This window comes from Saccostrea cucullata, unplaced genomic scaffold (assembly GCF_032062105.1).
Source record: "Saccostrea cucullata isolate Sc308-1 unplaced genomic scaffold, CSIRO_AGI_Scuc_v1 ctg923, whole genome shotgun sequence".
Classification (NCBI taxonomy): Eukaryota; Metazoa; Mollusca; class Bivalvia; order Ostreida; family Ostreidae; genus Saccostrea; species Saccostrea cuccullata.
Window position 1 is genome coordinate 70,801 of NW_026936399.1, and position 276,707 is coordinate 347,507.

Here is a 276,707-nt window from a genome sequence, read left to right on the forward strand (position 1 = left end):
CGACTCTAGTTAAAGTTCGTTTAATCTTGCAAATATTATGTATGAAAAATCAAAGTGATATTTTCACTTAAGAAAATATAGGGAGATAACGAACAGTATTCAAGTTCAAAAGTCCATTCAAATAATACAAATCTGGAACATAGCAAACACAGAAGTCTAAAACATCAGAGGTACCACAGAGGAGTGAGCATTCCCTGCCCACCAGTCACATCCGCCGTGTGCTCCTTGTCATGAGCGGAAAATAACGGAGAATCCGTCGTCAATTAAGAGTGTAAATGATGAACCAACAATAAGTATGAAAAAAGTAAGTCAGCATTTGAGGCTTTGATAAATTGTATTTGCTGACAATGTCACTGTATCGACCACAGAACTTACGAAATGATGTATTTAAACGAGGTGATATTCTTGTTTCATCAACTTGTTTGTCAATAATTTGAATATTAAAAATAAAGACAGGAAAGTCTTATCTCTATAAATAGTAAGAAACAAAAAATAAGATCTATTTCATTTTAGTAAGACTGAAATCACCAAAAATATGCCATATCTTACTTTAATGAACGCCAATGATTATTGCGAGGGAAAAACAAATCAATTTTAAACGTACAATTGCTTTATCTTTACAATTATAATTTAACAGGGAAATTGTTTTAATTGTTTTTTAATTCAATTGAGCAATACCTGTATAAACAACAACAAAACAAAACATTACCTGTATACATTTCAATGTTCCAAGAGTATTAAAAATGTTTAATTATTCGATATCATTTTAAGAAATCATACAGAAATGATGACTTAAGTCTATATTCAGTTTAAAGTCTTGAGACTTGCCTACCTTCTTTAACGAGGCAAATTTTGAAAAATTAATATTGTTAGTACCTTTATACTCCACAAAATTATTATATTATGGAATCTCTACTCAATATCTAGAGGACAAGAAGTAAATAGTATAGGGTATATTGGTCATGACTTTTATGCATATACTCTGTACACTAAAGTACAAAGGGCTAAAATTTAAAAAGAACTTGCGACCAAGACAAATTTATTCCGTCAATTACTTCCTAATACACATTAATTTGCAAAATCATTTTTAAATCTTATTTTAAATAAAGAAATATTGAAGATTTTATTTGAAATGATCATTTAGTAAGTTCAATGGTCGATACAATGACCTTGTCATCAAATACTATGTATCATTAAGACGGATGTTTTTCATACTTGTTGTTAGACCATTATTTACACATTGAATTGTCTACGAAATTTTTCGCTATTTCCTGATCATGACAAGGAGCATACGGCAGGTGTGACCGGTCAGAAGGGGATGCTCACTCCTCCATGGCACCTGATCCCACCTCTGATATTTTTGAGGTTCGTGTTTGCTGTGCTCCAATTTCGTATTGTTAAATGGACTTTTGAGCTTGAATATTGTTCGCTATTAAAGGTCATAGATTTGAAGTTAATATTTTCACTAGCATTTCACAAAAAAAATTAATTAAAAATATATTTCATTTAAAAGTTTTAAAATACTTTAACAATATATTGTGTGTTTGTTTTGCTTTTGAACATGTCTACTCTGAATTTTCTGGATTATAGTATTAAGATTTTTCATTTATACACAACAAGATTGCCACTTTTCCTAAGGATTAAAAATAAAGTTAAACTTTGTGAAAGTGCAAGGATGTGTCAATCAAACCCGCCAAAAAATTTTAATTAGTTTTAATAACTTTTAAATGAAATAAGATTTTTAATTAATTTTGTTTGAAATGCTATTAAGATATATAAGTCGTAATATTATAGAGAACATATTAACTTCAAATCTGTGTCCAAGTACCTTTAATAGTTGTAACGCTAACAGTATTTATATGCGTGTATTCATTAGTTTAGCAAAACTTTAACAAATGGTCTTAGTTCAAAATCCTTTTCTTTTTTCTTTCTTTTTTTTAAGAAAAAAGTCCCAAGAATCATATTTAAAAGATATGATACAGAGGTTTTTTGCTTGTTTATTAGTCGTCCCGTTATAGTCTGGTCCTGATTTTTAAAAAGAAGGCTAGAAATAACTTCTAACGGCAAATAATTATTATTTGGTCCAGCATAGTTTTTTAACCTAATTCGAGTATGCTGAATCCGAAAAATTATGCTGGCCTTCATGAAAGTGGCGTTAAAGAGGTCAAAATGGCGATTCAAAATGGCGGACATCCAATTTTTCTAATTTTCTCTTAATCTCGTTTAAAATGGAGAAGTAATGAGTGAATGTCTTACTGAGTGTAATAAAACTATTAAAAATATAATAAAATGCTAACATTATTAGTTTAACTCTGAAAATTTAGCCGTTTTTACACTTAATTCGAATTTTCTCTGATTTATTTGTCTATTGTTTCTTTATTCCTCTTTGTTCAGGATTTTACATTTGCAAATATCCATACACTGCAGATTTGTATTTTCCCTCTACATCTCACTATTCTACAATTGAATGATGGTGCAGCTGTAGGTTAAAAGTCAAAATGGCGATTCAAAATGGCGGATATTCCTTTTTTCAAATTATTTCTTAATGTCTTTTACATAGGAGAAATGATTTGTGAATGTCTTATTGAGCGATGTACAACTATGTAAAATTCCAACAGAACACTAGTATGATCACTTTAAATCATTTAAATTTAAAATGTGTTATTTAGCTCAAAATGGCAATTCGAATGGAGTTTTATACACTCGATTTCGTAAAATACCCTAACTGCTTAATTCTGATTTGTTTTGCAGAAAATAAATAACAGGTTTTTCTTTATGTATGAAATTATGTTCAAATATGTAATAGAAGTTAATGGATATTTTCATTAATGACTTAGGATTTTTATAAAGCGGATTTTTGTTTAATTACTTCTATTATTAAGATAAATTTTTGACGACAATTCCGAAGACATTTCACCTATTATTCGTCATACATGTATCATGCTTCTTCCTATAAAAAGTTAATAATATCATACAATAATTGCTGTTTTGAGGACAATATGAAAATTAAGCTACCCCAAGAGCAGTATTCACCGAGCATTAAGGCGAGTAAACATTGTAGTTCGAGGGTTGCTAAATCATATCAGTTGCTAAATCATATCAGTGGAAATTCTTGATCTAATTTTAGTCCAGAGTAGAAAAAAAATGTTTATGTTCATGTGGAAGATCTAGTGCAACATAACTTGGTATGATTTTTAAAATGATGAACCACGAGCAATTAGAGGGCTTAATTAGAGAGGTAATTGTTACATCATATAAATCTGAATATATTTAATATCCAAACATAAACATTAATTAAGAATTATCAGTATAATATACGTAAACCATAATTTTTTTTTTATTGTCCAGCTCTGATTCTGTGGACCTACATTTGGATTTTGTTATTCTCAGTCAAAAATTCAACTGCATTCTCAAATATTTCATGGTGTGAACGGTCCTCCTCCACCAATTTTGTACTGAACAGTGTATATAAATTAAAAATTTTGAAATTTACAAAATCTGAAAGAAGAAAATGATTGTGTTCAATCCTCCCTCGATTCTTGATACATGTACAACTTTACACTATCCTAACGAAGAAGTGTGGATCAAGTTGCCTTGTAAAGTTCTTGGAGTGTTCAAGATAATTTTGTTGTCAGGAGAAGTGCTGACTAGATCGAAGTCAAGAATGGCTTAGGCCTATAGGTACGAAACCTTGTAAGTGAAAGGAATCACGAGGAATGTGCAGGCGCTATTAAATTGCATAATTTTACAACTTTTCTCACCAAAATATGCACACAATGTGATTCCAGATGATAAAGTTTGAGAATTTTCTTGCTACTAGAATGATCTTTCTACCCTAAAAGAAAACAAATCTATACGCGGTCACGAAATAAAGAGCTACATGTCTTAAATATCAGAGATTTTTTTTTGTAATAATTGAGGGTATAGCGGGAGGGTATAGAGAATTTATTCTATGCTTTATGATTTATTATGTACAGCATTATCCGCAAATTCTCATACCACTAAATAAAATTTGATAAACTTTTACAGAATCTTTATTACGTATTGCCATTGTGCACCTCTTCTTTTACTTTTTGATCCAACACATATTTTGGGTTTCACATAGCAAAACATGGACACTGTGTATTCATATGGGTGACGGTAATATCATTTAGTAAGCTAATTGCTCACAGTACCTCTTCTTCCTTTTGCATAAGGTTTTGGAAAACAAAATAGACTTTTAACATTTGAACATAAATGTATTGTTCCTTGAATGTTGATTGATTGTATATTGTTTCCACGGCTATTTTGCCATGTTTCGGTGGACTATCAGTTTAAATAATCGGTTTTTGGAGGATTTTGGTTTCTCTGGTGGCCCCCTGTGAGCTTACTCTTTTTCGAACTTCAGAGAAAAGATCTTTTACGTGCCAAGTTGGCTGTCATCCTTGACACAGGGCACCGTTTTACTTGAGTGTTGAAAATACCAAAATTTCGAAGACAGAGTGACATATAAAATAAAGCTGGAAGTTCTTATAACTAAAAAGCTAGAACAAAGTCTTCGATGAAATCGGAAAAGAATTTCCTCAGTTATATTTGATGGTATGCTGAGGGATGTTGAGGTAGAAATGCGAGTTGATAAAGACTGGATTCAGGAGTGATTTTAGGTGGACGGGGGCTCAAAGGCTTTGGAACACGGTCAAATACGAGCTGGAAAATTTGGAAACTGAAGTCGAGTTTGTTTTAACTATTTCCAGAAAAAATGAATCTTTTCTGATATTTTTTGTTTGTTTATATTTAATGGAATAATCAATATACTATAATTATATAAAAAAAAAAACAAACTGTAATTTATTTTCAAATTGAGCAGTTTGAGTTTTTTACGAAATACGAGTGAATATGACGTCCTTTTAAGTTTTGAGTTGATTAACAGATTTTAATTTAAACGACTAAATTTTCCGTTTTTAAGTGTTCATATTAATGTTCTATTGGAATTTTTGCATTAGTTAATTGTACTCGCTCAGTAAGATATTCATAAATCATTTATCCTATGTAAAAGACATTAAGAAATAATTTGAAAAAAGGAATATCCGCCATTTTGAATCGCCATTTTGACTTTTAACTTACAGCTGCACCATCATTCAATTGTAGAATAGTGAGATGTAGAGGAAAAAATACAAATCTGCAGTGTATGGATATTTGCAAATGTAAAATCCTGAACAAAGAGGAATAAAGAAACAATAGACAAATAAATCAGAGAAAATTCGAATTAAGTGTTAAAACGGCTAAATTTTCTGAGTTAAACAAATAATGTTAGCATTTTATTATATTTTTATAGTTTTATTACTCTCAGTAAGATATTCACTCATTACTTGTCCATTTTAAACGAGATTAAGAGAAAATTAGAAATATTGGATGTCCGCCATTTTGAATCGCCATTTTGACCTCTTTAACACAATTTTCATGAAGGCCAGCATATTTTTTCGGATTCAGAATACTCGAATTAGGTTAAAAAACTATGCTGGACCAAATAATAATTATTTGCCGTTAGAAGTATTTTTTTCTATAAATCGAACCAGACTATTATTTTTCCACTTGTTTTGCGATACCACCACTTGCCGCTGGATGGCTGCACTTACGTCTTCTGAGCATTGTAAGATCTTTCTCGTGCCAGCATCTACTGCAACAGGGACTTCGTTTATTTAAACTCATTGAAAGGACTGCCCTAGCGGCCATAAAACTTAGACGAGCTCACTTTTGATCTTAGTCTCACTTTAACCAAAGGAATATATAGTTGAAAAGTGAGACTGAGATCAAAAGTGAGCTTGTTTAAGTTTTATGGCCCCCAGGCTGAGTTGCTGAGTTGATCCGGACGCTGCTTGATTTGAATCCCGCGGTGGTGGAACGTGGAGACAGGTCCTTCGGGTAAGACCGTATACACCGAGGTCCCAGATGGCAGGAAGTGCTGACACGAAAAAGACCCCTCACTGCTGAATGACCCTGGTATATAGGTCTAAGCATACGTATAAATCTGCAGTCCTCCACTTGAAGTGGTGGTCTCGATATGAAACAAAAATTTCCCAAAGGGGCGTTAAACAACAAAAAACAAACACTATTCACAAGCAAAAAGAGACTTTTGTTGTTGAAGAGGCTGAAATTTTCCTAAATTAATAATAAAAAAAAGAATTCATAGCAAACAACATTACATAGTGAGACAGAGTGGAAACGAGAGAAGTTGAGTATCTCGGGTGACATGATTTACCAGATTTTCAAAAATGGAAATAAATAAAGTCTACTAATTATTTATTTACAAGAAAACTATTTCTTTTTCAACAGTTACCAAGGAAACACTTCAAACATACATGAAAGACGAAGCTTGTAAAAGAGTGTAAATGGAGGAAAATCACATCTTTAAGATTCATTCTACAATTAGACCATTGCTTTTTGCTTGTTTAAAGAAACAAAAAAATTTGAAACTTTTAGATAAAATTGGAAATGCATGAAGTCTTTATGTATCTGTAGCTGTTTGATGCACATTTGCAAAACTTTTTTATATTGCACTGTGAAGCAAATTTTGTCATCCATAGTTCTGTCAAGTTAGCTATATAAATTTGCAGTGACAATTAACAATCCTTAAATCATGAACTCTCATTCATGTATATTTAAGATATTTCCAAATGATTCAATGATTCTCATAAAACAAAAAAGAAGAAGAAAAAAGAAGAAGGAAACTGTGAAATCATTTAAATTTTGGGGATGGAGACAATTTTCGTTGATTGTCTAAATTTACAAGCTTGAGGGGACCTAATGCTGTGCATTCACTCATATTTATATAAAAGGGAAAATGAGTCTGAAGACCCCAAAAAATAAGTTGTTGAGGATGTGAATGTGGATGCAGTGTTACAACGAATTAAAGGAATATTTAACAATAAAATCTCACGATCCCAGCTTCTTTAAGCTACTTAAGGAAATTTTCGTTATTTGGAGAAAAATTGGTCTGTGGGGATTTGATTTCTTCGATGACAATTGCTTATCAAAATTTACATTCTGTGGCTAAATCTATTCGTGGATCTGATTAGACCACGAAAAAAAATGAAAAATAAAAGCCCCAGATAAATGATTTCACGGTACATTATACTCAGTACGAGAAACTATGATTGTTATGGGAAAAAAATTTTAGTAGTTCAATATATCTGTAGTTTTGTGATTTTTCAAGCCATTTCAATGCCACCATTTTCACTGTTGCTGCATGTTGATTTCAAAATGGATGCCCTAGTTGTATCGCAACTGTAAACGTAGGTTCGATAGGTCTGTGGCGACTTGAAGCATTTCAGAACACTTTTCAAACTGTCTTGGAAGTTTTTAGACATTATGCCATACACGATAGGATTGACACAGCTGTTTGCGTATGACATAAGATGGAAGGCCATGCGCAGTGGCTTCAGGATGCCCGTATGCAGATTATCAATAACTTTGAATGCAACCAGCAAATTGTTCAAAAGAATGGGCCCCCAGCATATTGCAAAGAGCACAACTATCACCATTAGCATGAGGATCACCTAAAAATTTAAAAAGCATTTTTATTAGTTATCATTCTCTGAATGATTTATTTAAGGAAATAAATGTAAAGTCAACATGCTTCAATTAAAAATGCTTTGGGCTCACTAATGATATCAAAATATGCTGAATATACTTTAATACAACATTTGACAGAGTGATTATATTTAATATCAAAGAGAAAAGTAAAATTTATGTGTATTATCGCATAATACGTAGAAATTATGAGCACGAAAACACAAGATCAAATTATTGAAGGGAAACACATTTTCAACAAATACCCAAAACCGTATAAAAGCCATCCCACTACAAAGTCGGCAACATTAAAAACAACCATTCCGTGTAAAAATAAATTCTGCAGGTGTAACAACGAATAATGAGTCCGATGGAAATACGACAGGGTCATTCGTCATTATACCATCAACAACGGGAGAAAGGAAATATCAACCTACGTTACCTCTTTCCTGTTTTGGTGCCCTCGTTACATACACTATCAACACCAATAGGAATGAAATCTCAAACTCCTTTTACCTGTTTTCTGGTTTTGGCGTCCTTGTTACACCATCAACACCAAAAGAAAGAAATATCAACCTACGTTTACCTGTTTTCTGGTTTGGCGCCCTCGTTACACCATCAACACCAAAAGAAAGAAATATCAACCTACGTTTACCTGTTTTCTGGTTTGGCGCCCTCGTTACACCATCAACACCAAAAGAAAGAAATATCAACCTACGTTTACCTGTTTTCTGGTTTGGCGCCCTCGTTACACCATCAACACCAATAGGAATGAAATATCAAACTCCTTTTACCTGTTTTCTGGTTTTGGCGTCCTCGTTACACCATCAACACCAAAAGAAAGAAATATCAACCTACGTTTACCTGTTTTCTGGTTTGGCGCCCTCGTTACACCATCAACACCAAAAGAAAGAAATATCAACCTACGTTTACCTGTTTTCTGGTTTGGCGCCCTCGTTACACCATCAACACCCAAAGAAAGAAATATCAACCTACGTTTTACCTGTTTTCTGGTTTTGGCGTCCTCGTTACACCATCAACACCCAAAGAAAGAAATATCAACCTACGTGTACATGTTTTCTGGTTTTGGCGTCCTCGTTACACCATCAACACCAAAAGAAGGAAATATCAACCTACGTTTACCTGTTTCCTGGTTTTGGCGTCCTCGTTATATGTGGTTGGTGCTGACTTTGTTGATGTTCTTGAAGAGGGTTGGTTCAGAAAAGATGTCTCTCTTTTCATTCCGCCATTGTTTGGAGTAGCGGAAGAGTAACTGTACTCACTGCCAATCACATGAGCAGAAAAAAAAATATTTATTACATCATTTTTCATTATCTCGTCATTTATTTTACTGATCATTAACAGTGTTTATATTTCTCCAATAGCTTATCCATTTGTATGAACTACTTTCTTTTACAATGAAATACTATTTTTCGATTTTTTTTTTCTTTAATAAATTTGAACTACTTTTTGCAAATTATCATTTCAACATATCTGTATCAGTCCTAAATAAAGATAAATCCTAAACAATTAAACTGCAGGTAACAATATCCTTTTCTATGATTAAATGTTGGTTACTTCCATGGGTCCTTGTATGCGTTGTCCTAATTCATTATCCTTATTTTTCGATTTACTAGTATTTGGTTTAATTTGAAAACAACTTATCGTAAGTCAATTAAGAAATATCGGTTGCATTGACGAAATGGTGTAAAGACAAAAAAGATTTTTTATGTTTAAAGTCCTTAACATAAAATCAATACAGCAAACGAGAGCATTTATAATTCATCAAGACACAAACAAGATGATGTAGAATAAGGGAAAGGCATGTTTGAAATTACTGTGTTAGACGATGTTTAAAGAATACTTAGCTTCTCATTTAAGCACAAATTTGATAATTTTCAAGAAAGACGTGACGTAAATATATCTTGGCTAGAAGACAGTTTAAGTGAAAGTACATTTGCTTTCAACAATTTATAGATCTGTAGGGAAACTGAACTACATTTAATTCTTAAAGTAATGAGAGTTTTTCATTAAGATTAAATAAGCTGAGAAGTAAAGCTCCTTATACATGTATATGCCTCTGTAAATCAATTTGAGAGGGTCATTATTTAAAAGTAACGTTTACTACAGAACCATTTTAATTCACGAGAGACAATATTCTAAGCAAATTATTTTAGTTATTTTGAAGGGTATAATTTCTTACGTAACTTGTATATGCAAAACATTTAATTAAGTTAAAAAAAAATACTGTTCAAGCGAAAGGAAACCCAAAAATTTCCCAAACATTCCCTCATGAAAACATTGATTTCATAGTAAACAATAGTGTACATATCCGAAAAAATGGTCTACGTAGCAGTTTCTACTACAACAGAAGAAGAAAAAGTTTTCTGTAGTAGTCAACTCGACTTTCAGATAAATCGTTGACGTCAAAGTTAACTCGAAATAAAAGGCACCACATAGTCAGTCCAGTCTTTTTTAAATATTTGGATGATTTACTGGGTATTGAGGTTCAAGACCAACTACTTATTACACCATTTGACAAAGGAGAGGACATTAGCTTTTTCATCTACAACCCTTCAACTGTAGTAATTTTCCACTATATTACCTGTATAATGTTTGTGTCCCCCAACTTATCAAGAGCATGCTCTACTTACGATAAAATGTTTAAACCTATGAAGGCTACAGACAAATAAATTGATATTTCAAGGATATCAACATCCCATTGAAAGTATTTCGTAATTTCTATAGGTTGCAATGATCTTGTGAGCAAAGAGTTAAAATTTTGACCGACATATTTTATACCAATTCTAAAACCTTGGTTTTTGCACTAAATTTGCCTACTTAATCATCCGTATACATGATCAATACGAAGGGTTCTTGCTTCTTAAATATAGACAATCAAAGTTGACTTCTCGCTTATTCAAAAATTAAGTTTCAAGAAGTTAATTAGTGCTCTTTAAAGTTGCCATAGACATGACAACACAAGTATTTTTTCGTGTAGTTACATATCAACAAGTTAGGTCAGAAGAATGAATTTGCTAAATTTTGTTTATATTGATTTTGATGTCTTGTGCATAAAAATTATACTATTTCAGGCGATTTTTAAACGTCATTAATTAAATAGAAAAGCAAATTTGTACGTATTTTTCTACTTTTACTTCCACAAGAAAAAAAACAGTTCCCTAATGCTATTGAAAAGATTTGGCCTTTATTTTTTAGTTTAACTTTATTTTGTGCTATATATACTTAGTATACAGTTTTTTTTTATGAATATGAAGATATATTTAAAATACACATTATGAAAAATATTGATACTATAACTTTGGAAATGTTCATGAATATACTTTCTTTAAACTACATCTACAAGTAAGAAAAATCTTACTTGAAAATTGGAGAAAACAGTCAAGGACAAAGAATCAAATTGCCCACAAACAAGTTAAATAAAATTTTATTTGAAATGGTTAGAGAATCTGACACGTTATTAATATTGGAAAAAGAAGAAGAGAGAGAGAATCGTCCTAGTATGTCTCCTGTAAGATGTAAGATTTGATGATTCCTTTCTGAATATTTCTTTTATTCATTGAACTATAGGAAATATATTTTTAACGATAGCATCTGGGCACTTATATAAAATAAGGGTTCTTTTTTTAAAATAACATCGATAATATCGGGATAGTTATTCAATGTGCAGTCAAAGAGTGAGTAAAAGCTCAAAAAATGGCTTCTAGATAGTTTCTTTCTCAAAAGCCTGATTGTTTTTTATACAAAATTTTATCAATGGAATATAAAAAAAGACTGGAATCACTGCAGAGCCACCAATTAAAATTCGTTTAAACAATTTTGCAATAAATTCGTCAACATGATGTAATACCTCCCAGATCTTAAGACTGCCCGTTTTGATACCACGTCCCAAATTTCCAAGGAAATTCTGATGTAGGTAACTAACATCACGCTCAGCGGGATCGTGAACAGAATGACAAACATGTATATTTCGTAAGCAATCTCGAAGCCATGGGACAAAAACTGCTTCACACACCAATGGGCGGTGACTTTATCATTGCCTACTTCTTTCAGCTTCTACAAAGGAGAATTTATTTCATTTGATCCAGAAATCACATTTGTTTACATAATAATTTTTCTTGATAGTAAGTAATTTTTTGGCTGATCAAATGTTTGTTTATATAAAAATATTAAGTTTATATACCTCTTCCTGTATCTGAGAAGTTTTTTATGACGAGATGAGTGTATGTTTATGTAATTTTTTGCCGTTATTGATTGTTATCACACGATGCCTTTGATGTGATACAGGGATTTACTGACCTGAACAAACACAGTTGGAAGGGCGATGATGAACGAGGCGATCCAGATTAAAATGGTAACAATTTTCGCATGTTTCGTGGTACAAACTGATCTTGCTCGAAGAGGATACAGAATGGCTACAAACCTGTTAATAAAAAGTAAATACAATTTAAATTAGTTTTGTGGTTAAATTAACCTTGGACAAGAGTATGCTTTCAAACAATAACATAGCGATTTATTAGATTACCTTAACAAATCTCAAATTTTGCAATCATTTCAAGCAAGGCGGTATGAAAGAATAAGACAAAAATCATTTGAAGTATGTCTCTAGCTAGTTTCCTGAGTCTAAAAATTTCATTAGAAACCCAAGCAGAAAATATATGTTTTACTTAAATAAAAAAAAAAATGATATTATGTACGTAGATTTAAAATTATATTGTATGATCATTTGATGCTTTTAATATTGCAGGCAAGACGAAAATATTATTTTTAAATTCTAAATATTAAATATATAAATATGAAAACTTGAATTAATTAATCTATTTTGAAAATAGATTGAACGGTCAACCAGTACAAACAATTTTAAGCATTCTTGTGAAAGTTCGGTGTTTAGAAAATCATATACAATGAGCAGAATGAAGTCAAAAGATATCTCCACAATTATATATGATCATGGTCTTGACAGATTCAACAGTAAGCATGGTCTTTTATGAATCCCAGGAAATCACAAACTATTCATCGTAGCTGATCTGGTTTGACGTTTGAAAATGAACACTTAAACATCTTTTCGCTGGTAATATAATAACGATCGAACAAGTGCCATTATTTCTTACAAATATGTCTTTCAAACTGCTGTAAACAAACTCGTACTTTTCCCCTGAGAACAAAATAGGAAATTTCTTGGAATCTTGGAGAGAGAAAAGGCCGCGATGTGCAAACATTTTGTATACAGAAAATCTTATTAATTCTTTATATCAAGTCATAAGTAGGTTAATATTTGCAGATATATCTAGAACGCTTGTCTTAAGATAATAAGTGTACCAAACAAAACATTTTTTTCACATTAATATTTAAGGAAAAAGTGTTGATAATACAAGGATATATACAAACCCATTTGATGTTATCATTTTGCAAATTCTACGGTCGATGAAATATAAAGATACTGTACGAACCGTAATCAAATTCAAAAGTCTTCAAAACAATACAAACTGGGAGCAAAGCAAACACGGACTTCTAAAAATAGAGATGGGATCAGGTTCCATGGGATAGTGAACACGCCCTGTTTACACATCACACCTTTCATTTGCTCCTTGGGCAAACGGATAAATCCGTAAAAAACTCGGTATGAAAATATACTTTGTCCAAAAATTTGTATGAAAATGCCAGTCAACATTCGATTTAAACTCAGATTATATTTGCTGACAAGGTCATTATATCGACGTGACATTCGATAGAGATATTGAATTGATAGTCATAGCAAATTGATTGACCTTTATATGTAATTCTAATTTTACAAGTTCACTGAAGCTAGTTTTTTGCGCACACTTCTAAATTTATGTAGATCATATCACATCCATATCAAAGTAACGCAAACACAAAGTTTGTGGAATTTGTCATTTATTATACATGTATAAATGACCTTGTTCTTGAAAAAATGTGTAAATTTGTACAAAACATTAGTTGATCTCCCCAGTGTAACATATTGCATGAAGAAAATCCAAATAAATGACCTTGTTCGTTAATACAATCCGTTGTTAGCTAGAATGTTGTCCGATTTCGTTCATACCAATTGTTACGTTATTTTTTCATACTGAATTAACTACAGAATTCTCAGTTTATCCGATCATGACAATGAACACAGGGCGGGTGTACAGGGAATGCTTTCTCTTTCATTGCCCTGACCATGCCTCTGTCTTAAGAGGTGTGTTTGCTCTGCTCACAATTTGTAATATGTCAATAGAATTCCGAGTATAATTACATGTACTGTTCGTTATCTTCATATTTCTTCCATATTTCATCCTTTGCATATGTTGAATTTGTGAAACATATCCATAATTACAATAAAATCGATGTGATTTTAATAATGGATGGATAGTTTAAAAAGTTAGGCTTTGATAACTGTGTCCTGAATGACCACGGTGATTACGTACATTATTTGTATTGCTTTATGCTTCATGAGGACTGTAATCTTTTGGATTTTTATACCCAAAGTACTAGATCAATTTCAACTGAATTTTAAATTAATTTCCATAGGGGTAAAAATATATATCATACTAGTATATAATTAATATACTGTGATTGAAATATATGGAGGTATCGAACAGTATTCAAGCTCTATATCGTTCATAAAAAAAGATTTTCGCAAAATGCAATAAAACAACACAAATTTAGAGCAAAGCAAATGTTTCCACCTGAAAAATAAGAGATGGGATCAGGTACCATGGAAGAGTAAGCAGTCCGTCGACCGGCACACTGAGCGCTTAGTTTGGATCAGAAACACTGCGTAAGCATGACAAATGAAATGAAAAATGCAGTCGGCAATCGACCCAATCAGCAACAATTTCATAGCGATCACAGTACAGTGTATTTACAAAATGATGACTTGAAACGACGTTGATAATTATTCTCCCTGAAATTCAAGAATTTAATTCAAATAGCGGGAAAGGATACTACAAAACATTCTAATAATATGAATCTGTTCTTGACCTTGTGGAAGAGAGGCGAGCTCGAGAATAGTAAATTCTTCTAAATTGTAAGAAGACTATATATATTTTCACCCTTTTCCAATTTACACGAAGACAGGATGTGAATTTTAAAATCATTACATAGGAATAAATATCTTTGAAACTAAATCATATATTTTCATGTAGATCTACACGTAGAATATAACATATTTGAATTTCGAATATATAATTATTCTAGGCATTGTCAATATCAGTAAAAATACTCTCGTAACAACAAATTTACGGAGATACATGTATATATCACACATTCAATAAAATTACCTTCGTAGTTTTTTTGAGTTTTTTTTTTATATAAATTTATGAATTGAGTGATGCAAAGGAAAACCAATGATCAACAATACCGAATTTTTAAGACTTTATAATAACTAGGTATGTGTTGCAAAGGTTTTCAAACAGCTATGCTGACCATCATCAAGAATCAATTGATACGAATGCCTAATGTCTTGTATTTCAGGCTCAGTTGCAAACAAAGCTGTCTGAAAATATTTTATGCGATATACTTCAAGGCAAATTAACTTTTCAAATTTTTTTAAAGTTGATAAATAGATTTCATTTTAAATTAGATACAGTGGTAATTGCGCTCTTGAAGAACCGAGACTATAGAAAACTTAGGCAATTACCGTTATGGTACTATACATCAAGAGAACTCCCAAAGGAGGACTTGAATTATGTTCTTCCTTCTTTGTCATTACAAGGTCTAACTAAGAAGACTTTGAACATTTTTTAATATCATATCTAAGAACTTTTGATCAATGCAAAATTTTTTAAAAAGATGAAAAAATTTAAAATTGTTATTGATCTACGCATTTTATTTCGATTTATCTTTTGGAAATCCTTTCTTAATAAATCGTAATGTCTGAGACAAATACTTGAAGTAATAAAGATCCCCGTAGAAGGGTATAAAGAAGCAAGTCAAGCCGACATCGAAAAAGTACTTGCAGCATTATATGATTAAAGTGACCTTGACATCTCAGAATGGAGAGCCAATAAAAAGACTGAGCAAATTTCCTATGTCACCACTTCCCTTTTAGAACACTTTTCTACAATATGAATTTGATTACAGATATGCTATTAAAGATACTGGCGCTGTTTTCTGTCCCTAATAATTGTGTTTTCATTTGTGTTTGAACCACCTACTCCAAAATTAACAACATGAAAAATTACTTATATATATTTTATTCTTTACAAGTTTTTCTACTCTTCTACCATTTCTTTCTCTTATGATATTAAGTGGTCTATTCCTATTTGTGAATGGCGTGTTTTATATTATATACTGGAAGACAGAAGGGTTATAGAATTTTCTTTGAAACAGAGGAATTGATGACATACCTCTCTATGCTCATAACAGTTAACGTCATGACTGAACACACCATGGACACGTTCTGAATGTAGGCCACGAATGTACACAGGAACCCGCCAATCTGCCATGTGTAGGTGAAAAAAGCTGTACACTGAAAATATAATAACTGAACATTTTTAGCAATTGAAGAAGACATTTTGTGGTCTATATGACGTATTCTTGGCAAGGGTCAGGGGCGTGTCGTTCCAAGAGAAAAATGTCAAAGTTTCCCTGATAAATAAAATTGATGCTTGAAAATATCAACAGAATAAAAAAAACTATACATTATAACAATGTGAAGCTTTATTACATCTTTTAACTCTACATTTGTATCATGATGTTGGTATTCTATAAAAAAAACTATAAAAATCACTTTTTGATTGATCGACAATTCCTTGGTTTGAGATAGCAACATAATGGTATATACTCTCCGAAAAAAATACTGACAGGCCGGATTTTGACGCAAAAATGTGTTAGCACCATGTAACATTTTTTAAAGATGAAATTTTTAACTTTAAAGTTTGTTATTCGAACTTTAATCTGGGCTTTTTCAACTTAAAAGTTGGTAATTTCAACTTCCAACTTTTAAGTTGCTTTTCTTAACTTGAATCTTGGATTTTCAAGTTTTAATCTTGGCTTTTCCAACTCATATCTTGGTTTCTTTTACCTTTTCTTTTTTATGTATTTTTTTTAAATTAACTTATTTAATACAAACTTAATATATTGAAACAAATTACAGAGCAGTGAAACTGTTTTAATTATTGAAAGTTTTAAATCAAAACAAAAGTTGAAATACATGTAACTAATTCTTTAGTTGTAATAACTAAATATATAAAGTTGGAATTAGCAACTTTAAAACTGTGAAAGCCAAGATCAAAGTTTGGAAAGCCGGAAAAGACAGTTTCAAGATAAAGGTTGGAGTTACCAACTTTCACGTTAGAATATCCAACTTAAAAACAAGTATGCTGTACATGGCAGTAATACGCTTTCAAATTCTGGCCGTTTTCCCCCCTTTTTGCACCAGCAAGCTACTATCTGTAGTTAGGTTGTAGTGGAAAATTTGAGTTAAAGGGATTTGATTTTGCGATTGACGAAAATGAGGGTTAGTGATGATAGTGTAGACTGAAATTTTAAAATATGTCAATAAGACGTGGATTCCTTGGGTTGTTTTAGAAGAAATGATATTGTTACCGAAAAATAAGTACCAGTTATCTCAAAGTATAAGTTCATCTCCTTTAAACAATTACAGCCACTATTTGATCATGTGTCCCCACCACCCCATAAAAAGCGCTCTAATAAAAAGAGAGAAAGGGTATTTTTAAACGGGCAAAATGTTGATGATAAATATATTTCAATGAAAATTGTGCTTACATTCAACATAAGTCAAAAAAAAGGCAAAGAGTGAATGCAGACATTTATTTTTACATCTTTTTAATTAGCTTAACCTTTGATATTTGTAAACATTTATTCTGCTGATTTTGTGGGAAAAGTGTGGCGCCATTTCAAAGAAATTGACATCACAGGAAATTAGATGTAGCGTTAACCGATACAATTTTTCAAACTTGTACATAATCCCGACTACAGTCCGCTGGTTTCTCTTCATGTTTAGAACAATAATTAATCGATGAAACATGATTGGCATCTAAAAGCACAATTACACCTTATCACATTGATTTATGAAAAATAAATAACTAATTGATACAATTTGTCTCATATCTTAATTGTAAACGTATAGTTCTGCTACCAAAATATTCTTCGCCACAGCAAAAATTAATTTTCCGTAAAATATTAATGAAGTCAGATGTGGTTATTACTATAACCGAGCACAACGCAAATGGAGAAACCAAACATTTAATCTTATCTCTCTCACGGCGAAAACCAGTAGGCAATATTTTGCAATGGAAATAAAAGTTAAAAAGCAGGCCATCTTTTCAAGTGTCTAATGCAAATGCACACAGGGAAAATAAAAATATCGGTGTCTGGTATTTTGGGTGTATTTCTTCTATAGCTGTGGGTTTATTTATAGGAATCTTTGTAGTTGCAGGTTTCTATAATATATCATTGTTTTAGTCCGCTTATGTTTTTATTGTACTGATGAACAAACAAAGTGCGTTTCTATCTTGAGAGGAAGTCATACCGTATATTAAGGGCCGGGAAATCTTCCTTCAGGATATATATTTCCCGGAAGGGGTGGGGTGTTCCGTTCAAGTACAATGCAATGCATATTGTCAGCCACAAAAGAAAATAATTTAACAATTTTGTCGCATTGTAGCAGCAACATTACTATTAAGCAATAGTATCACGTGCTTTTTGTTCTTCAATTTTTATTATTAAATGTACGTACAATTAATACCAAATTGTACCTTTTGGTCGTGGATTGCGACGATTTAAGATGATAACTATCACCTTGCATCGTCGCAATCCACGGCTAAAAGGTACGATTTTGTCCCATTCTAGAGAAAGCTATATGCAGACTCCGGACCATGGTTTGAGACAATGCTCTAATGGCTTGGTTTCTTGCAATTGAATATATCATTTTATATACATGTATTGCCAGATAGTGGGCATGTATATTTGCATGTATATTAATACTAGTATGCAGTACATGTAAACATTGAGTTCTTTAAATTTTATATTTGACATTGATACTTTTAAAATGCTAGTTGCAATGCCTCTAAGCATGAAAGTGGAAACGCTACCCCAGAGAGGAAAATAACTTCCTGGAACTCTGGATAAAGCGTAAAATACGAAAATTTAGTGATCTATGACCATGTTAATGACCTTGGAGCTCCCCCGAAAAAAAATTGATGTACAATGAAAAATTGAGAAGGGTTGTTGTTAATGTTCTTGATGTATGTTGTCAATTGGCTTTCCAGTTCATCAGATTACAGCTCAACAAAGAAGCCGTCAATCAAAGCCTTCTCTCGGTAAACATTACTGTACTTATATTTTATTAGATCAATAGCAGATCACTGATTTCTTTTGATTCCTCATTTACCCCCAGCGTTTTGCTGATTTCACATTTAATTTGTAGGAGAAACGTGCTAAATTAACAACTATTAATTTAAAGTTGACATTTGTTAAACAGATTTATGATTTGCTTTTCTATTTTCTTACGCATACATATTGTAAATATGCAGAAGTTTAGTGTACAGTGTATGTAATATCCTATACTTACATGTTACATTGAAAATAATTTGGACCTACGTTTGGTCAATTACATTTACATACATCTTCGCTTAAAATCACTAATGATTAAAAGATTTTCCTCCGAGTATAATCTAACACAAAAGTATTATTTCTCTTTAATTAAGACTGCAATTATAAATTCCCCAGCTGGGATAATAATAAGCAAACAGGCTAATAAATAAATCTAAGAAGGTCGACTGGACCGAAAATCTGGAAATCTAGGAACAGAATCGTGCAAGGTACATGTGTACTAACTAGTAATGTCTTAAAATTCAGGAACATTCAAATTTACTCCATGGGTGTTACTTTTATTCAAAAAGCATATTTTCTTTACAATTTCAATATTTTAAGTTTTAAGTTAATTGTTACAGTGTATTGTGATATCACACTATCACATAAAATAATAATTTTTCATTAGGTACGTTAATGTTGTTTTGGTTTTTTTTTTTTCATTCTTTAGAGATTAATGAGGTGACATGTTCAGTAAATCATCATAAAATAATCTGTAAATTAAAAAATATATTTTAAAGTCTTGGATGATTTTTTAAAATATATAATGTAAATGTCTTGAGTCTTCTAACTCTAAAATTTGTATATCTTAATGCTTAAACGATGTAGAATGATTAATCTTTTTTGTTGATAAATACCTTGATCGGAACACAAATCAAAACCAGCAGCAGATCAGCTGACGCCAAACTAAGAAGAAAAACGTTTGTAATGTTCTTCATACGAGGAAAGGTGAGGATAGCGACAATGACCAGTACGTTTCCTGCAATACCCAGCAAGCCGATAAGACTGTAAAAAGTCACGCTCGGAACCAGTTCATCTATTGGAAGCCAGTCTGAATGTTCATAACTATAGTTGTAATGATAATCGTAGTCCCAAAAACCGTCATAACCGTAGTCGTATCCGTAAGTATAATTCCCCTTGTCCTCCATGACTTCTCTGATGCAAAGTCTAAGGTCTGTGCACCGCAACTTATATCAAAAAGTGAATAAATGACATTTTGTTTTTAAACAAAACCTGAAGGATATTTTCATGTCAATTATCAACATTTTGATCTCACGAAAAAAGCCGTACTTCTACACGAAGTTGATATCAAAGTCTTATCTTATTAAAACATATTTCAGTATGTTTATTTCGTCATACCTCACCTCATCGGCGTGTTCTCAAATACCACTCCCTTCCATTTCCTTCGGATATATAGTGGCGCAATTGTTTCCAAACACGTTCCTCCCCTAAACTTAACAGTGTGATTCCGATTTTATAGCTCTTCTTGGCCTCAAATGATACTTTGGAAATAAAAAATATATAATCATCTCAAGTTTGTTCCCTCTTGCCAAAATAGAACAAGCGGAGAAGAAAAAAACTTTTGGTTCTTTTAATCCATCGAATTAACTTATCGACCAATTCTTCATTGCTTGGAGACTGGGAACTGTTTCAGTCATCAATGCTTGACGTGTTTATAGAGTCGAGGGTACGATTTCTACATATCATTCCCGGCTTCGTTTACTCCGGCCTTCTCTCGTAGAAATACTAACTTAATGCACCTTTAATTAATCCGACCCTCGGTGCATCCCAGACAATTTATTGTGTTGTAAAAAAAAAAACTTAGAAGATAACAAACTCGAAACAAATTATTTCCTTCTTTTCTCAAATTCAGCATTTTAGTTAAACGAGAGAACAGCTGTAAAATAAAATCTCATCTAAGTAAATTCATCAACAATGGAACTTGAGAAGAAAAAACTAAATACAAGTATATGAAGTTCATCCCAATAGATCAAGATCAAACAGTAGGATTTTAGAAATTCTTTGAATTAATATCAAAACCTTCTCATTGCTGGTCAAAACAAAAATGAGAAGATGCCCACAAGGCCCCGCACTGTATCGGAAGAAGAAATGCAAATTCAGTTTGATCTTCCTCAAATAAATATTTAATTAAATTCAATGCTTTTGATTTCTTCTTAACATCAGCATCAAGAATTTTTTCTTCATGTTAAATGATGAACCTTTCGTATATCTTGCAGAATGGAAATTAACAAAAATTGAACCAAAAATAGAACCAAAAGAAAGAAAACAAAACTCATTTAAAAATACATATTTATTTTGATTTCCTCCATCATACTTTTGAAAGTGGCGATAATTCAACAATATATATGTTTGATTCTAAAGAAACCTCGAAGAAAAGTCGGAAAATGGAAATTCATTGACCCCGAAACATTTGTTTTTCATACAGATCATCTGCGCCCCTCAACCTGAGAATTTTCGTATGTTATTTACTGTGTAAATCCGATGATATGACACAAATGTCAACTATTTTGATGTTAAGTACTAAATAAGTATTTAGCAAGAACAACACAAGACAGAACCCTCCGATACTCTGTCATGGCGACATTTTTTCCCCCAAGAATGACGATTTACAATGTCCCCTTTCTTCTACGGTGAACTAAAAATAATAAAGATATTGCAAATTTATATTTCTAGATAAACAAATCAATTCCGTAAGCTCTGATTTTCTATACTTTTTTCATTTTTCAAACGTTTAATGTTGTTCCTTTTTAATTTTTCAGACAGGGAACGACAACTGGAAATCATTCCTTACACATGCAAGTAAATATTTTTTTGAGACTTCATGAATGAAATTCATTTTTGAAATGTTACAATTGGACGGAATGACATATTCTTATGATACAAATGCATCAAAATAAAATCCGTCGTGAAAGAATTATGCAATCTCTAATCAGAGACCGGGGTTTGTAACATGCACGCAGCAAGATCCATAGACAAATCTAGAATAGAGGTTTGAGAAAAGATAAGAGAGATGTCCTCAATTTTTTTCGTCCTATATCATTTCTATTCTTTCCCCTCCACCATTTTTCTCATTCCATGCACCCACCCTTCAATGTGCTCTTCTCCTACCTTTCCAATTTTTCTATTTTTCAACTTGTATCTTATAATACTTAATTTTGAATTAACCACTTGCATGACAGTAAATACGGAATTTACAATATGACAATGTATATTTTGCTTTCACTGTCAGCCTGTTTATTCAAAATTTACCATATGGCATTATATTGAATGTTTGTTAATCAAACAGAGATGTTTCCATCACCAAGGAAAGTGTAACATTTAACCCTCTATTGGTAAGTTACGTACGGTTCTCCAGGAGGTTAACTCCTTACAGGAAACGGGACCTCTTTCTGTGAGGTCATTAAGACGTGTGACTTTCACTTCTAATTTCAGGCAAAGGAACAGTTATTACTAAAGAGCCAGAGACGAGACCCGCCGACCCCTGGCCTCTCGATCATGAAGCGCCAAACCAGGATTACCACAAAAAGTGCCTTTAAAATCAGATCTTTGTTATGCTTCAAGTTTTGATGGTCGCTGTACAACTGACATCAGAATTTTTGAGCGTAACAAAGATATGATTTTGATCACATTGGTCTTTCATTCGAACAAAAAAGCTACTGTCTTCCTTATTTTTAAAATATCTATTGTTTTGAAAGATGCATATATGATTATGGTTTGTTAAGCATGTATGCATGTATGTATCAGCTATATGTAGGAAGTATTGGCGGTCGGTCTGGAAATAGACACTGTATATAGTCTTCAGTATTGACTTTTTCCCAAAAGAAACAAACACGAAACGGTCAAATGTGATTTCTGTACCTGTCTGAATCTGCAGTACTGGGGAATTCAGGAAATTCAAAAGAAAATCTGACAAGTAGATAAAATACGATCTTTTCACCGGTCATTCAGAAATATATTCTTCATATGTATGTCAGTAGTGAAATCGATTAGTCTTTATGTGAATATAAAGATGAATGAACAGCCATAAATAATAATTGTGAAAGATGGCATTTAGATATACCGTAAACTGAAAAACTGATCGGTCAATAGGCCGAAAAATAAAAGCAGAAAATTAATGTACAAATATGACCCATTCATCACTCATGCTGATTAAGGATGCAGGATTCCATATCGGAAGGCGATGGTCATCGTAAATTGACACATTAACTCATGTGAGAAGACGTCCATCGGTGTATAGGATTGCCTTTCATATCTTATTATGCCACTGCAGTATGCCCTATCTTCACACCACATGTTCATTGATTGGCATTTAAGACGATCGTTTTAGACATGGAATACAAATAGCCGTGACTTACTTAAAACGCTGGGTAACTAGGGAATATCATCTTTGCATAGATTACTGGATAGAAGATGGCAATTTGACCCTTTCCTAAATGTGGAATGAGACTTAAAACAAACTAATTTGACGTTAGATCTGTAAAACAGATCTATGGTTAAATAAATGTTTGTGGGATAATTTGGTTTCACTAGACGACAGTGAAAAAAGATTTAAGGACAAGTTTTGGAAGTATAGACTGGAAAACATGTCAATAAATTTTATAAAATGAGGATAAAGGGATCGCCATTGCAATAAAACCTAATCGTATATAAGAGTGTTGAGAGACAAAAAAATCCAAAGTATTTAATTGCTGATCAAGTGCGGAGAGAGAGAGAGGTGATATAGAGAAATCTAATCAGAATGTCAAACCAAAGTTTTAAAGTCTTTACTGTTTAAGGTTTAGATCGGCAACTAGCTTACACAGATTTTTATTTCAAAATGACACATCATTTTCAGAGATACTTTCGTCAATTTGTCCAAAAGGTGTGTCTGTTCTAGGAAAATTTGCTATATCTGTGATCGACTCGATTTCTTTTTCATATAATATTACAACTTTATCGACATTTTCAAAAATATTTACATACATTTACATTTAAAGCAGTCTTGTTGTGGGGTAATTTTTATAGTATGGCTGAAAACCTAGAACTAAACCATTGTAATTTCGAAAACTAAATTTTAAAAGAAAGTCAAGATTCTACATTCTCATCGTTAATTTGATGTTTTGATAAACTTCATGCAAATAAAAACTCTAAATATTATATAAAGACAATAAATAATGTACATGTAGAAGACAAAACCAAGAATTTTTGCACATTTACTTGTATTCTTTTCTACATTTGCATTCTATAACAAAGTAATACATATTAAGTAATTAGTTTCTTTGCTTACAGAAACGACAAAGTGATAAATTCATTTTTATTTCATTATCTAGTTATGAATATTGCATTACCTAAAAGCTAATCTGGTCAGGTTAGGAACACATTATTGTATGTGCAGCAGTATGGAACTTCAAAACTGTCATTTGCAATTCCTTAAAACTGGAAAATCAAATGTTTTTGTTTGAATAAATTCTGCTTCATATGAATACAATTATATAGGTATTCTAGTTAGGTGCAATTGATACCCATAATTCCAATAGATTGTTGGAAACCTAGTCTCCAAAAACAACGCAGATATTGTCAATCAGAAACTCGAGCATTTTTAAAGATCAACTTTAGAGTACTTGTGTGTACAATCAGAATTTTGCAGACCAATAACAAGGTAAGTAGATTTGCAAGTTCCATTTTTATTGAAAAAAGCAGATGTCAATGATGTCAGAAAGCCTGGACTTTAATTTATTGAGGGGAATAGTTGAATATAAAGTTGAAAAGTCGTAAGTTTTAATATTGTTGAATGTTGTTAAAATTTGCGATTTCAAGTGATCCAAATGTTCGTTTGAATTTTTTTCCTGTATGCACGCCTGTTTTACGCCACATATCGAATATATTGTTGAAAAGTACTCTTGACGTCTCTCCTTCACTACGGAAGAAAGAGGCATGGTAGAACCCGCTATGTATCTTTGTACGAATTTTTATGAAGTTTCGGTATCCAATATGGCTATGGTAATTCAAATTCATTTTGGTTGTTGGAATATTAAAAATATTCAAAACTGACAAATGATTTTGAAGAATTTCCTCGTTAGAAAGGGCCAAATGAGTATAAGCTGGATTACTAGTTCTAGAATAAAATTCAAGTTGTGTGGTATAAAGTCAAAACATTTACCGTTTATAAAAATATGATTGATTATTAGATAAACAGTATCACGTGATAACAAATATTTTAAAAAAGATATTTTTTGAGAATTATTGTATCAGAAAATGTGCATATTTAAGGACAGACGAGACGTTCCTTGATAATAGATAAATTTTTCTAAGAGTTTGTCATTGAAGTGTTGCTACTTAAACATATTTACTCACAAAAAATTGAGGTACCTTACCAGTCATTTCTGCAAGATACCAGGAGAAGTTTTTCTTATATAATCCTTTGGGGAAGAAAAAATAATTTTCCAATTTCAAATGTTTAAGTGTTTGGATTTTTTAAAACCGTCTAGAAACTGGTTTAGAAATCAGAATGTTATGAAAATTTTGTATATTTTTCATACGTTACAAAGATATACAAAACAGATTTTGAGGAACGTCTCGTCTGACCTTAAAGAAAAATGCACCCGCTTAATTCTGTCCTTTTAGTGAAAACCATCATTGCAGAAATAATACTAGTATGTGTTTATTATTGATGGGCAAGTTTGACGTGAATGGTCTCTGAAAGGCTGTTATTGAAAGCATGACATGTATAAAGACAATATCCCTATAGAATCCGCCATTTGCAATTTACTTTCACTTTCAAGTCTTAACATATGGACAAAATAAACAAGGAAAACATCTTTCCAGAGGCTATCCAAGTCCAACTTGCCCTTCATTGATACACATATATTGTTTGTGCAATGATGATTTTCACTAAGAGCACGGAATTAATTAGGTGTATTTTTTGAAAATGAATGCATTTTAAAAAAGAATTTTTCTCAATTAATATTTTTCCAAGTATTTTTCATCAAGTGATACTTTCTATCTGTTAAATGAAAAATTTATAAACTGTAAAAGTTATAACTTTATACCTCACATACTTTTGGAGCTATTGTAAAAAGAATTTTTTGGACATGTTGACCTTTGACGAAACCTTAAACACCAGGACGTACTGGTCAAGTAATCTATCTCATTCTTGTTTACTTCTGGATTATTGAGAACAGAAGATCAGTCGGTTAATGCGCGATATGTTTTCTTAAATAATAGAAACCTCAAAATTTCAGTTGGCGACAGAACTTCATTTCTTTTGTGAATTCTGTTGAAGATTATGTCAGACCTTACATGTACGTCAAATATAAAGGGGAAGACTGTAAACTTAATCAGGAATGGATTTATTTTTGCGGATTCTATTAAAGATTTTTCTTAGAAAGTAGAATAACTTTCGTTTTCAGTAAATTAGAGTATAAAAGAATTTGCCCTATTTTGTTATTGTTCCGCTAAACTATGCTTGCAACAATATTGTCTTTGTCTATAGGGTTCATTAATATACATGTAGCTGTATTTAAGAAAATCTTGGTTTTTTAGCCGGGCTTATTGCTCAAAGAGCAATAGCCGGCTTATGGGATCCTGTTCAACTTCCTGTTCAAAGCAGGATGTTGACCCAATAGTCGCCAAATTAAACTGACGTTCTGAAATATAGTGTATCTACTTGTAATCGCTGTTGAAACAATTTATACTCATAATCTGATTAATTAAATGTGAATATAAACTGTACTGTAATTATTATTGTGCAGTTATCAAAAATACATTTGTTCTTAGTAGAGAACTTTTAACAAATTCCTACGCATAGCCTGGTTCCCTGTCCCTGTTTGCTTCGTTTACTCTGCGTCACTGCCTCGGCAATGGTGAGACAGGGTATCAGGCTAAATTTTCCACTCATTCGGCAAACCTAATCAGCCGAGGAGTCCCTAATGATGCAGGTGTTAGGCCAACACAGTGCCCCCCTAGACATCGCCAGATTTCGTTTCTGGAGATAAACAAAGAAGACGCCATATTACACAAGGTAATAGGTATACGCGATTGCGGTATTGCGTTCTCCATGGTCAAATTATACAGCTGGTACAACGAAACTTATGCGGAAATCGGAGACTGCCGTACAATCTGACCACGTTTTAAAGTTTGTGTATGACAAAGATGCGCAGTTTATAAATGGAATTGTGCAAGCCTCCATGCGAGACCGGAGCTACAGGTTACTGTAAGTTCATCCCATTTCTTTAAGATTTTTGGAAGAAAGAAAAGTTTTTTTTTAAGTCTTTGCCTTGCCAATGACCAAATAAATGGTTGACTACAGTATCTGAAGAAATTTTAAGGAGTTGAATGAATGTCATACAGACCTCTGCCTATGGCTGCTAAATCAAAGCTTTACAGTTTTATGTGAAGAATTAAAAATATATAGGAGTATGTAAAGAAATGTTGTAACTGTAAATGGAAGTAACTTTTCTCTATTTTGTTCAATTATAAAGTATGAATTTAGACCCTCCAGCCCCTGCATGGGTTTTAGTTTCAAATTTTTATAGCCATAAAATGACTTGGATTTGTAAAAGGGGTTTTTGAAGAAAAGTAGCTTGCACCCCCATCTTCAATAGAACTCCATTTTTCATAATATTTAATTTTTTTTATCTCTTGAAGAAAAAAGAAATGTAGAGCAAGTTATTGAGTATATTGTTTCTCCAAGGATGAATCCAGGATATGTCTTTGTACTCTCATGTCATCCAGAACTAATATGAATTTTTTCCTCATTTTCCCATTTATTTTCCCATTTATATATATTTTTATTTAAAAAAAAATAAATAAGACACTTTCACCTTGTTATGTTATTTTAAAAAGTTGTCCATATAATTTTGAAGCGATATGAGCAAAAATAAATCGATAAAAATAACCTATTGCAGATTTATTAAGAACAGGTGCATGTGGTGGATTTTGATCCGCTCCCGTTTAAAACAAAAATGGCGTCGTACAGCAGACGCTTCATACTCGTCGTAATTTTCGTTAAATAATGCAAGTAGAAAAATTACCATGGATAATTTCGTTTAGTATCATTGCATGCAGGAGAATATTCATTTGATTTGCACCAAAACATGACTGATTCTGTCAGGAAAATGGAAAGCTAGCTGAAAATTCTATGGCATGTCCTGTCGCACGACTGCTTTTTTGTGCGTTTTCAAAGACTTGATATATCAATGGTGAGTTTATTAATTCTAAACAACTTTTTCTTTCTCCGAGACGATTTGGGGTTTGGAAAAATTGTGTAATTTATGTATTTTGCCAAAAATTTACAAATAAATACCGTTTGACAGATTTTTAAACGTAAAAACGAAAATCGGCAATAATGGGTACTCGGCAATAATGGGTGTACTCGCACGTTATATGTTTTATCCTGCCTATGCAATAAATCCAGAACAAACCTCTTTCCGAATTTCCTTGACTGAAAGTGTCTATGCAATGTCTTAATACATAATAATAAATTAATATACAATTCTTTTTTTTTCTCTCTCCACAATTTTCAAGTTTCCATGTAAACATGCTTTTTACTTTTAAAATTGATAGTATCAGATAATATAAGTAAAATTCTAGGTGGTTATTTTTTTTTATTTTATTAGATTACTCTTGGTTCTAACTACACAGTTGAACAGAGTACCTGTGAATGTGTAAATGGGATGGACAAATGTCACCATAAAGCCAGCATTCTTCTCTATGGGTAATTTATATGCAATTTATGTAATATGTAAATTCACTTGGTCTGTTTTAGGTATGCTTTACCAAATTTAATGTTAAGGTAAGTCACTTGTCAGGTTTTTAGAAAAGTTCACGCAGAAGCTTTTACTTCAAAACTACTAATTAAAATTAAATTTTTATAACACATTTAAATTCAACAATGTAAATTTTTTAAGATTCAATGAAAAAACTGCTCAAAAATCTACAAAGAAGCAAGATTTGTGAGGGACTATTTTTTGTGGTGGAAGGATATTTAGCAGATAATTCTGCAAATCTGCACATTTATAAAATTTAATGTAATGGAAATTTAGCCTCACATACTTTTACTCGGAGGAATTTTCCGTTTTGATATTGCCAAAAATATTTAATATAGGTCTTAATTTATATTTTTAGACTAAGTTTTACACCTTCCCTCAACAAACTTTTCCAAAAAATGAAAATATATTAAAGAAGTCAAGATCAAATTTACACCATTTTTTGCCTGAAAATCACATATTTTGACAAATATTTCAAAATTAACATCACTGACCCCACCTTTTTCTTTAACTATTTTAAAATACTCGAAACTTGTGACTGATCAGCACTTAAGTCGTAAAAAGTTTGATATAAGAAAATTTTTTATTGCCTATTAAGTTTTTTAATACACCAAATATGTTATTTTTTAGTGCAAAAAGGTCTCACAATAATTTACGCGCATTAATTTGCAAGATTTGTTTAATGATAAATATTATTCAAACTATTTTACTTAAAATAAGATTATATTTATTGCCATGCTTACATCTGATCAAATATAATAAGGGTTAAAGTAATTAACTAAAGAGGTAAAATTTAAGTGCAAAAAGGTCAACTTAAATGTACCGTAGATCAGTAGGATGCACACTGACCCCCTATTTTCTTTGCGATTTTGAGTTATTCTTTATGAGTACTTATCCAAAATATACTTCTCAAAAAAATCCTTGATTTAACAAATTTCAGGAGTGACTTACCTTAAATAGAAATTATATCAAAACATGCACACCAATATATATACCCGGTATATACAAGTGTGCAGTTCACCATGTGACTGTAGGTAGCAGGGTACTATTCGTGCCCTGGAACCTCCAAGTCCACTACCTTGGCATATATAAGCATACTTGTAACTATAAAATCTAACTTTAGGCCCCAAGACTATAATATAACTTAGTAAATTTATGGAACATGTTGATACAGGTACAAAAATGTCAGCAAAACTGATGTACGCCAGAGTTGGATTACGCATCCAGAGTGCGCCACCTCGTCAAACTAAGACGATGGAAGAACTTTTTCCTGCACCTGACAGGTTTATAAATTACAGGTATGCATTTATTATGACTGTTTCATGAATGGTGCAAAATATTAAAAAATGACAGTACCCCAAAAGTGAAAATATAAAAAATAGAGAAATAGCATATTTTTTATGGGCAATATACACTTTTTTCAATGGATGGAACTGTATCTCTCTGGTCGTCCATCCTAATTTTTTCAGACCAGCAAGCTACAGATCTGCAGCTAGCATGGTATATGTAAAACCATTCAGTGTTGTATTATGCTCCATTTTTCAACTTTTGTCAAAAATTACTAGGGCAACAAATAGGCCAGTCAATGATAGGGACAGGGAGTTCCAATATCAGAAATTGACAACTGTAGGGAGATTTTCAGGTTAATATATCTGGTGTTTTATTTTAGTGTCACATTGTTTACGAGTTTATTTTATTGTTACTTTTTTGAAAATTTATACTGTGATAGGATAGAATGCATATACACACATGTATATATATATATATATATATATATATATATATATATATATATACTTAAATAAATAAAAACAGAATGCTGCAGTCCAAATTAAATAAAATCTTTACTGTTAGCGCTTTCAGCCATGTTGGCTCTTCAGACAGTTATAAAAAATTCAAAACGTTGTCAATAACGTTGCTAATGACGTCGTGAAAATTTAAGTCATTATGACGTCACAATGTAGTTTGTGGTAGCGGCTGCATGAACTTTTTCAACGCAGTTAAAGAATGTATAATTAAAGCATAGAAATAAAATAAATTTTGTGAATTATACATAATCTCATTTGCAATTCAGTTTTGGTTTAAAAAGTCTTATAAAATAGTCCTCTTTAGTAACACGGGCGATTTCATCCGATGTCCACATTTTGTAGAACGGGAAAATCTTAAATTTCCCTTTACCACATTCGGCGAAATGTTCTGAACAAGGGGTGGATCTGACAGTTTCGTCCCGTATATGTTGCTTGTGTACCCTCACTCGTGCGTTAAGCTGATTTGTCTGCCCTATATAATATTCGCCACAGGTTGGGCATATTGCACAATAAATCAAATTTGAAGATTTACAATTCATGCTAGTATTAGATTTTAAAACTTTCCCGTGTTTAAGTGTAATTTGTTCGCCTTCCTGTATGAAATCACACGTACCACATCGGGGGTCACTACACTTTCTGACGACACTCTGGTTGCTAGAGGAAAATTTTGCTTTGGTTAATATCCTCTTCAGGTTTGGTGCTTGTCTCCTGCTGTTAATAATTGATGATTTGTCCAGAAGATTTTTCATGTTTTCAGATTGTTCTAATATTGGAAAAAATCGCTTTGCTGAATTGAGAATATTGTGGTTACGGGGGTTGTGAGTTATCACAAATGGAATATTCTCTTCGTCGTTTTCCTCTGGATGGCGAATATTTCGTAATTGGGTTATAGGTATGTCTTTTGCCCGGTTGATTCCGTCCTCAATAAGGTTCATTGGGTAATTTTGTCGCGTCAGGTGTTGTTTTAGTTCTTGAAGTCTTTTCAAGCGTAGAGAAGAATCGGTCACGATTGTACAAATACGTCTCGCCATATTGTATGGAATGTTCCTTTTTGTATGTGACGGATGGCAAGAGCGAAAGTCCAAATATTGATGGGTATCTGTTTCTTTACAGAATAGGTCTGTAGAAATATCCTCTCCGTTTTTTATTAAAAGTATATCAAGGAAAGGAAGCGAGTTACGATTCATGTCACTTGTGAAATTAATTGAATCGTGTAACTCATTTATGACCGAATGGAATTTTGTAAGATCCTCTTCACTCTTTGTCCAAAAGATGAAGCAATCATCCAAGTACCTTTTCCAGTTCTCTTTAATGTACTGCGTAAATTCTAGATCAAACGTTTCCGGCAAAATGTTGTAAAGTTTTTCTTCTAAAAATCCCATTACTAAACAGGCATATGTAGGGGCGACTTTGGTGCCCATGGCAGTACCTTTGATTTGTAGATAATTTTCATCATCAAACAGAAAATTATTATTCTCTAGTACAATTCTAAGTCCTTCTAAAATGAAGTTTGCGGGGAATCTATCGTCGATTTCTTCCGGATACTTATCCAACCAATATTTGATCGCTTCAATTCCTAACTCATGCGTAATATTAGTGTACAAGCTGGTAACATCAAAACTAACAAGTAATGTTTCTCTTGGTACTGTTTGTGGAATATAGTTGAGGAAATCCATATCATCACGCACATAACTGGTCACTTTGGTACACAGTGGTTTTAAGATTATATCTAGTAGATTGCTTAATCTTTGTGTACTAGATGCGGGTCCTGCAATGATGGGCCTCAGTTTAAGATCATTTGGTCTAGGAAGTTTTATGTACGTAGAATTACATTTCTTGACATTTTCCTGGATTTCTTTACATTTGTGTATTTTGGGAAGACCATAAAAATGGCTAGTTTTAACTTCGAAATCCGTAAGGTATTCAATTTCATTTTTCATGAGATTACCTTGGTACTTCTTTGTGAGTTTTTTTTATTTTGAGCATAGTTTGTCGATCTGTATTTTGCTCTAGTTTCTTATAGAACTGATTATCCTGGAGTTGAGATAGGGACATTTCTTTATAATGTTCTCTGTCCATAATTACTATAGCTCCTCCTTTATCAGCACTTTATATGACAATTGTTTGGTCACTTTTAAGATTTTGCATTGCTTGATATTGATTATGTGGAATATTTGACGTTACCTTTTTATCCGCCATGTTGGAGTGAGCTGCCTTTTTGAGACATGAGATATAATCCTCCAAATGTTTATCTCTATTAGGCGGTGGCCTGAAACCTTTCCTATTTTTAACCAGAGATATATCATCATCGGTTTTATTTTGAAAAAATTCCTTCAAGCGTAATTTACGGCAGAATTCTTCTGTGTCCTTGACGACATCAACCTTATCAGACTTTGGCGTAGGGGTGAATTTTAAACCATGTTCCAAAAGTTTTATTTCATCACTATTCAAGTCTCGTTGTGATAGGTTGACAATTTTGGGTTCTGCAAAAACTGTGTTCTCTGTATTTTCAGAACAGTTAGTTATTTCTTCCGTTTCGTTTGGGACCAACCCTGTCCTAAAAAAGAATTCCTGGAATTCTGTAATGATTTACTCCTTGCGTCTCTCTGATTTGTCCTTTGTTTAAAAGAAGACTTCCGTGGAACTTGATATGTCTCTTGTGTTGAGTTTCTCCACGAGTTTTTATTGTTTGCTTTATTGGGTGCATTTCTACCCCTAGCAAAGTATCTCCTTTGATCAATTCTGCGTTGATCGTGTTCTCTGTTTTGACCATGCCTATGGTATTGTTCTGACGACTTCGTTGAATTATTTTGGGGTCCATGGTGTGGTATTCCTCTTCTCAGTGCATCCGCATATGATAGACGTTTTGAACTACTTTCTCTGTTCCTGGTAGTAGATCGATGTTCACTACGTCGGTTGTTGTTCCCCTGATTATTTTGTTGTTTATTTCTTATTGCCGGTGCTCTTTTCATCTTTTTAGGCTTTATTGGTTCTTTCCCATAGTTGATCTCATATTGTTTCAACCATGCAGATTTTGTTTCCAATATCTTCTTGGATTTTTCCTCCTCCCGAGTAACATCGTTGTTCCATAACTCCATCAGCTTTTTACAAACGTTGCCACTACTTCTTTTGTTTAATTCCTCCAGCATAATGGCGTCAGTATTTTCATACTTGTTTTTGTATTTCGGAACTCTGAGGCGAAGTAGTGTAATTTCGGCTTCAAATCTTTGAAGTGCCAGGTTGATACGGATTTTGGTTTCTTCACTTGGTTCTGTTGTTATTTCCTTTACTCGGAATTTTCTAGGAAAAATAACATTTTCACAGTTTTTCCATTCCTCATAGGTGTCGGCTAAATTTTCGCTTTTTATGGCATTCCAATAGGCTTGCTTTCTCTGGTTTAGAAGTTTGAACCATAATCCTTTCATTTGGTTTCTCTTTTTGTAAGCTTCTTTTTCAATATTAAAATCGCTCCACTCTTGAAATATTTCCTGCACATTTGTATTAGGAATTTCTCCAGAATGTATTTCTCTATTTTCATTGCTCTCTAATTGTTCTCTATGTGACAGCAAAAGGTCCAATTTTTCTCTGTATTCAAGAGTTTGCTGCTCCAGAGCTAATAATGAAGTAGTAAAGTTATCGTACTTACTACAAAGGATTGATAATTTTCCGGAAATTTCTTCTAAAATCCTTTCTATCCCGGTATTTTCCGCTACTGATTTGGCTCTTGTCTGCGACATCCTGATCTTGTACCAGTCAAAGAATACGTTGATAAGTTAAATTCTTGGTACAGTAAAAAATACTTAAATAAATAAAAACAGAATGCTGCAGTCCAAATTAGATAAAATCTTTACTGTTAGCGCTTTCAGCCATGTTGGCTCTTCAGACAGTTATAAAAAATTCAAAACGTTGTCAATAACGTTGCTAATGACGTCGTGAAAATTTAAGTCATTATGACGTCACAATGTAGTTTGTGGTAGCGGCTGCATGAACTTTTTCAACGCAGTTAAAGAATGTATAATTAAAGCATAGAAATAAAATAAATTTTGTGAATTATACATAATCTCATTTGCAATTCAGTTTTGGTTTAAAAAGTCTTATAAAATAGTCCTCTTTAGTAACACGGGTGATTTCATCCGATGTCCACATTTTGTAGAACGGGAAAATCTTAAATTTCCCTTTACCACATTCGGCGAAATGTTCTGAACAAGGGGTGCATCTGACAGTTTCGTCCCGTATATGTTGCTTGTGTACCCTCACTCGTGCGTTAAGCTGATTTGTCTGCCCTATATAATATTCGCCACAGGTTGGGCATATTGCACAATAAATCAAATTTGAAGATTTACAATTCATGCTATATTAGATTTTAAAACTTTCCCGTTTTTAAGTGTAATTTGTTCGCCTTCCTGTATGAAATCACACGTACCACGTCGGGGGTCACTACACTTTCTGACGACACTCTGGTTGCTAGAGGAAAATTTTGCTTTGGTTAATATCCTCTTCAGGTTTGGTGCTTGTCTCCTGCTGTTAATAATTGATGATTTGTCCAGAAGATTTTTCATGTTTTCAGATTGTTCTAATATTGGAAAAAATCGCTTTGCTGAATTGAGAATATTGTGGTTACGGGGGTTGTGAGTTATCACAAATGGAATATTCTCTTCGTCGTTTTCCTCTGGATGGCGAATATTTCGTAATTGGGTTATAGGTATGTCTTTTGCCCGGTTGATTCCGTCCTCAATAAGGTTCATTGGGTAATTTTGTCGCGTCAGGTGTTGTTTTAGTTCTTGAAGTCTTTTCAAGCGTAGAGAAGAATCGGTCACGATTGTACAAATACGTCTCGCCATATTGTATGGAATGTTCCTTTTTGTATGTGACGGATGGCAAGAGCGAAAGTCCAAATATTGATGGGTATCTGTTTCTTTACAGAATAGGTCTGTAGAAATATCCTCTCCGTTTTTTATTAAAAGTATATCAAGGAAAGGAAGCGAGTTACGATTCATGTCACTTGTGAAATTAATTGAATCGTGTAACTCATTTATGACCGAATGGAATTTTGTAAGATCCTCTTCACTCTTTGTCCAAAAGATGAAGCAATCATCCAAGTACCTTTTCCAGTTCTCTTTAATGTACTGCGTAAATTCTAGATCAAACGTTTCCGGAATCAACCGGGCAAAAGACATACCTATAACCCAATTACGAAATATTCGCCATCCAGAGGAAAACGACGAAGAGAATATTCCATTTGTGATAACTCACAACCCCCGTAACCACAATATTCTCAATTCAGCAAAGCGATTTTTTCCAATATTAGAACAATCTGAAAACATGAAAAATCTTCTGGACAAATCATCAATTATTAACAGCAGGAGACAAGCACCAAACCTGAAGAGGATATTAACCAAAGCAAAATTTTCCTCTAGCAACCAGAGTGTCGTCAGAAAGTGTAGTGACCCCCGATGTGGTACGTGTGATTTCATACAGGAAGGCGAACAAATTACACTTAAAAACGGGAAAGTTTTAAAATCTAATACTAGCATGAATTGTAAATCTTCAAATTTGATTTATTGTGCAATATGCCCAACCTGTGGCGAATATTATATAGGGCAGACAAATCAGCTTAACGCACGAGTGAGGGTACACAAGCAACATATACGGGACGAAACTGTCAGATGCACCCCTTGTTCAGAACATTTCGCCGAATGTGGTAAAGGGAAATTTAAGATTTTCCCGTTCTACAAAATGTGGACATCGGATGAAATCGCCCGTGTTACTAAAGAGGACTATTTTATAAGACTTTTTAAACCAAAACTGAATTGCAAATGAGATTATGTATAATTCACAAAATTTATTTTATTTCTATGCTTTAATTATACATTCTTTAACTGCGTTGAAAAAGTTCATGCAGCCGCTACCACAAACTACATTGTGACGTCATAATGACTTAAATTTTCACGACGTCATTAGCAACGTTATTGACAACGTTTTGAATTTTTTATAACTGTCTGAAGAGCCAACATGGCTGAAAGCGCTAACAGTAAAGATTTTATTTAATTTGGACTGCAGCATTCTGTTTTTATTTATTTAAGTATTTTTTACTGTACCAAGAATTTAACTTATCAACGTATATATATATATATAAATTCACAAAACACCTAGCTAACTCATTACACCCGGACTTTGGACTTCAGCTATTTAATGGCTTATTTGACATTGGACTGAAATTCTGACAAGATGTGCAGTCTTTCCATTCTTTTTGCTTTTTTTGTCTTTTACATGTTTAGTTTTGTTCTTGTCTCTTTTGTTTTTGTGTTGACTTTGTTTTAAACTTTTAATTATACATTTATACTATCAATTTCAATTCAGTGTGAAGTTTTGCATCAAGTCACAATCTTTTTTGACAGATGCATTCAGCGTAAACAATTCATGTGATTGATAAACTCATATTATCAACCTTGACACAGAAATAGTTGTTGTACAAGCAAACAATCAGGGATTAGAAGAAAGTTCCAGTCGTAAAGCTTGCGGTTAGGAGGCGTATACTATTTACCTTGAACGCATCTGTCAAACTAGAAGATTGTGACGTAATATAAAATTTCAACTCAACTGCAACCTTTAGTAAAATGTTTAAATATTATTCACCCTATTTCTCATACATACTTAAAGGGAGTTATTTGTACATTCTTTTCACATGTATACATATTGAAATCCAAAATTTATTTGAAGTAGTAAATAAAATAAGTTTGAAAAAATATTTAACATATATACCAGTATTAAGAATTGGTGATGTAACTGCAATACAGGTTTATTGAGTATTTGTTGTCTTTTTCACTGAGGGTTTAATTTTTTTGTTTAATTAAATCAACAGCAATGCATTGGATACTATCCCCGAGCCGCCTGTGCCCACACTTGCAGTGCCTCTAGTTGAAGACCTCATCTCTAGCCAGGAATTTATTTCTGCAGAGAATCCAATCGCTTGGATGAAGCAAAAATTAATGATAAATGAGCAAGAAATCCAACAGGTAAAGACAAATGAGTTGCATAATGAATAGAATGTATTCTGTTTCATTATGAATGTTGTTTAAGTTTTAAGATTTTTGTCATGTTTTAGATTGCCTGTCTTACCACTGGTCAAAAGGAAAATTGCATGTGGTCATCTGTTAGGAAGAATAGATTAACAGCTTCAAACTTTGGTTGTGTTTTGGCAGCGATCAAGAGAAATAGGTATACTGGTAGTTTACATGCCTTTATATGTATATGTAATTATAAATGATACTTGTAAAAGCAGTTAATTATAAAATCAAAAATATTGAAAGTTTGCTCCTTATATAACAGATATCCTGTCTCCTTATACAAAAGATTATGCTCAGCTTATGATCTGTCAAAGAAGGATGCCATTATTTGGGGGACGTGCGATGAAAAAGTCGCAATTGAAAAGTATAGAACTTTTGGGGATGCAGTTGTAGAGCCAACAGGTTGGTACATTTCTTTCCTAAGCAAAATTTCAATTTCTTTAAAGCAAATAAAAATTGATGATAAATAAAAATTTTTCTTGAGCTAATTTATTTAAAATTCAGTTATTAAACTGAAGTTGAAGATAATGAATATAAATATACTGTTTGTATATTCTATTTATAACAAGTCATCAATGCATAAGAAAATCAGAGTGTTGCATATTAATGCTATTTTGAAACTTTATAATACTGTTCATATTAGGTATCTGGCTACACTGTAATGGGGTTCTTGGGTCAAGCCCCGATGGACTCATTCGTCGTCCTGCTGCATTCGGATTCAGCTATCAGAATCCAGGACTCGCTGACACATTAGAGATGTCAAACGTTAAGCCAGAAATACTGGAGGTGAAATGCCCCTTTTCAGCAAAGAATATGACAATTCCAGAAGCTATTGAAAAAGTACACGATTTCTGCCTAGGTAATAATAGTGTGTATGTATTTGTTTGAATACGTTTCATGTACTGAGATATTACTTTAAATAATTCCAATATATTAGTTTGGATAAATTTAAGTACAATTTAGCAATTGTTAAAAAAGTTTTTTCCTTCTGTTGTAATGTTAGTCCTCAAGGCAGATGATTTGCCTTCTCACTTTATTGTACAGTAAGGAACAAAATACATATACATGTAAATATTTATTAGTTAAATAGTTTTGTCTTATATTAATGATTGAGGCACCAATGAAAATTCTTATTCTTTAAAAATCTTCAACATATATATTTTTTTCATATAGAGGTTCAGGATTTTAATGGAGTCAAGTCCTTCAAGCTATGAGAGAACCACCAATACTATGATCAAGTGCAAGGACAGCTTCATATAATTGGGAAATCCTTGTGTGATTTTATGGTCTGGACACCAAAAGACTGTGCGATTGTGAGAATTAACAAAGACATCAATTGGGAGATCAACATATCTGTTTTGACAGACTTTTATTTCTGTAAATTTCTCCCGTATTTACAACAGCTATAAGATATAACATTAAACATGGTGAAAACATTTTAATTTTAATATCTTAGTTATCTACACTTGCAAAATTCTGAGCAATTTCCTGCATAAGGGGATCCTGAAAATTGACTAAAACACAGCATAATTGAAAGACTTTTGTAGAAATATATCTAAATTGCTGCGGAACATGCCTTGAAATTTCATAATTCTTTTTTGTCCACGAGTTTCCTCTCTGGTCCCTTGCACATTCGTCATGAAATTATGGGGATGTAATGATTAGGTTCTTTAATTGTGCTTATTGGATTTAAAAATTCGAAGCTTTTATTAGTTTCCATGGAAAGGGGGGAAAAGTCAAAATTCTTGAACTTCGATTTTTAAATCAAAGTACTGAAAGTACAGATAGGTTTGATGGTTGTCCAAGTTTGAGTTCTAGAAAGATGTCCATCCAATTGAGCTAAAACCTTTTTAAGGCTAATAGGCATGTTGTGTAGATGTATGGAACAAAGGTCATTTTGTGTGCATACCCATTTACGTGCGGATGCATGCAACATTAAATGACTTGTATACTGAATATTGCTTTAACTTTTACACTTTTTTGATGAAATGCTCATTTCATAAGGATATTATATAAGGATATATTAATAGTGTAGATACATGTAATATGACATTGTCAGATTAGCAAGAAATGATGTGCATGCACGTGCACTTTGCTCTGATTGGCTGAAACAAAAATTTTAATATCTCTTTCTTTTTTGATGAAATACATTGAAATTTTAAATAAGTCATGCATTACGACAAGTCATGCATTACTACAATATGATATATAACAATAATCATGAAAACATGTGCATGCATGTGCACTGCAATCTGATTGGCTAAAACTTTAAATGGCTATAACTACTCTAGTTTTGAACCAGACAGGATGGGATTTATAACTTGCATATGCATGCACATGCGCTTAGCTCCGATTTTAAAATCAAAGTACCGAAAGGACTGATATGAGTTGATGGTTGTCCAAGCTTAGCTAATGGGCATAGTATTACTGATGACAAAATGAAAATTCTCCAGTTCGGGAAACATACGCTATTGCTTGCAATAGCAGACTTTCTAGTCATTATGTTGTCCCGAACGAAGTTGGGGATGACATATTGCGATTGTATGCATGTTTAAATACATCCTCAGTGTATCAGTAATATGATCATTTTTCTGCTAACTGTTGTTGTTGAAACGCAGGTAACAAAATTCGATGATAATCAGCATGCACAAAATTTTGCTGGCTAACTGTGACCTCTTAGCTTCGGACGTAGGAAATATTGATCCTTAGTAGTGCCTGACGCCATGGCATAAGGCAAGAAAAAAAATGCTCAATAACAATAAAGAACAAGTATATAAAGCTCAAAAATAAAAAGATAAAATCACCCTTATACTTCATCAAAGTTAAACCTATTGTTCTTATATAAAATTTAATGATGCTTTTTCATGCGCTGCATCTAATAATTCCTTATATCATTCATACTTTAACTGAAACCTGTTCTTTTCACCTGTGTGCTGTTCTTAAGCCCGGCTTTCAGTACTTTCAGTACTTTGATATTAATTCTACATCTTGAATTACTACTTATACTCAGAGTTCACTTTCAAGGTAAAAGGATGAAATTTTCCAAAATCACATTTAAGCCTTTTATACTTTAGCATTCCAGTCAAAGTAGTCGAGTTCGATCTACCCTATCTATAATGTATAAATAAACTTCATAAAAACCTTACAAACAAGATGCATTGTTGGGTCAAGCGAATGCTCTCCCAACCCCTATCATTATTAGTTCTTACGAAAATATTCATTATTGTTAACGATTTTAGCAATATACTGCACTACAGCAGGTTCTAGAAGTATTGTAAATCAAACATGGATTATTAAAGACTCCATTAAATTTTAGAAAGAAAAAAAAATAAAAATCATTAAACTATATACAGTAACATAAAAACATTACTTTTTTAAAATTTTATACCACAAGCAATGTTTTTAGATATTATACACAGAAAGCACTTGATGAGACCTTCAGATATATCATTCAGAGATATCAACGACGTTTTATCAATCAACACTAATTACATCCATATAATTATCGACTAGACATAAAAGATACCACCGAATCTACTATATATACATGCACATCTGTTTTATATTTGTCTGTCTGGTTGATTTATACATTAAGTATATTGCAAGAACTATTTTTCTCATATGAGAGGTCAGAATATACTGGCATTCAAATTTAGACCAGTGGGTGTTATTTAGTACATGGATTTTTGGTCACGTCCGAAAGACTTATGACTCATACTTCTAATTCAGGGCGCCTTGAGAAGGAACAGTCAGTATCTCTCTTTTGCGTCCTGGTTTTGACGCGTTGTTTGGAATGGGAACCAAACCAATAACCTTCCAATCATATTTGGATATTTTACAGACTTTAGACGATAAAGTCCACAAAATTAATCTTAACAAAAAACAAGATGACGTCAGCTTTTTCATCTACTACTTTTCTTACATTCCTTTTTCTCCTGCATATTGTGTATTTGTCTCAGAGCCTATACGAAACTCAAGGACATGCTCCGAGTACGATTAAACCTTTAACAGAGACAGGATACTAACATAATTTCATGTTTAACGGATTTCAAATATCCGGATAAAATTCAGTATTTTTGTAAATTCGATGATTATTTTAAGAACATGTTAGCAAGTTAAACCTACAATTGAATGTAATTTGGCTGTTATATTCCAAGCTTAACGTTGGGTTTATGTTTTATACTTAGGTTTACAACAGAATACAATTTTTTGATCGATCACTGTTCCTTATTTTTAACTTTTGAAATAGAGACTAGTATATAACTTTTAAAGGGATATGGACACCGTTTCAGCTAAAAAAATTTTAATCTGCGTTTTCATTTTTACAAATATTTAACTAGGCTTTTCTAAAAACAGATTTAAAAAAAAAGCTCCAAACCTTTGTTATGTAAATAGGGTCCGTATCATGTTTTTTTTTTTTTTTTTTTTTTTTTTTTACATAGGTTAATATATTGATATTTGTTCCTTTAAAGCAGATAATTTTAATAAAGAAGTTAATTCTAAATAAGATAAGACAGTTTCTAGTGATTTGCGGATTTTTATTTTGTTTTAAATATGATATTTTCTATATGTAAACAAAAAACAAGGCACTTGCCTTGTTTACATTATGGAGAATTTTAAGTTCTGTATCTCGTTTGTTAATCAACTGGTCTTTGGCTCCAATGACTATTTTTGCAACAATCGCGACATATCATTGCAACAAAGCCTCCTAAGATTAGTTTAAAATAAACTTTACTCATTTTCATGAATTGTATTGAACAGCAGATATAAATTAATATGATCGTATTCTCCAGAGACACCTTCTTGGACAGATTTATTTTTAATACATGTACATTCATGTAGTTATCATTATAGGGGTTATCCTCAACAATTTCTATCAAAGTTTATGGCAAGTTGTTCTTTCTTAATCAAGTATTGAAAGAGCTCTAAACTCACTAATGAGAAATATCATGAGCGGGACTACGAAAAGTTTTTTTTTTCAGAAAAGGTCTTCAGTTTTTGGCTGTTACCTATTTGATGTCAAATAATGATTTTTTTTAAAAAAACCACAAACCCTACAATTTATTGCTCCAAATGTCTTATTACACCTGAATGAAATTTTAACTATTGTTTAAATCAATAGTTAAACACTTTGCTAAATTTGATAACTTGTGTTTAAAAGACTCGACATTTATGATGGAAAGCAATTTAAACTAATCTTTGTCAACAGTTAAGGCCTTGAAACTTTCGGTTTTGTAGGATCTTCAGAATCCTCTGGTCCTACGGGATTACGCAATTAACATGGTGTCTACAAATTGAATTGAACTTTACAGTGCGATCTATCTACCCCAATTATCCCTCCAAAATACAACTGGAAGCTTTCTGTTAATTCAGAAAATAAAGCAAAAAAATCTTACAATGGTTAAACATGATTCTTACTGAACAAATAATGTCTACATACTTCTTATAGTCTATCAAGTTTCAACAAAATATATTATTATCATCGTACACATCTCTCTTAATCTCTCTTGATTTGCTTATTATGTAATGTGTCATATTGTTTGTTTGTTTGCTTGCTTGTTTGTTAAGCTTCCCTTTCGAGAATTTTTCAGTCACATTGAGACCGGTCTATACACAGGGGCCTGTAACATACTGTATTTAATTTTACGTAATCACTATATGTATACAAAAAGTTTTGTATACATGTATATATAGTGATTACGTAAAATCAAAAACATTATGTTACCGGCCCCTGTGGGTCTATACTCGACAATCAGGGTCATTGAGCAGTACTGGTGAGGGAATCTTTTTTCCTTCCAGCATCTACTGCGACACGGGACGTCAGTTTATACAATTTCATTACAAGGATCGGTCTCCATTTGAGCACCGAGATTCGAATCTGCGATGTAATAAACTTCTAACTTCACGACTCTAGAGGAAATGTTCTAACAAATGCGCCTCGCAGGTGAGTGTATCATATTGTAAAACTTACTGTAAATTACTTTTTATTCGCAAGAACTTTATTTTTGCGCAATTACGCGAGAAGGTGCAAAAATATTATTCTCGCGTATAAAAGAATTCTTAATGATCAAATAGAGCAGTAATCTATATTCGTGACAATCTTGTCTTGCTAATAAGGAGGAAATTTTTCTCTCGTGAAAATAAAATGTCGCAAAAAATTTGTGATCTACAGTACCCAAAGAAATGGTACCGTCCAGAACGTGTATTAATGCCTTTCACCAAATGGAATAATAATATACCGTATTTCTTCCTCATGCATGTCGTAATTTCAAGCCAACCTTTGAATTAGATTTAGATTTTATGATTTTAAGGAAATTTAATCCCTCATCGTTAGTTAATGTTTATTAGATAAGGATTGAGAGCTTTGTTCTGTAATCTTATTTGTGATCAGATTCTGTGTTCAAATTTAAAAAATCATCATAATCAAGCTTTAACATCTTTTTATTAACATGTTATTTCAGAGGAAAAGCAGCAAATTTTAGTACCTACATCTATTAAAGACCACAATAGAGAAATTTCAATAATCAAACTCAGGACCATTTGACAAAATGCAATAAAACTTGTAATTTGAAAGAAAACTTGTATTCAAATATATATCACTTTAATCTAACAACCAAGCTATATGATAAACTCGAGAACTTTAACTTTACAATCGTCCACTTTCCTTACCTTCATCACCTGCATACGAAGTTTATATATCTCAGTTGATTCGATACGCAAGAGCATGTTCTACGCATAAACAATTTCTAAAACGAGGTTAATTATTGACATGCAAGTTGATGAAACAAGAATATCAGCATTTCGATCGTTTTATGGTCGATATAATGACCTTATCAACAAATACAATGTATCATGGAGTTAAATGCTTACTGACGTTTTTATACTAATTATTAGTCCATTATTTGTATTGAATTGACGACGGATTTTTCCGTGATTTCCCGATCATGACAAAGAACACACGGCGACTGTGACCGGTCGGTAGGGGATGCTCACTCCTCCATGGCACCTGATCCCACCTCTGATGTTTTGGAGGTCAGTGTTTGCTCTTCTCCAATTTTGTATTGTTTTATAAACTTTTGTTCTTGAACACTGTATGTTATCTCCATAATTATGTTTCTTATAACCATATTTTCACATTAAACAGATAAGTAGATAAAATGTTTACTTATATTATCAAATTTGTTTGTTGATTAGAAACATTGAAGGAATTGTAAGGTGTGAAAATAAAATAACGCAGGTGAGTACTGTCACAAGAGGCATTTTATATTTTTTATAATATTTTCGTTACACCTACACTGTAGTGCAAAGACAGGAAAATGACTGTGTAGGGAGGATATAAAGCAATATCGAGCTAAATGTTCCTTTATTTGTATAGTAGTTTGATAACTCATTGTAAATCATGCGTTTTCATGTATTGAATAATATTATTTCCAATTTCGGTACCTATAGCAAGAGGCAATAAAAGCAGGACGACGAATTGAAACAGATAAATGAACTTTATGGAGATGACAAACAGTATTCAAGTTTAAATGCCCATTCAAACAATACACGTAGCAGAGCAAAAACGGACATTTAAAACAACAGGGATGGGATCAGCTACCATGGAGGAATTTCCAATAAGATTTGTTTGCAGCACATGCAATCAAGTCGATTCTTTCGTATCCATTCATGATCTAAGCGGAATAACTCTAGGCATTCAACTCTGATAGTAAAACTATCGCGCTTTTCTATATAGCCAATTTCCAGATAATTTTTCCAATACGACACTTCGAAATAGATAGCACTATACAAGTCACGTATGTGAAGCAACAAAGTATACAATCTCAGGTTCAAGCTTTGCAAATCAAAATATATTAGAGTATTACAAGGAATAAACAATAATGGTATGTTATTATGATGATTTTTATACCTATATATTTATAGTTTTGTCAGTTCTTAAAATTCTATTTACTTCCACAAAAAATCAATATTTTCAACAAGAGAAAATGATAAATGGTGAAAACTAAGAAAACATATCAAAGAATTAATACCTTATTGACTAAGGTACTCCGATCCTCAGCCAGGAAGGATAACTCTTTAATTTATTTAATTGAAAAAGTATCAAAATAAAGCTTGAAAATTAAATCTTTTCATGCAACAATTTTTATTTTATTCCTCTCAATGTGTTTCAAGGTTGTTTCAAGTTCTCAGAACGTCTTATAAAAAGTCGAAATTTTTACCCCATAAAAGTATTTTAAAATTACATATTAAAGAAATTGAGGTATATTCTAATATTAGCCATAGATACCATATGAGATTAGAAGTGATTAATGGTGATTTGCAGTGATAGAAAATTCTTAACACTCTATTCATTGTAAAATGATCAAAGTAAATGGAATAGATTAAAGTACCTAATAATTTCTTAAAAAGCCGGGATACCCATGATTTTTTTTTAAATGATTTTGTTGATCAAATCTAAATTGGAAAATGCATAACAAGTGTTTTTATTCATCTTTCCTGAAAATTTATTAGAGATATACTAATTTTCTTTATATAATATGATTAACTTTAAAGATGAAGTTTGAAGAATTATTGTGGGTAAAAACATGTTAATTTAAGAATTCAGAGGTATTTTTGTGAGCTTTTTCAATTAGTCAATGTCTGACTTTCAGAACCTGGGAATCGGAGTACCTTAAGGATCAACAAAAAACAAAAGGTGCAATCCTTCAGAACTTTCAAATGTTTTGTTTTACGGAAAAGACCACATTTATTAAATGTGTTTCTAACTAACAGAAATCTAAACCTGTGTTCACATATATACACGTAAATACCCTGCACGTAGAACATCATGTACTATTGATTACTTGTCGATTTAATGACCTTGTCAGCAAATACAACCCATCGTTAGTTCAAATGCTGACTGACGGGGGTTTTTCATACTAATTGTTACATCATTATTTACACTCTGAAAATTAGTTTCCACATACATAGCTGAATTAAAATTCAAATTAAAAAAAATGGGGGGGGGCAAAATGCTTCTTTTGGCGCTACAGTACATTTAATAGGACCTTTCTGCACTTAAATTTGTGTCCTAATTAAAAATTACATCTTCGGCATTTTCCCTCCAATAATTTTATTCAGTTAAAGAATGAAACAAATTAACCCCTAAGACTATTTTTTAAAAAATACACTTTAAACTTGTGACTGAGCAAAAGTTTCAATTTGCTTTGCATAATCAATTTTTTGACCACCAAGAAAATGTGATTTTTCTGGCATTGAAAATTTCATAAGCAAGAAAATTATTTTAAAGTCTTAAACTTTTTCTGAATTTCAGCAAATAGGTCAAAGTTAACTTAAATATTTAGAAAAGAACATCAAGGGGGGGGGGTAAATTTTCAGATATAACTGAAAAAGAGTATATTTAACGTTAAAATTGGCTCAATTTTTTCCCGGATTTTCAGAATATATTTAATATATTTGTCATACTTCGCTGAAAGAATTAATCAGAAATAATAGATATTTCAGAACCAGCAGAAAACATTTCACTGCAAAATACAGCTTTGTTTGCGACCAGCATGGAAAAATAGGAATCTTAAATTAACAGTAGTACTGTTATAGTTAAAAAGTGAGAAATTGATCAAGTTCTTCTAAAGAACCTCACGCCAAAAAATATAGTTCCTATCTTAATTCCATCTGAATGGAATTTAATCGCGGTTTTTTTTTTTCGTTAAATATAGTTCAATTTGCATTGTAGAATTCAGATTTAATGTTAGAACTTAAAAAATGATGTAGAATTTTATAAATAAAGGACAGGACCAAAATCCGCTCAAAAGCTCAGGATCGAACGTCCTTTTAAGAGTTAATGGCATTCAAAAAAATTCTCTGATGCCTAGAGCAATTAAAATGAAAGATCAATTCAAAATCAAAAGCCATTTTAAGTATGTTCTTTTAATATGAAGGTTAAACATTATTTTGAATCAGAAAACTACAATTATATTATGTAAACGTGTTTATATTAGTTATCAATTTTCCTCGGGCACAATATTTACAAAATTTTAATTGCCGACGCTAGGTATTATCTATCGCACAAATGGAAAAAAATTCTTTGAACTTTGATGTACATGGTTACTTGTTAGATAAATTATTTTAATTGGTGTAAAAATTGACATCAATATATTAAATTTGTTTTCTTTCTGTCTCTCTTCCGTTAGTGTAAACATGATATCTATTTTGTGTTGAAAAGTTATCAATTTACACTAAAATACGCATAAAGTAAACACGTTTATGATAAATTGACGCTTATGATGGAGTAATTTTCATTCCCCTTGACCTTAAAATGTATTCTAAAAAATTTAACAGATATAAGTATTACGAATTACTTTTATAAAGAAGCAAAATTTTCCGCTCCTGGCACTTTATTCTTAGCGTGTTTTACTACTGTATAATGTACGACTTTTGCTTTGAGAAACATTTTTATTCGAAATTGCTGCCTACCTAATTCATCTATACACATATGTACAATGTATATACAACATGAAGAATAAGAACAAAAAATATGGCTTATCTATATGCATTTGTGTGCTGCCACAAATTATCTAGATCTTATCTCTGAACTTAAGGTTTATTCTAGTCGCAAATACTGTATGAATTTTTAAATTTTACTTTTAGAGTTGTGGCATTGTAGAATGTTTAACAAGCAACGAATCCCTCTAGATAGTGAATTTTGGTATTGTGTTTTAAGTTTATAGTATTTTTTAAAAACTGTTTTATGTTTTCTAGGCATAATACTTTGTCATTAATGGACACTCTAATTCTCAACAATTAATTGTGGTGTTGTATTGTGTCAAACTGAGCATCACCCTATATAAAACAGTTATCCATAAATGATTAAATAAATGAGAAACAATTAATGTCAAGTAGTTTAATTTGACACGAGTGGATATTGATTGGATTCTTTCACATTTGTCTTCACAAGTATATTTCACTTGTGTATTTCATTAGTACATTTTGAATTATGGAGTGCAGGTGATCGAGAGATAAGCTTAAGGTCATACGCAAGGTACCTTACCTGCTGATAGTTTTTCAAGATATTCTAAATTTAAACTTATTATACCATTACATTTTCTCAGCATGCGTTACAGCATGCGTTACCAGGGGTTTTGAAAAGATATCAAACTATGAAATTTTTTGCATTATTCAAAGAAAAATGTTCAAAAATTACAAAACCAATATTCCAGATTTTTTTCATCAAAAATGTTTAGTTACACACAGGTCCTTCATTAAGTGGAACTCTTCAACTGCAGGGAAGAACCCATTAAAGTTCAAACTACGTTGCGTATGACCCTAATGCGTCCAAGGTTTTAAATCCGATTTCAAAAGTGAAGACTCTCTTGCTGTTTGGAACGTTTTGAAGAACAAAACCTCAAATTAGAATAAATTTATCAAACTTATAGTGTACAAAATACCGTTAGGGTTTTACATCAAAAGGCATTGGAAAGAGATACATTTTTCTTTATGCTGAAAAAATCAGATGGCATCAGTATACTCTGCCCTTGCCACAGGGCCATAAAACTTAGACGAGATCACTTTTCCACTCTTAATTCCTTTGGAAACTGTGAGAACGAGATCATGCCCCTAGGCAAGTTTAATGCCCCCAGGCCTTACGCTGAGGCGTCACACATGCCGCAGAATAGTAGAACGTTAAAAGGTTCAAATGTATAAGGTATTCATTGGGTGTCTTGGGGCTCACTCATAAATGAAATGAAACTGAGTCTGGAAGGGATGTTTAGATATAAAGGATGTGTTTCATTTCAATTATGCACTGTCAACGAGTCCAAATTATGGACCATTTATATCAGTTGCCAATCTCTACCCAGAGTTATCGTTCCACTTATGTTGTAGCGAGTTGAGATTGATCAGTTGCATGGAAACAGACGCTCAAGAATCCAACGGAATACGAAATGGAGGAGGAACAAAGTAGGATATATGAAAACATCTGAAGTGGGATCAGATGCAATAAAGAGCGAGCAAGCTTCTTTTCTCGGTTGGTTAATTCCGTTATGCGCTTCCTGTCATGATCGGGCAAGCCGAGACAATTAAGCTTTTAAATAAAATATTTTTTTAATTCAAGTTCTTTTAAGATGTTCAAATTAAATAAAACTAGTTGATAAACTTTAAAGAGATAGGCATTACAGGTAAAAAGTTGCAAAAGTTTCAGTCTCGCAATCATATTTAACGAATCATCATTACTGTTGAAGCGACATTCGTTCCGTCCATAACCTGTGAAAACCATGGACGTTCCCAAGAAGCTAGTCCCCATTCACCGTTCAGTAAGGTGTGTGAGCACCAGTTAAACCACCACCCGCCTTTAAAGTGTGAGGAACAACTTCCTCCTGGCCATGCGTCATAGTCCCTGTCTGGGGTGGAAAATCTCCAACCAGTTATATTCATGGCTGCAGCAGCTCTCATGCTATCGTCTGGAAAAGAAAAATGCGATTTTGCAACAAAAAAATCCAAATGCATTCGGGTTTGAAGGGACTGCTTGTACAATTAAGCAACTAAGAAGGAAAAAATTATAAGTTCAGATTATCTCGATTAAAAATTGAAAAATTTAAGTCCACTTTAGCAGGATAAATTTTTCTTGACGCGAAATAAAAAAAATATTTTACTCTTTCAACCAAATTTTTTTTGAATTTCCTTGCTTTTAACCAGTAATAGTGTTCATCAGTTGCAATATAACTGTACATCATAAAACATACGATTTACAATTATCTACAGGCTACGATTCTCATATTGCATTCATATATAAATCGTACCGAGAGTTCCTGAAGCTGTTCCTTTTAAGTAGAGTCGGTAGCCATCTGTCTCATCGGAAATAGAGAATTGAGGGTAATGTACATATAGTGATGCCCCATTGGTCAAAGTTAGGCCAACATACAACGATGGCGTATAATTCGTTAGTTGATGTATATAATCATTGCCTAAATGTGTAAAATACATCTGAAGTGAAACTTTCAAAACAGGTATATAGATCACAAATGCTGTATTGTTTAAAAGCAGAATATATGTACCTACCTAACCAATACTCATTTTCGGCAGTCCCAAAACCTTGTTTATATCCTGACCATGGTTTGTTAAAACTTAAAGAACCGTCTAGTCTTCTCTGTATTATCTGTCATTAATTGAATTTCATTTTATTAAACATTTCTTATGTAATGTTTTGATGAAAACTAGGACTTTAAAGCAAAAAAGAGTATACGAAGCCTCAATTTTGATATGCATGGCCAGATTAAATTCATATGTTTAATTTAACTTATATCCAGGCAATGATAGAATCTTTTGATCTGATTATCAGTAATGAAATGAAATATTATGATTCACTATATTGTAAAATCAAACTCTTGAAAATTTATATAGAACATAAATAAATATCAGGTCATATATCAAATACCCTTTTCTTATAAATATTACAGGCAAATAATTTTTCGAAGAACTCGTATCATGATATAGAAACTCTGTTGCATTTATCAAAGCCGTTTATCGATGAATAAAACATTTTAAACTTGGTTAGGTTTCAGTTAAAAATATCAAATATCCAAAAAGGCCTAGATCAGTTGTGAATGAGAAATCAGTTACAGTTAGGAAAAAACGTTTTCGACAGGCGGAGTGACCGTCAATCAGATTGGCAAGAAGCTGAACTTTTCATCGGTAGCTTATTAAAATTTTAAAAGAACGTTTAGTGCAAGGTAAGTATCTGCGAGGTGTATCCCATACATTCTAAATGATGAGCAAAAAAAATAAGAGACTGCAAATTTTTCGAAAACTTTTGATATTTTACGGGAAATGTAATGAAAGACTCCTGCATAAAATTGTTACAGGGGATGAAAGTTGGCTACAATTAAATGAAATCATTAGAAAACTGGAAAACAAAAGATGGCCCCTTAAACAAAGTGAATAACCCACCATTGCTAAATGTGGCAAGACAGCAAGAACGGTTTAATATACAATCTTCTTTTTATTCAAACGGGGTAGTCTCTCAAATTCCAATTAAAAAGGGCAGACATGTTACTAAAGATGTTTACCTGAAAAGGTATTGTCTTAGGTACAAAACGTTACCAAATACAGAGGACCTAAGTCCGGAATGAGAGGGGTCAAGTTTGTACATGATAATGCCCCAGCACATACATTTTATAGTACATTACACACAAGATTTTTTCTGGGAAAATGGAATACAGCAAATGGATCACCCCAATCCCCTTATTCAACAGATTTATCCCCATGTGACTTTTTCCTATTCCCTAAAATGAAGAAAATGCTGTCTGGACGACGTTTCCATTCTCGTACTGCATTAGCTTTAATTATGTATCAGTGTCTAAAGAGTATACCTCTTTTGGAGTATAGAGGCGCGTTTAAAAGCTGGAAAAAACGACTTCACAGATGTTGAAGTAAATGGTGATTATTTTGTAGTGATGTAAATAAAATTAAAAAAAAAAATGCTATGTTATTTTTTTTTTTGCATTAACAAAGTCTCACTATTTAATAAATAGCCCTCATATGAACTTTATTTCGAAACTTTCTTTCAAAAAACTCTCCAAAACGCATGTAAGTCAATGTTTTAGACCAAAAAATGTTTTTTTTTTTCTCATAAAGCAATATAACCTGCAATGCACCTAACTTTCGATTCCCTCTTCATATCACCTTCCGAAGTCCAGGGTTTCTGGTCCTCTCCGCTCCACATAAATATGGCACAGAGTGGATCAAAAACCCTTAATTCGGGAAGATGCCTCATTCATACCGACCAACCACCGCCGTCTGTAGCCATATCACAGAAAACGTCCACTGGTCGATCGTAGTCCATCCATGGGTAGATGATGTTTGGTCCTGAGCAATTCCGTCCAGCATTCAAAAGGTCCAAGCAACTGCGTACCAGTAGGCCTTAGATAGCGAAAAAAAATAACTTTGTTTTCTAAGAATAAGTGAGTATAATAATACAGATGTTCTGAACCCAATAAGTTTATCCTATTTTGTAACAATAATTTTAATCAAGTGTGTATTGAGATTTTTTTTTTAACTTCGAGCATGTTTAATTTTAACTATAAACAATTATTAGCTTCCATTAGGAGCTTTTTGATGTGAACAAATTTATATTATGCAAAAATCAGGAAAGTGAAGTTCAGCGAAAACAACAGTAATTTGAATTCAGAAAAGAAGAGAAAAATCAAGAAAAGTTAAATCTTGTGTCATAAACATGAAATGAGACTTAAGAATTGAATTTGTTCTATATATAACACTTATATTTCAATACGCTTTCTATACATTTCACTTACATATCCGGATATACTAGTATTCGGTGCATTTGAAAACACTAGTTATGAATATTTATTTTTTGATAAACAAATAAAAGTAAATACTTTTTGTTTTGTTTTTTTTAATTACAACACATTTCTAAACATATATTGCCAGAATATATGGAACATTATCAATTTCTATTTAAAAATAAGCAAAAACTTCTGGTGACCTGGTTGCTTCATTCCTGTTGTTTTGCTGTAGCTGCAGATCTGTAGCTCTCCGAAAAAATATATATTGATAGACCGGAGAGCTACAGTGCCACCCATTAAAAAAAACTGTATATTTATTGCGCACAAAAAAGTGCGCTCGGTTCTCGATTTATTTCTCCATGTTTTTAAAACTGTAATCTCAAAATATTACTAACCGTGTGTTCCTAACATATTCTTTGACTCTTTCCACAACAAAACATTCCTCATAATTGTTGTTAATAGTACCCCTGACCCTGATATTGTAATCATCGAACATTGTTATTTTAACTAGCAATCAGTCGTGCATGCTCAGCTTATTTTACAGTAAAAAAAATATAAAAAGATTTCAGATAAAAATAAGGTACATTCTAAATACAATTTAAAATTTTTCTCTCTTAAATATTTTGGACAGTTTTATCAAATTCTAGCCAGATAATTTATACCCGCTTCCAGCAGGACTGTCGTGCTCATGTAGAAATCTGAACAGATCATACATGTAGAAGTCTGATGATAATTCCTGGTGTAGGGTTTTGCCTAACGTAGTGTAAACAGCTTTATTTCTGATATATCTCCTTTTAACCTCTCTTTAAATTTATAGGTGGTGTCTTGCGAGTTTATAGGCACCATTATCATACTTTTAATGCAACTCTGATGTGCTAGACTGTAAAAACAGCCTAAACAGTTAAACAAAATAGGCAATTTCAATTCATGACAATATAGATCTATCTAGCTGATTCCTTTGTTAGCAACAATGTTTATTTGAATTATCGTTCATGAATGTTCTAGACATGCATGCATCTATGGGTTGCACATTGCACAAGTTTTATATGATTTTCAATTCATTCAGAATAGCCTTTACACTAAAATCAATTTAAATACATTAATTCCCCAAAATAAAGCCCTGCATTGTCCATCTAACAATTTTTATAAATTTATAACACAACTACTCACACAGAGCATTTTACACTTACATCTTGCATCACGAAAGATACACACTGCATTTTTACAAAAAAAAAAATCTGATCATGAACTCCCTGCTACATTGTTGTATGTGTAGCTTATAAATCATGTTGAATGTTTGATGTTGTTTGAATATTTGATTTGGGGCATGCTCGTTGTTGGCTGCCCATTGCCCTTGTATTTAAATTCATACAGCCCTTAATTTACATACACAATGCAATTAAAAAAAAAAAGATTCGACTGTTAATCAAGACCTGAAGCTACAATATGTTGAATGTTGTGAATATGTGTTAGTTGACGTTTGATTAGATTTGGGGCATGCTCTTTGCTGGCTGCCCATTGCCCTTGGTGTATTTGAATTACAGCCCTTAATTTACATAGACTAAACATACACACTGCATTAAAAAAAAAAAAGATGGCGGCCCAATTGCCCATTGCCCTTATATTTGAATTAAAGCCCTTAATTTACATTATACAAACTGCATGATTAAATGAAAAAATAAAACTATTGATCATGACCTGCATGTAGCTGCATGGTTATATATATAACAATTGATTCCATTCTTTACATACACTAAACATTCAAAATCTACACACACTACAAAATTACTTGATCTGCACCTATTTCATTGTAGTCTTTTACATGTTCTAATTATTTTTAAATTTTATGAAAATTAAACTTAACACATACATCATACAATCAAAATATGATGTGCAGCTGATTATCGTTTAAGTTATTTAGAAAACAAATAATTTAACAATTTATTATGCTTTGTACATACTACAAATATTTACAACTTTTAATTTCATATACTACAAGAATATAATATTTAATCAGCGAAGCATGAAAGATCACTAGTGTTCACTAAGTCTACGATTGGTTATTGGAATTAATTTTGGCAAAACCTTGAAATCACAAGACTGCTTGAGTATTATTTTTTATGGCTCCAACTGGTCATTGATTGGACATACTTCTCGTACAAATTCTAATTTGAACATCATTTACTTTCTTGCTGGAAGTGTGGCATATTTCCCAACTCTGAATATTAGTGGTAGGGTGTCCTAAGCTAACTAGCATTATATGGTATATTTAAACATTATTTCTAAATCAATCATACTGTGCCATGTTTGCTAATCAGTAATAGCTTTAACCAGAATTGTAACTTAGTTTGTTAAACACAGATAAACCTTCTTTAAAGTTTAGATTTGGTAAATTCTATTGCTGTTATAATGACCATGTTAGTAAATTTAACCCTTAAGTAGGTCATATTTTAACGTTTAATACCAATTGGTAGGCCTTTGTTTTTATTCTAAATTTCAACACAATGTCCCATTGCACCAATCAAAATATATAAGGCTTAGGCAAATTTCAAGTCAGTAGGGAATGCTTTTTCTTAAGCACATGATCCTACCCAAAGAAATTCAAGGGGTACTTGTTCAATAAAATGTTCACCTTTGTATGATCATACATGTACACTTATCAGAGTAAGATCAACGTTCGTTTCTTCAGTCTTCTCAAAGAGTTAGTTTGATATACATGTACAGCTGCAATCCAATAAATAGGAAATTTTTCCAGTAATAAGGTTAGTACAGTTTCCTTTTAATTCAGATATAAAGTAGATTTAAAATATATAATCTGTTTCTCGTTTATGTATTTTGCTTTTATATTCCTGGTTTCTAAATGTGTAGTGATATACATGCGTACATGTTTCTTTGATCTACTCATCACCAAAATCTTAGATACTATTTTATTAGGGTCATCACATCGACTCCATGTATAATTGCGGGTTAGGTTAATTTCTACAGGGAATCAATTTCATCAATCATGATAGGTATTGGCTTGGGCATGGCTACTTCTGCCGCTCTACCCCCACCCATATGGTGGCGGAGTTCCCTACCACAAAGAACTTGTGGTCGGGAACTTGTGGTGTAAACGAGCGGCACTAAGTAACTACCCTTATTTGCAGTCATGTAACCTCCCAGGGTCAAGGTTTTTACCACTTTCTGATATGGTGTTTGTGAACTTTGAACTTTGAACCTGAGTTTGAATATTTACATATATTTGCTTTGTTGTGTTGCCAGAGACACCAATAACTTTTCATAATTTGTGTCTCTGGATAAACAGCCGTGCCCAATATTCGCCACAATAAAATTTATTAAATACATACTTGATGTTTTTATATATGCACTTATCTGAGATAATATTCAAAGCTAATTCACTCTGAATTAGCTGCTTTTATCGAAGGAAGTGCATAAATGCTTTACCTAAATCTCAGTACTTATTCCTAGTCATATCGTTCTTGTCAAATATTTTAGTTGATTATTCCCCCTTTTAATAAAAACACCTGAGGGCGCTTTGGTTGCAACTTCCTTTTTCAATATTTCAGCATCATCTTGGGTCGGTAAAAATTTTCCAGCTTGTTATTGTGTATTATAATTTGAAACACCCACCCACCTCACCCATTTAGAATAGATACTGCTTTTCTGGGTTTTTTTTTAATGCTTTCAGACGAAGACTTTTGGTGAATATCAAGCTCAACGTGACAGGACTTACGATATGAAACCAGGACCTTAGGGAACAGCCAAGGGGATTGAACCACAAGTATCTCTATGGACTCACAGCAATCTGGACTTTCAAGACAATTTATGTGAAAGTGATGTGAGGAACAGCGGCCATTTATATGGAAGTGATTCATTCCAAGAGCAAGTCATGCACCATTTCCAGGAGTCAATAACTTTCCTCTAACCACAAACATTTAACAATAATGTGGATTTATAAAATCTGGTTCGGCTGTCCGTTTCTTTCCAGCTGAGATGTGCGTAAAAGAGCGGCACTAAGTAACTATCTTTATATGCAGTCATGTAACTCATGAAAGTTGAAAAGTATACTTTGGATTTAGATATACATAAATAAGTCCTTGACCTCTGCACCTCCCAGGGTCAAGGTTTTTACCACTTTCTGATATGGTGTTTGTGAACTTTGAACTTTGAACCTGAGTTTGAATATTTACATATATTTGCTTTGTTGTGTTGCCAGAGACACCAATAACTTTTCATAATTTGTGTCTCTGGATAAACAGCCGTGCCCAATATTCGCCACAATAAAATTTATTAAATACATACTTGATGTTTTTATATATGCACTTATCTGAGATAATATTCAAAGCTAATTCACTCTGAATTAGCTGCTTTTATCGAAGGAAGTGCATATTTAAATGCTTTACCTAAATCTCAGTACTTATTCCTAGTGATTATCGTTCTTGTCAAATATTTTAGTTGATTATTCCCCCTTTTAATAAAAACACCTGAGGGCGCTTTGGTTGCAACTTCCTTTTTCAATATTCCAGCATCATCTTGGGTCGGTAAAAATTTTCCAGCTTGTTATTGTGTATTATAATTTGAAACACCCACCCACCTCACCCATTTAGAATAGATACTGCTTTTCTGGTTTTTTTTTTTAATGCTTTCAGACGAAGACTTTTGGTGAATATCAAGCTCAACGTGACAGGACTTACGATATGAAACCAGGACCTTAGGGAACAGCCAAGGGGATTGAACCACAAGTATCTCTATGGACTCACAGCAATCTGGACTTTCAAGACAATTTATGTGAAAGTGATGTGAGGAACAGCGGCCATTTATATGGAAGTGATTCATTCCAAGAGCAAGTCATGCACCATTTCCAGGAGTCAATAACTTTCCTCTAACCACAAACATTAAACAATAATGTGGATTTATAAAATCTGGTTCGGCTGTCCGTTTCTTTCCAGCTGAGATGTGCGTAAAAGAGCGGCACTAAGTAACTATCTTTATATGCAGTCATGTAACTCATGAAAGTTGAAAAGTATACTTTGGATTTAGATATACATAAGTCCTTGACTTCTGCACCTCCCAGGGTCAAGGTTTTTACCACTTTCTGATATGGTGTTTGTGAACTTTGAACTTTGAACCTGAGTTTGAATATTTACATATATTTGCTTTGTTGTGTTGCCAGAGACACCAATAGCTTTTCATAATTTGTGTCTCTGGATAAACAGCCGTGCCCAATATTCGCCACAATAAAATTTATTAAATACATACTTGATGTTTTTATATATGCACTTATCTGAGATAATTACATTTAAACGTCCAACATTCCCATAATTTCTCGTGCTCTCCAAAAGTGAATTGACAGCAAAAGACAGTTGAGTATGGAGTTAAGTTTTCAAGATCAAGATCGAGTTATATTTATTACAAGAATTCTAGTGAACGACTTGACCAACAAGCCTTGACTAAATCTAGTATTGTCTGACGCTAAAAGCCAGACTTTTGCAACGTGTTGATTAGAATGAAAGTACATGTAAAAGACTGATCAGGAGAGATATAAAATCATGTGCTACCAGAGTGTGGAAGCATCGGTTAATTTGTAACTGAGTATAACACTTCACGTTTTTTAAGCCAAACAGAATCCATTTTTGAAAGTTATAGGGTCATAAACTAGTTTCCCTAAATCAAAACAAACTTTTTTTTTTTAGGAAAAAAACAGTACCAATCTGATCCATTTAACACAATATCAAAGTTTTTTTTGTTTTGTTTTCTTTTTTTGCAAAAAAGTGCCCTCAATTTTGTTTTCGAGAAAACTTCTTCTGATCAAATGTGAAAAGTAAAAATAAATTTTATTTCAGTTTGTCATATATGTTTTATATGTCATACCTTTACCACTCGGATTATAATACTCCCATCCGTCCCCATTGGTATTCAGATCAGTCTCCTCACAATGACGGTGTAAACGGCATCTTTTCAGCAGTGGGTGAAAACCGAAGCATTTGCAGTCGTCCATACATTTGACAGCACACTCAGACACCCAGTCGGCGCTTTGGGTGCTAATTAATGCTGCATAACCTTTCTTATAGTAACAATCTGGTATCTTGTAGAAAAGACGAGATAAGGCTGACAATGTTAAAATTTTCGAAAAGATCGAAATTAATTGAAGTAGCTGTCCATACGTAACCATCTTCTGTCAGTAGTTTTTTTTTTATAACTGTATGCCAAATCCTTCAGGTATCAGTACAACCACTGAATCATTTGTAAGAAATGATGTAAGAAAATTTTGGGGTGCATATTTATACATCAGGAGAACAGACGATCTAAGGCGTCTAGGAGTAACGATCTCCGGGGCAATTAAAATTGCAGACAATTCATAATTTTAAAAAAGGCGTGCATTTTTAAGTATTTTCGTTTGATAAGCACGAAAAAAATGATTTTTTAACAAGTGGCTAGTAAAGTTTAAATGGTAAACATAAATTAATGATTGCAACTTAAATGCGATATAATTAAATGTAATTATCATTGCAGAGGCCAACAATTATTTACAGTCCGATTCGATGTACTAGAAATGTGATTCCTCTTCGATAATTGTCATTTCTATTTGATGAATTGTTTTTCCTATAGGAAAATATGATTCCTATTCCAAAACATATCAATCATATTCGAAAACGTTAATTTTGTCATTCATACAATTATCATCATAGGATTTATCCGTCTACAATCTCACATTTTATGGCAAATTGTTTCTTTTTGATTGAGCAGCAAATTGATGAAGTAAAAAAAATCATGAGCGAAAAGGGTTTGCATCTTGAAGCTCTAAGTTTTATTTATTTTAAATTAATCTTAATTAAAGCAATTTCAATACCTACAATTTTCTGCTCAAATGTAATGAACAATACAAATCAGGAGCAGAGCAAACACGGACCTCCGAAACATCAGAGATGAGGTGCCATGGGGGAGTGAGCATCCCCTGCCGACCACCTTGTGCTTTTTGTCATGATCGAAAAGTCCGTACACCATTTGGTTTGTATATATTGGACGAACAATTAGTAAGAAAAACATCAGCCACCATTTGATTTCATTGTATCAACCACAAAACTTATAAGATGATGACTTTAAACGGGACTGCTGATTCTTGATTAAAGAAATTGTTTGTCAATAACTTACCCAGTTTTTGATATTGTTTATACGTAGAGCAGTCCCTTTCATATCGAATTAATTGAGAGATATAAACACCGTATGCAGGTGAAAAATGTATATTGCTGCATAAGTATGGAAAGATGACAACTGAAAAAATAAGGTTTTCATGTTTATCAACAAGCTTTGTTGTTGAATAACCAATAACGACTTTTTTGTAAAATATCCAATTGTCGATTTGAAGGCGACATCATGTCCTTTCATATGTAAGGATTTAAACGAATTCTGCTTCATGTGAATACAAAAATAGGTTTGTTTATAGAAGGGTGCAATTGGTACCCACAGGAATTCTTAAAAAAAAGCAATTAAAGTTCAAAATCCAGTCAGAATTAAAAAAGAGTTTTTTAAACATATTTTTAAAAGCTGTTTTTAATATATAGGACAACAAATTGTTTTTTTTTTTAAGAAAAAAAAATACATTAAGTAAAAATGTTTACTTGAATTATCGATTTAAAAAAAAAAAATTAAATTGACAACACCGTCTATTATTTATAGCAACTAAGAATAACGGCTTTGAATTTTGACTTATATTGCATGCATGCTTGTTAGATTAATTTATTCATTAATTGGTGTTAAAATTGATACTAGTATGTCAAACTAAGGATTTATGTTTCTTTTCTTTTCTGTCTCGCCTCCTTTTTGAGTAAACATGATTTATATTTTTTATTGTCAGTCTATGTTCATTATTTTTTGCTTTCCATATCATTTTATTTCGTTCAATAGTCGCCAACCGAATTCATCCATATATATATATATATATATATATATATATATATATATATATATATATATATATATATATATATATATATATATATATATATATATATATATATGTTACATAAAGAATAAATGTTATTGCTCATTAAAAATGCATGTTTATATTCAGAGAATTTTCAGTTTGTATTCTTTTAATATAATACGTATATAAAGTTCTTTATGTTCTCCAGTGTAATTTAACTAATTTTACAAGTTCACTGAAGCTAGTTTTTTGCACACACCTCTAACCTTGTGTAGCCCATATCACATCCATATTAAAGTAACACCAACACAAAGTTTGATGGATGAATTTGTCATTTATTTTACATGTATAAATGACGAAAGATAATCACAAAATACATCAAATAAAGGGGAGATCACTCTTGAAAAAATGTGTAAATTTGTACAAAACACTAATTGATCTCCCCAGTGTAACATATTACATCAAGAAAATCAAAATAAACAATCCAGAATGTAAAAAATAACAATAAGCAAAAAAGGTGGCAGACAAAAACTGCCAAAATCTAAACATTAAAATATAAACATATATCACAGTTTTTATCCAATTTACTTTCACACTGCATATTTATTTAGTAGTACAAAGGTGGAATAATGATCGGGGTGGTTGGTGGGCAGCACTTGGAAAACCCTTCTTACTGCGATCGAAAGTTCTTTCAATTTCTAGTAGCATGTGCATAATGTCTGTGTCACGAAAACGTACATATACATACATATTGACATAAATCAATTTTGTACATTGAGTTATGAGATTCATAATTCATGACTTGCAAAAAAGTGAAAAAAATATTGTTGAAATAATTAAAGGGAAAAGTGTTTTGACTTTTCGAATGCATTTATAAATATTTCCCTTTCAAAATGTTAATGTTCTATGGTAAAAGCATGTTGCAAATGACATTATGAACATGAACGTTTATATTTTGCGAAAAGACCATTTTGTCACCAGTTAAGAATTTTTTTTCTTTAAATAACACTCTTAATTACTGTGTTTTGTTATTTGATATTCTTTAATTTTATATAAAGATTACAATAAAAAAGTAATTGCTGTGTCATTATTATGGAATACACTTTTTAGATACCAATTTCTGTGTTTTTCCTTAGATTTTAGTTTTCATCAAGAGTTATCTTCCTTAAATGAGTTGTTGCCCCTGATGCCATCTTTTTGAATTTGTCATTACCCATACTTTGATTTTAGAGAATAAATTATAGGGTTTCCAGACATATAAATTTTTACCCATATGTACAATGGATACCTTAATTTTATTTGACACGATTACATCATATTTGTCTTTACTAACAGATATTTTAACTTGGGAAATGCAGGCGAGAGAGAAGCGATATAAATTATGCTTCCCAGTTTTCAGAGTCCTTGCTGTTTGGTTTGTTTAGAAGAACAAAACATCAAAATAAAATAACTCGAGTCTTTACAATGAATGTCATCGAAAGGAGATGCATTTTATGTTGATATGAAAAAAATCAAGTGGCAAATATATATTATATTCTTATCCCGAGGCGTCACACATGTCAAAAAAAGACGGTGAAAAGGTGATATTTTTCAGCTATGCATTTGATACCTTAGGACTCATCCATTTATGTATTGCAACTGAGACTGAAGTGATATTTACATGTAGGTGTAAAAGACGCATTTAATTATAATTATACATTGTCAACCAGAACAGGAACCATGAACCATCTTATGCATTCATTATTAATATAAAGAATAGGTATCACGCTCAAGATCTAATGGGAAAAAAACAAATTTGGAGCAGAGCAAAGTCGGAGGTTCATTCTACCTATTCCCACTTTTTGAAAATCAGGTAGAAAAAGGTAAGATTTCATGTGGGAATAGCTGGAATTTTTGTGTCAACAAATAATTAACTATGAAAACATACAATTACTATATAAACAATGACTAAAGAACATCTATAGATGACAGGACAGGTACATTTGCTTTTTAAAATAATAAATCAGAATTTTTACCAATATTTGAAAGGGAAAAAAAAAGATTTTACAGGGAATTAAATAATATTTTCCCAATAAATATGTTCATTCTAGAATCCACCTATTTAATTGCCTTACCTCGATAAATCTCTTAATTTTATGTTCTAAAATCAAGCTATTAAAGTGCATTTTCTTGTAAGACCTTTTTTGTTAATCTCTCAAATTGTGAAGAGATCAATAAATTCTGTTCAAATCCCTATTTTTTTTAAGGATTTAAATAATATTTCTCACAAAATATAGGTAAATCTAAGAGGGGATGTAATTAGTCTAATTATCGTTAAACTATCTAAACATCTATTGTTTTATGCAAGTGAGAAAAGGTGGAATTGAGATTTTTAAAGAGTGGGAATAGGTAGAAGACACCATCATAAAGGATTAAGCATCTCCTTTCGGCCGGTTATAACCGCCGTGTGCTTCCTGTCAAGATAAGGTAACATGAAAGAAATCGGTGAACAATTTACTTTGAAAATAATATTCTATAAAATAAATTCTAGATCTTCTAATATACAATTAAAATACATGCAATGATGAATTCAAGGGATAAGTAGATAACGAACAGTATTCAATATCAAAGTCTATAAAAACAATACAAAATAGGAGCAGAGCAAACACAGACCTACAAAACATCATAGGTGGGATCAGGTGCCATGGAGGAGTGAGCATCCCCTGCTGACCAATTCAGTGTACAAATAATGGACCAACAATTAGTTTGAAAAACGTCAGTCAGGATTTAATTCAATGATAAATTGTATTTAATGACAATGTCATTGTATCGACCATAGAACTTATAAAATGATGACTGTAAATTTGATTTAGTTTATTAACTATTTCGCCAACTGGGAGCAGTACATAATGAATGTTTAATTTTACAAAGAGAAAGAGCACTTCCTCTTTCTCAGGAATGAAGTATCAATAATTCAGAATACATAATTGCATTCGAATTGCATCCGATGATATCAAGTTCGTGAATGAAAAATGCAGTGTGTATTAGTATTACCCAGTATCTTGTCTCTTTCGGTTTTGGTTATTGTCAATTTTATTTCCATTTAAAGAACTTATGCACGAGTTTTCTTTTAAAAAGCACGTTCGAAACATACATGCATGTGCATAAAACATACTCAGTAACTAATATAAAGTTGGGTGAAATGTTCTTAATGCTACTCAGTAGCTAAATTCGTACAAGATTGGAATACTGCATGTCTTACAAAGTTCATTGATCCCATGAAATTCACTTAATTTAGAATGATATTTCAATACCCTTGAAGAGATAAATAATGTTCAAATTGAATAAGTTTATTTACTTATTTTTTTTTAAAATAGAAATTACTCTCCGCTTTTGCACGAGATGCAAAAGATAAAGTCTGACAATCATCTTTAACGAATCATCATTACTGTTGAAGCGACACTCGTTCCGTCGGAAACCTGTGCAATCCATGGACGTTCCCAGGAAGCTAGTCCCCATTCACCGTTCAGAAAGGTGTGTGAGCACCAGTTAAACCACCACCCGCCTTTAAAGTGTGAGGAACAACTTCCTTCTGGCCATGCATCATAGTCCCTATCTGGGGTGGAAAATCTCCAACCAGTTATATTCATTGCTGCAGCAGCTCTCATGCTATCGTCTGAAAAATGAAAATTGTCATCTGTGTAGACACTTATAATCATATTCAAAGTTAAGAAGTGTTTTGGAGGGGCGAATATAAGCAAACATTATCTTCAGATGTTGATTATCTCATTATATTTACACCTTAATCTTACCAAGAGTTCCCAAAGCTGTTCCATTTAAGTGGAGTCTATAGCCATCTGTCTCATCTGAGATTGAGAATTGAGGGTAATGCGCATAGAATGATGTTCCATTATTCAATGTAATTCCCACATACAAGGAGGGTGTAGAAATCGTCAGTTGATGAATATAGTCATTGCCTAAATGTACATATGTTTTATAAAATAAAATCAAAACCGTTATTCATTTATTTATCCTGATTTGTAATTAACAGAAAAAGAAAAGAAAAGAATAAAAGAAAACCACCAACCTAACCAATGCTCGCTATCGGCCTTCCCAAATCCTTGTTTATATTCTGTCCATGGTCTGTTGAAACTTAAAGATCCGTCCAATCTTCTCTGTATAATCTGATATTCAATACAGTTTATTTTTCATTATTTGTTAGTTAAAGATTTTTAAAAGAACTACGAAGCTTAAAGACTAAGATTTAGTAAATACGTTTTGATCGTCTTTATGTTGCAAGATTCAACACGACTTTATAATTCAATGATATTTTTCCCCGAGTTTTTCAAGGAATAAAATTTAAAATCTATAAAAATTATATAATCTTCATTCAATTCAATGTTACTTAATGTCAGATGATACGTTCCTCAAAAAATATATGATTTTTCCCAAGAATTTGTCATTAAAGTATAGATATTTAAACAAGTCTCCTCACAAAAAATTAGGGTACCTTACCAGGCATTTGTCCATGATACCACAGGGTGATGTTTCTGATACATGTGTAACCATTATGGACAATCTTCTGAATGGCCTATACCACAATTTTTGATGTACTTATATTTAAAAACGTATTGAAAACAATGTAGAAATTACAAGCGAATGACAAATATGCATAACCTTTTATATAATACGGAGAAATACAAAAGATATATTTGAGAAACGTATCGTCTGACCTTTAAAAAAATTCTGGCGGAAATTTATACATTTCATTTGTTTGATGTAGAAAAAGTCCTCTATGCATACATAATTTTCTTCATTTCATCCAGCTATAGTTACAAAACATCGTTAAAGGAATTTGAAAAATCAGTAGACACCTGTTTTGTTGCTAGATTTTAACCTCAAGGCGATTATTGATTAAATATGAATACAAGACTGCTGCATGAAGATACAGTACATATGATACATGTACATGTAATGCCATATTCTGGACTATTTCCATCGGATTTTTTAAACCAATTTTTGATGGCGTAGAAATATCTTTCAGTAAACTTTAACGTAATAATCACTTAATAACTTGCAATGCATCAATCAATATTTATATTCACTGAATTTTCATTAATCATGCATCCAAAGAAAGCATTTTATTATTATAATTTTTTCTATTTACCGTCCAACCACCGCCATCTGTAGACATATCACAGAAAACTTCCACAGGTCGATCGTAGTCCATCCATGGGTAAATGGTGTATAGTCTTGAGCAATTCCGTCCAGCATTGAATAGATCCAAGCAACTTTTGGCAAGAAGGCCTAAAAGTGAATTTTAAGTTGAAACATTTGCATATGTAAAAAAGGCAAAGATAACGGGTCTTTGATCTTAAAAAATCAACCAAAAATGCAAATCTGTGAGCGGGGCATACACAAGGGGCCCTATGAGTCATAGAGATGGGATCAGTGGCCTAGAAGGAGCAGAAGGAGTTAAGTCAGCCAAATAAGCCCAAATTATCGGTTATATTTCTTATATTTAATTATTTAAATGCTAAAATAAATGGTATTAAACAAGTCATCGAAAGAAGCCCAAATATATTAGAAACAGCAAATGCCTAACAATTGGTATGAAATAAGTCAGCTAAATAAGCCCCAGATGATTGGTTCTTTAAACGTCTATAGAATTAACTGCTGACTTTAACAAAAACTTGGTCTTAACGTCAACATAAATGCTATGTTAAACTTCAGCTTCTTTTAAATATCAACTTAAGAGTGCTTTTGTGTAGAGACAGGAATATATTTAGCGATATAACTTTGATGATGACCAGTCACAAGATGTGAAAATTTCCCATTTCTTATTTCTTTAAGAAGTGGTTGTCCTTTATATATAAAAAAAAAAGTCTAGGAAAATGGTTGTAAATTGTGAAGAAAAGACGGATTTTAATGTTATTAACGTTTGATGATTTTAAATTTTTCGTGTGTCCACATTCGATGTACACTTCTAGATATATTAAAATACTGAAGCACAGTACCTCTTGATAGTCTCCTTTACCACAGTTTATATTTTGTAAGGGTGTAAAGATGAGAGCTTGGTAAATCATTAGCTGGACCCTGGATTAATGTATTCTAGCCTGTTTGTAAGGATTGTTATGAAATTTAGGAATCCAGTAAAAATCTGGTAGATCTTATCACTTTTGATTATTTGAATTTTAAAAATGTTAAACACTGATGTTATTAAACTTCATCTTTAGAGTGAAATATATGGAGATAACAAACAGTATTCAAGCTCATAAGTCTATAAATATTACAAAATTGGAGCGGAGCAAACATGGACCTCCAAAACATCAGAGGTTGGATCAGGTACCGTGGAAGAATGAGAATCCTCTGCCGACCGGTCACACCCATCGTGTGCTGCTTGGTATGCGCAAAATAACAAAAAAATCATGGACATAGTGTGTTGCTTGAAAAAACGACGTTTGACAAATGATGAATTGTATTTGCTGACAAGGAATTGTATGCGCGCATAGAACTTAAGAAGTTAAACACTGTTATATTTTTGCTTCATCAACTTGTTTGTCAATAATTTAACTTGTTTTAGAAATTGTATAAATATTGCATGAGAGATATAGTATGCATGTGGCAAAAGCAGTCATATACAAATTTTAATTGAAAAATTAAAATTTTTATTAAAAGCATTGTTTTTGTTGTTAGATTAGCATTAACGTCTTTTTCTAGCAAAATATACAAATAAGAAACAGATGTCTCAGACCTGTAGTATCTTTTCTCTCAAGCTCGCCGGGATATATCGTATCGATAAAAGAATTGAAATAACCATTGTTAATTGACAAACTTCGATATATTAAAAAAAAAATGATTGCTTTCATGTACTAATTTTAATTTCATTTGAATACAAAAAAGGTTTGTAAAGTGCAATGACATGTCAATAGATTGTTGGAAGACAAAATGTATTGTTAATGAAAGCAGCATATAGCAGCAAAGAATTTGTGTGTACAATCAGAAGTTTTAAGAAATAATTTTGAAAATTAAGACAAGTTTGACAATTTAAGAGACATTTTTATTGAAGAAACAGTTTTCAACAAATAGGCATTTATGAAAAAATTGTGTATAAAGTTGAAAATTTAAGTTTTTATGTTGTTGATTTTTGTAAAATTTTGTAATTTGAAATTTTCCATAAGTTCCTTAAATTTTTTTTGAGACACATCTGAAATGAATTATTACAAATATTTTTTTTTCAGAAATCTTTGATAAAACGTAGTCTTTTCAGTTTTTAGCGGTACAATTTGTTATTCAGTGAAAGAATTTTTTATTGACAATTATTCACTTTTTATAATTATTTACAGAACTTTGTTTTAAAAAGAAGAATTAAACCAAGAATAAGGCAAAAAAAAAAACCCTGAAATGATTATTACATACATATTATAATGTATCGTTTTAATTTTTCAATAAAGAGATAATGGTTTCTGGTTTACAGATTTAGGATTATTTCATTGTTTCATTGTTATGACACTGTACCTTTACCACTAGGATTAAAATATATCCAGTTGTTCCCATCACTGGTGGAATTAGCCTTTTCACAACTGCGGTGTAAGCGACAGTTTGAAACCTTTGACAGTGGATTAAAACCAAAGCATTTACAGTTATTGATGCACTTGGCAGAGCACTCTAACAAAGATTCTGTGTTGCAAACTCCTATTAGTGAATCGTAACCGTTTTTTATATTACAATCCGGAATCTGGTATGAAATTTGTGAAGATGAAAACGCCATGGTAAAAAACTCAAATATGACGAAAAGTTTAATGTGATTTACATTAAGGCTCGTCATTGCTGTTGTTAGGACCTTTAGTTGTGAGCATGCACTCGTATAATACGAAATTGTCTGAACAGCAATTAATTTAAATGCATAAAAAATGATCGATTCTTCACTTGAACACCATTCCGATCCTGCGAGTGGTGTGAATTTTTAATCTCCCCCTAGGATGAGAGTACTTGTAGATCAAGAATCTAAATTTATGCGTAACAATTGATTTTGCGATTTGAAGTGTTTTCATGAAATGAAGAAAAAAGTTTTTTTTTTTAAATTATAAAATAATATATTGCCATAAAGCACGGATAGATTTGGTGTGAGAAACAATCCAGACCTTTATCGTTTTGAGGTAGATCAATAGAAGAAAATACATTTGTATTAAAATTTTATTATACATTTCCGATGTTCTTCCCTTTAAGTGCATTATGATACTATCTTCATGATGTTGAACTTATGTTACTGCACTGATATATGGAAAAAATGGAGTATCAAAATATATAAGCATTCAAAAATATTACACCTTTTCTGTTGTTATTCTGAAACTTCATAAGAATCCTTACAAGCAAAGATGCAAAGTGGGTTCTAGTAAATGTTCAGTAAAGGCTCTTTCTTTGCTCCTCACTAAGATATTAACAGTAGTGAAGGAGACACTTCAAGAGTACTGTGCAACAATATATTCAAGAAGTGGTGTAAATCAGATGTGGATACTTAAAAATCCAAGGAACTTTTGAAAATTTTGAAATGACAAGATTTTACCAAATTCAATAGCTTAAAAACTTACAACTTTTCAACTTTATACACAATCATTCCCATCGATAAATTAAAGTCCATGCTTTTTTAATTATTTGACAGCTGCTTCTTCAATAAAATGGAACGTGTAAATTTACTTACTTTGTCATTGGTAATTTGCAAAATTATTCTTTGTTAAAAACATTCTAATTGCACACACAAGTACTCTGAAGTTTACATCTAAAAGATGAATGTGTGAAAACTTTTATGCATGAAAAGAAGAAATAACTCACTGTGGCCTACAACTCGACATTTAGAATAGATAAATGTATATCGACGACGTATTGTCAATTACCAATGGTATTTTCCATTCTTATGTCGATACGATATATCTTGATGGGCTTAAGATAAGAGATACCACAAAGTCTGACTCTTCTGTTTCATATTTGGATATTTTACTTGAAAAAGACATTATTTGTAAACTAACAACAACTTGATGACTTTAACTTTTCAACCGTCAACTTCCCTTATTCATGTAGCAATATACCTTCATCACCTGCATACGGAGCTATATGTCTCAGTTGATTTAATACACAAGAGCATGCTCTTCGTATGAACTATTTCTAAAACGAGGTATTAATCTATTGATAAACAAGTTGATGAAACAAGAAAATTCAGCAGTCTCGTTTAAAGTCATCATTTCGTAAGTTCTATGGTCGATACATGTATAATGATATTGTCAGCAAATACAATTTATCATCGAGTCAAAGATTTTCCAACATGCTCCAAAGTCAAATGATTAAAATCTGGAGCTGGGCAAAGACGGACCTCTAAAACATCAGAAATGGTGTCAGGTGCCATGGAGGAGAGAGCATCCCCTGGCTACCGATCACACCCGCTGTGTTCTTCTTGTCATGATCGTTAAATAACGGAAAATCCGTCGACAATTCACTGTGTATATGATGACTGAGCAGTAAGTATGAAAGACGTCAGTCAGCATTTCACTTAATGATATATATTGTATTTACTGACAAGGCCGTTGTTCCAACCATATAGAACATAGAAGTGATGACTTTTAACAAGACTGCTGATATTCTTGTTTCATCAACTTGTTTGTCAATAATGTACCTCATTTTAGAAATTCTTCATACGTAAAGCATGGTCTTCCGTATCGAATAATTGGGAAAAATGAGATATAACCTCCATATAAAGGTGATAAGGGTATATTGCTGCATATTATATTCATGTAGTTTGGTATCAAGTCGAATATGGACTGGATCTTTCATTCAAGTTGTTAAGTCATCACTCTCACACTTAATTGTGTGCTGTGAGTTTAACTAGTCGACTGGGGATGCTTACTCTTCCCTGGCACGTGACCCCACCATCACATGTCTTTAGAGGCCCTATTTTGCTTTGTTAGATTTTGTATTATTTAAATAGACTTTTGAGCACAATTTCTTTTCGATATCTTTACATTGCATTGGTAAACGTTGCACTGAAGATTATACTTTATAGCCTGTCGCTCATAAAGAATACTTTATTGTAAAAGGCATACAAAAGTCTCGTTTTCTGAATAAAAGATTGTCCTTTGAAAAGAGAACCGAAAAGATGAGAAAACAGTACGTACTTAGGATTCCATTGAAGGTTTTGTTTGCAGCATCACATCTTGAACCAGGAAGTTTAAATTCAAATGAATAGGACACAATAAAACACTTACTGGACGGATACGATCGATATTGATAATATTCTCTTCATGACACATTTTCATAACCTATCCAAAAAAACTCTTAAATCAAAACTTCTCACGGCTTATATTTCAAAGATGAACAAAAGGTATGCTGAAAATATGGTTTATTAAATACTCTATTTTCATTACCAGGCAATTGTACGATTTCTGACTCTCAAAATAATAAAACATCTAATAAATATAAAGTTACAAAATATTTATTTTAAAATGTAATAATTAAAGTACACCAATTCAACTGGACTCATTTAAACACATTATCATTGTCTTTCCTAAATGAAATTAGATGAATAATTTTAATGAACTTACAATGTATGCATTAATTGACAAATTAAATGAGTTTTGTCAAAAAGACTTAGATCAGTTTAATATTAATAAAATATATATTTAAGAAATGAATTTAATTTTTGAAGATTCATGAGGTAATGAACGACGACGCTTCATGATAAATATGCGGCGTGAAGAGGTGTAGTTCATATACCTCATGAATCTTCAGAAATTAAATTCATTTCTTATATTTACATTATTTTTCTGATGACTTGCCATACATCTACGCCATTCACCTGTCATTTTTAAAGCAAAACAGTGTGCGCTATATTATAGTTTGCAGCTAAGTGTAAAGTTTCACGTTACGTCACGATCTAGTTGAAAGCTGCGCTCAAGGTAAATTGTTCACGCCTCCTAACCGCAAGCTTTACGACTGGAACTCTTTTCTTAACCCTGATTGGTTGCCCGTGCAACAGATTATTTCCTGTCAATGTTGATAATTTGAGTAATTGACCAATCACGTGAGTTGTTTACGCTGGATGCATCTGATGAAAAAGATCGTGACGTAACGTAAAATTTTACACTGAATTGCAAACTATAATATTTTTTGACGTCAAGAGCGGTATTTTGACGTAACAATGGAGATATTCATGGTTACTTGTGGTACATATGTAATGTAATTCATGAGAAAATGAACTGCATTTTATTTTGCAAAGAATCATAGGGGATATTTATTGGAAATGTAAATATTTTACATTGTATCGAATCCCCCAAATAAGCATTATCAATCTTACATCATCATATGAGAACATAACCTTATTTTAAAAAAATTATGTGATGAATTCAGTGCCGATATAACTGACTAACTCATTACCGGTATCTATTCAAGTATATCATTACGACCAATTTTACACAAGTAAATATACATAAAATATTGTAGAAGTCTTGGTGGGCATTGTATACTACATAAATAATTGGGGGGGGGGGGGCATCCTCTTTGTTTGTGAAACTCATTTTATGCATAAAGGGGACTTAGCTCTTTGAAATCACAAAATTTTATCAAAATCAATAACTTCAAAATGAACAACTTTTCAATATTTTATACACCTATGTCTCTTTCTATAGCCTTAGGTTCAATATTTTTATATATGGACGAAGTTTTATCAGTTTTGTATAGCAGCGGCGTTTTATCATTTAAAGCAATATGAGCTGCAACTTTGATGTCGGAATTATTTGTTGCAAAATTTTAAATGAATATTTCAAAGACAGAAAAAATAACGTTAATAAACTTTTATAGTTCATATTTGCGATGGAAGGACTAATTATACGCTTCGATTGAATCAAAATTACAGTTTTGTCGTCCTGTACAATATTTTTTTTTAATAAGCCCACATAATCTCAGAATAGAAAGTGGAAGATATGAAAAAAAAAAATAAAGTCTGTAGGAGAGCAAACCACCCTTGCAAGAAATGAAAGAATTTGTAGAATGTGCGACATGAACTGTGTGGAAGATGAGATACACTCACTGATTGAATGCCCATTATATAAACATGATAGAGATGACTTTTTTAAGATTATTGTTAAAAGTAATAAAAATTTCTATACTTTAACAAATAAAGAAAATTTTTTATGGATTATGTCTAATGAAAATGACATGTTGCTTATCAAGCTGGGTAATTTTTTAATCAATATTTTTAAAATAAGAAATAGCAAATTATGCAATGTTAAAAAAAAGAAACAAATAAGTACAAAGAGTAATAATGTTTATACTTTAGTAAAAAAAAAGCCTTATATTTACAGTATGTAGATTATTTATGTTGTAATCACCAACTGTTGTATCATCATTAATCTTTTGTTAGTTGCTACTATCAATTTTGAATTTCTTCTTGTATGTTTTTTTTCATTACTTGTATGCCCTGATGGGCCCCAAATTGGTATCAATAAATCTTATCTTATCTATAAAACTGTGTATTGAATTGTGTATAGAAGTCTTTCTTCTGCTTTATTTCAGTCTAATTGACCATAAAAGTTTAAGATACATAAAAATTTATCATAATAACTCATTTCAACAGCAAAATAAAATTCTCAAAAATGCAGCTCATACTGCTATAACAATAACAGTTGTACTTTGATATAATTCCTTTGAATCCAAAATACTACTAAGTCTGGTATGTCTGTTTCGTATTTTGAAATTGTACTAGAAAAAGACGAAAATTATACTTATTGATAAATTTCATCACTTTAACTTTTCTATCGTTACCTTCCCTTATTTATGTATCTGTCACCTGCATTATGGAGTTTGTCTCTTCCAGTTGATTAGACTGTTCTACTTACGTTTAGTTTCCTAAACGGGGCAAGTGATGCAAGAAGGATATCAATAGTCTTGTTTAAAGTCTACATTTTGCAAATGGTTGATGCAGTTACCTTGTCAGAAAATACAATCTATCACAAGTAACAGCTTTTCAAAAAGCTTGCCTGACTAATGCCATCAATATTTATAGAACCTATAAGCATGATAAGTTATAAACGTTTACATTGGAGGGGGGGGGGGGGGGGGGGGTTAGATTATTTCACTAGAGTAAATTATGAACATGTTGCACAAAAAATCATGCATTCATTTTAAGTTGTATGATACTCATCAGAACAATGGAAAAAGAATACATTTTATATTAATCGTATATATTGTTTGTATCTCAAATAAACAAGATGTGTTTGTGAAACACAATGCGCCCTGCGGCAACAAAAATCTAAAAAGCTATTTTAAGCATACTGTATTGCATAGGTCACAGTCAAGGTCACCAGGTCATTGACCTTGATGTCATTGGAAAGAACTTGATTAGTGGAGTATGCACACCAAAAATGAAGTCTCTATCTTTTATGGTTCAAAAGTTATGGTGAAAGTTACAAAAAAAAGCTATTTTTAGCATATAGGTCACAGTCAAGGTCACCAAGTCATTGACCTTGGTGTCATTTGAAAGAACTTTATTTGTGTAGTATGCATACTAAATATGAAGTCTCTATCTTTTATGTTTCAAAAGTTATGGCGAAAGTTAAGTTTGCAGACAGAAAAGCTATTTTTAGCATATATGTCACATTCAAGGTCACAAGGTCATTAATATTAGTGTCAATTGAAAGCAACTCATTAGTGAAGTATGCATACCAAATATGAAGTTTCTACCTTTCATGGCTTAAAAGTTATGGCGAAGGTTAAAGTTAGGGGACAAACAAACAAACAAACAAACAAACAAACAGACAGACAGACAGACAGACAGGACAAAAACAATATACGCCTCGGATCTATCGATCCAGGCGCATAAAAATGAAATCATGTACATGTCCCGCTGTAGACTCGAACCCGCAACGTAAAGATGAACACCTCTCTACGCGAGTCTAAAAATGGTTTTAGAGGATGAAGTAAATAAGAGAAAAAACTAGTGCTAATTGTAACGGGGACCGTTACAGATGTTCCCCAAACGCTCCCCAACTCCCTTTTGGTGCCATATTCCCTGTAATCTCTATCAAATAAGAAATACTTTATGGAATTTAGACTAAATCAAGGTCTTCCCAGAAAAATACAAAATATATTTAAAAATAGGCATTGCACACGTGTTCATGTGCGTAACGACCATATCATCTTGTCTACACTATCTAAAATTTTTATATGCTTATTATCAAAGCATTTAATCAAAAAGTATTTAAAAATACACTCATTCGAGTGTATTTTTAATTTTACTCATTTCACGTGCATAATGACTACACCTTCTTGTAGGAGTCCCTTATATTTATCTATGTTCTGAATCCCATCCTGTTTGGTTGAAAAACAAGGGAGTTGTAGCCATTTGAAGTTTCAGCCAATCAGATTGCAGCACACATGCATGCGTGTGATTTCATAAATTTTTATCTTTATCGTATTGAAGGATATCTAAATGAATGACTATATTTTAAAATTCCAAACATTTTGTCAAAAAACAAAGGAGATATAGCCATATAAAGTTTCAGCCAATCAGATTACAGCACACGTGCATGCTCGTGATTTCATGAATTTTTTTCTATATCATATTTTAGGATATCCTAATGCATGACTATGTTTTAAATTTCAAAGCATTTCGTCTTTAAACAAAGGAGATACAGCCATTTAAAGTTTCAGCCAATCAGGTTGCAGCACGCGCGCATGCGAATGCTTTCATGAATATTTTTATATATCATGCTGTAGATCTTCATAATGTAGGATTACGTTTAAAATTTCAAAAGATTATGACAAGAAACAAGAAAGATATTGAGACTTTAGTTTCAGCCAATCAGAGCAAAGCGCACCTGCATGCGCGTGAGATCTTGCTATTTTGACCATGCCATCTTGTCTATACTACTAATATATCCATGCATTGCGAGTTTCAAAAAATTCCATCGAGAAATAGAAAAGTTATGACTTCATCCTTATATTGGTAATTTCACATGTTGCGCGTGCGCGCTCTTACCAGCACACATGCATGAACGTGCTTTCATGATAATTTTTATATATCATGGTGTAGATCTCCCTAATGCATGACTAAGTTCAAAATTTCAAAGGATTTTATAAAAAAAACAAGAAAGATATTGAGACTTTAGTTTCAGCCAATCAGAGTGAAGTGCACGTGCATGCGCGTGAGATCTTGCTATTTTGACCATGTCATATTGTCTATGCTACTAATATATCCTTACATTATGAGTTTCAAAACATTTCATCAAAAAATAGAAAAGTTACGGCAATATACATTATATTAGTCATTTCACGTGTTGCACGTGCTCGCTCTTGCAGGCACGTGCACGCAAAATGACCTTTGTTCGGCAACTCTACATTACATGCCTACCAACCCTAAAAAGGTTTCACCTAAGTCGGATGTGTAGTTTACAAGATCATTCGTGGACAAAATTTTCCCAGGAAGAAGAAAAATAATAATAATAATAACTAGTGCTAATTGTAACGGGAACCGTTACAGATGTTCCCCAAACGCTCCCCAACTCCCTTTTGGTGCCATATTCCCTGTAAGCTTCATTAAATAAGACAAACTCTGTGCATATATGACTTTAACAACGTTTTCCCAGAAGGATACCAATTATATTCAAATTTTACCATTGCACCTGTGCGCATGTGAATACATGTGCGATATGACCATATCATCTTGTCTACACTATCTATATATTTTAATATACTATATATTAAAGCATTCAGTCCAAAAGTATTAAAAATCACTCATTCAAGTGTTTTTTAATTAATTTCACTTGTTCGAAATGCACGCACGTGCGTGCACGAGCATGATCACCATACTTTCTTGTAGGAGTCCCTTATATCTATCAGTATTCTAAATCCCATCCTGTTTGGTTGAAAAACAAGGGAGTTATAGCCATTTCAAGTTTCAGCCAATCAGATTGCAGCACACGTGCATGCGCGTAATTTCATGATTTTTTTTCTAGATCATCTTGTAGGATATCCTAATGCATGACTATGTTTTAAATTTTAAAGCATTTCGTCAAAATACAAAGGAGATATAGCCATTTAAAGTTTCAGCCAATCAGATTGCAGCATACGCGCATGCGCAAGCTTTCATGAACATTTTTATATATCATGCTGTAGATCTTCATAATGTAGGACTATGTTCAAAATTTCAAAGGATTATGACAAGAAACAAGAAAGATATTGAGACTTTAGTTTCAGCCAATCAGAGCGAAGCGCACGTGCATGCGCGTGAGTTCTTGCTTTTTTGACCATGCCAGCTTGTCTATACTACTAATGTATCCTTACATTATGAGTTTCAAAAAATTTCATCAAAAAATAGGAAAGTTACGGCAATATCCATTATATTGGTCATTTCACCTATTGCACGTGTGCGCTCTTGCAAGCACGTGCACACAAAATGACCTTGATTCCGCAAATCTACATAACATGTCTACTGACCCTAAAAAGGTTTTACCTACATCGGACGAACAGTTTACAAGATCATTCCCGGACAAAAAAGTACCCAGGAAGAAGAAGAAGAAAAATAATAATAACTAGTGCTAATTGTAACGGGGACCGTTACAGATGTTCCCCAAACGCTCCCCATCTCCCTTTTGGTGCCATATTCCCTGTAAGCTTCATTTAATCAGACAAACTTGTTGCATTTGAGACTTTAACAACGTTTACCCAGAGGTGTTACAATTTCATTCAAATTTTAGCATTGCACACGTGCGCATGTGAATGCATGTGCGTAATGACCATATCATCTTGTCTACACAATCTATATACTTTAATATACTAAATATTAAAGTATTTAATCCAAAAGTATTAAAAATTTGCTCTTTCAAGTTTATTTTTGATTTTACTCATTTCACGTGCACGCACGTGCATACATGAGCATGGTGACATACCTTCTTGTAGAAGTCCATTACATCTATCTTTGTTCTAAATCCCACTTCGTTTGGTTGAAAACCAAGGGAGTTATAGCTGATTAAAGTGTCAGCCAATCAGATTGCAGGGTATGTATGGATGTGCATGGTGATCATACCTTTTTGTTGTAGAAGTCTATTACATCTATCTATTTTCCAAAACTCATCCTGTTTGGTTTAAAACTAAGGGAGTTATAGCTATTTAAAGTTTCAGCCAATCAGATTGCAGCACCGTACACGCACGTGTATGGATGTGCATGTTGACCATATCTTCTTGTAGAAGTCTATTATATCTATCTTTGTCTCAAATCCCATCGTGTTTGGTTGAAATCCAAGGGAGTTACAGCTTTCTAAATTTTCAGCCAATCAGATTGCAGCACACGTGCATGCACGTGTTTTCATGAAAATTGTTATATATCATGTTGTAGGATATCCTATTGCATGGCGATGTTCAAAATTTCAAAGGATTTCATTAACAAACAAGAAAGATATTGAGACTTTAGTTTCAGCCAATCAGAGCGAAGCGCACGTGCATGCGCGTGAGATCTTGCTATTTTTACCATGTCATATTGTCTATGCTACTACTATATCCTTATATTATGAGTTTCAAAGCATTTCATCAAAAAGGTAAAAATTTACGCCTATATCAATTAAATCGGTCATTTCACGTGTTGCTCGTGCGCGCTCTTGCAAGCACGTGCACACAAAATGGCATGTTGACAATGTCATCTTATCTACATTTATAATATGTCTATATATTCTAAATATCAAAGCATTACATCGAAAAATGTAAAAGTTACGGCAATTTCAAGTATATTGGTCATTTCACGTGTTGCACGTGCGCGCTCTTGCAAGCACGTGCGCGCAAAATGACCTTCGTTCCGCAAATCTACACAACATGCCTACTTACCCTAAAAAGGTTTCCCCTTAATCGGATGTGTACTTTACAAGATCATTCGCGGACAAAATTTTCCCGAGAAGAAAAATAATAATAATAAGAAACAGAGTAAAAACAATATGTTCCCCAACTTCGTTTGGGGAACATAACTAGTGCTAATTGTAACGGGGACCGTTACAGATGTTCAACAAACGATCCCCAACTCCCTTTTGGTGCCATATTCCCTGGGAGCTTCATAAAATAAGACAAACTCGATGCCTTTGAAACTTTAACAACGTTTATTAAGAAGTGTAGAAAGTTCATTCAAATTTTAGCATTGCACGCGTGCGCATGTGAATGCATGTGCGTAATGACCATATCATCTTGTCTACACAATCTATATATTTCAATATACTAAACATTAAAGTATTTAATCCAAAAGTTTTAAAAAGTTAGCTCATTCAAGTGTTTTTTATTTTGCTCATTTCACGTGCGCGTAGGTGCTCGCACGTGCATGCATGAGCATAATGACCATACCTTCTTGTAGATGTCCGTTACATCTATCTTTGTTCTAAATCCCATCCCGTTTGGTTGAAAACCAAGGGAGTTATAGTTGTTTAAAGTTTCAACCAATCAGATTGCAGCGCAAGTACATGCACGTGTATGTATGTGCATGGTGACCATATTTTTTTGTTGTAGTCAAATATATCTATCTATGTTCCAAATCTCATCCTGTTTGGTTGAAAATTAAGGGAGTTATAGTTATTTAAAGTTTAAGCCAATCAGATTGCAGCGCACGTGCATGCACGTGTTTTCATGATAATTGCTATATATCTTGTTGTAGGATATCCTAATGCATGGCTATTTTCAAAATTTCTAAGGATTTCATCAAAAAACAAGAAAGATATTGAGACTTTAGTTTCAGCCAATCAGAGCAAAATGCACGTGCATGCACGTGAGATCTTGCTATTTTGACCATGTCATATTGTCTATGCTACTAATATATCCTTATATTATAAGTTTCAAAGCATTTCATCAAAAATTTAAAAAGTTACGCCTATATCAATTAAATCGGCCATTTCACATGTTGCACGTGCACGCTCTTGCAAGCACGTGCGCGCAAAATGACCTTCATTCCGCAAATCTACATAACATGTCTACTGACCCTAAAAACATTTCACCTTGGTCGGATGTATAGTTTGCGAGATCATTCCCGGACAAAAAAGTACCCAGGAAGAAGAAGAAGAAGAAAAATAATAATAATAAGAAACAGAGTAAAAACAATATGTTCCCCAACTTCGTTTGGGGAACATAATAATAAGAAACAGAGTAAAAACAATATGTTCCCCAACTTCGTTTGGGGAACATAATAAGAAACAGAGTAAAAACAATATGTTCCCCAACTTCGTTTGGGGAACATAACTACTGTAATTGATTAATGCTGGAAAGCATGGTTATATGTAAAGGTTACATAAATACGATTCAACTGCATACAGCATAGGCTTTGAAGAAGACAGCTGAAAATATGATAACTGCAAGAAATTTGGAATCGTAACGGTTATGACTGACATTCAGAATATGTTTAACAGTTTCTTGGGTGTGCCAGAACATCAAAGATTGTTGGAAACGAGGGATAAATAAAGCCCCATGTATATGCTTAAATGACTCAAAAAACTTGACGGCGATATATGAATGGCGACAGGCGCGGATTCAGAAAGTTTTTCCCAGGGATGAGGGGTTCACATCAAAAACATTTGTAAAAAAGTAAAACACTTTCTCAATCCTGAAATATGAGAGGACACTTGCATAAGTCTATGCTCTGTTTTTGTAGGAGGAAACCCACTGGATAGGGGGGGGGGGGATTATGATCAGATATGTATTTGGCCAGTACATCCTCTTAAGAGGTTTTTGTTCATTTCAATGGTAAAGGTAATGTTGGGAAAAAAAGGGGGTAGGGCCCCCCTGTTGCTACGTTCCTGTGTCCGTATAAGAAGTAGTACGAAATAAATACCTGCTAGCAAAATCCTAAAAGAAATCAATACATTAATGTATTGTATCAGCAATATGGTTATTTTTCTGCTAACTGTTGTTGCTGAAACGCATGTAATAAAATCCGATGAAAATCAGCATGCACAGAATTTTGTTGGCTAACTGTGACCTCTTCGCTTCGCACATAGGAAATATTGATCCTTAGTAGTGCCTGACCCCGTGACGTCAGGCAACAAATTTTTCGGCCATGATTTTAACTCTTTTTTCCGTTTGCCCTATAATGACAGTCGCCGGTCGAGACCGGTATACAGGGGAGGATAACTCTTCCAGATTCATGGCACCTGAACCCATGTCATGTTTTAGAGGTCCGTGTTTGTTCTGCTCCCATTATGTATCATTTCACTCAAGACTTTTGAGTTTGATTACTTACTCCATATTTCATGAGTGATTTCTTGGTCTCATGTATATATAATAAACGTACTTGCTAAGGATACACAAGTCTTGAACAATTGCAAAAAAATATGCATTTGTGATTAAAAAATAAATTAGAGTTGCATCTGATGTGTTTGTCCGTAATATATCAGGTGATTCTCATACATCTAGATGCATGTAGATGGAAATAAGTACTTGAAACCTACATTTTTAATTGCCTCTCTTTTTATCAACCGAAATAAATTTTGAGCAACATATAGAAAAAAGATCTATCAATAACCATATGGAGTGTTCAATCAGAGTTCAGCTTTCTAACACTAATATATTGAAGAGTAGATTAACTTCTATTAAAATAAATCTTTTTCAAAAGAAAAAAGCTATCAATTATTCAGGAAGCATTATCGCTATTTTATACAAACATAAGCAGCACTGTATACCAGCACTTTAGAACAAAAATGATCAATATACGTTAACAAAACTGAATTTTAACCTATCGTTTAAAGGAAAACAAAAAGGTTTATTTAATATTTTCCATGAATTTAAGTACACTTGTACAGTGCATAAAAGTTTAATTGATGCAAAGCATCAAATCGGCCGCAAACACATATAATTTTAGCATTTTATGGAATTTTTGCAAAAATAAATTCAAAGGAAAAAAATTACTGGTATATCAAAGCCTTTTTTTCTTATAGTTGTTTTTTTTTTTTCGTGAAGCATTACTATGTTATTGTACCTCCTAAGAAAAACGGTCATGAATGTTACAATTTAACAAGGCATTTCAAACTAAATGAAAAAAAAATTCCTATGGCTGCTTTAAAATCTGACCAGCTAGGGTCAGTCAAACAAACCAAGGGCATTTAAACCATAAATGTTTCGTACAAATGATTCCTGCAGAACATACACCAAATACGCCCATCTTCTTTATAAATGCTTTGATAGTGTCATTTGCAACTGTAATTTTTAATGTATTCTAAACAAAATTTACTTCCTCTTAAAAACTTGTAAAATTTATGTCATTTTAGGTATCGTAATTTTTACCCGGAAACTAAATACTTTTTGCTTCTATATCTTATGCACGCCCACCTTGGGGAGCAGTTTATGCAGCAACTTTTTATAAGATAATTTAATGAATACCTGCTGAAAAATGAAAAACAAATTAGACCCCTTATAACAACCATTAGGAGAAGGCTTCCACATCGGGTTAAAGAAAAAAGACGGATCTAGGTGTCGGGTGTCAAGAAACTGGTCGAAATTGAATCCATTTCCATTTTTGTTCCTTTGCAAGAAATACATGTATTAAATTGTGCACATATTTTTTCCCATTTAAATTGTTGCTTAGAGATAGAACTTAGAACGTATGCGTCTACGCTTTAACAGATAATACATGATTCTGGTCTGGATAAATATCAAATCAAATCTGAATAAAATAAATTAATTGTTCTTAAAATTTATTTTTGTTTCAGATTTTTTGTTTTGACCGAGCCAATAAAAAACACGTTTCCGGTAGCATGCCAAAAATGGTATTTGTAATTTGCTGCAATCTTTCACATTCATTAGGATATTCTACATTCTAACAGAAAGAAAATTATTAAAATTTATAATTTTATGAAATTTATCATAGGCGTCGTAACCGGGGGGCTGGCGGGGGGGCTTAGCTTAGCCCCCCACTTTGCAAATATATAAAGATAGATATGTAATTTTTGTTCTCAGGATGTAGTAGAAGACGAGTACCACTTTTAATTAAATTGTACAGAATATTCCAATTACAGATCAGATTTATTTTCTAGTATTAAAAGTAACCCAACTTTTTCTATGTCAAATTTAGATAGTGTAATTTTCCTTTTAACAAATTTCCTAAGCAGACCTCAAAATATCTATATACCTTTCATACATGCACAGGCAATCTCTACTGTACAAAATACGCTATGCGTAATCTTTGTTTAAATATTTTTCATTTAATTTTGTTAAAAGTGACATATAGGTCCGATGGGCTGGGTGTTTGGATAATAAATGTTGTATTAAATGATTCTTCTTGTACTGTATAACACATGTCACTAAAATAAAAGATTTACTTACTTACTTACTTATACACATAATATAGGCATTGAAAAATGGGGTTTTAACCTTTTTTAGTTAGTTTAGCCCCCCCCCCCCAACACACACACACTCACACTTTCAATTACCTCCCCCCACTTTCTTTTTATATATATATAATTCTTTATTTTTGTTTTTCATAATCTGTTATTTCATACAATAAGTGATTAATAACACATACAGAAGGTGATTTTTTTCATTTTAGAGAGAGAGAGAGGGGGGGGGGGAGATCGAGGAGGGAAGAGGAGAGAGAAAGCTAGGGAGGGGGAGAGAAGAGAAAGGAGTGCATGTATCCATAATATTTATATCAATCTAAAAATTAGTTGAAATAAAAGCTTCCCACAGTTCCAGCAGGTATCAAACATATCCTTTTCACCATTTTTGTATGCAACATATTTTTTAGTTTCATAAAATGTCTTCATAAGCGATATTGCAGCAGGTACATTAAGTGTCTTCCCTGTGCACCTCATTGTGTAGATATAATATTTAAGTCATAGAACAAGATTATTTTGTATCTTTTTCCTCTTATCTAAGAATCCAAAAATGAAATTATTTTTTGTTACTGATATCTACGGAAGCGTATGAGGGCCGCAGCAGTATCATTTTTTTTTAATTTGTTTTAACAAATTAGTAATTTATTTAAACAAATTATTAATTTGTTTAAACAAATTATTATTTTGTCTAAACAAATTAGTAATTTGCTTAAACAAATTAATAATTTGTTATAACACATTAGTAATTTGGTATAACAGATTAATTACTAATTTGTTATAACAGATTACTAATTTATTATAACTGATTAAAGATTGATAATTTGATATTACAGATTACATGTATTAATTTTGATATAACAGATTAATAATTTGATATAACAGATAGATAATTTGTTATAACGGATTATTTATTTGTTAAAACAAATTATTAATTTGATATAACAAATTAGTAGGCTAATCTATAATAAAACAAATTAGTATTTTGATAAAACAAAGTACAATTTTTGACAAAATTTGAAATGTATATACAGATCTACGAAAGCCAGGCCAAATCATCAAAAATCTTAGTATAAGTCGGATTTCTGAAAATAATTTGCAACTGTCAAAGGCTTTGGCCAATAATAAGGCTTTAGTGGGACTGTTGAGAGCTTTTCCAGCAGGCCCTTATTTTTATTATAAAAATTTCACGCATAATAATCATTAATTTAACCAGAGACATGTAAAACCATTGGTTTTATAAGTCTAGCTCTGATTTAACTAGTTAAAACAAATTTTTAAAAAGATGTACTGCTGCGGCCCTGATACGCTTCCATACCTAATCGACGCGAGAGAATTTAAGGAAAAACTTGTTTACTGGTATGTTTTATTAAAAATTGTCCTGTCAAATGGTTAAAATTCAGTACGCACAGGCATCGCCCGGGAAAAAATTGAAGTGGGGGGGGGGGCTGTGTGGGGGCTAAACCAACAAAAAAAGGTAAACCACAGTTTTCAATGCCTATATATAATGTAACGTGTATATTTGAAAAAAAAGTGGGGGCAAAGCCCTCCCCCCCTCCCTAGGTTCCCACGCCTATGATACGAGTATTTTCAATTCTCTGTATTTTTTATACGACAAGCTTGTCACTGACCAGGATTGTTGACCTAGATCTATATTTTTGTAAACACGATGTTTGTGGATGATACAGATGCATCTTGCAGAAGATTTCTACCTTAAATAATGAATCATGATGCAGAATGGAAACAATGCATTGAAGAAAGAACTTTGATGACCTGAATTTTTTTCTTGAACATGGGAGACTCAGAAAGTGATAGTGAAAATGGAACTGAAGAAAGAGTAAGTGTTTGAATTATTTTGCAGATCGAATTTCCTCTGTAAGATCAGCTGACTGGTCGTATTCTCACAGTTTGTTATTATTGATGTTGTAAATATTATTTTTATAGGTGTTACCAGCTAAAGACGTGTACCTGTTAATGAAGAAAGATTACAGAATATCGAGGAACATAAGAGCATCATGGTTTTTTCATCACATCAACTCAGTATTAGAATTTTCACCAGAATCATGTGTGGTGAGTGGATTACCTCAATGGCTACACTTTGTAGAATAATGGTCCTTGGTTCATACATTTCCCTTTTTGAATACAACTTCATCAAATTATGTAGTTAAAATGTTGATATAGATATATACAAAATTAATGTACAATTATCCCACACAAGTGGCATGAAAACAATTGGTATTCCTCTCCTTCTTGCTTTTTCCCTTTCTGGAGTGAAAACTTTGGGGTTTAATGCTCCAGTAATTCCATGGTGAATGACGGAAAAAACATAATTATGTACATTTAAAAAGGGTTATAATTAAAAGTAGATAATTTAAGTGCTGTAAGTTCTCATTTATGTACCAGGAGATTCAGTTGTCAAAATCATTTTATGAAATATACATTAATTTAAAATACAGTTATAAGGAAGTGCCAAAGATGGGCGATTTTGCTTCATTATAAATGTAATTTGTTATGATATCTGTTAGATAAACAATTTGCTAACAACCCATGGGGAATAAAAAGCACTTTGCTTTAAGCATTAATTAAGGAATGTTTTTAGTTTACACGAAAATGGTATTCAAGTCAATTTCACAGTTGGCTTAGTAGAAAAACACAGTGAATGTATATATTTCTTTACAGGCATGTTCACTATAAGCACATTTTACTGCAAATATAGTAAAGACTGAAATAAATTTGATATGTCCATTTTTTAAGGAGGAGACCAACAAAGAGCTAACAGTGGTGGGGGTGGTGATGGAGGAGGAGGCAGTGGTCCATTTTGGGACTGACGATTCCCCCAATGCCTCCCCACCACCACAGACTGAGCGGGCCTCTATCAGTTTCCGCCTGGTGCCCTCCACTGTCGTCCATTTCATCGCCAAGAGATACAGACTTGTCTTTGTGTTAGACTTCAGCCCCTCAGCTCTCTCTGTGGTACATCTTTGTTTTATATTTTTCACATTTTAATGTCAAAGTTAAACAATATTTACAATTTAATTTACTGAAGTAAAAAAATTTGTAAAGTTTGTTTGAATTCACTGAATGAAAATTGAAAAAGAGTACAGTAAACTGCACATATGAAAGTCAAAGTGTTATCTAACAAATAAATTGATGATTTATTACATCCAAATATGGAAATGCTAAACTCAAAGATTTCTATTTCAAATCATTTCATTTTTGACTTGAAGTCTATTAGCTGATAAAAGGCTGCATTTCATTTCCGGAATTTTGGGTAATTATCAATTTTTCATTTCCGACATTTTTTATTTTTCATTTCCGACATTTTTTTATTTTCATTTCCGACATTTTTCAAATACATATGTAGTACTTTTGGTAACATATTTGAGTACTTTACTTATGAAAAAATTAAAGAAAAAATTCATAAATAAATCATTGAAATCCTTTATCTGAGTTTTGAAAGTCTATCAATGACTTTGACAGTGGTGTTGTTGTCATTGACATTAAATTTAGTGCACATTAGATGTGGTGAAAAAGTTTATGCTCATTAAACTCTTTTACCTAGATTTATTGCCACATGTATGTATATATGTGTAGATGTTTTTTATTAATTTTTTTTCTTTTATCAATATTTTGTAATAAATACTTTTAAAATTCCATTTTCACTTACCTAGAAAACATTGAATTGCCGCACAGGTAAATTCCAGAAATGAAAACAAAATTATGTCGGAAATGAAAACAAAAAATGTCGGAAATGAAATTAAAAAATGTCGGAAATGCTATGCATATTTCCGGAAATGAAATGCAGCGTGATAAAACTACCTTGAAATTAATTCATAATTGTTTTTTAAGGACTTGAAAACTGGAGAAGTGTTTGCAGACAAGATTTTTGACAGCTTGAAGAAATGTTTGCTTGGATTGGTGAAACCAGTAAGGAACTTTTTTTTTGATAAACATATTACTTAATGATTTCCTTTCATCTTCATTTAGTGAATGAATGTTTTAACTTTGGGATCATGGGTTCCTGATTTGATAAGATAGATTATATGATAGATTTTATAGATTCGTTTAATTAAAATATGCACATTTTACAAGTGATTCCCTCTGTTGACAGTTTCCACTTCCTGGGACAAACCTACTGTTTGAGTCAGAACTGTTTATCACTGTTATAGCCCACACCCCTATGGTGGTCTGTACCACTAACCAGGTATGTAACATTTTATAAAGAAGGCAATCAGCTGGCATTTTTTAGTCATACTCATCCTCAACCTAAACGGTTGAAGCTGAGTATGACTATAACAGTCAGTTTTCTGTACATTTTTTTTTTCAGCTTTTAAATTTGAAGACTGGTATAAAATAATGCCAAATCAAAATATGAAACAATATTAAAAACATGTAAGCTTTTGACAACTCTTGATCAATATAATTATGAGATGCCAAAGGAATGTGAGCTTTCATTCTAATAAGATGTTATTCATATTGACAGGTTTTAGTTCAGGGCATTAGAGTGACTGCTGCCAATGTTGCTGTGGTGTTAGATGCGGTGAGAACCAGTCTACAGGTGTTTGAGCAGAGTTTGTACAACGACATCAACCTGCCCACTCCAGATATGGTAAGATCTTTCATTCTATGCCATGAAATAAAGCTTAAGGATATAAATCTTCTAAAATTATTGATTCCTACTTGACATGCCTTAGGTAAAAGATTAATACACAGAGACAGCATAAAACTAGGAAAAATTCTATGAAGTATGTACCTGATAGACAAAAAGTAGCATCTGAATACGATGAATTCTGTATTACAATAAATTAAGAGATAGGAAATATATAACATGAAAGTTTGTTCAGGGAGGAGCAATGCTTAAATCAGCACCTACCAATTTTTAAAGATTTTTTAAAGTACCTCCAAAATAGCAATAGGTTTGGGATATCACTGAGCCCTTGATCCCTCATTGTGACAAATTTTTTCTTTCATCAATAGACAAATCTTGGAGACAGTTTATCGAGGATGGAGCTTTCAAACCCAGATCAGAAACCTCGCACCAGGAACAAGTCGGCTGAGTTGGCCATTAATCCTGAGGCTGGCATCATTAACTTACTCAGACAGGGGTTCTTTGCTCTACAGTTACTGCCCGAGAACTCTAGTGCAGGTACAGTAGGTCTTGTGGCTATGGGTTCTTACTTAAAAGAAGACATTAACTCTACCCTATAGGCAGAAGTCTACTGCTGTTTTACTCCATCTCCTGCATACGGTACTGTTTTTCAAGAAAATTCATTTATGCTCACTATGGTAGCTAATTTGGAATCAACATAATTATTAAACCATAGACTAAGCTTAAGAAATGTGACTGAAAGCTGCAAATAATTATGCCAAAAACAAAGGGAGGCTCCAAATACAGTCCTATAGAACTCCATTTCATCATGATGTTTTATGCTGAAAAGCAAGGCTGTTTTTGATGGTCAACATCTCAGCAATGTTTAGTGCTCATTTATCTTTTTCTCTTGCAGGAATAGTTGTTGTGACTGATGGGATGCTGGGAGTGACAGATTTGAATCTATTTGACACTCTGCTGGCCCAGCTGAGGAGTAGCACCATAGCGTGCTCATTTCTCAGGATTGGACAAACTCAGTGTGCTCGCTGCTCCTTTGGGCTGGTTCCTCATGTGGAATTGTTACAGTTCATTTCATCGACCACATTCGGAACATACATAGGAGATCCTCCTGATGAGGTACGTTCTTAAATTAATAAAGGAAAAAAACATATAAACATGACAGTATCATATTTGGCAGGGGGATCAAAGTTCATGGATTTCTTACCCATGAATTTACATCCCCTTGATCAATAACTTGTATCAATTTGTCAGTCCAGTTAATTTTTCTTGCAAACTAATTTTGCCCCCACAAAGTAATAAAAATTATTTGCTTGCAACATTAATCCTCCACAAAATCATTCAAAGTGAATCTGCAATATTCTCAACAATTTTATTTCTTATGAATGAAACATGGAGCAAAGTCTTATCAACTTGCAGCAATTGTTTATTTGGAGTGGTGATTTAAGAATGGGTGATTACATTCCAGAAAGAAGATTACCACAGGAAGCTGCTGATCTGGAGTTTCCAGAAATCTATCAGGGAACCTCTACATGTTCTACCTGGCTACAACAACAGTGCATGTTCTTATATCAAGTAAGAATATCATCTCATACACCGTAGGTGATAGAATCAAATGGAGGAAGTTTGCCCTTAACTCTGTAAAAGTTTTTTTCCCCAAACCCAACAGTGTTTTGCAAATATTAAATATACTCTGTTTGTGAGAATAATATAATTATAATTTTTTTTATGTTTGTCCACTTAATAAAAAAATTTACCATGCCATGTTATTTGCTCTTTACTGTAATGATAATAAAAATATACCCTTACTGCAATTTAAAACACTGTGACAAATTTCCATGGGTAAAAAAATGGAATGTTCATAGCAAAAATTAATCCCATGCATAAAAAGCCTGCCTACAGAATGTTATCATATTGCATGTTTTTTTTTTACAGTGTGTATGCACATCCCCTTAAAGATTACCCAGACCTGATTCCCATTGAGAGGAAGAGGCAGATGGATGTAAAACTGAACACCTCTCTCTCCAGTGTTCTGTCTATCAGGCTTAGAGAGGGCTTCACTCTAAGGAATATCATCTTCTTAAGAGGTAAAGGAAGAATCTCTCCATATGTTCTCTCTCTTCATGCTCTCTGCTTTGTCAGAAATGGAATGATTCAAGTTTAGAAATAAAGGTATGATAAATTCTATTAATTGCTTTTAAGTATATGAGTTCCTTAGTCAGGAAATTATTATTTTATTAAAAAGATCTAAAAATGAAGCTTGAAATCTTTTCAGATAAGAAGTTCAGAGACAGTTTTTGAGCATTTTCATTCTTTTAACTGCAGATTTTCAGAACTTTAAAATCAAATGCCTAAAGAGGTATAATCTAATGATCAAAGATACAATTTTTACCCTCATTCCCACTGAGTGCAACTCCAAAGATGATATTGTTATCAATTAAACATGTTATTCTCAGTGTAAAGATGAACATTTATAAAGATTTTACATAGGATTCGGTGATCAGATACTTTTATTTAAAATTTTCACATGTGGGAGCAAAAGCCATATATGGAAGATAATTTTAACAGAAGATTAATATTTGTGCAGGAGAAACTCAGATTAAGGTGGAGCTGGCCTTGTTATGGAGAGACTATGTCAAGATAGAGTATTGTGCCACTGCTGCCTGGCCACAGGATAAATCAAGGTGACTAAATCTGAAATTGAAATGTGAAATTGTGGAAAAAGTGAAAGTTGACAAAAGTTTGATAGAGATTGGAAGAAAATTCAAGATAGTTACATGTAATCAGGTTAATTCAATGTTTAAAAAAAAGTTTGGAGAAATTTCAGTGATGAAGAGTAAATAAGAATAGAAAAGATTCATGGACGTTTTGGATAGATAAAATTGTAATAGGGATTTCAGATGTGTCAAGCTAAATATAACGTTCCACAGAAAGTTACCAGCACAGGATACTTATTTTTTTTCTCTTTTTTTTTTTTTTGTTTTGGCAGACAACACCAGACACATGTTGAAATGTTTGTGGAAGGGAGCTATGAATTCCTACACGATGCTTTCTCCAATGAATGTACTCTGACAATGTCCAGGTGGAGTCCCATCCGACTCAACCGAAGAAAGAAATTCCTATTAGCACTAACTAAGTCAGTATCTAATATCTCAAAACTTTCTATAAATCTCAAATACATGTATATCAGGTATATCATATAGATTTATTCAAGCCAATATGATTAGAATACTCAAGTAAGGCCATAATAAATAAATTGCTAGATTCTCATCCGAATTTTTTTAAAAGTGCTTTGGATGTCGGGCACTTATTCTTTAAGGTTATCTTTTTTATTTTTTCAAACTTGCAGAAATTTTTTATCGATGACCTGGCCAATCGGTGTAATTTTATCTAATTTTACCCTATGAAAAAGTCATAGTAAAGTCATTTTCAATGAAAAATTAATAAAAACACATAAATCACCAATCTTTTTCAACCAATGACCCTTGTTTAATATATATAAAATGTATTACAGCAATTACCATCTTTTTAGCCATCAAATTTATATAGATATCCGGGATTTAAAACGAAAGTAAATTGAATGACATGAACATACCCGATACATAATTAAGACTAAAAAAAAACAGAAAAAAAAAAATTGATTATGGTATAAAATGGGGCTAGCACTAAAAAATTAGTCTGAAGTATTTTTATTATGGCCTAACACATTTTCAAAACATACCTAGAATATCTGAAATATTAAATATTATTTTTTCTCAGCTTATAAAGTTTCGCTGTTTGACATATTTGCCTGAACATGTAATTTAAATGTGGAAATATGCATTAAGTATTATCATCCTAATGTACCTTTATCAAATATATCTGCACAGCAAACAACATGCACATGTCTTTATTTACAGTTATGTATTTATATTAAAATATTTCAGACTTCGTCAGAGTGACGTGTTACTGAGTCATCTTCAGGGCTTTGCTTCCAATCCTGTAAATTACAAGTTACCGGACAGTATAAAGAATGGCCTCTCTGTGTTCTACATACCCCTCCAGTCTAGTACCCCAACCCTCAACTCTCAACACAACACAAAGTTTGTCTTCTACTATATTGGTTAAATTCGTATTGAATCTTCGTTGTGTGTTAAAAATGTTTTCATTTCACTCCGCAAAATGTTAAATTTTTTTTTAAACTGTTTAATGAGGGAATACCTTCATGTTAAATGTTGTTGTGAATTTTCTTTCATTTTTCCACAGGGATGCTGTTTTAAATCAGTTTGTCACATTCTGGAAACCAGTGGTTCATTTGGACACAAAAATTTGGTAAGAAATGTTTCAGAAACAAGGTTACCACAGAGTGGACATCCATCCCAAAAGAGCACATCAAATCTTATAAAAAAGTTGTGTAATTTCTTTAATACGAGGGTTGTCCCGTAAAATCGTGGACTAGTTGTATAGTGTAAAAAATAAACATCACTGCGTTCTGAAATTTTCACTATTATTTAGTACATATTTTAGTAATATACACAACAAATTTCAGATAAATATATGCATAAATAAACAAATTATGAGATTTTATGCCATGTATTGTTTCGGCTTACGGCGCATGGATTATAACATCAAAGTGTCTAAAACAGTGTCACGTTTTATCTTTGCTGAGAATGAAGTTGGATGAGTTCGACTTAAATTTAGGAATTTCATTGATACACATTCTTTAGTCTCCATAAACAGTCGAAGAACCAATTGGCAACCTCATGCGATCTTCTGAAGATTTATCAGTAAGTTATGGACAATATTCTCACCATCATTCAACTAATAGAAAATCTCATATCGGCGGTCTACTGTGACAGCGTCTTTTGCCATTACATTAGGAGTTTGTCCGTATGTTTTGTACTCCCCAGGGACTCGATCAAAAAAGAATTCGCTAAGAAAACTACTATTTCATTTGTATACTTAAGATATTGTGATATTTTTATAATCTTTTTTCTTCTATGGTCATTTCAAGTCTCTAAAGGTGTCATTACAACATCGAATTAAAATGGAACTGCTCTCTGGTGCGCCGTAACGTCATAAAACGTCGCCATTTTTCTTGTGTTGTGTTTACCACTTTCCCATTGCGAATGCTCCAGAAACTGCCAAAATTTAACCAAATGCCTTAAAATTTTTACAAAGACTACAAAATTGATTGTGGAATTGAATTAGGATAATTTTAATCCAAATCTTATATATTTTAAACTTTTATTTTGAATTCAAACTTGCGTATTCTTTAATAAAACCTTGGTTTTTTGTCCGTGCGCCGTAGGACAATACCCCGTGTGCATTCAAGCATAATAAAATCTTTATTTTTGCCTATATTTTATCAAAACAATTATCATGCACTTAAATATGATAAATAAACATTTACTGAAATTTTCAGCTTAGTGCGCCCATTACTTTTCGAGAAAAACGCTTTGTCCACGATTTTAAGGGACAACTCTCGTACACAAGCATGCACTCAACCAAAGAGACAAAACTCTTTATATCCCCTCCAACAGTGCTGTTAGGGGTATTTTGTGTAATTTTTCCTTAGAAACTTAACTAATTTTTATAATAAGAACATCTAAAAGTTATCACTAAACTAACATATACATATAGTTCAAGCATCAAAGTAAAAAAAAAAACCGACATTTTGACTTGCAGGCAGAAGTGGATGCACAGTCACCGGATAGGTATGGTGCTGGAACATGACCGCCCCTTGTCTAAGTACCTACACATCCCCGACTCCTGTGGGAGGTTCTACTTTGTCTTCTGTCGACAAGCTCAGCTGGCCCTACAAACCCTCCTCCAGAGCTGGAGTACATTTGTACTGGTGGAAAACACTGCTTATGTCAAGTATTTGTATGAGTAAGTACAATGTATGTACTTGTGTTTTGTAAATTTGTTGCTCAGGTCTCTTATTAGCTCACCTGAGCCTTCAGCTCAAGTGAACTTTTCTGATCACATTTTGTCAGTCGTCTGTCTGTTAACTTTTCACATTTTCGACTTCTTCTCATGAACCAATGGGCCAATTTTAACCAAACTTGGTACAAAGCATCCTTGGGTGAAAGGGGAGTTTATATTATTAAAATGAAGGGCCAAGTCCCATTACAATGGGAGATAATCAAGAAAAGACAAAAATAGGGTGGGGTCATTAAAAAATCTTCTTCTCTAGAACCACTGAGCCAGGAAAGCTGAAACTTATGTGGAAGCATCCTTTGGTAGTGTAGATTTTTAATTGTTAAAAAACTTAAGTGGAAGTTTTACATAAAAATATATAGAAAAAATATTTTAAAATCTTCTTCTCAAGATCCACTGGGCCAGGATAGCTGAAATTTATGTGGAAGCATCCTTGGATAATGTAGATTTTAAATTGTTAAAATCATGACCCCCTGGGGGTAGGGTGGGACCACAATAGGGAATCTAAGTTTAACATAGAAATATATAGAAAAAATCTTTAAAAATCTTTTTCTCAGGAACCACTGGGCCAGGAAAGGAAAGCTGGGGCCACAACAGGGAAACTAGAAATATATAGAAAAAATCTTTAAAAAAGAACCACTGGGCCAGGAAAGCTGAAACTGGGGTAGTGTAAATTTTGAATTGTTAAAATCATGACACCCGCGGTTAGGTCGGGGCCACAATAGGGAATCCCATGTTTTACATAGAAATATATAGAAAAAATATTTATGAATCTTCTTCTCAAAAACTATTGAGCCAGGAAAGCTGAAACTTATGTGGAAGCATCCTGGGGTAGTATAGATTTGAAAAGTATTAAAATCAATACAGGGGAGGGGAGTAGGGGGCCAAGATAGGTATAACAAGAGGGGGATCTGGTAAAGAACTGCATCACCCATGTTACTCAGGTGAGCGATGTGGCCCCTGGGCCTCTTGTTTAGGAAAGTATGAAAACAATTTTCTGAGGTAACTTATTGTTTAATGTCTGTTGTGTGAAATTTTGGATGTTTGTCATTTGCTTTCCTTAAACTAAAGAACATTTCCTTACTAATTGCTGGCTTTATTGCAACAAAACTTGTCTAAAAATGTCCTTGGTTAAGGATATTTCAAAAGGGTGCAGGGCAGGGACTCCAATTTAGTAACAGTAGTCTTTCTTTTAATAAAGTATTCTGAAGGAACAAGAATTTAGAAGTTCATCCAATGTTTCAAATGCTATGCATAGTTAATAATAATTTTAATAAAGTCATATAACCTTTGGTTTATGAATGAAATGGTCATTTCAGGGGAGAGTCTCAAAGTTCTAAAGAGCATCCCACCCATTTCCTGCTTTTGAGATTGTCCACTTCCAAAGCTCCCTGCATGACAATCAAAGCGGCTTTCCTGGGAGGAGCCTCAGGTTCCATGAGATACAAAGTGCTGAAGGAACTCAAAACAAAAGTATTTGCCCTGAAGTTTAAACAAGGAGGTTCCCAGATAGAGAAGAGCAAGAAATCTCCAAAACAGGAGAAAGAGACAATGGTTAAGAGGAAGCCACCCCTAAGCAGGGATTGGTCAGAGACGCCATGCTGCATCATGTTGACCAAACCCATGGAAAATATTCTTATCAGGTACTGTTAACCACATATTATTCATGATAAGTTTTCTTTACAATTTGTCAGTTTGAAATATATCTGCAATGACCGATTTTTGTGATTTAGGAATTATCCTTGACCTTCATAAATGTACAGTGAAATAAATAGTTCACAACAAGAGATATTTTTTTTGTAAAAGAAAGTTGCAAAACCTGTTAGAATTTGTAGCTTGGAAATGAAACTTAATTTACATTTATATTCTTTTGAGTCTATAATGTGAGAAAAATTAATTTGATTTAGCTAGTTTGTGTTGAAAATGTAATGAAAACTGAAGAATTTTTTTTTTAAAAGAATATCATTCATATCCCCTTTAATGATTGAAAAATAAAAGAAATGTAACTACAGGATGGAAAAATATACTTGTATATTACATGTATGTTTGTGGAAATGAATAATTTATAAATTTTTTCCTCTGTCTAGTTATGAGCGGGTACCTAGTGACATGACAATATTAGAGGATCCCTCTCGTTACTTCCCTAGTCACATGACAGCACAACAAATCGCCAACAAGACGGTGCTGGCAAATGCCTTCAACACATTGTCTCGTTACCTGTATCATCAGCGCTGGATTTGGACCATCAGACAAGGAAAGGTGGACATCAGTATGCAAGCTGTGGGCAAAATTCTCTCCACGCTCACCAAGTAAGTCAAACTGCAAACTACTACTCAGGCAGTTGTGCAATTCATTAAAATGCCACATAGTTTGTTAACATCTTGGCAAATATACCTCTTTGTCTTGGTTTGATTTTCTATCTTTGGACTGTAATTTCAGATTGAGACTACACTAGATGTGTAAATACAGACGTGTAAATTAGATGTAGAAATACTGCCTTTATGTAGCATGCAAAACAGTAAATCTTTTGTGCAATAAAAACAATCAGTGAAAATACACTCTGCCTGTAAAAATGCATGATTTGTCCCAAGGAGATCAAGTATATTAATAATCAGTAATGGAAAATCACCTAGAATTAACAAATTATTTGTATAGCAAACATAATTGTCTGTCCTTAGTAAGTTGCTAGTGATTCACTGTCCATGTAAATATTTTGTAGAATAAGGCTTCAGGAAGGATTCCATTTTGCCTCCAGTAATTCAGGAATTGTCAACATGGTGCTAGAAACAGATATGAGGGTACAAGTATTTAGTCGACAATTGAAAATTTAGTACATTTTGTCATTGATAAAAGAGAATATAGTTGTTTTTGTATGCAACCTGTCAGTAATGCCAAAAGATATTCTTTTTGAACATACATACACATACATGTAAATACACAATCTGATTCAAATCAGATCTTTGTTACGCTCCAAAATTATGATAGTGGTTGTACAGCGACTATCAGAATTTAAGAGCGTAACAAAGATCTGATTTGAATCAGATTGAATCAGATTGGTAAATATGGTGGATGCAGGTGCACACACTGACAGTTATGAATTATTGATATCTAAGTTTTATGAAAGAAAATTTTTATCAAAATTTCTGCAGTTGAAAAATTTGAAATTTGTGTTACTTATTCCGTATTTTGTTTCAGCACAAGTCAGAGACAGTCAGTTCTGGGACAGATGTCAGTAGATGTGTGGTACAATACGTGATATTCCCCCCACAAGTCAAAACTTCATGTACAAGGTTAGTAAGAACAATTTTATTTTTTTTTTACGTGTAATTCACTGTAAGAATTCTAATATACACCAAAAATATATGATTTATTGTGCAGATAAATGTTATATAAAGTAAATGGCTTCTTAATCCTTTTACTTTGAAAAATAAATGAAGATTATTGATAAATCTTTAGTTTTGACCCAAGTCCTTCATCAAGGCAGTCAAAATTTATTTTTTTATACCGTATAAGTGGAAATTTTAGCGAGACGCAAATTTAGCGATTTGTCTATAAAAACTGGTATTTTATATTTAGTGAGAAGTAATTTTAGAAATTTTAAAGTGCTCACTAAAGAAGCTATAACAATAAAAATGCAGAACTTTAATTTTAAGCGATATTTAGTTTTAGCGATCTCAGTACCCTCTCTAATAATGCAAACATTAAATCCTCACTAAAAATTCTGCTTGTATATTATTAGTTTGGAGGAAAACACCATAAAATTATAAATTAATGAAGAATCTGGTACACTATAATCAGGAATGAAAGTTAACACTGTAATGCTAAATTCCTACTATATTCACCCTACAAAAGAATATATTATTTTCCACTAAAGATTTTCTGTAAAAAAAGAAAATAAGAGTTTGTGATTTGTTTTCATAGTGTCTCAGAAGATGACATGGATATGTTTGAGCTGACTGAAGCAGACGGCGACCTACAGATTGTGACAGAATGCTGGATAGAGCCTCAGTATGGAGTTGTTATAAATAGCACGCCAGAACGCCAGCACTGGGAGGGACTGACCTACAAACAGATTGCCAGGGCGGTGAGTATCCTGTAGGATAAATATGATAGATGCAGTAAGTTCATATATGTAAAAAAAATTTATCTCAAACAAGGATATGTCATACCGTATAAATGGAAATTTTAGCGAGACGCAAATTTAGCGATTTCTACCTAAAATCTGGCATTTCGTTTTTAGCGAGAAGTAATTTTAGCGTGTTTAAAATGCTAGCTAAAGAAGCTTTTACAAATAATATGCAATTAATTTTTAGCGATATTCAATTTTAGCAATGTCAGCACCCTCGCTAATAATGCCAAAATTAAATCCTCGCTAAAAATTCTACTTATAAGGTATACCCTAAATATGTGAAAGTGAGTCCTCAGTCTTGGCAATATTAACTAAATACAGTAAAACATACTTATATTGAAGTGACAGGGATGGATAATTTTGCTTTGATTTAAGATTGATACATTATATCTTAAATTATCAATACGTTGTATTTCCATAAGTGAACTCTTCAGAATTAGAGGCACGTTTGGTCGTCTGACTGGGACAGCATGGCGTTGCAGATAATACAAAAATTGCCAGTCTCAATCCAATTTTAAATGTTAATTGCATTTGTCATTTTAACTAAAGAATAGAAGAACTAAAAGACATATGTAAGAGAGCGAAAACCCTAACTTTATCGTCCATTAATAAAAACTAAGACATTTTCGAGGTACTGTGAAATCACTAATTTTCATGGGGGTTTAATTTTCGTTGTTTTCGTGGTATGAAGAGACCCACAAATTTATGTCCACCACGAAATGCAAATTTTTTATATGCACAACTACTAAAAAGTTCTTCATCTACGAAATCAAATCCCCATGAACCAACATTTTTCCTCAAACCACAAAAATTTGACCCCACGAAAATATGTGATTTTACAGTATGTGTATTGTCCTTAAGTGTACCATTACGATAAATAGATACATACGATCACCAATAGATATAAATTGATGTCGTTGTCATCTCTACTATTGATGTAAATAAAGTTCACAACAATAAAATATTTCATATGCATTCTGTTAGGATTTGTTTATTGACATTCAACATTTTGTTTACATGTTTATGTTACGTTTGTCCCTGAAATCCCGCGAGATTTGTAGATTCTCTGACTTTTTCACAAAAGAGCGCACTAAGAACTATAACTCTTCAATTGTGGAAAAAGAACGTATTTACAAAATATTTTAAAGTCACGGGGAATGATAATCACTTCTTTATAAGGTCAATTCATTATGTGTGTTTGCTACATGTATTCAGGTGCTTTACTTTAAATCATTTTAAAACCTTTGGATAGATGAAACACATAAAGCTTAAATACTTATCTCAAAGTGAAATTGAGGGCCAAAGACTATTTTCAGATGGACACAGCCCAAAATGTTTGTTTCTTCTCTATGGTTATCCTGTATGGTATACTTATAAAACTAACAAAACCCCTGTTTACATAGATCACCATCTACATCTGTCATTTAAAGGAAGTGCCATACTATTTGTAGGTTTGGACACAAATGCAGTTGTACATTATTCCTTGCATACCAAGGCACTTTGACTTATTTTTAGTTAATTTAATCATTTTTATGCACTTTCAAAAATTCTCTAATACCTTATCTCTAATTTTTTAAAGATTTTCATTTAAAAAAAAAAGAAGATTGTCTGTCATACAATATCTAAAAAATGACTCCATTATAAACAGAAGCCTGACTTTAAGTACATTCAGTACTTTGATTTTTGTTAAATTTTTGCTTTCTGACTACCAGTACATGAAAATTTTCTATGCAGTAACATTCAGATTACGATATTATTTTTTTTTATATAGAGAGATGCATGTGTAGATTTAAGGAATTGCAAAACATAATTTAAAAATTAGGAAATCTTCATTTACGTAGAAGTAGCTGTATTTCTATAATTTCTTATGTGTATATAGACAATACTGCACCAAGAATGTCCATGCTGCTGATATACAAAGTGACATTTTCCTTAATTGTATCTAATATATTTTTTATATATTATATAATTTTAAGGCACAATGTCGTACTTATTGGAGTGTCGTATTTTCTTGTGGATTGCGAATTGCAGTTGCTTGAAAATAGGACAAATTGTGTGTGTGACTGTGAATGCCCTCCTCCTTACAAACATTCCTGCATTCCTGAAGTCACAGTGTTGACTTTTATTTTAGGAAGTTGAGAAAGTTGATGATTTGATAGTCAAACAGAAGGTCTGCAATACCTTTGTCGTAAAAACTGAGGCACCTTGGTAAGAATTTGAGTGAAACTACAAAATTTGGAGGAATGTGATGAATGAATTTATTCATTTTGAGTGGATGCAGGATATGTCACTCATACAGTTATTTTATTTGTATGGTACGGTCATACAGTTATTTCATTTGTATGGTACATGTACAAGCATTGAGAATGGCTCCCTTGATCATTTACAAATCCCTATGCTGGCTGCAGTCAAAGAGGTTCAAATTGAAAAATTATTCAGACTTCTGTATTACTAACATTGCAGGTTTTTGAGTGTCTTTAAGAAACTTATTTGTTTGAATATATTTTGGGGATTCAAGCAGTTCAAAAAAGTAAAATTGAAAGCATTTCATTTAATGCAGTTTTCTTTGCAAATTATTGATTTCTGGAAAGAAATTTAACTTGAAGCTTTTTTTTCTGCATGAAAGTATAAAATGAAAAAATGATGTTATTTCTTGATTGCGTCTACTGAAGGGAATTTTTTTAGTGTGTAAATTCTTGATTGAGCTTGTCATTTTTTCATTGATAATTACTATGGGGAATTTCACATTTGTTTCTGCAGGTGATCTAAGATGCCAGATATACTTTTCTTCCAAGTACTGGCATTTTTATGCTGTTGTGTATTTTTTGTGTGAATTCCGAATTACGTGTCTAAATCACCAAGTTATGAATGGGATTAGATAAACCGGGTCAAAATTTGTTTCTTAATTTTATCAAACAGGAATACCTGGGTTTGTCAGGATGGACTCGTTGGATCATTTCTGTGCATAGTTTGATTGTCAAACTTCAAAATATATTTTTCTTCCTTGTAGGGTCAATATAAAAGGTAGAAGATTATGACGACTCTTAGTACTGAACACAAAGTCCTTGCAGCAAACAGAGAGAACTGTTGAGAAGGGGTAGAGAATTGAATTCAAGTCAGTTTATTGCCAATTTGATTTACAAGCAGTTCAGATATTGTTCTAATTCTCATTCCAAATCATGAAGGCAAGAGAAGCCTTTGGGCAAACAAAAGCGTTGTTGAGCATTTTAAAATGCCTCGATGTCCAAGCGATGTTAAGAAAATTAAATAAAATCATGGGGTCCCCTCTGGAAAAATATCTTGTCAAAGTAAACACTGGCCCTATTCACGTTGACATTCATACTCAGTATTGAGGTCATTGTTCACACTTTTAGATAATTAAACCTTTGACTCTTGTAATAATTAAGAAAGAAAATTATGAAAAAATAAGTATCTTGCTATATTATGGTATGTATAAAATAATAGAATACTGAGTCAGGCCTATCGTGTTCTTGCTTTTATCGTGCAAAGTCGAGTTGTAAAGCAAGGCACATTAAACATGCATAAATTAATTCATAAGCTAGCCAGCAAGTCTATTCATATCTCATTTTTAGCTATCCAAGGAGACAGATTTGGTTTAGACAAAACCTTTTTTATTATTGATTAGATTCAAAAGGCAAAATATGAAAGTAAAAACTGCCCCAAAATGTAGATGAAATGTTTTTGAGCCAAAATATCCTATAAAATTTACTGAAGGTTTACCGTAACATTGTGCCACATATTTTAACAATTTACAATTTATCAATGCTATACTTAAAATTCAACGAGGGGAGGGGGGGGGGGGGTAGAAAAAAAAATGTGTGGATTTCATTTTATTATTATGAATGTTAAAATTATTTAAATAAAATAAAGAACAATCCTATTCAAATAAAATTATGTAGATTAAAAATACAACGGTTAAAATATCTTCAAATGAATGATTATCACTGCATGTCTTTACGTCTGATTATAGAGTTTACTTGGAATTTGATGTTGACACGATTTATTAGAAAAGAAGTTTTATCAGTAAATCTGTATGTAAGTAAATTATCAGACTAGTTTTATCTAGTACTGTGCTGGATTATACTAATCAAAAATGGACCCTGAATCCTGTGACTAGCTCATCAGGTGACAAACTGCGAAGAGAGTGTTTACATTGGTTTACATATTGTGTGATTTTTATGATAGATAATTTGTCTTATGGCATGAGAGAGGTCAAGTTTCATTCACCAACTGATAATTTAATGAGAAAAAATAAACCTTGTGCACACACCCTTCTTTCATTAGAATTATGAGACAGAATGACTAGTAAACTCTAATTTCTTATTAAAGCATTTACTTATGAAAATGAGCCAGACATATATGTGCTGCAAAAAAGGCTTTTTATCATTTGACCAATGTAGAATTGCATTATAAGTGTTACTGATAAAAAAAATTGATGAAATTGATTGAATTTAGGGCATTCTTCGGGGCCGATTATAAAAAAAGGGGGTATGAAGCCTACAGATTCATAGAAATTCTGCTGTAGATTCAAGTTGCTCACATTTTTTTTTAGATCTACAGTATCTTTTAGGTAAAATTAACCAACATTGGCTTGAGGTTAAAGAAATGTTTGGGGCCCTTTTTCATTTTCTTTATCTAGAAAATGAATTTCAACATTTTCATTTAATACTCGAATACATGTAAACCAGAGAAAACTTGAGGTTTCCTCCGTTTTTGTCTAGCTGTACCTCTGTCTGTATGTTAGTCTGTCCCACTTGGTTTTCCACACTTTTTCCCCAGAAGCAATTAGAGCTGATGGTTTTTATATGAGTGAACATTGATAAGTTCTGTATCAAATATTCAGTATACTGGTATTTTGCTTCATTGTCACTTGACAGAATTTTTGCTTGAATTTCTAAGGGGGACCAGATTTTCCAATTTGATTTCCCTCACATTTCTTACACACTTGCAAATTTTTTTTTTATTGAGCTGCTTTTTTGGTGTGTAACTGTACCTTGATGGGTTATGATAAGTTTGCATTGCATTTTGTTTTGCTTCAGATTGATTTAGAATTACAATGGTCTTTTTAATTTTGGAAGGAAATGTGATTATACTTGCTAGTAAGGAACCAATATTACTTATGCAGTACTCACACTTTCAGATATTTTTTTTTTGTATATGCCTTGTATCTTTATGAGGATTTTAACACAATTATGATTAATACCCTTCAGACAAAAAAAATATTTAATATAACAATGATTTTTTTCAAACCGATGAGTCACCCTTCCAAAATTATCAAGAAAAACTTTTTGGCCAAGTCTTAAATTTGTCTGTTTGCATTGTCATTCAGACAGGACACTGTGTTTGGCAGAATACTTAATATTAGTGATAAAACAACAAAGATAAGGGCAGAAATTTGGTTGTGTTTTAACAGGTCATTCATATAGATCCCTTCCAACAAAGCAAGGGAGAGAGGGGGAGACTAAAAAAAATCATGCGTGGACAGTTTTAGATAGTAGAGGTGACTGTGTCAGTCTATTTCTTTACGTTTGCTTGATAGTCCCCCTGTTATCTTCCACAATCCAGATTACACTATCAACATTAGAGCATAATATTATCAGTCAATATAAAGAGAGATATGCAAACACTAGATTTTCCTTCAGTTTGTTGGCTATATAAAATAATTAACTTTCCAAATTTCTCCTCATCAATTGACCATAATGCACTTATCAGGGTTAATAAAGGTCTCCTCTTGCTAATTTTGTATGCAAGGTTTAATAAGGTACATTACGAGCATGGCCATGAAACAGCAGATACTGTGTAGAGTAGAGGAGTCCATAAACCTATAGCTCTTAAGGTCCTCGGCTAGTCTTGTCTCAACTTGTCACCCCTCAATAGATAGTAGAATCTTCCCATGGTATGTCAAAGTACAAAGTCAGTGTTTGCGATCTCTTAAGAAGGGTCCATAAAAATGGAGGCAGAGGGTTTCAACGCCACTTACAAGGATCCTGACTTGAGGTTACACAGTAGCCAACTTTGACTTCAGAGGTTCGCATTGACCCGAACCAACAGCTATACCAAGGGACATCCTTAAACACTGATGCTGGCTGCTTGAAATTGATGATTAAATGTTTAACTGCTTTTTTGAAAAAGGAGAAGGGGAGTTTTCTGTATTGGAAGTAATGTTTCTTTTTATTCAGAAGATGTATCAATGAGTTGGAAGGTTTGGTCTCAGCAATATAGGTCTTACTGCCAGATCTAACTCTTCCAGCTCACTGCTGCATCATAGTGTAGTCTGCTGTTGTCAGGGCCATGCTCCAAGAGTAAGTACCATTTTATAAAAGGGAGTTAACTTTTATTGGATAGGTGTGTTTTTTGAGGCATAAGTTTACATTGTGAATTGAGAGTGTTTAATTTCTCCTTCATGCTGTGGTCACAGGAGATAGGGCCTTGGGTGAACACCTGCTATTCCCAAGTCGATTTGATCTGGTGGGAGATTGTTGGTCTCTCATTGATTCATTTCTTTAAAAATGTTTCCAGAATTTTCTTTTGGGTTAGGAAATGAATATGATAGTACTGTATATGGAATAATAGGTTAACAAAGGAATTGTTGCTAATTGTTTGATGGAGTAAATTTTTATTGGATTATTCAATGATTTTTCTTGTAAAGTTACTGCATTTTTACTGCAATTGTTGCTGCATATTTATTTGATAATATTTAAGATTTAATGATTCAACTACCTTTTTATTTAATTGATGCACTGGATATAGCATGGAATTGGTAGAGAAATATGATTGAAATTTACTTTTAAAGTCTATCTAGCAAAGGGGTAAACAATTGTTAATGATTAGAAAGATGAGAACAAATTGTTAGTTTACAGCAACAGATTTTAAAAGTTATCAGCGTTATAATCAAGACCTAATTTTCTGCTGACTATGCAAATTAACCGGATACAAGTTAAAAACAATTTCTCTTGGAAAAGTATGTACACTGTAAATTGCGTAAATATTATGAAATTATATATAAATCATTGCTGTGTGTAAATGTACAAGATAATTATATTTTGGTGGAGAATTTTGCATGGTAATGCTAAATAATTGTAATCAATTGATGTTTCACTCTAAATATCTTTCAAAATAATTTGTTCCCATATTTTTAATGCAATATTGCAATTCCAGGATTAAAAACGTAAAGAATAAGTCAATACTCTCTGAAAATTTTAACATGCCCAGAGTTGCTGAAAAAAATTGTGACTGGAACTCTTCATAAGGAGGTGAAAAAATACTGTAGAAGTACTTTTTTCCGTGTGGTATTAATTTACGCTATGTACGTGGTCACAGAAAAACCACGGAAATTTGTCCAAACATACTTAATATAAATGTAAGGCATATAGTGATAGTCAAGAAGATTCGCGTAATTTTCTACGCGGATTATACAGAAATTGTGATTCCGTGGAATTATGACCCCGCTGAAAAAAGTAGGTCTACAGTAGTTTGATATAGAAAATATTAATGATACAAATCTTGACAATAAAGAATAATGCCCCCCCCCCATCCAAAGTAAATCCAGTAGATACGGGTAGGCACTAAGGCTTTCCCAGGGTTTTTAATGGTTATTACATAATTTGACTCATGAAGCCACTTTTTATGGCTGCTGTGTGAACTAATCAGCACATCAATGACTTCATTAATACCCAGATATGCTGGAATTTGTTTTTATGAGGTGAATAATGAGATTACATGAGTAAACAATGTTACTCTCTCTGAGTATACTCGGACTTATCTTGGACCATCGCTTGTTTGTCTTGCAATATTTATATAGGCAAACAGCATTAAAATTTTGAGATTTAAAGTCAATAGGCTGGTGGGTGAAGGGTTTGAATATTGGGGTGTTTTATGAACTTCGTTTGTGTGGTTTGGGTCATTATTAAGGAACAGATTAAGATTTTAAGTTTTAGAAAGAGTTTTGAGGAAATAAATTCAAGGATACAATTTATTTCATATTTTTCCTGTTTCTACTCCTTTTGGAAGGAAGAGTATCTAGAAGATAAAATAAATCTGAAAAAGAAATATTTAATATTTAGGCTAAGTGGTTAATTTACATTAATATATTTAAAACCTACATCAGCAAAGTCTTCCTAAGGTGAGATTATAAGCAGAACTGATAAAAAAAAATTCAGTATACTGTGCAGGGCGTATACCCCCATCGAGAAATCACAAGAAAAAAAATCACAATCAAATATTTGTCATATGTCTTATCTATTGATTTGGCTAGCTTTATTGATTGTTGTTATGATCTTCAAAACTAGAGAGATATATACAGCGAGGCTCTTTTTATTTAATATGGTAAGAAAAATATTCAACCCCATAAGTTCCTACATGCCTGTACATAATCGCTGGGTCTGAGTGCGTGGCGAGGGCCTGGGTAGATAGTGCTAGTGGATTAGGTTTCACTCTGTGCCTGTTAGGATTTCGGATGAGCCACGAATATCTGGGTAACCTGCAGGCAAACATTTACTTTGAACAAATAACCTGGGGGTTAGGGACAATTTACCATTTTGAGCTAGGTGCCTGATAGGTCCACATGGGTTTCACTTGTGCATTGTCTCTGGAGTTTTTTCAAAGAGCAAGGACTATTTGAGGGGGAGGATTTTTTTCTTCTTCTCTTATTTGTGATTTTATTTGACTGTTGTGAGAGGACTTAAGTATTTACATTGATGGACTAATATTGTGGGAGTTTGCAGCTTTGGTCAGTTATATTTCTAAGATGACATTCCTCGAACTTGTATTTCATTTGTTTTTCCAGTGACGATTAATCAATTTTTTTCGCTTCCTGCTTTATGGGAAATAAGATACAAGGTTTCACATATTTTTTGCTACTTTCTTTTCATTTTTTGATGAATAAGCCTATTTATATTTGTCAAGGTATATTATATTTTCAGATTCGGATTTCATATTGTAAATAAAAGAGGTTGCGTTGTTCTTTAATACAAGTCTTATTCTTCCTTATCTACTTTCAGTATTTGTTTGTGGAAGGTATTTATAAAGTTATAAATTTCAGAGGACAGTGAAAACTATAGACATTTACAGGTAGACATTGATATACGATTTTAAGTCTTAGACAACGGAGTACCTAAAAAGAAGATTTAAATTCTTTCTGAAGTGCATATTGCTCTTGTTTTATGTTTCCAAGTATATGAACTGTCAATGATGGAGTAAGATGAATTTGAAAAAATGGTCTTTTAGAGGAGAAGGTATATTTATTTGATTTCCGTTAGACAAGCTCGGGTGCATGTTTATTCAAAGTCATAATGAATGCAGAAAAGGTAGATGTAATACATTTTATGGAAAATGTGTTGTAATTTTCTTATGGAAAAGTTTTAGCATAATTTTTCTGGAGGAAGTGTTTTATCTCGTTGAGATTGGATGTATTTGGAGTGGAGTTAGTTTTTTCTCGTTGAGATCGGGTGTATTTGGAGTGGAGTTAGTTTTATCTCATTGAGATTTGGTGTATTTGGAGTGAGTTTATCTCATTGTTAATTTTTATCTCATTAAGATCAGGTGTATTTGGAGTGAGTTTATCTCATTGTCAATTGTTTTAGGGAGATTGAGATCGGGTGTATTTGGAGTGGAGAGAGTTTTATCTCATCGTTAATTGCCGGGTGAGATTCAACTCCTCCAACTGCACACTACGCCAGCTAGCAGCTCACGGACTTATCTCAGTACTTTGGTGCAGTATTGGTCAATATCTTAACTCTTTTTCTGGCCTACGCCAGTTTAATTCTTGTGAATATTTGCACTTCCCTTCAGAGTTAAAGAGGTATGTATGACTCTGCATAAAACATTTTACATTCATATGAAATATTTGTTAACGAGAATACATTGAATGTGTGTGTAGATAATTTTTTTTCTGTGCCTGTTAAACATGGTTATAAATAATGTATGCATGAAGACAGAATTTTTTTGCATTGTAATGAGGAGGAATATTTTAGTTAATATTATGAATTTATAGGTAATATTTAAGATTTTGATAGAAATTTTCTGTAATTCCTGAATATTTAAGTATAAATGAAAGTTTCACAAACAGCTAGTTTAACAGCTAGAAATTGTTTCAAGTTTAAATGATAAATATTTACTGAACCTAAATTTAGAGTAAATGTTTACAGATTCTTGTATTTACTATCGTTAAAAAGTAGACTAACCGAGATAATCTGTCTAGAAATAGAATTGATGTAGACCAAGAATTAATTTGTACTTTTCTAACGTCATCAAATGCACTTTGCAACTGTCTCTCATACTAAGATGACTGTTTACTCTGCAGTGATGTAGACATTTTTCTGATAAACTTGTAGATAACTGCTCTAGTTACAGATAGTAACACATGTACAAAGGTAGCAGATTGAAGTTTGAAGCCCACTTGAAGTACCAGTATATCAGATAGATATTATTAACGACTGAAGAAGCCTCCGTAAGTATGTGATAGGAGGCCAACCTTTAGCCACCACTGAGATGTGTGTCGGTAGATGGAATGATCTGATAACTGATAAACCCTTGGCCTGTAGCGACGAGATTGGACTTGTCCCGGTTGCCTGGGAAAGTTGGTCTTGTGATTAGGGGGTGTTTGTGTACCGATCTAACTTGTACCATCATCCAATACCCCACTTAAATGGAGACCACAGAGCTGAAAAGTCCTGCTATCTTCTATCCCTCTCTGATAACGCTGGACAAACATTGGCAAGCAGTATAGGTATATATGTAAAGAGTTGTTGAGGATCTCATAACTGTTTCAACAACAAAGTATAAAACACTAAACAGACAGTCAACTTAGGTGAATGAATGCATTGCAGTATTACATAACAAAAAAGTGCATGTTTGTACTAAATATTTTTTGAGTTCATTTATTTAATATCTGTAAATAAAACAAAACATTTATTTTTGTGTGTGTATGTGTTCTTTGTTGTTTTTTAACAAGCAAACAAAAAGTGTACGTGTCTTAATTCTGACTAGGAAAAGCACAAGTAAAAACTTCTTCATTTACATGCATTTGTGAAATATCATCTGCATTTAGATGAAAGCTTACACTACTGCTTTTGACCTTGAACAGTTGGATGTATTTCACAGGTATCAAATCCTATGTACAGTATAAGTTTCTTGGATTTTAACAGACAAAATAAAACAAGTTTAACTCAAGGTTTTTGTCAGACTGTTAGAAAAATAATCCAAAATACTGATATTACTTATTGGTTTGTTACTGACTGTCTATGGAAATATATTGGGTTAATCAATTCTGAAGAGAGCATAGTGAAGCTGCAGACTTTTAAGGGATGGATCAGCCCAATTTATTTCCATAGACAATCTGACTTCTTCTAGCTCAGACATGTCAAAGGTAGTTAAAAATAAAATTACACAATAGAAGAAATATAATTGAATTTTCTCTAAGTATAAGGCCTAGAAAAAAAAATATGTTTGTTTCCGCTTTCAGGCTGAAAAAATATAGGGTAGGTAGGTAGGCAATTTTTTTTTTTTGTTGAAATTTTTTTTTTTGCTTCTTTAATCAAAACATGTATAGAAGTAACATTAATGACAAAAGAAATAGTGTTTTCAAGCATTTCTGTGACTTAAACATTATAATAAAAAGAGAGACCCAAACTTCTTTCTGTCTTGAAAAGCTTTCAAAGTTTGATTCTTAATTTTCCCAGGGTGAAATCTTGCATATCATCATGACATGGGACAAAAGCATTAGAAAAATATTTAGGGTCGGCACTATAAATTAGGGTCGGTCAGGAAAGCGGAAACAAACATATTTTTTTTCTAGGCCTAATGTCATTTAAGAAGGGGTCATGTAGATCAGAGGTCAAGGCTACAACACTAAATCAGAGGTCAAGGCCATTACACTTTCCATGACATATTTAATCTAAAGACAGAAGGAAATTTGGAGAAAGAAAACCTTGAGTGGAAAACATACATTTTATTGGTGCCAACTAATATTTCATTAAAATATTTCATTAAATACAAGGTTGAAAAAATGAATGAAACAAACATTTGGGCTGTGTCTTTAAAAAGAAGTTTATTGCAGAATTTGATTCTTACCATTTTCTGAAGGGTTCATATAAGACTATATGATAACCTGTATAATGTTCATTTTATCAACAGTTTTATCCCAAAGACCTGGAATGTGTGTCGAGTCTGGTGACCTTTGAGAACTTGCAGTATGTTTGTCAACACCCTGCTGTGTTTGAGGACCTGCTACCATGGCAACCAGAGGGGAGGTATAACAGAGGGGTTTAAAGTCTGGTTATAATGTTATATAAGTGCAGTTTGCTAAAGCACTTTTTAGACTTGCAGTTTTTGCATTATGGATAGTTTAGGTGTTACTTTTATTTGAAATCTTCATAATTTATCTTTCTTGATAAAAAAAAATGAGAATGATTAAGTTACTCCAATGCAATTGTCACCCTTTACTAGAGACAGCCATCACAGATGTGTCTTCCTGCATGGCAGAAGCTATAAAACAAATAAGATTTTAATTATTCTGGAGAAAAAAATCAATACACAATCTCAGAAAACACAAACAGAGTCTTAAAGGGGCATAGACACAGATCTGAAGTTAATATTTTCTCAAATTTTCTGTATAACATTATACAATTATGGACTCGTATTATTATGGCGTGAATATTTATGTCCCAATATTCACAAATGAAAAATATTCATATTGACTGAGGTGTGTGCATGTGTATATGGATATTTTTCTGGTGGGACAAACATTAATTCAAGGGCCAAAATAGATACCATAATTGTTTTATTATATAGTCCGAATTTGAATAAATAAGACATTGAAGGCTAAATGACGACCCATTTTCATTAACGAACTCCCGTCATTAAAAAAAAATATCCAGATTTAGTACAGTTTGTCTCCTCCGTGTTTTCCTTCCGAGTTTCGCTTTGTAAGACATCCAAATGTTAAAAAATAATCCTGAAATAGGTTTGAATACTCCCAGTAACTGTTTTCCTGGTCAGATACGTAGCTCGCTGCGGCCGTTGCAACCATTGTTTACAACGTTGTTTGATGTTTTGATTGTGACGTTACAATGCCGTTACACGCGCAGTGACCTTCCGGTGAATACGGCCTCAAATCCGGTGAATATGTAGTGCTATGAACTGTTTGCGTTTGTATAGATTATATAGGGATTATAAATAGACTATATAATAATATGACTTATATAATGCATTATTATGCTTCCTGTCAGTTTGTCTCTAGATAACCCATACCCTACTATTCTCGCATAGTGGTCTAAGGATTTATATAGCGTAAGCATACTATGCCGAAATAGTGCACGGCTTTATCTTCTGAATAAAATGCATCAATGCACACACCGGGAATCGAACTGACGACCATGAGGTTGACAGTCCGATGCCTTATCGATTACGCCACAGAGACGATCACTGATTAGGAGAATTTTAATAAATATATAAACTTAATTTATACAATTGACACAAGAAGGAGAAAATAGACAAATATTATTTGAAAACAGTTATATTTATTCTAAGGAATCTTAGATAAATGTGTACAACAAAGTATCAAACTAATTACATACAGATCGTTAGATGAATTGATATCATGGGGTCATTAAAACGCTTTTTTATAGAGCGCTTGATTGAAGGATGTAAAAGAAAATTATCAATGAGAATCCACGTCTGTAAACAAATCAGTCTTACTAACAAAACAGAAAATAAAGATGAGTATCTTTGGGACAGAAAATTCTGACTTATTTAGAGAAAATACTAGTAACCAAAATAAATAAGCATGCAACTAATTTTAGCATGAAGATTTTGAATGAGTTTTTGCAAGTGCGCTGTGTTACCACCATTATTTTCAGGAAAAAATCAAATGGATTGCCGCATAAATAATAACAACAGTCAGCATAATAATAACAATAGTGTTGCATTATGCATGTACTATGCCTAAATAGTAGGCAGGGTTTGACACATAGTGCACTCGCCTCCGGCTCGTGCACCATGTGTCAAACCCTGCCTACTATTTAGGCATAGTACATGCATAATGCAACACTATTATATAAATAGCATTTCATACGAAAATGTAATAAATATCTTTTTTCATCTTAAAGTTATTGAAACTTAAAATTTCTGGACGGATTTGCTTGACACATCCTTATACTTTCACAAATTTTCATTTTACTCTTAATACTAAAGAAAAGAGGCAATCTTGTTGTGTATTAATGAAAAATATTAAACTATTATACAGAAAATTCAGAGTAGAAATGTTTGAAACCAAAACATACATACATACAGTATATTGTCAGTCCGTGCTCAGAGTTTAACAAATTGAATACACCCGCGAAACATAAACTGTTATTGTAAACAGGGCAAAAGCTCTGTTATTATACCCCCCACTTGAAAAGTGGGAGGGTATATAGTAATCGGTATGTACGTCCGTCTGTTACACTTTGGGTTACATATTTCTTATCCACAACTCCTCTTATACCACTGAGTGAAATTTAATGAAACTTTCACAGAATCTGTATTACATTATATAAATGGTGCCTGTTTTGGAGGGTAACAGTTGAAATTGACACCCCTCGGAAAACCATTGTCAACCGACGCATCAGCGTCGGTTGACAATGGTTTTCCGAGTGGTGTCAATTTCAACTGTTACCCTCCAAAACAGGCACCATTTATTTTATTATACTGAATGTCTTCTTAATTTAAGTCAGAAAAAAAGAAAATCGTTGATCATCTTTACGTTCACGTTTACAAAGCTTTCAAACTCCTCGCTACTTCGAAAAAGATTTACTGACCTTTTTATTGTTTGTTTGATACTCTAAGAGTCTTTTATCATATAAAGTTTCGTTATTTCTGCACTCGCAAGCATGTTTCGTCTGTCGTTTGTTGTTTTCAAGTAAGCTACATCGGACGCAAGCTTTTATTGACGTCAACTTTATTCCAGTTCTTTCAAACGTGCAACTGACGTTTTGAGAATTCTACGGTGAACCGTATGCGCATAATATCCACGCATGTAGCATTACCATTGTGTTACCCGTTGTCACATGCATTGCTAAGGCTGAGGGTAATAGAACAGATTGTTAACTGCGTCTAAACCAATCAGATTTTAGTATTTAACATGAAAGTATAATAAATTGCCATTGTGCACCTCCTATTTTACTTTTTGATCCCACACGTATTTTAGGTTTCCCATAGCAAAACATAGACATTGTCATTATATTCTTACCTATGACGTCAGATATGACGGCTTCTAAATAACATTTAAGATACCAACGAGTTATTCCTCTTTACACGTTACCGTACAACAATTAATAGCAACACATGGACTTTATGGGAGGCTGGAGGTATCATTTAGTGAGCTTATTGCTCACAGTACCTCTAGTTGCTATTGTTATTGTTTACGATTCACCGGGTGTGTTCAACTGTTAAAGTCTGAACACACCACTGCACACACACTGTCGATATACTGTGAGTTTTAATATTTTTCATTAGTATACAACAAAATTGCCACTTTTCTTGAGTATTACGAATAAAATTATAATTTGTGAAAGTGCAAGGACGAGTCAATCAAACCCAACTAGAAATTCAAAGTTTCAATAACTTCGAAATTAAATAAGATTTTTATTATATTTTCTTGTGAAATGCTATTGCAATATATAAGTCGTATTATCATATAGTCTATTTATAGTCCCCATATAATATATATAAACGCAAACAGTCCATAACACTACATATTCACTGGATTTTATGCCGTATACATACAGAAAATTTGAGAAAATATTAACTTTATATCTGTGTCTATGCACCTTTAATCTAAATACTGGTATAGATTCATCTTTTCAATAAACGTGCATATGTAGGTATGTGCATGTGTATGATACATTTAGATCAAAATCAAGATGGGACAAACATTAATTCAAGGGATCAAAATATGATACAACTAAAACTTGTTAAAAACAAGATGCGATTATGGAACACAGATGCCCCCATATGGCAGCTGATGGTGAAGATAAAAAATGTTGTTACCAAAAGAAAAGACTTGTCTCAGTGTTTATACTTGTAAAATATGAAAACAATAGCACCACCTATTTAAAGATATGGCCAATATTGAAGTTCTTTTTAAAAATTTGAGTCAAAGGTCAAGGTCACAAGGTCAAAATTAATAGTGCTCAGGGGGAAAACTTTGTCATAAGGAACACACCTGTGAAATATAAAAGTTCTAGTAGTATTCAAAAGTTAAAGCCAAGATAAAAGATTTTCAAAAGTATAGACAACCTCCAAGGTCAATGTCAGAAGGTCAAACCTGTTCTTATACAAAACAAGGTCTTGTCACAAGAAATACACCTTCAAAGTATGAAAGCCTTTGTACTGACTGTTCAAAAGTTATGGCCAAGATAAAAGTTTATTGAAAGTGGGTCAAAATGTAAGATCAAGGTCAAAAGGTAAATAAATTCTTTTTCCTATAGAAGGGTCTTGTCACAACAATCATACATTTGAAGAATGAAAGCCCTAGCACCAACTGTTCAAAAGTTGTGGCCAAGGTAAAGTTAGGTGATTTGTTGCAAATGTGGGTAAAACTCTAAGGTCAAGGTCAAGAGGTCAAATATGTTGGTACCCAAAGAAAGGTCTTGTCACAAGAGATGCAGATGTAAAATATGAAAGCCATGGCTCTACAAAATCAAAATTATAACATTTTAATAAATCCATGAAAATCTGTCCCCACACATTTTAATGATTCCATAGTGAATATGTAAAATTAACCTGGCCTTGATAAAATACACAGCACGCATCACCATTTGACAAATAGATTTGATGCAAGTTTAAAACATGTCACCACCTAATGATTTCCCAAACTATAAATGGCTTTGTAATAATTATAACAATTAGGTACAGAATATAGATAACTACAGTATTTACACTTTTTACAATAAATAAAGGCTACAGATAACATCTTACACTTCTTCCAGCATTTGCAGCAATGCTGCGTCCAGCTCTCCATATGATGATGAGTGTCGTAGGGGGCCAATTTTACCCAACATTCACCAGATGCCGCTGGTGTTTGACATCCTGTCATTGGTGCCCAAGAGTCAACAAGCAGAACTGCTCTTTTCTTCCTTTATTCTTGGTAAAGCTTTGTTATTAAAGGTCTATTTTCATAAGCTATGGGTTTTATAATCATCAATAATACATATATATGTGTGAATGAAATTTTCATGAAGAGACAGTCTTACACAAGTGAAAGTAAAGCTCTTATGAATAAAAATTGATTAAAAGTATATCAAAATTTTTGATTTGATGTGTATCTTCAGTAATGCTGAAATTCAGAATTCTTTTCAGGAAGACCAATAGAAATCCACATGTTAAATATAAATATCTTTAAGTATCTTAGTTCAGATGACTCATCTTCTAGAAATATTAAACAAAACTGACAGAATGGAACCTCTTTGTATTAACAGAACCTTTCATTTAGTGCAAATTTTGATTATTTGTAATTCTACCTTGTGACCTTCTTCTATTTGGTTTATAGTGAAAGAGACAGATGAAACCTTCAGAGATATCAAAGGCTCCAACAACCTGCTGCTGAATCTGTTCTTCGGTGAAATCAAGGGAAGAAAAGTGCAGGAGATCCCCCTCAGCATCACAGACTCTCGGAGGTTCCTGCAGCTGTTGGTGGGCAGGGACAGAGATGTTCAAAACAATCCATATCCATTTGATGTCAGCAATGTAAAACATACCATAGACAAAGCACCTAGTCAACCTGAGAGTCCCAATAAGTCACCCAAAGCTGTATCTGATTTGGAGGACATTCCACATTGGAAGTGCTTTGTGTCGTCTGCTAGTGCTAATAAGCTTTTCATCAAGTTTGTGCCAGCCTCTTATGAAGATTTGCTGAAATTACATGGGGCTAGTGTAGAGACTAAAAAGAATTCCTTGACATTGATGAAAGAGGCGGTGCCAGACAAAGTGAAGATTTTAGAAAATGCAAAGGTAGAAAGGCAGATGTCTTTAGATAAAGAAAATGCAAAGGTAGAAAGGCAGATGTCTTTAGATAAAGATGAAAAGAAGGTGGAGGGTGAAAAAGGCATGGAAGATGAAACAGACAATAAAACCACAGAAAATGAGGAGGGAAAATCTAAACCTCTTTCATATGTTATACCAGTTTACTTTTATGAATGTCACCTACAAAATATAACAGACTCTCTAGTCAACCCTTGGAACTTTTCGAACAAAGAAGACATCTTTGAAGATTGGACCTTTCAAGTGGATGAGGAGTATAAAAGCCCAGCCCTAAAGAAGCCTTCGGTAGATTTGAGTGCCTTTCACAAGACAACATTAGAGGAAGGAGGAACGAGTCCAACATTTAGAATCCATCATGAACGCCGCTCAACAGAAAACAGTGATAGTGAGGATCTCGTACAACAGTCCACTGACTTAAGGGAGTACTACTGCAGCAGTTTTTTAAATGGTATACTTTATAACATTGCAATATTTATATATTCTTGATGTACATTGTATACAAAATGTTCACTCTTTAGTTCAAGCAAAATGGGATGAGGAGGGGGGGGTGATTACAGACTTGAGTAAAATAACTGTGGAGGGAGGTCAAATACCGGTATATATTTTTGAGGCACTAAGGGCAGATTTGCACCACATAGAGAAGTAAATTATAGTTACTGTAGTAATTACATAAGCTGATACAAATACACAATATGCACCACTGAATCATCATAATCTCAATGATAAATTGATTCTGCTTTCAGGTGTCTTTCAGAGTTTACAGCAAGGTTTTCTGGTAGATCGTCAGGACATAGAGGCAGCCATAAACAACATCTGTGAGGAGACGCACCCCATTGAGATAGATACGACTTCCTTCCTGCATACTTCCTGTCGTCACTTTCAGCAGCTGGTAGAAGAAGCCAAGACCTCGGTAGCACTGGTGGAAACAACAGAACACAAAGAAGATGGCCTGAAAAGACAGACTTCTGTCAGATTTGCTGATGAAGTAGATGGGTATAAAATGGCAACATAGAGTTGTTCTTCAATGTCTTAAACACTGATATCTTATAACGTGAATATGTTGAAGTGATTAAGAAATCCCAACTACTAAATCTTTTAATTATTTTACCCTTAATATCTGAAATACTCAGATATCTCAAGTTTTTCATCAGTCCAATTGATTTCAAGATAAGGAGATTTAATTGCATATCTACGTGTATATGCTACTGTAGATCACTAAATTTTCGATTAGCGAGACAAAATTTTCACGAACTGTGGTTTTTGCTCTATATAATCCTAAGGAATACTATTATACGCAAGAATTAAATTTTGGCGAGCACACTGTCTCGCGTAATTACACGAAATTAAAGTTCTCGCGAATAAAAAGTGATTTACAGTATACATAAGTTGCAAATTTATTATCTAATACATGTATATATCTCCTCTAAATTTTGAGTTGTAGGAAAATGTTTCCCAAAATATTTTTTATCACAAAAACTAAATTTTAATTTCAAATTATTGGAGATTAAAGAGAATTGCAAAGATTTGTTATAGTTAGTCATTAATTATTGAAAATGCAATAATTAATACAAGGGGGATTATTTTCTCTTGATTATATTTAAGGTTATATAGAATATAAAACTTACATATATTTTCACTAGTGAGTTGCTGACCTTTCCGTCCCTCCCTGCTGTGCTTCAGATCCCCCGAGGCCGAATTCGTCTGACATCCCCTCCCCTCCCAGACAAATGTGAATATTACGAGGGACTCCATGACATCATTAGGGGAAAGTTCCTGGACATCGTCAATAAATGGTTCAAAGTTGTGCCGTCTGCTCCAGATTTTTACTTCTACTGTCCAGACTCTGTACCAATGGAAAACAACGTAAAAATTACTGCTCTTTTCTCTAGCCCTTTTTAAGTGATTAACATTCAATTACATGTACATATAAAAAAATTGATAAATATCCTTTGAATTTGGTCAACAAATTTTCTTGGAATGTCATCATATTTGTTTTTGAGATTTCCTTGGTTTCCGGTTGCTAAATGTTTTAAATTTCATAAGATAACCATAATATATTCTTATTATGTACAGTGCTTGATCCAGTTTATGAAGAAATTTGTTCTTTTTTGTTTCACAGAATGATTCAGACAACTCTGACATTGTTAAATCTGGTAAGTCTGACAAAATTCAGTACAGTAAAATTTGTAGTATCAGCATGTCCAAATTGGACAGAGTTTTACTGTACCAGATATATTTATAATCTCCAAGTACATGTACAAGTAAATAAATACAGTATTCTCTTTTTTTAATATAAATGTATGTCCATCATCTATAATTTTTCTTTCTCTATTTGAATTCATTGTACAGAGACCATAACAGCAGAAGAACAGGCCATAACTACAGAAGAACTACTAGACGACAGTATCGGCTTCCAGGAGCCTGAGCAGGACTCGGATCAGAAAAACAATCCAGATTTTGCCTCCATTGCTTCCCAGAGGGACTCGGATGAAACATTGTCTTTTGAGGAATCAGAATACGACTTTTGCGAGGAATTGAAGTTGCATGAAAACGAGGATGACTCGGTGCCACTGTTTTTACATTTTACTTGTACTGTGAAAAGTGGCATCCAAAATGAAAATGTTTCTGTCAGGAAACTGGTGCCATGTATAGGTAACTTGCATAATTTTTTTTAAACTTCAGTTTAAAAATCTGTATCAATTTGGAATTTAGGGAAAGGTTTATGAATTTATTTGTTTAGAAAAGACAATCTCAGTTTCCTCCTCTTCTTCCTAGAGGGAGGGGGCATACTGCTGTCTTAAATCTACAGATATATATATATATATAGAGACCCTATATCCTTACGTCATGACCCAAGAGACAGATAATATGTCTGAATGGAGGGGAGGAGAAAAAACAGGTTCAATCTATCAATTGAAAATTGTATATTCTTCTTTTCCAGAGGAGTTGTGTGATGCAGAAGAGATCTCTGTGATGGAGGTTAACCTGGCTGATCTAAAAATAACTCTGGATATAAACTGCCTGACTTACCAATCCGAGTCGGATGTCTGTGAGACTACACAGATCCCATTCATGCGGTTGTCGTCTTATAACTCTGTAGGGAGTGAGGAATCACCGCGAGTTTCTGAAAGTGAAAACGTAGAAGTAATAAGCTCAATTGATCCTGGGTAAGTACAATTTGAATTTCTTCTAGTTTACCAAATGAACCTAGTTAAACTCGGTATTTGTAGACTTTCATAGTGATTTTATTGTACAAGTACATTTGAAATGGTCTTAATGGATGTGAATGTTTTTAAGGAGATCTAATTAAACATTGTCAAAGAAATTATTTGGTCCATTGTAAGAGTTACTGCTTTGAAACATTGAAAGAGTGTATGGACATTTTACTGTAGTAACATTTTAACATTTCATTAATTCGATCAAAATCAGTCCAATTTGCAAGTTCAGAGCAAAACTTTTAAACTGTCTAAAAGTCTCTTTAGGATAAAAGTTAAAAAAAAAAACAACTTTTTTTCAGTAACCAGTCAGGAGGAGATCCATTAGGAAATTTACCTGTACAGCAGCACAATGCCATCATGAAGTGCAAGGAGGAGGTATGGCATAAAAAGACATGACTTTCTGTTATTCTAAATTGAGATATTTACACACCTGTGTAGGTACAAATAGATAAATATATTAAATTGAGATATTTACACACCTGTGAAGGTACAAATAGATAAATGTGTTATATACTTTTCTTTACAAATAAGTGTTGAAGAACATTATATTTAATATGAGCTTAAAGTTACAACTGTCGAAACATTTTACAGCTTGAATGGCTTCTAAAGGATGAAATAGCTTCTTCCCTGCGACACCTGAACCCAATCAGGAAGGATGCCCTGCAGTACGTCACAGAACACATCAAGAATTCCGCATGTAAAGGAAAGCCAACCTGCTCATTTGAGAGTGTGCCTCTGCATTTCGTGTATGGATCTGATGTCAGCTTGATTAAGTTTAGAGAGGTATGTTCTTCAAATTAAAAGTGCAATTACCAGAAAAAAAATTTACTAAGGAGTTAATTATATTGTTTAAAATCCAGAAATATTTCTTGTGAGAAGGAGGAAATGGTCTACTGTTTGTGCTATTTATTTTTCAATTATTTTTTGGAAGGGGGGTGGATGGGGTGGGGTTCATATTTATACCCCACGCAACTAGTTGCGTGAGGTATAATGTTTTTGACCCATCCGTCAGAGTGTCAGTCAGTCCGTTTTTTTTGTCAGCAAAACTCCTCATAAACCGCTGCACAGAATTTCGTCAAACTTTGCAGGTATTTAGGACACAATGTGTAGATAGATGAAACATTCAAAGTATATTTGCTTATATATCTTATATATTAAGGAATTATATACTTTCACAATTGCACAAATAAGTGTGGAAGAACATTATATTTAATATAGTGGCGTATGAAAATATCTTCTTTTCTACCTCTCAAAATTATCATAGAACAATGAATTTAGTTATAATTTTTACACAATCGAAGACTTGGAGAAATGTTCAAATTAAAGTTAAATTAATAATGAGGGACTAAACTTTCAAAATATATCAAATAAATATGATCTTTCAAACAAATTAGAACTTTATTAGCTTTTAAACGCTTCCTATCAAAGTGCAGATTTGAGCCAAAAATCGATAAAAGTATTTTTTCTCTCATAGTAAACGATCAAATCTTTTTGTTTTTGTATCATTTTGTACATTTATAAGACTACTTTATTATATGTGAAAATAAGAAAAAGTTAAATATAGGAAGCATATGAAAATAACTAATATATCCTAAAAAATTAAGAAAAACAGAAAATTCGGATTAGCTAATATCCAGTTAAGTTAATCATGCTAACACATGTTTTTATGCAAAAAGAACAATCATTTAACTTTTAAAATAGAAGTAGTTATCACATGATTGGCAACAGTTATTTTTAGCTCTACTGGTCAGAGACCAGAAGAGCTTATGCGATAGTAATGCGTCCGGCGTCCGTCCGTCTGTCTGTCCGTCTGTCTGTAAACAATTTTTCAAAACACTACTCCTCCTACAGTTTTACTCTGATTTTAATATAATTTTGCACACAAGTAGAATGCACCAAGATACATAAAATAGTGCATCGGTTTTTGATTTCGATGAACGGTGTTGCCATGGTTACTAGAAATAGAATTTTCTGTGAAATTCCTTTAAAATGCTACTCCTCCTACAGTTTTAGTCTGATTTCAATATAACGTGGCACACAAGTAGACTACACTAAGATACATAAAATAGTGCATCGGTTTTTGATTTCGATGAACGGTGATGCCATGGTTACTAAAAATAGAAGAGAAATTCCTTTAAAATGCTACTCCTTCTACAGTTTTGGTCTGATTTCAATATAACTTGGCACACAAGTAGACTACACTAAATACATAAAAGTGCATCGGTTTTTGATTTCGATGAACGATGTTGCCATGGTTACTAAAAAAAATTTTCTGTGAAATTCCTTTAAAATGCTACTCCTTCTACAGTTTTAGTCTCATTTCAATATCACATGGCACACAAGTAGACTACACTAAGATACATAAAATAGTGCATCGGTTTTTGATTTCGATGAACGATGTTGCCATGGTTACTAAAAATAGAATTTTCTGTGAAATTCCTTTAAAATGCTACTCCTTCTACAGTTTTAGTCTCATTTCAATATCACTTGGCACACAAGTAGACTTCACTAAGATGCACAAAATAGTGCATCTGTTTTTGATTTCGATGAACGATGTTGCAATGGTTACTAAAAATAGAATTTTCTGAGAAATTCCTTTAAAATGCTACTCCTTGTAAAGTTTTGGTCTGATTTCAATATTACTTGGCACACAACTAGACTACATTAAGATACATAAAATAGTGCATCGGTTTTTGATTTCGATGAACGATGTTGCCATGGTTACTAAAAATAGAATTTTCTGAGAAATTCCTTTAAAACGCTACTCCTTCTACAGTTTTGGTCTGATTTCATTATCACTTGGCACACAAGTAAACTACAGTAATTTACATATAATAGTGCATCGGTTTTTGATTTCAATGAACGGTGTTGCCATGGTTACTAAAAGTAGAATTTTCTGTGGAATTCCTTTAAAATGCTACTCCTTCTACAGTTTTGGTCTGATTTCTATATAACTTATCTCACAAGTAGACTACACTAAGATACATAATTCTGTGCATCAGTTTTTGATCAGTACAAACCAGTAGAGCTACAGTCTTGACAGAGACTTCTGGTTTATTCTTAATGTCAAGGAGAAAGATAATGACCTTGACCTAACCTTGCCTCTAATTTAAAACGGTCAAATTTAATTTCACTGATACGATCACTTACTGATATTGTCTTCTTGATTCTGTGAAAATTTCATTAATTTTTAAATATTAGAAATATAAACCTTAAGCATTTGCACAGAATTGTCGCAACTCCTCATAAAACTTTGTCAAACAGGTATTTAGGACACAATATGTAGATGTGCATATTACCAGGAAATTCCTATTACTTTATTTTTCCCGGAATTTCCGCACTAAAAACTTAGGTTTTGGCCATACCTTTTATAAAGAGATGAATAGTTTGTCAGCGCAACTCCTCAAAAACCACTGCACAGAATTTCGTCAAACTTTGCAGATATTTAGGACACAATGTGTAAATGTGCATGTTACCAGGAAATTCCGATTCCTTTATTTTTTCTTAGAATTTCCACACTTTTCAACTTAGATTTTTGGCCATACCTTAAATATAGAGATGAACATTTTGTCAGCGCAACTCCTCATAAACCGCTGCACAGGTTTTCGTCAAACTTTGGAGATATTTAGGACACAGTGTGTAGATGTGCATATTACCAGGAAATTCCGATTTCTTTATTTTTCTGGGAATTTTGGCACTTTTCAAATTAGATTTTTGGCCATACCTTGAATATAGAGATGAACATTTTGTCAGCGCAATTCCTCATAAACCGCTGCACAGAATTTCATCAAACTTTGGAGATATTTAGGACACAGTGTGTAGATTTGCATATTACCAGGAAATTCCGATTCCTTTATTTTTCTGGGAATTTTGGCACTTTTCAAATTAGATTTTTGGCCATACCTTGAATATACAGATGAACAGAACATTTTGTCAGCACAATCCCTCATAAACCGCTGCACAGAATTTTGTCAGACTTTGCAGATATTTAGGACACAATGTATAGATATGCATTTTATCAGGAAATTCCGATTCCTTTATTTTTCTTGGAATTTTGGCACTTTACAACTTAGATTTTTGGGGATATCTTGAATATAGTGGTGAACAGTTTGTCAGCACAACTCCTCAGAAACCGCTGCACAGAATTTCATCAAACTCTGCAGATATTTAGAATCCAATTTGTAGATGTGCATATTACCGGGAAATTCCGATTCTTTCATTTCTTCTGGGATTTTCAGCTTTTTGAGTTTTGGGGGAGTGTGGGGTATGTGAGCTTGCTCACTTTTTCTTTCATTTGTACAAATTTGAGCATCACAAATTGTACTGTAAATTACTGAGCATTGCCAACCTTTAATTCATCTCACTTTTTAGGAATTTGAGAGATTACACATGCATGGCTTCCGATTGATCAAAGAGGAGGACTACTATTTTGCCGTGAAGTTGAAGAGTCACTGTCTAGGACATCAACCTGATGTGAAAGCTTTGAAAAACGCTCTGGTGGAGCTGAGTAAAGAGGGATCACCTGCTACTCAAAACGCTTCTTTGGATAGTCTTAACGATCCTACAGAGGACAGTTTCTTATCCAAGGAGGCAGGGGTTCTAAGAACTTATGTATCTCCCAGATTCTGTTCCCCTGAGACTTTCAGAAATTCAGGTCATGTGAGGCAGTTTTCCTCAGACATCAGTGGTAGTGACGAGTACCCATCACCAGCAATTCGATTTGATAGAGTCACTTTTGAAAAGCAGGTCTCTCCCAATGGAACAGTGGAACTTCGTCAAAAGGAGGTACATATATCTGAGGGCAATGTACTGTTGAGTGATTCTAAACTCATTGATTCGAGGAGGAACTCTAAAGAATCCTCAACAGGCCAGGCATTCAGTTTTAGTGCCAGAAAGGACAGCAATACCGACGACACAACATCTGAGAGCGCCTCAGGTCCCTCCAGTAACCCAGAGGGACAACTCTCAACCATTGCACCTATACAGCCCTCCAGCCCCATTGTTACACAGAGTGCAAGCAACAATGATGATCTTCCGGATGCTTTCCTGAGGAAGTCCTCCAGTTTTGCTGGGTTTCAGAATGAGCAGACGACAGAAACCTTCAGCAGACAAGAGTCTGTAACCTCTGTGCTCCAGCTTCCATCCAAGCCACTGGGGGGACTCCTCAGCTTCCATCCCTCGGCAGACTAAGGCATTCCTCTGCTCCCTCTGGGCATGGTACACCTAGGAGCAAGAACTCCACAGTTCCACAAACACCTTCATGGTTGTCTTCAAGAGGAAGCTACACAGAGGAAGGTAAATCATAAAGTTCTCTGTTTTTGAATGACTTCAATTTATTTTAAAGTGCATCTCAACATTCTTAATTTAATATTTGAACTTTTCTTCAAAATGCTTCAATGTTTACTCATATTGGAAATATCGATTTAGGGCTTGTCTTGTAATTTTATGAATGCTAATGTCTAGTTATACAAATCGTCTCATACCAATGTTTTTTAACACTAAAATAAGCACATATACACTGTACAGTAACATGTAACATTTAGTTGGCTATGTTTGTTTTTGTTCAGGATATGATGGAGGGACTAGTGACAGTGAGGAGGGTACCACAGCCTTCAGTGACGTGAGTGGACTACAACACCCCACCCCTAAATTCTGGCTCATCCTGGAGGTCAAGGATGATAGAGTGGACATGTACTATCACTCAAGGTCTAATATCTTAACAGTACTTATGGAAATTTAAATGAAAGAATTAGTTTTTTAGTCAGATAAATATTGACATATACATTTCCCAAAGATAAAATCAGTGTAAATTACATGTACATTTACCGGGTAAATGATGAGTCCAGTTTTTTATAGGTTTATAGTACGGACATATATCTTTCCATCAAAGTAGAGGTTTTTATTCAAGAAAAAAAGTTTTATTTTTGTATCTGTTCTTTTTGTTTCATTGTTTACTTTAGAGAGACAGGATTAGCTGGTGAGAGTGAAGATCTCCTAGAACAAAGAAAATTGATGTCAAATGTTAAGAAGAACATTGAGTCACTCTGTCGCAAAGTTAATCAGGTGAATATCAAACAGTTGAATTAATGAACACAGAGAGAAAAAATGTGTACAAGAAAAACAAAAAGTGTAAAATGTACATGTACAAGTTTACAAATTTACTTTGTCAGTTACACATTCAAATTACAGAAATGACCCCAATTTTGTAAACTTATACTAACACTTTGCTGTTTCTCAAAGGAGGTTTCCCATAATCAGTTTAATTGCTGTGTAGTTTTATCATTGAATACATGGAAAACATTGATTTGGACTCTTACTTACCCATGAAGATAAAGAAGTTTATTCTCTTTTGCTCTTTGTAGCTACTGCTCCTGAATGACTTGTATGAGACTCGCATGTGTAAAAACCTGCTGGTGGCAGAAGCTGATGAAGACGTCTCCTGGAATGTGGACACAGTACCGGGGAAGCCTCCATCTTCCCATTCAGAAGATGAAGATGAGACCTACCCAGGACTACAGTACCTGGCAGCAGAGAACAAGTACCTGCCCGGACACTTTGAGTGTGAGAGTGTGATGACCTACAGATTCATCATCCATCCTCGGCTCAAAACGGGAACGGGAAGAACCAATGTCAGCAGAGGTCTCTTGATTTTAATTTTTTTGGGAGGGACACACTTCTCTGGATTTTTTTATTTGTTTTAACACAAACAATTTTCTAAAAGAAATACATGTAATTAAATATACAGTTTTAGAATAACTTGCAGGACAAAGTTTACAGAAATTTAATAATTTAACTGGACAAACATATATTTAAAAATAATGATTTTAAGTCATTTATTGCCAAGAGAGTTATCTTTCTTATCAGAAGGTTGTTAAACCTTAAATAGCAAGGCAATGTACAATATTCAATAACTACAAGTTTTAATAAGATTGGTGTGGCAAAACTATTAACCTAACATTTATTTTCAGGTGTTCAAGCTTTGAGGACAGTTCTGAACAAGTTTTCTGTGAACAACAGGAAGAATATGTTTGTGATCAAGGAGTTGGATGATTCTAACTCTGTATACTATCTAAGGTATGATCTCATTGCTATACAGTATGTGACAAAGATACCTTTTCATGTATGCAGGGCACTGATTATATTTTTGGCATACATATTGACCATACAGAGGCTATAAATATTAGTTACTGAATTTTAACAGAATTTTTTAGGTTACACAACCTATAGACTGTAAACTGATTGTGAATCTTACAATAACATGTTTAAGAAAGAAATGTTTGTCATTTGTTCATTACCTTTGTAGACTGAGGGAGGTGTTGAGGGAATTGTCCAGCAATCTGTCCAGACAGGTCTCCAGTATCAGCACTGAAGATTTTGGACTTTGTGGTAAGTCACATAGGTCCATAGCATTACTAGGAGCTAAGATATGGAGCTTTGTGGTAAGTCATTTGCATGAAGGTCCCAAGCAATAAAAGCGCTATAAAAGATGTGGAGCTTTTTGATAATTTAGTCACTGAGGAGGATGGGGAATTATTGGAAAGTCACTTAAATCAACATTACTTGTGTAAATGTTAATAAATCGCAGACCCTCTTATTATTGGAACTTCTGTAGTTGCTAATGTTCATGTACGTACTTCTTTGATATGAGGTTAAATCAGACATTATTAATAATCTACATGGTCGTGAAAGATCTCAATTTTTGTTTCTACTCTATAGATTCAGCTAGTTCTATGATGTTTGCTGGGAGAAGAGAGGAGGTACAAAAATTTTATTCTTTTCTGATTTTGCAACTTCAGTCATTACAAAACATACCTTGTCTAGCTAAGGTTTTTATTATGAACTGAATTTCATTTGCAAATTTTACTAAAAATAAAGTCAGTTCATTATATCTAATTTTGAGGTTTTTTAAAAATTCATTATAAAACGTGAATTTCATTATTTTTAACCTCTGTGGGACTCAAAATCAGTTCGCTATATCCATAAATTCGTTATATCAGAGTTCATTATAACTGTAAAATTTTACAAAGATTTGTTAAGAATTTTGCCGGGGACCCTGAAAAACTTCGCTGTATCTGTAAATTCGCTATATCCATGTCCGTACTTAAAGAGTTTTACTGTACTACATATAACGTAAAATTTCCCTTTGTCTAGATGTATATTTCTTATGAGAAATGATCAAAGTTTTATCTCAACTTTTCTGGAGTTTGTGATAACAAGTATTGACTGTATTTATTGACTCCTATTTCTGTAGATGGCCTCAGACAAGGACCCAGATACGGTTTCTCTGACCTCTGTAGGGAGTTCTACCCAGAGGTCACCTCAGGACCTCATTGAGGTGGAGGTGTATGGAGTACAGGCTGCTGGTAAAATTAGCAATTGTAGTTCTTTTATTTATTACAACAGGAATTAACTTTAGCTTGGACATCAGGACTTTTTCCCACATATTTTGTTTTGTTCTGCCCATTCATCGTCTGTAATATACATATGCGTATATACGTTAAATCTGAGCATGATAAACTCTACACCCAGGAACTATGAGAAATTTACATGCAATTCCTCAATTCCTTTTCTGTCACTGTTTATTAATGGCTTTGAATTACTCCAGTAATATTTTGTCTTAAGAGATTTGTACGTCAATACTTATTGATTATAAATGTGCTTGCTACAAAAAAAATGTCTCTGAATTCTTACATTTGATTTTTCTGTTTTTCTGTTTAGGTACTACACTGCAAATGCATTTAATGGACATGTTACAGAAGAAACTAGATGATGCTGTATTAGATATCATCTCTGTACAACTCATTAGGAATCCTAATATCAAACTGATGCCACATGATATTCATGTAAGAAATTCATTTAACGAACACAGATATTCTCTAATGGCAAAATTATGTCGCAAAAGTCAAGCAGGCAGGGTTTACCTTGAAAGTTAGAAAAGACCGACAATTTCAAGAGAGTTACAAATACAAACATGAATTGCAAATTCAAATACAGTTTGTATGCTTTCAAGATTTGAATATAAAAAGACTAACTCATCTGGTAAAATCCTAACTGAACTATAATTACAACATATCAAATATTTTCACATTGAACTATTCATTGAGAGATTTTTGACAACATTCCGTTTTGTTTTTACAGTTTATACAGAAGCCAAACCAGGACGTGAGTTTGGAGATTTTCCTGACAATCCCCGGAATTCTCCCGATCCCCCTGTCAGCCCTGATGTACTACCTCAAACAGAACATGTCTCAGTTCTCACACGCCCCCAACTATGCCGACAACAAACCAGAGCACAGGTTCCAGGTAATCTATATCTACAGTATAACTTGCTTCCCATTGACACAGATATAGCAAATTCATGCATACAGTGAAGTACCTGTTTTAAGTGATGTGTTTAGAAAATCCTGATAATATACATATAAATAACAGATTTAGTAAATTGTGTTGTGTTCTGTGCCCCATACAGAGAGATGATTTCTTTTTTTTCTCCAGGATAAAACTGGTCTCGTGTCACATCCTATACCAGATGATGAGGTGTTTCTATACATCAGACCTCAGCCCTCAGGTGGAAAAGGTAAAATATTTTTTATTTCTTTTGTTTATATTTTATACTCTTCAAAAAATTAATTGTAACATTTATACATGTACATGTACTGTGTAATTGGATTTTTCCCCAATATATAAACATGTCATTATCAGAATGCTCTGGAGTCCAAATAATTAAGTAAAGAATTATATCTACATAATAATACTGCCAATAATCAAATAATCAAAATAGTATGCATAGTACATTGTAACAATAAGTTATTTTTTTTCTTAATTTTAAATGACTGTGTTCTAAACTTCACATGAAACTGGAGGTTTTATGATATTAAAAATATTTGCCACATACTTGTGTAAATAAAAGCCTAATTGCCTGTATTTGAATTTTAGGAATTGCCTGTGTAAGAGTGTCTCTGGTTGATGGACAGAGAAATCTGGTTCCTTTGTTAACCTGCCCTAGACCTTCCCGGACAAATTACAGTAAAGTAGAAACATTGGAGGAGTTTGATTCCCTCACATACACTGCCCCTCTCAGTCCAAGACGTCGAAGCAGGGCTGGTATACCAGGTATTTACAGTGGGCTGTGCAGACTTTTTTATTTTTTTGCATCAAACTTCCTAGAAATTGTTGCTTTAAATTTTTGTGATTTAGACTATTTCAGTTGAGTGTCAGTGTGTGAGTGGCTTCTGTACAAAATTTTATTGGAATTAGTATGATTAGAACTATTCACACATTTCAAGAAAGGTTATCAGAATATTGTTAGTGCGTCTCTGTATAGAGCATTACATTAAACATGATATATAATGTTATACAATGTAATATAATAAAGAATTTATACCTCTAGGTCCCACAGCTCTGGTGCAGTTTCGGATTTGGGAGAGAGGTTCATCTGACCTTGACACCTTCAAAGAGAAGCTGATTAGTGCAATGAAACATGCCCTTAATGATGTCATAATGGAGTATTACTTCCTTACCTCCTCCATCTGCCAGGTGCCCCATCAACTACATGACATTCTCCCCACCCCAGCTCTGTCTGCCCCATCCTCACCAGTCATTACCAAAGGTGGGGGTCATAAATGTATACATGTATTATGTATAAACTGTGAAAAAATAACCTTGTAATGTTGAGGCTGCAGTAGGCATAAATACCACCTTTCTCAAAGCTGAGATTTCTGAGAAAATTTTGAGCTATTTTCACCAAACTGTCAATTTTTCTTGAACTCAGTTTCATTACAGAACTGTTCTCCATTTTAATTTTGTACAGAATATGAAAGAAATTTTAAGGGCAATTTTTCAAAGATGAAATCACACCCTTGAGGCATTATATATTCACTATGTGGTATTTTTGTTTTAAGTTTCTTAGTTTCACCCTATTTATCGCTAAATAAGAGAAATATTTCAAACACAGAAGCGATGTCAGGTTGCCAGAACGCTTTGGTATTATGAAATGACAAAGACCTTGTTGTTTTAACATGTTTTTGTAATCAGAAAAGCATTTTTTCTCTTTTTATATATGTAAAATTGATGGAAAGTTAAATCTTACTGGAAAATGCCAAATATCACGGACAAATCTAATAAAAATTACTGAGAGACAGCGTTATGGGTAAACAGGTCTGCATGAGGCATTATATATTCACTATGTGGTATTTTTGTAAGTTTCAGAATCCGTTGAAAAGAGACATTCAGCCCTTTCTAGGAAGAACTCTATGGAGATTTCCATTAAATCCCTCAGTACCAGTAAGACAGCCCCGTCTCCCCTGCAGTTTATGAAGGACACGTTTGGGTCCTCGAGGAGCAGGTTAATGTCACCCCCACCAGACTCCTCCTCAAAGGTACAAAGTGTTTTCCTCATTACAGAGTGGTATGTTTGTATACTTCAAGCTACAAAGTGTTATCCTAGTTGAAAATGTATCTTAGGGGAAACAAGAAAACAATTTCCTTTAGGAAAAGTTCCAGCATATCTGTTTACTGTATGTTTTGTTACATTCTTCCAAAAGTGTAATCCCTGACTATTTTCGCATTTTTTTTTACCTATATGATGTTTTTTTCCCCCAAGGTCTTTGAGTTTCCAAGTGTTCCCTCCCCTGTTACCTCTCCAACACCAGGTGGCAGTGTAACAGATAAAGGCTCAGATGTATATCAGGCGATAAAGATGTATGAAGATGGAGAAAGAGGGAGTCTGTGTCCTATCTTCACAGAGCAGATGGGCAGGTGGCTGGAATACTGTCATAAACAAGGTTTGTTGAATGTTCTTGTTAATGATCATAGCATATAAATTGTGAAATTAAATTATAATTTTGGAAAAACTTTCAGTTGGCAATATATTTGATTTCAAGAAAGCTAGAGGGGTCTGTGCATGTTTAAAGACTACTAGCCAAAAAGTTGAGCTTTCAGTTTGGAAATGTGCAGTGGACAAAAATAAAATCCATGAATATTGCATTTACATGTATTTTTTGTTAATTACTCTCTTACATTTATTTATCAAGACCTGAATAAGTTGGTCACATCAGTATTTTCTTCTGTGTGTAAAATTTAAAATCAATTAACTTTTATGAATGTGACTATGAGTAAAATCTTTATATTCTACAGAAAATTTATAATTTCAGGTGCCCCAGCAGTAAATAAACTTGAGCAAACCTTTGTATCCAGACTCAGTTTGGACCAGTTTCTGATGGAGTTCCAAAGTCTTGTGAAGACGGTGACCTCAGGAAACGTATCCCCTCGCATATTTCGACAGGACCCTGACCATCATGGGCAGTCTGGCCGCTGGGTGCAGTACAACCCTTGTAGAAAACCATTACATGTAAGCAGTTTTTGAAGCTTATTTAATTTATAATCAAATTTTTTTGCCGGAGCATTTAGCCAATTCCAAAACATAACACAACTTCACTTTTAAAAGTATAAAGGTCAATAGGCTTCTTAATATGAGGTACATACTCATTCCAGTTTGTATATCTACAAATAGAGGATCCGTAATTTTGATATCCAAATCACAATATGATGTATAACCTTATTATGAGACATTCACATGTATACTGAATTTCATCTAAGTACTGACATTTGAAATTAACTGCTATTGAGCACTGAAATGTCACCTGTTTGTTTTAAAATAAAGACAGAGGAAACGTACAAGGAAAGCTCTCTGGATTACAAACATTGGTCTGCATCACATACCTCAGATGTATCTTTCATTGTCATTGGTCGAAATGTTGACCAATGGCAAGCAAGTATCCAAGACATGGGGGAGGATGAAATAGCAGATATCAATATGAAGCAGAGCCAGAAGGAGAAAGGTATTGTATGGTGAAAAGTGGCATTTATTAGTTGAAATCATAGCGATGAAAGCATACTTAAAGGAAATTGCTTTGAAATTTTATGCATAAAAGTTTTTCCTGTAAAACAATCATAAAACAGTGGCTTTTTTTTCTGTAAGCTCCTTTTAGTTTCATGGGTTATGTGCTCAGGTTAAAAAAAAAATGATTCTTGTTTACAGCTTTTCCAAAGCAGTCCTTCCAGAGATTTGCTCCTTATCTGTTGGAGAAAACAAGACGTGAATCCTTGACTGACCAGACATCTCCTGATGCTATAGAGATGAGTCCAGTAGGGTCCACCATGTTTATACCCAGACAGAGGCTGCTCTTTCTTCTACTGAAGAACAGAAAGGTCAGCACAGTTTTTGTCTCTGGCATAATGAAACGTCAAATCTAGGAGTGGATCTAAGAACTTAGTACTTAAAAAAACTTATAAAATGCTCTTAAAAGAATAATTAATCTTCTTTGGTGTTTACAAAGTTAAGTGAGAATATGGTTGACAAATTGACTACTTGTAGGCCTATATAGTTAATGCCATATAAAGTGTAAATGATTAAAAAAAAAAATAGGAGTCAAATTTTTATGAAAATGATACCAATATTTTCAAGTGCTACCAGTAAGTAACAGCTGAAACCACCTTTATTCTTTTTAAAGAACTAATAAAGAAAAGTCTTAATTTTAATCAGCAATACATTTATTATAGTTTGCAGTTAAGTGTGAAGTTTTACATTACGTCACGATGCATCTAGCGTAAACAATTCATGATCACGTGATTGGTCAACTCATATTATCAACATTGACACAGAAATAGTCTGTTGCATGAGCAACCAATCAGGGATAAGAAGAAAGTTCCAGTCATAAAACTTGCGGAAAAGAGGCATGTACTTTTTACCTTGAGCACAGCTGTCAAATAGATCGTGAAGTAAAGTAAAAAATCACCTTAACTGCAAACTATAATATTGCTAAGAAACTGGAAGATGTATTTTCATTTTTAAAGATAAATATTGTCCATTTGTTAATTGTAGCTGGTCCTGTACACATACAACTGGGCAGGGGACTCCACCAATCTTCTGACTAAGTCCACCACTCGTCTTGTGCAGTGGCAGAATGCCAGAGTCAGTCTGTTGAACAGTGTGGTGGCCCAGAAGATGGGGCTGTTCAGTCACTGCTCATTCTATGACCCAAAGAGTAATAAGGTAACAAGAAGTTGGTAATAAGAATTAGAAAAATTGTGAATTTGTTTCATTCTAATTTACATGCTTGTAAATGCCGAAAGCATATTCATGTATATGTACATGTATGTTGAATTATTTCAGTTCTGTTTCAAGAAAATTGAAAATGCTAACCTGTTCATTGATATAAATCTTCAGTCAGTCAATGTACAGAACTGTGATGAACATATGTTTGTTTTTTTTTTGAGTGATTTCTTTTTGCTATTGCTTCAACAGAAGAACCCATTTGCTGGAACCAGCACCAATTTGGATGACTTGATAAAATGTACAGCTCCCCCCAGTGACAAGGGGCGTCGCCATAACAGTATGACCACTGTAGTCACCTCATCCTATCGTGCGTTTGATGAGGTCTATAAAGACCTTAAACCTTCCAAGCCTCTGCAGAACACAGAGTTTTACAAGATGTCCGATATAATTAAGCAACAATGCTTCCAAGCCCAGGACCTCAGATTACAAGATAGAAGAGGTGATTTTTATATACTGATCGATCCATTCTTTTTTGAGGGGTGCTTCTATCTTTTTTTTATTTGAAGAAGTAGATGCACATTTTGTACTGGTAATTTCTTTTGTATAGATTTGGAGAAACTTGAAAAATTGCGCAACTTGTATTTACTGTGGAGTCAAAAGTCAACTGCCCACATGCCTATTAAGGTTAGGATGAGTATACTCTAGCACAGAATTAAGTTTCTTACAATTATTTATCAGTTTGTTTTTTTTTTAAGTCAAAGTTTTATTGACATTTCCACTAGCTAAGTAGGTCTGCATAACAAAATTTTTTGGACAGAAACTATTTTGAAAAAACTGAAACTACTATGAATTTTCAAAACTAATTTTTTTAGGAAGAGTTGCTGAACCTTCTGAAGAAGGCCTCTAGACTACTACACTACTGTGCCACGCCCCTTTTGTTTGACCCTGTCTGGAGAAGAAAGGTCATGAAGAAATTTGAAGTCACACGGAGACAACTCTCGGTTTCCTCAACGACAGAGAAAGTGGTATGATGCAATTCATTTTCAGATGTAAAGTCTATGAGTTCCTGCATCATAATTTTTTTAAAAAGAAATGCTACTGAAATTATGTCCTTTCTACCTGTCTAGCTGTTTGTATTTCTGTTGATACATGTTCAGTGTACATGGTTTATTTGAGTTAGTCATTTCCAAGCTGATTGCAAAGGGTATTCTATCCAAAAATGTCCCATTTGATGAATATGACCTAAATTTTCTGCTTCATTATTAACTCTCAGACTCAAAAAGTCACGTATTATTTTTGTCTCAAGTAGCATCTATACAATAAACCAATATAGTAAAATAAAGTACATCTACTGATGTTTTGTGATTGAAAATAGACTTTGTGTGCAGACATTATTTTTGCTCATCATTATGTATAGAGCTTTCTATCAACCTTTATGCTACATTTTACAGAGCTTATTGCCTAAATCAAGAAAACACATTTACACTAAAATAACAGAAATTCTTGTATTTTTTTTATATTAAGGTTTTATTTTATATGAAAAACACATTTACACTAAAATAACAGAAATTCTTGTATTTTTCTTAATTCAGCGTTCAAGACATAGTTCTGGTCAGTCAGTATCAAGTATGAGAGCCATGAGGACAAATAGTCAGGAAGGCTTAAAAAAGAGGCCTGTGACCACGCCCACAGACTCACCTGTCAATCAACCCAGGCTTCAGAGAGAGGAGGCGTGGCATATAGAACTCAGACACACCTTCCTTCACCAGTATATCAAATATGTCCAGTCACTGGGCTTCATCTCAGTCACCCTTCAACCAAATCTTCACTCAAAAGGGTATTTATTTTGCCTCTAAAAAAAAGAAAAAAAAATCTTCAAAAGTGTTCTTTTTTCCCTGTTGAATACTACATTGATAGAGGTAAAATTGAGTGATTTTAAAGCGACTGTAGAATTTTCTCCATGAACCTAGCCAAAAAAATATTTGTTGATGGTAAACAGGAATTTGTTTTCAGAACACATAAGAAGAGGTCCTCTTATGAGAAGCTGTCAGTTCACGAGGAAGAACTTCATCCACCCCACACACAGTCTTCCACCTGCTACCTTCACAAGGCGATGCCTGCAGGGATCATGTTGATGGAGCTGAGTTTTAGGGAGCAGTACTTCTGTGTGGAGATGTTTGTCTGTGAGAACACTCGTATTGGAATCCCCATCAATAAACATGTAAGCATGGCTGCATGAGCTCATTCAAAAATCTGACAATGCCATTTAAAATTGAATTCTCTTTACTAGGAAATTTGTGCTCCTGTTTTGTTTTTTACTCTTTCATCCTAGTCATTGGTACTGTAGATCACTAAATTTTCGTGACACCTTATTTTCGGGAGATTGTCATTAACTCTTTATTAGCAGGACATAATTTTTGGGAATTGTTATTCCTCTATATAATCATAAGGAATACTATTATATGAGAGAATGAAACTTACGCAAGCTCAGTGTCTCATGTAATTACGCGAAAATAAAGGTCTTGTGAATAAAAAGTGATTTACAGAAAGCAATTTCGAAATGGAGAAAATTCTTCAGAGACAGAGTTGTCTATCTTGAAACACAACAGGGCATGATTTAAAATGTTTTGCAAGTAGGAGAGGATGAAAATGATGTATACATTTTTTATGCAATCTTTGCTGTTTCCTTTTGCAGTTGAAGTTACTTTTTGTGGAGGAATGTGAGAAATGCAAGGACTTGATACATGTGCATTCTTTTGCGCATGACTTCCATCTGCGCTGTATTCAGTCATGCATGCAGCCTGTACAGGCCACTCAGTCTTTCTTTAGGCCTCAGTATCATCTGACAGGATTTCTGAGAGATTTTTCACAGGTGTATCCATATCCTCCAAAATTCTCCAGAAATTACCTGATGGAAGGTAACTTTTTTCTTTCTTATTGACTAAATATTCTTACTTTAATAGTTATTGTGAAGGTAAAATAATCAGAGCAATTGTTTTGTTTTGTTGGGTTTTTTTTTGACAAAAACCTAGAGTAGATATGTGGAATTAACTGAAAAAAGTGCCAAAAATTAAACAAAAGGTACTCATTTAACTTCATGGATCATTGTATTATGATATACATGTAGGTGGTATTTTTCTTGCTTTCTTGCAGATTCAGTTTCAATTTCCAATTTATCAACTAATGGAAGTGACCTATATACCTTCATGGTACAGAATAACAAACTGAATGACCTAAAGAAGTTTGAGATGGTCCCCAGTGTTGACCCAGAAATTGACAGTGTAAATATCCATCTTTTCAAACTATGTGAAAATGTCTTTTTAAGCACCAATATGAACTTTAAAAAAAATATTTTATTTTCAATGCAGTAGGCAAATTGCATAAAAAGGTTAAATTTTACAACTACTTTTTTTTCCTCCAGGAATTCTGTTTTGTAAAGGCAACAGAGTATGCCCTGGTTTCCCATAAAACAGTTCACATCCCTCTACCTCCAAAGAGCAACAAGCCAAATCATGAAGATTACTTTGTGGGACTGGTGATTACACAAAGTCCATACAGTGATACAGACAGACATACATTGAAACTGAACTATTTCATATTATTGACGAGTCAGTCAGAACTGTTTCCTAGTGACCCAGTAGAAACCAAAACAGGAGAGTTCAAGGCCATGGTTCTTCAGGAACTTTCAGGTAGGGCATTCAATATTTTGTCAACATTATATTTTGTCCATGTTCCAGTAATAAGGAATTTTGATTCAAAACAAAATATTGTTCTGTTTAGATTATATTTGTTGAGGTACAGGTAGCAAAATACTGACTACAGTTAATCAAAAATATTTTTAAAAATCTGATTATTTGATAAAGCAATTACATGGATTGACTCTTGATTTCAGACTAAGGTTTATGGCAACTAATACACCTGACTAGGTCCACACCATTAGGGGTACATGTACATCTCAGCAAAAAAAACTGTCTTAAATGGAACATTTAATATTTATTCAAAAAGTTCGCAAACTAATTGAATAACTTCCATACAAGAAACAATATTTGGTTTTAATGTTGATTATATTCTAAATTAATCCTCCCCGATTTTAATGCACATCAACCACCGTTCTGCGCATGCGCGAATCACGTGATATTGGCGGTCACGTGACCCCCTCCGTAGCGTTCTGTCACGAAAGTTAAAAGATTTTTCCGAGTTTTATATTTCTTTCCATGTGAGTTAATTTTTATGACAAGAACAGTTAATTTGTCAGAAATGGTCATATCTCGGCAACAGAATGGGTGGATAATAACATTCTTTCCAAAAATAAGCATGGCGACCATTAAAACACAAATCTTCTGTCTCAGGAGAGACCTTTATTCAAGGTGGATAGAGAATGGGTGCATCCTTTTTATCATATCTAATATGTTTAAAATCTAAAGTAAACGATATCTTAGGTATTTAATACTTATACATGTATCACTGTTCAAATATTCAACTATTTTTCAAAGTGCTAAATGGAGGTCTTTGATAGCAAATTGCTTAATTAAAAATACATATCTTTTCAAACTTGCTTTCACTGGGCAAGATGACAAGTATCAATTTTAACCATCAGTCTTCCTTCACTAAAACGATTAATCCAATCATTAATTGAATTTATAGGAACTCATTTATCTCAATAAACTGTGTACAAATTATTATATGATACTGTAGAGGGATTTCTAAGATATTACAATAAATTGTACAGTCGTTTGTTGAACGAGTTCGACTGAGACAACCAATTTTCGTCACAAGTGACCTAAATAGTGACGTCATTTTCACATTGTGATGTCACAAACAAGGAGAGAAACTTTATTCAGCATATGCTATTTATAGACCTTGTGTATGGTTATGTGTGTACCAAATTTCATTTTAATCTGAATTGTGGTTTTGTAGATATAGAGATAGTTTGTGAACTTTTTGATCACCCCTCGTACATTTACTTTGTAGATCGCTCCAAAATGGTTCCTGTCAAACAACACATTAGTGTTCGAAAGGAGGTCCTGAAATTCCAGAAGATGAGTAAGATTCATAACCTGTCACTGTACAATCTGCTGGAAAATGAAAGAGAGCTGGCAAGGTACAGTACTTATCATTATATTTATTACTGTGCTTGTTCAATAAAAAATTGAAACTGTCTATGATGAAAATTACTGAATAGAATGTATAAAAAGAAAACAAAAATGAAAAATAAAATGTTGAATTAAAAGTAATGGAATGTAGCTGATGTTCTCTTTGAGATCATAGATGAAGTGTAGTCATGCATCCACATGTGCAACAACTTAATCTATCTACTGTCTATTAAATTTTGAAACTCATCAATTAACAAGTGTATAATACAAAGTTTGATTCTTTATCAATACAGGCAGAAAATAGATGATATGATTGAGAGGTCAGAGGTCAAGTGTAGAAAGGACTCTTTGTGGCAGAGGATGCTGATTGGTGGGAAACTGGAAGAAAAAGATAATGTAAGGAAACTGAACTTTCAGAATGAACGAACCCATGGCTTGCCAGATAAAACATTGCAAGTTCATGCAAATTAAAATTAAAATTCAAACCATTTTGAATCCTTATGAATTTTATATACCGTCGCGTCATGTGTTTTCGTGGTATATACGTTTTCGTGGTATTTTTTATTTTTAGGAATAATCCCACAATGCGAGAACGGAATGACGTCATATTTGCTATTAATAAAGGGGAACCCTGTGCATGTTTTATGACCAAATGTTAAACCTTTTTGCCTTTGCCAAAATAAAATATAGCGAGTGAGTTATGCATAGTTCGCAAATTTGACAATCTGCGTAATATATCCTAGTGTACCCATAAATCGTCCTCTTAGGACATTTGACGTCATAGTAACAACGAGCGCGTGCAAATTGATAAACAAACTTCAGTGCTAGTTATAGAATGGAATTGCTGACTAAATGATAAAAATTATTTTTTCTTACCACTCTTCACATGATTTTTAGAACTCTTCTACAAAATCAAACTTTTACACTTAAAAATATCACCCATACCCTATTTTCGTCCTTCAGATATAAAACGGCCGCAGATGATTGGTCTATTTGTTTTCCCGTGATTTGTGATTAAAAATGGATTGGAAAATCATCAAAATAAAAATTGTAAATTTTGATTGTTAATTTTAAATTTTTATTATCAATTTAAGAACATAAATTGCTTTCGCTATTATAGACTTCGTTTTCTTTAACGAAATAAAAAAACACGAACGTGCTTTCAGATTAACATTGTCAACGATGTCATGTATGCTCATCCTGATTATCAGATATGCAAATTATACAATGTTTTATTTTAGATTTTCCAAAATTCATTGACCTTACTTGCAAAAACCGATAGAAAATCAAAATATTTGAACAATCTGAAAAAAAACAACAACAAAAAACCAAAAAAACAATAGGAATACATGTACTATAATTTAATGCGTAGACTTGAATTGATCACCTAATTATTAATAATGTGTGAAATATTCACATTACAGGAAAAAAAAAACTTTTCATCTACTAGTCCTGCAGTAGATGAGAATTAAGAGTCGCAGAAAAGATCTTGTTTTACTTGATTATATCGTGAAGTTCGACCCAGTAGACGCCCGGATTAGTTATGCTTCAATGCACGTGACGTAGCACCTGTCAAATGGTAAAAGTTGTGACAAAAATACACCTTCTTTGGTCGGCTCAATAAAACGACCGTTCGGACTGTTCAATAAGATAAATTCTTGGTTTGTAGAAATAAAATATTTTCTTCTTGATTACTTGACCACTTACCGACTTTTTTGCAAGGAAAGGGGAAGGGGGGAGGGTTGATGAGGACTGGCGACTGGGCAAGGTCAAAAGTAGATCTATTCAAACAATGTGATCATCAATGCTTGGTCATGTTGAAAGGTTGATTTTTTTAAAGGGGGTGGTACATGTATGATAAATTCTTATGTATGAGAAATATTTTTGATTTAATATATTTGGTTTTATTTATTTGCCGTCTCAATAACATATTCCTGTATAAAAAAATCTCGATTATATAAAACTGAATAAAAACAAAACACACACACAAGAAAAGGGAAAACCAGCAGCACAGTATAAATTGTTTTAATTTGTAGTACCAACAAATTTTTATTGTTGGAAGCATTCACAGCTGTTAGTTAAAGTGACTTAAAATCTTTGATTTTTGTGGAGACTATCATTTGCAGTGATGACTTAGATTTTTCGCTGAAATAATTACGGATACCCGCATGGCCGCACAGTACGTCAACGAAACACAGGTAACGTTAATATCGTAGGTGGAAAGTGTATAGGATCCTTGTGATTTTTGAGCGTTGATTTCTTTTTATCAAATTCTTAAATTAAAAGCCCATGCACTTAATTCAATAAAATGACAGGTATAAAATAATAAAATGAAGGAATATTTGATCTGGAAGTAATTTTGGGGAATTAACTGCCGTGTACACTTTCAATAAAAATTGGACCTAAGGAAAAATCAGATATTTTAAGTATTTTTATTTTATTTAAGTTTAATACTGGTTTAAACTGCAAATTCTGAAAAATAATTGCTGGCAAAGTTGCATCATTGTGTTCACTAGTCATAACAATTAAAAATGACGTCATCGATACATAGTTTGAAACGTGCTGGTCCCGAGAAGTTTGGGGACGAATTTAGGGTACGGACGAATTTAGGGTACACGACGATACGTTTATTCGTCGTGTTTTGAACTAGAATATCAAACTTACAAACTAATAGCCGGCGATACTGCATATCATCGTCTGTTAACTATCCATACAGCTTCCGGTCATGTGACAATAATTTGGAATTTCCCACTTTTGATATTTTTTCTACGGTGATCTAGTAACGTCATTTTTTATATAATTTTCAAAGAAAATATCGGGGGTGTTAAAAAGTTATATGCTGAAAAAAAAATATTATGCCATTGATAATTAATTGAATTAAATATGTAATTTCATAAAATATACATGGAATTTATATTTTAAAACATGAAACATTCAAATAAAGCTTTACAAAATTATTTCTAGGCCACTCTTGAGAAAATTTTTTTTTAACATTATTTAGCAATACAGCTTAGGCACGCCTAGATATATGTGGTCTTAATTAACAACAAATAAATTTTCATGTCAAATAATGTAATCATTTTGTCAATTAACTAGTATTTTTGACACTGTAAAATTTACAAGGATTTTGCCCGACTAGATTTCCATAGTTTACTTGTTTTATAAATACCACGAAAACATATGACGTCAGCAAAAAAATCGAAAGAGCAACTATGCAAGAAATCAATGACCTTCTGAACAAATAATAAATGATATGTGAGCTAAAATCATTTTAAAATAAGGAGAATTATTGTTTGTATGTGTGATAAATAACAAACATCTCAATTATTCAGTCTTGAAGCAATTTATTACAAATTAACCGTAATGCCACGAAAACTCATGATTCGAGGGTACTTTGCTGAATGTTCCATGTTCGTTCGCCCTAAAAATTGTTCGCCCGATTCCCCGTTCGCCCAATTTCTTGTTCGCCCAGAGTCCGCTCGCCCTAAAACTTGTTCGCACAGGGTCCGTTCGCCGTAATTTAATGTAGAATAAAATTTAATGAATTTCTTTCCTATTTTTTCCCTTAATGGTGTCACATCTGTTTTAGTATCAGCGATCACACCTATTAACGTCTCAGTCCTTTAATTGTTTTGTTTTAATAGCGCAATTCGTGAAAATAACACGGATGTATCCCCCTAATTAACATTGATATTAATCATCTGAAATTTAAATATTCGTCATATTATCCCCAAAAAAGATGAAATTAAACTATTACTTCAAAACAGACAAACTTTAGATATTTTAGGTTTATGTGAAACATTTTTGACTGAGCAGATAGGCAACTCTGAATTGAATATTGAGGGCTTTGTCTTTGAAAGAAAAGATCGTTTACTTAGGGCAGGTGGTGGAATCTTAATATACATTTCAAATGAAATTTCATATAAACGTAGAGCTGATTTAGAAATCAGTAACATTGAGACAATCTGGCTAGAGATAAATCTGAAAAATTCAAAACCTATATTTTATTGCTCTGCTTATCGTCCACCATCTGCCCCCTCCTGCTGGGCGGAGGACCTAGCAAGGGAGGTGAACCGTGCCTCCTGCTGTGACGATACTGAAATAATTTTATCAGGTGATTTCAATATTGATCTAATGAAAGACCCCCCACAATACTGGGCATCTGCTTTAGAGGAGTTTGGACTTTCACAGATAGTTACTGTTCCTACTAGAATAACAAGTACCTCAAGTACCTTAATTGATCATTTTTATACAACGAAACCAGAAAACATATGTGAAACAAATGTACCCCCTATTGCTATATCTGACCACTACCCTGTATGTTTGACACGGAAAACTAATTGTATACAGCGTAGAGGAAAACATACTGAAATCCAATATCGAGATTTTAAACAATTCAATGAAAATGAGTTTTTAAGAGATTTAGAAAATGCAAATTTTAACTCACTTCTTGAGCTAAAAGACACAAACGAGATCATGAATAAATTTTATGAATTATTTAATGATATTCTTAACAAGCATGCCAAAGTAAAAACTAAAAGAGTCAAGACTGAAATTCGACCTAAATGGCTTACACAGGAAATAAATGATGCTAGACATTTACGTGATACATACCATCTACAAAGAAATTCAGAAAATTACAAATTTTGGAGGAATAAAGTCACACAATTAATAGATCAAGCCAAATCAAAGTATTACAAATCAGCAATTGAAGATAGTTCAAGTCCTAAAGAAATGTGGAGTTATTTAAACCAATTGGCATCAGATTCAAAAAATTTCACACCTACCCGTATAACACAAAATGGTACGGATTTCGAAGATTTACAGGATATTGTTGATATTTTTAACAAACACTTTACTGAAATATCCTGTAAATTATTAGCAGATATGTCAGTAGAAAGTTTTGATTCAGAATTATTAAATAGTTTTACAGAAACTAAACTAGGGAAAGAAAATGTTTTCAGTATAAATCATATAAGTGAGTTTGAAGTATTAAATATGTTGAATACACTTGATGTAAACAAGTCAGCCGGTATAGATCTGATTGGACCTCGTCTTCTAAAGCTTTCGGCAAATGTTATATGCAAATCTATTACACATCTTATAAATACTAGCATCACTAATGGAGTGTTTCCATCCCGTTTAAAACAAGCAAAAGTTACTCCTATTTTCAAAAATGGCGACCACGCAGATCCAGGGAACTACAGACCGATATCCATTCTTCCAACATTATCAAAATTAGTTGAAAAACACATAGCCAATCAGATACGTAACTTTACCTCTAGCTTTAATCTCTTATTTAAATCACAATCTGGATTTCGAGAATTTCACTCATGTCAAACGGCTCTAACAAAACTTACAGATAATTGGCTACAAGCTATGGACCAAGGAAATTTAGTAGGCATAACTTTCATCGATTTTAGCAAGGCATTTGATTTGGTTAATCATGATATTCTTATAAGTAAACTTCAATCATATCACTTTGACCAAATGGCTATTAAATGGTTTCAATCTTATTTAACCTCAAGGTCTCAGTGTGTAAAAATAGGTACATATTCCTCTGATTTTTTGCCCGTCACAGCAGGAGTGCCCCAGGGATCTATCTTAGGTCCCCTATTATTTTTATTGTATATAAATGATCTCCCTTTACATGTAAATAGAACAGATATTGATATGTTTGCTGATGATGCAACCTTACATACATATCATAAAAATGTAGAAGATATTGAAAATGCCCTAAACTCTGATTTGTGTCAGATAGAAAATTGGTGTTCCAAAAATCAAATGGTGTTAAATACCAACAAGACAAAATGTATGCTCATGGGAACTCAACAGAGAAAATCAAGAATAAATTCCCCTGAACTAAATTTATATGCGTCAAACAAATTAATTGAAAATGTTGAATCTGAAAAGCTTTTGGGAGTACATATTGATAATTCATTGCGCTTTAATTATCATATTGTCTCAGTTTGTAAATCTTTGACTTATAAATTGTATACTTTACGCAGAATTAAGAAGTTTCTTCCCTTACACACGAGAAAAATATTTTATAATGCATACATTCTGCCTTCTTTGAATTATTGTCTTACTATTTGGGGTAATGCGCCAGGTGCTGGCATAGATAGAGTTTTTAAATTGCAAAAAAGGGCAGCCCGGATTATTTTAGATGTAGCTTATGATGCCCCTTCACTACCATTATTTGAAAAACTTGGATGGCTGACCATTTATGAGTTAATTGATTTTCATAAATATGTATTACTGTACAAAACACTTCATGGTATGGCACCAACATATTTAAGAGACTCCTTTGAATTTATTTCTTCTAATAGTTATGTTCTACGATCTGAAACGAACTATGACCTTCATCTACCAAAATATCGAACAAATCAATTTAAAAATTCTTTTCATTATTCTGGAGTTCATTTATGGAACAAATTACCTTTGCATATCCGTTTCTCACCAACTGTACAAACTTTTCGTAAAAATGTAGAAAAATTCATTATAACATGTAGAAACTAAAAGTTATATAATTTCATGTTCTTGAATCAATCTGTATATGTACATGTTTTTTTTTTCACGTCACGTTGTATTATTTATTATAATATTGTAAGATGTTTTTAATATTGTATTATTGTGGATGTGTTTAGAGGGCCCCGAGGAAGACTAGTGCATTGCACTAATCGGGTTACCCTCTTTAAATAAAGTATTATTATTATTATTATTATTATTATTATCTAATTAACTATAGTGCAAACACTTAGTCATTAAAAAAACATTACAATCGAATCAAATCAAAAAAATAATTTTTACTAAATAAACATTGCTCTTGGAATCAGAATTTGAGAAAAAAATTCTAAGTTCATAAGGGAAATAAATAGAAAAAATGATATACTCGTATGTTAAATTTCATACAAGTATATATATATAAGTATTGGGCGAACCAAATAGGCCTATTAGGGCGAACGAGATATTGGGCGAAAAATATTTCGGGCAAACGGACTCTGCGCGAACGGACTCCTGCGAACAGGTAGATCGGGCGAACGAACCCGTTACCTTTGCTGAAGAAGAAATATTTATATCCTGATTTAATACTGTTTATGCATTTTATGCATATGTAGGACATATTCTCTTTTCTCTGTGTTAATTAAATGTAGCAAACATACTGTTCCAAACTTGACTGGTAAATATTCCTTAAAGTTTAAAAAAAAAAAAAAAAAAAAGATTTTTAAAAATTGTCTAAATGGCCAATAGAACAATTCAGGGTTTTGTTTTTATCAACAGCTGCAAAAGCTGGAATTTGAGGAATTTCTGGAGCTCCTCGGAATGTCGGTGCAAGTGTCCTTGGACTCAGTAGATTCCCAGCTGATTCCTTTCCTCAACATGAACTTACTGTGGTACAATGGTCTGTTCAAGAAACTCCAGACTAAATATCCTGATACTCATAGATGTTTCTCCTCACAAGATGGACAAGTGCAATATATTGTAAGTTTCACATTTAAAAAAGAACATTTAAAACACTAAAGGTAAACAAAATATGAAAGGTACAATGATGCCATTTAAACCATTCTCTGTAAGTGTATGGTTTCTGATTTGTTTGAAGCGTAAAAGAAGCATTTGAATGGATCTTTGAAGTAATACACTTTATCTTGATTTTATGCTTTGATTGTTTTATTTGTTACAGGTTATTCTGAATCCAAATTATGTGGACATGTTTTCCATGTTGATGACAAATTCTAGAGAAAATAGAACAGTAAGTTTTTAGTATTTATAGAGTACATGAGTCTGTACTCTGACAAAAAATGTAGAAATGTATTTACATAAATAACCCTGTGTATAGCCAATATGTATGTACTATAAATATGAAGTAATGTGCATAAGGGTGAGAAAATTGAAAAAGGCAAATGATCCAACAGCCAACTGAATGATATACAGTGTGTAAAGAAACTTGAGAATATTTGTTGTTCTGTAATCAAGAGAACAAGTTCTGTACAGATTTCTTAGAAAATGGGTTTTTTTCAATAGTTTTTAGGTGCTGTGTATAGGGACTCCCTGATGGGTCAGGTGGACACGCTGGAATCCCCCAATCTTCCCGTACGGAGTGTCCAGCATCACATGGAGGACTTTGTCAATGTTTGTAGCTATCATCTGTGGGCTTCAATGCTGTGAACAATGTTAGTGTGCAGACAACCATATGTGTCTTCAAAGCTGTGATATACTTTTTGCTTAATTTTTTTTTTTTTGTCGGAAGTGTATAACACTTGCAGAATTTCATAAACAAGCTCTGTAAAAAATCCTAAACTTTTCTCATTTATAAATGAACTTTTTTGCAATTGGGCTGTCGAATAATTCAATGTTTTATTTTTCAAAAATGTGCCTATAGAAATTTTGCATTTTCATACATACCCCGGTACATGTACATTTATATACAAAAATATGTCCAGTGGATTTTTGTGGTTACTACTTGGTGTTGGATTGTGGGTATCTCTTTAAAAGAGAAATATTTCATATAAATCTGAAGGGATTTTTTTCTTTTAAAAAGGAAAACTTAATAATTTGCTTTCAAGAGGCAATAAAGTGTAAAGATCTCAATTCAAGAAAAGTTCTCTTTTTTTGGTGCAATTCCTTTATCTGGAGAGATAGGGTATTTTCTGAATTTAGAATGTGAAAGATAATAATGTGTAAAAATGTTTAGGCTTTTGTAGAGCAGTCTCCTCAATGAGATTATATTTATCAAAATCATGCATATGGATTATTGACTGATTTGACTGCTATCTGTGTAGAATATTTACTGAAGAAACATCCTTGTTCATGGTGGACCAAAGTTGTAGGGTTTTGTTGGTCATCCTTTCCTATAAATTAACGTCACTAAGAACGATTAGTTCTTCAATGTTTTGATCATTGCAGCTTTCTTTGTAAAATTGCCCACAAAATTATGTCCCATGAACAAGTAAAATTTTGCTTGCCCATGAACATTTACCCCCACTACCAGTAATTAAAATGATTCTATAGTGTTATTTCACAATCATGACAATGAGCACACGGCGGGTGTGACCGGTCAGCAGGGGATGCTCACTCCTCCATGGCACCTGATCCCACCTCTGATGTTTCGGAGGTCCGTGTTTGCTCTGCTCCTGTTTTGTATTGTTTTATGGACTTTGATATTGAATACTGTTCGTTATCTCCATATCCTTCATTATGCAACTTTGGTACATGCAAATATGACTATGTGGTTGTGAACCTCATGACTGGCATTTGAATTGTTCCATTATTGACATACACTATGTATAAATCTATTCAAAGCTGCAGTTAGCCTTTTTTTCTTAAAGTGTGTCTGCTATGATCCATGAACTCTTGTTATGTTTGTATTGGTGCTTACGGAATTTATATTGTCTTAAATAAATGAATGAGTTAAAATATAAAATATATGTTACCATGACAACTTAAGTGTATACATACTTGTAATTGACTTGAAGCTTCAAAATCTGCATTTTACACACAATATTTGAAGGTTATACTTCATTTTGAATGCCCATTTAAAGAAAATGTCAAAAATGGTATGTCATATTTTGTTCATGCCAAACTATGTAATAAATTTTACCTGGTAAATACACTTCTTTGTTGTTGATAATTATAGAATCATGCAATTTTAAGACTTCATCAAAGGTCAACATTTCCAAAAATTTATTTTTATGATAGTGCGAAATCTATGTGAGGTGTAAAATTAATACTTGTACAGTTTATAATAACCATTGATTAATAGATTGATAGAAAGTATCACTTGAAAACAAATATTTAATTTAACTTTTTTTTTAGGAAAAATATAAAGAAATTTGCATATTTAAAATAAAATGCACCTGCTTAATTCTGTACTTCAGGTGAAAACCATCATTGCAGAGGTATGTTTATCAAAGAGGGGCAAGTTGAACGTGAATGGTCTCTGAAACGCTGCTACTGAAAGCATGACAAGTATTTAGACAAAACCCCTGTAAAATAGCCAATTAGTGTCTGAAAAGTTAAAGCCACAGAATTCCAAAAATAGGTCACGGTGAACCACGTTTTGGTTAATACTCTCCAAGGACTCAATATGCATCATTGTCAAATCTTGTCAGCTTACATCATCATTAAGCCCTGTTACATATACTTGTTAACTGTTACAGTAGTTGACTTGACTCTTGGCCTTTGGATTTGTTGACCCAAAAGATCATTTTTTTTTTTAGTATTGTACAGTTCATAGGAATAATTATAGGCCCTAATGAGCCTCTTGTTTCATTGTAAATTCAAGAAAAAAGCCCCCCCCCTAAAAAAAATGATAAAACATATTTATTATAAAACTTTGAAGGCATTCTTTTGTCTACCAAAAACAAAAACCAAGGTAGCACAGTAGGATGTGATGATAGCTATAAATGTTTGTAAAACAAAAGTTTGAAATTATATAAATTGTGACCATTCTTTATTTTTTTCCATGGCTAGAACAAGGTTTTTGCTCTCTAATCTTTGATAAAGAATTACATGTACCATAAATTTCACAACAAACAAAGGTTATGGTTCTAAACGAAATTAGAAATCAAGGAATACTGAAAAAGAATAGTGAGGTATTGCATTTATAGATGATGCCTAATGAACAATTAAGGCACAGGCTGCCTATAATTATTCTCACTGTGTGCAAATATGTCCACAATTGTCTATCAAACATGAAATGCACCTTTATATATAAAATATTGTATGTGTGGCGGGGGCCAAAGCCATACTTGATCATATTTATATGGAAGCATCCTCAGGTAGTGTAGATTCTAGTTTGTTCAAATCATGATCCCCGGGGGTAGGGCAGGGGCCAAAATGGCCAACCAAAGTTTAGCATAGAAATACATAGGAAAACTCTTTTTAATATCTTCTTCTCAAGAATAACAAAGCCATAATTGATCATATTTATATGAGAGCATCCTCAGGTTGTGTAGATCCAAATTTGTTTAAATCATGACCCCCGGGGGTAGGGCGGGGCCACAATGGCCGACCAAAGTTTTACATGGACATATATAAGAAAATTCTTTAAAAATCATCTTCTCAAGAATAGCAAAGTCATGATTGGTCATGGGACTACTTTTGGACTTTTAAACTTTTCATTGATAAATCAATTTCTATTTTTTCCTATCCACAGTGCTCAGGTGAGCGATGTGGCCCATGGGCCTCTTGTGATCAATGTTTATAATTGGTCGTACTAAGCATGGGCAATATATTTTACTTTGCTAACGACAGAGGGATATGTTAAAATATAAGTCCCCGCAAAGCAAAAACTATACATATAATCGCAGAAAAGCAGTATTACTTGTTTAATGCGGAAAAGCAGATTTTTTAAAATGGAAAATCAATGTCGTTTTGAGATAAGTAGAACTGTGAAGGTAATGTTTTAAAATGAAGTATCAAAGAAAAAAAGAATGATATATTTGAGATTTAATTTTATCACTTTTATATTTGTCGCAAAAAAGGCACTTTGCTCGCCTTGATCGCCCAACTTACATAACTTTTTTTTTTTCCAGACATTCTCTCTATTCCGTCTGAGCCCATTTTAAATTCAACTCATTTCGACGCGTATACGAAACAGGGCGGAATATAACGTATTCATCCCTGGGTATTTTAATTTTAAAAAATAATTTTTCTACTAATACTGTAGGCACGTAGCATCAGAGGGTACGTGGAAGGGGACAGAGGGATTTGGCCCCTCCGTATTTTTTCCAAATATAACTTTTTACCATTGGAAATGCTCTTTAAAAGCTAGGCTGGTCCTCTTTTTCTTTCTTGCAATATACTAGTAGTAAAAATTTGGTACTGAAAGGTAAAGGCGATTTTTTCTCTCTGACTGCCCCGTTTCAAAAACGATTATAACTTGCTCAGTGAAATACATGTCTCAAATTAGCAATCTTTGAAATGCATGTATCGCTCTTTCGATCATTCATGCTCATTTTAAACCCCCGCTTGAAAAGTGGGAGGGTATACTGTAATCGGTATGTCCGTCCGTCCGTCTGTCTGTTACGCTTTGGGGTACCCATCTCTTATCCTCAACTCCTCTTATACCACTGAGTGAAATTTGATGAAACTTTCACAGAATCTTTATTTCATATTGTGCACCTCCTATTTTACTTTATGATCCGATGCATATTTTGGGTTTCCCGGCCGCAGCAAAACATGGACTTTGCCATAATAACCATATGGGAGGCGGTGGGGGGTATCATTTAGTGAGCTTATTGTTTTCTCTTATCGTTTTCTTTTATTCATTCCTTCATTTTCTATTACTTGTTAATTTCATTTTATTGTAACGTGAAGCGGTCACCCATTCAAGGGTTAAACAGGCTCGCCGTTGCTTAACTTGCCTGAAATAGAGGGAGACTCGACCGCATCACCAGAAAAGCTAGCTCACTGGCGAGGCAGTATAAGTTTCCTATATACTGTCCGCTACACTTCTCCCCGCTCAGGGAAGCTTCGACCCGAAGCTTAGCATGAGTTCTCTCTTAGTGTCTGGGCCTCTTCAGTTACGGCAACCAATGCCGTTCCCGGACACGAAGTCCGTACCTGGACACAAAGTCCTAGCCATAGAGCTTCCTGAAGCAGGACACCAAACACAAGAGTCACTACGCTGCCACCAATTTTGTAACGTGAAGCGGTCACCCATCCAAGGGTTAAACAGGCTCGCCGTTGCTTAACTTGCCTGAAATAGAGAGAGACTCTACCGCATCACCAGAAAAGCTAGCTCACTGGCGAGGCAGTATAAGTTCTCTATATACTGTCCGCTACATTATATTATATTACATTTATTACTGTTTTGTCATACGATGCGATGAATTAACCACCCTTGAAGTATTCTAATTTAGGGAGGAATGCCACACCAACGTTTTATTTTATAGATCTCTGAGTCAACCTTTTTAAACAATGGTTTCAGCATTGAAAAGTCGACATTAGAATTTAATCATTTTATAGATTTTTTGTATTTTTTCAAAGAAAATTAGAAAAAAAATTATTTACATCAAAATTAGATGCTTTCTTGTAAAAATTTTGCTGTAAATGAATGCATCACATGAATACCTAATAAAATATGTAAAGAAAAGCTGTATAGTCCTTAAAAATTTCAAATAAAAAATTATTTATGAAAATTAAACACATAATTTGTGAATATTTTTTTAACTTGTGGTTAAAATTTTCTTAAAACAAGTCACAACTGGGGAGAACATGTTCGTTAATCATATTTATTTAAGAAATTGAAACGAAATAGCCAAATTTTAGAGAAATTAATTTTTTTTAATTTTGGCCAATCCCGATCAAAATTAAACCGATCCCAACCATAAATGTAAAATTCTTGGAAATGAATAACATTTCCCCAAGAACACAAGTCTGATTAGGTGTAATAAGGGTTAAAACATTATTGAATCTGACAATAAAATAGATTTCTTCATTGTAAATACACGAAGCGGCAATAAATTAGCATTTTATTCATTTTGTGTTAATTTTGATCGGGATCAGTTTAATTTTGATCGGGTTAGGTTCAAATATTAAAATAATTAATTTAACACAAATTTCTCAATTTCGTTTCAATTTCTTTTTAAAATATGATTGACAAACATGTTGTCCTCAGTTGTGTCTAGTTTTGTGGTGTTTTTAACCATAAGTTTAAAATTAGAAGTCTAATCTAATCAGCCTTTCTTTACATTTTTTATTAGATATTTATATGCTGCATTCATTAACAGCAAACTTTCAACTCGAGAACAACTTATTTTATGGCACGCCAAATTCACAAAAATGAGCTAAACATAGTTTCACAGTTGATAAACTAGGTTTATCGGTTGTAAACTATAGTTTACGGACTGTAAACTATAGTTAACAACGTTAATCTATATTTTACATCTGTAAACCATAGTTAACGCGATAATCTTTGTTTCACAACCGTAAACTATACTTAACTCTGAAAACAATCATTTACGATTGCAAAACATAGATTATCTGATAAATACAGTTTCACGATTTGTAAACTATAGTTTACAAACCGTTAACTATTATGATAGTTAACAATCTGATAATTATAGTTTCACGATTTGTGAAACTATGATTAACTACTCTTAACTATAGTTTACGATTGTAGACTATAGTTTACAGAACGTAATTTTTTTTTATCAACAAAATCTATTGTTAACGCTTTATTCAGAACAGATTATAAAACTTAAAAGATTAGCATTCGTAAACTACAGTTAACGACCGTTAAATATAGTTTTACAGATGAAAACTATAGTTAACGAATTGTTAACTATAGTTTACGATTCGTGAACTATAGTTTACAGTCGATAAACCTAGTTTATCAATTGTGAAACTAGGTTTAGCTCATTTTTATGAATTTTGCGTGCCATATTATTTGGATAAATAATTTTTTTCATTTTCTTTGAAAAAATACAAAAAAAATTCATATAGAATAATTTTAAGAGCTAATATCGACCTTTCAATGCTGAAACCATTGTTCAAAAAATGATGACTCAAAGATCTATAAAATAAAAAGTTGGTGTGACATACCACCTTAATCGAAGACGGACTTTTGTTGCACTCCATCGTCTTTAAGGGTGGCTAAATCATCGCATTGACCAAAAAACCCCAACAACGTCATCATATCAAAACAAACCATATCTTTCTAGATATTTCACATTTGATATTAAACGCCCTAGGTATAGCCAAAAGCAATTAAAAAATAAAGATCTAGAGTGAAACTAAATCTAAAATATATTAATCTGAAATATCGTTATCTATCATATAGATGAAACATTGATGATATCATTCGGGATTTTTCTTTCTTTCTTTTTCTATGAAGTAACTAGTCAAGCAGTTCAATATTGCGCAAGAGATAGTGCAGACATATTGAAGTGGGGAAGGGGGTGGGGGTGGGGGTAATTGAAAGGGGCCGGACTAAACCAACAACAAATGTAACCCCCAATTTTCAATGCCTGTATTATGTATATATTTGCAAAAAAAGTCTGTGTGTGTGTGTGGGGGGGGGGGGGGCTAAGCCAGAGTAGCATCCTCCCCTCTCCGGTTCCGAAGCCTATGATTAAGATAGTTTCAGGCACATAGCATCGTTTTTGAAAGTGGGGGACCAGCCAGACAATTTTTTTTACTTACCTGGAAAACTTGACAAGCAAAAAACATTGCCCAAACTCGAAAATCTTATTTCGTGGGGGGGGGGGGGGGGGGGTGTAGAGGCCAACTTTTTTCTGATGCCGACTTCTTTTAGTACATTTTTACATACTGCATTCCCTTCTATTAACTTTACCGTACTATTAACTGGGGGGGGGGGGGGGGCAACCTGTACTTCAATGAACATTTTCAGCAAAAGTTATGTTGGGGAAAAAGTGGGGGTGGGGGAGGAGACCCCCCTGCCCTCCCCCTGTTGCTACGTGCCTGAGTTTCTAATAATGTCAATGTAAATTGAATAAATAAAACTAATACTTCAGAAAATGTCGTATCATATGTGCTAAAAATAAAATGTGATTCAAACTATATAAAGAAATTTAAGTAAGGTTGATTTTCTTTTGAATGCGAGAGAGCATTACTCACAGTTAAGTCAAATCACTTTGATATCTATAAATAGAATATATCGATTGACACTATGGTCAGGCAAAAGAATCAATTTTCATTGGGCGCGCGCACTTTGGTCGTTTGATCTTCAGTCACGTGTTCATTTTGGTGGGAATTTGTTTGTTTTCCTTTCGTTTGAAAAGTCGCCCCGCGGAATGTGCGTGTGAGATGTTTCTGTTGAATCCTTTGTCTTGTTCTAAAGTTGACATGGATTTATAAATTCTTACACCGGGTGAGTTGTCTTGAAATGAATGCATTTTGTTCCATTTTGTAGTGCAAGTTTGATATTTTTTTTGTTCCAAACTTATCAGTACTGTGAACACAGGACAGTTGGGCAAATGTTCAATGATTTTTACTTGTTTATCAGATGTATGTCCTGGACAATGTGGTGAAATGGGAAATGCCCAGTTGACGGTATCTCTTCATTCGAGCGGCGGTCCCCTTGACGGCTAGAGAAATTTGTCTCTGCAGTCCTCAGCAGGTAAGATCACGTGACAGTTACAAAGTGAACAAAATCGACAGTTTCAGTAATTCTTGGTAGTTACTTGGAATATGAAGATCAGGCCCATCGGAAATCTGGGGGCATATTTTATATATTCAGTTGGGTACTATCAACCACCAAAAAATCTTTAACAATTAGCATACAAAAAAGGTCATGAGCATTTTTATTGAGGGGACAGAACATATAGTAGCAATCCTTTCTATAGTATTACTATTACTACATGTTTTCTATAGTATACTGTATGTTTTATATAGTATAATAAATATGAGCAAAATTATGGGGGAGGGGGCTTTGCTATGGCCATGAAGATAACAAAGAGTACACTATGGTCAGGCAAAGAATCAATTACAGAGGTCTATTACAATCACTACTTTGAATTAGCTATATTTCTTTCTCTGGTTTATCCAAAATAGATTGATTTAGCTAGCTATTATAAGTGAGTTTTTTTCCCACAAACTGCATGGCTTTTAATATTGGAATAATATTGCAAGAATGCATATGTAGCTCCTAATTAATATTTTTTGTCAGGGATTAATTTCAAAAGAATGATCCCTTCCGAAAAGATTTGTTTCTGTTTTATAATTTTCGATTGAAAATTGATTGTGTGGCAGCCTCAATATTAAGTGAGGGGTTCCCCGGTGAAACAACAGTAAATATCTATATCTAGGCCAATATAATTTTAAGACCATAAGAAAAAATGTATCAATTCTTACAGAATTTCCTCAAACTGAAAATCTCAAATGTTAAGCTAAGACATATTAATAACAAATAAATGTCTTAATCAATATTTTAATCATGACTCAGACATAGAAATCTTACAGAATTACAAAAAACAATTGAATTTAATAAAATGATTGCATGATAAAATTAATTTTTATGCAAACAGTGTTCATTTTCAAATAAAATTTTTACAAATGAATCAAATTATATTATGATAATTTAAACAAATTTAATGTTTCAACAAAAGAGGATTATCTGAGTTGTGTTTTATAATATTTTGATTTGTTTTTTGGTCAACAAAATACTTATTTTTATCGGATAACAAATTTATCATATAAAACTTCTATGGCATTGTACTACAGGCACTTGTTTGAGAATTTTTTTTACCCATACTTTGATAATAACATACTATTGGTTAAAATTTTACTCCCAAACAAGTGCATATGCATTGTACTTATGCGTATAAGAAATTATATACAAACATTTGTGCATAAAGCCACTTATCTCAGTTTCAATCATGTAAATACATATTAAAGTTCTAATAAATTTTTGTTATCTCAATGTTGATAAATGAATGTATTAAATCATTTTTAAATTAATTTATTTAGATAAATCATACTTAACATTCTCCATTCTCTTTTCATAACTATTGCAATAACTAGTTTTTTTAAAATATAAAATTATTTTTTCTCTTTTTAAAAATTTAATTGATATTACATATGGATATTAAAATAATTGATAAGTTGAACTTTATTGATTAGTCTTATATCTAAAACAAATATTCATGATATTTATTTATATGATTAATGAACCAGTACACCACAGGTAAATATTACAGGTAATCAGTCTAAAACAGACTATACACAGGTGACAACTCAGGTGTGAAAATCCCAATTTTTGCTAGATGGGAATAAGAAATTCAGAATTTTGGCTAGGTGCATGGGAATAAACCACAAATAAAGACACATAATTCTTATGAGGGTTGATCCAAAAGTAATGTCACAACTTCGATAAAATTGCCACAAGTCGAGGTAAAATTTCATAATTATACATGATGGAAGCTACACGTGTTTCAAATCAGACCTGAAAATTTTAGATTAACATGATTTATACTTTTCAAATATCGAATTGTATATAACGTGTGTTTATGGTAGTCGCCACACCTAAATAACGTCAAATGACGGATACGCTTCATCATACACTTAAACACGTACTTAAATGCTTCCCCTTCGTTTTCTTAAAAATATTTGAAATTCACGCATTCACTTATTTCACTTTCTTTAAAAATTCTTGGCACCCATTGAACACTCACTCTTTTCATATTTTAGTCCTTTGACAAAATGTTTTGAACATTACCATACTACAAACTTTAGGTTTCTCATGTCGCTCTAACTGTGACATGTCTCTCTTGACAACGTCATACAACTTTGAACCTTTCCGCCTGACCTCCCATATCTTTCGTTCTTCTTGTCCTCTGTTGATCATTCAACGACCCATAACCCGCCCCAAATCACTAAGAAGAATCTTTAAACAAGTCTCTTATTTACATTCTTTCCTCTGTGAATCTGATTTTTAATTGAAACTGTCTCTACTGGCGATTTCCCTATTTTGAAGCAAAAATGCAGTACAGCTCATTACGTATTTTTTTTCCATTTTGACATTTCCTTTGTTCAATACATCAGAGTAAAACAACAATGTTTATCATTAAAAAAAATAGCAATGACATTATTGAATTTTCACTTAAAGAAAGACTAAAAATGCGTTAATTTTGTTTTTTAAAGTATCGGGCGGTTAGGCGCTCTTTTTTAGATGCTTTTAATGTGTTTGTCTTTTTCATTCTTAATTAAAGTATACACTTTAAAACGTGACGTTAAGTTGTGACGTGGTGACACCCCCTATGTTCTATGTTTTAAACATCTATAAAATAAATTCCCGTACACATTATTAAATGAAATTTTCAATTTTGATTAGATTTATTTTTATGCATCTTTTGGTATATTATATTTGATGATATGAAGCCAAATACAAAAGATATGGACACTGTGACATTTAACTTTTGGATCAACCCTCGTAATTGCCTTTATGGACATAAAGCTTTTTAATTTTTTTTTAAACAAAGAAACTAGAGATCTATTTTTGTTGATTTTAAGCATGTTTCTCCTTTTCAAATTTTACTTTTTTAAAATTTTGCAAAGAATGATTGAAAAATTTGATATTCCGAAATATTCGGGGTATGCATGTTCAAAATGCTGTTTGTTAATTTTTTTCTGGTCAACAATAAAAAATAATGTGTTTTTGTTAACCTTAAACATAATTCTTTATAGTTTTAAAGAAAACATGGTACATAAACAATTTAAATTTTGAGATTTTTAAAAATAAAGATAATTTGAGATTTTTTTCTGACAGACGTGGACAGATAGTACAACATCAGTTTTCAATGTTTTCCAGAGAAATTTTCAAATATTGAATATTCTCCTGGAAAATTAATTATATCTGATTTTCACAAGTTTTAACATGAATTTGATGTGATTTGGTGCATAGCAAAATAAAATATGATATCAGACTTCTTTATGTTCAATTTTGGCTGTTAACTTCTAAGAGGTAGGTACTCTGAGACTTGTTGTATGAAAATTAACCTGCAAAGATGTGTCTTTTATGGGTGTTTTACTTCCTTTATGAGTTATTTAAGGTATTTAAATAGAAAAATATTTTAGTTTGACAGAAATTTTTAAAAGTACCTACCTTAAGGTACAGAAATTTTTAAAAGTACCTACCTTAAGCATGAGTTAATTGTCTACAACATACAGTCACAAAAAAAGAAAATGAAATATTTTTTGTTTGTAGTTTCCTTCCTGACATTTTAACACTGAGATTTGGCAAATTGGCCCGGGACAGCTAGCATCTGCTGTAATGGAGGTTCATTTTTTACTCATCAACCAAATAGTAAAGGTACAACTTTTTTATTTTATTTGTGATTTTGTGCACTTGTAAGAACTTGAAGTATGATTTTTTCAGCGCACCTCAACGAAGTTTGGGGAAGCTTATGTGATACCCCCCCGGCGTCCGTGTCCCAGTCTAAGGTTTTTGGAGCTCTTTTCTTTGCAAGTAGTTCTATGCCCTATATTGATCATACATGCATGCAACATGCTTCTAGTGTGTTTTATTGTACCAGATGAGGTTTCAGATATGCTGTAATTTCAGCAAAGGAATGACCAGGTCAATGTTTTTGGAGCAGGTTAACATTTTTGGTGCAGTTTTTGGTGAAAGTAACTATAACCCCCATGATGACCAAACTTGAATGGATGATACACCGAAGGATGCATACAACCAGACTTGCTTAGGGTGTGGGATCTGACCTATATTTTTCAGATGAGTGAAACAGGTAAATATTTTTGGTACAGTTCTCATTTCCTAGTAACTATGAGCCCTATGATGACCAAACTTGCATGGAATACATCTAAGGATGCACGCTTCCAGACTTGCTTTGGATGCTGGATCTGACCTATATTTTCTGGATGAGTGAACAGCTTAATGTTTTTGGTGCAGTTCTCATTTCCAAGTAACTATAAGCCCTATGATGACCAAACTTGCATGAATGATACATCTAAGGATGCATACAACCAGACCATTACTTGCTTCGGATGCTGGATCTGACCTACATTTTCCGGATGAGTGAACAGGTTAATGTTTTTAGTGCAGTTCTCATTTCCAAGTAACTATGAACCCTATGATGACCAGACTTGTCGAAATTTTTTAATCGCTGTCAGACAATTAATCCGATAAAGTTGAATGTTCTCTCAGACCAGATACGTGTACCTTATTTTGAGAGAGACATGTGAATAACAGCACCAACCTTATTTAGAGAGAGACATGTGAATAACAGCACCAAAATGCCCTTTATTAATTTCAATAGCCTTCAGTCTAACAAGTTTACTTTCTAGGGATAGAGAGTCTTTAACATTAGACATAATCACATGAACTCTGCCAAAAACGCTGGAATGGATTTCTTTGTACTCTCTTTGCAGAGACTTCATCGTTGGAAATGGTGTTTGCAAGGACTTGGAGGAGGCTGGGCATATTGGATTGGAACAGCATGCCAACAACGCTGGACTGGAGGTATTGCTAAGTCGCTAAGGAAAAGCAGAGGTGAGTTGGTTTCATTATCATTTGTGCACTCTTACTAATTAGTACTAACATTTCCCTCCCGTCCCTCACTCTCAACACATTATTTGTAGTAGTTCTTTCCTATTGTTTTCTATTCTGTTGTTTTTTCTTTGTCTAATCTTCTCTGTTCTCTCTTTGCCGGGATATCATCGTTGGAGATGGTGCACTTGGATTTGGCTGGCTCTTCATCATTGGAGGAGGCTGCATATTGGATTGGAACAGCATGCCAACAACGCTGGAGTGGAGGTATTATATTGCTAAGTCATTAAGGAAAAGCAGAGCTGAGTTAATTTGTTTCATTATCATTTGTGCACTCTAACTAATTAGTACTAACATTTCCCTCCCCTCCCCCACTCTCAACACATTTTTTGAAGTAGTACTTTCTTTTCTGTTTTTTTGTTTTGTTGTTTTTTCTTTGTCTAATCTTCTCTGTTCTCTCTTTGCCGGGATATCATCGTTGGAAATGGTGCACTTGGATTTGGCTGGCTCTTCATCTTTGGAGGACTTGGAGGAGGATGGGCATATTGGAACAGCATGCCAACAACGCTGGAGTAGAGGTATTGCTAAGTTGTTAAGGAAAAGCAGAGGTGAGTTGGTTTCATTATCATTTGTGCACTCTTACTAATTAGTACTAACATTTCCCTCCCGTCCCTCACTCTCAACACATTATTTGTAGTAGTTCTTTCCTTTTGTTTTTTGTTCTGTTGTTTTTTCTTTGTCTAATCTTCTCTGTTCTCTCTTTGCCGGGATATCATCGTTGGAAATGGTGCACTTGGATTTGGCTGGCTCTTCATCGTTAGAAGACTTGGAGGATTGGCTGGGCATATTGGATTGGAACAGCATGCCAACAACGCTGGACTGGAGGTTTTTTTTGTATTATTTTGATGTTAGGTCTTTTTGTTCTTTTTGTTCTTACTTTTTGATTTCTATTTTGTTTCCTTTGTTAGTATTTGTTGTTATTTGTTCATTAGGTTTTTATTATTGTTATTTGTTTATTGAGTTGTTAGTTTTTTGTTTATGAGGGTTGTAAAAGTTGTTAATTTTCATGTTTTACATGTATTTGTTATTTGTTATATTATGTTTTTAAGATTTTATTAGTTGACATTGTTATGAGTTTCAGTTATTTGTTATTGAGGCAGTCATGAGTTTTACTTGTTAGGAGCTTAAGTTATTTGCTGTTGTTGTGATTTTTAATTATTTGTTATTGTTATGAGTGTTTGTTAGTTGTTATTGTTATGAGTTTTATTTAGTTGTTATGAGTTTAGTTATTTGTTATAGTTATGAGTTTTAGTTATTTGCTTTAGTTGAGATTTTAGTTATTTGTTATGATAGTTATGAATTTATGTTAACTATTATTGTTCTGAGCTTTATTTTAATTGCATTTAGTAGTTCTTTCTTTCTGTTTTTTTTGTTTTGTTGTTTTTTCTTTGTCTAATCTTCTCTGTTCTCTCTTTGCCGGGATATCATCGTTGGAAATGGTGCACTTGGATTTGGCTGGCTCTTCATCGTTGGAGGACTTGGAGGAGGCTGGGCATATTGGAACAGCATGCCAACAACGCTGGAGTAGAGGTATTGCTAAGTTGTTAAGGAAAAGCAGAGGTGAGTTGGTTTCATTATCATTTGTGCACTCTTACTAATTAGTACTAACATTTCCCTCCCCTCCCCTACTCTCAACACATTATTTGTAGTAGTTCTTTCTTTCTGTTTTTTTGTTCTGTTGTTTTTTTCTTTGTCTAATCTTCTCTGTTCTCTCTTTGCCGGGATATCATTGTTGGAAATGGTGCACTTGGATTTGGCTGGCTCTTCATCGTTGGAGGATTTGGAGGAGGCTGGACATATTGGAACAGCATGCCAACAACGCTGGAGTAGAGGTATTGCTAAGTTGTTAAGGAAAAGCAGAGGTGAGTTGGTTTCATTATCATTTGTGCACTCTTACTAATTAGTACTAACATTTCCCTCCCCTCCCCTACTCTCAACACATTATTTGTAGTAGTTCTTTCTTTCTGTTTTTTTGTTCTGTTGTTTTTTCTTTGTCTAATCTTCTCTGTTCTCTCTTTGCCGGGATATCATCGTTGGAAATGGTGCACTTGGATTTGGCTGGCTCTTCATCGTTGGAGGATTTGGAGGAGGCTGGGCATATTGGAACAGCATGCCAACAACGCTGGAGTAGAGGTATTGCTAAGTTGTTAAGGAAAAGAAGAGGTGAGTTGGTTTCATTATCATTTGTGCACTCTTACTAATTAGTACTAACATTTCCCTCCCCTCCCCCACTCTCAACACATTATTTGTAGTAGTTCTTTACTTTTGTTTTTTGTTCTGTTGTTTTTTCTTTGTCTAATCTTCTCTGTTCTCTCTTTGCCGGGATATCATCGTTGGAAATGGTGCACTTGGATTTGGCTGGCTCTTCATCGTTGGAGGACTTGGAGGAGGCTGGGCATATTGGATTGGAACAGCATGCCAACAACGCTGGAGTAGAGGTATTGCTAAGTTGTTAAGGAAAAGCAGAGGTGAGTTGGTTTCATTATCATTTGTGCACTCTTACTAATTAGTACTAACATTTCCCTCCCGTCCCTCACTCTCAACACATTATTTGTAGTAGTTCTTTCCTTTTGTTTTTTGTTCTGTTGTTTTTTCTTTGTCTAATCTTCTCTGTTCTCTCTTTGCTGGGTTATCATCGTTGGAAATGGTGCACTTGGATTTGGCTGGCTCTTCATCGTTGGAGGACTTGGAGGAGGCTGGGCATATTGGAACAGCATGCCAACAACGCTGGAGTAGAGGTATTGCTAAGTTGTTAAGGAAAAGCAGAGGTGAGTTGGTTTCATTATCATTTGTGCACTCTTACTAATTAGTACTAACATTTCCCTCCCCTCCCCCACTCTCAACACATTATTTGTAGTAGTTCTTTCCTTTGTTTTTTGTTCTGTTGTTTTTTCTTTGTCTAATCTTCTCTGTTCTCTCTTTGTCGGGATATCATCGTTGGAAATGGTGCACTTGGATTTGGCTGGCTCTTCATCGTTGGAGGAGGCTGCATATTGGATTGGAACAGCATGCCAACAACGCTGGAGTAGAGGTATTGCTAAGTTGTTAAGGAAAAGCAGAGGTGAGTTGGTTTCATTATCATTTGTGCACTCTTACTAATTAGTACTAACATTTCCCTCCCCTCCCCCACTCTCAATACATTTTTTGTGGTAGTTCTTTCCTGTTGTTTTTTTTGTTCTGTTGTTTTTTCTTTATCTAATATTCTCTGTTCTCTCTTTGCCGGGATGTCATCGTTGGAGATGGTGCACTTGGATTTGGCTGGCTCTTCATCGTTAGAAGACTTGGAGGATTGGCTGGGCATATTGGATTGGAACAGCATGCCAACAACGCTGGACTGGAGGTTTTTTTTGTATTATTTTGATGTTAGGTCTCTTTGTTCTTTTTGTTCTTACTTTTTGATTTCTATTTTGTTTCCTTTGTTAGTATTTGTTGTTATTTGTTCATTAGGTTTTTATTATTGTTATTTGTTTATTGAGTTGTTAGTTTTTTGTTTATGAGGGTTGTAAAAGTTGTTAATTTTCATGTTTTACATATATTTGTTATTTGTTATATTATGTTTTTAAGATTTTATTAGTTGACATTGTTATGAGTTTCAGTTATTTGTTATTGAGGCAGTCATGAGTTTTACTTGTTAGGAGCTTAAGTTATTTGCTGTTGTTGTGATTTTTAATTATTTGTTATTGTTATGAGTGTTTGTTAGTTGTTATTGTTATGAGTTTTATTTAGTTGTTATGAGTTTAGTTATTTGTTATAGTTATGAGTTTTAGTTATTTGCTTTAGTTGAGATTTTTAGTTATTTGTTATGATAGTTATGAATTTATGTTAACTATTATTGTTCTGAGCTTTATTTTAATTGCATTTATTATTCCTAAGAATATGTCTAATGTTCATTGTTGCGTTATGCATTAGCATCAACATTAGACATGTTGGATAATGAGGAAACAGTGTGTAAAACATCTGTCTTATTGAGCGCCTTATTACAGTCAAACTCGGTTATAACGAAGTCACTGGAACCTATGACATTACTTTGCTATATCCATAATTTGTTATATCCGTGAAATGATTTCATAAAATTTTTATAGCTAGGGATTCAAGATAATTTCACTATATCTGTGAATTCACAATATCTGTGTTTGTACCAAACGAGTTTTACTGTATCTATTATTTCAGCTCTATTTTAAAATTTTGTTAGTATTTTATAGTTGGACAGTGTTCAGTAAAGATGAAGAGAAATAAGCCAAATTCTAAACCATCATCGATAAGGTAAGATAGAAAATATTGAATTGATAATAATTGAAAAAATACAGTAAAACTCGGTTAAAAAGTCATCGGGACCTATAAAATTACTTCACTATATCCATAATTTGTTATATCCGTATAATGAATTCGTTAAATTTATTAAGCTGGGAGATACAAGATAGCTTCGCTATAACCGTGATTTGGCAATATTCGTGTTTGTACTAAACGAGTTTTGCTGTATATAGAAAACTGAAATAAAGTATTATTGTTAGATTATAGATTTATAATATTCCATTTCAAATCAATAATATATACAGCCAAACTTCATAGTTCATCTTTATAAGAGCAGAGATCTTTCTTAGGTGGTCCTTTTATTTTTTTCAATGAAATATCCTATAAAACTTTATTTAATGGTCACCTTTATTATGCAATCATTTTAAACAAATTAAAGACCAAAAATTTAAGAAACAGAATAAAAGTTATGTAAATCTAAGAAATTAAGGAAATGAAATCTTCGTTGAAAGGGACTGACTAGGGTATTTTAGTGTAAAATGCATGCAGTGAAATAAAGCTGTTGATATTTTTAGCAGATGCACCCTACTGTCCTTGGTGGAAACAGCAGATGCACTCCACTTGACTTGGTGGAAACAGCAGATGCATCCAAAAGGACTTGGTGGATACAGAAGATGCACTCCACTGGACTTGGTGGAAACAGCAGATGTACCCTACTGGCCATGTTGGAGACAGCAGATGCACTCAACAGGACTTGGTGGAAACAGCAGATGCACCTAACAGGACATGGTGGAAACAGCAGCTGCACCCAACTGGACTTGATGGATACAGAAGGTGGACCCAACAGGACATGGTGGATACAACTGGAGGAGACTTGCCTGATGATGTTGACCTTCCAAACAAGACATATCAAAGGAGATAATTGACACTGATCAGGTACATGTATATGAAAAAATCATGATTAAAGATCATTTAATTAACCATGTCAAATTTACTAGCTGACTTATTATTTTTAGCCTGGCTTATTTTTAGCTCTACTGGTCAGAGACGAAAAAGCTTGCGATTGTAAACAAGGGGATGACATGGTGGAAACAGCTGGAGGAGGCAGGACCAATGGATGCTAATCTTCCAAGATGTGGAAACAGCAGATGTCCTCAACAAGACCTGTGTAACAGCAGATGCACCCAACTGGACACTGATGGAAACAAGTGGATGATGCATAGCCAGTACTTGCTGATCTTCCAAGATGTGGAAACAGCAAATGCACCCAACAGTACATGGTGAAAACAGTAGATGAACCCAAAAGGACCTGATAGAAACAACTGGAGGATGAATAGCCAAAGAATGCTGATATGAATTTTATCAGGTATGTGACATTATCATAATCTAAGATAGTGTTGTCACGATGATCGATTTATAATCAATGATCGGTTGGAAAGGCTGTCGATTTTAGACAATCGATTGGAGATTTTAACTAGGGATGTAAAATCGGTTAATTTTTAATACTCGGTTACTCGGACGTTTTTCCGATCGAGTAACCGGGTACTCTGTAAAAGTCTAAATAAATATGAACAAATTAATTGATAACTATAAAACATTGTAAACTCTTGTAGAAATAAAACCACATGGTCTGATGGGAGGTTTACCTGTAAATGTGTAATAACAATTATGACCAATTTGTGCCCGACGAAATTTAATCTAACATTTTTTTCAGTTCAATTTATTTATCAGATAAATACGACAAATAAAATCATAAATGGTTCACAGCGGTTTTGTTAAAAAAAATAATCTGTTCTCTACTTGCTCGTAATGTAACTTTTTGATGCGTTTGACATCCAAGTGATAAGTCGTACAGTATCAACTTGATCAAATTCTCCCATAACAGAGCGGATTTACGATCCTCGTACACTTTTTGATCCTGAATTTCATAAAATTACGAGACTGTATATGTTGTAGTTTGGTGCAACGATGGACATAAGATTTTTAAAGTCTTAGCCTTCAACCATTTGCATTAATTGGCATGTATAATCAAACGCATCCATATCAACAATCGCACGTGACCAATATGCTAATCTTTCCCCAAGATTTGGAAACAGCAGATGTTGACAAGATCTTAGTTATTTAAACACAATAGACCTTAAACGATGTTCAATGAAAACAAATAATTAGAACAAATTTAACATAAGGGTAGAAGACAGCCGAAGGTGAGAAAAACCAGGTAGGTAGCAGGTGCTTTGTCACGATAATTACTGCATAAACACTGCCATAGACGATAACGGTCATTTAGAGGCACAGGAAACCCTAATTACTGTATGTACAAGTGCAATGAACATTTTACGTTTTAAACCAATGTTTTAATGCATTAATTAAGCTTAGAAATATTAAAAAAATATACATCTGAGTAACCGAGTACCAATTTTAGTATTCGATAATCGGACGTTCGATCGAATACCCGGTTAACCAGGTACTCGTTGACATCCCTAATTTTAACAATTGATTAATCGGTATATTTCAGCACATATCTTTTTACAGTTTTCTCACTTTTATTTCAAAAACAGGCTCTTGTTATCAAATTATATATCTTTCAAGAGTTGTCCTTTACTATTTTAAACTACATGTACTTAAAATCTGTTTAAAATAAATCATAAGATAATGATATTTGTATTTCTAAACTGAAGAAACTAAACTACTTGTATAAATGAAATATATTAGTTTTCAGTATTTGGGGAAATTCACCTGGCAATTCATACGGAACACAAGGATTTGCAATATTAAATGTCTTATAACAGTTTAAAAAATTAATTCCATATACATAATGTACATTTTAGATGATCATGTAAAACCTGATCTGTCAAAGCTTACTTTTCCCAGGCCAAGTAATTCCTAATCATGCAAAAATCTGTATTACTGAAATTGTTAATCAAACTGCATATATACTGTTTTTAGCATTTCAATTTTTACAATGCACATTTACTTACATTATTTAAAAATAAAATTCTAAATTTTATGAAATCTAATGCCTATTTAATGCAAAGGGTTACCGATTCGATTATTGGCTGATGATCAGTTGGTTAGGGTCAACCGATGCTACCGATTAATCGATTCTGATTTTCAACCGATTTGACAACACTAATCTAAGATCAGTTTATTAACAAAGTCAAATGAACTAGCTGGCTAAAATTTTGGCTGATCTTATTTCTTAAAGTCAGCAATACCTGACTTTTGTTATGATGTTCAGCTAGATAAACCAACTCTTTACACCAATATTGAATGTTTGCTTAATAATATAAAACATATATGTTAAACCACTCTTGAGACAACATAACAATTGTTAAAAAAGTTAAATGAGGATTTTCCTTAAAAAAACTTCAGTGATGTATTTTCTTCATTTATTTTCTTCTGACTCTTACTGCAGCTGCAGCCAACAGAACCTTGTGGAAACTGCTGGAATAAACAAGCTTGATGAACCTCTTTTAAGATGGGAAAACAGCAAATACTTCTAAAAAGACTTGGTGAAATAAATCTTGAGGAGGCAAGGCCATTATGAATCTTGAGGCAAACTTGATGGACAATGATTTTCCAGTATGTGAAAACACCAGGTACACCCAAAGTAAATGGTGGAAAGATGGGAAAACAGCCAATACTTCTAAAAAGACTTAGTGAAATAAATCTTGAGGAGGCAAGGCCATTATGAATCTTGAGGCAAACTTGACGGACAATGATTTTCCAATAAGTGAAAACAACAGCTACACCCAAAGAAATTGGTGGAAAGCTGGGAAAACAGCAAATACTTCTAAACAGACTTGGTGAAATAAATCTTGAGGAACAGCAGATGTACCCTACTAGCCATGTTGGTGACAGCAGATGCTCTCAACGGGACTTGGTGGAAACAGCAGATGCACCCAACTGGACTTGGTGGATACAGAAGGTTGACCCAACAGAACATGGTGGATACAACTGGAGGAGACTTGCCTGATGATGTTGACCTTCCAAACAAGACATATCAAAGGAGATAATTGACACTGATCAGGTACATGTATATGAAAAAATCATGATTAAAGATCATTTAATTAACCATGTCAAATTTACTAGCTGACTTATTATTTTTAGCCTGGCTTATTTTTAGCTCTACTGGTTAGAGACAAAAAAGCTTGCAATTGTAAACAAGGGGATGACATGGTGGAAACAGCTGGAGGAGGCAGGACCAATGGATGCTAATCTTCCAAGATGTGGAAACAGCAGATTTCCTCAACAAGACCTGTGTAACAGCAGATGCACCCAACTGGACACTGATGGAAACAACTGGATGATGCATAGCCAGTACTTGCTGATCTTCCAAGATGTGGAAACAGCAAATGCACCCAACAGTACATGGTGAAAACAGTAGATGAACACAAAAGGACCTGATAGAAACAACTGGAGGATGAATAGCCAAAGGATGCTGATATGACATTTATCAGGTATGTGACATTATCATAATCTAAGATCAGTTTATTAACAAAGTCAAATGAACTAGCTGGCTAAAATTTTGGCTGATCTTATTTCTTAAAGTCAGCAATACCTGACTTTTGTTATGATGTTCAGCTAGATAAATCAACTCTTTACACCAATATTGAATGTTTGCTTAATAATATAAAAACATATATGTTAAACCACAGTTGAGACAACATAACAATTGTTAAAAAAGTTAAATTAGGATTTTCCTAAAAAAAAAACTTCAGTGATGTATTTTCTCCATTTATTTTTTCTGACTCTTACTGCAGCTGCAGACAACAGAACCTTGTGGAAACTGCTGGAATAAACAAGCTTGATGAACCTCTTTTAAGATGGGAAAACAGCAAATACTTCTAAAAAGACTTGGTGAAATAAATCTTGAGGAGGCAAGGCCATTATGAATCTTGAGGCAAACTTGATGGACAATGATTTTCCAATATATGAAAACACCAGGTACACCCAAAGTAAATGGTGGAAAGATGGGAAAACAGCCAATACTTCTAAAAAGACATGGTGAAATAAATCTTGAGGAGGCAAGGCCATAATGAATCTTGAGGCAAACTTAATTGATGGACAATGATTTTCCAATATGTGAAAACAACAGCTCCCAAAGAAATTGGTGGAAAGATGGGAAAACAGCAAATACTTCTAAAAAGACATGGTGAAATAAATCTTGAGGAGGCAAGGCCATAATGAATCTTGAGGCAAACTTAATTGATGGACAATGATTTTCCAATATGTGAAAACACCAGGTACACCCAAAAGGAATTGGTTGAAACAATTAACACACACAAGCTTGATGGACAATGATCTTCAAAATGTGGAAACAGCAGATGTCCCCAACAAGACTTGGTGGAAACACCTGGAGGACAATTTATGCCTGATGGATGTGGACTTTTCCACCAAGACATACCACAGTGGATATAAACTGATACTGATCAGGTATATGACATTATGATATTCCAAATCATCTTAATGTTTATATTAAGCAAGGTCTTAGTTAACTAGTAGACCAAATTTTTAGTCCAGGACTTTTTTTTTGTAGTTGGCAATATATATAGCTTGATTTTGTAATGGTGTTCAGCCATATATGCTGACTCTTAATTCATACCAATAATACCCGAGAATGATACATCTGATATAATTTATGTGTGAAATTCTAATTAAATTTCACATTTTATGTTGTTGTCTGCATGGTACAGTGTTATTTAAGAGAATCTGTTATAGAGTAGCATAGTAAGGAGTTGATCCTACCATTGTGGGTTCAAATATTATCCCACTGTGGGACAAGAAGACCGGTCTTTCACTGAGATTGTATAAACTGTGATGCCATGTTGCAGTAGGTGCAAAAAAAATCCCTCACTGCTCAATACCAAGTATTGGTCTACATTTGTAGCCCTCCCCTGAAAAATGTTGCAGTGCTATATGAGTGAAAATTTCTCAAGAGGGACTGTCTGCTTGTGAAAAATTTATTCTAGTGTATATTTGTATTATTAATGTTTATATACAACAGAAACCAGTCAGCTAGCGAAAATGTTGTTTCGGTAATTAATACCAAATAGCTAAGTCACTAAACTAAGGTGTTGTGAAATTATGGTGATCTAAAGTACTGTATTGATTTCTACTTTTTCCTATCCTTAGAGCTCAGGTGAGCAATGTAGCATATAGGTCTCTTCTTAATTTTTTTTATTCAAACCTGACAATTTCTTGCCTTGTTCATTTACAGAAAATCAAAGAAACTTTTAGAAGGAACATCATCCTTGAGATTATATTGTGTGGATGAAGAAGCAGGACTTAATTAATGCAGGATTATAATCCACATCTTCAAAGCACTGATGTAAATCCATTTTAGTAACAATGTTTTTTTCAAAGACTTTTTTAAAAATATAAATTTTTGTAAAGGGTGTCCGAATTATGTCAGGGTATGGGGTTGCCCATTCGGACACGTGGGTTCTCTACGGGTACTCCGTCTTCCTCCCACACTGACCCCCTGCTTTTCTTTTTCTTCTTCATTAGATAATTATAATCATATTGTTAAGATGAAGTAGTTGAAGGTTAGTTGTAAGTAGGCTTTATCGATACCCTGGGGCATTACTGGCTGGAACTTAAGTTCCTTCACCGCCACGGTTGCCAGGCTGGCTCGGGGAGGAGAAGCTGAAAGGGACTAGTTGGAGGCTGCTTTGTCTTTTAAATTATCTTTTTATTATTATGCCAATGAGATAATGATTCATTATTGTAATTGTTTTGATGAAGTTAAATATGTTTCAGATGTAATGATTGAGTATTCATAGAATGTGTAAATTCTGTCAGCTGTTGTAGAAAGAATAATTTGTATAGTCACCTTTTCGTTATTATAGTTTATTGTGAAATTGAATCCCTCAATAAGTCAATATTCTGATGTGACTAAATATTCAGAAAGAAATATATGTAACATTGTAACATTGTAATATTGTATTTGAAAGTGTAATATAGAGATTTGCCTCTAAAAATGTTAAATTGTGATATTTTAATGCAGTTGTGAATTGTTGATGTGAAATTGTGAATTTTAGTGTGGAATGTTGAATTGTAAATGTGAAATTGTTTTAATCTCATTGGCAAGTTTTGTGCAAAAAAAAAACAAAAAACAAAAAGAAAAAAGAATGAAAGAAAAAAAAACAAGCAAAAAAAAATGAAAAAAAACAAAACCCAAAAAAAAGAAAGAAAGAAAAAAACAACACCAAAAAAAAAAAAAAGAAAAAAAAATATATATGTGAAAAAAAAAGAGAAAAAAAAACAACAGAAAAAAAATGAGAGAGAAAGAAAATAACTGAAAAAAGGCACAAAACTTTTAATGCTGCCTGCTTGAATTAACATCTCAATTCCATGGGATATGTTATTTCAAGCAGAAGGTTCCAAGCCCTTAAAAGCAGAGGAGAAGTTTTGGTGTTTATATGTACATGTACAATGCATTGCTGAATGTGCGTACTATGGAGTGCTAATTTAATGATCAAACTGTTAAAAATCATTGTAAAATATCAGTTCATACGGTATGTACAATGCATCAATTATCTTATGAATGCAAAATCATTATTTTCATATGCAACTTAATTTGTTATACCTTTAAAAATTTGTTACCATACAAATCTATATGAAAAAAGTCTAACATTTTTAGCTCACCTGAGCCGAAGGCTCAAGTGAGCTTTTCTGATCAAAGGATCACTTCATTATAAATAGGGATCTGACCTATAGGACCGGGCTTGGTTTTATTCTCTACAAAAAGCTTGTCGATTTCCGTTCTGATTAATGACATTAGGCTGAATACATATAACAATTTGTTTTTCCTAAATCTTTATTTCAGTGAGTAGAGATAGGAGGAACCCTTTTTATTGATTTTCTGAGTTTGTTATCTCCAAATGTAATAATTGATATTTGTTTTTACTTCTCATTGTGCATAAAATGTCTACTGTCTCTGAAATTCTATTCTTAATGTCTAAGCTATTTATCCGTGGATATAATAAAAACTTGTCTTTAATGTGTGCAAATTATAAAGGCCTACATGAAATCCAAGTGAGTGCATTTACTGAAATATGTAGCCAAAATCAATGTGATTAAATTCTAAGAGATATATACAATTGAAATTCATCGCAGCTCAATGCTGCCAAGAATACCTGTATTGAGTAACACATAGTGAGTTATTCTTGTCCTCGGAGAAAGTGTGCTTATACTGAGGTTCGTTCCACCTGACTGACAACTGTACATTGGATTGTTACGATTTGATATCTCTTTAGTGTCTCTTATATCAAGAATGGGAATACGTAAGGGATAGACAATTGAAGGAAAAATACACAAGTCTATTAAAAAAATTAAAATAGTCTTTGAAAAGGCGAAATTTAAAACTGTAAAAGTGTTGTACCAGGTGGATTCGAACCCCCGACTTTAAAAAAGGGAGCATCCAAGGTGTAAAAAGTCAGCGCATATATCAACTGAGCTAGTCTGACTATGAAAATGAATGGCATAAATTTAGAGAAGATTTTGAAAATCTGGTTTCCTTATTTTTTGTAGTTTTTTGTGAATTTCGACCCCAGGGCAGGGGTGCCCCTAAAAAAATCTTATCTTAAATCATGCCTTACATCCTAACCTATCAAAGTATCATACTTTTATATAGGGGCAGGCCTGCCCTGATGGACTTCAAGGCCAAAATTCATGCAAATATCAACGCTTTAAAGGACAAAATGGTGTTTCGATCAACTTTGGAGGATTATTGTAAAGTTGTGAATAATAAATTTTAGGTATAAAATACAAATTTAAAAAATTTAGACATATATACGGTAGAAAACAACAAATAAAGATTGACTTTTAAATGTCACCTTTTCCGGGAAATTGTTCTCTCCTATAGGTCAATTCTTTTGTTAAAGCGAATACATCCTTTGTCCGTTGTCTGTCGTCATTGTCGTCGTCATAGTTGTTGCATTGTTGTAAACTTTTTACATTTTCATCTTCTTAAGAAGCACTGGGCCAATTTCAACCAAACTTGCTACAAAGTATCCTTGGGTAAAGGGAATTCAAGTTTTTGCAAATGAAGGGCCATATCCTCTTCCAAGGGGAGATAATTATGAATTAGTGAAATTTTGGTGGAATTTTTACAAAATCTTCTTGTCAAGAACCACTGGGCCAGGAAAGATGAAACTCATCTTAAATCATTCTCAGGTAGTGTAGATTTAAGTTTGTTCAAGTCATGACCCCCGTGGCAAGGGTGGGGCCACAAAGGCCGATCAAAGTTTCACATAGGAATATATAGGAAAAATCATTAAAAATCTTCCCTTCAAGAACCATTGGGACAGGAAAGATGAAATTCATGTTAAATCATTCTCAGATAGTGTACATTCAAGATTGTTCAAATCATGAACCCCGGGGATAGGGTGGGGCCACAATGTCTGATCAAAGTTTTACATAAGAATATAAAGGGAAATCTTTAAAAATTTTCTGCAAAGCCATGATTAGTGATATTTTTATGGAAGCATCTTCAGATACAGTAGTTTCTTGTTTGTTCAAATCATAACCACTTAGGGATAGGGTGGGGCCACAATGGGGGGATCCAAGTTTTACATTAACTCCAAATGGAGTTACCTTTCCTTACACTTATATCAAAACTTATCAAAATCAACCATACGCTAAATACGTTCTTGTTTATTAGTGATCTACTTTTAATTACTGTTGAACGTTATGGAGTAATTTTTTTATTTCAATACGATGATTTATAATTATATATTATATAATAGCCCTTTGATGAGACCAATCCATATATATATCGACTTCACAGAAATGCATATCGACCTCGCACTTCGTGCTCGGTCGATATGCTTTTCTGTGAAGTCGATATATCTATGGATTGACCGAATTAAAGGGCTACATTTGTTATATTATTTTTTTTTACAGAGATTGATAAAACCAATCAAAAGTTTTCTCTCCTTTTTTAACACTGAGAGACTAGAGGATAAAAAAAAAAATCTGTAATGCATGTGTGTTATTTTTTGTACTGTTGAAGTAATGTAGGGGATTTACTTTTTTAAAAGGTTAATTTGTCTAATTAAGTTTTGTATTATTTTTTGAAAAATATATTATGTTTTAATATAAAATAGATTCTTCTTCAAGGCATCGTTATGTCTCACTTATCATTACAGAACATCACAATTCAGTATAAAAAATAGGAGTTGGAGTATAATTTTTTTTTTTAGAAGAATCAAGTCATACTTGGCTGTTTTGAATTCAGCACAAATGTTGTTTTACAGAAAATTAACCATTTTTAAAAGCATTAAGTTGATATGCATTCGAGAATCTATAAATAGGAACTCTAGTCTATATGCTCTTATATAATTGGTCATGTGATCAAGTTTGAGCCAATCAGAGAGCTTGAACTATATGAGAAAAATAATATAGTGGGATAAAGTTAAATTAATGTTTTTAAGGAACATATTTTAAATATTTTATTGCAAAAATATCATTATATTATCGTAATACGAGGGCCGTTCAAAAATTACGCGGACTTGCTGCACAGAAAAAATATTTGACGACATAATCGGGCAAAATGTCGCACATAATATAAAAAAATCTTTACTTATATGGTTTACAAAATTTCATATCAAAATGTTGTTAATTGGTATCAATTTATAGTGATTCTTCAGGACATATCATTAAGTCACGGAGCAGCAATATCTTCGACGTCACAGACATCATAAAAAAATATGTGATTGAGCTTTCATTTTCTCAACATTTTCCCAAGAGTACCTGTACAGTTTGAGTTATCTTATCTACTCAACATCCAAACAACATTTCTTGGCAAGCTTTAAATCTATTAAACAAGTAAAGAATATTCTTTTTTGTTTTAAAACCGAAAAACTGCAGGTATTATGAAATATAGTGTGATATTGGTGACTCTCAGTCACGTTCTTTACAGTCCGGATCAAGTTTTCGTCGATTATGTTCTTCCCGTCCTCCCGTATAGCCATTTTTCAGAGGTCTAATGGTCTAAAATTCCTATTTGCTATTGTGGACGAATGTCACGAATACCCTAGTTTAATTCATGTTTTATTATTCATATTTTGGATCTATGTTGACGATATCTCGAGCATTACACATAATTTAACTAAAGTGTGGTGCGCCGTCATTACACGAGACGTCATTTTCACAGTCGTTTTCACGGGAATCGCATCAGAGGAAAATCACTTTATTTCTGTTAGTACTTCAAATATCACGCCAGAAATCCAAATACACAATAATAGAACAATTTAAAGATACATTTGAGAAAATTGTCGAAAAATATTGCGAATTATAGAAAATAAATGAGTTAAATTTTGAATTCCAAATGCTTTTGCTTCAGATTGTTTGTCGTGCTCCGTACCTCTCCATTAGCGATATCAATATACCGATAATTTTAGTAGAATGTTTTTAAAATACAGGAATTTTGCCCAAAATTTATTGGAATCTTTGAGATACATATTTCTGTGAAATTTCATAACTCTATGACGTCTGTAAGAGTAAATAATAGCACAGTCCGCGTAATTTTTGAACGGCCCTCGTATTTGGGGAAAAAATAGTGATATATCGCGATACGAAATTTTTGGCAATGCCCATCCCTACAATTATGTATTATCCAATAAGGATATTGAAAAAACTAAACAAAACATACAGTGCATGTTAATCATTTAAATTTATTAATATACATGTATTCAAACACAACCTGATTTAAAAGATTACAGTGTTTAAATTCCAAAGTACATACTCACTATAAAATCTCATTGCTATTTTCATAAATATTATTGAAATGTTCCTTCTGTAAAAATTCCTATGCATTTTTCAAAACTTGGTACCCTAATTGCAGCCATATATAGTATAACAAGGGTAAACATAATAACAATAAAGACTACACCTGAGCAATAATAGCAAAAGCAACAGAACACATTGGTACACATCCATGTGAAACCATCACAACCAAACCAATCTACCTGTATCAAGAAACTTTGAAGTGTTCAATCTGCTAACAAAGACAGGTGTGTGTAGTCCCCCCCAATTTGGTGTCTTCTACCTAGGAACTATTGTAGAAAAAAAAAGTACTAAGCATAAGTTTATACATAATTTATAATTGCTTTTTTATATATGACTGCAAAAAAAAAAAATCAAAAAGACATCTGATATGTAGCACTTTTCAAATCTGTTAAGTTATTGGTACAAGGCCTTGTGAATTCTAAACTCAGACTATATATACAAAATGTTCTAAAAAAGAAAATACTGGTTGTTTATTTTTTTATCTTTGGCAAGTGTATATGAAAAGATACATGTATAACTATATTCTGGTAATTTTATGGCACAACTAGAATTTTTTAAATCAATAACACAAACATAATGTAACGGTAAAAGATAAGTAAGCTTATAAGCTCAAAAAATAGTTAACAGATCATAAAAAAGCATCTCCTAATGATAAAAATACTAGTTTTCAAGGTAAGTAAGCAAAACCAATTATTGGTACTGTAGATTCCCTTTTTTTTTTTTTTTGCTGCGAAATATGGCTCTTTCACATCAGTAAGAAGAGTAAATCGTAAGTGGACGGTTTACAAAGATATTTTACATGGATTTCAGCATCATAAAAATAAATGTTAGCTAATTCATGAGCTATGCTTCTTACAAATTATGCCATAATTAATTTATCTAGGAATCTATATGTACAGCACTTATACAGGTAGAGTTCATAAGCAATACAGTATCCAGTGGTTCGTACTGTAATCAAACAATTATCCACAAAAACTTAATGAATCATCCCTTTTAAATCAATCAGTGCAACTAATTTCTGGTGAATGAGAAAATTTATTACTTACATACCCCGTACATACAATAAAATTAACAACTTGTGACAAGAAATATTCATGATTTAAAAAAACCACTACGCTGTACAAGGGTGAATGGCAATTTTACATTAAAAATTAACAATGAAGTTTATGTATGTGGAATTTAAACTGAAAGAAACGAACACTGAACTCGAATCTGTTTTTTCTTTCAAAATGAGTAAGTCTTACTAAATAAAATGAAATCTGACCTCTTAAATTCTGCATTTTCTAGGATATATATTATTCTAAATGGTTAACTCTTATATCATGTATATGACTGATTATCATTTTTATTTACATATAAAAAAACAACAAATCTGCTGAAAACCCTGAGAAGAAGTAATCCTGGACAGATCAAAGTGGAATGCCTTTGCCTTTTTCTGAAATTTTTACATACATGTATAAAAAAAACCCAATCACATGGTACCTTAATTAACACAGATCTATGAACAATCAATTCTTACAATAGCCAAATTCATCAAAACTGTTTGATGATGTGTTACTCTGATCCTGTCCGGATGCACCACCCGGAATATACATGGAAGTGTTATCCGTCGGATTCACAGAACAAATAATGTCACCGGCTTTTGTGTACGAGTCAATTTCTCCGGAATGGCAATAAGCAGATGAACCTAGACCACTCTCAGAGGGCTGAATAGGTTGTAGTCCCAGAGCCACCTGGTGGTCGATGTAAGACGACCCTTGACCCACATAAGGGGGACAATTACTTTCCTCTGCAGTTTGTGAAGTTCCAGGTGACCTGGATTTCTGACTTTCAAGTAATCCAGAATCACTCTGGATGTATAAATGCTCAGTGTTATTATCACTGTGTTTCTGGTCATAGTATTTGGAGGAATTCTCACTGGACTCGTAGTAAGAATTATCGTGCATCTGGGCGGGTATCGCTGTTCCATTTGGAACGGTTCGAGGTGTCGATGACTCGTTCGCGGAAGAATGAAGCAAAGGCACATGTTCAGTAACCGCAGACTCTGGGAGTCTAGATATCTCTCCATTGGTTTTTATCTACAATTAGGTTTCAAATTAATTGTCTTTCAAAATGTATTCTCTCTATGATAGGTTTCAGATTATAATTGTCTGTAGAAAAATAAAGAAATATATATATATGTAATACCAATAAAATAAAATGAATTACATTTTCTTTTCAAATGGAAAATTATTTTTCAAAGGAAAGGCATTAAGTAAGGTGTATAATGTCAAATCTTGATTGAATTACAAATTATAAAGGGAAAGAAACTTACGGTAGGCACTTCAATTTCTACATCAGGTGTTTTTAAACAACGCCTGGAAATGGAGGAAATCATGGTCAATAATTCTAGAATCTGTTATGCAATAATGTTAATTGTCATTTTTATTTTTTAAAATTATATACAAGATAACAGAGACTTTCACTGACTAAAAATTCTGCATTTATACATTTAACACTTAAAGTAAAATCACCCCATCTTACTGCTGCAGTATTGAATTATTCAAAGAGAAGTTTACATAATTATGATTGTTTACCGGTACTCAATTTTATTTAAAGAGGCCCAAGGGCCTTGAAGCACACTTATTTGTCATGCAAAACCTTTTTAAAACTTTTTTTCAATTTTATCCATCATTCAAGAGTTCAAATCACCCCACACCACATACAGGTATATCATGCAATACATTCACCAACGTTGTTTTCCATTCTTATACGGACAATTTCCGACATGGATATAGCATTTTCTTTGAAAAAAATCTCTTTAGTAACAAATAAAAAAGTTACACAACTGCTTACTGGTATACAAACTAGGAGTCTATCTAATGACAAATTTTTTACAGGTATGTAACAAGGAACCCATTACCAAGACTAAAACAATAAAGAACAAACAGATAACTGTTGATAAAGACGAAACAAGATTGGACAAGCCTCTCTTTGACATGCAAAGAATACCTGTGACCCCCAGCTTTTGTTGCCAGTTAACTTACTAAGGAACCATGTGCTTCGGCAGCTTTTGTATATTTGATCAAGTGAACAGCGCCTCTGAAATACACACAACAAGAGACATATTCTAAACTTTCTGCCATTGTGATATTTCCCCTCTGGATCCCCAATGCTAAACACAGAAGTTTTTGATAAGAATTATATATTTTTTTATAAGCATTGGACCAAATAGCTCAACAAGCAACAGGAAAGCTAATATTTCCATGCAACACATAGAAAAACCTCCAAATTCCATCATCTCAAATCCTATCACATATCTTTCATTAAATTTCTGGTTCATGAATGCAGTGTCATTAATAAATTTACAAAATGCCTTAAAGAACAAGTTAGACTTAAACCTAGAACACATCATTTGTTTGTAAGAAGCATCACATTACAATAAACCAGATACAAACAGAACATCAACAAAGACTGACATTTTATACATGCATGTACAGTGTATATAAATTAGTTTTCTCCCCTTGGAACTTTAATAGAAAAATAATTAAATTAACCCATATGACAATATTAATGTGTATGAGGCATAAAAATTACTACAAACCAATTCTCAAAGAATTCATTCTAACCTTTGATATTTCTCCATCAGATAAACAACAATAGTTACATAGATGGTCACCCATGAGACAACTTAAAATATCACAGAAAGCATTATTTCATTGAAAACCTACCTTATTTTCCATGCAACAATAATGATTATAACCACAGCAATGACAGCGGCCACTATCCCCGCAATGATTCCCCACGGAGCGCCACCCTCGGCACCACCTAAAAGCACAATCATCATAGCAGATAGCAAAGCTAGCATTTATCCAAAAGCAGACAGTGATTAGTTTCACATTTATACCCACAATTCCCCCAAACAGGAAACTTGAATAATATAGTACAGCATTCAATCTTAAAAATTCATATTTGCTGCGTGAGGATAATATACCAGTCTTTGCTACCATGAATCATGCAGATTGAATGAAAATTTGGTCATTTAAAATCGTTTCATTTTATGTAGGAAGAATATATGACTGACATCTAAAAGTTTAAGAATAAAACAATATGCAATTATCAATTTCATATTTTGATAATCTGCATGAATTAGCAAACAAGGGATTGTGCCAAAGGTGCCAAAAATATAAATCTTATAAAATTAGCTATAATTAAAATAAATACACAGAGTATTCTTGGAACAATTTAATCTACATGTTACTTGATACACATAAACCTATATATAAGAATGCATGAAAAGATTAAATCAAATTAAATATCTTTGAATAATAAATCCCATGCATGTTAATTTTTTAAAGACTACAACTCAGAAGTATTCTAAATATATATCTGTGAAAGATTAAAGTTTTGGCATTACAATATGAATATCTAAAATGCTCAGAAAAAAATTATCTTCTCTGTCTCAAGATAATTTTAATACAATATTGTGTTTGCAATCATAACATATCTTCATTTAAATGTATTTTTTAATAAAGAAAGAGATGAATACCTGTATTTGGAGAATTTAATACAGGTGATGCTGTAGATTTGAACTTGAACTGTGCTGTGGGTGAGTTGCCTCCCTTAAATGCAGCAGTCACTGTTATTTTGTACAGTTCCCCACCAATCAGGTTTGTCACTCTGTAGGAGGTTGTGTTTCCACTCAGAACAATAGTCATTGGTGTCCCTGTTAACAACCAATCAAAACTATTAAACATAATCAATGTTAGGTTTGAAATTCTCAATAAATTTACAAATACAGTATAACTTGATTAATCCAGATACTGTTTATTCAGAAATCTTGTGTAATGTCAAATTTAAATGAAACAAACTCATTTTCTGACCTTCACATTTTTCATTGCTGTCTATAGCACAGACTGCCACAGTGAAGTTTTGGACAGGCCCCACTCTGTGAGTCCTACAGCTGTAGCCACTCCATGTAAACAACATCGTATTGTTGCTGGATTCATCACTTAACACTGGATCTATGTCCACTGGTTCCGTAGGCACTGTGAAAAAAATCAGTTTTTACCACTGAAATTTTTACAACCACTGTGGTAAAAGTGTTTTTTGTATGTATGTAAAAAAGGGAATGGAAATCAAATGAGAGGCTATAGAAATTAATAAAAAAAATTCTTTCTTGGACTTGGATAAAAATATTTTTCTACTATGGCCATTCACTGTGAAGTTCCAATCTATCTACATTACACCTCAGAACATATCACCCTAACTGCATAAAACTAAAATGAAGTTACCATTAAACTTTTATCTATACCATATCTTAAACAATGACATCTCAAATACCACGGATATATCAAAGTGATTTGGAAGACTTTAGTCCTTATCCCTTATTTTTCAAGTATTTTAGCTTTTTTTTTTACTCTGGATACTCTCTGGATACCTTAGTTTTCCCCCTATCCTTTTGAGTTCAAAATAACAAGGTTTGACTGTAGTGAGTAAGGGGATTGTTTATACATGTAGAGCCTGTTTTATTAACAGTAAAACCTACCAGCATCCACTGCGTAAGCACACTGACTCCACTTAATTCCACTGCTGATGAAGCGACCCGTCTTAATCATATAAGCGTCCACTGAAATACCAAAAGCAAACTTCTCAAAGGAGTCGGTAACTTGCAACTCTTTCTGATAGTCTCTTTGTCCTTTCTCCACACGGATTATCTCAGTATTTATTTCTCCCTGCAAGATGAGAAATACTGTACAGTGTATACAAATTTGCTACAAAAAATAATAATATATAGTTTTACAGCACTCTTATATTATGACCACAAAGCTATCATCATGCAGAAGTAAAATGTCATGAGAAGAGGTAGCTATAGTCTTGTAACTCCAGAACTCCAAAATCAAATACAAGTAATACATATGATTACAGACAGACAGAGAGACTTCTTGACATGTTTTCTATCAGAAAAGCTATCTTGAACATTTTAGTTGACATGAGGTAAAAAGTTGTGTCTATAAATGGATGAATGAGATATAATCAGATAGGAAAGGGAGACATGTAGAAAAAAAGTCCAAGCAATTGTGGTTATGTTGAAATATTGACACATCTCACATCCTAAACAAACAATTTTGGTGATTTGTCATAATAATATGATAAATTGTAACAATGTACAGTATATCTCACATTTGTCATTGAAGAAGGAAAGCCGACACCACAAACAGACAGACAGACTTCAAACTACTTTATTGAACAATCAGAAGAAAAAGATGTTCAAGTACAAAGGACACTCACAGTAATAAAATGTTACACCATATGACAGGCTATGAAATTTCCCAAAGATGTCTGAAGAAGTTCTACTAAAAGAAGGCAGTATAGTGGAAAGCTGTTACCATGAAAGCCAAACTCTAAACTAAAGAATATATATAGGAAATTGGAGTGGGTGGGGGTGCAGGGGGGGGGGGGATAAAAGCAATGACTTCATTTAGCTTCTGTAAACCAACTTTCATTAATGTCATCTCCATGTATTTTTAGCGATTTCTCAGTTTGAAATCAATTCATGATGATTAATTTTTGCAATTGAAGAAACATTCTCTATTAATACAAGGCATATAACATGGTTTGAAGCAATAAATATTCACAAGTTTAAGTCTGGGAACTCACATCGCAAATAAAACTTGGTCTACAGTAATTGCTGAGCAACACTTTTTTGTGAAAAAAAACTGAAATTTCAACTGAAAAATATTTTATATTTTGTGTTATAGAATTCAAAGGACAAGCAATTGTAAGTACTGTACTATGCAATAACATTTGTAATTAGTGTATGCATTACATGTGAATGCATCAAATGCAATAAAATTTCAAGTACTATATACATGTATAAGATTTGTAAGTGATGAATGCATTCTACAAGCCCAAATCTTTTTCCTATTCACCAAAAAAAAAAAAGAAAAAAGAAAAAAGAAAACGTGCAACCAAAAGAAATGAAATTCTTAATTTTTCCAAGCTATGAAAGAACACTGTGAGGCATTAAAAGATACACAAAATTCATAGCTTAAAACATAAGAGAAATAAATAAAATATGAGGAACATGGAACAAAGAATCATTTGAATTCCTCCATAAAGAGTCTAAGGTCCCAGTCCTTGTATCAACGAAAAAGGCATGCACCTTTGTTAAAGAACGCAGAACACTGCAATCTGTAGAAGATTGGAGTTAAGTTGTATTATTCAGAATGTATAAAATTTGAAAAAAAACTGCTACCAAGAGTTGTTAAACAAATTACCTCATATCCTACAGTTTTTCTGTCAAACTGCAAAAAAATTCACAATGCCCCAGAAGTGGTTACTGGTTACTTTTTTACATGCAGAACAAAAAAAAAAATCATGCTGAAACTGAAAATATGGGATGGGAAAAAAACTTCAAACTTGGTTTTCTACACAACATTCAGTAAATAGGTAAAACAAAATCCCTATGGAACTAAGTTACTGTGTTCTACTAGAGAAAAAAAACCTCTTTAACAGTTTTTAAAATAAGCCCCCTAATTAGTAAATTAACAATAATCATAAACTAATTTAATATTGAACTCGGGATGATGAATCATATAGAATTCCCTGAATCAATTTTTTGATTCAAGTTTTTATCAAGTAAAAGACACCACTATCTAGGTGACCCCAACCATTTTCCAAATTTCTAAATAAGATTACTTTCCCTTTTAATAAAATAAAGGAGTATATGTGATAGTGGCCAATTTTGGCCCCCTAAAAATCAAGATTTTAGAATGACATGCAGATATGTTTAATTGATATTGATTTTGTAGAAGAGATTATTTTAGAAATATTTCCAATATATTTTTCACATGTATAAGCACTCACTAGCTGTAAATGACATGAGAAATAATGCTATTTTTGCTATCTAACAAAAAAAGCCAAAAATTGTGATGGTATGGGAAACATCCAGGGTAGAACATACATAATTTTTTTGTCACTCTGGAATTTTGGGTGATGATACATCTTTAACAAGGTGGAAAAATATACAACAATATTTTCTGGATAAGAGGGACCTAAAAAATTAACAATTGTTATGATTTAAATCTAAAATCAGTTAAAATTTTAAACCTTGAGAAAAAGAATCTAAAAGGTGATTGAATTTTAACTATAAGCTTCACCTTTTTTAGTCCCATGTTCTTGACAGTAAATTTTTTAAAAGATGCCATTTTATTACTTTTTTTTAGTTATCTCCCTTTAAAACTGGGCTTGTCCCTTTCTTTGATCAAATTTGAATTCCCTTTTTTCCCAGGATATTTTGCAAATTGATCTCGTGGTTCTGAAGCCCAAAATATGTACCGGTAGTAAAGTTTACAGATGGACCAACAGTTATACAGATGAAAAATGTAATCAGAAGAAGCCAACTTGATCTTTTGGACCAGGTAACTTAGTAAGCCCAACATTAACCATATATAGCTCTTGATATTTGCATCCTAGAGAGCTAGATTTTGTGTAAGCTGATTTACATTGGAAATCTTTACCTGCATTTTAAAAGAAACAATATTACTGATGCAAAATACTTAAGTGTTTATTTCCTTAATCTTTTTGCATGGAACAATTATTTCATGTGATTCACCATTTCAACATGTCCGTGTGTCCTTTTTTCTGCATTTCTAGAATACTGGATCAGTCCATTTATATTCTACGAAAGGGGTGAATCGCTCTTTTTGCGCCATATGTCAGTTAGTAAGCTCGTGACGTTTCCTTGGATCGTTCTATTGTGTGAATGGGTGTGCTAACTTTTATGGAATTAAATAAAGTTTATTTTGTATATTATCAGTATATGAACAAGCAACACTAAAAAATTAACAATTGTTGGACTAGTCCATAATACACAACACAGTTCAAAAAGGTGATTGAACATTTTAACTTTCAGATGCACACTTCAAAACCTTTTTTACTTTCCACAAAGGCCTAAATATTGAATTTTCTTATTTCATTCTCAATATATGCATTATAGTGGTACAACCCCCCTTCCTTTTTAAGAGAAAAAATGAATAAACACATTATTACTGTTTACTTCAGTGGAATAAATACATGTACACTCTGACAAAATGTGTATTTTTAATTATATACATCTTTTAAATTTCACAATTTGAATTCATTACAGATATTTTGATATTATATATACATGTAATAATTGTAATGTACAGTGTAACTTTCAATTTACATCCAAGGGCAGAACACTCCACTTGCAAGCCCAAAATATTTAGTATGCAGTGTAGAGATTATTTTTCTGTAACAGTTAAAATAAAATCAAGGATTTCATTAACACAAGGTTTTCAAAATATAAAGTAAGACATATTTTAAATCAAAAGTATTTCAAAAGGTTTATCACTCATGCAGATATTTATTGCCAGACAAGCTTTTTAAAAAGCTGTTACTTGTATTGTACTTACGATTATGAAAAGGAGGGATAATAACAGACGAGTCACTTTTAGCGGCATAGCCTACTTCTGTAGCTACATTCACTTTGATCTTTGTGTCAAATCGTCTGTCCACTGGGACCTTATACCCAATCGCTGAGGGATTTTCTACTTCCTGTTTTTGGCTTTGTGTTCCATTTATCTCTGTTATTATCCTGTACTTTGTTATGATGCCATTTTTATCCTCATCATCTATTGGCTAAAAGAATATTATCAGTGAAATTCATCTACATATCATGTTGTATTCAGGTGTTGTAATCACTGGTTTAGTTTATGATAAAATATCAACCTAAAAGATTAAAGACATTTTTTAAAGAGACTTACTTTCCAAAAGATCATCACAGCTGAGCAGTTGGCATCAACACAAGCATAAAATCCTGGATTCACTTTTGGTACATCACTGGGTACTGAAGAACACAAAACATGATGAGAAAAAGGACAGTGGTCATTTTTTGAGAAATTGAGGGGGAAATAGGGAAGTAGAGATGAGACTTAGGCTACTCCAGCATGCTAAAGGTTCACGGCGAGGTACTTTTGACTTGGCGCCGAGGTATATAAGGAGCGTAGGGACGTTAGCCGCGGCTCTTACTTGTAGGAGTAGGAATTATGCCATCTTTTCCAAAAATGTTAGATACTGTATGCAGGGAAATTTTTGTCCCCCTTTTATTTTCGTCCCTTTCACCCTTGACAAATTTGTGACTGGGCAAAATTAAAACAAGGCAAAATAGTTTGCAAATGTGAAAGTGCGAAAATACTGTAAACCAACTATTATTCACGTCACCTTTTATTCACGATTCATCAATTAGAAATCAATCTGTGACAATTAATTTCAGCAACTGAGGAAACATTCTCTATAAAAGTATGCTTAGCAAAATAAATGGTTCGTGGCAATTAATATTCACAATTTAAGTAGGTCGCGCAACTCACGAATATTTAGCGCACACGAATAAAAATTGGTTTACAGTAACATGGGGCAAGAATTACCCTGTACAGTGAAACTCGGTTTTAGCAAAGCCCTGGGGACCTGCAAATTAAATTCGCTATATAATTCGTTATATCCGTATAACGAATTCGTATAACCATATATAGCGAATTCGCAATATGAATGTTTTCCTTCAAGTTTTACTACCAAATATGTTAGGGAAGCAAATACTACAAAACATACCTTCAATAACTATAAGGTTTTATTACGAATTGAATTTTATATACAAATGCTAGAAGAAAGTAATTCAGTTCAATTTAGCAAATTTTGAGATCTTTGAAACTTCGTTATAGAAGATGTAAATTTCATTATATTTTACCTCAATGGGACTCAAAATCAGATCACTATATCCATAAATTATTTATATCAAAGTTCGTTAAAACCGTAAAATTTTACAAAGATTTGTTAAGAATTTTTCTAGGGAACCAGAAAAACTTTGCTATATCTGTGAATTTTCTATATCCATGTTTGTAATAAACGAGTTTTAATGAATACAGTATAGGGTTGGTAGGTAGGGGAATTTTTTATTATTATTATTAAAAAACATTTGAAAAGATGATGTTAGAATAGTTTTTAATGAGATGCAAAAACATCTAAATAAGTGAAAGAAAAAATAATTGTTTCCTGAAGGTCTAAAAAAGTTTTGAGTTTAGTAAGTCGGTGGGAAGAGGGCAAGCAAACAATTTTTTAATTGTGGCCTCACTATAAATATTTTTGGGGTGGGTGGGTGTAAAAATGTTAAGGTGCAGTTTTATTAATCCTACCATCTTGTAATGTGGTGTTTTGTGTCTTCACTGTGTCAGACCAAAATCCTGTGGACAGATTTCTGACCAATGGAATGGCAGCTATCCAAATAGTGTATTCTCTGTATGGTAGCAGGTCACTCAAAATGACTTCTGTTTTAGTTGTGTTAATTTCCTGTAAACAGAGATTATTCATTTATATTACTTCTAATGATTATAAACTCAGAAAAGAATTTAATTTTAACACATCATCTAAAACATTTCAGAATTTATGGAATATAAAGTGCAGTGATACAGGTTTTTCATGCATGTGCACAGATGTCATATATATTTCATTCAAGTAAAATTTATAACCCGTCCTACTGAACATTTATCTGTTTGATTAAGGGTGACAGTAAATATATGGTTTTAAAGGGAGAGTGGGGGAGGGGTTGCATGACTTTATAAAAAATTAAAATGTGCAAGAGAGAAAAATTGAGTTTGTTTTCTCCATCCCACTTGGTTCATGTATTATGACACCACTTACAAAAGTTTGAAGCTTTCATATCTTTTTTAATTGATCTTTCAGAAATTGGGTAAAGTTAATTATGACTATTAATGCTGTGAACTTTGCAATGTCTTTTTTTGAAAGAAAAAAGCCAAACTGCTGTGTGCAATTCATGTACCTTCCATGGAGGATTTTGCTTGAGATCGGAAGTAGTTACAAAGCGAATCCTGAATAACTGGGGCTGATATGGCTTTTCTACACTCCATTTTAAATGAATAGAGGTTTTATTGGCTAAGGCAGAAACTGGTTGTACTTTGGCAGGCTTCACTGCAACAGAGAAACGTCAATCCAACATAACAATATTTCCTACTCAACTAAATTACACTTAACATTCATGCACTAAAAACATGCTCCAATTAGTAAATTATATTGGTTCTTTCTAGAAAAAAAATCTAGGTCTACTGTTAAAAAAAAATCTCTTACTAAAAGGTATAATTCAAAACATCCAATTTCATGTCATATATTTCCTGCCAAAATTGTTCTAAACCAGGCAAGTGCATTATTCTACAAAAAACAATATTGTGGTATAATTACCGAGGGTATTGGTCATGAATTCCGTCTGGGTTACTGCTGAGTGCAGCGTCTTGGTGTTGTTGACGATTAGACGGAAGTAATAGTGTCCCATGAAGAGCGGGAAATTCTTCTCCTCCTTAATGACACAGGTAACTTGTGTCCCGTTTACTGACAGAGGACAGCGACTCCATTTCTCAGTGGTTCTAAAAATTAATATAACGAGATAACGAGATGCCAGCTGAGATATTGGGTGTCATAACAGTGAGAAACAATAGTACATCAAGTGTCAGTCAGTAAGTCTCTGTGATTTGTTACAGCTCAGACATTGTTATGTATGAAAGCTTGTAATGGATAAGAGCAAAAAACCAATAGAAAAGTACACAAAAATCCATCTTTTGACTTAGTACATAAAACAAACATTATGTAGTAAGTACATGTATGCCATTAATCACAGATTGAGTACGTTATGAACCCACTAACAGCTTGTCAATTCTATTACTTTTTTTGAGATAAACACTTTCTATAATTTTACTGCATACTTTGATGATAAAACTCCAATGCTAATTAAACCACTTAAGTAACACTTACAGGGTATCATTCAATTAGCTACTTGATCCTTTCAATTGCAAGTGCAAGTTACTTTTCTTCCTTTTACTTACAATCTTACCATTTAGTAAGCTACTTTTATTCTTACACTTACAAGCTCACAATTCAGTAAGCTACTTTTATCCTAAAAGTTTACAAAGCCATACACTACTTCAATTCTTACATTTACAAGTATATAGAGAACACAGAGCTACATTGATTCCTTGGTTTCCAAGCTTACTAGGGATGTCAAATCAGTCAATTTTTAATACTCGGTTACTCGGACGTTTTTTCCGATCGAGTAACCGGGTTCTCGGTAAAAGTCTTAATAAATATGAACAAGTTAATTGATTTCTGTAAAACATTGTTAACTCTTGTAGAAATAAAACCACATGGTCTGATGGGAGGCTTATCCGTAAATGTGTCTCTGTTGTAACATTTATGACCACTTTGTACTCGACGAAACTTAATCTAAAATTTTTTTAAGTTCAATTTCAGGGGATTACGGTCATTTAGAGTCGTAGAAACCCTAATTACTGTATGTACAAGTGCAATGAACATTTTACGTTTTAAAACTGATGTTTTAATGCATTAATAAATAAAATTAGAAATATTTAAAAATATACATTTACAAGTATATAGAGAACACTGAGCTACATTGATTCCTTGGTTTCCTAAAGCTTACAATCAGTAAACTATTCTGATCCTTACATTAACAGATCCTTTCATTAACAGATAAGCTACAATTCAGTAAGCTACTTTGATCCTTACACTAACAGATAAGTTACAATTCAGTAAGCTACTTTGATCTTTACATTAACAGATAAGTAACAATTCAGTAAGCTACTTTGATCCTTAAATTAACAGATCTATACATTAACAGATGAGCTACAATTCAGTAAGCTACTTTGATCCTTAAATTAACAGATCTTTACATTAACAGATAGGCTACAATTCAGTTAGCTACTTTGATCCTCAAATTAACTGATCTTTACATTAACAGATAAGCTACAATTTAGTAAGCTACTTTGATCCTTAAATTAACAGATCTTTACATTAACAGATAAGCTGCAATTCAGAAAGCTACTTTGATCCTTTCACTAACAGATAAGTTACAATTCAGTAAGCTACTTTGATCTTTACAATAACAGATAAGCTACAATTCGGTAAGCTACTTTGATCCTTAAATTAACAAAATTTACATTAAGAGATAAGCTGCAATTCAGAAAGCTACTTTGGTCCTTAAATTAACAGATCTTTACATTAATAGATAAGCTACAATTCAGTAACCGTCTTTGATCCTTACATTAACAGATCCTTTTATTAACAGATAGGCTACAATTCAGTAAGCTACTTTAATCCTTACATTAATAAACTTCAATTCAATGAACTCTAACTCTTACAAGCTATAATTCAGAAAACCTCTTTGTTCCTTACGATTCAGTAACATTCTTTGATCTTTAAACTCATTTCCCATATTTTAATAAAGAAGTTGACATTTACAAGCTACAATTATGCTTATAGCTTCTTTGATCCTTACTTACACTTCCAAGCTACGATTCAGTAAGATACTTTGACCCTTTAACTTACAAGCTATAATCTAGTGAAGCATTGAGATACTCCACACTGATATCAGTGATTCCGTGCAGCTGTCTGTATTCCACTACTAGGTCCCAGTAACACTCCATTCTCTCCCAGTTATACACCACACAACTGCCTGATTTGGGAGCCCTTGGTTTGTCTGTAAAAAGAAAATTACAATTCTGGTTTTGCATTTTTTGCATGCCATGACAGTAAATATCTTGTTTTTTGAATATACAGTAAAATTTGATTATTCAGAAGTCACAAGAATTACAAAATTGAGAAGGGGCCAACATGGATTCCTATTATAATATAATGACCTGCATTAACCCAATAACTTGAATTATTTAAAAGGGTAGAACCAAAATCCTATAGCATTCATTTACAATTAAAAAAAAATTCACGAATGACTTTGCATTCATTACTCATGTAACTGTATGAGTAAACAACCATTTGTTACCCACTAACGATAAATGATCCATTAACATACAAATTACAGATACATTAATTTAGGATAGCAACATCATCTAATTCATGATACAAATTAAAAAAATATATCAATTACAAATTGATCCCTAAATTAATGGTCCCAAAGGTACTCATTAATTTGCTCCCTGTTGTATAACATGTTTTACACAGAGGGAAAATATAATGTGATCGTCAATTAAGGGAACCCTAGCCCATAATAAAAATCTTGCAAGCAAGTTGCTACTGAAAGAATTAAATATACCAAAAAAGCAATTTTTCATTATGTCAAATCAAACATTGAATAGGAAATTTATGCAAAGTTAAAAGCTTTTTGACTATTTTTAACATGCCAGTGCATGGGCAAATATAATGACATTGAAGGTTCTCTGCCTGTAGATTTAAAAAAAAAAATTAAAGGTTATTACTAGGTTGCACATTTCCTCCCACTATCTTATAGTTTTTATGTCAATGACATCTTCAGAGAAATAAGGAGGATGCAATATTGGGTGCGTTCACAGTTCTGCCGTTGGTAGACAAAAGTTGCCGTTGGTAAAATTAATTACCATTGGCATGCCACTGGTACCAATGTTTTTTGCCAATGGTATATTTTTCTGCAGACAGTCTAGAGTGTGGTTAATGTTGGTAAATGACATCACAGCTAGTTATCGACATGGCAACAAGATAGGGACTTGGATCACGGATTCACAATGATTTAAACAATTTTTCCTCTTAGCCTTTTTAACAAATCATGCCAAAATCACATAAAAATCATATCAAACACTTATATTCATGATTTTGAAGTATGATTTAGACATGATCCATTAAATGGATTATATAAAACTCATAGATATGGCAACTAAAGAAGTGTGATCCTAATGTGGTTTGTTTGTCGGATATGAGTCTGCTATGATTTTCTTGCGATTCTGGCATGTGCTAATAACTTAGAAGACAAAGAAATCTGTAATTCAGTATTACCAATGTCTCCATTGGACTCCCATTGGTAAAATTGGTAAAATTGTTACATTTGTATGCCAATACCCGTTCAGGGTTTATTGGTACAGTTGGTACCATTGTCAAATTATTGTACCAATGGTATATTGAAAGTTGGTACTAATGGTAGAACTGTGAACGCACCCATTGATTCCATAAGGCTTAATAATTCAGTTTGAATTTCATTTACTTTTCTTTATATAGATGGATTATACTCTTAAAATATATTTTTTACTTTATCTTTCCTATAAATAATCTCTACTCAAAAGCTGAAAACAGTGGAGACTTCCTAAATGATGAGTGGTGAAGAGCTAAAAACAGCACTGTTATTAATCTTAAATGTTTACAGATTTACCAGAACTTATTTTTCCTCCCAAATGCTTTGAAACCTGACATTTCCATAAATGTCATATTACCCCCGCACTGACTGTAGCTTAATCTATTAAGAGATATACCTGAAATTGTGCATGATGCAGGAATTACTTGCCACATTGCATGTGTACCAGTTCCTGCAATTAATCTTCTAAGAAGGTCTTTAACTGACATACTTGACCCACATAAATGGGAGATAAATTATTTTAAAACTTACACTGGAATTTATATCAATGGGCCAGTTCCTTATTTTAATGGCACATACTTAATGACATTCTACCAAAAAATGGTACCAAGTACCGTAGATTTATGAAACTATCAAAACCTTACATGATCGACTATACATCACATTGGAAAACTCATAATTCACTCTTGATCAAATCACAATGACAGAGTATTTACTATTACGTTTTATACCTATTAACAGCCAGTCTCCGAGAAAAGCATGCAAATTAGTCCGAAAGCAGGTTTCTCCGATTGCCTTCAAATTTTATGAGCCAAATCTACTATGCATAAAATGAAATCAGACAAATTTTCACTGAGCTAATCCAACCCACAAACGTTTTATGGCCTGTTACTAAAAATAGCTCTTATGCAACAAAATTTTACTAGGTAATTTTTTAACATTTCAGACATTTTTGAGGAGAAAAAAAATTGCAACTTTAAAAATTATTCAAATATTCTGTTTTGTTGTAAAAGAATAAAGGTTCGTTCTTCCTAAATGCATAGTCAGAAGGATTGACATTCATTTTGTTTTAGTGCAAATAGGTCATGAATTTGGCACTGTTCCAAAATTTGGAAAAAGTGACAATTTTTAGTGGAATTGTAACTATTCTTGTAAAAAGGGGGGATGTTTTAATCCAGTAAATTTTATTGCTTATTGTTAAGAATGCCTATGTGAACAAAATATATAAAAATTGCCCTTGGCCAATGTACACTTTAGAAAATATTGAAAGTCAAAGTTTGTGAAATTTTCACATAAAAAATTCAAGGATACAGTTAAAAATACTCAAAAAATAGCTCAAAACATGTCCAAAACTTAAAAAAAAGTTAATTTCAATAGTTCTTCCTATCTGTAATACAGAATTTAAACAAACATATCTCTCAATCTAATACTTAATGACTTTAAATAAAAAAATACATAGAAAAAGAGGAGGGGGCAGGGGGCTAAAGAGGCCAAATATGCATGTAAATCTCGTGTGGCTGCCTTTGTTTTTTTTTTAAACAGTGGGCGAGGAATGTTTAAATTGGCATGGGAGTCCTTGTATAATTTAAATCTATGTCTACATTTTAGCTCACCTGAGCCGAAGGCTCAAGTGAGCTTTATTGATCACATTTTGTCCGGCATCTGGCAGCTGTCTGCCCGTCTGTCTGTCTGTAAACTTTTCACATTTTCGACTTCTACTCAAGAACCGCTGGGCCAATTTCAACCAAACTTGCCACAAAGTATTCTTGGATGAAGGGGATTCAAGTTTGTTCAAATGAAGGGCCACGCCCTCATTCAAGGGGAGATAATTGGGAATTAATTAAAATTTGGTGGCATATTTTAAAAATCTTCTTCTCAAGAACCGCTGTGCCAGGAAAGATGAAACTTATGGGGAAACATCCTCAGGTAGTGTAGATTCAAGTTTGTTCAAATCATGACCCTCGGGGGTAGGGTGGGGCCAAAATGGCCAACCAAAGTTTTACATAGAAATATTTAGGAAAATTCTTTAAAAATCATTTTCTAAAAAATAGCAAATCCATGATTGGTCATGGGACTACTTTTAGATTTAAACTTTACAATAAAAAGCCATTTTCTTCTTTTTCCTACCCTTAGTGCTCAGGTGAGCAATGTGGCCCATGGGCCTCTTGTTTAAAGTCTAAATCTACAATTTTATTTCACATATGGAATCACTGTCTAATTAGTATAGTATGCCAGGGACATCAACACTAGTGGGAAACATAGGATAATTTACGCATAACGGGCTTTGCCCGTTATGCAAATTATCCCATGTTAGTGTTGATGCCATGGCATACTATGCTAACTAGTCTAACTAGACAGTAATTTCTTAAATAAACCACTAAATGGATAAACTTATTAATAAGTATAAACCTTTATTTACATTTAATGAATATATACATAATTGCTCAATATTTACACAAGTGAACCAAGTGAACACATTATTCATCATACTAGTCATTTGATCAACATATTCATTGGAGTGTTACATGTACAGTGTAAGTATAGAAACAATATCTGCAAATTTTCAACATCATCGATACAAACATTGAGATATTTCAGATAAGTTCTTTTTACAGGGGGAAGGTGGAATTACTTGAATTTTTTATTGGATGAACGTGACACAATATATCCTCCTTTTTTTCAGCTACTTAGCCATTTATTTTGTTTATAAAATTTTATCATTTTCATTCATTACTTTCTTCTTCTGCCATAAAACAGTGGCTTAACACAATCTGGACAAATTACTGCTCTCTAACATTCTTCACGTATCATAGACAAGTAATTGTTCACTTTCTGGGAGAATCATTTTCTGGATTTTAAAGCCCAACCAATACATTTTCCTGTAGGCTCTTATTGAACTCCACGTCCAATGCCTGTTCCTTGTAGGACACTTTGCTGTGATGCTCTTACTTGATATTGAATTTGTAAAACAGTGAGTTTTTCAACTGCAAATTTAAATATTTTTCAAATTTCAATATTGAAAATTCTTTTTGCTCTGATGAATATTAACAGGAGTAATACATGTATTGATGATTACTACTCTCTTTGCTTGCTGTAGTGTTTCGACAACGTTCACAACTGGTATCATCTTTCACTTGATCAATCAGATCATGGTTCTATTGAAATAACACTTCAGTTCTGCTCCATTGTTTTGCTTTCTTGGAAAAACTGCATTTAATACCTATAAAACAAAATTCACCATGAAATAAAAAGAAATGTGTCCTCCTTCTTTGAGTATATATCAGTAAAATATGAAGACAGAAAGAATAATTTTTTGTACATGCATAAGTGACTGCTAAATGGAGGAAAAGTGAATCTAGGTCATTATAATAAGAGAATAATGGCAAACTGATTGCTGTCACCAATACTGATTTTAAAAATATTAAGTTTATAATTACAAAATTCATAATTGAAAAAAGAGAAACATTTATTAGAACACTCAAGGTAAAAAAAAAAGGACATAGTCAAATTGCTTTTACCATTATATCTAATTTTATTATAAAGATTTATCTTGAAAAATGAAATAAATGTCATTGGAGAGATCAAGGTTGAAAAAAATTGTGATACCATGTATGTAAAAAACATATATTTTATTAAAAAATATGATATAAGCTGGCAGGTAAAACTGGTGCAAGTGTATTTTTGTGCACCACTTTCTACTTCAAATTTTCTGACAAAAAAGTGAAAGTAATACTGTCTAAAAATTGTAGAAGAATGTCAAAAAGCTGACCAAAGCTAGATGTGACATTGTGACATAAATTCCCCAGGAAGAAAAAAGAAAAAAAAATTACATGATACCATCTATCATTTTTTGGAGGTCCAATTGTTTGCTCTACACAAATTTTGTATTGTTGGACTTTTGAGCTGGAATATACTGTTCGTTATCTCCTAATATTTCATTAAAAGTTTTAACATGTGACAATGAAATATTAACAAAATTTCATATCCTATAAAATAATTTTTTTTTCTTAAAGCAGTTGTCAACTTTTGATTGATTGAAAGCATTTTGTTTTATATCCCATTAATAAATTGTCAACTTTTGATCTACAAAAAAAAAATTATTTCATTTGGAAAAAAGTAAAAAATTGAAGTTTAAGGGTAAATCATTCACATTTACACTTAGACTTGATCTACAGATAATTAAATTAATGCTGATCAAGAGAATAGCAAAAATCAGCAGAGTAAGAAATCACTGGTTTTATCATTATGACAAAACTGTGCTGAACACACTGAATAGCTCTATTAAAGAGCATTTGACTATATACTTGTTTTTTTTTCATATAAGACTTTTGAAATATTTTTTTTCAAACAACAATTCTTACCATTAATATCTGGATCAGGACACTTGTCTTTTAATGTATTGGGGTCCAAAAAAACTCCTCTGCATGTTGACAAATATTGCTACAAAAAGTGAAAGTTAATCAATATTAAATTATTTATAACTTTACCTAGGTTTGTTATGCAATTTGAATAATTTGGACCTCTCCCACACATGGTATACTAATTAAGTATCATATATTCATTATTGACTATTGTGCAAGCTTAAATGTTCTGTATAAACTTTCTGTTATGAGTTCATATTATCATGACCCATTACCTTTTTTAAAATATCATTATGCAAAAATCTGTATTCATTTTGAATACATTAATCATGTTAATTGTTAAAGTAAATATGATAGAAAAATATGTGTGATAATATTTGGATAAAAAACCCTTTCAATGAGTTCCTTCTTTGAATACCTGGCACTTTTATATATATACTCTTTAGTTTAGACTTGTTTTGAGTAGCACACTATTTCACTACTTGCACAATGCCGCAATTCAAAAAGTATAAATTAAACATGTATGCAAATCAAAGCATATGTGCAGTTGAATGTTGAATATTTTTTTAATTAGAGAAGTTATGATTTTTACTCCATCAGGCATCTCCTCACAACTGTTTGAACTTTCTTAATTTCTTTACACAAATATACGAGGGTTGTCCCAAAATTTCGTAGACTGAGCTCATATCTTTTAAAAAAATTAATGTATCTTTATAAAATTTTCAGGGTAGATAAAGCGTGTTCTTGGCAGAAAGATTACGAAGTTTGATCATGTTTACTTGAACACTTTTTGAGTTATAACATATAAAGTGATATCGTTCTCTAACACCCGGAGCAATCTGCAATGTCAAAAAATACAAATGTCAATTAACGGTTCAAATTTTTGGAGAAAATATTTCAATTACCAGAATCAAATTCTTAACTTAACTTAACTTAGTTATAAATGTGAAATATCTAAATAACTATGATATGATCAAACATTAAAATATGTAAACAAAGTATATGCAAGTACAGGTATGAAATAATAGTAATTTGAAAACGCTACATTTCTACGGGCTTTTCGTCTGTTTTCTCTCATAGAGTTGCACAATGGAATTCTTGCCCATTTCTTAGCCCTGTCTTTTATTTTAGTTACTGTTATTTACATATACAAAGAGAAACCGTTTTAGTCATTTTAAGCACTAAGGACGAGAGAAAGTTTCCTAGTCTACCAAATAATTATGACTGGTACATTTCTGTAAGAGTGAATTCAGGATCTAAACACTTGATCATAGTCCAGTGCGCCGCCTGTGCTAACGCAGCCGCCATTTTTCAAAAAGTCGGATTTCAACCCCATGTATATAAATCGTTATAAAATTCACATTTATCAAAGCATTTTTACCAAAATTTGAGGAAATATAGTTAATAAAGCAGTATTAAGAATTTTCATTTCCATTCAAAAGATACAGGGTAGTAATTACTTTTCCGTAGGATTTTAAATATAAAATACCAAATTTTAATTGCAACTTTTGGGTATTGCGCCGCCTTCCTACACCCGACAACGAAATGTGTCTTTTAAAATGGAAAAATTTGTGTAGTTACTCCTTATTTGTCCATAAATTTATTTGATAGTGTTGGTTTAATCTATATACCAAGTTTGATTATGTATGACATAGGGTTCCTACAAAACAACGCTTGTCTACGGAATTTTGGGACAACCCTCGTATATGTATGACATATCAAACAATAAACATGACTGTTCCTAGTTAGAACATTTTCATTCATTATTCAAATTTCTATTATAAATTCTATATAGGTCACTGTAGATATTGACAGCAAAAGGAGCTGCAACTTCGATGTCCAATTTTTTTTTATATTAACTACCGGGGGTATTTCAAAAACCGATAAAAAATATTTATAATCTTCTGTTGTTCATATTTGCCGCATTGCGATGAAAGAACTTTTTTATAGCCTATGATTGAAGCAAGATAAAGATTGCATTGTCGTTGTTTTTATTGATTTCTTAAATAATTCTAATTTGCTTGTACGGAAGTCTTTTAAACACTTGAATAATACTTCATTTTATTTTTAGTCTTACTGAGCAAAAAGATTTTAATTTAAATACAAATGTAACATTATAACATGTTATATCATTTTTATGGCAAAATAAAATCCTTAAAAATGCAGCTCATATTGCTTGATGTAGAGATCAGATATTTGGCCTACCTGTCAACATGGTCAGGTCCTGCAGTTTCTCGTCAACGTCAAGGTAGCAGAAATTTGTTATTCTTCTTCGCCATTTTAACCATGTTAACCCCCAAGTTATCCGTATGTCTTGGATAGATTCAAAACTTTAAATATGGACGTCATGAGAAAAAATCCACTTTTCACATTCAAACCTCCAGTCGGTCCATAACGTTTTCCATACAGCTTGATACTATAGCGTGTTGGTCGGAGATTTAAAGAAGCGCAAACAGTGTGATGGATCCTTGATACAGTCATTCAAATAAAATACTTGACATACAAGGCACGACATTATCAAAAATCTTCGAAGTTGCATTGTCCTCTTGGCGACCCTGACACATTGGAATGTCATTTCCGCCTTTTTCACATGAAGACTTCCACAACGGGAGATAACTCTTATACACACTTACTCATTCTTGTCATCTTATTTTCTTATATCATTTTTTAAGTAATTTTAAGTAAATTATTAACTTTTAAATTTTTATAGACTTTCTAAATATAAATTCAGACTAAAATATGTTGATTGGTCATCAAATGAACCCATATTAATAGTATTTGATTAATTCTATGATACAAAATGAGAGCTTTGCTAACATGCTTAGGTCATCATTTCAACAATTTATAAAATATATCTGCACTAAATAGCCAAGGGTGAATTTTTTATATTTGATAGAACATTAATCAATTATTATAAAAAACTTTATTTTATCAAATTATTTTATCCCCCATCACTGTACCACTGTCCTAAATATCCATAATTATTTGAAGTTCCAAATTTCGCCTTGCATATGGCTTTAGTATAGACGGCAGATAGTCGTTATCATTATGAAAAATAGGTATTTGTAATTTTTGACATCTATGTATTGATGAAATAATAAAATACTGTTTTGAAAATAATTTTGCAGTAACTTTATCAGGTCTCAAACTTTCCTATTTTTACCTTCTATATAATGCCAATTATTGCTAAATATAGAAACTGGGTTGTTACTAAAAATAGAAACACGTGACACACTTTTAAGATCTATTTTTTATATTCTGATACAACCCAGATCTTAAAAATATATGACAAAATGAAAAGCTCTATACACCCTTTAGGACAATTTTTCAGATTTTGCATGCTTTTCTCAGAGACAGGCTGTTAAATGTCCTTGGATGTCTTGGGAAAAGAGAACATTGCGTGTCAAGAAAAAACACAAAATATACATACACACTGTCAAGACAGACCAAAGAAAGCACTGTACATTTAAATTTTGCCAACTCATGAGCTTGCAAATTTTCTTGACGTACATAGTCTTGGTTGTAGTGTGGATTCCAATATTGATTTCTCTTTTTTGAAGGTAATTTGAGAAATCTTTTTTCTCTATATATCTGGGGATGAAAAAACTGCTGAGAGTATAATTATCATTGTGATCAGAGATATTCTATAAATTCTGTATGAAGTGACTGGACTAGTGATCTTGTCAGTAAAATATGTGGTGAGATATCGAACAGTATTCAAGCTCAAAAGTCCATTAAACAATACAAATCAGGTCAGTAGGTCAAAGACGGACCTCTAAAACGTCAGAAGTAGGCTCAGGTGCCATAGAGAAGTGAGCATCCCCTGCTGCCTGGTCACACCTGCCATGTCCTCTTTATTTATGTCATGACTGGGAAATAACAGAAAAATCTGTTGACAATTCAGTCTCCTCTACTAGGTGCACTTTGAGAAAAAGAACTTTACCAAGAAATAAATTTCATTTCAATTTTTTACAGAGACTGAAATAATGACATATCATTTAATAAATTATTACAATGACATCAGAAGCTAAAATTTAACAGCAAAATTCAATAAAAAATCAATTATAGTCTCTTCATGCTTATGCAACTAAAACAATATAATTTTATTATTTTTTTATTGATTAATTAAATTCAACTAGGTCATCTCTAATATATATTTTGTGTCCATTTAGAGTGGCCCACTTTAAATAATGATACAAAGGACATTTTACCAGCTACAGAGGGATATGTTGCATTATTTTTCTTTAAAAATAAACTCCTCTAGTTCCTTCCTGGTAGAATATATATTGTTTTTATTTATTCTATTTTAACTACCACCTCTGATCTGAGTACAAACTGTAATGGCATTCAACAAAGTTGAAAGGGTTGAAGTTTTGATTTATAAATATTCTTGATGCACAAGCTAAGTTATAGTAATCTAAACTGATTCAAGAATTGTCATTCATTCATTCATAGGGAACTAATTGACCAATTTTATTGTACTGTTCTAAAATGAGATTTTCTATTAAATTTGCATGATTGAATTGATATATATTCAGAAATCTATGATATGTATGTCAGTCATTTTCAAAATTTAATGCTTCCTGAACTTTCAGAAAATCAAAATAAGCATTTTTACTTTTTGTACTGTAGCATTCAATAATACCAGGTATTACTTTATTAAATGCCCATATAATTTGCCTCTGTTAAACTCTGTTTTGATGACAGGAAATATGGCCAAGATAAGGGGTATATTGTAATAATTCAAGCTCTATTTTTTTTACCCTTGACATCTTTAAAATGAAATATCAAATATCTTTCAGATCAATGATTTTAACCAACAAAAATTGTTTACTTAAAACTAGCTTGCAATTGCTTGTGAAGATTTCAGATTGTGGGACATTCGAGTAACTTGAACACTGACTTCAAATGATAAACATGCAAGTCATTAAATTGAAAGAGGCACTATTATTGTGTTACTTAGCGCTTTATACACAAAACAAGTAAACTTTTCAAAAGGGGGAGGTTTTTCCAAACTGATTTCTGAAAGGAACCATTTTAGTTATGTAAACATTGGAGAAAGAAAGAGACATCAATTTATTCTGCTACAAAAAGAAAGTTTTCAATGCCTATATAGAGAAAAATCTGTAGGAGAAGTGGAAGGGGGTCTGTTAACAGCTGCATGAATACAAGAAAACATTATACTGACATTCTGAAAGCTAATTGCTAGTATGTAAAAATACCAAACAATTTCACAAATATACAGTCAAACTTGTCATAGCAGTCACTACTATCTAGCTGTCACCTGATCTTTCTACTCTTTTTATTTCCTCCAATTGAAATTTCCTATATATAATGTAACTCAATTTCAGGTAGTCACCTGCATACCATGGTCAGCAGTCATCTAATTTTATGATGTATAGATAGTACATGTATTGTAAAATACAGAAATGACATAAATTTGAATAGAACCTCTATTCAAAGGTCACCTCTGGCTCTGTATGACTATGATGGTCACTTAATTCAAATGGTTCCCACAGGTGAGTGCTTTTAAATACAGGTTTGACTGTATTACATTTCAATGAAATTGACTCATTTCTTTCTGAGAACTTAAAAATCTACAGTAAAACTAGTGTAGTACAAACACGAACATTGCGAAATTCATGGATATAGTGAAGTCTTTTTGGATCCCCAACAATAAAATTTTCACAAAGTCCTTATACGGATGTAACAAATTACGGATATAGCAAAGTAATATCACAGGTCCCAGTGACTTCATTATAACTGAGTTTAACTGTACTTACATTCAATTTCTACAAAGATTTGGTCCACCAGACAAGGCCGTTCCTGAGATTCTTGGTCATACAGACAGACATAGTGCATGTATTTGTTCTTTTTGCTGGCTGTCCTGTTCACCATATCCTGTATTCTGATCCCCACTCGACCGGGGTCCCCCAAAGGTTGTCCATAGAGGGTCCGGTCATCTTTGTTCTGCTCCAGTTTGGAGGACAGGAAATAGAGCCTCCCCTCACTCAGTGCTTTTGAGCTGTCACCCTTCTGGGCCTTGAGGGTACAGGTCAGGTTGATGGGTTCCCCAAAGTAGAAAATAGGGGAGTAGGTCTGTATTTCTGCAAAACATAGGTCAAAAGGATTTAGATAAAAGTTTAATTAGGTCAATTTTAATTTCTAATTTATTGTTTAACTTGTTATATAATCACAGCCTTGTATCTTGTGTTTGTAAGTTCAACCTAAAATTCATCTATAATCAAATATTTCTGTATCTTGAACAGCAGTATCTCTAATACCAGGGATATGACAAAGTAATTTGGAAGTTCTGACAACTTTAATCTTTAAGTATTTTACTTGGGTACCAATATCTTGAAAGTTTTTTCTCAGTCCCATTAAGTTCAAGATAATGTAAGGTTTGACTGTATATTACAGATATAACAGATTTGTTGCAGCAAAAATCATTCCAAGTACATTTTCTCTACCATCATCCTTTAAAGCAATATGAGCTGGATGTTTGACATCGGAAATTTTTATTGAAAATTTGTGATTAACTAATTTAATGACAGAAAAACAAATCATTTATAAACTTCTGTTGTATATATTCGCTATGGAAAATTTTTCATTAGCTTTGATTGAAGCAAAATTGAATTATTGTCATCCCGTACAATAAAGATTTCTTATATAAAACTGTATGTTCGGTTGTACAGAAATATTTCTTCTGAAACATTTTTAAACTTTATTTTGGGCTTATTGGTCATAAGGATTTAAATTACATACAAATTAATCTTAATCGCACATTTTACCAGCAAAATAAAATTTTGAAGATACAGCTCATATTGCTTTAATAATAAATTCACTGAGTATATATACATTGTATATATATAATGGAACTTTGATATCCTGAGTATTGATGTCTTGTTTACCATATGGGTATGTCCAAGTGGGTTCCTGGAAGTTCCAACCACTTTTTCTCTTTTCTCATAAATTTTTAATCTCAACAACTCAAAGTCTAGCTTGTATATTTCTCATTTTTTGCACCCATTGAAATTGAGATAAGATTATAAACTGTATTTTTAAATGATGTACTTTTTTCCTACCCACTTTAAACTTTCTTTATTAATTGTCTGAGATCAAAATTCTCAAAATATATTTCATAAGGAAAAAAAATGTATGAATGTAAGAAATGTATGAAAAGAATATTGATTTTTTTTAACCTTACACCAATTTTCAAAGAGAAATTTTGAAATACCGAAAAGGAGGTGAACCAGGTAGTTGACAATAGGTGTGCTAAGTTTAACGCCTACTTGGTCTGTCTTCACCTTTGAATACCAGTCAGTCAATCCTCCCCTACCTTACATTCATCTTTTTTTAAAGGTTCTGATCAAGATATATGATCCGCAAACTTCAAAGATCAATATGTCTCTGTACAGTGACCATTAATTATGGATAAAATAAGATGCCAAACATTTAATATTACCAGGTTACGGTGAGACTAATCAGTTAATTGTTAATGTTTTATCAGAATGTATCTTATTTTTCAACACACAGCTGTGATATAAATTTATTACAGCAGTAAATTTCTGTCAAAGGAAAAATAGGATGATAATCCATTTTTTTTAAATTATCAATAATTGACCCACTAACTCCAGGAATTGTTTAACCATCATATACACAGAAACACTGAATAAACCATTACTGGGATTAAAGGGAGATAACTATTGCCCACACTAATCAGATTCTTTATCGGTTTTCATAAATAAGTAATTTCCCAGTGCACTTTTATAGATTAATGCATGCAATTTCATACAATTTGAAAAGAGAATCACACCGTATAAAGGGTAAACCAATTATCTAACTCTTTTACATTGTATATTTAATATAAGTTCATAGAATTTTTTTTCCAATGAATTCGGATTTATAATCTAATTCTAACTTTACTTTTCCCTAGGGAGAGCGAAATATGCAGTGACACTCAGAGGAAACTGCAGTTATAACTTTATATATTGACATGTATCTTTATATTCATTATGAGTATATTTAATAAAAGCAAAACAAATGACATCGAAATATGCAGTGACACTCAGAGGCAAAACAAATGACATCTCGGACTAAGTCACCACTGCAGTTTTAACTTTATATATTTACATGTATCTTTATATTCATTATGTCCCCATAATTGAAGATTAAGGTGTTTATAGTTTATAATTTTGTTTGCTGTTAACCTTGGTCAAAATGTTTGATTGAATGAAGCTATTGCTATCACATTTCAAAGGTGTATTGTATTCATGTATTCCTTGTGACAAGGCCTTTCTTTGGGTTACATTTGACCTTTGACCTTGATCTTTGATTTTTATCAACTTAAAAAGAAATTGAAACATTGACAACAACTTTTGAACAGCCAGTGCTAGGGATTGTATATTTCACAGGTACATTTCTAATGAGAAGGTTATTTATTCTGTACTGATAATTTTGGTCTTTAAAGTTTAAACTTGATCTTTCAGACCCATTTTTGCAAACAAACAAAAAATTACTTTGGCCATGACTTTTGAATGGTTAGAGCTAAGGTTTTTACAGTGCTCTAGTTTTTATAATTCTTCTTGACAAGAGCTTACCCTGAGTACCAACAATTTGACCCTTTGACCTTAGAGTTTGACCCAAATTTTTAAAATCTTAACCGGTACCTTTTGCAACCTTTTGAACAACTGATGCTAATTAAGGCTTACATATTTCACATGTATATTCCTTGTGACAAGGCCTTTCTTTGAAGAATATTTATTTTGCCTCTTTGATCCTCACCTAAGAGGTTGACCTACTTTTGAAAAACTTTACTCTTAAAAATAACTTTTGAATGACTGATGCTTATTAGTGCTTCTTTTATTTCACAGGTGTTTTCCTTGTGACAAGACTTCCCCCCAATACTATTATTTTTCAGCTGTTGAATTAGAATTTGACTTGCATTTGATGTAGAGATAATTCATTAATGTATAAAGTGGGGAATTCGAAGTCCAAAACCATTTTTATGTATAATTTAACCTCAATATCTCTAATCTTCAGATATTATACATGTATCTCCCAGTTTTCTTTCTCTCATAATGCAATAAAGTTTAAGATGCTAAGAATAATGTGAATAATTAAAATCCCCCCAACCCTCTTAATTTAAGCTAGATCTTCCCATGCTACGTGTAACTTTGGTTGAGTCATGATAAAAAATAATAGTCAGTAAATGCTGATAAACTTAAGTAAATTTCATATGTATACAAACTATTGATATTTATTGAATGACTAAGAACTTAAATTAAAATCAGTAAAAATTTAATGAAGCTAGTAGTATTATGCAAATTAATGAAATATTAAGACAACTTTGAAATTTCCTTTTAACATGCTTGATAGCTCCACAATTTAAATACTAAAAATAATGAATACATCTCTTCTTCAACAAATAGTTGCAAAGAATTTTTTAGTCATACAGTTTTTTTTTAATGTCTTGGTTGCATAAATGACAGGAAATGCCCCTAAAAATAGCACTTTTCACCAATGAAACTCCATTCTAACTGATAGCGCTGTCAGTAAAATATGCTGCTACTTTAAAAATAAGTAATTGTTCCATACAGTGCAATCAGGCCATATTCTTCATCATTGTTAATGAAGATGTCAAGGTTTATATATACCTCAATAGTGCAAAATACAAAAATACCTCACACTCTAACTTAATAGGTCAAAGAGACCCGGGATTTAGTTCTACGTGAATGGGCTTCAGGTATCTAATTTTCAGATAACTCTAATAATGCCCAAATTGCAGGAGTGGGATGCAGTTGGTTCAAAAATAGCAACAGAGAATTGATTTTGTAATTAATCTACAACGTAAGGTATGCAATTTTCAAATTTGCAGCACTGCAGTTTTGTGACAATTTCAATCCAATGGCAATATTTTTTAGGTCTCTTGGAGACAACTGGATCTCCATAAAAAAGAAAAGTATGGCTACAACAGACATAAAACTGACAGCTCTATATTGGTAATAATAAGTCGTTATTCAGCCTACCAGAACTGTAATAAAGACATAGTCTCTAACTTTTTCTTTTCTTAATTTCATACCTCTAACTTAATTTATGCAAGGTAACATCTATAAAAAAAATCTTTCAGCAATATGATGATCTAAATGGTTAATTTCAGTAATATGCTTTATGCAGCCTTGCATTGTTCTTAACATAGCGCATTATATCATTAACGTATACATGTACAATGAAAAAGTGAAAAGAGCTCAATCTGCATTGTTTTAAAATATCTAAGTTAGTGTCTTAATTCCGATCATAAAACATGCAACAGCTGCTTGGCATGATTTACGTGACTGTGTTTCCATCCTTTTCCGCTTTTTTTTTTTTTAGATTCAATTGACCAATCACACCTTGAATTGAATAAATGTTAAATTCCTGCAGTCAACAAATGTAACTTTTTTCCCCAGAAGCTGAAACTAGTTTATAAGAGGAAATCTCTATATCAGGAAATCTTTAGTAAAATCTTGTTTCCAAATGTCCAAGTTTTACGATTAGACAAAAGACAGCAAGAAAAATAGATCAATGATACAATTTGATACTGTCTATCATTTGAAGTACAATAGAATTTTAAATGTCAACCTCATGATCTTTAAGAAATTAGCATACGTAAAAAAAAAAAACACACAACAAAGTGTGCACTTAATACGAAAGTACAAACATTGCGACAGTCTATACCTTTTAATGACAAGTTTTTGTATACAGTACGTAGCATATTTGTTTCAAAGTGAGATTGTGAAATTGTAATTCTAGTATTTCTCAGAATAGATTAATTTCTTTGTAAATATGTATAAGTATAATTATAATTAAAGGCATTTTTCCAGATAAAAGTGTGTGTTTAATTCATTTAGCCTACTTGGTGCATTTGATTAACTTATTTATTTAACCCTAAAACTTTCTGACATATAAAAAAGTCAACAAGAAATTTGAATTAAGGATTACACAAAAAAATGTCAAGATCTAAACAAATATGATTGATTATATTCAATGTCAAAAACTGTAATGAAATATGAAGTGAATTTGAAGATTTGATTACCAGTAATTTTTTTTTTTTAAATTATCGATAAATTTCAAACGACTTTAAAATTTGATTGTTCTGGATAGGGAGTTCAAAATCTAGTAAAAACCTAAAAAACAAATTTACACAAAAAATACACGTCTGTAAAATTCAAAGTTAGAAATGAAATTAAAAACAGATAAATATTTAACACTTAACTGAGCAAAACAATTGTTTTTTTTTTAAATGCACTCTAACACAATTGTAACAATTAATGCTACTACATGAATGGCACATGCTCCTGTTTACATTACAAACTAAGGAATTCACTGGTTTGTAAAATTGTACATTTAAATTATGTTCAGCTATTTAAAATATGTAGATATATTGATAGTATTAGGTTTATAAAATGTTGTTTAAAATAAGCATAAACTACGGTAAATTTCTCAAGACCATAGCAATTTCAATCAATTATATATATTTACATTATTACTCTCTCTCTCTCCTCTCTCTCTCTTTGAAATCTTGAAAGGGGTACAGAATTTAAAATCCTTTTAAAAGATTTTTTTTAAATGTCAATCACATATTTTTATGCATAACTTGGTCATTACTAACAGATCAAATTTCCTTAAATTGCCTTATAAAGATGAGTTTTGTGTCATATTAACCATATACATAGTTAATGTGAAAAAAAGTCAATTTTTCTTAAGAATTAATACAGCAATTTTAATTGTATGTGTGAAATTTCTTTTTCGTACTTCTTGATATCAATGCCTTAAATAATGTGATAGAAACTTCACCACATTTAACTAGTACCCTCTTTAAAAAATCATAAACCGTGTGTTAAATAAATATGTATAAATATATGACAATAATTAATTTTTTTTCATCTAAAATTTAATATATGACAGTCTTACCTCCTCTGGGACACTCATTGGCTAAAAGAAGCCCTCCTGAAAGTAACAAGGAGAAGGCCAAAACGTTCACCGATTCCATCCTCATTCTTCATTAGATGTTCCCTTTAATACATACAAAAGGTGATTTCCATATAGTACTGTATATAGTCAATCCAATGTCACTTGATGGTGCTGAGACTCATGCTCTCTGATCCATAACTGATTGAGCCTTGCACTTATATAGGGCTTCATGTTCTACAAAGAGAGAGACACACGTATGATATATACAGCGTTAGAAAATATGCCGATCTGCTTTTTAAATCTAAAACAGTTGCTCGATTGTCAACAATACATGAATACTAATATCAGTTAACCAAGTGTGGGCCATTAACAAAGAGAGGGGGAAAAAAAGCATAAATTTTAAAAACTGATGTCTTAGGAAATCAGAGATCATTAAGAAACCTATAATTCTTATCTCTTAGGTAATTAAAAAAATTGTTGCTTTGTCTCAAACACTTTTGATCTGAATTTTTGACATTAATTTACCAAATGAAGGCATGTTGATAACTGAAAATTCATTGGTTTATGAAATACTAACCAGTTAAAACAAACAAATTGTGTCTGTTTCATTTTGTGACCTATTTCCAATATTAACCACAGTGCCAGCTGTAAATTTGTACCAATTTAAAATTTCATAACAAAAAATGGTTTGTCCTTGGTACTTTACATATGTATCTGTGAATATGTCATGTACATATACAAGCTGGTTATATAACAAAACAACAGCTGTATATACATATACTATGTTTAAAATGCAAATATTTTAATATACATGCATTAGAATATTGCCTTAAAAAGTCTCACCTTTATTAATATTATTTAGTACATGCTAATCTGAGAGAAAATCTTTTCATGTAATAATTAAATTATCAAAACTGCAAATTTATAACTAATGTTAACTGACTCTGCACTTAACACATATTTTTATTTGTAATATATCAAAAATGCATACTCTGACATATATTAACAGACTACTGCATACATGTACCATAAAACAAATGATACCTGATTTTTACATTCTGTTAATGCTCACTGCAAGCTCGTCAGACAGACAGACAAAGTGATGATCTGTACTTTATAGTGAACAAAAGAACGAAATAAGGGCAAAGCATACATTACTCTACTTTCATTGACCGAGAAATATGTATATTTTATAAATTATCTTAATTAAACAAACAACATTCAAAAGAAAGTATGAAATCAATTAATTCATTCATTTACTCTCTAAAACAACATATAACTGCATGTAAATCCATTTTTATCCCAGAGATATCTCTACAGTTAGACCTAATTGTTAGCTGACGGACTTGATGGAACTCGGGGGGAAAAAAAAAAATTAAATTTCATCTCCTGCTGTTAGATGAATTACAGTTTTGCTTGCACATTCCTTCATAATAAGTAAATAATCAAAATGTTTACATTTTGCAGATCTTTTCTTTGCATGCATGAACATATTTAATTTAGTGGATGTTTCATAATAATTTTATGCACTTATTTTATCAGATAAAAATGCAATTAATTCCATGATTTATTGTGTTTCTTCATTCATGTATTTCTTCTTCAATCAAACTGCATCCTAATTTACATTAACTTCCAAGGAAAAATTTCTTGTATGCATGCAGTCAGCTCTATGACCTATAGATAATTTACTAGGAGGAAAACTTCATAAAATTCACGTCAAAAAATTTCCCCATATCTATGTTAGACACTGTATTTTTAGATATTTGAAGTAAAAGTGAAAATGAAAGTCATCCAAAGAATTATTGGAAAGAATTTATATATCTTTTCCAAACAAATCTTAATGGCATTATATTTCAAATTTAATTCACAAGTTTCCTTTTTTTTCATGATTTTATAATGTATACTATGTACTTTTTTTTTTTTGCTTAATAGTCCAGATGTAAATTGAACTAAATGATCTCTGTATACTGAGGTAAAAAATTGATTAATTAATTTTTTTTTCTTAAATTTAAATGTCTTTAGATCACTTCATAGAACCAATTAAGGTGACTGTCAAACATCAATCAGCATCAGCTATAAGCTATAATATCATAGTCACTAACGAATATAAATCTTCAAAAAAAGTATTAAATTTAGTACTACATGTATATAGCTGTCAAATCTTGAAGTAATTAATATATACACTTGAATTATACTGATCACAAATAATATATTTTTTGTACTTTTGAAAAACATGATCAGGATTTGAATTTTGAAATCTTATATAACTAAAATCAAGTTAATTTTATGCCCAACTGAAATATTTTTACTTATTGAAATTTTAATTCCGGCACATTGAAATACAGTACTTATTGAAATTTAAATATATTCACCATAAACAATTTAAGACAAAATAACATTTAAAAACTAATTTATTCATATGTAATCCAGTCCATACAAAAGATCTTCGATTCATATGGGACATTTATAGTCCTATGTACTTGAGGAACAAACACCAGACCATGCAAACCAAATATTATGTTTCAGACTGAAAAACAAAAAGATCTGATAAAATGCAAAGCCTGACATTGAGATATATAAAAATTTGGACATTATAGTCCAGTTTTGATTGACTGATTGTATGTTGTTTAACGTCCCTCTCAAGAATTTTTCACTCATATGGAGATGCCACCTGACAAAAAAAATGCCTATAAAAATTGTCCTTTACTTGGCACTCAGGGCCATTGAGCAAAGGGATCTTTTTTGTGCCAGCACCAACTGTGACACGGGACCTCGCTTTATACGGTCTCATCCAGGACCATTCAATTCTCCACATCTCACAGTGTCCAGTTTTGAAATGCACTGTATACCAAGAGATTGCACATCAGTCAGTTGGGCAATTGACAGTCCCAAGTTTTTAGCATTATAAACTGGCATTCAACAAAGAATGGACTGAAAATTTGATTCCAACTTCTGCATTCTATGAAAAGTTGAACAAAATTAAAATTTCTTTTCAATATATTTGACCAGTACGTGTCATCAAAAAGTAATAATTCACTTTGATATCATAACAACTGTATGATGTGACAGAAAAAGGAACGTCCCAAAATTGACCTTTCACCTATCATACCAGTTAAAAGGGGAAGTAAGCAAGATCAAGGCCGCCAGTATGCCGCGTTGAAAGACTCATTTTTTGTAAACCTGTAAGATTGCTCTTGTTAATTAAATTGCTTTTGCCAGTGAAACCTTTTTCTAATAAATCAAATTTTAAACAATTAAAATAAATTAAAAACAGCTGGCACCTGGTCCGGTGTGCAATATTGTTTCGTCATCAACTTCACCGTTGCTTGGGGTCCCGACGCGAAGAATTTAAAATTCACCTCTCGTCTAAGATGGAAGTAATTACACCTACTGTTTTGCATGAAATCAATACCATTTTCCCCGAAAGTGAAATGCAGTGCAATTCAATGAATGCAAATTCCCTACCTGCATTGTTTTTTTTCATTCTGTAATATCAGCGAAGGTACTTTACAGGGTGATTCTGATGTCAAGTAATTACATAAATGGTCATCAAAGGTAACCAAACAGCTGGGAGTTAGATAGCCACACCAGATATTATTAATAAAAAATTCAAATATTGTCATTCCTCAAAGACATAACACATCTGTTTTTTGTTTTTTCTCAAAACGGCTTTATGTAATTTGCCTTTTTTTCTCTTTCGAATTGAGTCATTACTTAATTACTGCAAACTTGCACTTGCATAAAGATGTTCTTTAAATTATTTTATTTATGCTGAAATGATTTCATCACTTGAAAATGCTCTTGCCATGCCTATGCATGGTCATGCAGGAATGCAGAGGAGCCGATTTGCTCCATATTGTATCAAATTTCTATAATATCCAGAAATTTATTTACAGTTTGAAGTCCGATTTCTTAAGTAGTCTTTTTTCCATGCATGCACAAACTTCCCTAAGGAAGTTACATAATAAATAAAGAAAATAAGAAATAAAGATTCTTTCATGCATATTCAAGGTAACATAGAAGACATGACGGAAGTGTCCTAAATCTGACTAATAAAGGTAGTTCATGAAATCAGAAAGTTTAACTAATTTATAATGAAAATTTTCATATTCTGTGAGTTGAATGACAAACCAGACTGTCCGACTTTATTTGCGTCAAAGAAATTAATTTCATAATGGACTGTCCATAACTGAAATAAATGCATTACTTTATTCCATTGAGTCTCCTAACTTTAACCTTTCCGCTTGACATTTCCCTTGTAATTATTACATGAGGTTTTATCAATACCTGCTGTACCCTAAAATCAATCACTCACAGTACACAACAAAGAGGTATAAACAGCTAGTGACTGACATCATTCTCCTATCCTGCATCAAAATAACCCTTTCCATGAAAAATTATAAATTCAATATAGGCAGGACAATACAAATTTATCAAAAATGGAAATTTCTAAATGAAACAATATGGAGATATCGTACAGTTATTCAAGATCAAAAGTACATAAAACAATACAAAAGTCATATACATGTAGTGAAAAGTGTTTTACCAACACACTCTGACATGCACTTATAATTGTCTTATTTGACACTTGCCACTAAATTCTCAAATTTTGGCCAAATGTTTTTTTTATTACTTCACAGACTGCAAGTAAAATTCTACATTGAGAGGAAATATGTATAAATGAAGGTAACTAAATGTAGTTATTTATGTTGAACATCCTGAATCTTGAACATCTTGAACTTATAGCACACTCCTCTGAATTCCTGACCATGCAGACAGGAGAAACAACAGGCACAAGAGCCTTCAAAGTCACCTGGGTATAATTGTAAAGGATCCATAAGAAGTATATATGATACCACAGAATAAAATAATACATGAAGAAATTCTGCCTCAAAACAAGGGAAAAAGAATGATCTTAGATCTGCAAAAAAAAAAGTCTAATACTCGGCAACAACTCATAATTTGAATGAACTTATTTACTTGCTTGTACATGCCAGAGCTTATAACAAGGGACCATGAAATGAATATATTTTGTTCCCTTAACCAATATGAAAAATGTGTTTATCAGTTTTATAAAATAACAAAAATATATATCACAGAGTTTTCATATTAAACAGACAAAAACAGTGGCATTAGGTGCCCTTAAACTGGACATATCTTTCAAGATGCAACTAAATGCTGGATAAAGCTATCATTTAAAGAATTCATCATTATTGCTTGTTCAACAAATAAATAAAAAGGAAGATTATTTTTCTTATTATATTTAGGTTATTTTTATATATTTCTTAGAAAAGATATGATATCTCTGAAAGTGAAACAACAATCCTCGGGCATGCAGTTCAAATTATTTTTCTTTGTTGTATTCTACAATTGTGTGCTCACTTTTATAATAAGATATGTATGTAATTCACTCTCACTTCAAGGAAAAAAGCTCATGCTGTTCAGATCTCATAAAATCCCTTAGGGTTCATTAAGGAAGCTCTAACAATGCACACTAAAGAGCTCGACTTATAGGGTAGTTTTATGCAGTCAGATCAATTGATCTGCCCTTAGAAGTTATCAAGATTAAAAAGCAATGTAATTTACAGTTAATTACACAATTTGTAATAGATTAAATTATTTTTAGCATTACATTAAGCCAAGAATAAGTAAATGAATTCATTTTTTCCATTAATTTTCCCTATGTTGGTAAACAACAGTGATTTTTTGCTCATGGGTAGTCCACTGTCTTTGAACATTTTTGCTGCAGAAATAAGGCAGGTACCCTATGTTACAAATGAATGAAAAAGTCTCAATATGCTACACCTTTATACGATATATTTTTCTCCAAATCCAAAAAGCAGTTTGTACAAGTGTTAATTCAAAAGAGCTTCCTTAAATACTTGTATTCTGATAAAAGTTAAAACAGATTTATCTGAGTAACAGATCTGAAAGTGGAAAGCTAAAAACTTCCTTACACAAGAAAAAGCTTGAAAACTTTAACCTGACACAGAGTGCCCACCATCATCTTTTTTTTTAGTCATGGCAAGATAGAGGCTCGTGGGCCACAATCCTTACCTGAGTAACTCCTGAAGTATCCCTCACCAGTGTATTATTTATGTATGCTAAGTTTGGGTACAACTGCTCTAGCAGTTTTTGAGGAGAAGGCAAAATATGAACAATTTGCACACAGTTAATCACACAGACAAATTTTAATCAGAAAAGCTCAAATTAACCTTTGGCTCAGGTGAGCTAATTACAGACAACTTTTACATTATCAGCCTGGTCTTTACTGTATTCATTCTTTAAATAGAAAAAAAAAACTTTTTAACAAGATAACCATCAAGAATTCTAAAGAAAATAAAGCAATTCATGAAGCAAATCAAATTCCAAAACAGCAAGTGATTTTTTTTAAAAAGGAAACAAGGATCTAACTATAAAAATACCAGTGTGTATACACTGAACAACTTTTTTTTGTGAAACTGTATACATATTATGCACATTTAATAGGGTTTTAGATATTTAATACCTGAATATTTTCAATGAAAACAAGTTTATCTTTTAAAAAAGATAGGTGAGCTAGCGCCGTAAGCAATTTTTAAACACAGAAATGAGAATCCATGATGAAGTGATTTATTTTGCTGAATTCTTTAATTTTTATCAAAGCTGGAGTGTGATAAAGTTAAAATTTGATTTGTGGACATATAGGTAAAGAAACGAGAGGAGGTGGGGTGTTGACCTATTGGAGTTTTGGCGAAACAGAACATTTATGACCTTTACTGGAGAGGGGGAGACTCTATATAATATGGTGAAGATGCCAATTTAGGCATTGCATGAGCAGGTTTAAGAATAGAATTTCTTGGCAATGTAGCAAAGAAAATACAGGGGAGTTCAAAGGAATATTGAAAATAACTCAAAGTGTATGTTGTATAAAGAAATCCAGAGACTCAAAGTGTATGTTAAAGGTATCTTTGTCAAGAACTGTTAAGTTAAAAGCCATACACATCAGAATTCTTTTTAATACAGGCACGTAGCATCATTTTTGAAAGTGAAGAAAATTTTTTTTTTATGTGAAAAAGTTGACAAGCAAAAAAAAAAAAAAAAAACCCAAACCCCCCCCCAAAATTAAGAGTTGGCCAAACTCCAAAATCCTAGGTGGCCAACTTTTTCAAAGCCAACTTACTATCACTTCCAATTTTCTCCTAACAATCCTTGCTATCACTATACTATGGTTATAAAGCCATATGAACATTTACTATAGTAAAGGTTATTTTTTTAAATAAATAATGGATTTATTCGTTATTTTAGTGTAAATTCTTGTTTCTGGATTTTGTAAGATTGGCTTAATTGACCAATTTGAAATTAGAGTCTATCTTTGGTTGTGCTTAGACGTAAAAAAAAACTCCATTATCTTTGTTTAGAACAATCAGATAATGACTCGGGCTTTTCCGCCATGAAAAAAACGGAAAATTTGAAGTACTATAAATATGTATTTATCTTTAAAGTGTAAGCTACACAATAATTAAACATAGTTATTTAATGCTACAACATGATACAACGAAATTGTTATCGTACGGTCTATCTATAGTAGTTTTCACAGTTTTCCCAGAATGCACGATCGTGAAGCCGAGCATGCGTATTCGAGGAATTTGGACTAACGTAGTTGCTAGCAATAAATAATCATCTATCTAATGCATACAGTGAAAATTTTGCCCCTTTGATGATTTATTTTCGCCCCGTTCGCCCTATAATCACAAGTGGGTGAATTGAAAACGGGACGAATTCAATTTACACAAAATAATTTCTTAAAGAAAACTGTTACTGGGCGAATTTAAAATGGGGCAGAATTGTTGGCAAGTGCGAAAGGGCAAAAATAACATGGAGCGCAACCCTGTCTGCACAGTAAAAAAATTAATTGTTCTGTACATGCAACGATCGACATAAAACACATGTCACTTCTCTGGCAGTGGCGGATCCAGGAATTTCGTAACGGGGGGGGGGGGGGGGTGTCAGTAGAAGGCAGAGGGTCAGGGACGGACGCCCCGCCGCCGGCCCTGGATCCACCTTTGTCTGGATCCTCAGTGGCAAAGAGATACTACACAGTTCTTAATATACCAGCTTAGTAAGTGTATTAAAAATAAGAAAAAGAATGGAAAATTCTAAATGACATGTTAGAATCCACTATTATCTTTGAGTTTCCTATATTACATTATACAGGTCCAGCACAATACCCCGATAAAGGTATATAGCTTGATAAAGCTATATAGCTTTATCAAGGTATTTAAAATACCCTGATCAAGGTATTTTATGTAATGAAAATTCAAAAAAATTCTTTAAAAATTAAATACTGAATGTCGAGTTCTAAGTTTTTGACAGTGTGTCTATTCGTGCATGAAAAACACTCTGGTATCAAAAAGAAAGCATAAAATAACGTCTCCTCTAACGACACGTTTTTCTACTGATTTGTTTGTGTTTGAGTGTTTTACATGCATGGGTGAATTTACTGACAACAACTCAGAACACTTTGTAATTAATTTTTATTATTTTCATATAAAATACCTTGATCAAGGTATTTTAAATTTTAGCTATATAGCTTTATCAACCTGTTATATATAGATTGGGAATTTTATGATATCAAAAGTAAGATTTAATACATGTTTTATTAATATTTTTCTTTATTTTACTATTAACGCAAATAAATTTAAGAGTACAAAAAGAACATAATTCATCTTTCTAAAACATTATGACATGAACAACTTTTTCTATTCTAGTATTCTTGTAAGTAACGCATGTGAATGTTTTAACAATACTCACTGTAGACCATAAATAGTTCAGGTCGGCAATAAATGACGACAGAATTTCAAAGCAAAGGTCACGCTGTGGTTAAAACTAATAAAGATGAGAAACAACCTTAATGAATATATATTAGAATTAAGATCAAAATGATCAAAATTTGGTTTAATTAATGGGCAGCAAACTGCACTAAGTTGTTCCAATTTTTTAAGGTACTTTTACATCGGTGATATATTATTATATATTTTAAGAGCTACTGCAAACTGAAAACCACAACAGACTAAAAATTAATTAACGTCACGGATACTTACGTCTCTATACCATGTCTAACAAGAAGTAAACGGTTTGCATAAATTTATACATGTCACTCGTCTTGTTTGAATAAAAGGGGAGAAAAATTATTAATGGAAATGCATCTCATGATAAAAAAAAATTATAATTATATAATTATATAAATAGACCTGAAACAGTGTGCACATGCCCATTCATTATTCTGAATTTAACAAATGGATGTAAAATAGAGTGCTCCACTTATTAACATGCTGGACAGTGTGTGAAACTTAACCATAGTGATAAAACATGGTTAAATTTAATGAATCTTTGATATATAATTAATGTAATCAAGGCAAAACATGAACCTTTTAGAACACTTCTGTGCCATGCCGAGCCAAGATCTAGAAATGTGTCATTTTTCCTAATGTATGCAGCTTTCTTGTAATTCTTGATTTTATGACAAAAAAGTAGATTAATGAATACTGTCAATGTTTTCATATATGCAAGAAAAATGATTTTTAAAGACACAGGATATATACCATCAAAACATTCACTGACACCATGCACCATCATGTACAGTGGCGTCAGTATATGTCAAACGCTTTATTAACTGGCATCTCTAACAAAATGGCATTGAAGTGAATCTACTGTCCATACTTTTTTTTACCATTTTCAATATATTCTTTCATAATGTCATTTTGTAAATTTTGAAATTACCAGGTGGCAGTAAATAAGATTTAATTTATCCAACAACAATGTACGAAGAAATTTAATTCTTATTTTTAATTTATAATTTCATTAACTGTTACTACTTTTTCAGCCCTCTCAGTCTCAACACACACTAATTATTCCATGATGAAATAACAAAAATTAGTGTCTTTAGACTTGCGCCTGAATTATATAAGTTACCCCCATCTCCACAGATTGTCCTTCAAACTCTGGACAAGAACTTTATTATACTCACTCAAAACTCAGAAAATCAAGGTTTGAGGATTGGCGAACAGATTCATTAGGCCATAGTTGGCTATCAATTTTAACCATATATTAATCAATCCTAGTTAAAATTCTTACTTTCTACTCCCCCCATCATTATGTGATACTCCAACGTCATGCAGAGCATGCATGTCTAAAGCAGCTGATTTTTATCAGATTGATTGAACAAATGACATTTTATATCTGGCCCAATACTGAGTAATATAAACATCCAATCCTCCATCACTCCACAAACACAATTCTTGTGGGTCTCTCTTATCCATTAAGGGATGCTGTAATTGCTGTGTAATGTATAGTATTGTCACAGAAAACGATGACAACCCTAGGACAACAGCGGAGATTTTAATCTTGTTTTGAATTTCACATCAAGCTCCTGGGTGGTCATTACAGTTGATACCAGGGATTGTCTTGCACAAGAATTGCCTTGAATGGTAGATAAACATGGTTCATTTGACAGTTCAAAGGAAGAAATCCCTTTCAAAGTGGATTATATAATCAAGAATCTATGAATAAATTGATAACCAGAAGAAAAAAAAATTAAACAAAAAATGAAATTAAAAGAAAACACTAATTGGGTCTATGTATGTTGATTAGTTTGTTAATTATCATAGTCATTTAAGCTAGCAAACTGTGATTTTAGTCTTGGTAATTGTATATATATGTGAAATGTAGAATAAAGTTAGTGTATAATAATTGTCAACTGAATTAAATGAGTTCTCTAAAATATACAGAAAAACACAAAATAATAATAGCCTTTTTTCCTTTTGATAAGGGACACATCTTCCAGACAAACATGTGCATCAACTGACCAAGTACGATCACTGGTACTTGTGGACAGGACAGAACAGGACATCCCCCCTCCCGATATTCAACCCTGGGGCTTATTTGACATTTTTTTTCACAAATTACATTTATTACACTTATTCATCATGTGTACAATAGGAAAAAATTGTCAAAACCCCAAAATAATAGCCCCACAAAAAAAATACCCTACTAAACATGATAAGAGAGAGAGGTATGCCACTCCAGTTTGTTTACATTGTATCACCAATGGTCTTTCTTGGTTTAAAAACAAGTATTTATTTTATTTCAAGCTAAAATGTCGATTCACATTGTCTCTACATAATATTTCTGTCTTAGTCCATGCTATCGGATTGAATGACTGCATCTCGTAAGAATCCCACAATTTCTCATGCTTACACTGTAAACAGCATTCTAGTCAGAACGTTGAAATTTCTTTAGGTAAACTCAACGGAAGTGCCTATAACCTGTTATGATTACACTCAAGAGTGATTCTGTCTGGTCAAAACTCTCTCAGACATTATTGCAATAAGTGAAACATTCTCTATGCACTTCTATGGCCCAACTGAAACGATCAGTCTTAATAATTTAAATCAATTATTCCAAAGACATTTTAGCAAATAGCAATTAATTATGTTAAAAATTTTATTTCGTTGACAATGACATATTGCTTTATTTAATCATTTCTCCCCAATGAACATGTTTATATTAAATCATGAGTTTAAGAAAATATAACATGCATATTTTAAGCTCTGTCCCAGTGCCCACTGCAAGATTTAAGAAACCTTACCAAATCAGCTATACCCCTCAATCCCTGTAGTAAGGGAAATTTAAATGAATCCCCGTCTCCAAAGGCACTTGTTTCAGAAATAATTTTAACCCACAGTACTAGGCTAATAATATTAATAGTACTAGGACTATGGGTAAAATTTATTATTTCCAAAACAAGTGCCTGTGTCCGTCTCATAAAAAAAAATTGTGGCCACTTATAGTTTAATCTTTTCCTATGTATGACTTTAAAGTGGACAGTATTTGCTGACATTAAAATTCTTATTGATATACCAAACTATTTCATGCACCTGTACATCCATAACATGTATTGCATTAGGCCTATCAAATTACGAAGTCAATATTTTGCAACTGAAAGGTTAAAAACTAGATTATAGACAAGACAGCACCTCAAAACTGTACTTTGATAAATTTTAAGTGATGTGACTAACTATGAAATTGTTTTTATTAATTGAATGAAAATATTTTTTCCACTTACCTTGCTTGACATGAAGTTTTTAAAGTTTATCAGGTACCCGAGCCTGTAAGGTAAACAATACGTTCATAGCCAACTCGTTACTCGACTAATTCGTACAAGTACAGTCTTGTCACAGGGTCATGTGTAGGCCTATAGAGAAAATAAATCGTTTTAAAAAATTAGTAGCTCGGAGAGAAAAAAACACGTGTTTTTTCTCCGAGGTACTAAATTTTCTAACTGATTTATTTCTCTACACAAGATCCTGTGGTCTGGCTTTATACAATATAGCCTAACACACACCCTTAATCATGATCAGTGTTGGGGGGGGGTCTCGATCCATACTTAAGGCGCCTATAGTTGATCATGATTATGCTTCATTCAGAGTATAAGATTTTGAATAAATTCTGCTTCTTTTGAATACAAAAGTAGGTCTGTTGAACTTGAAGTACAGTAACGACAGTTAAAGTTCATTGGTACTTTGATAAGAGAAATAACTCTTAGTGACATAAATGTCTACGCGTACCATTTCTTTTTAAAATTTTCAAGTTAAAGTCTCTCTTTTTTGTCAAATTTTGCCCCGTTAGCTATGCTACAATATTGTTTGTATTTTAATTAACAAATATATTTATTTTGGAAAATCATAAGAGTTAAAGAAATATATATGTATGCAGAGAGACTCCACTAATTTAAGCTCTTTCAAGTGACACCAAGGTCAATGACATTGTGACCTTGACTGTCGCCTATATGCTAAAGATATTTTTTTTCCGCCCTAAGATTTGAACCATAAAAGATAGAGACTTCATATTTGGTATGCATACTCCACTAATCAAGTTCTTTCAAATGACACCAAGGTCAATGACCTAGTGACCTTGACTGTGCCCTCTCCCCTACTTTTTTTCGAACACAACTTTTACTATTGAAAATGTTCATTGCAAGGCTGGAAGGCTGGAAGGCTGGTTGTCCCCCCCCCCACTTTTCGCTTCAGTAAATAGAAATAAGAGTATTGCAGACACGGCAATATATGCAAAAGAAATGGTAATGAAAGAAGGTGGTATTGAAATGAAGTTGGCCTCTACCCCCCCCCCCCCAGAATTTTTTTTTGGTGCCAAGTTTTCAAAAACGATGCTAAAATTGATAAGTATTACACTACATGAATTTGATCAACCACACACTTTTAAAAACTTGTATATGTAAAACGTACACGTGTACATTATAGTAACTCTTTTACTCTTCAACCCCTCTCCCCACTGAAAATTTTTTAGATCCGCGCCTGCGCTCTTGCATTTTTTTAAATTAAAGGGGTGGGATGGGGCTATCGATCAACACTTCAGGCACCTGTGGTTAATCCAGACTTGTAATTAAGTTTATAAATCCAAACTTACAATAGTAGTGTCAATATCATGGTCTACATACATGTTCAACTTACAATACACTGACAAGTTGTAAACCTTAAAAAAAAAATGGACAAAAAAGCAGAATAAATCTTCAAACCTGAAAATCCTATTTCGCACGCGGGTGGGAGGGGGGGGGGGTATTTTTCCCAGTCGAATCCTTTTACACATTTTTTATAGTAAAAACTCAACAAATTTGCAACTCTCTCTCTCTCTCTCTCTCTCTCTCTCTCTCTCTCTCTCTCTCTCAGGGATTTCAAACGTTGGATTAAACCACCATAACCCCCTCTAGACACAGCATCTGATGTTACTTATTTTTCTTTTAATAAAAAAAAAATATACACATACCTAATAATTATTATTAGGTATGTGTATATTTTATAAAGAACAATAGTAATAGGTGCCTGTATTAGATATGTAAAAACTCTAAAAAAAGGGAGTTTGGCTAATCTGTAATCAATATTTTGGTTTACAATGTACGATTTTTACATGGGGGATTGTTATTTATAGAATTTTAATTAACATCGATGATGTATCCTCAGATGCATTTTGATTTTAAACATGGCATGTATGAACTATTTTTTACGGGGGAAATTTCTGTGTTGTATTTTTATTAACTTATCGTTTAAACGTTTTCGCAATGCTCGTGTCTATGAAAGCTCATTTTCAAGTTTAAAAAAATCGATCATAATGCGAAAATTTCGCGAATAAACGATTATTGTCAATTTCTAAAATCCAAATGTTATTTCAAATTCATGGAGAATCAGAGTGTAAAAAAAAATACTCTGGAAAGGGGTGATTTTTTCCCCCGAAATATTCACAGACTACGTCATGGATTGTTTGAGCAACGCTGAGAAAGACAATACATGTATGTGCCATTAAAAAAGATTCAGAAAGAGGAGTTTTTATGACACATTCAGTGGCAAAATAATGGTGTGAAATTACTGGTCCGTCGCCGGGATTCTGGAAAGGGAAGGGTACTGGAAGATTTGTAGGGGTACATCTCATTAGCCAGAATTTTTCTATGAACTAAAAAATAAAAATTTTGGGTGAATTCTTGGAGTTAGAGATCAATGATAAGATCACTAAAATTCCTCATGACAAAACATAAGTCTCACTCTGATCACATGTCAGTGACAATACTTTGAAGGATAAGAAATTAAAATTTTAAAAAAAGATTTTAAAAACATTTTGAATTTTTTTTTGCTGAGGAAAAGTTTTAAAAACATTTTCTAAACGGAAGGATAAAAAGCATATTCAGTTGTGTAGACATGACCACGTCATCATGGTCATACATTCATCTTTTTTCCTCTTCCCCTTTAATATTGAACTGAAACATCCGGGTGCCAAGTGTTCGCGGAGACGAAATTGACGATACACCTAAACGTTTTAGCGACGAGGGAAGCGCCATATTGAAGAGTACTTTTGTGTCGAAAGAATTTCATCGAATATCTTTAAATTTGCGGTTGATTTAGTAAATAGCAATGAGCGAAAACGGCGAGGTGAGTATCTAAAATACTTTTCTTTTCAAAATTTACCACTTAGCAATGCAGATGTTTTTGTTTTGGAACATAAAAGAATTTCGTAGAATGGCGTGGTCGTTGGTTCCAAGAAAAACTGAAGGAACCTGAAACCAAGACTGTATGCTGTTTTAATATTCAATGCTTATTGGGGTACATAGTTTGGATCATTATTTTGACTTGGCCATTAATCATAATGAAAGGGGTTTGATAAGAAGTGGGCGAAAACAGTCAATTCAAAAACGAAAGTGCATTTAGACTGATATACAGGTCCAGTACAATCAGTACATTTAGCTACGTAGGTAGAATTACCTACGTAGCTTTATTTACCTACCTCAGGTAGCTTGATTTAGCTACCAAATGAATTTATTTCTATAAAAAAGCATTTTTCTCAGGATGTGCAAAAACTATCATTTTGATGCAGTGATCATTTTCAACTTTGAACTCATCTGAAAACAATTCATGAAAAATTCCCGCTTGAAGAAATGGCTTTTTCTGCGCAATTGCAATCAAAGTTCTGAAAGTTTTAGGGCTATGTATGACAGTTACTCCTTGAATGAAATGACAAAGAAGTCCAGTTCTTGCTAACATGATAATAGGTCGGTAATTATTCAGCACAATGTGAAGTAATCATACTCAGTCATGCCTCACCGCACGGACAGATAACCAAACAATGGAATTACATGTTTTGCTCTAAATTGACCAAACACAGCGATGTTTAAACTATCTCTGCTATGGAATGTTTTTTAAAGTCTCCCTAGTATAAATATCAATAGTCATTTAACTGCGATTTTTTGTCTCTTTTCCATAAAAAGAAAAGTTACATTGAAATAGCTAAATCAAGCTACCTGAGGTAGGTAAATAAAGCTACGTAGGTAATTTTACCTACGTAGCTAAATGTACTGATTGTACTGGACCTGATATAGAGTGCAAGTTTCCGAAACCGAAACTCCTCGTGTGACGGTGTCACTGGACACAAAGCATAATACTACCATAGCTGCAGATCTGTAGTATTATGGTTTTTATATATTTCTCTTTGACCATAAGGCTACAGATCCCATAATGCAAAAAAGGTGCAATTTACGGCATAGGCGCTTGGTTTCAGGATGGTGTATTTTGTGTATTATGTGTTTTTCTGGGTGTGTCTGAATACCCTCATCAAAATAATAAATTGCTGAAATAAGCACGTTTTAAAATGTCATATTTACTGTACATAAAAAGAGTAAAGGAGCGTCACTCTCCATCTTGAAAATCAGGGGGTACCTCGGTTCACACTAAATTTTCATCTATATCTACATTTTTCTTACCGGTGTCAGTTGAGATCTAGCTTCAAAAATGATTGAGTAACGCCTTTCAAATGTCTGCCTATTTGAACTTGCTGTATGAAACATGCAGTAAACCCAAAACGTCCTCTAAACCAAGTACAGAAATCGAAAGGAACGGAAGCGCCGATTTCTGACGTAATATATAGACATCCCGGAATTACATGGAAAATCTAGAGAGGCCAGAAACCTCACCAAACTTGTTCTCTCTAGATTTTTCGTGTAATTCCGAGACGCTTCTATATTTTTCATTGAGGTTTCACATAAACATCATTTAATTTTGAACAAAGGTATTCTTCCTTCTATAAGCCTGTAGTCTGTCAGTAAAAACTACAGTTTACAACTACAATATATTTTCTGTTGTAAATGGTAACTGTATATAAATTCGATTTCCCGCGCTTGCGCGTGTGTTCATCTATAGTAGGTTAAAATTTGTAGGACTTCACCTGAAGTATATGTCATGAAAAATTCTCAAATGGGAAGCTAATTGAACACAAAACAATCAATGAAGGTGAGATTCATGAACTTTGATAGCCTATATGTTATTTTCTTGCAGCTACGAATGTCAAGGTCCCGTTCAAGAGAGTCCGAGGGATCACGAAAGTCTGATGGCTCCTACTCCCACTCAAGATCACCGTCAAATGAAAAAGGATCCCCTAAATCCCGGGATTCCAGGTCCAAATCTGCATCCAAGTCACCATATCGCCGCTCCTCACGACATTATTCTGGATCCAGATCTAGGTCAAGGTCACACTCTAGAGGAAGGAAAAGGTAGGACATCTAATGCAGATCATGTTTTGGGAATATATTGTATTTGTACGAAAGGTAGAAATGACAGTACTCCTTAAAAAAAGTTTTGTAAGCTTATATTTATGCATTTGTTTTAAATTAATCTGAATGACATACCCTAAAATCTTGAAAATAAGCCGCGGCTTATTTTAAGTTTCGGTAAGAAAGTGGGGGCTTATTTTCAAGACCGGCTTATTTTCAAATTGCGGCTTATTATCAATGCAAAAAACTGGTAAGAGAAGAGAGCACTGTTGTATTCATTGGTGTTTCCCGGTGTACGTTCTTTTGGATCGTCTACTTTATATTCTGAGAATGTCGATCCCGAAAAGTTTATTTCATTGAATACAGCATATGAATTTACATGAAACATAAACTTGTTTTTAAAAAAGTACAAATAATACATAAGATATCCGCTTGCAATTTGAATTACTTGATAAATTAATCAAACACATATTTTTACAACTCAGTTGTGGTACATTGAAATGTAATTACTACCAAGCCCTGTCGATCACCAGGTTTCGATCTTGCCTTGGGCAGTATTACCTGGCAGTTAAATGCTTTAGAAACAAAAACTTCCTTTATCTATTTACTTATTTAATTATTACTACCTCGTTAGCTTGTACAAGTCTAGATGAGATAATTATTGTTCTAACAATTTCATGAAAAAAAATTCACCATTTTAGCTCGTTCCTCAATTAAGTTCTTTTTAGCAAGTGTAACATGATTAATGGTTAAAAAATTAACTTTATTAACAACAATTTAGTAATTTTACAAATTTTTAAGACACAGAAATCGTCAAACGTTTAACGTCTGTCCTAAATGGAATTGTCATGACCGGCTTATTTTCAAAACTGGCTTAATTTCGAGTAATTTTTAATGCAAGAAATAGGTGGCTTACTTTCAAAACCGGCTTATTATTAAATCCGTCTTATTTTCAAGATTTTAGGGTATATCTAGTGTTGAATAATGGGGAAAATTTCATAATCGATGATCGGTCAAAATCGGAGAAGCTTAATCGATCAATGATCGACTTAATTGGTAATTAAAATTTCAAATACTAAATTCCATTTCTTTATAGCATTTATCATTTATGTAACAAACTAAAAGTAAAATTTTATCAAGTTTATTCTAATGACAACTTTTTGTTGTATAAGAAACAAAGAAATAGAAAAAAAATTACCGTAATTTTCGGGTTATAGGTCGATACTTTTTTTCTCAGAACCGCTGGGGTCGCCCAATATACGAATTCGACCTTTCTAAGGCTCAAGTTTACGAAAAATGCCCCAAAATCAATAAAATTTACGTAAATTTCAGAGCAAATCTGTGCCACTTTTATAACTTTTTTCATTATTTTACGCAGAAAAATTAATGCCTAGGTAAACAATAAAATATTTATTCTATAGCTTTCTTACAAAATAAATTCCATTACATGTCCGCTGATGACAAAGGAAAAAACTGTGCTTCATCAAGTTAATAATTCCTCAACGTGTTATCCATTGGCCATCATGCGGTAGCCATCTTGTGAAGTTAGGAAGTCGCTATCGTTTACTAAAAGTAAAACCGCAACCGTATCAAAATTTAAAATACGGAAAATTTTTCAAGATCACAAGTGTAGTGTTTTACCATTAATTAGTAGACTGATAAATTGAAATAGTATTAATTTTTTTATTGTAAAAGTCTTATATTTATTTTAATGTAAAATGCGTGAAATAAATTGTTGCCAGTCAATTCCTAAAAATCGTTTTGAAAGATAGTTTTAAGTTTTGCAAGCAATTATGGAAATATACATGCGGATGATAAAAAATTAATTTTATTGATATGGAGTTTTACAAGCAAAGAATTAGTAATAAATGCAGGTTACAGAAATATGATTTAAGAAAGAAATATAATTTTAACTGATATTATAAGGTTTATTAAAAGCTTCTCCGTACACAAGAAGTACACTGAATTACCGCTATACAAAGATTGGCTTCTAACGAATTTTAATTGTCTGACAGATAAAAGGATTTACACTGTGTACACGCAAAGGTTTCAACACCTGTGTTGGTTTAATACCCGCAGGGCATGATTAGCAAATCCACGTGCCGTTATAGGGTATTAGTGTTACGCATCATTGAACAAACAAAGCCATGAAATTCATAATGACTGTCAAATTGTGGATGTACCGGTACTCTCAATTAAATTTATAAATTAAACTTACAGCGTGGTAATATTATTATTTCAATTCTTTACTGTTGCTTTATATATACATTCAATGGTCGTTTGCGGGTTTTAGCAAATCCCTGAAGAACAAAAATGAAAATGGCGGACATCGAAGCAATTGTCGTCCACCGGTAAATAACTAACTGAATAAACTATATTAGGAATGTGTCCAAGTTGTTCTGAAATCAGAATTATTATTCTTTGATCTCGGGTATTTCCCGAATTATAGCTTAAAATAAGAAACGTATTTACGTGTTATTTTTGCCTCTGGTTTAACAAGAGTATGAAACTAGGGAGGCATTGAACAGGCAAGTTGGAGAAAAAAAAGTAGTAACACAATTCAAAGAAGTTTTAACTACATTTTTTAAAAAACTTTATTTAAATGCTGTACTCATTAAAATACCTGTTTGTTTTCTTGATACGTTCATGTCACGGAATTGACCGGTAATAATAGAGGTTTACCTGTTCTGATACGTTGTATCTGTAAGAATCTTTAGAAAACGGGAAACAAAGCCTCGTCCTATATAGTAAGTTCGTCCTATCTTAGGATTTTTCAAAAATTAAGGCTGAAAATGAGCCTTTCGACCTATATACCCCATCGACCTATAACCCGAAAATTACGGTACATGTTTCCTCATAAAAAAAAAAATTTTTGTCATGACATCAGATTTTGCATTCCCTAGTTAGAATAATCTAACTGTGTCTTGGTAAAAGCCCTCACCACAGTTAGAATACATCCCATATACTTGCAATGTAGCAAATAGGAGCGGCTCCGCTCCAAAATGATTTTGAAGAATATAAAAGGATTTGCACTGGAAATAACTTCCAAATTAATTGCTTATGACTTTTATCCCAAAAAATAATCCATATAAAGACGACAAATCCAACAAGCTAATTCAGAGAATTCGTGTCCCCCGCTTAGGGAAAAAGTCGGCTCCCCCTGACTGAATTTGTAGAATTATTAAATGTATACATGTATACTGAAGCAAATAAAATACATGTATGTCAATATGCATATAAAGATTTGATTGCTTATTCTTCATTATGTGTATAGAAGATTTCTTTATATGGAATTTTTATCACACTGTAATTATGATTTTATAACCTCATAAATTTTTCATTTCACATGCTGAATACTATCATTTAGTAAAAAAAAAAATGTATTTAAAAAAAAAAAAAAAGAAAGGTTCGACCGAGATTCGATCCCTTGACCTCTCACACTTGAAGCGAGAGACATAACCACTAGACCATGGAATCGCTTTACTTGTTGTGAAGTATATGCAGAAGTGAAGTCACATACATGTATATATTCATGTTTTCATGTTCGGTATTCTCAAAATTTTACACAATCCACGGTGTTTGATTTATTAAGCCTTTAATAAACAGTTCTAATAGATGTAATAAGAACATAAAGTCCGCCGAGAACCTGTTTTATACGCAATAACTCTCCTCATGCCCCTGCGCTAAAAATAGCGACGTAATACTATAAATACTAATAAAACAAACGGGGCGGGGCACTTTGAGAGGGGCGAAAGACGTCCTAGGGAGTTTTGATATAAAATTACATTGCATAAGCTCAAAATCTTCTTGAAATATCGCCCGGGAATAATAGTATTTCACACAGACAGAATGTATAAATTTACGACCTTGAACTTTGACCTATTGACCTCAAAATCAATAGGGGTCTTCATTAGGCCACAGGGAGTTGTTATATAAAATTTCATTGCAATAGCTCAAATGGTTCTAGAGATATCGTGTGGAAACGAAAGTGTTTTAACAGACAGAATTTTGCTTATTTATGACCTTGACCTTTGACCTTTTGACCTCAAAATCAATAGGGGTCTTCTTTAGTCCACAGGGAGTTGCTATGCTAAATTTCATTGCAAAAGCTCAAAGGGTTCTCGAGATATCGTGTGGAAACGAAAGCGTTACAGACAGACACAGACGGACGGACGGACGGACAAACCCAAATTAATATCCCCCACTTTTCAAGCGGGGGACAATTAATGTTCTCCACGTTTTCTCTTGCTTCAAATTTACCTGCCATGTTTACATTCGGAACTCTCTAGATTGTCCGAGTACGAGTTATTGCCCGTGTTTGTTTCGTTACATAACGAATACACGGAACAAATTCCATCGTTAAACCCGGTCCGTAGGACAATATTGTTTTAACAATAGAACGGTCTATCTATGCATATCCTGGATATGGGTAAATTTCTACTTGATTGTTATTAACTTCGTCTTCGGATGCCATTTTTGTTGACCTTCTTTCGTTTTACATGTATTGTTAATGCGTACGTATTTGTTTCATTCAAATTGTACGAGTTTATTTGGGCAAGTTTATGTGGGCGACAATCGATTATGAAAAACATAATCGATAATCGGAATCGAACACCCAAAAACGATCGACAATCGATCGTCGGCGACAATCGTTTCATCACTACATATATCACTTTAATTTTTAAAAAACCCCATATTTTAAGTTGTTACTTGTATCAGATAAATGTCTGTCGATCAGCACAAATCTTTCCAGAGCATCTATGAATTTTATGAAGTACGTAGCCCAGTTGATAAATGTTTACATGTGATATACATACAATCTTTATATGAATCAAATCATTATGTGTCCATTTATTTTCTTCTTTAAACAGGTCCAGGAGCAGGTCATATCACAGAGATCGCTATTCAAGGTCACGGTCAGGATCACGGGGCTATCACAAAAGATCAAGATAGTGAGTTTTATTGGGTGTATTCATTTTAATTTGTGACAAAAATATTATATGTTATCTAAGATGGAATTTTGTAAAGATCATGTAATTCATTGATTTTAAAAGTTTGCATAGGATATGGGAATGACAATATTTTAATTTTATAACTGTTTTACAACATAGAGAAAATATTAACTGTCCTTAAAAACAAAATGGAAGCATTTGCAAAGAGAGATAACTCTTTTTGTCTTAATACCATAGTGAATTTAAGTAAAATACGTAGATTTATCATTCAGATGATGAATAATTATTTTATTCTTTTAATTTTCAGCTCAAGGAGCAGAAGGTAAGTTGCAAGAAAATCTTGCAGTGCTTTTATTATTTAGATTTAAACCCAGAAGAAGATTTCCTCAATGTCTGACCCAATCCTCTGGGTGTTGAATGAATTTACGTAGTCTTTTGTATGTTTTAATTGTAGTCTTTTGTATGTTTAATTGTATGCCAAATTCTTCCTGTATGCTTGATACCCATCTGTCTCTCTTCAGCCGTGGGAGGTCTCCCTATTACAGAGAAAGCAGAGAGAGCAGGGACTATTACAGAGAGAGCCGCAGCAGTCGATACAGAAGTCGTAGTCGATCCCCAGGATATTCCAGACGGAGAAGAGGAAAGGTGGTAAAATGACAATTTCCTTGTTGATATAACCTGTAGAAGTATATGATGTGTTAGAAATATGAAAGCAATGTAAATCAGAAAATGAGTGAAATACCAGCTGATGTGTTAAAATATGTTTTTGAAAGTAAGTTTGAGACAGTATGTCAGATTATTGCAATAATTTAAAACATGAAGATCTGTAGACTTGATCATATCAGCAGATGTATAGCCACCATTAAGTATTGCTATATGTGATGTGTAACTTGTAAGATTTATTCTTCATCCCACATTGTAGGAAACATCCCCCATGTCCAACAGAAGAAGACACACTGGAAACAGAGTATGTGACTTGTGTATTAAATGAAAGATTTGTAGGTCAGGTAGCAAGGATAAGAATAAACAATTATGACATAGGCATTGGGACACTTTTTTTTTTTGGCAAAGATAGACATTATATAGGCAATTGAACATTGGGTGTATGTTAAGCCCCATCTCCCCACTTTCAACAGGCACAGTGCCATGAAATGGTAGCTTCTGAAAAGAAAATTTTGGGGATTGGAAAAAGTTAAATCCCCTTTCTAGTTGTAAGCAATCGGGATTTTCACAGAATCAGAATTATTAGTATGTATGAAATTGAAAAAAATTGGCAAATATTCTTTTTTCCCCATAAAAAATAGAGACATTGTAGTCAATTTGATTAAGTGATGTTTTCTTGTTTAGGACAATCCAGAGCCTACCAAATGTTTGGGTATCTTTGGTTTGAGTCTGTACACACAGGAACGAGACTTGAGAGAAGTCTTTGGTCGATTTGGTCCACTGGAAGATGTACAAGTTGTGTATGATAGACAGGTAAGAGGAACAACTCTTGTTTTAGGTTTCAAACAAGTCAGTATATACATGTACTAAAAACAAATGTTTTATTTGTGTAAGCATTATGCATTTCTTTTTTTTTTTATCCCAGACAGGAAGATCCAGAGGCTTTGCTTTCATCCACTTCAGAAACATTGAAGATTCTATTGAGGTAATGGAACTGATTTCATTTCCAAATTAATGGTGATTAATTGCTTACAAACACAAATTTAAACAAGATTTTTAAAAAAATGTGAGAAGTAAGATGAACAAGATGTGTTTGTGAAACACTATGCGCCTGGCGGTAACAAAGTTAAAAAAAAAATATTTTTTGCAGATAAGTCACAGTCAAGGTCACAAGGTCATCGACCTTGGTGTCATTTGAAAGAACTTTATTAGTGAAGTATGCATACCAATTATGAAGTATCTATCTCTCATGGTTCAAAAGTTATGGCAAAAAGTCTAAAAAGCTATTTTTAGCATATAGGCCACAGTCAAGGTCACAAGGTCACGACCTTGATGTCATTTGAAAGAGCTTTATTAGTGGAGTACGCATATTAATTATGAAGTGTCTACCTCTCATGGTTCAAAAGTTATGGCGAAAGTTCGAAAAAGCTATTTTTAGCATATAGGTCACAGTCAAGGACACAAGGTCATTGATTTTGGTGCCATTTGAAAGAGCTTCTTTGGTCGAGTATGCATACTAAATATGAATTCTCTATCTCTCATGGTTCAAAAGTTATGGCGAAGGTTAAATTGACAACAGACAGACAGACAAACAGATAAACAGACAAACAGACAAACAGATAAACAGACATACAGACAGGACAAAAACAATATACGCCTCGGATCTATAGATCCGGGCGCATAAAAATTAATTAAAAAAAAATTAACAATAAATGTTTATTTATTTGAGTCTATGCCTAAGTCAACAGATAAATGATTTACATAATATTCATTCAAATGAATGCTTGCTTTGGTGATTTGAGCACTATAAAATACAAAAATAAATTTATTCATCAATTTATTTTTCAATTGAAGGCAAAGGACAGGGGCCCTGGGATGGAGATCGATGGGCGAAGAATCCGAGTAGATTTCTCTATCACAACAAGAGCTCACACCCCCACTCCTGGGATTTACCTCGGCAAACCTACTACGTATGTTTAGTACCTCAGTCATCCATATATTATTTTTAGCAAATTGCACAGGTTCTCAATGGGGCTGTACATATTTCAATATAATTGTAGTATTAAAGTAATCAAACTGTTCTTGCGGCAAATAAATTTTTATAATGGAAAGAATTGTCTGGATTTTGCAGCTGCTTTTTGAAGTTGATGTAAGAAAAAACAAAGCTGAAATGTTCCTGTTTACTTCATCATTCAGTATTATGTAATTACAGATATTGAAAAATAATGCAATTTTACCTTGTAATTGTTAAGGTCCAGCTACAGGGGAAGGAGATCACCTTCCCCATATTCAAGAGGGGGCTACAGCCGAGGGAGTCGATACTCCAGATCCAGGTCAAGGTCAAGGTCGTACAGCCCAAGTAAGTAGTCCTCAAATTTACCGAGATGTGTTGCTGCATGATCAATCTTTCCCTGCTTCATGTCTTTTTCACCTGGTCCTCTAAATTCATCTCAGTCAGTGATATATTGAATGATTGTAGTATCAGTATAAAGCATCATATTCCTGTGAATGACATTTCAACTAGCTCATCAAAATTTAGATTTATATATTCTCTAGAATTCAAAAGAATAAAAATGTTGCAATGCATGGAAATTTTCATTCCTCAGATTATAATAAATTTTTAAGATGATTTTGCAGATGCCTTTATCTTAAAAGAGAAATTCGCTTTTCTATTTAGGTCATTGTATTAAAATAGCACTATTCATTTATTAAAGTTTTAGTCTTCTACACATAATTCAGATTTCAGACAAATTAATCTCTCTTTTCTTAATTTATAATTTTAAAATCACATTTTAAGTACAGTATATCATTTAAAGGGTGATTTCTGCATTTGAAAACTCTTAGAGATCTGAAGTCCCCAAGGCATGTTTTTCACTTTTTTGCAATTACATGTATTTGGAATTGACATATTTCATATTTTAATTTTTTTTCTGTCAGTTTGAGTGAACTACAAAGTTTGACAACTGCAGAAATCACTGATTAATGTATCTATCATTATCCCATTTTCATCATACCTGTATCATGTTTTCTCTACTCCTTGAGAGGGGAAATCTTTGATGCTACCATGTTTAAATGTTGGTGTTTTGTTTCTTTGCCAGGGGGAGGTTATTATTGAGGAGGTATACAACCAAGTCATTAAAATGATCAAATATGGAGGTGTTATTGTAAACAAACAGCAATTTGTTAAATTGCATCAACGAAATGAGACTTTTGACATTTCAAAAAAAATAAGAAAAAATATTTTGTAGCTTTTGTTCATATTCTTTATTTTAATTGTGTGTTATTTTATGAATTGTAATAATATTCGAACAAAAAGGGGCTGAATACACTGAAATATTGAAGATATCAGAATATCCAATTTGAAATTACAGACATTGTTTAAAATAGGAAACAATGTTCATTGTAACATATTCAAAATTTTGAAAGATTAGTAAAAGCACATTTGTAAGTGAGTATATTGACGGATTTCTCTAAATTGTAAAATAAGATTTGTGAAATGATTAAAGAATGATATCTGGTGGTCTGAATAGCAAATTTTCCTCCAAGTCATATTTATTTACTAAGTGTATGAAGCCTCCTGTGGAACTGGAATTTTAAAAAATGCTATAAGAAAATAATGAAGTGTTTGATTTGCGAGTACATATGTAAAGCTTTGGTAATAATAATGATTTTAACTGCATTCTGCAAGCAGTATTCAAATGAGTTTTTAAAATTCTTTGATAAACAGCCATAATTATAAATCTGTTTATGAGAGTTTACTTGAATGTTCTGTTTATAAGTACATCCCTGTGCTTTGTGGTGAATTTTCATGTACAGGGTGTTTCACAATATGTGTCACATATCTAAAGACAGATAGATAAATGACAACAAAAGCTACATATACATTTTATATAATTTGAATCAGCATATATTCAAAGTTATTTTTTTGAGTCAGAAGTATCCAACATTTTCTACTTCAATTACTATGGCAACTCATCCTAAAATGTTATTCTCCAAGTGTTTCCCAACATTGTCCTAAATAACTAAATAGACTAATGCCTCATTGTTTTGTAAGCTTCACAAGATACTGGACTTTTTTTTGTTTATATATTATAAATCTGGCTTTTTAGAACCCCCAAAGTGAATATCTATTTTATTTAAAGTTGCATTTAAATAAATGTGTCGTTTTAGAACTATCGGTATGTGTTAATTTGTCCACTTCTTTCGCTCTTCCTTTCAGTCAATCTGGCAAACTTAAATCGACTCTGAATGTCAATTGGCTTAAAATACTGAAATTTGTATAACACATCAAATTGAAGATTTTAAATACACTTGATACACTTACCGGCATTGTTGTACAAGCTCAGATCTAACTTTCATGAGGTCTTCTTAATGATTGACTTCACTTTGATATTGTTCTCATCTCTTCTTGATTTTTTTAGGGAGTGGGGGTTGACAGGATTTAACTGTCTTTCATCTTTACATTAAAATTAATCTGATTCAAACTTTTAATTATTGTTAATATATGAAAACTTCGCATTTTCTGGTCTATATTTTTCATTATCACATCCTGTACAATATTTATATTTTAGGATATTCTTATAATAAAAGTTTACAACAAATTTTTGCTGCAAGTTGTACTCCATTTTGAGAACAGCTGATATTATGGCATAATGTTATATAAAGTTACTTCAGAGTATGTTATAATTTTCCCGATACTTTGCGATATCATAATTTTGATCGATATCCTTACCTATGGTGTTTTGGAAGATTTGGTATCTTGTGAATTTTCATTTAGATGTGTGACATATATTGTGAAACACCCTGTACATGTCTTACAAACCATTTATCAAGATTAGTCTATATGTCTGATTTTAATTATTACATCTTGTTTAATTACAATGTATAGATATGGTTGTAAATAAATAGCCATGTATACTGATCAGCATTCTTTACCTTTTATAAGGGTTTGAAGACAGAAAAATGAAGAGAAGTTTGGGTATCTTCAGTTATGAAGAGTAATTGAAGATTTGAAAAATGAAGAAAGAAAAATTGAGAAGTAGGAATGAAGAATTGGTCAGAAAATGAAGAAATTTTTATTCGAGTAGGGGATGAAGATTGAAAATTGAGAATATAGGGAGTGGGAAGAAAATAGTAGGTATTTATGAAGATAGAAAATGTTTGGAGTTGAAAAATGAAGACCCAAACTGGTGCAGAATAAGAGAAGACAAGGGTACGAAGGTAATGGTATTCCAATCAGTGGTTAGATAAATCAGGAAGTTCATTGATTAGAATTTCAAGGGAAAATTCAATGTTTGCATGCAGAAAAGTATTGATCATGAAAATTTTCTAAGAGCAAATGGCATTCAGTTTAGATTGCTGTCATATATTTAAATTTCCTTCATTGCTATGAAGGGATTGAAAAAAAAATGTTTGAAGCAGTAAAGGGAAAAACTAAGGGTTTATTATTTCTAGACTGAGTGATTGGTTCTGTTCGGCTCATCATTTGTTACAGAATTGTGGCAGTTAAGGTACATGTACATGTTCATTGGAGCATAGTACTCTTAAAAGATGCAAATGTAAAAGTGAGGTAGCGTATTGGTTATCACAAATCTAGAGGTTGAATCCCGTTTGAAATTCAACTTCATTTGATGGTTCCTTCTGTTGTTTGATGCAATGAATTGGGCCAAAATTAGATCAAGAAACTTCATATTTCAGTGTCCTTGCACGTTTTGCAATCTGGTATCTGGTAAGTATTGATATAAAATGTCTTGAGTGAAAAAGTGTTATATAAGGACTTTGATACTATGATTCCATAGCTGGAGATCATCATTAAAAGATTTAGTTAGATGTGTCAGAGTCAGGGATGTTGTGTTTCCTTGACAAGTATTTGAAGCACATGAAGACCAGCATCCTTGATTGGCCAAATAAATGTTGCTTGTTTTTTTGTAGACAGGTACCTGTATCTGATGTGAAGCTTGTCGTATCTGGCAGAAGATACTCGTGTACTAGTATTCACAGTTTCAATAAAAGAAGTGAAAGGAATATTTTGTGTATTAAATTTGTTGTTTATATGTCTTAATAGCAAAAGAATAGGAGTCTGATATAGAGTAGAAGGATGGGTTGTAAGTAGTGGTTTGGGCTAAATTGACTGTGGATATCAGCCAGGGTAATTTAAACACTTGACTAGTAATGGAGGGAACAAGGGTTGGTTTGACTCCTAGTCCAGGATGATTTCCAGGAACTAGATTTTTTGGGGGAGAAAAAATGTTTATTGACTGCCCCCCAATGAAAGAAGTTCCCAAACCCTTATTGCACAACTACAAGACACCACCAATCATATTCCAAAAGATGAGTTGTTTTTCTGCCAAATCTGTAAGCAGAGTCCATGGTTTTTGCAGAATTTTTTGTTTTTTGACCAACAATTGATACCAAAGGTAGAAATTAAAAATGAAACTTTTTTGCGCATGTACATTGGCAGGACACCCCAGTGACATTCCAAAATATTTATGTATGGACTATTGTCAAATAAGCAAGAAAAAGAGGGAGAGATTTTTAAAGGAAAAAAATATTCCATTTCATCCTCATTTGGCATCCAGGTGAAAATGAAAATTTTAATTCTTTTAACATTTTCAAGGCACTGCCGATCATATTCAAAAAGATGAGTTGGCTACTGCTTCAAATGTAAGAGTAGTTTGACGAAGAAGAGAATGTGACAGACGTTCAAACAGACAGACAGACCAGGATAACTATACTTCAAAATTTCATTAGAAAGTGCGGATATAATTATATGCCTTATAAAAAGAAGCAGAACTACTAGTAATTCAAAAACTTGTACATGAGAAAAAAAAATTGCTGTGGCCCGCAACTCGACATTTAGATATATCACTTGCGCATTATCAATCAACAATAGCAATAGTTAGCAAAAGTTGACAGCAAAAAGATGCTTGAGTTTCTGATTGACAATTTTTACATTTCCAAATAATTTTCAATAAAATTCCTTGATAATAGGAGCATTGTTCATTTTCTCATGAACTACCACGGATGCGCATGAATATCTCCATCGTCACGTCACAATACCGCACTTGACGTAAAACCGTAGTGCAAACTGTTTTGCTTTAAAAGTGACAGATGAATGGCGTAGATTTGTGAACTACTCGTCAGAAAAATAATGTAAATATAAGAAATGAATTTATTTTTTGAAGATTCATGAGGTATATGAACTACAACGCTTCATGCCGGCATATTTATCATGAAGCGCTAATGCGCTTAGTTCATAACCTCATGAATCTTCAAAAATTAAATTCATTTTGTTTAATACTTATGTTGTTTTTGGAGACCAGGTCTTCCAATAATCTATTGGAATTCCCATAGGGACCAATTGCGCCCCGTTATTAGCAGACCTATTTTAGTATTCATATGAAGCAGAATTTGTGCAAAATCTTATGCGTAAAAAGAAGAAAACACTTTCTGTGGCCTTCAACTCGACATTTAGATATATCGACGAAGTACTGTCAATTGACAATGGTAATTTCCATTCTTATGTCGAGACGATATATCCTGGTGAACTTGAGATAAAAGATACCACAGAGTCTGACACTTTTGTTTCATATTTAGATATTTTTCTTGAAAAAAGACGTTAATGGTAATCTAACAACCATGATCTTTGATAAACTTGATGACTTGAACTTTTCTATCGTCAACTTCCCTTACCTATGCAGCAATATACCTTCATCACCTGCATACGGAGTTTACTTATCTCAGTTGATTAGGTACGCTAGAGCATGCTCTATGCATGAACAATTTCTACAACGAGGTAAATTATGGACAAACAAGTTAATGAAAGAATTTCAGCAGGCTCGTTTAAAGTCATCATTTCGTAAGTTTTATGGTCGATACAATTACCTTGTCAGCAAATACAATTTATCATTGAGTCAAATGCTGACTGACGTTTTTCATACTAATTGTTAGTCCATTATTTATACACTGAATGGACGACTTATTTTCCGTTATTTCCCGATCATGACAAGGAACACACGGCGGGTGTGACCAGTCGGCAGGGGATGCTCACTCCTCCATGGCACCTGATCCCACCTGATGTTTTGTGGTCTGTGTTTGCTCTGCTCATATTTTGTATTGCTTAATGGACTTTTGATCTGGAGGACTATTCGTTATCTCTATATGTTTCATTCCATTCATCGTCAACTCTTTATCCCAGTGAGCATGAAGTTAAAGATACCAGAGTCTGACTGAGTAATATTTGGATATTTTACGAGAGAAAAAAGTTAATGGTAATCTAACACCAAATCGTGATCAACGTGATGACGATTTTTTTTCTATCGTAAAGTAATTAGCTTTATTTCTTTGTCGCCTGCACGAACAATTTCTGAAAAGAGGCAAGGTGAGCTATTTTCAGATAAGTTGATGAATCAAGGATATCAACAGACATCATTTAACAAGTCGTGGTCGATAGGATTTATCACGAAATCGAGTGCTTAAATGACGTTATTTTAAACCAATATTTACACACAAATATGGATTTTCCTTTTGACCGATCATGACTAGAAGCACACAGGTGTGGTCGGTCAGGACGCTCACTCCTCCATGGCACTTAGTTAATCTCACTTAAAATGTTTTAGAGCTCTGCAGTAATGCTCTGCTCCTGATTTGTTTTGTGTGAATGGACTCCTGAGCCTGAATATTTATCTCCATATTTCATTATACTAAAATAAACCCTGCTTCCCAGGACTCCTATAGCTAATATGTTTTATGCAGTAGCTCATACGTTTTACGCACTAACCGTCTTTTGGAAGACGATTGGTGGTGTCCTGTAGATGTGCAATAAGGTCTCAGAATTTTCATTTTACCATTTGTGTCAAATGGAGTAAAAAATCCTCTGATGCCCAGAACTCCTTTTACAATTTACATAATAGCTAAATCTTAGGATGGCTGGTGGTGTTCTGTTGATGAGCAATACGGATTCGGAATTTTCGTTTCCACCCTTGAATTAAATCGAACGGGACTGAAAATTGACGAAAACATTCACGAAAACTCTGGTTCAGAGTCTTCTCTTACATTTTGGGCAGTAGCCTTATCTTTTGAAAAATAATTGTGAAGTCCTGTAGATGTGAAATAAAGTTTCGGAATTTTCATTCTCACGATGGGGTCCAAACTGGGGCTGAAAATGACCCAGATTCCAAGAAATTCTCTTGCATTTTACCCAAATTTTACCTAGTAGTCTATTCATCTTTTTGAAATATGATTGATGGTGTCCTGTAGATCGATGTAGACTGTTAACTTGAAAAATATTCCCCCTAAAGTGGATAATGTATGGAAGTAATTACGAACAGTATTCAAACTGAAAAGTCTGTTTAACAATACAAATCATGCAGGAGCAGAGCAAACACACACATCTAAAACATCAGAGGTGGGGTCAGGTGCCATGGAGGAGTGAGCACCCCCTTCAGACCGTTTGCAACCGCCGTGTGCTCCTTGTCCTGATCGGGAAATAGCGAGAGAAAAAAACCGTGGACAATGCCATGTTTAAATAATGGTCTGACAATTAGTATGAAAAACGTCATTCATGCAGCATTTGATTCAATGATACATTGTATTTGCTGACAATGCCATTGTTACAACCATAGAACTTACGAAATGATGACTATAATCGAAAATGTTTTATCAACTTGTTTGTCAGTAACTTACCTCGTTTTAGAAATTAACTGTGAGAAATAAACCCTGCAGATGATAAGGCTATATTGCTGCATAGGTAAAAAGAAGTTGACGATGGGAAAGTTAGCTTTACAAATGTATCATGATGATCCTAAAGCTTTCTTGTTGAGTTACCATTGACTTCTTTTTCTAGAGTAAAATATCCAAATATGAACCCGAAGTGTAGGACTGTAGTATCTTAAAACATCTCACATTCACTGGGATATATCATAGCGACATGTGGATTGAAACTAGAGGTACTGTGAGCAATGAGCTCACTAAATGATACCCCCGCCCCCAATATAAATATAATCAATGGGAGTGTCCATGTTTTGTTGTGGAAAACTCAAAATATGTGTCAGATCAAAAAGTAAAATAGGAGGTGCACAATGGCAATATGTAATTAAGAATCTTTGAAAGTTTCATTAAATTTCCTTCAGTGGTATGAGAGGAGTTGCGGATAAGAGATGGGTATCCCAAAGCATAACAGACAGACGGGCGAACATACTAATAACTATATACCCTCCCGCTTTTCAAGCGGGGGATATAATAAGTTCTGGTATGGTTAACTGATGATACATCTTCGAATTGATGTATATGTCGAGTTGAATGCCACAGCAAGTCATTCGTTCTTCCCATGTGTAAGATCCTGAAGAACGTGCTTCGGAATACGAGTACAAAATTAGGTCTGGTAATAACGATGATTCAAACATTGGAAAATGTGGTCTCCAAAAACCACATATATTTTGTTAATGATCAGAAACTCAAGCCTCAAGGATCTTTTTGATATCAATTTCAGAGTAACTTGTCTGTACAATCGAAATGTTTATTAACAAAATAATTTTGCAAATGATCTCAATGACAAGGTAAGTAAATTTTAGAAAACAAAATTTATTAAAAATGCAGCTGTCAATGATGTAAAAAAAAATATGGACTTAAATTTACTGTAGCGAATGTTTGTATACAGAGATGAAAAGTTTTTATGTTATTGACTTTGGTAAAGTATTGTGTTTTTCAATTTTTCCAACATTTCCTTGGAACTTTTCAGTATCCACAATGATTTACACCATTTCTCGAATATACTGAGTATTGCTGCTCAGTTCTCATGAAGTCTCTCCTTCACTGCTATTAGAATTTTAGTGAAGATTAAGGAAAGAGGAAAATTTCCTGGAACCCGCAATGTATCTTTCGGAATAGCAAGTCTTGGTCAGTTTAGTTGAAGTCAATTTGCCAAAGGTCAAGGTGAAAATAATTGCCACCTGCTTTCGCAAAAGCGAGGGGACATTAAATCTCATTAGTTTGTCTGTAGTTCTGTTCGTCCGTCACAAAAACGTTAACCTTGGTCATATCTTTTGAATGAAAAGAGATGAGGCTTTCATATTTACACATATATATTACATATGATAGGACCTTTCTAAATACACTATGATTTTTGCCACCTTGACCTTGAAGTTTGATCGATTAAAAAATTCAAACATTACAATGAATTGGCCATAACTTTTGAATGAGAAGAGATGGGGCTTTCATATTAAATTTGTGTATTACCTGTGACAAGACACAATTATTTTTGACAAGGAAATTGAAGATTAGTTTAAATTGGCCATAAATTTTGAATGAGAAGAGATGGTGCTTTCATATCAAATATGTGTATAATCTGTGATGAGACCTTTCTAAATACTAGTATACAATTATTTTTGACCTTGTAACATTGACCTTGAAGTTTGACGTACTTTTCAAAAACTTTAACATTGGACATGATTTTTGATTGAGAAGAGACAGGGCTTTCATATTACACATGTATATTACCTGTGACAAGACCTTTTAAAATACACTGTGATTTTTTACACCTTGACCTTGGCCTACTTTTAAAACAATTAAACATTACATTGAATTGGCCATAACTTTTAAATGAGAAGGGATAGGGCTCCCATATTAAAAATGTGTATTTTCTTTGACAAGACCTTTCTATTTCTAAATACACTACTGATGATTTTTGACCTCATGATCTTGATACTTGTGCATCTCACACACAAATTAAGACGCCGAAATCGGGATACCACAATTCTTGTTATAACAGTTACCTATAATAGGACATACATAGATGCCATTTCTTCTTTAAAAAAAAAGAATGAATAAAAATCATGTAAAGTCCAAAGTCAAAATTGACCCATTGAGATGCAATATTAACTAACCACATGTGCGGAGATTAGAAAGAAAAAGTGGAATAATATATGCTCTATGTTTATTGACTCGATTATAAAGTTAACGACCCTTGTGATGCTTTACCTGATATGCTTCTCAGGTAATATAGATATTAAACATGAAGGTAACTCGTGTAGGCATTTTGAGCTGAGCAATAGTGTCTTTTTTTTCAGAAATTTCCAGGAAATTTGCAGATAAAATATATGATATTTTACTTCGGCCTTACATATGCATGCAACTCAACGTAAAATTACTATTAAATGTCAAAAACACTTCCTACATCAATGTAATTAGGTGAATGTAATTTCCGAAGACAAACTCTGAGTATGGAAGTTTTAATCACCTATACTTATTGTGCATTACAACATTACTTTTGTACCAAAAAAATATTATTATGCAAGTACCGAGTTAATATCAAGCAAGTCTTTAAAGAGGCTGATTTCGTAATTTAATAAGAATCACAAATATAGGTTGTAGTCATAAAAAGAGATGTATGCATTTTAAATATAATAAATGGAACATTTTTTTCCTAACCTCAAACGTTAAATTATATCAAGATCTGCACCTGATTTAGAAACTTATAGACGTAGTTTGGAGACAGAACTTCTGTTTATTCTGGTATAAAAGTATCAAACACATTTTTCGAAACTATATATATCAGACAACAATGTTTTGCTGTTATAAATAAGATCGTCTGTTGTTAATATTATGATTGGCACTCTTTAAAATACACATACAATGTTAAACCACAATAAATAACACTCAGACTTAACACTTGAAAAACCTAATTTCTATGTTTGGCTCACTTTGTAAAGTTTTATGTTACACTGTCGAACTTGTTCTGATTTCACTTCAATTATATCTTTCATCTGTTTTAATAAAATGTAGTCATTCTTGGTAAAAAAAATTTTTAAAACAAGGCCGACGAGATTTTCATACTTCAGTGAATCATGTTACTTTAAATTTAGTGACTATAGTAATGATATGCTTCTGATCTTTCATAACAGTTTCTATTTCTCATAGATATTTTTATTGTCGAAATCAAGTATTTTAACACTATACCATTTTGACTTATTTCTATAATATATAATGACTTTTTATATAAGAAATGAAATTGAGCAGTCACTGTGAAATAGAGGGGATAGGAAAATGGTTAATATTCATGAGTCGTTAAATAATTTAATTTAATTCTGGGGAGAGGGCCCAGGGGTAACTGACCTTTTGCACACCTACCCCTCTCCCACACCTTAAAATTTTTAGAAACTTTCTTCCTACTTTGTACATATGTATTTTTTCTTGAACTTGGTTTTAATTTTAAGTTTATTACTTTTTGATCTAGGTGGCCGTGCTGTTTAGTGGATACATGCGTGGAATGTTGTCCCACCTGCGCACGTATCTTACCCCATTTTGCGAGTGGCTATCACACAGATAACAGCAAATTAATTTTCAAAAACTTTTTTGTGGAATGCAAATGCATCTGAACGTGATTTAATGTTCCAAAAGACATCTTGGAACTTTATTTCGTCCAAATTGCTATAGCCTTGACAAAGCTTGCGAGACTTTCTTACTAACCTACTGGTACCGATATACCATTTGACAATACCTTGTACCTTGTACATTCTGCGATAATGCTCAAATTCTGGAATTCAAAACTTAGTAAATGTAAAAGGTCAGTTGAAGATTTTACGAACAGTGTTCTATGTCGCATTGATTTACAAATAACATATATAAAGAGGGCATAAAACACTGACCCCTGGGAATTGAGAGGTAGGATCAGGTGACTAGAAGGAGTAACCATCCCCTGTTGACCGGTCACACCCGCTGTGAGCCCTGTGTATTGATCTGGTAGACGGAACTTTCCGTAGTCAAATTCAGTATAAAAGTAGAGGCCTAACAATAAGTATGAAACAAGTCAGACAGAATACGACCAAATGATATAGGTTATATATGCTAACAAGTCCATTATAACGACCATAGAATATACGAAATGCCAACTTGAAATGAGGTTGTAGAAATCCCCATAGCATCAACTTAACAATGAATAGCATGCCTCACTTTAAAAATCGATCGTACTCAGAGCAAAATCTTGAGTAGCAAATAAGATGATCAGAAAATAACGGAAAAATCCGTCGACAAAGTAGTGTTATATGTAATGGTCTAACAATTATAGTATAAAAATCGACAGTTGAAGCATTTGACTGAATGGTGACAAGGTCATTGTACCGACTAAAGAACTTACGAAGTGATGACTTTAAACGAGAAATTGTTCAAACGTAGAGCATGCTCTTGTGTATCGAATCAATTGAGAGATACATTGTATTTGCTGACAAGGTCATTGTACCGACTATAGAATTCGAACTTACGAAGTGATGACTTTAAACGAGACTGCTGATGCTCGTTTTAGAAATTGTTCAAACGTAGAGCATGCTCTTGTGTATCGAATCAACTGAGAGATGTACACCCCGTATGCAGGTGATGGAGACCCTGTACATTCCTGCATAAGTAAGGGAAATTGACGATTGAAAAGTTTAAAAAATCATATAACGTTTATCATAAAGCTTGATCACCATTAACCTCTTTTTCAAGTAAGATATCCAAATATGGAACATATTTATCAAACTCTGGTATCTTTTATTTCAAGCTCAGCAGAGTATATCGTATCGACATGAGAAGGAAAATAACCATTGTAAATGGATAAAACGTCGTCGAATGTCGAATTGAAAGCCACAGCAAGTGTTTTTTTTTCTTTTTACATATACATGTACGTTTTTATTGACAAATTATGCTTTATTTGAATACAAAAATAAGTCAGCTTATAATGGGGCACAATTGGTACCCATGGGAATTCCAATAGATTGTTGGAAGACCCGGTCTCCAAAAACCGCATTGATATTGTTAATTTGAAACTCAAACATCTTTTTTATATCAACTCCAGAGTACTTATATGTACAATCATAATGTTTTTTAACAAAAGAATTTTGCAAATGACCAGTAACAAAGTAAGTAAGTATGCAAATTACATTTTTATTGAAAAAGTACTTGTTAATGATATCTAAAAGCCCCGAACTTTTATTTATCGTGGAGAATAGTTGTATATAATGTTGAAAAGACATAAGTTTTTTTTGCTGTTGATTCTGGTAAAATTTTGTGATTTCAAATTTTCCAAAGTTCTTTAGAATTTTTAAGTATTCACATCTGATTAACACCACTTCTCGACTATATTGTTACACACTACACAGTACTCCCAAAGTTTCTTTTTCACTACTGTTAATATTTTAGTGAGGAGTAAAGAAAGAGGCTAGGTAGAACATTTACTGGAACCCGGTATCTATTTTTGTTTGTAAGGATTTTTATTATCCAATATAGATATGGTAATTCAAATTCATTTTCGTTGTTTGGAATATTAAAAATATTCAAAACTGATAGAAGATCTTGAAAATAACTATTTAGGTGTATTGGGTAAGTTTGTCTTATGTGCTGTTACATTTCCAATTCCTGTCGTTTTGATCTTCCTAAGACCCCGACCAGCAAATTAAAATTTTTGCACAATTTTATTTTTTTTCCTCAATGTTCAAAATTTAGAAATTTTCAATTTAAATTTGTATTATTTAACAATACAAATACATTATTGTATAAATTGAAAAATTCTTCATTTTGAAGAGGAAGATTTCGTCAACTTCCATTTTCTCCATGTTAAGATTAAATGAGTTTGACGTTTTTATGATTTCCAACCCTTGTGTCCTTGAACTTGTCCAAGTGACCTTGGATCAGGGTCTCTTCAACCCCTTTGGTCTTTAGCTATCTTTGTGCCAACTCTAAAGTCCATAAGATTTATGAAAAATATGTTCGTATTGCAGATAGAGAAAGATCAAAAACAATATGCATCCAACTGATAAAAGATATATAGTTTCCACGATGAAAAACAATTTAATTTAATCAAGCAATAGTACATTGTTGTTCAAGAAATTTGATGTCCATTTCCTTTGCCATCAAAATAATCAACTTGACTTTAAAAAACTAATGAAAACATTTTTTAAGACGTTTTTTTCTCTCTTTCTCTCTCCTAAAATGTCGACAGTCAGGAATTGTGTCAAATCATTGAGATAGTAACTCATTACTTACCAATAATTGCAAACATTTTACGCGAATTCCATTCTTTATTAATGGGCAATATTAGCAAGTTCATTAACTATTTCCTTCAAATTCCAACAATTATTTTAATACCAAGTCGAAAACCCTTATTAAATAAACGCCATGTCAAAATCCTAAGGATTATATATAGTTATTTTTAACACGGAATGTCCCCACTATTCGGTGCTGTTCTTAAAATGTTTTTACATTAAAAAAGAGAAAAATATTCCATTCATGAAAAGCTTGAGAAGTACATTGTACTTGTAAAAAGAAACGAAGAGGAAATAATTAGTATATAACTCGTCGACCTGCAGATTCCGGGTTGACGAGAAGCAAACAAATTGTGAATGACTATAGTTTATGTATTATAAACATTAACTCTTATCGAAGTATGCGCCGTAAAAGCTACAAACAATCTGTAAGCTTTTTTTTTCTTAGAATTTATCTGATGAGTCGAAGACTGCAAGTTCTATTGCGTCCCACTACGCCTGAGTTTACCGTATAAATATCAATCATGATGTATTAGCCTCAGTTTCTAAATGATATTTCCTGCAAAATGTTGTCAGTGTGTTCGTGTTTTGTTGTTGTCTTGTACTTTCATCTGTGCACTTCTACGGAGGACTTGATTCGGCAGACGACCTTCGGTCGCGTGCGGGGTTTTGTCACTGAACGCGTCCCAGGTAAACGGATTAATACCTTTCTTGGAATTCCGTATGCTTCGCCACCTGTAAAGGAACTTCGATTTGAGGTATTCGATGTAATTGATATTTTTTCTTTGATTTAAATAATATATTTAAATTATATTCCTTTAAACATAAAAGAACTTGTATTTTTAATTGTTTAAATTTGCAATTGATAAAAGATTGAACTTATTCCATTTTTAAAATGCAATAGTAATTTAACAATTTAAACAATTCAGTTTTGTAAGGCTGACAGTTAAACTTTGCATTTTATTTCCATTATACAATTTATTGAGTTATTTGGTACATTCTACAATAGGCCCACGGGGGTTTTAATTATTGAAGTAAAATATTGAAAGCTTGATTTTCTTTCATTGTTATGTATTTGGAAAATCCGGGCATACATGTAATAATGTTAAAGAATCGTAAACATAGACCGTAGTAAACATGGCCTTGATAAATTTCTTGTCAAATATCACTCACTTCCGTCGTACTCCCATTACCTTTGATCCGACCACGGACAAACATTTCTAATATCGCCCGGTTTTGTAGTGTATATTGGACGTTAATGAACATTTATTGCTGATTTAGTATGCCACATCAACTTAACGCTAGTTAAAAAGCCATTTCAGCCATGCAAGCAAAAATGTCCAAATTGGATTAAAATCCATGTTTATGAACCAAACCTGTGGCTAAGAATTCTTGGAAATGTCGTTTATACAGACTTTGAGTGTCAATGGCATTGGGAGGTCTGTCTTACTTCTTGGTCTACTTCTTGCAAATTTCCTTCATTTCATCAATTTGAAAAGATTTCTATCCTTATTTTAAGAATTGTCAGAGAAATTTAAAGATGAACAATTTTAACGAAAGTTAAGTATAAACAAAAAAATATAAGTAACAGCTAAAATTCAGGGTCTAATCGTTGTGAATTTTGTAAAACGGAACCATATTACCAGTTCCGTTGCAGGCTTTGGACAAAATGAAACCACTATCTGATGCTTGTTCTTGCACAAGAAAGAACATGTGTCGGAATTCTCTGCAGATTTATTTAAAGATGTGGTTTGTATATAAAAAAGCTTAAAAGCTCAGTAACCGATTATTATCTTAAGATTTTCACGATATTAAAGGTTAAGAAGTGTATATGTTGGGTTGATGCCTTTGTTCATGTGCAAACGCAGCGAGGAAAACAAAAACTTCTAGTGATGTCTAATTAATTGTTCTGATTAATTGGAGTTCGTGTGAATTGCAAATAAATGATGTACATTTATATTTTATGTTAGAGAAAGCTTTGGATATTTATGAAAAGATATAATAGTTAATTTTGCATGTATATGATATTTGACACTCACTTTGAAAGTTTTAAGAATTCATCAGAGATTTCTTTACAATTCTTCATTTGACACGATATAGCGTCTGTTATACTAATAAAAAAAAATGAATAAAATCCAACGAAAATGTATGCAATGGACGATAAGGAAAGATTTCATCATTTTATGTTGAAAATTATTAATGATTAAATACATGATGTTAAATTTTTTTGAAGTAGTGTTCATATCAGCATATTTTCTTTTTACTAAATAGTCGAAAGTGAGTATCGAAAAACGAGAGATGCATTCGATTAAGCTTTATTTTTAATCTTAAATTCATTCATAAAGATATTTCTTTCATGTGGTGAATAGGACGGAATGTGAATTTTCTAGGCCTTTCGATTTTCACACCAAAAACAAATTCTTGAAATGAATTTTAAAATTTTTACATAATAATATTTCAGGGTGAACTAAAACATATTATAAGACTTGAAGATATTACAATTCACACAAATTATTGATAGCGTACTGCAATTTTTTTTTAATAATGGCTTTTTTAAAATGTGATTTTATGTTCAATGTACATGTATTTTAATTTCTGCAGTATAATTTCCCATCGGTGACATATCAGAATAAAAAAAATGTTTCTGAGGAGGAGACATATTGAATCAAACGGGATTTCTATATGAAATTTTATCATGAATGGATAATACTGAATAATAGTTACACTTATTGACAAAATTTTAGGACGACATGCGTTTTGCCTTATCCAAAGAACCATTCTGTTTTTCTGACGCTGTTAATCAGGTCTATAGCGGACAGTTTGGTTCGAGGGGTGACAAATGCCGTTTGCTCATGACACAGTCAATAATTTTTTTTATTATACCGTTTACTTGTTAGTTCATACATTGCATTGGACATCTTCATTATATGCAATTATTGATAAGATGAAGCTGATCCCGCGTACAGTGAGACGTAAAGAACGTCATTCCGGTCCAATATCTTGCGACAGGTCCAACATCAATTTTTTGAAGCGTTCAGAAAAAAACCCAATGTAAATATTAGATATATGGAGATAACGAACAGTATTCAAGCTCAAAGGTCCATTAAACAATACAAAAATGGAACAGAACAAACACGGACCTCCAAAAATCAGAGATGGGATCATGTGCCATAAAGGAATGAACATCCCCTGCCGACCGGTCACAACCGCAGTATGCTCCTTGTCATGCTCGTGAAATAACAGAAAAATCCGTCTACAATTCAGTGAGCAAATAATGGCCTAAAAATTAGTATGAAAAACGCCAGTCAGCATTTGACTTAATGATAGATTGTATATTTGCTGACAAGTTTATTGTATCGAACATATAACTTACGAAATTGTTACTTTAAACGAGTCTACTGATATTTAAGTATAAATTTAAAGGAAACATATTTTACAGTTATGACAATTTAGAATACTGAGTATTCTGTTCGATAAACATCAACAACCATTTCAGTGTGGATAACAAAAGAATTATAACATAGGAGAAAAGATTATATTCGATGCTTCTCAGTGTAAAATTTTCATGTATTGAAAATACAGAATACATGAAATGAAATAGTTCTGTAATATATGTTTCGCCAACTGAGAAAAACGGGCGGTCCAGATCTTGTATTTTTGTTTATAATTTCATAATTGCTGAAATAACTTTAATTTTTAGGGGGGATGGTTACTGCTCACAGGCAGCTTTTGTTTAGTGTGTGTTTTTATCGTAAAATAAACATTTCTGCCACCTCAGCTGATGACCTAGTGTTAGTTTTGGAAGACATAACTCAGCTCCTGACAGCAGCTTTAATTTTGTTTTTACTTCAAAAACTGCGAACCCGAGATAAGGACATTGTTGTCGAAACGGAGAACTTTGATTCCAAGCCCGCTTGACATTCCAACATATTTTTGCCCGCGCATGAATGAATGCAAAGCACGTGCAAATGCAAGGATATATAAATAAAATGCACGATCTGCGAACATAGCACCTGTAAATATTAACATTTTGGGAGGTTTCTCGTGTCAAAAGTTACAAGTTTTACGTTTTAAGCACAAAAACCTGCTATCTACGTTCAATGTCTTTGCAAGTGTATCTATTTATAAGATACAAACGTCAAAATACGAGATAATATTCTAGTAGCTGTTCTGTTGCATTACCATTCTAACCACTTTATTTCAGAGGGGGAAAACCGTATTATATAAATCGGTACGCAATTATTACTCTTCTGAATTTTTGAGGATGCAATGTTTTGTAATGATCCACAGAAAATATTTTTCAACAAGTTCCTAACATTATTATAGGATATTAATTAAATAGATTAAGTGATATTTTATGCAGTTTTGTTCTTATTTGGTACTATAACAATTTTGAGTTTAAAACATATTCTTTATATTTTCTATAATTTTTCATCCGATTAACATATTTTAAATGTATTGTTTTGACTATTTGACCTTGTTAATGGTGAAGGAAGGTTGAATAGGCCTTTCGTGTTGCCCAATCTAAATTTATACTCATTTTATATATGTCGAATAAAAACTGATCAAATAAATCTATGTTGGGTCACAAATGTGTTAATTTGAGTGTTATAATTTATGACCAATATTTAAATTTACTTTTTCCTAATTTTTGGAGACAGGGCGTCTACTTCAGATTCGACATTGAAACCTTGTTAGAAACTTCGTAAGAATTTTTTTTCTGTTTTTTTTTTCAGAGACCTGTTCCACCCACTCCATGGAGGGGTGTACTAGATGCCTTGACGTTACCTCCTGCCTGTATCCAATATGACAACATGGATTACATCCAAGATCATTTTGAAGGATTTCACAACTCAAGCGAAGATTGCCTTTACATAAATTTATACATACCTCCGGTATTTATTATAGTATTACAAAGTTCTGTCTTCAGTAGAATATAGTTATAAAAACATCAATAGGATATTAAATACACCACCTTATTATATAAACAAACAGAAGTTTATTATAGGGAGCGTAAACAAATTGTCAATCAATTCCCTGTAATTTTTGTTTTAAGCGGAGCAACATTCTATTGCTTTACTTTTTCCAACATCCATCAGATTTAATGAACCTGTTATCTATTGATATAAAATCCATAACCCAAATCAAGTTTATATCTGCAATTCGCTTTCTCTCCCTCTGATTTCCACAGAGAAATGTGTATTTTTAGCTAATACCTGGTTCTTTATAGTTTCTCAATCCAAGAAAATCTTTAGCTTGTACCGCCTTCGATCTGTTAGTGTATTTTTTTGTTAATCTCTGACTCGATAACAGTTTGATTTCATTGACATTTGCTGCCACTGAAGATAAGTAAATATGCTTTATGCAAGATATTCCAACTGTGGATAAGGGGGGAAATGTAATACTAGTGAAATTTTTCAGCGGCCAGTGACACGAAAAAAAAAATGCTAAAAGAAGAATGGAATTTTTATTTTCCTAACAAAATACTCACTTACAAAGGCAAAGCTTTGAAAAGATAGCTCATTTTTTTAGTTCTCAACTCAAGTTCAATGTAATTGGTTTTAACATAGAATGTTATGGGTCCTGTTTTTGCTGACCTTTTCATTCCAATTGCTAGGCCTTTATTTTACTGAATTTGACTGCGGAATATTCCTCTACCTAATCAATACTTATAGGGCTCACTACGTACGTAACTGATTGACAAGGATGCTTATTCCTCCTAGAAACCTTATCCCACGTCTGGAATTCCCGAAGGTCCATGTTTTATGTCCAGTTCAAAAATTTGTATTGTTCGTACAGTTTTAGCCCACCTGGACTGAAGGTAAAGCGAGATTTTCTGATTAAAACTTGTCCTTCGTGTGTCGTCGTCATTAACGTCGTAAAGATTTTTGCGGCCCCTCTTTTCCTCTAGAACCGCAGAGCGAAATTCAACTCAAATAGCACAGAGTAACATGTTGGATGAAGCGGATAGCTTTTTTTAAATGAAGGACCAATTCTTCCAAGGGGAGATAATCAAGAAAAAGTAAAAAGTAAAACTTAGATGAGGTCATTGAAGAGTTTTCTTCTCAAGATCAAAGATGAAACTTATGCGAAAGCTTTAATTCAAACATTATTTACATTCAAGATTATTTCAATCATGGATCTTTGGGGGAATTTGGGCTTCAATGGGTAAGCTTTTTTCATGGAAGCAATCTTTAAAGCTCTAAAGAACAGTGAAGACGTGACTGATCAGTCATATATTCAAGTTTGTTCAAGTTGTGACCCAACAGTTGGGTAGGGTAACTCCACAATGGGTGTTCAAAATTTCAACAGGAAAATAGAAGAAAAAAGTTTTAAAATATTTTTCTCAATAGTGTAGATTCATTTGTTCAAATCACGACTCTCGACAATAGAGCTACCACACCAATCGAAGTTTTACATGTGGAAACATAGGAAAATTCTTTAAAATTTTCTTCTCCAGAACAAACTAGAGGTACTGTGAGCATGAGCTCACTAAATGATACCCCCCGCCTCCCATATGGTTATAATATATGTTTTCCTGTTCAAAATATGTTCAAAAAGTAAAATAGGAGGTGCACAATGGAATATGTAATAAAGATTCTTGAAAGTTTCATCAAATTTCATTCAGTGGTATGAGAGGAGTTTCGGATAAGAGATGGGTACCCCAAAGCGTTTATTCATATATTCATTTGTATGGAAGCATCTTCTGACAGTGTAGAATTAAGTTTATTCAAATCATAACATCGAGGGTTTGGGTAAGGGTACTCAATGGGGTTGCTCAGTTTTACATAGGAATAAATAGAAGAAAAACTATTACTCACGAGGAATAAGAAGGGCCATAGTTACTCACAAGAGCGTTGTGGCCCATGGAATCGATGTATTTTATCTTTAACTTTTGCATCAAGGACCCTCAACGTCGCCAAGAAAAATTGCAATTTGTTTCAAAATTTTCAACAATTTAGGGTTTATTAAACTCCATAAAATAAGGGGACATTAAATTTATTAATATCTATTCTAAAAAAAAAAAATGGAAAACGACGTAAAATTCACAGAAAGTAATTTTCACAATTTTTCCTCGCCATTCAGGAAATCTCTTATGGCCTGTGGCGCTGTTCTTGCCTCTTATCACTGAAATGAAGAATACGTTCAGAAATAATTTCTAGGGCATATATATTTTCATCAACGAAAAAGAATATGATATATATGTAACTTTCTTTGAGATCAAACTCAGTTTTAAGAGAATTGCAAGGAAATATAGATAAAATAATTTAACACACATTATTCCCCCACTTTTGCGAAACCTTGGAAAATGAAATTTAGATAATGCCAGATTACTATTCCAAAATTAAAGTTTAATACGGCTACACTCTACGTTTCTTTACAATTTACCCATCCCAATGCTTTCTTAGTTATCTAAAATGAAGAAAGTAATTATAACGTAACGATTATATCACTGAGTTTTTGTAATAAAATTTTTATCCAGTGTTTGAATTTCAATTTCTTAACCTTCTCGGCACGCCCGTAAGAATTTCTTGATTATAGATCTTATTTATTACAAAAATATCCTTCCCTTGAATTATGAAATAATTCCATGAAATATTTCGTAGATGACAAAAATATTTTGAAATGCACCAACATACTAAGGGGCATGTCTAACTTGAATTGTGGGCGATCTGATAAAATGAAGAAGGCGCGTGTCTTTTTTCCCCCCTGTATTTACATACATTAAATTCTTGTAGGTTGTTCAATTAATCTTCAGTCATGGTGATAATGAAGCTAGGATCTATATTTAAAATAAATTCACAGATGCCATCTATTCATTGAGTATTGAACAAAATCTGTTCTCATTTATTTTAATCCATTGTATCTTCAAAGAAAGCACGTTGTCTCCATACTAGAATTTTAAGATTGGGTTTGGTCTTGATTCATCAAAATGTTTTATATAAAGAGCAGCAACATACGTCATAGTTCCGATTAACTAAAAAAATCTTATAAATAATAACCGAAATATATAAAACGATAAAGCTAAAAACAATGCAACAAAATTTAAAAGATATGGAGCTATCTGAAAGAAGATTAGAAATAAAACAAGACACTATCCGTCCGTAGATTTAAAGATTGTAGTTTGATACCAGTATAATAGAGTAATTTTATCTTTGTAATTTTTCAAAATTTTGATAAATATAACTTCTCCACTGCTGGTAATAGAGACATATTTGTTATTTATCAATTCTCAACTAACAAAGTAATCAGAGAAGATATCGTTTGGTAACATTTTCTCTCAACGATAAGTATGACAAACGAGAGAGAGAGAGAGAGAGCTTTGGAAAACATACACCATACATACTTGTATTGGTTTTTTCTGTTAGTTCCCGATCAAGACAAGGCACAAGGCGGGTGTTACCGGTCGGCAGAGGATGCTCACTCCTCCATGGCAGCTGATCCAACGTCTGAAATTTGGAAGCAGTCCATGATTGCTCTGCTCCAAATTGTATTGTTTAATGGACTTTTGAGCTTGGATATTGTTCGTTGTTTTCATATACCTTAAAATCACATATTTTCGAGGAGTCAAATTTTCTTGGTTTGAGGAAAATATATAGGTTGATGAGGATTTGACTTCGTAGTTGAAGAATTGTTTAGTAGTAATATATGTGTAAAATTGCATTTCGTGGTGTACATAAATTTGTGGGTCTCTTCCTACCTTGAATGCCACGAAAAATTAAACCCCCACGAAAATTAGTGATATTACAGTATTTCCTTAATAAGTAACTAATTTTTAGGCAGATTAAATTGATGAATAAATGACTCAACTTTCAATAAGATTATAACATTTGCTAATTTTTACTTTTTTTGTATGTAATTGTAAGTTCATATCTTTTAAGATTGTTGACTTTTAGTATAAATTATAATGAAAGCATTTAACATTGTTAGTAATTGATATATTACATAATTTACATTGACAGAATATTATCCACAACAACTGCAAAGAAATTAACATGAAACATGTAACTATTAATAAGAAGAAAAAACTTGCTAAGTATGCTACATGTACCTGTAGTTAAATATTTTTATTTTAAAAAAATATTTTTACTTATAATGTTACTAGGGATGTCAAATCAGTCAATTTTTAATACTCGGTTACTCGGACGTTTTTCCGATCGAGTACCCGGGTACTCGGTAAAAGTGTAAATAAATAAGAACAAGTAAATTGATGAATGTAAAACATTGTAAAGTCTTGTAGAAATAAAACCACATGCTCTGATAGGAGGTTTAGCTGTAAGTGCATTTCGGTTGTAATAATGATGAGCACTTCGTGTCCGACGAAATTTAATAAAACAATTTTTAAAGTTCAATTTATTTATCAGATAAACACAAGAAATAAAATCGTAAGTGGTTCATGGTGTTTTTGTTTAAAAAAAAATCTGCTCCGTAATTGTAATGTAACTCTTTGTTGCGTTTGACGTCCAGGTATCAGTTGTAGTTTGACTTGAACTTGACCAAGTTCTAACAGAGCGGATTTACGATTTTCGTATACTTTTCGATCCTAGATTTTATAGTATTACGGGACGGTGTTTTCTAGTTTGGTGCAACGATGGAAATCATTTTTTTAAAGCCTTTGCCTTTAACCATTTGTACATGTATTGGCATGTAATCAAACACAACCATATTAACAATCGCGCGTGTAATCTTTTCTCGAGAATTTACGGCTTCTCGGAGAATTGACAAAATTATCTAATTTATTTAATCATAACAGACCTGAAATTATGTTCCGTGAAAACAAATAATTAAAGCAAATTAAAAAAATAAGGTTGGAAGACAGTCGAAAAGCCAGGTAACAGGTGCTTGGTCACGATAATTACTGTATAAACACTGCCACGGGCAATAACGGTCATTTAGAGGAGTAGGAAACCCTAATTACTGTAGGTACAAGTGCAATGAGAATTTAAAGTTTTAAAACAGATTGTTTAATGCATTAATAAATAAGCATAGAAATATTCAAAAATATACATCCGAGTAACCGAGTATCGATTTTAGTATTCGATACTGTACTTGTATATACCCGGTTAACCGGGTACTCGTTGACATCCCTAAATGTTACCTTACTTAATAGTGCAACAATATCATCAAACGTGATGACTTTAACTTTTCTATCGTCAACTTCCCTTACTTATGCAGCAATATACCCTCATCACCTGCATACGGAGTATATATATCTCAGTTGATTCGATACGCAAGAGCATGCTCTACGTTGAACAATTTCTTAAAAGAGGTAAATTATTGACAAGCAAGTTGATGAAACAAGAATATCAGCAGTCTCGTTTAAAGACATCATTTCGTAAGTTCTATGGCATACATGACCTTGTCAGCAAATACAATTTATCATTGAGTCAAATGCTGACTGACGTTTTTCATACCAATTGTTAGTCCATTATTTATAAACTGAATTGACGACGGATGTTTCTGTTATTTCCTAATTATGATAATGATCACACGGCGGGTGTGACCGGTCGGCAGGGGATGCTCACTCCTCCATGGCAATTCCCACCTCTGATGTTTCGGGGGTCCGTGTTTGCTCTGCTCTTATTTTGTATTGTTTTACGGACTTTGAGACTGAATACTGTTCGTTATCTCCATATCCTTCTACATGTACCTTTAACTGGAAGTGAGAAAATAACACTTACTGGAGTCATGATTTAATTTAATTTTAGAGGAACTGGATTTTAAAATTTTGTAAGTTATAATCCAACTGATACCAATGGCTCTATTTCGAAGGAGGGAATTTTATAAAATCATATGTCAGTTTGAAATATTTTTATTTTCCCAAGAATCAAATTGAATTTATTTTACCCTATGGCTACTTACACTAGTTTCCTTATCTTAATAAAAATCCTTACAAAAATACATAACGTGCAAATGTCTGCAAAACTCCTTTACTCCTCACTTAAATATTAACAGCATTAATAGTACTCTGGTCAGACATAATATGAGAAGTGCTGTAAACCAGATATGGATACTTAAAACCCAAAGGGAATTTTTAGAAAGTTCGAAATTGCAAAACGTTACAAAATCAATAATCTCAAAACGTATGTGTTTTCAACAGTCTGTACTTGTATATAGTAATTCCTCTTGATATAATTAAGTCTAGGCTTTATGATATCATAGATAGCTGCCTTTTATAAAAAAGAAATACGCGTAAGTTTAATTACGTTGTCATTAGATATTCGCAAAGTTATTGCTTTTTGAAAACATTTTGATTGCACACATAAGTACTCTAAAGTTGATATTGAAAAGATGCTTTTTAAAATATTTTGCTTGACAATGTCTATGTAATTTTTGTAGATCAGATCTTTCAGCTATCCAACAGAATTTCCATCAGAATCAATTACTCCTCTGTTATAAGCAGATCTACATTATTGGTTTTCATATGAAGCAGAATTGAAAAAAACCTTACATGAAAAGATGAAAACACTTGCTATCATGTCTTTAACGTGACATAAATCTATTTAATACGTTGTCGAGAAATATATATCGACGACATACTGTATTAGCAATCAACAGTAGTTACCTCTATTTATATGTCAACTTGATGAAACATTAGGAGGTAACGTACAGTATTCAAGATCAAAAGGCCATAAACATTATACACGTCAAAACATGCTAAGATGTTTTAATCTACGATTAACTAAGTATATTTCACCCCCTTGCATCTTTGAGGACTATATTAATGTAATAATGAAAATATTGACGGGTCTCAAAAATACCAACGGTACAAATATGTAAACTGGGCGTAAACGCGGACATCTGAACATTTTCAGAGATGGGATCAGGTGCCCAAAGCATTCCATGTTGACCGGTTGCACTCCTTATTTTGTTCAATTAGCGAACATTTATTATTAATTAGTTTGCATTATATTTTTTATGACTTTCCAAGTTTACACTTTATATGATGATGACGAAACTTTATTCGCTCTGTTGACAGGTAGAAAGTATTAACAAAATCAAGAATACATCTGTGTTAGTATACATGCACGGAGGCTCAAATCGTGTTGGAATGGGATCAATGTTAGAGGGAGACATTCTGGCGGGGCACGGGGAGGTTATTGTCGTCACATTCAACTATAGATTGGGGATCTACGGTGAGTGCTGGGTAACCAGGCAGAGAAATTTGAAGGAAAATGATGCAGGAATATGTTTAATTTGAGCTTAATCATTTTTTCTTTTGGTGGTTGTCATTTTCAATAAGATCTTGAACTCAAAAGAATTTTGAGGGTAACCATTTTGTTCTTCTTGAAAGATACACCCTTAATTTTTTTGTCTAATGGTGACTACGTCATAGTATGATTTGTTACTCTTGTAGTGAAATAAACATGTCATATATACACATGTACTTCATAAACTTTGGTAGATAAACTATGAATTTACATTATCAACAGTTCTGCCTTTCGTCATTGTAACTAACTCTTAAATTATATTTCTCTGTCTTGATAATGCTTTGGAATGTAATAGAACGTATTTTCTACCTATAGGTTTTGTTGCTGCAAAGAATGAGGGGTTAGAGGGAAATTACGGTTTTCTGGATCAGGTAGAAGTTTTAAAATGGGTGAAAGCAAACATCGAGGAGTTTGGAGGAAATTCGGACATGGTGACCATATATGGCCACAGTGCAGGTGCGGCCGATGTTGGATTTCATGGAACATCGCCCTTATCTAAAGGTTTTGCAAACTTTGCAGTTGTTGATTATTAAGCCAGAAAAGCATAGACCACAAGGTTTTTAAGTCAAACTATTACAAATTTCTATGACATTATTTTTGAATAATGTATGTCTTAAAATAAATAACTGTATTGGAGAGAGGCTTGTTATTTGAAGCCATTTTAATTCCTTAATTTTTAATAATTAAAATCACATCTGTACTTTTTTTAACAATGTTTTATTTTGTGCAGGTCTTTTCCAGCGGGTCATAGTTCACAGTGGTTCTCCCTTGGCCTTTTGGGCAACGGCAGACCCAGGGTGGCCAGAAGGATATAACATTCTTCCTTGCAAAGGTGGCTGTAATGGCAAGACCTTCAAAGAGCATTTGAAATCTCTAAGTATTGAGGAGCTCAATTTAAAAAGAGGGCTGGTAATTAACTGTTTATTTCTGGGACAATTATCGTTTGGATTTTTGACAATTTCCCCTTGCTATATATCATTAAAATTGTTTTTTTTAAAAAAAAACAACAAATATATGTCTTTCAGGGAACGCCCAGAGATATGGTGACATTTCCAGCTAATATTGATGGTGAATTCTTAATTGGAAAACCTAGTGAAACATACCAAAATAATCTTAATGCTGACCATTTTTTGCTGGCTTTTGCCAAAGATGAAGGATTCCCTCTAGGTAATGACGAAATCTAATTCTTATTTGTCATTGGGTTAAATAAAATACTAAGTACATAATTTTTTTATATTTAAATATAACATAAAACACATACATACAACCGAAAAATTAATAAATACATGATTGTCTATATTTCTTTCTTAAAAGTTTCTGGTTGATAATCTGTCTATATATATAAAACAGTCGTAGTTAGAGGAGGAAAGCACACTTCTCGTCAAGAAAGAAATCCATAAAAGTGTAAATGTATTAGTAAAATCGTCCATCAGTTAAGTAATAGTTCAGCTTCATAAAATACTCATAACTCAGCGGGCCTCCGTGTCAGGTACAAGAGATGGGTAACTGAATATATAGGTTCTTGATCTCAGATCTGATAACGCCAGGTCAAAGTAATCAAAACTAAATAAAAGAAGTGTCGAATTTTATGACGAGAACGAAAAAAAATCATAAATTGAGAAACAGAAAAAAAATTCAGTAAAGTTTTTAAAAATTGTTTTAATATCGTATAAACTTACAATTATGTATATTTAAGTTTATAACTTTGGGAAAATGAAATATAATGCATGTATTGTCCGTGTAAGTGATTTCATTGAAAGTCAATATTTTTCTAAGAGGGATTGAGGTAAAAATACTGTCTTTAAGTAAACATTCCAAACTTTCCAAAATGTTACAGCGAAGAAACATTTTAAATGATTGGAAGAAACATTCGAAAATTCATATGTCCATAACTAGAAGTTATTCTTTTAAATTATCACAAAATGAATTCAGATTGAACCAAAATGTTGTATAAAAGAGTTAGGAAATATTTTCATCTTTAAAATTTTGTCAAACCAGTCAAGACTTCTATAGATCAGAATCCATAAAATGTTAGAATGCATGAAATATGGAGATTAAGAATAGCAGTGAAGATTAAAAGTCAATTGAAACAATACAAATGGGAGCAAAGCTAACCTGGATTTCTTTAAAACATCAGAGATTCCATGGGAGCAACATGTGCTCCTTGTTTTGATTGGACAAACGGAAAATCCGTATGTAATACTGTGTATAAACAATAGTCTTATAATTTCTTGTTTGAAATTTGTTACAGGATTTGAGAAAGACAATCAAAGTTTATTATTTTCAAATCGTTTTCAAAACCAATAATTGTATAGTTTTCATTAAATTTCTTTTAGATAAGGAAATTAACCGAGAATTTTTCGAAACCTTTTCCAAAGAGATGATGACGGGAGTCCTATGGCATTACAACACAGTTTATAAAAACATACAAAATTTTACAGGTAAATTCATTTTTGTATACATAATATACGGTGCTATTTACACCAAGTCCTAATCTGGATATGTATTGTTGTCTTTATTATTAACTCTTGCTTGGTGGTTTACTCTAACTGTTTCCTCTAAGAGAAACTGATTTGATCCTTCAATATACTATTCGCAAAGTTTTACATTTGTGCAATAGTAAAGTTCTGGATCTAACACACCTCTGCAGAACTTCTAAAAAGAATTCTAGGGCTCTCAGATCATATATAATTTTTTTGTCTAAATGGTGAAAAGAATCGTTGATGATCAAAAACATGTATGTTTCCTTTCATATTTACTTCTTATTGACACGCAAACATTAATTGGCTATTCACTGAGATTCTCTGAGTAACCTCTGACATTATTTGATGTTTAATATAGGGTGTTTACTTTAGTCACAGAAATATCATTTTTACTACTTGTTCCATGTAAAATATCACATGCTTTTCCTGTCTCTCTTTTGGAATATGTTCTTGTTTCAAGTTGCATTATTACAGTGTTCTTACTTTGATGAAAACATTGGATGCAATTAAAATGTTACGTTACATTTTTCGTGAAGTGTGCTCAAAAACTTGATACATTCAACATGTAACATCAATGATATTGAATATAACAATTATCTTGTCTTAATCTTTCATCTCATGTACGGTAAGGCTAATTCTTATTAGATTTGTAAAGAGGCACTGAGATATCGGTGATAAATTCAAAAGTTCAAATCGATTACGAAAGCTCACAGCGAGATAACTTAGATGTGAGTAAGGGTAATTTGTCATCCACATCCGGGTTATTTTCACAGTCGAAAGTACGTACCGTTTATGAAAAATGATTATTTGAAATGCATCTGTTAATGAGAGGTAATTAGATTTCGGTAATTACGTTAATTAGGTTGTATGTGTCATAGAAATAGAATTAGCTTACTTTTCGGTTTTTCATCACATTGTGGAAAGTTGACTTTTGTTAAAGATTTTTTTTTGAAAATGAGAATAAGGTGAAATAAAAGCCAATTAGTAATCTCAACAAGACATTCCAAGGTCATGTATTTGAATTTATTCCCCAAGACTGAGTAATCGTTAAAAAATAGACACAAACCAAATCTAAGAATATTAACTCTGAAGGAAAAAGTACGAAACAGCCACCATTTGATTTTCTGTTAACGAGACTCAATTATCATATTTTACCCTACAAATTTAATTTTAATGAATACTGTATTATTTTTTGACAATGTATCAGATATAAAGTTTTCGAAGTTATTCTGTGCTTTTATTATCTACCATTTATGATGCATATACATGTTTTGAAACCAATATGACTGGTTTAAAACGTGTTTGTTTCATTAGATTTTATAATGTAAGCACATTAAGTGATGTTTCTCAGGCTTATCATAATGAACAGGTATATTTATTTTTGTTTTGTGTTATTCATTTTATTTATGAATATGCTAGCTTTATGTCTAACGTTAAAATACCTATCAAAAGAACTACAGGTATACTTCTTGTAAGAGTAGGTGCCCATTTTGTACTAGAATAGTGACTAAGCCCTTTCAATGAACATTATAACAGTTTAAGCAACCTTTTTTGAATGAATCACATGTAATAATTTTTACATACATAATCCAATCAATGAACAGTTTAGGGAGAAAGCACTTATTTCACTCTGTCAAAATTGCTGATTCATCGTAACTGTAGCGAGACGCAGAGGGTTTGAATGAATAAACGTTTCCCATAATTATTTTTGATTATTGCAATTTAGTGAGTGTATGCTAATTAGGATGTAGATCTTAAGACCTAGTATTTGAATCCAATATTTTACCTACATCAAGATGAAAGGATTTTCTTTTGATGTGAATTTGCAGCCTTTTGAAAAGAATTTAGCCTTGCATGCTGCTTTGCGTGCACTCATTATGTAATTATTATTTTTTTTTGTTACTTATACGGCCTTATAACCTAATTTTTCATGTTCACTGACCCAGTTTTTTTTAGATTTGAGAAAGTACATTTTAAGGATGCATGCTCAGTTCTCAAATATTGCTTTTATTATAAAATCATATTCTCATGGGGTCAAATTTTCGTGGTTTGAGGAAAAATAAGGGTTCATGGGGATTTAATTTCGTGGATGAAAAATTTTTAATTAGTAATATTTGTGAAAAGTTACATTTCATAGTGGACATAAATTCATTGGTCTCTTCATACCTCGAAAACCACGAAAATTCAACCCCCACGAAAATAAGTGATTTCACAGTGCTACCGAATATTTTTCTTAACAGCAGATTTTGAATTTGATTTCACTCAGGTAGATAACAGATAACCATGTTATATCATAGAAATATGCAAAGTCGAGTTTTATTTACAAAACATTGGTTTTACTTGTAGAAAATAAACTATGATATAGTAAAATACCTATATCTTAGAAAAATATGCTAATTTGAAGTAAATGTTCACAAAAAGATGAATTTTTATTCTATTTTTATGGAGAATATTCATGTAAGTAATATGTAAATTCTTGCAATTCCCAGTTGTTATGGATATTTTGTTTTATATTCAGAAATTGTTTTCAAAGAATACAAAGAATTGAAGGTGTCCTTCGCTACATTCAGCTTCAGCAGGTTTGTATGTTTCAAACATTTAAAATTCAAATTTTGAGGAAACGACATTTATTTATGATTTATAGGGCAATTACTTTGGGAGTAACTCATTTAATTTTTAGTTTTTATGATTTAAAAATCCTAAAATATTTTGAAAATTTTGGCTGCATAAAAGTTTGCAGGTGTAAGAATTTCATCGATGCCAGTTTTCAAAAACGTCTTGTCACTTTGATTACACTATTAAGTGAAAATCACAGTAGCAGAATTCTTCCTCTATATCAAGTTTTTTCTTAAATATGTAAAGGTCAAGGAATCTGTGCTTACTGATTGTTGCGGGGAAAAATATAATTCTGCTTTGCTCTCAAACATTGAGTTTCCCTATCTTTCATCAAGGCTTCACTCAGGCTTCATTCACACGTAAATATTTGTAATATTTTACACTGACGTAACTTAAAACAAGAGTTATCAGCTTTCCAACGCCTATAAGCTATAAATTTTCTCTTGTCTTAATTTCAGGTGGATGCTGATTTCGTATTTTTTGCTCCTATGATTCGCCTTGCTGATCTGTTATGTCAGTATATACAAGATATATATCTCCTGAGTTTTGATCATGTATCAACCTACTCACCTCATCCGGACTGGCAAGGTGACCTTTACTATGTATATCAATAACAATTTCATATTCCTAATTCTTTAATTGAATTAAATTAGGAAATAGTCACGACATCGAAACATATATCAGTAACAATTTCTTTACTGAATTAAAGTAGTTACGAAATTTTCTTGATTTTAAATTAAGTCTTATTTACAAAAACAAAATTAAAAAAATAAAACGTATTTAAAATCAACAGAGGTATTGAATACTAGTAAATATGACATTTCTTAAATTAATGTACAACCTGCCTAATAGGAGTCCCACACGGTGTGGATTTGTTCTATGTGTTTGGGGTACCACTCGTCGGCCATCACAAATATAAGTATGACGAGCTAGACAAAGAGGCAAGCAGAAAAGCCATGACGATTTGGACTGATTTTGTGAAGGGAAAGTAAGTTTTTTATCTCGTTATTTATGGGCCAATTTTATTAAAATTGTGGTGATTGAGTATAGAAAAAAGATTGTATAATCAGCGATAGAAAATTGCTATATAAATCTATAAGTCCATAAAAATGTGTTTAAAGAAAAAATATAATTTTCGAAAATGTTTAACAAGTAGAATAATGAGTTTTATCTTCATTTGTTATCTTTGACATTTTTTTCAACTAGGAATAGATTCAGCTTTTAGCATGAATAATACTAGAAATAATTGCGTTTCATTGTTTTTTAAAAAAAACAAGTATGTTTCCTTTTCAGAGATCATGGTTTGTCCCCATACCAGGAAAGAAATAAACAATATTCCCGTCTAGTCTCAAGGAGCGAAAAAATATTGATAGAAACAGCTAATTCTTTTAGACCAAGGAAAATGCACTTTTGGAACAAATTAATACCTCATCTTAACCACACCAGTACTCAACGAGCGATCGAAGTGAAACTGAACCACGATCATCTTAGTGAAATGTACAATTCTTCAAGTGTATCCCATGTAAACTGGCTGGTGAATCTGATATGTTGGACATGGCTGTTTGTTTTACTACTCTGATCATCCATATCATTTGTCTGTGATTATTTTGACATCTTTTGATGAAGAAAGCCAAACAGATTTCTTTCACATATGTTTCAGAGTGATATTTACAACATGACCTTGATGTTGCCTCGAAATTCTGTTTTCTTATATTCAACCCATATCTTATTTCATTTCTCAGAGGAAAAATAATCATGGAATTTTTCTGATGGGCATTATTTTCTCAGCATTTTCACAATGGCATTGTATAGTAAATATTTAAGTATGATAATAAATATTCCTTTATATTTTTGTATGTGATGTATATATAATTTTTATGATGTAGTGTATGTTTTGTGTATCGTGTAATGTTTTGAATATCATTTGACAGGTGTATTGCACTGCCAAAATAACAAAATAAAATTATAAAACATGAAAGTGTTTCAATAAAACCATAATTAAAAAGGTTTAACGTTGACAATCTTGCTGAACAAGATGAAACAATTGAAGAAACAATCCTTCATACATTAGTTTTAAGTAGTATTTGAATGAGTAAAATAATTTTGACAAATGAATACGAAATACTTTAATTTTAAATGGAGTAAATAGAACCATATTGCCACAATTGCTTTTTTGAATAGAATAACTGGATCCATCTATCTTGAATAAGTTATTCAGGAGGAGTTTGTACAATATTTTTTAATGAAAAACTTCCAAGAAAAAAGTTTTTTTACTGAAATTTATTTCAAAGTTGTTATAAGTTAACTTGTATTTTGCTATACGAAAACCAAATGTACATATATTAGTATTGACATTGAATGCTACTGTATGGTGTCATTTCCGTTTACATTCGATGACATCGATCATCATTGAATTTTGCTTACATTTGACAAATCTTATGATAATTGATTAATTACATGTATATTTGAAAATTATTATATTTTTATGTTTAAAATTGCTAACTTTTCATATTTGGATTTTTAATAGGAAAAAAGCTTAAAGACGTATATATTTTTTTAATGGTCCTAACAACTAGAATGAATGTGTTTTACCATATCAGAATTGGCTTCAGGGCCCCGTTTTACAAAAGAACTTACGTCTAAGACCAAAATTTATTCTGCTTATAATTCTCTTATTTGCATTAAATTGAAGATGATTTTTAACTTTTTTAAAGGAATGTAGGAAGATGTTTTTATGATAGCAATATTAAACTCCATCATTAATTTTGCAAAAAAAATTTTCAATCAACTAAAGTTTTTGGTCTTAGTCTTAAGTTCTTTTGTAAAACGGGGCCCAGAAACTTTACGAAAATTCTTACAAACAAAGATACATAGTGGGTTCCGGTAAATGATTTACCAAGCCTCTTTCCTTACTCCTCACTAAAATATTATCACTAGTGAAGGGGAAACACCATGAGTACTGTGCAACAATATATTCGAGAAGTGGTATAAAAAGATAGGATACTTAAAAACTCCATGGAATTTTTTTGAAAATTTGAAATCACAAAATGTTACCAAAATCAACAGCATAAAATTTGCTACTTTTCTACTTTATACACAAACATTCCTCACGATAAATTAAAGTCCATGCTTTTTTATATCATTAACAGCTGCTTTTTCAATGAAAATGATACCCGTAAATTAACTGACCTTTCCATTGGTCTTTTACAAAAGTATTTTGTGAAAAAAAACATTCTGATGTTACACATATGAGCTATGAAGTTGACATTAGAAAGATATTTGAGTATCTGATTGACAATATCATGTGGTTTTTGGAGACCAGGTCTTCGACCAATCTATTGGAATAACCATGGTTATCAGTTGCTCCCCGTTATCAACAGACCTAATTTTGTATTCATATGAAGCAGAATGTATCCAAAATCTTATTTGTGAAAAGAAGAAAGCACTTGCTGTGGCCCTTAACTCGACATTAAGATATATCGACGACGTCTAGTTAGTTAACAATGGTCACTTCAATTCTTATGTTGATACGATTTATTCCAGTGGGCTTGAAATAAAAGATGCCACAAAGTCTGATACATCAGTTTCATACTTAATCTGAAAAAGACGTTAATATTAATTCAACAATTAAGCTATCCCGGTATATGGAAAAACCCGTACATAAACAAATACATCATACATGGACGCAGACATTTTGGACACCCAAAGTTGTGCGGAGGAGAAAATACTACCTGGCGCGTGATTTTCAATAAGAGAAAAGACTTGTTATGTATTTGACAAGTGAAATAAAGCTGATAAAAATCTAATATACAATGACTTGGGTTTCTTTCAGTCCTTATGTAGGAGTTACAGGTAAAAATTTGAAAGTCAGGGGTGCCCTTTGGTTAGAGATTTTCATTTGGTGTCAATACGCACCTTGTTGTAATACAAATGGAAATTGAAAGTAAAATTTGCCATGTTCGTGACGGTATATTTTTTCTGGCATGTTTTGTTTTCCAATATCTATTGTTATATCAAATAACTTTCACTCAAAAAGGCCATTTGTCCGAAATTCAATATATGTATGAGTGACAGGGGCTCAAGTTTGTATGGAAGTCTATGGGAAAACATTTGGTGGTGTTTGTCCATATGATAAACGTGATGACTAACTTTTCAAACGTCCCTTACTTATGCAGCAATATACCATCACCTGCATACGGAATTTATATCTCTCAGCCGATTCGATACGCGAGAGCATGATCTACGTATGAACAATGTATAAAACGAGGTAAATTTTTGACAAACAAGTTGTTGAAATAAGAATATAGCATTTTCGTTTTAAGTCATCATTTCGTAAATTCTATTCTATTCTACAATGACCTTCAGTCCTTGTCGGGAAATACTGTTTATTATTAAGTCAAATCCTGACTGACTTTTCTCATACCAATTGTTAAGCCATTATATACAAACTGAATTGTCGTCGGATCTTCCTGATCATGACAAGGAGCAGACGGCGGATGTTACTAGTCGACAGGGGATCTCACTCCTCCATAGCACCTGATACCAACTGATGTTTTGGAGGTCCGCGTTTTGTACCTTCAAAAAAAAAAACCTGACAAGCAACAAAAAACCCCCCCCAAAAAACAAAAAAAAAAAAAAAGGAAATGTCCATTTCCCAAACACGAAAATTCTATTTCGTGGCGGGGGGGTTCGAACTTCAGTACCAACAAAAATTTTTTCCAAACACCACCACTTTCCCCATTTTTAACCTATACTAAGACGTATCTGTGGAAAGTATTAGTAACCTAGAAAAGATATGTTCAATGTCTATACTAAGTATATACAATGTATTTGGACAAAACACTCAGTAAAGGTTTACAGGTGAAAACAAATTTTAGAATATGTTACATCACAACATGAAAACTATATGAAAAAATGATGACTTCAACTCTTACATTTTCAAGTTCTCGTACTAGTTAACGTAGCAAAATACTCTCATCACCTGCATATGGATGTTCTATGGGCGAAAAAAATGACCTGATAATCATATAAAATCAATCATTAATTCGAATGCTCACTAACAATTTTCATATCATTGTTAGGCCATTATTTTCCACATTGAATTGATTACGTATTTTTCTGTTTGCACAATTATGACACTGAGGACACGGCGGCAGTGGCCTATCGGAAGGAGATGCATACTTCTGCATGACACATAATCCCACGTCTCTATTTTAGAGGTTCGTGTTTACTCTGCTCAAAATGTGTATTATTTCATTGGATATTAAAAAATCTTAATAAGGGTTCAGTATCTCCATGTTTGATTAGGACTAGCTTGGTCTGATAAGGCTAACTTTTCCTATATTAAAATTGAATTATTAGTGCAATGGAAAAAGAATTTAATGAATCTTAATTATCTGATTTTTTTTCGTGAAGGTATATTGCTGGATAAGTAAGGGAATTTGACGATTGTAAAGATAATGTCATTTAAAAAACCTCACTTTATATTAAAGTGTTTAAATAAATGAATACACACATGTCTATAATATTCAAGATGGCTTTATGTTCACGGAAAATTCTTTAATCGCGAACACAGCGGAATTAAAACTCCTGCAATATATTTCACTTCTACACAACATGTTTATGAAATTCAGGATTAAGTTTGCCATAGGTTTTGGATGGTCTAAAGCGAAAATTGCATTAAAAATACTAAATTTTCTGTTGGAGAATGGTTGAAAACTTGTATTAAATTAACATAAGTAGTTAGAGCATATTTCTTATAATTTGAATGTAAAGCAGATGTTCTATGAAACTTTATAGTTATTACTAAAATAATAGTTCTTAAAATATTGACAGCGGTGAGATGCTTGCATCGTGTTGATAATGAAAATGAGCTAAGCGCGACAACTGCAAACGATCAATTGAATCTGGTTTGTGAACACTCCAAATGTTCCAGGTTGAATGTAAAAGAAATCTGCAAATATGAATTTCATATTAACTTACAATATAGAATGCAATTTAAAATATTTTAATAAAATCAGGTGTCGTTCAAGCATTTGTGGAAAACATTTCCTAAATCAATGATGCAGTATTGTTTTTTGGGGGCGGAGCCATAAAAAAGTATCAAGTTATTTAAAAAGTGGGAAAATGTCCAACCTCGAAAGCACCTTTTTATTGGAGGGGGAGGGGTGTTACTTCTTTGAGTACCATTTTTTTTTAAACGCAAACATACTAAATATTACCCTTATTTAATTATACTGCAGCAAAAAGTGGGGGTCGGACCTTCAATGAACTTTTTCTATAGTAAAACCTTATGTCTGGAAAGAAAAGGGGACCTCTAAAACATCAGAGGTGGGATCAGGTGCCATGGAGGAGTGAGCATCCCTGCCGACTGGTCACACACACCGTGTGCTCCATGTCATGATCGGGTAATAACTGAAAAATCCGTCGTCAATTCAGTGTGTACACTAGACAAAATTGCTAACGCACCACTTGTTAATTCTTATTTGTGAATTAAACATTTGACGGATCGGTACTATTGTATATAATATGCCATTATTTCCAAAACAGTGAAATTGAAAAATGTCTTGGTATGATGAAAAGACCCTTGAATGACTTTCTTGTCCGAAAACTAATTTCAAGCTGTGCACTGTGCACCATTTCGAACTACCCAGATATGAAGTTCTTGATCACTAAAGGTGGTATGTGAGGTTGCCACAGGAGTAGTCCCCCTGATAAATCAAATATCAAACAGTCATTGTGTGATTGACTCTAATATCACCTGCTTATCACCCGGTGCCTTAGTGTCCATATCACTCAACTTCCGGTGGACCTAGTTATGTGGAACAGTTTTCAACTTATTGTATGCTGATAACTTAATGCCGTGGCTATCTATAGTAAACATTTTTATGTTTGTTAATCTATTTGCAACAATTTTTCATAAGTAGAATTCTTCAGCTTTGTATTGTTTACATTTTTACAGATTTTTCTTTAGGAACCCCTTGCAGACGCCATATTGTCTGCTTTAGCACGCACTTTTAGCGTCAAACGCCGCATACGGTGTTACTTTTTTTCCTGAGTTTTTAATAAGTTCAAATGTAAGAAACACAAATACAAAGAAAAAAATTGAATTTTTTTTCTTCGAAAATGGAAAAGGCACGATTTTATCTTTTTCTATTAATTGGTCACATTTCAGTAAACATTGTAGTTATCTGTAAGGTTTGACATTAATATACCTTATATTTTATTATAGTAACATATTCATATATCAAATACATCATAAACAGATTTTTAAAAGTAAAATATTAATTCTCTGAGGTGGTGCGTTAGTAATTTTGTCTAGTGTAAATAATGGACTAACAATTTGTATGAAAAACGTCAGACAGCGTTTGACTCAATGATAAATTGTATTTGCTGACAAGGTCATTGTATCGACCAAAGAACTTACGAAATGATGATTTGAAACAAGAACAATACTTCATAATTAAGGGTAGTTGATGTTAGATAAGCTGAAACATTCCTGTTTGTCATACAATCTCGTTGGCCTTTATCGTCTTTTGTCAATAAATTATTCGAAAATGACAATTCCAAATATGGTATGTTTTATACAAGTTCACTGGAATTTTTTGAGTCGTTCTGAATAAGAAAATATTTCATTCCTTAAATATCTACTTGCATAGGTCAGCACGATCTGTTTATTATGTCACTGTTAGGGAATAATATATATATTCCTGTCCTTCTTCATGGTTTTAAAAGGGAAACTAGATGTTAATATTAATACCATTTTAGAAAAAGTTCTTGGAACCAAAGAAATTGAATGAGAGTCATAATACTGTATACAAGGTTATTCCCGCCCGCTTTTTCGCCTTTTCACGCTTGCAAACAAATTGCCCCGTTTTGAATTTGCCCAGTCATAGTTTTGTTTAAGAAATTGTACTGTATTCTTTAAAATTCGCACCGTTTTCAATTTGTCCACCTGAGGGTAGGGCGAAAGGGGTGAAAATATAACGGGGACTAAAATTTATATACAGTATACAGTATAATTTAAGGTTAAAGATTTTAAGACAATTAAAATATTTTTTATATACGTAAATGAAAATTTCACCACTTCTATGTATAGAATGTAAAAATACACATGCATCATGCATACTTCACATGTTTAAGATAAATGATAAAATTTATGAATCATAAATGCACACGGTGATATGATTGCATAATAATTAAGTAGCAGTCGGTTGATTGTGAAAAGGTCTAAACAGGGTTCAATTTTCTTTTCTTCTTAACGAATTAATAATAAATATTGATGTTTATTTTAAAAATGAAAATATCGATTTAAAAAAAAATACAGTATATAATTTGAATTATTATATAATCTAATATAATATAATATAGTCGCCTCGGTCAATATGAATACTTTTCTGGTGAATAACAAACCATATTCAACACTAAAAGAGTCCATTACTGTATAATAAATTCAAGTTTAATACTTTAAAAAGTGTAACTATAGGTAATATGTATCTGTCTGATGTAACTGAAGTATAATTTACTGGGGAAATGTGAAATTTTGATAGACAAATATAAAAGCATTTTTAATATCATCATAAAATATATAAATTATACGCACAATCAAATGAAACAATAATGTTTAAAATACAATTCAAACATTTTATTTTATATAAGCATCAAATTTTTCCATATATGTAGTTTTTTTGTAATAAACTCAATCTGGTAGAACACATCCTTCATTAATTAGTAGGACTTGCTACGTAATTCTTTTGTGCTGTAAGACTACAATAAAAATAGAAAATCATAAAAATGTGTTCTATAGTAACCTTTGAAAAGTACATGTCCGTTATTGTCAGTCATGAAAGCTAAACTACATTGTCTTTCACGTATTATCATTTCTCAACTTCTAACAAATAAATGACTACTCTCGTGCATTCATAATATGAATTTGATGAAATTCATTGATTAGTGGACGACGGGATTTTAATTCATGTTAATCTAGTTAGAAATAAGATGACATTAAATGAGCAGGACAGAGTGCAATAACGATCAACAGAGCACAAACTGTTTAAAATGTGATCTAAAGTTCATTCCCAAAAATTCAGAGAGCACTTCCCAGTTTCACATTATTGTTAAGAAAAGAAAACTGCCGACTTTGATAAAATTCAATCTGAGAAACTACATAATGCATGGAAAAAATTTTGAAACATCCCCTCTTCCATTATAGAGTTACGAGGGCTGTTCAATAAATAATGTCCTGAATTGTATGACATACAATACAGATATCATATGACATTCAAATTGGCTTTCTCTCATAATTGAATCTATAATGAATTTATAACAGTTCATGTGACCACTTTTCATCACATAGTTTCATTGTGAGAAGCTGGGAAACAAGGGCTTTTCGAGACACTGCATTATAAATGAATGGTAAAGAATCGGTAAACTAGAGTGAAAATAAAAGCTTAAACAAAGCTGCTGTAAAACTTGTTAAAAATCCCAAAGAAATATTCACTAAAATATGTGACATTAACAGCAACCTATACCTGTTTTATAGACAAATCAGCAGGTGGATTTCAATGATAAAAAATTATATAATGGGCATCAAAAATGGGTACCGTCCTTGCAAACAAAAAATTATAACACCTATGTACTGTTTGTCAAATTTCAACAAAAATACTTGATGATGTAGGATTGACTTTAAGACAAATAGCAAATTTGATAGACATCACATCGGGGGTAGTTTACACTGTTTTTAAGAAACGTTTGACGATAAAAAAGCTTAGTACTCAAAGGTCACCCTATATTTTGAAAAATGAATGAAAACTACAGCGTGTATGAATGTCTTAACAATTATTTTAAAATATCAGTAATTGGAGTTATCCACGTTTTCTGGATATTCAAACAGATAATGAAACTTGAGTCTATTGCTTAAAATCCTCAAAACAAAATTTACCATAAGATGTACTTGACCAAAACAGGGAAGGTCTGGCGAGAGCAAAGAATTGCAAGAGCACAAAGAGATTTATATGCAATGTTCTTAAATATTAGTGGTATTGTTGTTCAAATTCGTATTCGGAGAGACAGTTTAATTTCTGGATGAGGCTAGAAAACAATTTTTTTGCACAAAAAATATAAAGGTTTATTAGAGGAAGAACCCCGAATCAGGAATCCACTACATTAAATTTCTTCATGACAGCGTCCAAACCCGCATGCTCTGAAGAGTAAAGGGGTTTTCGGGATGCACAGATAGTTAATATTTTTTCACATTAACAATATTCGCCAGATCTTTGACCCTTTAACTTATTTCTATTTCCAAACTTGAAAAAAAAAAAACACTTTTGATAAGGAAGAAACAAGTCCAGGAAATCATTGGATCTGCCATTTTCCAGTATACCAAGGGTCATACCCAAAAATGAGTTCTAAAATCAATCAGAAATTGGATAATAAAGGTTACGGATATGTGTTGTAATTAAAAGAGATTAACAAGTAAAATAATGAAGACAAAATCATTGAAAAGCGTCTTTTGTTTCTTTCCGGGCACCGAGGACATTATTTATTGAACAGCCCTCGTAGACCAACGAATGCACGATTTGGTGTCCTAAATATTATTGCAAATGTGTTCCCTTTTGTTTCATTTTCAGACATATTCATTACCTAGAGAATACAGAGGAAAATGTAACTATTTCAATTTATTGAAAGATATTTTGACAATTGACATTTTAAATCAAAGAAATCGGCAAAAAAAAAAAATAGGTGTGTTTTATTATCGCGAACAAAATTATCTATTTATCACAGGTCTATGCCCCTATGCTATCTCGCAAAAAAATTGAAATAAAATATTTTGAATATACTAGTATGGCATATTTAAGTATTCACATGTCTTTCTGTACCTAAAGGAATCATAAATGCATCGATTGACTCTTGTCTGTTATAGGGGGGTGGGATGCTACAATATATTAAAAAATCTGTCCTCAAGGCGATAATCAAAATTCAGACTTGATTCAAAATTTTGGTTTTTAATACCTGGGTTATATTTCAATGTGTATTTTCAATTTTGTATAACACTTCAATTCAAATATATGATGAAAAGTGTGTTTCACTATTAAAGCTATTTCAAAAGAAGTATTGGTTGTTTGTTCTTGCTTTATGATCTTGGAACATATTTATTCATAATAATTTCCCGTTTTGCAATTCTGAGGGTTTTTTTTTCAATTTAAGGATGTTTGTGTACTTACTGTGGTGTGTTTCCATCGTTACTGCTATTGTTTAGTTCCGTGTCAGTTGTCCCTTTTCTTGTTTTTCGAATCTTGCAAATTACAACTAAAAGTATAATACCGGTAATCACAGCTATAGTACTAAGGCATGATTTCCAGGACTCGCTTCTTCCTACTGAAAGGTGTTTTTTTTCAAGTTTGGAAAATGAAACAAGTCAAAAGGCGAAAGGTCTGGTGAATATTGTTAATGTGAAAAACAATTAACTTTCTGTTTATCTCAAAAACTCCTTACTCTTCAGGGCGTGTGGGTTTGGACGCTGTCATGAAGAAATTTAATGTAGTAGATTCCTGATTCTGGTTCCTTCCTCTCATTAATCTTTCATTGTTTTTTGCAAAAAGTTTGCTTTCTAGACTCTTCCAGAAATTAAACTACCTCCCTGAATATGAATTTATACAAGACCCCTAATATTTAAGAAAATTGCATATAAATCTGTCTTTGTGCTCTTGCAATTCTTTGCTCTTCTCAGATCTTTGCTGTTTTTGTCAAGTACATCTTATTGTAAATTTTGTTTCTAGGGTTTTAAGCAATAAATTCAAGTTTCATTATCTGTTTGAATTTCAAACAAACGTGGATATCTACAATTACTGATATTTTAGAATAAATGTTCAAATATTTTTACACGCTGTCGTTTTCACTTATTTTTCAAAACATAGGGTGACCTTTGAGTATTAAGCTTTTTTACTGTCAAACGTTTCTTTAAAACAGTGTGAACTACTCCCGAAATGATGTTTATCAAATTTGTTATGCGTCTTTAAGTCAATTATACATCATCAGTGATTATTTGTTGAAATTGGCAAACAGTGCATTAGTTAGATTATATTTTTGTTAGCAAGGACGGTAACCATTTTTAATGCCCATTACATAATTTTTAACCATTGAAATCCACCTTCTCATTTGTCTATAAAACAGGCATTGGTTGCCGTAAATTTTACATATTTCAGAGAATATTTCTTCGGGATTATTAAAGAGTTTTACAGCAGCTTTAATGAAGCGTTTAATTTCACTCTAGTTTACCGATTCTTTACCATTCATTTTTTATGCAGTGTCTCGAATAGCCCTTGTTTTCCAGCTTCTCACAATGAAACTATGTGATGAAAAGTAGCCACATAATTTGTTATCAATTCATTAAAGATTCAATAATGCGAAAAGGTCAACTTTAATGTCATATGATATCTGTATTGTATGTCAACAGTTCAGGACATTGTTTATTGAACAGCCCTCGTATTATGCAAGATTTCATTTTAGTTGGAAGGCTAGGATGTATTGAGTCGATTAGTAGTTTTTAATTTCTTTATTTATTGTATTGCATCATAAATATCCATTTTTTTTTATATGATGTCACAACTATTTATAGATTTTATATGGGTGCATCACTAATAATCACGAGTGAATCTTTATATGTCATAATTAAATAAACATAATAGATTGTAAGATCGCATGTGTATGTACAGAATAACACCTGTAGATAACTATATATAATCTGTTGATATTTCTTTCGAAGGAAAATATATCTCAATGAGAATGACCAAGAAATTAAACTATCAAACCTATTTTTTTTAGAAGATGGATACGATTTGAAATTTTTGGGACCTGAAATCAGATAAAATTTTCACCACATTATTACTAATAATGACAACACTTTTACACCTCTTAGTTTTAAAGTATTCAAACCATGTCAAAGTTAAGTAAAACATGCAAATGTTTCATTATTTTTATCTATATTTTTATATATATATATATATATATATATTTACAATCTTAAAGGTATAAGGTATTTAAAATATTTTGCTACAAAATACAAATATTTATCGTTCCTTGTCATATCTTTTTAAGGCAGAATTAATTTTTTTATTGTTCAGGAAATTAATGACACGTACCAATTTAGCATTGCATCGTCTTTATGTGTTTATTTAAAAAAACATGAACAATCAAATACAGTTGTTGCTTTATTTAGTATGTCTCTGACTTTTAT

At 32.7% G+C, this 276,707-nt stretch overlaps 7 protein-coding genes and 2 long non-coding RNA genes across 14 annotated transcripts; 5 read left to right on the top strand and 4 right to left on the bottom strand.

Annotated features, from left to right (window-relative positions):
* Window positions 1-6,091: 6,091 nt before the first annotated feature.
* LOC134245489 (QRFP-like peptide receptor) lies at window positions 6,092-20,565 on the bottom strand. Of its 2 annotated transcripts, none has more exons than XM_062727761.1 (6): window positions 19,767-20,565; window positions 15,921-16,042; window positions 11,869-11,992; window positions 11,420-11,625; window positions 8,686-8,830; window positions 6,092-7,535 (listed from the first exon to the last, which is right to left on the bottom strand). In XM_062727761.1, exons 1-6 carry the CDS (start codon window positions 20,055-20,057, stop codon window positions 7,188-7,190), a joined length of 1,236 nt encoding a protein of 411 aa, XP_062583745.1. In that variant the 5' UTR covers window positions 20,058-20,565; the 3' UTR covers window positions 6,092-7,187. The 2 variants fall into 2 exon arrangements, with proteins under 2 accessions (XP_062583745.1, XP_062583746.1); XM_062727762.1 differs by having other exon boundaries at window positions 8,692-8,830; window positions 19,767-20,555.
* Window positions 20,566-27,757: 7,192 nt separating this feature from the next.
* LOC134245490 (uncharacterized) lies at window positions 27,758-38,993 on the top strand. 2 transcript variants are annotated; one of them, XM_062727764.1, is made up of 8 exons: window positions 27,758-28,109; window positions 28,527-28,624; window positions 29,851-29,974; window positions 37,347-37,500; window positions 37,590-37,702; window positions 37,814-37,953; window positions 38,195-38,423; window positions 38,725-38,993. In XM_062727764.1, exons 2-8 carry the CDS (start codon window positions 28,579-28,581, stop codon window positions 38,738-38,740), a joined length of 822 nt encoding a protein of 273 aa, XP_062583748.1. In that variant the 5' UTR covers window positions 27,758-28,109; window positions 28,527-28,578; the 3' UTR covers window positions 38,741-38,993. The 2 variants fall into 2 exon arrangements, with proteins under 2 accessions (XP_062583748.1, XP_062583747.1); XM_062727763.1 differs by having other exon boundaries at window positions 27,763-28,109; window positions 38,195-38,410.
* Window positions 38,994-63,953: 24,960 nt separating this feature from the next.
* LOC134245474 (ryncolin-1-like) lies at window positions 63,954-68,557 on the bottom strand. The gene is made up of 5 exons (XM_062727752.1): window positions 68,269-68,557; window positions 65,918-66,057; window positions 64,838-64,934; window positions 64,563-64,727; window positions 63,954-64,426 (listed from the first exon to the last, which is right to left on the bottom strand). Exons 1-5 carry the CDS (start codon window positions 68,519-68,521, stop codon window positions 64,182-64,184), a joined length of 900 nt encoding a protein of 299 aa, XP_062583736.1. The 5' UTR covers window positions 68,522-68,557; the 3' UTR covers window positions 63,954-64,181.
* A 16,187-nt stretch (window positions 68,558-84,744) lies between these two features.
* LOC134245491 (KICSTOR complex protein SZT2-like) lies at window positions 84,745-146,422 on the top strand. Its single transcript, XM_062727765.1, is given in 63 exon segments — window positions 84,745-84,921; window positions 85,029-85,154; window positions 85,839-86,057; window positions 86,934-87,011; window positions 87,196-87,288; window positions 87,568-87,693; window positions 88,062-88,230; window positions 88,589-88,809; window positions 89,159-89,265; window positions 89,626-89,777; window positions 90,278-90,374; window positions 90,680-90,826; window positions 91,617-91,772; window positions 91,936-92,001; window positions 93,358-93,561; window positions 94,932-95,255; window positions 95,700-95,921; window positions 96,332-96,410; window positions 96,808-96,902; window positions 97,534-97,696; window positions 109,895-110,010; window positions 114,730-114,887; window positions 115,290-116,228; window positions 116,524-116,773; window positions 117,421-117,643; window positions 117,900-117,933; window positions 118,130-118,432; window positions 118,722-118,947; window positions 119,298-119,373; window positions 119,590-119,781; window positions 123,370-124,150; window positions 124,153-124,293; window positions 124,566-124,704; window positions 124,959-125,061; window positions 125,361-125,637; window positions 125,967-126,072; window positions 126,302-126,384; window positions 126,715-126,755; window positions 127,250-127,361; window positions 127,717-127,841; window positions 128,137-128,301; window positions 128,491-128,572; window positions 128,932-129,108; window positions 129,386-129,604; window positions 130,204-130,373; window positions 130,598-130,778; window positions 131,148-131,344; window positions 131,657-131,834; window positions 132,035-132,204; window positions 132,878-133,048; window positions 133,301-133,550; window positions 133,659-133,735; window positions 133,924-134,076; window positions 134,644-134,888; window positions 135,065-135,272; window positions 135,747-135,969; window positions 136,205-136,332; window positions 136,473-136,740; window positions 138,023-138,152; window positions 138,438-138,540; window positions 145,426-145,626; window positions 145,826-145,894; window positions 146,167-146,422. Coding segments are annotated over 63 exon segments (11,223 nt in total). The 5' UTR covers window positions 84,745-84,876; the 3' UTR covers window positions 146,311-146,422.
* A 7,472-nt stretch (window positions 146,423-153,894) lies between these two features.
* LOC134245475 (uncharacterized) lies at window positions 153,895-157,903 on the top strand. Its single transcript, XR_009987436.1, has 3 exons — window positions 153,895-153,979; window positions 154,115-154,228; window positions 157,814-157,903. It is a non-coding gene; the product is annotated as an uncharacterized LOC134245475 (long non-coding RNA).
* Window positions 157,904-175,084: 17,181 nt separating this feature from the next.
* Window positions 175,085-219,648, bottom strand: LOC134245486 (uncharacterized). The gene is made up of 16 exons (XM_062727759.1): window positions 219,552-219,648; window positions 207,446-207,679; window positions 201,277-201,600; window positions 189,626-189,776; window positions 187,472-187,653; window positions 187,056-187,204; window positions 186,412-186,565; window positions 184,990-185,072; window positions 184,639-184,864; window positions 183,113-183,255; window positions 180,747-180,933; window positions 180,082-180,246; window positions 179,748-179,924; window positions 178,930-179,026; window positions 177,534-177,576; window positions 175,085-177,297 (listed from the first exon to the last, which is right to left on the bottom strand). Exons 2-16 carry the CDS (start codon window positions 207,528-207,530, stop codon window positions 176,728-176,730), a joined length of 2,736 nt encoding a protein of 911 aa, XP_062583743.1. The 5' UTR covers window positions 207,531-207,679; window positions 219,552-219,648; the 3' UTR covers window positions 175,085-176,727.
* On the bottom strand, window positions 194,173-197,965 carry LOC134245477 (uncharacterized). Its single transcript, XR_009987437.1, has 3 exons — window positions 197,699-197,965; window positions 195,494-195,572; window positions 194,173-194,352 (listed from the first exon to the last, which is right to left on the bottom strand). It is a non-coding gene; the product is annotated as an uncharacterized LOC134245477 (long non-coding RNA).
* Window positions 219,649-222,271: 2,623 nt separating the features above from the next.
* LOC134245493 (transformer-2 protein homolog alpha-like) lies at window positions 222,272-236,173 on the top strand. 4 transcript variants are annotated; one of them, XR_009987444.1, is made up of 12 exons: window positions 222,272-222,423; window positions 224,320-224,534; window positions 229,406-229,486; window positions 229,794-229,808; window positions 230,008-230,134; window positions 230,409-230,453; window positions 230,834-230,962; window positions 231,075-231,134; window positions 232,004-232,119; window positions 232,402-232,508; window positions 235,095-235,369; window positions 236,081-236,173. XR_009987444.1 is itself a non-coding variant. In XM_062727766.1 (11 exons), exons 1-11 carry the CDS (start codon window positions 222,406-222,408, stop codon window positions 235,148-235,150), a joined length of 969 nt encoding a protein of 322 aa, XP_062583750.1. In that variant the 5' UTR covers window positions 222,272-222,405; the 3' UTR covers window positions 235,151-236,173. The 4 variants fall into 4 exon arrangements, 3 of the variants coding, with proteins under 3 accessions (XP_062583750.1, XP_062583751.1, XP_062583752.1); XM_062727766.1 differs by having other exon boundaries at window positions 235,095-236,173; XM_062727767.1 differs by having other exon boundaries at window positions 230,008-230,131; window positions 235,095-236,173.
* A 10,032-nt stretch (window positions 236,174-246,205) lies between these two features.
* Window positions 246,206-264,461, top strand: LOC134245494 (putative inactive carboxylesterase 4). The gene is made up of 10 exons (XM_062727769.1): window positions 246,206-246,920; window positions 250,899-251,052; window positions 258,141-258,299; window positions 258,690-258,875; window positions 259,105-259,283; window positions 259,400-259,541; window positions 260,711-260,815; window positions 263,376-263,436; window positions 263,932-264,061; window positions 264,326-264,461. Exons 1-9 carry the CDS (start codon window positions 246,729-246,731, stop codon window positions 263,963-263,965), a joined length of 1,212 nt encoding a protein of 403 aa, XP_062583753.1. The 5' UTR covers window positions 246,206-246,728; the 3' UTR covers window positions 263,966-264,061; window positions 264,326-264,461.
* The last annotated feature ends 12,246 nt before the right edge of the window (window positions 264,462-276,707 follow it).

What these genes read in the sequence shown, in the direction of transcription:
- LOC134245494 (XM_062727769.1), top strand. Translation starts at nt 246,729, where the DNA reads ATGTTGTCAGTGTGTTCGTGTTTTGTTGTTGTCTTGTACTTTCATCTG. An exon ending in CTATAGATTGGGGATCTACG is followed by an intron (nt 258,300 to 258,689) that starts GTGAGTGCTGGG and finishes TTCTACCTATAG; the next exon opens with GTTTTGTTGCTGCAAAGAAT. An exon ending in AAACATACAAAATTTTACAG is followed by an intron (nt 260,816 to 263,375) that starts GTAAATTCATTT and finishes TTTTATATTCAG; the next exon opens with AAATTGTTTTCAAAGAATAC.
- LOC134245490 (XM_062727763.1), top strand. Translation starts at nt 28,579, where the DNA reads ATGGGATGGACAAATGTCACCATAAAGCCAGCATTCTTCTCTATGG. An exon ending in GCCAGCATTCTTCTCTATGG is followed by an intron (nt 28,625 to 29,850) that starts GTAATTTATATG and finishes ATGTTGATACAG; the next exon opens with GTACAAAAATGTCAGCAAAA. An exon ending in ATGAGCAAGAAATCCAACAG is followed by an intron (nt 37,501 to 37,589) that starts GTAAAGACAAAT and finishes GTCATGTTTTAG; the next exon opens with ATTGCCTGTCTTACCACTGG.
- LOC134245489 (XM_062727761.1), bottom strand. Translation starts at nt 20,057, where the DNA reads ATGGAGGACAAGGGGAATTATACTTACGGATACGACTACGGTTATGAC. An exon ending in ACTGTTATGAGCATAGAGAG is followed by an intron (nt 11,993 to 15,920) that starts GTATGTCATCAA and finishes TTTTATTAACAG; the next exon opens with GTTTGTAGCCATTCTGTATC. An exon ending in AAACCAGGAAACAGGTAAAC is followed by an intron (nt 7,536 to 8,685) that starts GTAGGTTGATAT and finishes TTAAATTTTTAG; the next exon opens with GTGATCCTCATGCTAATGGT.
- LOC134245474 (XM_062727752.1), bottom strand. Translation starts at nt 68,521, where the DNA reads ATGGCGTTTTCATCTTCACAAATTTCATACCAGATTCCGGATTGTAAT. An exon ending in TTTTAATCCTAGTGGTAAAG is followed by an intron (nt 66,058 to 68,268) that starts GTACAGTGTCAT and finishes ATTCACTTTTAG; the next exon opens with GCCTTCTTGCCAAAAGTTGC. An exon ending in AACAGCTTTGGGAACTCTTG is followed by an intron (nt 64,427 to 64,562) that starts GTAAGATTAAGG and finishes TTCATTTTTCAG; the next exon opens with ACGATAGCATGAGAGCTGCT.
- LOC134245486 (XM_062727759.1), bottom strand. Translation starts at nt 207,530, where the DNA reads ATGAGGATGGAATCGGTGAACGTTTTGGCCTTCTCCTTGTTACTTTCA. An exon ending in CAGCAATGAAAAATGTGAAG is followed by an intron (nt 179,925 to 180,081) that starts GTCAGAAAATGA and finishes GGTTGTTAACAG; the next exon opens with GGACACCAATGACTATTGTT. An exon ending in TAGAAATTGAAGTGCCTACC is followed by an intron (nt 177,298 to 177,533) that starts GTAAGTTTCTTT and finishes ACCTAATTGTAG; the next exon opens with ATAAAAACCAATGGAGAGAT.
- LOC134245493 (XM_062727766.1), top strand. An exon ending in ACATTGAAGATTCTATTGAG is followed by an intron (nt 231,135 to 232,003) that starts GTAATGGAACTG and finishes TTTCAATTGAAG; the next exon opens with GCAAAGGACAGGGGCCCTGG. An exon ending in GTCAAGGTCGTACAGCCCAA is followed by an intron (nt 232,509 to 235,094) that starts GTAAGTAGTCCT and finishes ACCTTTTATAAG; the next exon opens with GGTTTGAAGACAGAAAAATG.